Consider the following 253,431-nt stretch of genomic DNA (forward strand, 5'->3'; position numbering starts at 1 on the left):
TATCTTTGGGGGTCTGACCACACTGCCTGTCTCCTGCTCACCAGATCTTGGACTTTCTCCCTATACTGGCCTCCTGTGTGGGAACAGCGTGTCTCAATGCCCTCTATGAGATCCTACTTCTTCAAGGGGCTTCAAAGCTGGATCCCATCTCCACTCTGTCCCGTTTCTCCCATAGCTGGTGGGGCTGCAGCAGCCTGTGTTGATGCCACCTGGTGGACACAGGGCACCACAGCAGGTGTGCAGCCAATACAAATATAATGCAAGTCAGGTATGTAAGTTTTAAATCTTCTAATAGCCATATTGACAAAAAGGTGAAAATAATTTCAACAGCATGTTTTATTTAACCCAGTGTATCCAAAACATTATCATGTCAACGTGTAATCAACAACAAAAATAATGAGTTTTTCCATTCTTTTTTTCATGCTCTTGTTTTTGAAATCTGGTGTGTATTTCACACTTACATCACCTCTCAAGCCACACCAGCCACATTTCAAGGGCTCAGTAGCCACAAGTGGCGAGTAGCTACAGTATTGGACAGCACAATCCTAGAGGAAGACTGAGGGGCAGAGAGAGGAGAAATTGAGTGGGAGGGGCTCTGCCATGGGATGGAGCCTGGGAGAGGGGACTAAAGGAGGGGTTGGCCTGCTCATGAGGGTGGGGCCTGGCTTTCCAGACCAGGCCTTTGTCTGGCCACAATACCAGGTTCTGTGCTTGGGAAGGGTGAGGACAGGGGGCAGGGAGGTGCACTCAGAGACCAAGTTAGAGCCCCATCCCTGATGCTGACCTTGGGGAGCCACAGCCCTTGGTGAAGCTCCTTGTACTGATCTGTAAGACGACACCCTGCTGAGGGTTGTGTGTGCTGGGGCAAATGAAACCCGCTACCTGGGCCCTTCATAGCTCATGCTGGTGAGAGTTAGCCACTGTGATTGCTGTCTTTTCCGCTTATCTTATCTTGTTTTCCCAGAATCCTCCGCATTCAAACAGCGCCTCACACACAGCAAGTGCCAAGTAAATATTTGTGGAATGAATGAAAAGTGGAGCCCTGGGACAGAGGGCCCCAGGCCCCCAGACGCACCGTCAACCGGACCATCTGGGTCTCATTTTCTGAGCCCTGTCTGCCTGCTGGGCACTATGCCAACCACTCATGAGTTATCTTTGAATCTTCACTCAGCCCTAAGAGGCAGGTACCATAATCATCCCAATTTTACCACAAAGAAATTGAGGTTCAGAGCAGTGGCCACTTGCCTAAGGTCACAGAGCCCATAAAGACATGGTTATTAGTCCATTGATCTCTGCCCCACAGGGATCCAGGTGCCCATGTCTCTGACCTCTGACCCACTAAAACCCAGTCACCCAATCTTCAGGCCTCTGACCCATCAGAACCCAAGTGCCCAGTGCCCTGACCTGTGACTCATGGAGACCTAGGTACACAGCACCCTGACCTCTGACCTCTAGGACCCAGAGCCTCAAACCCTGGCCATGAGCCTGAATAATCCGAGATGTCTGACTCATTCTGGATGATAGGTTTCTATATTTTCTCAGACCAAGGTGGTGGCAGAGTTGAGGGACCAGGGACTCAGGGTGTCTGGCATGAAGGGCCGGCAGAGGCCCCCCTGTCCCAAACACACAACCTGTGCTGAGGCAGATGGGTCATCTCTCAGACTCTCTGACCCTGCTCCCATGGGTCATTGGAAGACACTTTCCATTAATATGTCCACATATGTGCACACATGAAATGGGCCTTCCCATGCCTCCCACACATGCAGTCAAGCTGCCTCAAACCACACAAACCCGCTCCTTGTCTGTGTCTCCATACTGCAGTCCCCAGGCCCAAGCCCCTTCCCAACACAGCCCTCTCCAGCAGTCTCTACCACCTGTCTCTTGCCTCCTGAGCCTCTTTCCGACCAGCTCTCCTCCCCTCCCCAGAGCCATGCCCCAGTCCAGTCTCAGCCCAGCCCAGCTGAGTCTCTCCACAGAAAAACACTTGATTTTTTGAGATATAATTCACACAACAGAAAATTCATCCTTTTAAAGTGCACAACTCAGTGGTTTATAGCATATTCACATTGTATAACCATCACCACTATCTAGTTCTAGAATATTTTTGTCACCTCAGTAAAACCTCATATCCATTAAGCAATCATTCTCCATTCACTCCTCCACCTAACTCCGGGAATCTATTAATCCAGTTTTCCTATGGATTTGCTTCTTCTGGACATCTCAAATAAATAAAATCATACAATATGTGGCCTTTTGTGTGTGATTCTTTCATTTAGCATCAAGGTTCATCCATAATGGAGCATGGATCAGTACTTCATTCCTTTTTATGGATGAATAATAATCCACTGTCTGGATACATGACATATTGTTTATCCATTCCCCAGTAGTGGACATTTGAGTTCTTTCCATTTTTTGGTGTTCATGCATAATGCTACTATGAACATTTGTGTATGAGCCTTTGTGTGGGCATGTGTTTTCCATTCTCTTGGGTAGACAGTTAGGAGTGGAATTGCTTGGTTATATGGTAACTCTATGTATAACTGTTGGACAAACTACCAGGCTGTTTTCCACAGCAGCTGCACCATTCTACATTGCCAACAGCAACACAACAGAGTTCCAGTTTCTCCACATTTTCACCAACACTTGCCATTTTCCTTTTTTTTTTTTGGTGAGGAGATCAGCCCTGTGCTAACATCTGCCAATCTTCCTCTTTTTTTGCTGAGGAAGCCCAGCCCTGGGCTAACATCCGTGCCCATCTTCCTCCACTTTATATGGTACACCGCCACAGCATGGCCTGCCAAGAAGTGCGTCGGTGAGCGCCCAGGATCCGAACCAGCGGACTCCGGGTCGCCGCAGCGGAGCGCGAGCACTTAACCGCTTGCGCCACCAGGCTGGCCCCATTTTCCTTTTTTTGGATTATAGTGGTCCTATTAATTGTGAGATGCTATCTCATTATGGTTTTAATTCGCATTTCCCTAATGATTAATGGTGTTGAGCCTCTTTTCCTTTGCTTTTTAGCCACTTGTGTATCTTCTTGTAGACATTGCTATTTTAATCCTTTCACCATTTTTTAATTAGACTATTTGTCTCTCTAGGGCTGGATTATAAGAGTTCTTTATATATTCTGGACACTAGACCCTTATTGGATGTATTTTTGCGATTTTTTTTCCCATTCTATGGGTTATGTTTTTACTCTTGATAGTACACTTTGATGCACAAAGTGCTAAATTGTGATGAATTCTAATTTATCCATTTTTTTTCCTTGGTTGTTTCTACAAAACCACCACTTTAGACCCCTCTATCCACACTCCACACAGCAGCCAGAGGGAACTTTCTAAACTTAACTAATGTCCCCTCCTGCTCAAAACAGTGCCATATGTATAACTTAAGACAGTGCTTCTCCAATCAAATATGCAGAGGAAGCACCTGAGAATCTGATTAAATTCAAATTCTGATTCGGTAAGTCTGGGATGGGACCTGGGAATCAGCATGCCCACCAAGCTTCCAGGTGATGCTGTGACAATCTGTGTTTTCTGAAAATGACCACAGCAATTTTTCCTGTCCCACATACTTCCAGAACCTTGCACTCCCCCACAAAGAAATGGAGCCCATTTCCCCTTCCCTTGAACTTGGGCAGGACTTTGTGATTGCCTTAACAAGTGGAATATGGGCGAGTGATCACATGGCTAATGAGGCCTGGTCCTACAAGGTGATAAGGCTGCTGCCTGGCTCTCTCTGTGCGACACTTGCCTTTGAAGCTTACCCACCACGCTGTGTGAAAGCCCAATCCAGCCACGTGGAAAGACAACACAAAGAGGAACAGAGGCCCCCAGCCAGCAGCCAGTGTCAACTGCCACACAGGTGAGTGAATGTGCCTTCAGATGATTCTAGCTGAAGCTCAGTAACTCATCCTGGAGCAGAGATGAGCTATCCCTGCTGCTGCAGAATTGTGAGAAAAATAAATGTTGCCATTTTGTCAAAAGAACTGAGTTTGGGGTTGTCTGTCATGCAGCAGTGGACAGCCGTAGCAACGCTGACACTGCTGGTCCATGGACCACACTTTGAGTAGCCGAGGGTTGGGTCACCAGATCACTTGCATGTGCTGTTGTCTGCTTGTTACACTCTTCCCATTCTTCCTTTTCTTGGCTCATTTTTACTTCTTCCTTCAGTTCTCCTCTAGGAACACTTTCCTGATGTTTCAGGCTGGGCCTGTTGCCTCATCTGAGTCCCTTCAGTCAATTGCGCTCCCTCATCTCAGCCATGACCCCACTGCCTGGCAACCCCATCCTGGCCCTGGTCATCATGGCTGTTCCCATGTGGTGAGGGGTTTCTCCCCCTCTGCTGGCCTGAGAGTTCCAGGAGGGCAGGGCTGATCCTGACTTGGGCATTGCTGGACATTGCTTGCTCAATGTGCTGCTGAGGACGGTACCAGTGGGGCTGGCCACATCCACCCTAACTCCCTGAGTGTCTCCCATAGATGTCTCCTCTGTGTCCCAGGCCATGGCTGAAAGCAACTCCCACCCAGACATCAGGGGCCACCCCCCCATGCTGTCCTTGAATAGTGAGCATTCCCTCCCACAGCACCCCCTCCAAGTCTCCTCTCAGTGCCTCTCTCACAGGAGTGAATCAGACCTTGTGGCCATGGACCCTCACTTCTTCAGCCCTCATGACTCCCACAGCCTGGATGTAGCTGCCCCCAGCCTCCTTCTAGAGTGCAAAGTGAGGTAGAGGAAGCTCTGACCATTTGCACACTCTTGGGGTGTCTTTCACCTTCCCTGGGTGCTGGGGTTGGACTTCCAACATCCTCTCCTGACTCCCAAAGCAGAGGCCTCAGCAGCTGCAGACCTGGATAGGGTTGGCAAAGAAGGACCAGTTTGGGGATGGAGCCTGAACCCCTAAGCCCCCTTACACACACCTCCAGACTTGGGAGACTCCACTGGACAGAAAGCAGCAGGCTACTTTTGCAGCTGTTGTTGTTTTTGTGTGTGGGGAAGCTTAGCCGTGAGCTGACATCAGTTGCTAATCCTCCTCTTTTTGCTGAGGAAGATTGGCCCTGGGCTCACATCTGTGCCCATCTTCCTCTACTTTACATGGGACTCCGGCACAGCCTGGCTTAATAACTGGTACGTAGGTCCACGCCTGGGATCGGAAACTGCGAACCCCGGGCTGCCAAAGCAGAGCACGCGAACTCAACCACTATGCCACCGGGCCAGCCCTAGCAGGCTGTTTTTAAGGAGGAAGTCCCCACAGACAGGGATTCAGCACCTCTTCTGCCAACATCTCACTTCTCTGGAAACATCCTTATTCCCAACTAGACAGTGCTTCAATGAAGCACTGCAAATATGACAGAGTGTGTTTGCCCTCACTGGGAGCAATGGGTTAATGAATGTCCAAGTGTCTCCCCTGAAGAGTTGTCTCTCCTCAGCCTGGACCCTCCATCTGCTGACTCGGGCATCTTTTCTACAAACGTGGACCTGGGCAATAGTCCCATGTGCAGCCCTGCTTCTCCTCTGCAGCCATGCGCAGTGCCAGCCTGTCTCCTGCAGGGGGAGCTCTGACACATTTGCATCACATCCGGGAACATCCATGAACCCTCACTGCTCATCTGCTCACACCCACATGCCATTTTCAATCGTCTGAAAAGGTGCTGTGCGATAGAAATACAGTGGGAGCTACATGTGTAAATTTCTACCAGGCATATTTTAAAATGTAAAAATAAACAGATGAATAAGCACAGGAAAAAACACTCAACATTACTAATCCTTAGGAAAACACAAATCAAAACCATAGTGAGATACCACCTCGTGCTCATTAGGATAAAAAAAAAAAAAAAAAAATTGTTGGCAAAGATGTGGAGAAATTGGAACACTTGTGCATTGCTGGGGGGATATAAAATGGTACAGCCCCTGTGGAAAGCAGCATGGTGGTTCCTCAAAAAATTGAACAAAGAATTACCATACAACCTGGCAATCCCACATCTGGATATATACCCAAATGAACTGAAGGCTGGAACTTGAACAGATGTTTGTACACCCTAGTTCATAGCAATGATATTTACAGTAGTGCAAAGGTGGAAACCCAAGTGCCCATTGACAGATAAATGCATAAACAAACTGTGGTGTGTACATACAATGGGATGTTATTCAGCCTCAAAAAGGAATGAAATTCTCACACATGCTGCAACATGATGAACCTTGAAGATATTATGCTAAGTGCAATAAGCCAGACTCAAAAAGACAAATGCTGTACGGTCCCACTCATAGGAGAGTCCCAGAGTATCAGATTCATAGAGACACAAAGTGGAATGGTGGTTGCTGGGTGCTGGAGGAAGGGGACTGGGGAGTTGTTGTTTCACGGGGACAGTTTCAGTTTGGCAAGATGACAAGAGTTCTGGAGATGGATGGAGGACATGGTTGCACAACAATGTGTATGTGTTTAACACTACTGAACTGTACACTTAAAGATGCTAAAAATGACAAATTTTATGTTATATATATTTTACCACAATAAAAAAAATTAAAAGAAACAGGTGAAATCAGTTTTAGTCATATTTTTATTTATCCCAATATACTCGAAATACTATCATTTCAATATGTAATTAATTTTTAACATTATTGAAATGTTATATTCTTTTTATCATACTAAGCCTTTGAAATTTGGCATATGTGTCACACTTACAGAGCACCTCAATAAGGGCTAGCCACATTTCAGGGGCTCGATAGCCATCTGCCCGCATCTCCATCATATGCGCAAAGACCCACATCTCCTCTGCAACCCACCTGCGGCTCCTCTGCAAATATCCCTAGAGTTTCTCTGCCAACTTCCCACATCACCTGCAAACACACCCACAGCCCACAGGCCACCCCTCAATTTCATCTCAGACATCTTCAGGGAAAGCACTTGCTCAAGGAACAGGAGTTGACTCCAAATCACCATTTACACTTGATTTGACCTGAAAATCGCCCCCTCTTCCTTGCATAAACTTGCATCTCATTCCTGTGTCAGTCCGAAGCACACTGGCAGGGCCTCAGATGGTCATCTCAAAGTCAGGGAGGCGGTGAGACTGGGTGGGGCAGGAGACCACCAGGTGTCCTTCCTCCTGCTTCCCCTCGGGCTCTTCATCCTCCTCCTCCTCCTTGATGCTCTCCTCCTCCTCCTCCTCTTCCAGGAAGGTGACCAGTTCCTCCCGCAGCACCCTCATCTCCAGCCCTAGGCTGCACAGCTGGCCCAGCAGCTGGACATCCACTCGGCGGAGGTTCCCCTGCCAGTGGGAAGGGCAAGTCATGGGCATCCCACCACAGAGGGAAAGGGGTTAGGCTGCCCCCTTTCCCTTCCAGAACTTGGGTGGGAGCAGGTCCCGGCTCAAGTCCTGACAAAGATTCTTTGCTTGACCAAACATTAGTCAGGCTCCTGAACCTTCTCCTAGGCCCATCTGCACACCTCCTTGCCAAATCCACTTTTAGCAAGAATCCTCTATCCTCCCCATCTGATCACCCCCCATATCTGATCAGGTTCCTCACCCTCCATCATCCACGGTCTGATCACCTGGCCTACCTCCACCAAGAATCCTGTTAGGTCATTTTACCAGAATTCCCCGTAATCCTGATGTGTCCTCTTAGTCATTTTCCATCCACTGACCCCACCCTGCTCCTTGGCTATAAATCCCCACTTGCCCAAGCTGTATTCAGAGCTGAGCCCATTCTCTCTCCTCTACCCCAAAATCTCATCACTGTGATCCCTACAGCTAAGGCCTTACCATCTTTAAAGGTGTCATAAATATTTTTTCTTTAACAATCCAGGCCCACAGCACCTGGACAGGGTCCCCACTGTGTCCCTTGACCCTAACTGCCATCCTGCTTCTCCCAGTGTCTCTTGATCTCTGCCTCTGTCTCTGTTTGTCTCTGCATTTCATTGTCCCTCACTGTCTCTACCTCTCTCTCTGTGTCTCTGAGTCTTAGTCTCTTCATCTCTCTTATGTCTCCCTCTCTTGTTATCTATCTGTCTCTCTGTCTCACCTGTCTGTCTCTGTCTCTCTGTCTCTGTTTCTCTGCCCCTGCCTTTGTCTCCATCTCTCTCTGTCTCTCAGATTTAATCTGAATCTCTCTGTGTCTGCTGCTGCTCTCAATCTCTGCTTTCCATCTCTTTCTGGGTCTGTCTCTGTCCCTCTCTACTCCTGCCTCCCACTCTTTGGGTCTTTCTGTGTCGCTGCCTGTCTCCATCTCTTTCTCGCTATCTGTCTCTGCCCCTATTTCTCCCTTCCTGTCTCTCAATGTTGGTCTTCAATGTCTGGCCCCTTCTATTTCCATTCATTCCCATTCATTCATCCATTCTCTCTCTCTCCCCACCCCTCATCTCTTTCCCCTCCAAACCTCTCACTCACCAGCTCCTCCCAGATCCACAGCAGACTCTCCCTGGCACCTTTGGTGTCTACCGCTGGGGACATGAGGGTCTGCCCAGCCCTCCCCACTGGGGGGATGCCCCTCAGGGCCTGGGGAGGTGGGCCCAGTCCCGGGGGCACCAGTCCAGCCTGCCAGAGCTGCCTCCACAGCTCCATATCTCTGAGCAGTGGCAGCCAGGAGCAGGAAGTAGCAAGGTCCAGAGTGACCCAGTCCCCTGGGGAGCTGGGGGTTGGGGGGAGGAAAGGGTAGGGCAGGAGGGAGGCTGGGATGGCATATCCCAAAGTCCATTCTGCAGTGAGAATCAGCAGCCTCATGTGTTTCTCTTTTCCTGTTGAAGTCCAACCTCAACTCTGCTCACAAGGGTCCGACCACAGCCCAGCTGGTGGAGGTCAAATTCCACCCGTCCCCGCCTCTTCTCAGGCCTGACCCCTCCTGGGTGCTGATGTCTGTGGATGCCTGGTCTCATCTCAGTCTGCCCTGTCCTCGGTCCCTCCCACTGCTCTTCCTCAGCCTCCTCTGCTGCCTTCTTGTCCATTTGGCCTCTAGTTTACCCACAGCTTGGTCCTTGCCTGTCTTCTCCTCTTGGGCCATCCCAGGGCCCCCCAGCCAGTGTGCCTGAGGAACCAAGGGTGGCTTCCACAGAGATGATCCCTCAGCTGGGATGCCTCAGTCTCTAGGCTGCTGACCTACCGGGGAACAGCCAATTCTGCTGACCACAGACTTGTCCACAGATATTGTCACTATCAGCGTGGGCCCTGCCATGGAAAAGGCTGGAACACACTGCGGGCTTCACTCTGCTAGAATCAGTCTTTCAGGCTCAGGGTGTTCAAATTCCATCTATGTGGCAATGGCTCCCAAGTCTCTGACTCCAGTCCTGACCTCACTCCTGAGCTCCAGATCCTACTCTGCATCTCCACGTGGATATGTCAGGCATCTCAAGGTGAATATACTTAAGACAGAAATCTCAGTTGGGACCTGCACCACTGTATTAGTTTCCTGTTGCTGCTGTAACAAATTATCACAAACTTAGTGGCTTAAAACAACACAAAGTTATTATCTTACAGTTCTAAAGGTCACAAGTCTAAAGTGGGCCCACAGGGCTGGGTTCCTTCTAGAGGCTCTAGGGGAGAACCCATCTCCTAGCCTTTCCCAGCTTCTAGAAGCCACCTGTATTCCTGGGTTCATAGCCCCTTCCTTGCATCACTCTAACCTCTTGCACCTCTCATCACGTCTCCTACCGACTGACCCTCCTGCCTCCATCTGATAGGACCCTTGTGATTGCATTGGGCCCATCCCAATTATCCAGGAGAATCTCCCCATCACAAGATTCCTCACTTAATCACATCTTCCTTTTACCATATAAAGTAACATATTCACAGGGATCAGGACGTGGATATTCTGGGAGGGGCTACTATTCAGCCTACCACACCAGCCCTTCCAAACCTGCTACATTCCCAGTTTCCCCAGCTCCATAACTGGCATCACTATCCTTGTTCGTTTCTCAAGCTATTGGCTCAATCTTCAAAATAGACTCATAATCTGAGCACTTCTCACCATTTCCATTGCCCCATCCCTGCTCGTGTCCCCATTCATCTCTTGCCTGGACTATTTCAGTAGCCTTTTTGCTACTCCCAGCTTCCTCCCTTGCCTTCCAAGCTCTGTTCTCCACCTGACAGAGATGATCTTCAGAAAATGTAAATCAGATCATGAAACGCCCCTGCGAATGCAACAAAGCACAGTCAGCTTCCTGCCCACCTCTCTGACCCAGTCTCCTCCCTCTCTCCTCAAGCTGGTTCCCACCTCTGGGCCTTTGCACTGGCTATTACATCTGCCTGGGACACTTTTCCTCCAGATCTTTGAATGACTGTTTCCTTCCTAGCTTCACCTTCACTTAAATGTCACCTGTTCTGAGAGCCTTTGCTGATGGCCCTACCCCCCAGTCACTCCCTATTATATTGCCTCTTTTTATTTGCCTCTTAATGAATACTATTTGAAATTATCTTGCTTATTCATTTGTTTCTTATCCATCCTCTCCCTGCCTGGAATGTTCACTCCCTGAGAGAGGGACTTGGTCTGTCCTATTCACCATAGTAACCTCAGCACCCAGAGCAGTTCCTGCCACGTGGTAGGAGCTCAATAAATACTTGTGGAATGAATGAATGAATAATTATATCCTCAAGGCTTCACACTGAATCTTCACGCTGAGATCTAGCCTTGAACTCCAAACTGAAACCACGAACACATCACAATACTAATCTTGAGATCTCATCCCCCGTCTCCTACCCTGAAATCTAACCTCACCACCCCCTTGACCTTTCCCTTCCCTGACCCTGGCTTAAAGAAAGACGCGGTCAGTTTCTCACTCTCCTTCCGTGTTTTAAGGAGCTAGCCAGTGAGAGCTGAAGGAACAGGGAAGCTCAGGGGCCCTGTGAGCACAGTCGGAGGGAAAGAAGGTCCTGTAACAGGAAGTATAGCCCACCCTCTCCTAGGGAAAGGCTACAGAGTCCCATCTTAAGGCTCATGGAGAGGGCGCTCCCAGCAATCCCTAAACCCAAGAAGAGTAAAAAGTGCGTGCGCCTTTAAGAGGAGGGTTGGAAAACAGAGGGGGCGTGGACATAAAAGAAGCCTCAGCCTGGGCCAGGTGGGTGTAATAAGACCGGCCCCTTCCGGTTACGTAAGCCTAGCAAGATGGCGGCGCCCAGGGCGGTAGGTGACCGGAGCTCCTGGACTCCCAAAATTGAAGTCCGCTCTGCTGCCTCTGCCTCCAGGGCCTCTGTCGGCGCCCAGGGATCAGGAAGCGAGAGGGAGCAGGAGGCCTCTCCCGCTGGGCCTCGCGCTGGGACGTAGACGTGTGGCCCTTGGGGGCCGGGAAGCAGCCGTGGCGGTGGCAGAGAAGCTTTAGAGAGGCGGGGACTTGGAAGGGAACAACCAATGGGGAAGCAGGGAGTGCGTTCGGAAGGTGACGCATCAGCCAATCGGCGCGAGGGATCCTACTGCGGGCGCAGGGAGTCATGGGCGGGCGAGAGTGGGTCCTTCCTATCAGGCAAGAGGGTTTAGAGCGGATTGGCGGAGAAAGTGTGCTTTGAGGTCCAAGAGTAGGAGACCAAAGGATACAGGTGAGGGAAACTCATAGGAGAGTTAGGAATTTTGATGGAAAACCAAAGGGATAATGGGGGGGTTGGGGGGACAGGAACCAAGAGGTGAATTGGCGAGTTCCAAGGGAAGGACCTGGGGGAAGTTAAGGGGAGCATTCGCGATATTCGTGGAGAGAATTCGGGAAGAATTAGGTAAAATCAAGAAATGGATTTAGGGAAAATTAAAGTAAGAAGCGGGGAGCTAGAGGAATTTTGAGGGAAAATAAGGATTTGGGCAAAATTATTCGGAGAATTTGGTTAAAGCCAAAAGAGAAATTTGGGCAGGCTAAGAGAAGACTTTGGAGGGGAAATTGGAGGAGGAGTTTGGGGGCTTTAAGAGGTTAGTTAAGGGTGGTTTGGAGAGAAATTAAGGTTATATTTTGGGAAAAGAAACGGGTTATTCAGGCAGACTCCAGGGAGAATTGGATAAAATCAGGGGAATAATTTGTAGGAAATTAAGAGGTCAAATAATAGAGGTTTTGAGAGAGAAAAATAAGGGTTGGGGGAGAATTTGAGAAAACCAAGAATGTTTGGCCAAATCAAAGAGAGAATTTAGGGTTCATTAAGGGGGAGAACTTGGGTAAACATGGGGAAATTTGGGGATCCCAAAGGCAGCATCTGGAAGTTCTGAAAGGAGAATTTAGTGAGCTGGGAAGCATTGGGGTAGTGGGGGATTCGTGGAGCAAGATCGGGAGGATCTGGGTCTGTCTCTCACAGGAGGCTCCAGGCTCAGCCCCTCATCTCCTCTCCTCCTCCCCAGTTCCTGCACCTGGCGTCCTCAATATGGAAATGGGGTCCCAGGGACATCCGTGGCCTGAGCAGGACAGTGGCCCCAGAGGGCAGTTGGAGGAAGGGGAGGGCGCTGCTCCAGTTCCTGGCTGACCACTTCTATGATGTCAAGGCTCTGAGGGAGTATCTGTTCCGAAAGCAGGTGTTGAAGGTGCACCAGAAAAATCGGTGAGAACTCCTGACGTGCAGGATTCTGCCACTCAGGCCGCACTAGGCAGAACCCAGATTCTGCCCTTGCCACTCCCAGGCAGCCCTGTGGTTTCCAGTACCAGCCTTGCCGGCTTGCATCTTCATCTCCAGCCCACACCCTTCCCAAGGACTGCAGCTCACACAGGCAACCTGCTGCCCACCATCTCCTCTTGGAGGTCTAGACTGGCACCTCAAAAACTCTGCTCACCCCCAAGCGTTCCCCATCCCAGTAAACAGCACCACTGCCCACCCTGTCGTTCAGGCCAAATTCTAAAGAGTCATCCCTAATTCCTCTCTTTGCTTCTCTGCCCTCCACATCCAGTCCATTACCAAAATAGACAACATTACCATTTTGCTTAAAACCCCACATTGGTTTCCAATTGCAACTAGAATAGAAGCCAAACTCTAAGGCCTAAAAACCTAGTCCCTCCTGAGCTTCGGGACCCCTGCCAGGGACTCCCCTCACCCCCGCCAACATGGCATCCTTATTGCTCCTTGTTCCATCATCCTCATCTGAGCCTCTGAGCCTTTGCACTAGCTGCTCCCTTGGCCTGGCAGGCTTTGCCCTTCTGCATTCCTTCTCACCACTCGGATCTCTGCTCAAGGGTCACTTCCTCCAAGAAGCATTTCTTAACCCCCAAACTAAATTAGCCTCCTCCATCCCCACCCCTGACCCGAACCACTCCTGATCAGTCCCTGTGTTTTATTTTCATCGTGGAATTGATACTGTCTGCAATTGGCTTTTACTCCCTGGTTTATTTTCTGTGTCCTCTGTAAAATAGCTTCACGAGGGCAGGGACGGTTGTCTGTCTTTGTCACCACTCTCCCGGTGCCCAGCACTTAATAGGCACTCAGTAAATATTTGCAGCCTGACTCTGTCTGTCTGTCGCCCCTGTCTGTCAGCCAGTCCTGGTGCTGTGGACTCTGACCCTCTCAGCACCAGGGCATAGTGATGGGTGCAGTGCTCCCCAGGCCTTACCCTCGGCTCCTGTTCTCTCGGCAGATCCTTCACCCACATCAAGGAGCAATACGGCCCGTACATCGCAGGTGCCTATTTCGTCCTGAAGCAGGGAGGCGCAGTCAAGTACGACAGCAAAGGTGTCAGAGGGGGCCTGGGGGAGGCACTAGAGTATCTCTCTAAGCCCTGGGCTCTGCAGTCAGACAGGCTTCCCTGTGAGTCCCCTGCTCTTTGCCCCCTGCTGGCTGTGTGACATGGGTCTTGTTCCTGAGCTTCAGTCTTGTCATCTGTAAAAAGGGATGGTAGTTGTATCTAACCTACAGGGTTTGCTGTAAAGTCTCAGAGACATTTGCAAACTAAACACTTGGAACACGGCCTGGCATAGCATGTGTGCTCAATAAATGTGAGTGTTTCTCTTCTTTCCTCCTTTCTCCTTCTTCCCTTTGGGGTGTTTTCCTGTTTATTTTTCTTCTTTTTTTGAAAAATACAATTCATGTAGATTTCATCTACTCCTCATCTTGCTTCTGATTAAAATTTTCACTGGGTTTGAGCACTTCCTCCAGCACCTTCCTTAGAAATGGTAGACTTGTCTGAAAATGTCTCAGCTTTTGCCCATCTGTGAGGATTCTTGTATTATAGCTCTTTTCTCTTATGTTTTTTTTTTTTTTAAAGATTTTATTTATTTTATTTTTTCCCCCCAAAGCCCCAGTAGATAGCTGTATGTCATAGCTGCACATCCTTCTAGTTGCTGTATGTGGGACTCGGCCTCAGGATGGACGGAGAAGTGGTGCCTCGATGCGCACCCGGGATCCGAACCCGGGCCACCAGCATCGCAGCGCGCACACTTAACCACCAAGCCACAGGGCCGGCCCCGTTCTCTTATGTTATCAGTAATCTTTCTGGCCTTCAGCTTCCAGGTCTGTAAAACTGACCAAACATTCCATCTTGGATGGGATGTCAGGGGTTCCCATGAGACCAGACATGTAAAGCCCTGAGTACAGGGCCTGATGTGTAGTAAGTGCATCAGATGCAGTACAATCATCTTATTGTACGGGGCCAGGGAGCATTCTCGAGAGCCTGGAGGCCTGGGGAGGGGTGGGATACCCTGCTGACACTCCGTCTCCCCTTCCAGGTTTCAGGGCCAGGAGTGGATGCAGTCAAATGGGCGTGGCCGCTTCTCTCTTGACTTCTTCAAGTTCCAGGCAGTGCCTGTAGAGGCTGTCGATGCCAGTGGCTGTGCCATCAACTACCAAGGCCTGGACAACCTCTGTGAGTGGGGTGGGGCGGCATGGAGATGGGCTAGGCTCTGCGTTTTCCCTTTTGTGGTGGGCTCCAGAAGGGCCCTCGGTGCCATCCGCCCTCTCCCCCTACAGTGGCCCTGAAGGAACTCCAGTCCCTGTCTCTGCAGCGCTGTCCCCACGTGGATGACTGGTGTCTCAGCCGCCTCCACCAGCTGGCTGGCTCACTGCAGGAGCTCTCACTGGCCGGTTGCCCTCAAGTCTCTGAGCGGGGCCTCGCCTGCCTCCACCACCTCCAGTGAGACCTCAGCACAGGCTGGGCCCCAAGCCGGGGGCGGGGGCACTGCTGGGTGGTTCCCTGTATCCCCTGCCTCCATGACAGACCTCGAGTGTAGGTCCTAGGTCAGCACGGATGAGCAGTCGCAGGGAATCTCTGGGAGAGTGGAAGGACTCCTAGTTTTTCTTCCTTTTTGTTTTAATGAAAACTCCATGATATTTACACTGCTGCAGAACAGTAGGAGCCAGAGGTGTCTGTTTGTAACTGACACAGTGGATTTCATGTACTTGGACAGTTGAAGATTTATTTTAGGAAGCTAGGGGTTGAAGTGGGGACTGGTGCACCCCCTCCTCACACTCACACACAGATGCCATCCTCACGCGGGCCTCCCCTCTTCTTGCCTCCTCTCAGGAAGCTCCGCAGGCTGGACATCTCAGACCTCCCTGCCGTGTCCAACCCGGGCCTCACTCGGATCTTAGTGGAGGAGATGCTGCCCAACTGCGAGGTTCTGGGGGCTGACTGGGCCCAGGGCCTGAAACTGGGGCCCGAGGAGCAATCTTAGGACTCAGCCAGCCCCATCCCTGCCCCCCTCCATCAAGCTGGATCTCAGCTGGCCTCTGCCAGTGTCTGACAGTTCTCCATACTTCTGGCTTTCAACTGGGTTCACTCCACGTGGGGGTCGGGGTGGGATGAGGGGTGTGGCACTGGCAGGTCAGGGGGAAGGAGAGCATGAGGTTGGGGGCCCCACCTCGGGGGCTCTGGCTAGCTGTGCCCTGGGTGGAAGGTCACCGCTCCTGTCACCCTGTCAGGCAGCCCTTCCTACACTCTCCTCTCCTTCCCACTTCCAGTCACCTCCTCCTCTCGCCTCTTCAGGCCTAGGGAGGTCAGGGCTTGGCTGTAAGTAGCCCGGGGAGCTGCACTCGCTCTGGTGGTTTCCCCACGCCTTGCCCGCTGCTATGTCCAGAAACTCTTCTTTTGACTTTTGTCAACAGACTCCTCTCAAATTATCCTCATTTGAGTGTGCAGCTGTTTCCTCCTGGGACCCTGACTGATACGGGGGTGCTCCTGGCATTTTACAGTACGGTTCTTCCCTGTGTGGGTCGACTCAGCTCCCGTGGGGTGCAGCATCCTGGCCCACACTCACTCAATGCCGGTAGCACCCCAAGTCCCGTGGTGTTCCCACTTATCGATTTATGGACTCTATCAGCTCCAAATTCAACTTTCTTGTTTGCTCTGTGAAAACTGACCTGGGCCTTGGAAATATTTTTGCTTCGCTAACTGGCATGAGAAGGTTGTCAGTAGAGGGCGCTCGAGAGACAGTACAGGAGGAAAGGCTTTTGCTTCCTGGTTCTGATTAGGCGCGCTCGCTCAGGCTCCTGCAGTGTCTGTGTGGCTTCCCCAGCACCTGGCTCCTGAAGTGCCAGGTGGTCAGCAGCTTCCCCTGGCACTGCCCCCCAGGCAGTTTCATGGAGGAGTGCCTCCAGTGAGGTACCTCCCTGTGAATGACTCCACCACACCCCAGAAGGTGGATTTCCAGTAAATTCCAAGGCACCTTACCAGTGAATCCCTTGTTATTTCAGTTTGCTGTTAAAGTTAATAATTCTTCATATTAAACTTTCCCTGCTCAAATTACTGTGTGCTCAAATTACTGTGTGCTTTACCTCTCCTGATTGGATCCAGACTGACACAGCATTGGCATCTGGAGTGTTCCAGGAGAGACTCACAAAGGTGGGATTTGGGGCTTGGTTTGGTCCTGCCTTTGGCTTGAGCACAGTGCTGAGCTCCTTGGTGATGGGAAGGGATATCAGAAACCCAGGGCATGCAGTGGCATCACAATCAAGCTATCACCTGGGATCATCTGGTTGGACCCAGAGGAAACACATCTCAAACTCCCAAGTCACTGTGAGCCTCCCTTACCTATGTCTGAGGAGACCACCAGCCTTCCTGTGCTTGAAAACCCTGTGATGGCCTCACCTGAGGCAGATGCCTTGCAAGGGGGTGTCTGTTCTTCTTGAGACTCATCACAGGCACCCCCTGCTGTCACTAGACCCATAAATACCTCGGGTCAAATTTCAGCATGCTCCAGGGAACAGGTACTCACCAGCACCCAGGAGGGAACAGCTTAAACCCTGAAAGAATTGCAAGGCTTGCAATATGTATGGCAGAGACCTGGGGACCCCATGCAGGAGTGGGTTCTGAGGGTCTTAGACCAATGAGGGCAGATAGAACACTGGATGGGGCCAAGTTCACTGGTACGCGGGCACTTACTAGAGGCTCTGGCTATAATGAGTTAGCCAGTGGAGCAGGGGTGGTTCTGACTGCTTTTCTGGTTGGCTGACTGGAACTTGAACTCAACAGTGGCCTAGGGTTATCGAGGCGAAAAGCCAGAACCCTGGTGCAAACTGGAGAGGGGGATCCAAAGGCTTAGGGAGGCAGGAATGTTGGGTTGGGCTGATCATGTTCCACCCGCACATCCACCTCCACCTCTGTTCCACAAGAAGGCACCTCTTGAATCTTTCTAGATATTCACCTTTCCCTGTTCCAATTGCTGTGTGGTTTCTCTCTCCTGATTGGCCCCAGAACAATGCACATAGCAACCAAAACTGTACCCTCTGGGAATTCCAACCTCCCCCAGGAGGGGCAGTGTCATCGCTGGTCAAGAACCTCTGCACCCCTAGAGAAGTGAGATGAGCCAGGACAGCTCAGGGGGCCTTGACGCCCTCTCCCAGCCCCAGGGGGAATGGGGAAGGGCGGGGGGTGGGGGGGGAGGATGGAAACCCCTCCAGGGGTACTCAGGCGCCTGCCCCCAGCCCCTCTAGCTTTTATTCCATTGGCATGCACCACTTCCTCTGAACTCTTCCTCCAGCTGCTCCCATGGGCTCCATTATTCAAACTTGGGGAGGGGGCGGGGCGGAATCAGCACCAGACAGATCATCAGCTGCTGCTGACAGACTGGGTTCCTGAGATGATCCGGACAGTCCCTCCCCACCCCGGGGGGGATGAAGGGGTCAGCCCAGGCTCAGTGGGGGACTCTTAGTCCCACCTCAGGTTCCAGAAGGTCTAGGATGAGGAGGCCCCACCTGCCCGCCTCCCCAGACAGCTGATGCAGCCCCAACAGCAGAGGCCTCAGGAGGGCAGGGGTGTAAACACAGGCAAACACCTCCTCTTCCCAGGGGGCCGGATGTGAGTGTTCCCGGAGTCACTGAGAAGCTGTGGGCGGGGCCAGGGCCCCAGGGCTCGGCTGGCCTGGGCTGGAGTAGGGAACCGGGTGGGGATGGATTCCCGTCCTGCAAGGCAGGCAGCCCATGCAAAGGGGATGGAAGAGATGCAGGGGTCAGTCCAGCTCCGAGAGCTCCCGGGGCCAGGACCCTGTCACCCTCTGTTGCCCTCTGGCTTGGCTCCCCCTCCACCTACCCCTTCCTCATCCATCTCATCCTCTCCCACTCCTTCCTGGCTCCCTTCCCTGCCTCTCCGAGGGTGGCTCTCTGTTCGCAGACTCCCTCCTCTCTGCCCCAACCCTCCACCTGCCTCTCCAGATCTCTCTTCCTCTCTACCCTCCCTCCCCCATGGGGGCTTCCCGGCCACCCCCGATCTCTTGCTCACTGTCTCCACTCCCCTCCTCCTCTTCTGTCTCCACCTTCCCTGTCCTCGCCATCTCTCTCCCTGCAGCTCTCTCCTCTTTGCCCCCCTGAGTCTCCATCTCCTATCTCTCCTCTCTCTTCTCCCTGCCTGCCCCTAAGGTCTCCCTGGCTGTCCCTCCTTCTCTACAATGTCTGTCTCTGTTTGTTTCTCCTCCTCCTCCTCCTCATCAGCCTCCTTCCCCACCCCCACCCTGACTCTGGGCAGCCACAACACTCTCCCCCGCCATATCTGGCAGGACTGACCCATTCCCTCTCAGCACTTTCACCACCACCTCCTCCCGCGGCCAGGCGCCAGCCCCTCGCCTCCAGGCTTTGCCACTTTAGGACTCTGCCTGTCCCTGGGCCATTCTGACACCACCCAGCCCACTGGGCCCTCAGCCTCACCCTCCCTCAGACTTTCTCTCAGGCCCCTGGTTCTCCCTCCTGGAGCCTCTCTGGGTCCCCCGTCTGTCTCTGCAGCCACCCCTGCATTTTTCCCACTGTCTCACCAGAAAACCAGCCATAACATGCCAAAGCCCCAGCTCTCAGATTTGCCTCTTCCCCTCCTCCTCCCTCCCCTCCTCCCTCAGCCCCGCCCAAGCCCCTCCCGGCCCCTGGGGCCCTCCCAGCCTCCTGCTCCCCTCCCCTCCCCGCCCCTCTGGACTGGCTGGGCTGGGCTGAAGAACAACGACTTCACCACCGCGCGGACTAGGGCAGAAGGGCGGGAGCCGAGGGAGGGCTGGACCAGAAGCCCTGGGGTGCCAGAGCTGGCGGGAGCCGGACCCAGAGGTAAAGAGGAGGGAGCAGATCCCTGGTTCCCCGGTCCCTGGGGTGGGGACTGTGGGGGCAAGGGAGGCTGGGTTTCTACGGAGGTGAAAGGAGCTGACCCCAGTGATCCTGACTCCTGGTGAGGGGGATGAACTGGGGAGTGGAGGGGATTGGAATGGCAGAGTCCCTGGTGCCTGGGGTGGGGTGGGAAATAGGTAGACCTCCAGGGTTTCTAGGAAGGTGGAAGGAGTGGGGCTGAGAGTGGAAAGAGCAGGGTGTTGGAATGGGGTTGGAGCAAGGATTCCTAGGTCTAGGAACAGGGAAGAGTTGGGTCCTCGGCTGAGGGGTGGTTTAGGGTCTGGGAGTGAGAGAAGCCATTACAGGCGTTGGCGGGGACTGTGGGGGCCCTCCCCACACCCCAAAGGCCTCTGTGGCTCCTTTGCAGCTTCTGTAGCCACCCGTCCCTGGGCCAGGTCATGCGCTGCCCCAAATGCCTTCTCTGCCTGTCAGCGCTGCTCACGCTTTTGGGCCTCAAAGTGTACATCGAGTGGACTGCCGAGTCTCGGCTTAGCAAGGCCTACCCAGGACCCCGGGGCACCCCGCCAGGCCCCACTCCATCCAGCCCTGAGCCCACCCTGCCGGCTAACCTCTCAGCCCGTCTGGGTCAGACTGGCCCACTGCCCTCGGCTTACTGGAACATGCAACAGTGGCGGCTGGGGGCCCTGCCCAGTGGGGACAGTGCTGAGGCGGGGGACTGCCGGGCTTGGGGGGCTGCTGCTGCTGCCGAGATCCCCGACTTCGCCTCCTACCCTGAGGACCTCCGCCGCTTCCTGCTGTCAGCAGCCTGCCGAAGCTTCCCACGGTGGCTCCCTGAAGGTGGCAGTGGCCAAGTGGCCAGCTGCACAGATATGGATGTTCCGTACCTGCTGTTGGCTGTCAAGTCGGAACCAGGGCGTTTTGCAGAACGGCAGGCTGTGAGGGAGACATGGGGTGGTCCGGCTCCCGGTATCCGGCTGCTTTTCCTGCTGGGGTCCCCAGCAGGTGACAGGGGGCCTGACCTAGGCTCCTTGGTGGCCTGGGAGAGCCACCGCTACAGTGACCTGCTGCTCTGGGACTTCCTTGATGTCCCCTTCAACCAGACGCTCAAGGACCTGCTACTGCTGGCCTGGCTGGACCGCCACTGCCCCGGCGTGAGCTTTGTCCTACAAGCTCAGGATGACGCCTTCGTGCACACCCCTGCCCTGCTGGACCACCTGCGGGCCCTGCCACCCAGCTGGGCCCGAGGCCTCTACCTGGGTGAGGTCTTCACCCAGGCCAAGCCCCTCCGGAAGCCTGGAGGACCCTTCTACGTGCCCGGGTCCTTCTTTGAAGGTGGCTACCCGGCCTATGCAAGTGGCGGTGGCTATGTCATCGCTGGGCGCCTGGCACCCTGGCTGCTGCAGGCAGCAGCCCGTGTGGCCCCCTTCCCCTTCGACGACGTCTACACCGGCCTGTGCTTCCGTGCCCTGGGCCTGGTGCCCAGGGCTCACAAAGGCTTCCTCACAGCCTGGCCAGCAGACCGTACCGCTGACCCCTGTGCTCTCCGAGACCTGCTGCTGGTGCGGCCCCTTGGCCCCCAGGACAGCATCCAGCTCTGGAAACAGCTGTGGGACCCTCAACTCCAATGCTGAGCCCTCTGGCCTGGGCCCTGGGTGGGGCCTCTGTGCCTGCCCCTTGCTCAGCCTCTCCTTCTAGGCTTTGGTGTGAGGAAGGAGATCCTAGAATTGCACAGCCTGAGTCCCTCCTGGGCCCCCCCAGGCCAGGGGACTGGGCAGCAAGAAGAGGCAGACTATTTTTGTCTTACTTTTTGTTTTTGAAAAATATGCACTGCCTGCTCTGAGGCCTAGAGTTGTTTTTGCACCTGAGGGGCCCCAGAGAAGTTTAGAGAGCAGAATTCAGCCACACCCTGAGCTTCACACTCAACACCCTCCCCACCCTGACTGGGCAGGGCCAGCTCCAATGGCCTACTGGTCACCTTGCTGGACACCAGGCTTGCCCCGTGCTATGGGAGAGCAGGAGACCATCTGTGGAGGATCCCCCACATCCTATCTTCTGAGGCTGACTCTCCAGCTTGCGCAAGTTTCTGGGGGAAGCAGATATTTCAACGGCTTTGGCCGCATTTATCTAAAGTGCAGAAGCAGGGAGTGGTCCCAAACCAGTCGTTCTGGACTCTCTTCTCACGTCCAAAACTCCAGGAAACAGAAACCGGAGGTGGCACAGAGCCAAATGCAGAGACACAGTTTATTCACTAGCTGCTGACCGCCTCTCACTCTGAGAAAGTTCCACAGGCTGACCTGCCACACCCAGCCCCAGCCCAGAGGGGCTTCCAGTCCTGGAGGCGCCCTCGCCCAGCTCCGGGGGAGAAGGCACTGTAACAACAGGTGAAGAGGGGGCTGACAGAGCCCCCTCCCCAATGTAACAGCCTGGAGGAGCAGGGCCGGTGAGGGGAGCCACCCCCTGTTACCGTCTTGGGCACTGCCCTGGCCCCTGAGTATTTTGGAGGGAGCTGGCTGGGGAACGGGGGGAGCATCATGCAGCTCCCTCCACCCCTCAGCGTGGGGCTGCCTCTCAGCGTAGTTGAGGTGGGTGGGGGTGGGTGAGCAGGCCTCACTTCTCGAAGTGGTCCAGAGGGTAGTGCTCGCCGTAGGTCTGGAGGTGACGGGCCAGAGACTCCTGCTGCTTGCGCAGCTGGGCGGGCATCTCCTGATACACGTCTGAGAAGAGCAGGCTGGGGTTGGGCTTCAGCTTCCTCTCGGCCTGCTCAAAGGCCTCCATCACCTGGGGGAGACGGGACGGTGAGCAGGCAGTCGGCCTCCCACCCAGGGCCCCGCTTCCTACCTGTGGGGCCTCAGCAAGGGGTTAACCCCCAAGCCTTTGTTCCCATCTGGACAGTGGGGATGATCATCATAACAGTGGTGAAACTAACACCCCACGTCAGCATCCCCCAAACCCCAGCCTCTCCATCCTTAGCAGGACCAGGCACTGTACTAAGTGTATGGAATCATTTCAGCTTCTCAGCAGCCCTAAGCAGCAGGCAGCTTAGACATGAGGAAACCGTGGGCCGGCCCCATGGCTTAGTGGTTAAGTGCGCGTGCTCCGCTGCTGGCAGCCTGGGTTCGGATCCTGGGTGCACACCGACGCGCCACTTCTCCGGCCAGGCTGAGGCCGCATCCCACATACAGCAACTAGAGAGATGTGCAGCTATGACATACAACTATCTACTGGGGCTTTGGGGTAAAAAATAAATAAATAAATAAAATTAAGAAATGAGGAAACCGAGGCACAGAGAAGGGACGTGCCCACAATGATGTTGTTAGGGGCCGCAGCATCTTCCTGACGCCAGGGTCTGCCCTTGCCACTGGGCTGCACTGCCTCTGGCTATGATGACAGGGCTGAGGAGGGAAGCACACTGACTCTTACACTGCACGCGGATTAAGTCACCTAATCCTCAAACAACCTTCTGGAACGGGTACCCCAGTATCCCTCTTCAGAGATGAGGGAGCAGAGGGCAGACATGGTGCCAAGGCCACAGAGCTAGGACATGGCAGAGGGGCATGTGCCCAGGCACCCTGGCCGCTTAGAGACATCATTGGGGTTATCTTCGAGTCTCCCAGTTCAGTGTCCCCCAAACCTCAGCCTCTCCATCCTTCTGGGGTTCTCCACGATGCCCCACCCCAGAACATGCCCTCTGGGGCATCGGTTTCTCAGAGGGAGGCCCTCACCTTCTTGCGGGACTGCTTCCTCCAGGCCTTCTCCTGCTCATCGTCCCACCAGCCACAGCTCTGCAGGTAGTGCCTCAGCCGGGAGATGGGGTGGTCCTGCTTGTCCCAGTAACTGACCTCATCCACCGAGCGGTATGCGGAGCTATCATCACTGGTGCTGTGGTGCCCAATCCTGTCGAGGGGGAGGGGCCCAGGGTCAGCTTGGGGTCCCTGGGGTAGGGGTCAGGAGGGAGGAGGGTAGACGAGGGAGAAGGGATAGAAATGGAATAAAGGCAAGGAAGGGGATACAACATGGGGCCATGGGGTCATGCTTTGGGGACACTGACCAGTGTGGGGGAGATGCTCAAGATGGTGGCTGTCAAGGCTGGGGGAGACAGAGAGAGGGAGGCAGGCACCTGTAGGTCATGGCCTCGATGAGGAAGGGCTGGTTCTCTGCCACGGCGCGCCGCCGGGCCTCCTTGGTGGCATTGTATACAGCAAACACATCATTGCCGTCCACGCGGATTGACATGATGCCGTACCCAGGGCCTCGAGCCGCTGTGGGGACAGAGAGAAGGCAGGTCAGACCCCAGGGCTCAGATGAGGGTGATGAGCAGGGGGTGGGGAGAGAGGGAAGGGAGGACAGGAGAGCAAATGGCAGCGCTCAGTTCACTGTCTCTGTGACCTACCTTGCGCCAGACGCCACGGGGTGGCGGGGGTGGGGGGGGCAGGGGAGGGACACGAAGCAGGCAGGGCCCATACCGATGCCATCCCCGCGGTACTGCTCGGAGGTGGGCGTGGAGATGGCATAGCCATTGTTCCGGCAGAAGAAGATGATGGGGCACTCAAGGGTGGCGGCGAAGTTGAAACCGGCGTGGGCGTCCCCCTCGCTGGCCGCCCCCTCCCCGAAATAACAGATGACAACCCTGTTGGCGTTGGCCCGCTTGGCCGCGTAGGCTGCCCCCACCGCTGCAGGGAGAGAGAGGGCAGTGAGCAGGAGCAGAGACACATACACACTGACCTCACACATTCACCCTACATACACACCCCTCACACTCACACATGCACCTCACACACTCACACACCTCATACACTCACCCACATGCCAACCCACGGCTCTGGGGCTCAGGCTGCCTGCTGCCGGGCTCTGACCTCCTGACTATCCCTGCAGAACCTGTGCCCCCCAGTCTTCTCCCTTCAGCTGATGGCAGCTCTGTCCTCCCAACTGCTCAGGCCAAAATCTTCGGCATCATCTCTGACTCCTAACTTTCTGTCATTCCCCACACCTACTCCACCTTCAAAACAGAGCCAGAACCTGATCCCTCCTCACCTCACCCCGGTCATGCATTGGCACCTCTTGCCCCAGTTCCTGAGCAGCCTCCTCACTGGCTCTTGCTCTCCCACCCCAATCCGGCAGCCAGAGGCCTCTTAAAATGTGAGTCAGGCCAAGTCATTCCACAGCGATGACTCCCCTCCCCCGCTCCCATTCCACTCTGGGTAAAAGTCAAAGTGCCTCCAGACCTGCACCCCTCCCCCACCTCTGACTTCTCTCCTCCACCACCCACCTCCACACCCGCCCCATGCGCTCCTCCCTGCACCTCAAACACATCAAACAGGCACCTGCCTCAAGATGGCTGCATGGCTCCTTCACCTGGTCTGTACTACAATGTCACCCACCTTCCCCCTCAACACACTACTCCCTCGCAGCTTTATTTTTCCCTGTGGGATTTATCACCCCTGACATACTCTATGTTACTCCTCCATCTTGCTTATTGTCTGTCTCCCCCACCACAATGTGAGCCCCAGGAGAGCTGAGGGTTTTGTCTGTCTCTTGGTTCATCGTGCCTAGAATGGCACCCAGCACACAGCATGGACTCTGGACATCTGCTGAATGAGTGATTTAATGGTCACCCAAATGGAAGGTTTAGAGCCAGGGCCCCACCTTGTAGAAATCCTACCTACCTTCAGCAAAAATGGCACCTCCTCCCAGAAAGCTGTTCTCCCACCTCAGAGGCATGAACGCTCCTTGTTCCCAAACGAACACTATGAGCAAACGTGCATGGGGCCTTACATCGTGCCAGGCGCTCTGACCACCAACTCATGTCTTGGCTGCCCGGGAGCAGAGGGTGCCGGAGCCCACACTGACCTCAACCAACTGCAGGCGGCAGAGGGCAGGGAGGGATGGCCGGCTCCAGGGTCTCCGTGCTGTGTGGGCACAGGCCTGGCCCCTGGTGGGTCTGCTTTCCAAGCAGTCACCTCTATTTGAAACCACACCGACTGCTCTAAGCATTGTGGGCTTCCCGAGTAAGCTTCAGGGGACTTGGACTCCAAGGACCAAGGCAGAGCAGGGTCAGGGTCCAGAACCTGGACTCTGTAGCCACACGGCCCACGACTGAAGTCCCTGCTCTTTTCACTACCTGCCGGGTGACCCTTAGCAAGGAACCTGGCATACACTCAGTCACATGCAGCTGGCTGTGTCTGCGCGTGGACAAATGGGGTGGCGCAAGTATGGGAAATCAAGAGTGTGGTCATGCCGGCTCAGGCCTGCCGAACAGGTGAGGACACCACCACAGCCCTCCTCTGAAGGGTCCCAGACAAGAGGTGTCTTGAAAGTCTGGAGCCCGGACCAGCACTCTGACCGGGTCACCAGCCAGGAAGCCTCGAGAAGGGATGGAGAAGGATTGGGGCCTGCACAGGGGTACTTCGTTGGTCTGTGTGAACCAGGCCCAGGGCATGCATCCTCACCCTGAGGGATCTGCGTGGCCAGTGGAGAGGAGATGGTGACAAAGTGGCGCTCCTTGCAGCCATAGTGGACGGGCATCTGGCGCCCCTTGCCCAGGTCGCTTACATTGCCATAGCACTGGGCCATGAACAGTTCCAGGGGGTAGTCCCGATACATCAGCACACCTGGGTGGGGAGGAGGAAGCAGTTAGCCTGGTGGGAGGTGCAGGGGGGCAGACCAACCCTGAGGGAGTCTCGGGGTAAGACCTTTCTTGCCTGGGGCCTCCGTTTCCCTATCTGTACAGTAAGGGAGCTGGACCAGAGCAGGGGAGGCAAATTCGGATGCTTACGGGAACAGACAGGTGCAAGAACCAGGTGGGTAGACCAGAAAGCACAGGCCTGTCTCAACAGGGAGGACAGTGTTCAGACCAACTGACTGCTGCCCAGGGAGGCCAGATGGTCCAGTTTTTCAAAAAAAAAAAAAAAAAAAAAAAGGCAGAAATCTAGCTTGCTTTTTTTTTTTAAATGATTTTAAGTGTTTCAACTAATTCAATTACTTAAAAAAATCACCATATGAACCAAATAAAAGTACAAGCCACTAGCTTACAACTTCCAGACTACAGAGGAAACATTCAAATCTGTTATGACAGTAAAACCCTTTCTTCACACAAAACCCCTGGTGGATGCCCACCTCACCATCAAAGGGAACCCCAAGACTGAACCTCTCTGACCGGGCTTCCACCTGGCTCTGACAGGTAACTGTGACGTAAATCTCACATGGCCGATGGGTTCCCTGAGGCAGCACAATCTGGTGGGACCTTGGGCAGGGACCTCAGCTCTGCTGTGAGGGGAAATGAGACAGAGCCTCCACCGCTTCCAGCATTGAGAACAGCATCTTGGTGTTCAAGAGATGTGGGAGTGCTAGCTATTGTTCTGAGTACCCTCATTCTCCCCATGCCACAGGTGGGAGACTGAGAGTCAGCGAGTCAGGGCGAGGGTGTGGGGTCTGACTCACGTCCTTACTCTGCACAAGCACCCTCTGCAGCTGCCCAGATGCAGGGCCTTCTGCTGACTCTCAGTGCAGGAGGGCTCACCCCTATGGAGGCGGCCAGCCAGGGCCCAAACACCCCTGTGTGGAGAGCCCGGCTGCCACCCAGGATTCCGAAGACCCTCACTCAGCCCTGCTTGGAGCCCTCACCGGAGAGACTCTTTCAGCAGAAACAGGTGGGACGTGCTCAGCAAACCTGGCAGGTGCCTGGCCTGCAGCCCAGTATCTGGGGAAATCTCATATTCCTTGCTAATGATGCTGAACCACAGACATCACAGGGCATCTGTGCTCCTACAGCATGTAGGGGGTGGGGGGTTCTTTTTTTTTTTTTTTTTGTGAGGAAGATCAGCCCTGAGCTAACATCCATGCTAATCCTCCTCTTTTTGCTGAGGAAGACCAGCTCTGAGCTAACATCTATTGCCAATCCTCCTCCTTTTTTTCCCCAAAGCCCCAGTAGATAGTTGCATGTCATAGTTGCACATCCTTCTAGTTGCTGTATCTGGGATGCCGCCACAGCATGACCAGAGAAGCGGTGCGTCGGTGCACGCCCGGGATCCAAAGCCAGGCTGCCAGTAGCGGAGTGCACGCACTTAACCGCTAAGCCACCGGGCCGGCCTGGGGTGAGGGTTCTGGGGCAGCTGAGTGGGGAGTAGATAGTCGGAGAGTAGACTGGAATGCGATGCTGGTCCAGAGAGGGATCTGGACAGCCAGCCTGGCCAGGCCCTGCCTCCCTGCAGAAGAGCTGTCCCAGGACGAGAGGCCCCAATCACAGCATGGCCTCGACTGAGTGCTTACCCCGCGCTGAAGTCTTTGTATCAGCCGCGCCATGAAGCCCCTCACCAACCATCTTGGGAGGTTCTCCATCTCCCATTATAGATGAGAAAACTGAGGCAAGGAGCACTTAGACAACTTGCCCACGATCAGGCAGCACCTAAGACGAAGGGTCAAGATTTGCCTCCCTGGCACCCCCACAGGGTGGCTCCTTTGCAGGGCCCCCATACCAACATTCACTCTGGAACCCCCCACTCACAGCTCCCCAGGCTAACTCCTTCACCCCCAGTCACTCCTTAATGCTCATCGATTCTCTTTATTCCTAGTCTTTGATCCTTCCTTCTTCACTCATTCAGCTTCCTGGCTGGGACCTGCCAGGCCCTCCATCTGCTTCTGCTCCCCAAGGGACATGGTGGCTGGAAAGAGGCCAGGAGAGCCCCATACTGTGTGGACAGGGGCCCGCAGCACACGCCACTCACAGCTAGGCTGACCTCACTGCCGGCTCCCAGCGGCCCCACCATGCAAGGGCTGCACTAGCGTCAGAATCTCTGTTGTGGAGATGAAAAACCTGAGGCTCAGAGGAGGAAAGCAACTTGCCCAAATCTGACAACTGGTATCCAGCAGAGCATGGAAGAGTTAGGAGCACAGGCTCTTAACCACGACACCAGCAAGCCTCCTGAGAGGGGAAGCCCACCCCCTCCAAACTCCTGTCCCTGGCTTGGCTCTTTCTTGCTCGCAAAGTTCTTCCTACAGCTCCTTAGACCTCCCTGGCAGCATGCTGCTCCTGGAAGAGCACACAGGGTCACTGACGTGGACCTCGCCATCACACCAGGAGGGACTGGGCCTGACCTGCCTCGACGGGGACCACACACCCAGGTCTCTGGCATCTGCTCCTCAGGGCCAGGCCATGGGCAGACGTACCTGCCTCCCGGTACTGGCCAAACACCAGGTCCGTGTTGTCCAGGGCTGCTGCGCTCCCCACATGTGTGCCCTCCTCGCCGTAGTTGGTCATGTAGAAGGAGATCCGGCCCTGGGGGTGGAGGGGGGCCCAGAGGCCTGGGCTCAGTTATGCTGGGCAATGACAGAGAAGCATCCAAATCCCAACCAACCTCTGATGACTCAGTTAATCAACAGATACTTCCTGAAGGCTGGCTCTGGGCCAGGCCACACTGGGGCTCCTGCTTCACGGAAGAACTGCCAGACTGGCTAGAGCCAGAGTGTCAGGGCTGTGTGATGGGAGCTGTGAAGAGGCACCTGCCCCACCATGTAGGGGCATCGGCAAGAAATGCCTAAGCTGAGCAAAGGCGGCGGTGGTGGCAGTTTCCAGGAGAAAGAACAATAAAGGCCACGAGGTAGAAGGGCTGGGACATGAAGTGGGAGGGCTGGGGAAAGATAAGGTGGGAGACAGAGGCAGTGCTCAGGTAATGCAGGGGGTTATACACCTGGACTTCACCCTGAGAATGGTGGCAACCTGCAGCCGGTTCTCCTCAGGGGAGCGATGTTTTAGAAATGTCTCTCGGGCTGCCATGTGGGAACTGGATGGAGGAGACAGGAGTAAGTACAGCAAGCCAGGTGAGGGGGGCAGTGGCCTGGCTTGGTAGTGGCGGGAGGCAGGGAGAGGAGCGGATGAGTAAGAGTCTTAAGAAGCAGAGACAGTAATGTCAGGGAGTGGCAGAGACTGCTAGCTGACTACACGAGTGCCCAGGCCAATTCCTTCTCCTGAGCCCCCCAACCCCAGAGCCTGAGGAGCTAAACATTAGGTTCCCAGCCCCCCTTACAGCCAGAGGTGGCCACGGGACACAGTTCTAGCCAGAGACTTGAGTGGAAATCTGCTTTTGCTTTCTCAATAAAACAGACCACTGCAGCTGGTGCCAGCCCTTGCTCCTGCCTCGCACATAGCCGTGAAGCCTGGACTGTGGCAGCCATCTTGTGAACATGAGGCAACAGGCATAGGATGAAAGCCAACTTGCCCATGACAGTGAAGCAGAAAGACAGGGAGTCTGGGTCCTTGATGGTGCTGCTGAGCAGCAGAACGGATTTCTAACTAAATACCTAGGGACACAGTAAATGAGAGGAACAAAGTGATAGCGAGAGGGAGGGGGGAGGCAAGGATGAGATGCAAGTCTCCAGTTTGGGCAAATGGGTGGATGGTAGCACCCTTCATTGAGAAATGGCCTAAGGGAGGAAGAGGAGCAGGTCTGGGAGGAAGATGCGGAGATCAAGTTTGGACAGGCTGAATTTGGTGTGGGACATGTAGGGCTATAAGCCAAGTAGATCTGGGGCTCAGAGATGAAGTCTAGCTGAAGATCTGGGGAGCCCCTGGCACAGAAATAGAAAGAGCTCCCCAGGACTGTGTGTGAAATGAAACAGAGCCCAGACTGGCACCCACGGCACGCCCTCTGCCCAGCCCTCATGCACTCTGCAGGCCTGGCTTTCTGTCACGGTTGGGGAAGCAGATGAATAATGCTTTCTTCTAAGTGGGGAGCCAATTAAAAGTTAATTGACCTCCCATAGCCAAGCAACTGGGCGGATGCTGGGTGCTGAGGGCCTGGCAGGGCTGTAAGGTTGGTGTGGGGAGGAGCCTGAGAGGGGCTCACTGAGGAAACAGCACCTGGACTGGTGGCAGAGGTCACTGGTTGCCTACTCAGTATCCTCTCCCCCTTCCTCTTTGCTCATTCCACCACAGGCAGCAAGTGCCCAGCCTAAAAGACTACATTTCTCAGTCTCCCTTACAGCTAGGAGTAACCAATGAAATGTGAGATGTTATTGGGTGGAACTGACTACCTAGAAGGTTCTATGAAGGTGGGTGTGGGGAAATAGCTGGGACGTGTCACATCTGAAATCTTCCACTTTCCTTCTCCTTCCTGCCTGGAATGAGACGTGATGGAGGGTGCTCCAGAAGCCATTTGGTTCATTAGGGGCTCTCAAGGCTAGAAGCCAGTGCTGGGTTTCCAATGACATCATGGTGCTACCATACCAGCCCAAGACCACCCGTTTCCAGATTTCTTTTATGCAAGAGAAAAAATATTAATCTGTTTAAGTTACTGCTTTTATTTTTGTTGGGATTTGTGGGGGTTATTGAGGGCTTCCTCTGCATCAGCCAATGGGCCAGGGACTTTCCATGCTGGGTCTCACAGAATTCTCCCCCAACCCTATAGCGTGGGTTCTCTTATTATCCCCATTTTTTTAAATACACTGAGGAAACTGAGACCAAGACAATAAAAATCGCCTGCCCAAGGTCACAGTCATGATTAGACCCATATCCATCAGATTCCAAGGCCCCTGTTTGTACAGCCAACGCAGGGGCAGGAAGAAGCCCAAGCACGTGTAAGACAGGGTGGGAAAGGCCTGGCCTGGTGGTGAGGCCGTGGAGAGGGAAGTGGATTGCCGAGGCCATGGTGGAACGGAAGACGGGGTGGTCGTGAAGGGCCGGACTTGATCCTGAGGACAGTGGGAGCCAAGGGAAGTCTCTGGGCAGCGTGGAGACACTACCCTAACTTGGAGAGCCCAGACGGAGTGTTCCTATGAGCTGCCTGCCTGAATCTGCTCAGCACTGTCCTCTAGGCCAGGGGGCCTCACGCTTTAGTCCACTCGGGTCCTCACAGGATCATCTGGGGGCTTGATACAAATGCAGATTCCCAAGCCCACCCGCCTCCTGAGCCAGCAGGTGTGGTGGACATCTGAGGGCCTGCCTGCCCTGACACTCTTCCCCCTTTCCTAACAGGAACTCCGTGCCCCTGCTCTCAGTCTACATGGCCTGGGGCACAGAGGCCTCTATTCCCTTGGTTCCTGGGGATGGGCACATGGCCCGGGCCTGGCCAGTCACAGGGGCTGGTTCAGGTGGGGTCTGGGACCAAAGCCCGGCCAAAGAGCATCAGCCCTGGGCCTTTTGCTGGAACATTAGGGACCAGACATTCTCTTCCCACCACTAAGTAGAAAGGCTAATAATTGTGAGGCTGGTAGGGTCATGATAAATAAGAGCTAGTATTCATTGTGTGCTGACTAAAAACCAGTTTCACTGTTCCTAAGGCCATTACATGCGCCATCAGCAATTCTACAGCAACCCCACGAAGTAGGTACAGACGAGAAAGTGGAAGCAGAGAGGTTAAGCAGCTTTCTCAGGGCTGCAGAGCCAGAAACAGGCAGAGTAAGGACTTTAATCATAGTCTTGCTCCAGAGCCTGTGCCCTGAGCCCTTTCTCTGCCACGTCTCCAGGAGCCTAGAGCTTCTCAAGACCACCGCAGCTTGAGAATGAAGGAAGCCAAAGCAAACGAGAGGAGAAAAGACACTCAGAGAAGAGAAACAGGTCTGATGACATCTTTTGAGCCTCCTGAATCCAGCTTTGCCTGAAACAGGGCCCTCGGAACGTGCCGTTATTTGAGTCAATAAATTCCCTCTGTTGACACTGCTCTGACTGGGTCTCTGTCTGCTGATGCTAACGCTGCTGAGGGTCACAGCGCATTTGACATGGGCACTCTGGGAAGCCCCGAGGGTCACCCTGTTTCCCAAGAGGAAGGGCCATCAGGTCTTTCCCGGCCTGCCCTCTCCCAGCACAGCTAATCCCCCAGCCCGGCGCACAGTAGGTGTTTTAGTGATCTGGTCCATCCTTCTGCCCGTGAGAGGACCCCTTCCACACTCTTCCTCCGGAGTTCCAAGAACTCTAAGTACCCCAAGACAAAGGATCTCCACTCTACTCTCTCCTCCTTGGGAGCTGTGTTCTGGCCCAAACGCAAGCAAGGGGACCTCAGGTAATTCCAAGCCCCTCCCCAGGCCGGTCCCCACGCACCTGCCGCTGGGACTCGTAGAGGATGCGGTCCATGGTGTTAAGCAGCGTCATGCTCTTGTAGAACTTGAGTACCTTCTCCTGGGGCAGCTGCAGATGGAGGCACAGAGAGACATGGGGCAGGTGGGACCAGAGAGGAGATGGGCAAGGGGCCTGAGCATGGGAAGCAGTGGGGCGGGGGGGCCTCTCACGTGGGGGTCCTCGCTGGGGTTGATGATCTGGCCCTGCCGGTCCATGACGCGGTAGATGGGGATCCCAGAGATGACATTAGGCTGGATGAACTCTAGCTTATCTATAAACTCCGCCGAGGCCCCTGGGAACTGGGGCTTGTCATCCAGGGACGAGAAGTGCTGCTGCTGCTGCTGCTGTCTCTCAGGTTGCTGGCGAGAGAGGGCAGGAGAGGGGGGACACATGCATTATGAGCAGCAGAGGTTCCAATGGCTCAACCCCACGGCAGCAGGCAGTATGGCCTGGTGGTTAAGCCTCCACAGCCCTGGTGGACTCTGGGCCCTGATACAGAGGGTCTGAATCCCAGCTCCCCCACTTTCTCGTTGTGTGACCTTGGGCAAGTTACTAGAACTTCTTTGTGTCCCAGGTCCTCATCTGTAAAACTGGGACAAAAATAACAGTATCTGTCCCACAGAGTTGTCATAAAGATTAAATGACTCAGTAAAGTGGCAGGCAGCTCAAGAACTGGTAGCTGTTTTTATCAAATGCTCCAACTCTTCACCCTGGCATTCAGGGCCTCCCCAGTCTGGCCACAGACACCCCTTCTCTCAATCTCCTACTGGTACCACAGGCACATACACAGTGTCCTTGAGTCAGCCAGATGGGCTCTTTACTGACCCCATACCCATCAGGAAGGCCACCCAGAATAGAGATTAAGTCGTGAGCTCTTAAGTGTCAGTCCGCCTGGGGCCAGCCTGGTGGTGCAGCGGTTAAGTTCACGTGCTCTGCTTTGGAGGCCCGGGGTTCGCAGGTTCAGATCCCGGCGCGGACCAACGCACACTTATCAAGTTATGCTGTGGCGCCGTCCCATGTAAAGTACAGAAAGATGGGCACAGATGTTAGCCCAATCTTCCTCAGCAATAAAGAGGCGGATTGGCAACAGATGTCAGCTCAGGCTAATCCTCCTCAAAAAAAAAAGTCAGTCTGCCTGGGTTCAAATCCCTTGCTGAGCAACCACAGGAAAGTGATTCCCCTCTTCAAGTCTCTCCTTTCTCATCTGTAGAATGGAGAACACCTCATGGAAGTGTTGCGAGGCTTAAACGAGACCTTGTGTATAAAATGGTTAGCAGAGTTCTTGTTAAGTCGTACAGTAAATGCTCATTATCATTTCTCCCACCATGTCCCTGCTCTCACCTCTTTACTACAATGCCTCTTCCCCCATCACCTGGCAAACTGCTCCACACGCTTCGATGCCCTCTCCACTGCCGTCCTAACTCCCTCCACCAGCCCAGACTGACTCACTCAACAAACATTTGAGCACCTGCTTCATTCCAAGCCCTGTGCTGCGTTCTGCGGGACCCAAGAGATGCAGCAGGGAAGACAAATGCTGAATAGGTACCAACGAGGGTGACCCATATTCTCCTAGGAGAAGCCAGGGAAGAGTAGAAAGAGGGTCAGGCTTCTCTGAGGAAGTCATGTGACAGCTGAGGCCTGAAGGATGTCTAGGAGTCAGGGAAAGAGCATTCGAGGCCAGGGAACAGAACACGCAAAAGGCACAAAGTGAGGAATGGCGTGTCCCCCGTGGAACCTGGGAGTTCCGAGTGGCTGGAGCAGTCCTGTGGGGAGCTCACATCCCTCGGATCAGAGGAGGCTTGGCTGGCAAAGCCCGGGAGAAGCCTACGTGCTCAACGGATGTGAACCGATTTGCTTTCTTAGCCCTTGAGCTAGCCTTGGACTGGTCTCAGGATTGCAACAGTGCCCCTTGCTTCAGCGCTTGCCGGGTGCCAGGCTGAGCTCGGCATGCACAGTTGCACTGAGTGCTCAGAGCACGTCTGTGAGGCAGGCATTCTTTACTACTGCCTTTGAGCAGATAACGAAACTGAGGTTCAGGGAGGTACAGTAACCTGCACCAGGCTACAAAGCTAAAAATAAACAACTAATTAAGTCAGGACTGGGCTTCAAACCTGGGCAGGGCTGACACCCAGACCCCAAACTCACAATCCTAACCCCAACTGCCACTGCTGGTCCGGTTTCCACACATCTACATCTTGACTTCCCACCGTTGCCAGTTGGCTCTGAGCTCAGTAATCGTGGCTTCACTTCCCATAGGAGCTAAAGAAGAATGACTGAGGTTTGCCATGAGCTGGGTCTCACGTGTGTGTGCTCAAGTGTGTTCCCCTCCCTCCCACCTTTCATTGCAGTGAAGTAGCCGTCCAAGGTTCCAGCGGGGGAGCGGGAACATGGATGCATTCATGTGCATTTGTGGTTGTGAAGAAATAAAGGAAATTACAGCCCCAACAGCAGGGCAGGCCCAGGCCTGACACCATCACAAGCAGATTCCCCTCCGCCTGCGAGGGAAGCAGTCAAACTCGCAGACCAGGCTTCTCCCTGTGGTGTGCTCACATGGCCGGACCTTTCCATCCACGGGGAGGATCCGTTTGTCCCTGTCTGTCTCTCACACACCTCACAAGCTCCAGGAAGACAGAGATCACGCCCAGGTCACTTTACAGAGCGGGCACTCAGCAGGCCATTACTGAACGAACAGATGAATGAGCGGTTAAGTTCAAGGCTTTGGAGTCCCACTGACCTGGGTTCCAATTTTTTATCTCACTGCATGGCCCTCTGCAAAACACTTTGCCTCTCTGAATGTCCTCATCTGCAAAAAGGCTGCAGAGGGCTGTGGCGAAAAGTTCCTAAGAAAAGGCACACACAGAGTTCAGCATAGACATGGGACATATTATATGCCCAAAAACTGGTAGAAGGGGAAAAAACAAAATCAAGGAAGGTTTGAAAACGGGAATAAGAAAAATGCCTGGCACCTCAGGAGGAAGAGGGGAAAAGAGGATTGGGGAGAAGGACTGAATGCCCCTCACACTGGATTGTGATTCCAGACTGTGGCCCCAGCAGACACTCTAGAGGGAGACTGAGGCCCAGAGGAGACGCAGGCAGAACAGGACGAGGGCTGTGGTCTGGGAAGGGGCTCTAGGAGGGTAGGTCAGGGGATGACATGGGTCAGGACAGGGTCACAGGGCTCAGAACCAACCAGGGTGTCAGGGCAGGACTCTGCCTGTGGAGGCTGCAGAGTTACCGTCAGGGTACCTTGGCACACCCCACATACAAGTTGGGCCTTGGCTGTACACCTTCTTTCCTGGGCCTGTAGAGATGCCGGTGGTACCCAGCCCAGGATTACCGTGCTGATTCAAGGAGCTAGGGCCCTGAGGAAATGCCCCATTAAGGCAGTGGGTGGTAAAAGGCCTGCAGAGAAAGGATGTGACTCCACCCATCTCTTCTTGTTTTTGGTGGGAGGGTGAGTTTGTCCCACTGGCCAGCGACTTACAATGGCAGAAGCTGTGCAGATTTACACAAAGCATGAAGCCACATCCTCTCCCACTACGCAGGAAACAGGCCTGCTCTGGGTGGTCTGGTAGGCCCAGCAGGTAGTAGTGTGGTCCCTGGTGGAGCCACTCCCCCGGGCGCCAAGGTTAAGGGCAAGGACTCCGAGCAGACCGCACCTCCTGGCTGTGTAACTAAAGCAGCCTGAGCCTCAGTTTCCTTGTGTGTAAACTGAGGGTGATGGGAGTACTTATCTCACTAGGGGTCACGAGGATTATGAGTCGATGTGTATAGAGTGCTCAGCCCAGTGCCTGGCACATAAATGCTTGATGAATATAAGTAGCTAACAAGTGTATTTGACAATTATTGTTGTCAAATAGGTAGATAGTGAATATTTGCTCCAAATCAGGCCCTGAACTGAGGGCTGGAGACGACAGGGAGGGACGGATGACAAACACTGAACACACAAGTTACAATTAAGAGAGGCGATCTCAGAGGAAGCAGGATAGTTCAGTAGTTAACCACAGGGCAGGGTAGGATGAAGGACTCTAGTGCTAAACTGCCTATGTTTGAATCCCGGCTCTGTCCCTTTGCAGTTATGTCACCTTGGGCAGGAGACAGTCTCCCTGAACTTGCATCCCCTGGTGGAAAAAATCAGAATTTCTACTTCACAGGCTTTTGGTGAGGCGGGTATAAAGCGCCTGCAGCAGCTCTAGGAGGAACCTTTCACTAGCCAGCATCAGGCGGAGGATGAGGAGAAGCTTCTCAGAGACGGCGGAGTTAAGGCAAGGCCCCACTTGCTTCTAGGGATGATTGCTGAGAAACCCACTCAGGACTCCTTAACAATCGAGTTTTCTTCCTCCTCTTCTCCCTGAGCACTAAAACATCTGCTAGCAACTAGACGGGGGAGGGAGGCAGAAATCAGGCAAATGCCTCCAGGGCATCAGGGTGTTCAGCAAAGGGCATGGGGAAAAGAGGGGCAAGCAGGCAGGGACGCAGTAAGGCAGCCCATCCTTCCTCCCAACCCAGCTTGCCCCAACAACCCAATCTGTCCCACTACAGGACAGCCTTCTCACCTTCCCCCAAGACACTATCTCTTGGCTTCACTTTGACTGGCTAACAATGCACCATCCAATATGGCAGCCACAAGCCACCTGCTATTTAAATTTAAACTCACTAAAATTAAATGAAACAAAAACTTCAGTTCCTCAGTGGCACTAGCCACATTTCGAGTGCTCAGTAGCTACCGTACTGGACCATCATTGCAAAAAGTCCTATTGGACAGCCCTGGCCTAAAATCTTCTTTGATCAAATGCTACTACATCTTTCCTCCACTCAAAAAAAAGTATGCCTCTTTTTTAATCTTAGAAAGAATAAGTGGGAGAAAGAAAAGTGGAGAAGAAAAAGCAGGGACTTTAATAAATTAAAAATATATAGGTGGCCTAGTGCTTAAGTTCAGCATGCTCCCCTTCGGCAGCCTAGATTCGGTTCCTGGTCGTGAACCTACACCATTCTGTTAGCAGCCATGCTGGGCTGGCGGCCCACATACTAAAAAGTAGAAGAAGATTGGCATGGATGTTGGCTCAGGGTGCATCTTCATCAGCAAAGAAATATATATATAAGCAAAAAGTAAGGACTCTGAAACACCTCCTCCTCTCCCCCACCTTCACCCCAAAAAAAAGAAGGAGGGAGGCAAGAAGGAAGAGCAGCAGGGAGACCAGCCTGAAAGGAAGCAGATTTAATCAGCTATAAATGACCTTTCCATACTCCTGCCCCAGTCCGGTCCCGCCCCACTGACCCAGCCAATGGGCTCCTGGGACCGACATCAGCTGTGGAGAATCTGACTGCTCCAAAAAAAAGGGACAGAGAACAACCAAAAGGCAGGAGAATGCTCCACCCCCATCCTGCCCCAGCAACCTGCTGCAAGTTAACACCGGCACTAGATCCTCCCACATATTACTCCTGGCCCATCCTCTTCACCTTCCTGCCCTGTCTCTCTCCCTACCTAGGGCTTCTTCCCACAGACTCCATCTTCCCTTCCTTATAAACTGGGGATCAGAGTGTCAGACCCAACCCCACAAGATCTTGACATATTTCCCTCCAGGGCCCTCACCAATCCAGGCCCTCCCAAAGTCACCTCCTTTCTTCACATCTTCAAGGTCGGTTTCTGTCCCTTCCCTCCATCCTCACTTTCAACAGCGGTCAACATTCCTATATCCTTTATCATATATCAGATCCAGTTCTTAGCACTTTATTTAATTTTCACAACAACCCTATGAGGTGGCCACTGTTACCATTTTACAGAGAGAGAAAATTAGGTGCAAAAAGCAGTCCCTTGCCCAAGGCTACACAGCTGGAAAGTGGCCCATTACATATATGAACCCACATGGTCTAGCTTCACAACCCACCTTTTGAACCACTTCTCTCTTACCTGTAAAATTTTAGTTCATAGCTCTCCTGCAGCAGCCTCTCTCCCTCTAAATAAGAGCTTCCAACTAGATTTCTGCTAGGGGAGCTTGCCGATAGCAGCATCAACCTAAAGGGAGTCTCACCCTTTTGACAAGAAACGAGGCATTTTTCAAGTGTTGCTAAGAAATGCGGGCAAAGTCTGGACCTCTCTCCTTTCAGTAATTCAACAAATATTTACTGATCTTCTCTTCTGTAGAGTGACCAAAACAGACAAGACCCCTGTCCTGGCATTTATCAGAGAACACAGGATCAAATGACTTTTTTTACGCAATTCATTTTAAAATCAGAATTGTAGCCAAGGAGCAAAGAAATACAGGGCACTATAAAAGCCCGTGACGGGGGACCTGGTCTCTCTTTTCTCCTCTTTGAAGAGGGGATTTTTACCGAGAAGAAAGTCTCCCCTTTCACTCTCCAACCCCTGCGCGGAAAAGTCTCGTCTTCCTCCCAAGTCCCTCCAAGCGGCCTCCCCGGGGGTTGGGGGGCAACCAAGGAGTAAGTCCCCTTCCTCTCTCCAAGTTGTCTCCCTCCCTCAGGGCCCACAAAGGAGCTGCCTGCTTTTTCTCTCCTGAGGAAGTGGAAGTTCTCTTCCTGAGTGTCCTCTCCGAGTGGTTCTCCCAGCCCTTGTCCCTTCTGTGACAGCCCTGCCTTCCCTCCCTGCAGGGACCCCATACTCTCAAGATAGCGTTGGAATCCATATTCCCCCTTGTGGAAAACTCCCCAGTGCCCCAGGTACTCACAGATCTAGCCAGCCCCCGAACCCCAGTCCGCCGCAGGAGCAAGAGGCCAGCCTGACCCAAGCCTCGACTTGGCCCCCACACACTCGCCGCGGCAGCCGCCACCGCCATCTTGGCTAACAACCCTCGGTGACCCGCCCCTCTCCTCGGAGAGACCGGGGGCTGCCCCTTCATAAATCTGACTCAAACGCCAGTACCAGCCTGCCAGCACACCACCTACTACCAGTCCTGCGGTCGCTAGGACACATAGATGGATGGATAAACAATTTGGCTTCCCAAAATCTACTCTGATCGCCTCATTGTAGCTGTTTCCGTAACAGGCAAACAGGCAAAGAAGAGGACAACCTCACCAGAGCCTCAGGGCTTTAGGGCCCGGGGGCCTCGGGTAGGACGAGCCCATGCCAAGGCCCGCCCCCTCCTCTCTACTGTCCAATGGTTTTCCAGAAGTTGAGAGGTGGGTGGGCGGGGTCAGGTTGTTAGTAAACGCGGAGCCACGTGCGGGCGCCAAAGTTCGGGCTCCTGGATCGGCGCGTGCGCACTGAATACGCAGCCAGTACGCAAGCGCGAGCTTTTGGACGGAAGCGACAGTCCTGGCTGCACGTGGGATCCGGGGCGATGCAGACTGACGCCAAGATCCGCAAGGAGTCCGGAACAGAATCCGATCCTCGAGGCCCCGGCTGCAGCCTCCGGCACTTTGCCTGCGAACAGAACCTGCTGTCCCGGCCGGATGGCTCTGCCTCTTTCCTGCAAGGTAAGAACTTAACCCAGTAAATACTGCCCGGGCCGTGTTCCCTCAAGTCATAATTGTTTGGGGGCGCGGCTGTAGTGTACCGTGCAAAGGAGTGCCCTCCTCCTCCTATACTAGCTGGTGAATGTCCCTCCTGGACTGGCACAGAACTTCATGCCTGGGTGGATACTACCAGGTACGCCAGGGTACATATATCTCTTCCGACTAGAAGAAAGAAGATATTTCCATCCCGGTAAATAACTTTTCAGAATGAGAGAGGGGCAGACCTTTCCATAAGAATGAATACTTTAGAATAGGGAAAATTTCACCGGAGTAAATATCCCCTTTGACTAGATTCCTTCGTCTCCCACACGCACACCCTGAGTCCACACATCCCAGGCTGAGGCAAACCTGTCCAGTTGCATAAATACCCCGTAGACTGACCAGTCACCACTACCGGCTTAATTACTTCCCAGACCGTGGCAGATCTTTTACCCCAGTAAATACTTTTCAGATTGAGGGTAATGTCCCCACCCCACCAATTGGGTAAATATCCCTTTGACTAGGATACACATCTCTCCATGTGAGTAAATATCGCTAGATTGGGGCAGGTCTTACTTATTGAGTAAATATCCCCTTCTTGTAGCTAAATACCCCTCAAACTAGACTCCACTCCCAGACTGAGATAAATATTCCCCTGGAGATAAGCCTAAGGATCACCCCCATGGATGCTTCAGTCCCCTCACTAGGGCATTACCTTCTACCCAGTACAAAGCTCGTCTCATTCATTTCTTCACTGAACATGTACGTATTTGTGCTAAGTACTGTTCTAGGCAGGGAGAATACATGATAAAAAAATTTTTTTTAATCCCTGACCTAATGGAGTTTACATTGTAGTCAAGAAGACAGACAATAACTAAGTAAAATGCCATGGGGAAAAATTAGGAGGGAAGGGGAATAGAGTGTGCCAGAGACGGCTGCAATCTTACACAGGATGGTCAGGAGAGGCCGCAATGAGACGGTAATATTTGAATAAAGACCTAAAGGTAACAGAGCAAACCCTGAAGATTTCAGGAGGGAAAGCACACCAAAGCATGGGGAACAGCAAGGGCAAAGCCCCTGAGGCAAGAACTTGCCTGGTATGTTTGAGGAAGTCAGGAGACCACCGTGGCTAGAGCAGTGGGAGAAGGTTTTGGAGACAGGTAAGGAGGCTTGTACATCACAGAAGGCCTAGTGAATGCCATGGGAGCCATGTGACATGGTCTGAGTATATTTTAACAGAATCTCTCTGGCTGCGGTGTTGACTGTAGATGGTATGGAGGAAAGGGGGAGATGATGGTGGCTCAGACCGGAGTGGAAGCACTGGACGTGGTAAGATTCTGGGGTTATTTTGAAGGTAAAACCAACAAAATTTGCAGGTGGTTTGGTTTGGGGGTATGAGAAGAAAGGGATAACGCTAAGGTTTTTCCTCAGATCAGCTGTGCCGGGGGAAGGTGAGTTCAGTTTGGAACATGAAGTTTGCAGTGCCTAGTAGATATCACAGTGGCAATGCGGACTGGGCAGTCGGACATACAAGTCTGGAATTCGGAAGAAAGACCCAATCTGGACATGTAATTCGGAATCCTCTGGCTTTAGATAGTATTTCAGGCTATTGACTGGATGAAATCACCAAGAAAATGAGTGTAGATAGAAAAGAGAAGACGTTGCAGGACTAAACCCAGGGTCTTCTAACATGTGAGGAGCTAGCAAGGTAGGAGGAAAACCGAGAGAGGGTGGTAACGTGGGGCCCAGAGAATGTGTTTGAGATGTAAGGGCCGACCAACTGCATCGTCAGTCCTACTGAGAGGTTGCATCACGTGAGGATGGAATAGACCCATGGGTTGACAATTTGGAGGTCACTGGTGACGCCATCAAGAGCTGCGCCAGTGGAGTGGTGGGGTCGAAGAAAGGAAGAAGAGAGCCAGTGGAGACAGCTCTTCCAGAGCTTTGCTGTAAGATGATCATATAGGTGGGGCAGGAGTTGAAGATGGATGTGGGTCCAGAGAGGAGAGAATTGCTCAAGAACGTGAGAGGGGAGGGTGGTCCTATGCTCAGGTGGACCACAGACAGCTCCTCTGGAGTAACAGGAATGAAGCCCACAGCAGGATCTAGTTCTGCTTGGGTAATTTCCCCCTTTAGGGCAGATTCTCCAGGAGCCATGAGAATTCCTCAATTGTGTGGCAGCTCCTCCTTCCAAGCCCCAGGAAAAACAGCTCCGACCCAGGCCCTCCCCCAGGCTTAGCTCTCTTGCTAAATTCAGATGCCTGGAGTTTCTTAGAACTTAAGAAATAAGGAGAAAGGTAGCCCCTTGCATGTTGTAAAACCGCAAAGCCCCAGGACCCTGGGGCAAGAGGAGTCCTTGCAGATCCTCAAGAGTATGTCCCTTGTGTGCTTCTGGCCTCAGGACCTCTGGTGAGCTTGTTAAAAATGCAGCACCCCAGAACCCACCCCACGCCTACCAAGGCTCACTCTCCACATTTTTCACTGCTTGGTGATTCTGATTGCAGGCCAGTGTTCTGAAGCTGTGCTAGAGCTGCAGAGTGTAGGCCCAGCTGCAGATTAGGATGACCTCTGACGCTCCCAGTGCCTGAGCCCCACCCCTGAGCAAGTGAATTCGGATCTCTCACGGAGGGGCCTAGGCATCGGCATCTTTTCAGGCTTCGCAGTGATTCCAGTGTGCAGCCAGGGTTGAGAACCACTGTGTTAGTGGGTTGCAACCAGCATTCTTTTTATCTGGAATAGAGTAGAAAATATCAGAGTATAGCAAAGCAGTGATGATAAGAGCTGTTTTGTGAGCGCTCTGTTCCATTTACACACACACGGATTTGCGTGAGTTTTGGGACTTGCTGTAAAATGTATTTCTTACTGGGAGTTATTGTGGTCTAGTGGTTAAAATTCAGCACTCTCACCGCTGTGGCCCGGGGTTTATGTCCTAGTCAGGGAACCACGCCACCCGTCTGTCTGGCGCTTGTCATCCTGTGGCAGTTGTGTGTTGCTGTGATGCTGAAAGCTATGCCACTGGGATTTCAAATACCAGCAGAGTCACCCATGGTGGGCAGGTTTCAGAAGAGCTTCCAGACTAGACAGACTAGGAAGAAGGATCTGGCCACCCACATCCGAAAAAACTGGCCATGAAAACCCTATGAATAGCAGCAGAGCATTGTCTGATACAGTGCCAGAAGGCGAGAGGATGGCTCAAAAAGACAGAGAAGGTCCACTCTGCCGTCCACAGGGTCACTAGGAGTCGGAATTGACTTGATGGTACTAACAGTAACAAATTGGGAGTTATAGTCAGAAAAGTTTGGAAGCCGCTGCTGTAATCAGTCTCTTCATTTTGCAAATGGTAGAGAAGTGAGCAAAATCAGCTGAGGTTACAGAGCCAGTAGGAGGCAGACAGGACCAGAAGCGAGGCCTTTATTTCCCGGGTCTTACCTTCTTTGCCCCCGTTCATTCCCACTCTGGGGAAATAAGCAGGAGTCAGGACCCACCCCCAGATATTTGTCCCTTTTTCAGGTGTCCTGATTGCTGCAGAGTTGGAGACAAGAGCCTGAAGGAAGAGAGCTGGGTTGAGAGAAGCTTTGGAAGGAAAAGTTAAGACCAGTGCAGTAAGAGGGAGGAAGGTTAGCTCTCAGGAAGAACTTCCCATAAAGTTAATAATATCAGCTAAAGTCTGTTGTGCACTCAGCATGTACCAGGCAGTGTCATAAGTGTTTACATGGATGATCTCATTTAATCCTCACAACACTGAAGGAGGTACTGTTGTTATGCCCACTTTACAGATGAGGAAGCAGGGGCAGACAAGTGAAGCGAGTACTCAAAGAATCACTGCCAACAAATAGTGGGCTGGAGTGGGGGTGACGTGGGGAACCCCAGCCATCCAGCTCAGTGCCCACACTGTTAAGTACCACGCATTGGGCCCCAGAGGCAGGGAAGATGTGGGTGAGGCCTCCCATGCTGTCTCCCCAGGGGATACCTCCGTCCTGGCAGGCGTGTACGGGCCGGCCGAGGTGAAGGTCAGCAAAGAGATCTTCAACAAGGCCACGCTAGAAGTGATCCTGAGGCCAAAGATCGGGCTGCCTGGTAATTGGGCCCAGCTGGGATGGGAGTAGGCAGCAGCACGGGGCATGGAAACTCTCGGGTTTTCCTCCCCCAGGAGGCTCCCTCATTGGGTGATGCAGGTGGGAGGGGTGGGGTGGGTGGCAGTCAGGCCCTGTCTCCTTCCCACTGGGGATCTGTCATCCATGCAGGGTCCTGCACCAACCCGGGCTGAGACTGCAGGCTCTTTCCAGAGGGCTTGGGTGGGGCCTATAAAGGAAGGTGAGCCAGATGGAAGAGAAGAGCCTGACAACCCCACCCCACCCCTGATTTCCCTAGGCGTAGCAGAGAAGAGCCGGGAGCGGCTGATCAGGAACACATGTGAAGCGGTGGTGCTGGGGGCACTGCACCCCCGCACCTCCATCACTGTGGTGCTGCAGATCATCAGCGATGCTGGCTCTGTATCCTTTCCCCTGGGCCACCGCCTCCAGGAAGTCCTCCAGCATCTCCCTGATTGCCTCCCTTGCCGATGGCTCTCTGCCAGCCAGAAGACCTCCAAACACTTGACAGGCACCAACTTGTTGAAAAAGAATAGCAAACACAGCTTGAGTGCTTACTATGTGCCAGGCACTGTTTTGAGTGCCTTACACATATTAACTCACATATCTAGTAATTGGCAGAGCCAGGACTTGCGCCTAAGCCATCTGGTTCCTGAGCCCAAGGTCCTTGGCAGGTGGGTGTACTTATGTTCCCATGTTTCAGGTGAGGAAACTGATACCTGGAGAAGGAAAGTCGCTTGCCCAAGGTCACACAGCTGGAAAGCAGGGAGGCAAGACTCACACCTATGCCTGTCTGACTCCAAAGCCTGTGCCATTGACCTCTCCTCTGACCCTGAGCTTGGATTCGAGGGTCAACACTGGGGGAGCCCTGAGCAGGCAGAGTGGTTGGGTCTGCAGTAGGACCCTGAAAGATCCCTATGGTTTGGGCGAGAGAGGTTGAGGCTGAGGACCAGAAATGGGCATTTCTAGAAGGCCGTGCTGGCACATGGCCCTGCATTGAGCAGGCATTTCACAGACAGGAAGGAAAGAAGGGCTGTTATGACCCCATTTCACAGAGGGGGAAACTGAAGCTCAGAGGGGAAGTAATGGAGGGTCAGTGGCAGAGGGGGGACTGCCCGATTCTAAAGCTGGCCTGTATCCACTGTGCTAGCCCTGGGGAAGAAACACTTGAGGGCCTGCTGTCTGACTCCAGGCTCGCCTTCCACCATGCCACAGCCACGCCTCTCCACTGGACTGAGGGCAGTGGTAATGACTCCCCTCTGTCACCCCACCCATCTGTCACCTGGTATCAGCTGCCTGTTAGATTCCCCAGCTCCAGGCCTGGCTCTGCCACTCCCTCCCCATGTGATCTTGGAAGGTTTCTCCCCTCTCTGGCCCTCAGTTTCCCTGAAGGTGCTTGGCAGATGCCAAGTACATATCTGTTGAATATCATTATGATCCCTGGTTGAGGCTCAGAGAGAGGAAGTCACTTGCTTAAGGTCACACAGCTGAGAGATGGCAGAGTCAGCTCTGGAACCCAGGGTGACTTGATCCCTGAACCACTTAGAACCACTCTGCCATACTGCCTTCCTGGACCAGTTAGTGAAGTCCACCTCAAGCACTGTTAGGGTGAACGGAGGCGAGGATACATTCTGCCGGCCAGCCCTACGGTGGAAACTTCTTAACCACTCCCCGCGGCACTCAGCTCCTGGCTTGTTGCCTGAACGCCGCCTGCATGGCATTGGTGGACGCAGGTGTGCCCATGCGGGCCCTCTTCTGTGGGGTCACCTGTGCCCTGTACTCTGATGGGACCCTCGTGCTGGACCCCACGGCCAAGCAGGAAAAGGTAGGTATGAAGCCCAGGGTGGCGAGGGCCGTGGGCAGACGCACCTGCTTCTCCACAACATTCGGCCCCTACCACCTCAGTCCCAGCTGGCAAGCTCTGCTCTGTTCATCGGGGCAAGTGCTAGAAACCCAGCTCAAACCCGCTTAAGCAAGAAGGGAATTTACTGACATTCAGGATCAAACTCAGAAAGAACGGAGGTCTGGCTAGAGCCAGGGCCTCACATGCCAACCGAGTGTTTTCTGCTTCATTTCTCAGTCCCTGATCTTTTCTGCACATCAGCTCCATCCCCCCTGGCCAGTGTCTCTCCTGAGGTTGCGACTGGCCCCTTAAGCTCCCTGCTTCCCTCTTAAGAGGCTCAAAAGCAGAGGAGGAGAGAAGAGAGCTTTCCTCATCAGCTCAAGTTCACAGTGTCCTAGGGCTCTGGTTATTCTGAGTTATTCACCCAGGGCTATAATGATCATGTCCAGTCAGGAAAGCAGAAACCACTTGGGGGATTTCAGACAGGGAATTTGATGCAGGGAACTGGTTACAACAGTGTTGGAAGAGCTGAAGGAGCAAAATGAAAGAGGCGAGGACACCCAGAGATGAGAGCCTCTCCCAGCCCTGGGCGAAGCCTGTGAGCCAGCCCCAGCTCTGTGCTGTTGAGGCTCTGTCACAGTTCTGGATGCACAAAAGAAGTCCTGGCTTTGCCCTGACTGTTGGAGTGAGGAGCAGGGTGCTGTTCTCCCTCTCCTTCCAGTCTCCCACCAGATTACTGCTAGAATCTAACTGGCAAGGGACTCTGGGAAATAGCTTGCCAGCTGCCAGCCCCCTCAGTACAGAGTGTGGAAGGGGCCAGGAGGCTGAGGGGCGCCACGTAAATGACGCACTGTGGCTATCCCTATGGGGCAGGAGTGCTGTGCTCGGAAGCCCCTGTCAGAACCGTGTGGTTGGAATCAGGTGTGGGGAGCAATTCCACAAAAGGCAAGGCCGAGAGTGTTCCCGGGGAAGCAGGGAAGAGGTGGAATGCAGACAAAACAACAGCTACACTTGATGCCCCAGTGCCTGGCTGTGGGAAGGGCGAGGCCCGGGTCCCCCACCTTCTTCCCCTCGTCTCTAGGAGGCCCAGGCAGTCCTGACCTTTGCACTCGAGAGCGTGGAACGGAAGCTACTCATGTCCACCACCAAGGGGCTCTACTCAGATGCTGAGGTACCAGTGTGTGGAGGGGGGTGAACGCCAGATCCTTCCCTCCCATCTGACATGAGGTCTTGTCCTAAACCTGCCCCCTACTGTGAGAGGTTTAAGCAGAGCCCCTTGCATCCTTTCTGTAAACAGGAGTTTTTGAACTTTGTAGCCACAGAAACTTTTGTGGGAATTTGAAAGGGAAGCCCAATTATGAGATAGGAAAAGAGAGGAGAAGCTCAGGTTGAAATCAGGAGGTGGGGGCATCTGAAGTCCCCCCCCGCCCCCCCAGCTTCCAGCTCAGAGTGGTACACACCCAGAATTCCAAGTCTCTGAAGAACAGTTTGGAAACAGTTGAGCCAAATGGTCTCCAAGAGCATTGCCAACCGGACCTCCTGTGAATCTAGGAATACGTGGCAGTAACGATTTAGGGTCTCACATTCCATGGCTTTTAAGATTATTTGGAGTCACAGGGCCTGTGGCTTTAAAGCTCCAGATCTCTCCAATTCTGGAGCTCTCCGAGGTTGAGGTCTCTTCTGGGTGTCAGGATGCCAGATCCCATTGGTGTGAGGACCTGGAGCTGCTCTGACCCTCGAAGCCCTCACCTCTTTTTTTCTCCCCTTTCCCTCTAAGAAAGCTCATGAAGTGGGAAAGAAGGAAATGTACTTGGCATAATCCCCTTACCACCTGCCTCACCTTGGGGGGAGGGGCTCCAGGTGAAGGGGGAGGTGGTAGGTGTGGGGCTCTGGGAATCAGGTGGGGGCGGGCGGAAGCTCTTGGGCCGGCCTGGCCCTGTGTGTGGGTGCACGGATGGTCCCCCAGCACTGACCAGTCTCTCCCCCTCCCAGCTCCAGCAGTGCCTGGCTGCAGCCCAGGCCGCCTCACAGCACGTCTTCTGCTTCTACCGGGAATCGCTACAGAGGCGGTACTCCAAGAGCTGAGGCGAGCTGGGGCAGGGCGCCCCTCCCGCGGCCTCCACCCACTACCTCCAGTGCAAAATAAACCAGTGGCCCAGCCTCTGTCCTTGTGTGCCCGGTGAGCTTGTGGTCCTGCCAAGAGAGCGTGGCTACAGCCCCTCGGTCTGGGGTCACAGACCCCATCCCTATCCACCCCTGGGAAAACACTCCTAGCACTGCACATTTATTGAATGAATTCATTCAGTCTAACAAATACCTGTTGAGCACCCACTGTGTGCAGGCCCTGCTAGGTGCTGAGGACTGAGCAGTGAACAAGACCTAGGTCCCGGGTTCGAGGAGCAGTGGGGTGATGGACAAATAAATTGGTGTTTGTCAGGTAGTGGTGAATGCTATGAAAAAACAAAAAGCGGGGAAGAGGGGTTTGGGTGAGTTCGTTTGGGCAGGGTGAATTTAATACATCAGTCAGGGACGCCTTCACAGAGAGTGGATGTCTGAGGGAAGCCCGGGAGGAGGCCAAAGAGCCAGCTCATCCGTGTGTGAGCGACAGGCCTCAGGCAGAGCCCTGCGGAGGGTCAAGGACCAGCAAGGCAGCCAGTGTGGCTGGAGCGGAGCAAGTAAGGGCAGGAGAGGGAGGAGATGGGTCAAGGGAGGGAATGGGCCTCGGAAAGGAGTCTGGCTCTGAGCGCTGCTGTTACCCGCCCAACAACCCTGGGAGGCAGGGCTGTTAGAGTTCCCTTTTTAGATGAGGAATCAAGCCCAGAAGCCGGTTGGCTGCCAGAGGTCACCAGCTAGTCAGGAGGTCACCAGCTAGTCAGCAATGGAGCATGGGTCCCACCCAGAGCCCGGTCCCAGAGCCCTGACTGTTCAGACAAACCCAGGGAGACACCAGCACACTGGACTACAATGCCCATCTCTAAACAGAGGTGGTTGAGGCCCACTGGTTCTCAGGGGTGGTGGCACCCCCTAAGGGGCATACGGAAATATGGGGGACATTTTTAGTTGCCATTTGCTTGCAGGCGCCCCCTCCTATTTAGCGTCCAGGAGCCAAGAACAGGCGAGCATCCTGCAAGGAATAACTCCCACAGCTGGGCCACATGGCCGCCGGATCCTGTCTGCCACTGCCGTCTGGGGGTTTATGATGAAAATGGCGCATCTGGCGGGCCCTACACATACTCAGGCAGTTCTCACAATTGCCCCAGTAACCGAGAAGGAAACACATAAGTATCTTGAGCTTGAAATTTTGCTCCATGAGATGCTCAGGGGAATGCTAGATGGGGAATAGTGTTTTCTTCTAGCAAGATCCACTGGCATGGCATTAAAGGGAGAGAGAAAACTAAACCACCTCTCACTCCATTACTTGGTAGTATTGGGGTCCCAGTTAGTGAGCACTTACTGTGTGCCTCTGCTAAGGGCTCATGGCAGAGTCAGTTTTGCCTGCTGGGTGCCAGCACTTTGATGTCACTTTAGGGCTCCATCCGTCTCCCCATCTCAGGCCAGTGGATGGGGCTGCCTCCCACCCGAGGCGGGCCAATGAGGGGGCGCCTGGGGAAGAGGACCTCTGGGGTCCCTGAGCTGCCGGGCCATTTGTCTCCTCCAGAAGGGGGAGCCGGCATGGAATGAAGCCAGCAGAGGAGAGGAGGGCCAAGAGATGGAGAGGCCAGACCATTTCATTTGAGCCCCTGAATCCAGTTTTACCTCAGCTTTCTTCCCTGTTACATAAGGCAGTTCGAGTTGAGTTTCTGTCTCTTGCTGCCCAAAGAGCTCAGGGAGACTGTTGTTCACATGTATGACCCATTTGGTCCTTGCCACAGCTCCGGGGTGTGGGGAAAATTAATCCCATTTTGCAGATGAGGAAAAGTGAGGCTCAAAAAGGAGTCACTTGGGCCAAGGTTAACAGCTCATATGTGGAGTAAAGACTTGGAACCGGCTCTCTCTAATTCACTACTGAGCACCCCCGTTGTGAAGAGAACATCTAATTTGGAAACCCTCCCCCCTCGGATTCCCCCGTCTCCGGCTCTGAGGTGTCCAGGAACACCCTGGGGACAGCCTGTCACCCTGGCCAGTCCGTTCCTGGTCTCAGGCGCTCCCAGCCCTTTCCACCTTCCCACACACACACAGACAGACACAGGTTTGGCTGCAAGAGTGTCTGGCGTTTAATCTCACGTTGCGGCGGCCAGGAAGGCGAGGGGGTGGTCCAGCTCACTCCCGATTCCGGATGCCGCCGCCGCCGCCTCATCCCCCCGGATTCTCCACTCTGACCGCGGGCGCGCTGGGCTGCCGGCCTCTGGGTTCACAGTGGGGGCCGCGGGGCCCACTAGGGCGGGTCTCGGGAGGCGAGGTAGGCGGCCAGGGTCACCAGGGCGGCCGCGTAAGTGCACACGCCCAGCCCCACAGCCAGGACCCCCAGCAGGAAGGCGCGGCGGGAGGCGGCCCCTGCCCCCTGGACGTCCCCCTCGGCCCAAGCCTTGTTGGTCTGTGGAGGCGTTGGGCAGCGGTGACTCAGGCATCCCCTCACCCCACCCTGCTTCCCGCAGCCCTAGTCCCTCCCCCACCCGACACACCCCTGTATTTATTCATATATTACAAAAAAAACTAGGGAGTACCACTGTGGGTCACGCACAGCTGGGCACTGGGGGTACGAGTGACTAATAAAAATATACTATTACTAGATGCCACTGTTCCAACTCATTTTATCCTCACAATGACCCTGAGGTAGGAACTATTCCCTTTTCACGGATGAGGCAAATGAGGCGCAGGGAAGTTCAGTGGCTTGCCCAAAATCTTAAGAGTGTGACAGACCTAGGATCTGACTTCAGGTTCTTCACCACCACTCCACTCCCCTCCTCATTTTACCCCCGAATGTCTCTGTGCGAATCCTTCGCTCCATCTCTATTCCCCCCCACCCCCCGGCAGAGCTCCTCTGTTTTGTTTTCTTTTGAATGCATTTTTCTCTTTTATATCCAGTCCCCTCCCAATCCCACACACAGACTGACCTTCTGGGCTAGGCAGAAGGCGGCAATGCCCACGGGCCAGAAGCAGCACAGCATGGAGAAGACGGCCAAGCCGAGGTGGTCGTGGGGTAGGAGCGGCGAGAGAAGGCTGCCCCCATCCCAGTCTGAGTCACTGTCACTGGATGACACATCCTATGGGCAAGAGAGGGCCTGGTGGGCATCTCCACCCATCTTCCCTGCCTCACTGCTCTGCTCCCCATAGCCCCCAAAGACCAATACCAGGGCCTCCCCAGAAACACCAAGACAGAAAAACGTCCAGAGGATAGGCTCTTAACTGTTCTACATCTGGATCCCCATGAGGGGAAGCTGTGAGCCCTGTCTCCAGAGAAAAGCCCCACCCACACCCAAAGTTTTGAGTTCATTTTCAAGGAGTTCACCAGTCCAATCATGGATACTGCAATTGCTTATAATCTCTGAGTTGAAAACCCCTGAAGCAGAGACAGCCACCATCGGGGACAGGAACCTGCAAAAAGATGGAGATTAGGGGAGGCAGCTCTGGTGGCCTAAATGTCTAGGACAAACCCGTCTGCTGAAACCTATAAATTCTAGATAAAAAATACATATTTTAAAATCTTGCATCAGGGGCCGGCTCCGTGGCTTAGCGGTTAAGTGTGCGCGCTCTGATGCTGGCGGCCCGGGTTCAGATCCCGGGCACGCCCCAAGGCACCACTTCTCCGTCCAACGCGAGGCCGAGTCCCACGTACAGCAACTAGAAGGATGTGAACCTATGACATACAACTATCTACTGGGGCTTTGGGGGAAAAAAATGAATAAATAAAATCTTTAAAATCTTGCATCAAATAGCTCACAAGATTTTAAGGAGTTACTATAAGGCCAAAAATTAAGTGAAAAATCAAGGTTAACTTAACAAAGAGGTCGAGGCCGGCCCCATGGCGTAGCAGTTAAGTGCCCGCGCTCCGCTGCTGGCGGCCCCGGGTTCGGATCCCGGGCACCACCGATGCACCGCTTGTCAGGCCATGCTGTGGCAGCGTCCCATATAAAGTAGAGGAAGATGGGCACAAATGTTAGCCCAGGGCCCATCTTCCTCAGCAAAAAGAGGAGGATTGGCATGGATGTTAGCTCAGAGCTGATCTTCCTCACAAAAAAAAAAAAATTTAACAAAGAGGTCAAACGAACAGCGAAGGTCCCTTTCACCCTGCAGGCATTTGCCAATCCCAGAAAAATTAACCTTTCATTCAAACCTCGAACTAGATTAAAAATGATCTCTAACTGGGAGTACCCCCAGGCAGCTGACAGAAGCAAACCAAATCCACTCTGGAGGAAAGTACCTTCATTCTAGGCCTCAAAACAATTTTTCCTAAGAATAATTTTTTAAATATGATGACCAGAATGCAGTCAAAGATAATCAAGCACACAAGGAACGGTGAATGAGAACTAGCAGAACCAATAAGGCCCTCGATGTCTTCAAATAATGGAATTATCAGACACATACAGTGTCAAGGTGATGCTTACTGCCACAATGTGGCAGAATGTGTTTCCAAAAATGGCCACAACCACCTCTCCCATCCTGCATGCTTTTCTTAGATTGTGACTGATACTGTTCCCATCAACGGGTGAGGTCTCTGTCCTCTTTCCTTGAGTCTAAGGAGGCTGTGACTCACGCGTAATTGATAGAATGTGATGGAAATAATGCCACAGGGCTTCCGAGCCAAAGTCAGAAAAGGGGGCAGTTTCTGCTTTGCTGAAACACAGGTGCTGGAGGCTGGAGGCACGTAAGCAGTGTGACGGCCGTGAAGCCGCCATGCTGTGAGGAAGCCCAAACCAGCGACATAGGGAGACCCACATAGAGACCCTCAGACTACATGAAGAGAGAGATACCCAGCCAGCCCCCAACTGCTTCAGCCCGTGACGGTTCCAGCTCTAGCCACCGGCTGACTGCAACCTCATGAAAGACCCTGAGGCAGAACCACCAACGGAGTCCTTCCCAAATTCCCGACCCATAGAAACCATGAGCCATCATAATGATTGTTGTTGTTTTAAGCTACTAAATTTTGTGGTGATTTCTTTTTTGTGTGTGTGAGGAAGACCGGCCCTGAGCTAACATCCATGCCAATCCTCCTCTTTTTGCTGAGGAAGACTGGCCCTGGGCTAACATCCATGCCCACTTTATGTGGGACACCGCCACAGCATGGCCTGACAAGCAGCGTGTCGGTGTGCGCCTGGGATCCGAACCGGCGAACCCCGGGCCACCGTAGCAGAGCGTGCACTTAACCGCTTGCACCACCGGGCCAGCCCCATGTGGTGATTTCTTATACAGCAATAGCAACCTGAAAACCATGTTTAAGAAATAAAAGACTGGGGCTGGCCGGTGGCACAAGTGGTTAAGTGCATGCGCTCTGCTTCATTGGCCAATCTTCCTCAGCAAAAAGAGGAGGATTGGCAACAGATGTTAGCTAATCTTCCTCACAAAACAAAACAAAACAAAAAAAGAAATAAAAGACAAATTTGACAATGTGTACAAGGAATGAGAAATTATAAAAAGTGACCTTAAGGAGGCAGGCCAGTGGTGTAGTGGTTAAGTTCAGTTCGGTTGCCAGGCACAGACCTACACCACTCAGTGGCAGCCATGTTGTGGCGGCAACCCACATACAAAATAGAGGAAAGATTGGTACAGATGTTAGCTCATAGCCAATCTTTCTCAAGCAAAAAGAGGAAGATTGGTAACAGATGTTAGCTCAGGGCCAATCTTCCTCACCAAAAAAAAAAAAAAAAGTGACATTAATTTGAAAAAAGACACCAGGGCCAACAGATGCCAGAGATGTGTCCGCTCTGGAGACAGAGGGACACATGGAGAGCCAGGGAGTCAGAAATCAGAGGGAAGATGGAGAGCCAAAGGCAAAAGGACAAAGATGAGAGACACATCTGGAGAGAAAAAGGTAAAGAAACCAGGGGAGATGTAGCACAGGAAAAACCATAACCTGAAAAAGTGAGACTCCAGGCCGAAGGCAGATACCCCAGCCAGGTTGCCAGATGTTGACCACAGCTGGGTTGGCCTCTAGCCCCCTCCCCCTGCTCCCACAAAGGCCTACCTCAAGGTCGGGGGGCCCTGGCTCCCCCAGGCTGGCGCTCACAGAGGGAAGAGGTGGTAGGCACTGCCAACCCCTCAGCGACTCCGCAAAGGCTGTCTCTCGAAAGGGAGGCCCCAGCTCAGGCTCCCCAGTTTTCTGGACAGCCGGCTCGCAGCCCACGCCCGCCAGCAGAGGCCGTTGGAGCTCTCGGAGACTGGGGCTCTCCATGGCTGGGGAGAGGCTCTTCTGGGAGGGGTGTCCTGGGGGTAGGGGAAAGAAAAAGACAAGTTGTAAAAGTCTCCCCTTGCTCCTTCCCCTGACTCCTGACTCTGGAGAGACTCCAGGCAGAGACTAGTTAGTTCAACAACCCTCAGACCCATTTACAGATAGTAAAACTGAGGCCCAGAGCATAAAAGAGGCTGGGCCAAGTTGGGAAGAGAACTCAGGGGTCTGCACATTCAATTCTGGGCATCTCTCTCCTCAAGTTAAACCACTTACCTGTTGCACACTTATTCCAAATCCTGCCTTACACACTTACTTGCCCCATGAACTTAACACACCCATCCTGGGTTCACATACCCATCCCTCTCACCTACACCCATCCCCAATGACACTTTGCACTTCACTCTAGTCCACACACCCCCTGTTGCCACGGAAGCCTGCACACTCTGAATACCCAAGTCCCCTGCCACACCCACCCATTCAGGCAAGCCTAACCCCCACCACCGCCCACTCATCTCCCAAGGGACTCCCGGCATACTTGCCCCAGACAACATCAGCTTCCAGAAAACACCGCTCCGGAGCCCCCAACCTTCTTACACACTCATCCCAAGTGACTCCTTGCAGGCTCCTAATCCCCCCAGCATCAGATGCCCCCATATGCATAGGCTTCCCACACATGCAGCCCGGACACTCTCCCTTGTTCCCATCACATCCCTTGCACACTTGCCCCAAACACCCGATCCACGCACCCTTCCCCTATTCCACCCACACCCATGACCCCACACTACTCCCTGCGCACCCACCCGCTCCCCAGACACCTCCTGTTTTACCAGAATCCACCTTTACACACCTCCCCCATAACATCCCCAACCCACCACACACTTGTGCACACTGAACCACAAAGAATATTCTCCTCACCCCACCATCCCCCCGGGGGGCGCCCAAGCCTCTCGCCTTGACTCCAAACCTGGCTTGAGCCGATTTCCTCGCTAACGGTTTGCCTCCCCATCCCCAACGCCAGGACCCGCGGGAGGGGCTGTGCCCCCCACCTCCGCCTCTCACTCACCGCCCACGGCCAAATGCTGGGACCTCCTGGGCCTCCTGCACCGACGCCCGCCCCGACCCCGCCGCCCGGGGATGGGGAAGTCAGTGCGCCCCGCGACCGGTTCTGCTCCCCTCTCTGCGCCCCGGGCCCGCAGCGCGCGGGGGTGGGGATGGGGGCGGGGCGCGGGCTCCCCGGCTCCTCCTTCGCGGTGGTCGGGGAAGGGGCCTTGAAGGCCGACGTCAGCGCCCGGGCCGACCCCTGCCTCCCCGGGTGCGCGGGAGCAAGCGGGAGTCTCCGAGGACGGCAGGCTCTGAGCCCCCCCCGAGGCCAGGCCCGAGCGCAGCGGGGCGGAGGAGGGGGCGCCCCCGATCCTCCAGGACCTTCCTGGCTTGGCCCCGCCTCCACCCCCACTCTCCCTCCCCTCCCCAATAATAATAACAGCAGCAATGACGGCTAACTATGTGTACTGTTGTTAGTGCTTCCATACACACGTAGGCATTTATTCTTCAGAACGACCTCGGAGGCACCATCATGTATTGCCCTGTTGTGCACGGGAGGATACAGGCGCGGAGAGGTGAGGGCCTGGCCTGAGAGCACGCTGCCAGTTGCCTGAGTGCAGACTATCTCCGCCCCTGCGTTAGATGCTTCACGCTCATCATCGTGTTGATTCCTCTCAGGAGCTCTCTTTCTGTCCCTATTTTGCAGATAAAGAAACTGAGGTTCAGACATATGCTCACTTGGCTAAGGTAACAACTGGAACCAGGCCCGGCAGATTGAAACCCAGGGCTGTATTCCTTGCAGGCCTAAGAGGCAGAAATTGGGGTGGGGGCTTCCAGGGAGAGGAGGCAGAGGTGGGAGTGATAACGCTGGTTATCAGGTGGTACAGGTGGTGGTTATGAGTCAGTGTTTGGACCCACACAGACCTGAGTTCCTTTCCAGGCTCTTCAAGGCACTTGCTGTGTGACTTCTGCATAATGGCGTCACCTCTCTGAACCCCAATGTCTTCATCAGTAAAACGGGGTAAATTCTCCCTGCCTCTTAGATGTGATAACATACATAAAGCACTTAGATTGGTGTGATAACAAATGTCTGCCATTTACCCAAAGCCTGGCAAAGTAGGCGCTCTGAACGTGGTTGATGATGTTTGTGAATATGATTATTATATCCATCTCCTTCAGTCTGACTGGGGGACTCTCTTCGCCCTGCAGGCCTCCACCTCCTTCAGGGAGCCCACCCAGCTTGCACTGGCTTCCCTTTCCCAGAAACCCTCTGTCTCAGCAGTCCCAGTCAGCCAAACGGAGGATTCCCCTGCCGACGTGGGGCCAGGCAGAGTTCCCTCGCTCCAGGGCTCCAGGGCTCCGTGCCAGAAGACCAGACGCTGGAGCTGGCACGGGCCCCGTTCCCGGGGAGAGCAGATGGCGTCTGCAAGTGCACTTGGCTCAGCCAGAGTTTCTGGCAGACAACAGAGGCGGGGAGACCCAGGGGAGGGTAGATGAGAGGGAAAGGGAGCAGGGTTGTTTTATCCGGGAGAGAGAACCTGTTACTCTCTATCTCCTTAACCTTGGCTTATCACTATGAAACATGATATATTTCTGTTTGTAGTTGGAGTGTCAGCTCCAGGAGGGCTGGGATTTGACGTCTTTTGTTCACTGCTGTGTCACAGAGCCTAGAACAGTGCCTGGCATAAAGTGGGCCTTTATTACATATTTGTGGGGTGAGGGCATGAATTCCCACCAGCCTCAGTTTTTCACCAAATCTCTGAGCTCTATGGGTCTCTTCGCCCTCTAGGCCACCTAAAGATTCCTTCACTTCCAGTTAGATCTCTCTGGCCACCATCAGCCTTGTACAGTGTCCCCAACCCCACCCGTTTCAGGGGGTCACAAGAGGCCCGGGACTCTTAACGTTTGTGATGGTCCTGGGATATTAAACACGAGGTTCCAGCTGGGATCATCAACGAAGCTTAAGCCATTGAGAGAAAGTCTGACTAGAAACAGGATATTTATTTAGTCTCAAAGTATCTTCCCACAGATGACTTATTTATTACAAAAGAAAACAAATAGTCTTACTGGAGAATACCAGCAGCCACCACCTTAGCCAAGTGACAGAAGTTAACGTCACCAGTATTGGGGCACATCGACATCACGTGCCTCCAGATGTGCACCAAGAAGGACACACATCATTTCTGTAGTTTTCCTGCCAAAAAAGCATCATCTGAATCTAATCATGAGAAAACGTGAGACAAAGCCAAATTAAGGGACACTCTATAAAGGAGCAGGCCTGTACTCTTCAAAATGTCAGTGTCATGAAAACCAAAATAATAACAAGAAAATTAAAAACCTGGCAGGTCTGTTCTAGATTAAAGGTGACTAGGGGATGGCCCGGTGGCATAGTGGTTAAGTTTGCGTGCTCTGCTTCTGTGGCCGGGGTTCACGGGTTCCGATCCTTGGCACAGACCTACACACCGCTTATCAAACCGTGCTGTGGCGGCGTCCCATATACAAAGTAGAGGAAGATTGGGACAGATGTTAGCTCAGGAACAATCTTTCTCAAGCAAAAAGAGGAAGATTGGCAACAAGTGTTAGCTCACGGCCAATCTTCCTCACCCAAAAAAATCAATAAAAAATTAAAAAATAGATTAAAGGTGACTAAAGAAACATGACAATTGGGGCCGGCCTGGTGGTGTAGAGGTTAGGTTCGCACGCTCCGCTTCAGCAGCCCAGGGTTCACAGGTTCAGATCCCGGGCGCGACCTACACACTGCTCATCAAGCCATGCTGTGGTGGCATCCCATATACAAAATAGAGGAAGATTGGCACAGATGTCAGCTCAGGGACAATCTTCCTCAAGCACAAAGAGGAAGATTGGTTGGGCCGGCCCCGTGGCTTAGAGGTTAAGTACGTGCGCTCCGGTGCTGGCGGCCCGGGTTCGGATCCCGGGCGCACACCCACGCACTGCTTCTCCAGCCATGCTGAGGCCGTGTCCCACATACAGCAACTAGAAGGATGTGCAGCTATGACATACAACTATCTACTGGGCTTTGGGGGAAAAAATAAATAAATAAAATTATAAAAAAAAAAAAAAAACAAAGAGGAAGATTGGCAACACATGTCAAGCAAAAAGAGGAAGATTGGCAACAGATGTTAGCTCAGGGTGACTCTTCCTCACCAAAAAAAAAAAAAAAGTTCAGTTAGTGATTACCCTTGGGGGCATCCTGGAGGAGGCATGAAGGGCATCCTGGGGGGCTGGTCATGTTTTCTTGAAGTGAATTCTGGTTACTAGGTGTGTTGAGTTTATGAAATTGAATCCAGCTGTTCATTTATGATTTGTGCACTTTTCTGTACATATATTATACTTCAAATGGTTATTTTTGAAAAAGAGTGAGTTAGAGCTTTACATACTGACACGGTCTATAAATTTCCAAGACGTATCGCTGAGTGAAAAAAGCAAGATGTAAAACAATACATACAGTCACTATGGAAAACAGTATGGCAGTTCCTCAAAAAATTAAAAATAGAATTGCCACGTGATCTAGCAATTCCACTTCTGGGTATATACCCCAAAGAACTGAAAGCAGGGTCTTCAAGAGATATATGTACACCCACGTTCATAGCAGCATTATTCACAACAGCCAAAAGGTGGAAGCAACCCAAGTGTCCATCAACAGGTGAATGGATTAAAAAAACAGGGTGTATATATACATTGGAATATTATTCAGCTTTACAAAGCAAGGGAATTCTGACATGTGGTACAATATGGATGATCCTTGAGGACATTATGCTCAATGAAATAAGCCAGTCATAAAAGGACAAATATTGAATGATTCTACTTATATGAGTTACCTAGAGTAGTCAAATTCATAGAGACAGAAAGTAGAAGGGTGGTTACCAGGGACAGAAGGGAGGGGGGAATGGGGAGTTTTTGTTTAATGGTTACAGAGTTTCAGTTTTGCAAGATGAAAAGAGTTCTAGAGATTGGTTGCACAATTACGCGAATGTACTTAATGCCACTGAGCTGTACAATTAAAAATGGCTAAGATGGTAAATTTTATGTGTATTTTACCACATTTTTTTCTTTTTGGTGAGGGAGATTGGCCATGAGCTAACATCTGTGCTCATCTTCCTCTATTTTGTACATGGGACGGCGCCACAGCATGGCTTGATATGCAGTGCCTAGGTCCACACTGGGGATCTGAACCTGCGAACCCTGGGCTGCTGAAGCAGAGTGCATGAACTTAACCACTGTGCCACTGGGCCAGCTCCAACCACATTTTTTAAAAATTTAAAAATAAAAAGTAAATAAATAAGTATTCAGTGTGATTCTTGTAAAAAAAAGAATATGTGGGGGCTGGCCTGCTGGCATAGTGGTTAAGTTCATGCACTCTGCTCTGGTGGCCCGGGGTTCAGGGGTTCACATCCTGGGTGTGGATCTACACACTGCTCATCAAGCCATGTACAAAGTAGAGGAAGACTGGCACAGATGTTAGCTCAGGGACAATCTTCCTCACCAAAAATAATAATAATAATAATATGTAAAATATGCCATTTCACTAATAATAACAACAGTAAAAGCCATCAATAATAGCAAATATTTATGGTGCTTCCTATGTGCCAGGCACTGTCCTAAATTCATTACATACTCGTATTAGCTATCTTTTGCTGCGTAACAAATTATCCCCCAAAACTTAGTGGCTTAAAACAACAAACGTATATCATCTGACATGGTTTCTGTCAGTCAGGAATCTGGCAACAGCTTAGCTGGGTGGTTCTGGCTCCGGACATCTCACGAAGTTACAGTCAGCATGTTGGCCATAGCTATATACAGTCATCTGAAGACTTGACTGGGGTTAGAAGATCTGCTTCCAAGATAGGTCACTCACATGGTGCTGGTTGCTGGCAGGAGGCCTCAGTTCTTCCCCATTTGGGTCTCTCAAGTGGCTGCTTCACCGCCTTTGATACCGTCTCAACACAAGATTGACATAAGGGAAGCCACATTGTAGAAAAGAAACCATATTGTAATTCTCAATGACCTCTGACTCACTGACCCAGCTGGATATGCACCCTTCAGGCGATGTACATGCTCTGTAGATTTTATGGCCCCTGCTTGTGTATGTACCTGTCAGCTGTGATAAGTAACGTGATGACCCCCTGGGCAGAGAGTCTATGCTGATAGCCATCATCAATGACAATGGAAAGATCTGGTGTGGCAACTCCCAGTCTAACACCAGAGGGCTAACATTCCTAACCCCCTCCTGCATAACCCACTGGCCTACAGAACTGCCTCAAGATGCTGTGCTCCCCTTAAGATGGTTCTTTAGGACGCTAGTCCCCCATCTTCCAATTTGCTAGCTTATTGCTTAATAAATGCCCTTTCTCTGCCACCATCTTGCCTCTTGACGATTGGCTTTTGTCTTGTGGCAAGCAGATCATGCCCTTTGCGCAGTAACATCATCACAACATGGTGGTGGACCTCCCTCAGTGATGTGATCCAAGAAAAAGAGGAAGGAGGAAGCCTCAATGCCTTTTGTGGCCCAGTCTCAGAAGTTACCCAGCAGGGCCAGCGCTGTGGCGTAGCGGTTAAGTGTGCACACTCTGCTGCTGGTGGCCCAGGTTCAGATCCCGGATGCGCACCCATGTACCACTTGTCAGGCCATGCTGTGGCAGCATCCCATATAAAGTGGAGGAAGATGGGCACGGATGTTAGCTCACGGCCAGTCTTCCTCAGCCAAAAAAAAAAAAAAAACAAGAGGAGGATTGGCATGGATGTTAGCTCACGGCTGATCTTGTTCACAAAAAACAAAAAAAGGCACCCAGCAACACTTTTGTCACACTCTATTTGTTACAAGCAAGTTACTAAGTGCAGCCCATACTGGATGGGAGAGGAATTAGTCTCCACCTATTGAAAGAAGGGGTGTCAAAGAAGCTGTGGACATTATTTCAAAACAGCTTCATCCATTAGCTCATCAAATCCTGACAACAGTCCAACAAGGTGGGTCCTATCATTCAACCTCACATTACAGATGAGGAAACTGAGGCACAAAGAGGCTAAAGGTCACATAGAAGGGGCAGAGCCGAGACTTAAATCCAGGCAATTGACTTGGGAACCATTTTCTTTTTTTTGTGTGTGAGGAAGATTGGCCCTGAGCTAACATCCATGCCAATCCTCCTCCTTTTGCTGAGGAAGACTGGCCCTGGGCTAACATCTGTGACAATCTTCCTCCACTTTATGTGGGATGCCGCCACAGCGTGGCCTGACAAGCGGTGCCTCAGTGCCAGGATCCCAACCCCAGGCCGCTGCAGGGGAGTGCGTGCACTTAACCGCTACGCCACAGGGCCAGCCCCTGGGAACCTTTTTCTTAATCACTAATATCACCCAGTGGGGAAGAAACCAATTGAAGAAAAAATATTTAAGAAGGAGCATTGACAGGCCTTGATGACTTGTCGCATGTGGGAAGTGATGGAGTCTAGGAGGACACCCAGGCACAACTTCCATATTCCTTTGACACTGGGAGACGTGTATCCAAGAGAGGCAGGATAGCAGAAAGGTTGAGAACACAAGGTTTAAAGCAAGGTTTAAAGAGTCAGACAGAACTGTGATCGATTTGGCTAAGACAAAAGATTTTGCCCCAATTTCTTCATCTTAAATAAAGCCAATAATGTTACCTACCCTGCAAGGATTAAAGGAGACCATGCATGCAAAACGATCAGTTTACAGGGGCTGGCGCAGAGAAAGCACTCAATAAATGGTAGCTTTCAAATATATCTATTAGTGAAATATTATCCTATTAAATTATTTATATAAATATTATACTATTGAAATGTTGCCCCCTCCCTATAACTTTGAGCTGGTGACTCGAACTTTTGTGGTCCCGTTTTGCTAAAAAGTAGGAGAAAAAGTTCCCTTTGGACTCCTGGTCTGGGCTGGAGGAGTAACTAAGGTTCAACTGCACTTAGGGGGCGGGAAAGGCCCTGCTCAGGAAATCAGAACGTATCAGGGCCGCTGACAGTCTCCTTGCGCCCATTACATGGATGAGATAATGGAGACACAAAGGCGTGCAAGGCCACAAGATAAGACACTGGCAGAGTCTAGTCTTCAAGAACCAGATTTTCTGCAGAAAAAGGGGCCGCAGTTCCTCATTTCTCATACCCCTGCCCCCACACCCGCCTCCTTGCTCAGAGCCAGCAGTAACTGAACTGGGCAGTATTTCTGAGAAGGAAGTTGGATTTATCAGTCCTTGAGGAGCCTGGGGGAACTCTAAAAAAGGAAGGAAACCCCCCTGCCCAACTTCTCGAGTCTCTCTGAAAGAGGAAGGATCTTTTTTCCAGTTATGAGGCAGGGGGATGCACACAATGACCTGAGAAAGAGTCCCTCTTATTCCTGGCTCAAGTCTCTGACTTGTGGTCCGGTTGGGAGAGAGTTTAGGGGAGCATAGGGCATCGACGTCTTCGCTTATTTTGTAAAGAGGGTTACTGGAAGAAACAGTTGGCCCTCAAACTTCCTCAGCCACACTCAAGATGGCAGCTGCCCGGCCACGCCCCAAAAGGCGGAACCGTGGGTCGTGGCTGGAGAGACACTTTTCCCAAAATGGAGACAGCGGGGGAGAGAAAACGTCCATCATAGCTTAGCCCCACCCTCGAAGACGGCTAGGGCCAATTAGCGACGCGCAGGGCGGGTGCAAGGCCAGGGGAAGAGGCTGCTGTTGCCCCAGCAACAAGCAGGGAGCCCGGAGGCGGGCGCGGCTCGGAGGGATCTCACTGCTTCAGATCTCTCACTGCCGGGAAAGTCCTGGGAGAGGGGCGAACCAGGCCTGGGACTTCAGCGCCGGCGGAGAGAGGGACAGGTCAGGCCCATGAACTCCAAGCCCCACTGCCGCTTTCGCCCCTCCTAACCGTTAAGTGCTCTGAGGTAGGAATAACGCATGCGCGGGCTTAGAGGCGGGGCTAAGGCGGCCAGGCACTTAAAACGCGTGCGCCTCATGGAGCTTGGGCGATCTGACGCGAGGGGGCGGGGCTTCTGTGCTTGTGGGCGGAGCCATAGGCCCCTGGGGCGGGGCTTTCCGTCGTAATGAGCAAGAGGAAAAGGTTATTTTAAGGCAGGCAAAGTCAGACGCCACCTTCTCAGCCCAGCTCCTCATATTTATCCGGGGCTCTCCTAGCGAGGCAGTTAGGATCATGGTTAAGACTGCTGCCTCAGTGGTTTGACGAAACTAGCTTGGAATCCTAGTACAGCCCCTTCCTCCGTGGGGCTCAGTTTTCCCATCTGTCAGGTGGACATAATAATACCCGTATCTCAGAGGGCTGTGATTATATCTTTCCCCTCTCAGGGCCATGGCTGAGGTGCACGTGATCGGGCAGATCTTGGGTGCCACAGGTTTCTCGGAAAGTAGCCTCTTCTGCAAGTGGGGCGTCCACACAGGTATTCCGGGCCTGGTTCATTTCCCCACCAAGAGCCCCCTAGCCTAGATGCTCCACCCTCCTTCCTTGACGCCCTGACCATTCCCTGCTCTGCATCTTCCATTGGCTCTCAGGACTCCTAGCCTGACCACACTGTCCACGTGATTCTCAGGCTCCCTTCTTATTCCTTCCTATCCCATCTCTGGGGGCTCTGACTCCCACTCTCTGAACACACAGCCCCTAAAGATGGGGACTACAGGCTAGACCCCCCCACACACACTTCCAATCCTCAAAACAGTAGACAGCCCTAACCCCACTGTTGGGACTTTGCTCCCTGTCTTAGGGGTGCCTTGGGTCCCTCTGCCATCTTAATTCTTTGCTTAACAGCCTCTACTTTATTGAGTTCTTACTGTAAAATGGAAGTTTTCATCCCAGATTTACACAGGAGAGGCCACCCTCCTGTATTCATAATTCTCTGTGGGAATGTAGGAACCCCATTCTGGCTGTCATACAAGTCCATCCACACAGCCCCTGGAGGGACCTCAGAGGCTCCAATTTTCATGCCTCCCCATCAAAGGCAGTATAGCATGGTGGTGCAGCATAATGGTTAGGGCCATAGGCTGCCAGATCTGGGCTCAAATACGAACCTATTCATTGGGGGACTTTGGACTTGACTGCCCTGAGCCTTCCCTTCCTTGTCTGATAATGAAGCTAACAGCAGCTAAGAGGCAGCAGAGTGTTGAGGTTAAGAGCACAGACTGCCTGGGTTCAAAACCAGCTGTGGCTTATTAATTATGTGACCTTGGGCATTGTCTTTGCCTCAATTTCCCTGTCTGTACTATAGGAATAATCACAATACTTACCTCATGGGGTTGTTGTGAGGACTAAGTGGACATCACCAGCATTTAGAAGAGGGCCTGGCTTAGTAAGTGCTCAGTGAGTGTCTGGCTCCTGTAACAATTGGGTGGGACTTATTTTTAAAGCCCAGGTATGCTGCTTGGCACAGGAACATGCCCGTGCTACGAGTGTGGCTATTGCCATTATCATGTCTTCAGGCCCCGGGTCCTTGGTGATTTCACTGGTGGGTAGGGTGCTGGTTGAGATTGCCTGGGAATTTGGGGTCCTCCAGCTGAGCCCAGTCAGACTTGGGTTCCAGTCCAGCTGTCCCGTCTTGGAGCCCCCGTTTCCTCTTCTGTAAAGTGGGAACGTTTGTCCTTCATAGGGATGTTGGGAAGTCTTGCATGTGAAGAACTAGACTCAGGGCCTGGCACTTTCCTTGCATGGCCCAGAAGGGAGCAGTAACTAACGTGATTTTTATTATTTCAGGGGGCTCTTGCGAGGTAGTTAATCTAGCAGAGAGCTCAGGGGCAGTCGGATAAAGGGATTGAACTCTGCAGTCAGACAGAGCTCAGTTTGAATCCAGCTCCACTGTGGGACCTAGGTGTGTGGTCCTGCTGTATCCCCAACGTGGAGAACAGTGCTTGGCACACAGTAGGTGTTCAATGAATGTTCATGGAATGAATGGCCAAGTGACTTTCCTTCTTAGAGTCGGTTTCTTTACCTGTAAAATGAGGATTGGATTAGCACCTGCCTCCTAGGATCACTTATTTGTCCAACAAACATTTGTTGAGCACCTTCTGTATACCAAGATCTGGGTTGGAGGTCCAGGGGATCCTAGCAGTGTACAAGATCCCTGCTCTCCTGGGGCTCACAGTAGGGGAGACAGAAAATAAATCAGCAGATAAAGAAACGGGCACAGTGATGACAGATCGTGGTAAGCACTAGGAAGAAATGGGAAGAGATGATGTGATGGAGACTAGTTTGGGGAAAGGGGGGTGAGGGAGAACCCCTCTGCGAAAGCAGCACTTGAGCTGGTTCCTGAAGGATGAAAAAAAAAGCCAGGCATGGGGACATCCAGGAGCAGAGCTTTCTTGGCAGAGGGAACAGCCAGTGCAAAGGCCCGAGGACAGGAACAAAAATAGGACCAGTGAGGCCCAAGGGTGGCGAGGGCTGGGGAGAGTGATGGGAGCTGAGTTGAGGAAGGGGGCACAGGCCAGGCTACACAGGCCTTGTGGGCTGTGGAGGAGAGTGGGTAAACTGGGGGCCAGGGTGGGGATTAAGAGTCCCAGAGGGCAGATTAAATGAATTCATTCCTAAAGCGCTTAGCACAGCGTCTGGCATTGAGTAAGCACCCAGCGCATTTTTGCTATTATTATCAGCCTCAGTGGGATCGCTGTTATCATGCACCTTTCTCCATGTGCCTGGGGAGAGCACCCTTAGCCCTGTCTTAGTCCTTGCACCATGTGGGGTGAGAACAGTAATAAGATGATATCCAACACTTATCTAGCACTTACCATGCCCCAGGACTGTGCTAAGGGCTTAGCGTGTATCAGCTCATGTAATCTTCTCACAAAACTTTGAGAAATGCGTTATTGTTAGACCCACTTTACAGATAGGGGGACTGAGGCAAAGGTGACTTGCCCAAGGTTGCACAGGCAGGAAGAAGTAGTGCCAGGATTTAAACCCAGACATTTGGCTCCAGAGTCCATGCTTTGTAAGCCCTGCCCCCTAATGTCAGGGAGAAATGGGGTCCTACAGCCACAGTCACATCCCCTTCCTGGTGGCTGTCACCCACCCCTCCTTGCCCCAGTGATGTCCTGGCTCTCACTGCAGGGGCGGCATGGAAGCTCCTGTCTGGCGTGCGGGAGGGCCAAACACAGGTGGACACCCCCCAAGTAGGGGACATGGCCTACTGGTCCCACCCCATCGACCTGCACTTCGCCACCAAAGGCCTCCAAGGTGGGTCCCCGGCCTGGGCCCCGGGCCAGGCTGAGGGGAGGGGGTAGCAGCCCCCACCGCTCCTGGGACTGGGAGCTCCAAGTCCTCTGCCTGCTCCCCAGGCCCTTTGGGTCCCTTTTCCAGCCAGGCCTGGCCCTGGAGAGGCTGAGGGGAGGCCTCCCCAGGCTGGCTCTAGAGTGCATGGGACCAGGGCAGAGGCCAGGGGTGGTGGGGGAGAGGGGAGCGTGGGGACCAGGGGGAGAGGGAGGTGACTTTGAAAGAGACAAATGAAGAGAGTCTTCAATCAGGAGGAAGCTGGGAGGGGCTTATGAGAGGGGGAGAGGCAGGGCTGGTAGCAGTTGGCAGGAAGGGCTCCTCAGCTGCTCAGAGGGGAAATGAGCATGCAGGCGGAGGATGGGTATCAGAAAACCTTTTCTGGTGGAAAATTTGGGTCATTAGAGAGGAGTGCATTCCAGGAAATAGCCTAGGTAAATATGCCATATATTTCAACAATATAAATAATATTTACTGAGTGCCTGCAGGAGGACTGCAGAGGGTGAGGTGGCAGGGGACAGAGGACAGGCCACGCAGGGCCTTGAATGCCAGGCCGCAGAGCTGAGGCCATCTCCTGAAGGCACTAGAGAGCCAGAGCAGGCGACTGACAAGTCAGATTTCGCTTTTAAAAGATCCTTCTGGCTGCCTTGTGAGTTTTGAGGTGAGGTAGGCAACAGTCCTTTCAGCTCTTAGGGACCCCAAGTCGCCCAGTATGGGCATCATCCTTGCCTCTCCTTTTCTCAACCCCCCATTCTGTCCATCAGGAGATCCCGTTGGCTCTACCTTTGAAATGCCAAACATCCCACCACTTCTCCCCTCTCCCTCCCACCCTCACCTTTTTCTACCCTCATGTCTCACCTGGGCTATTACAGTAGGCTCTTCAGTGATTTTTCCACCCCACCCTCCAGAGTCTGTCCCCCGGTGAACACCTAAGTCAGGTCACATTCCTCCTCTGCTCAGGGCCCTCCGGGTACCCCGTCTCACTCAGGGTAAAAGCCAGAGGCTTACCAGGAATCACAAGGCCCTGCGTGATCTGGCTCTGTCACCTCCTCCCCCTGCTCCCCTCTCAGTGGGCTCCAGCACCCTGGCCCCATCAGGCAGCTGCCTCCTCAAGGCTTTTGCCCTGGCTGTTCCCTCTGCTGGGAGCGCACTCCCCTACATGTCTACATGGCCCGCTCCCTTCTCTCCTTTAAGCATTTGCTCAAATGTCACCTTCTCCATGAACCTTTTCTTGATCACCTTCTTTCTAAAACTGCATCCCCACCATCCCGCCCCCCCGGCTTTATTTTTCTCCAGAGCTGTTATCACCACCTGACATACCCTATAATTTGCTTCTTTACTACGTTTGTTATCTAGGATGTCAGCTACACAAGGGCAGGAATTTTTGTCTGCTCTGCTCACTGCTGTGTCCCTCAGCTTCTAGAAGAGGGCCCAGCACAGGGGGGTTCAGAAAGGGGGGTGAATGGGGCCGGATCTCCAAGGGTTTTGCCTACCAGGCTGAGGAGCTGAACTGTATTCTAAGGACACTGGGAAACCTGTGGAAGGGGGAGAAAAGTGGAAGATGGATTGGAGGGGGAAGAAAGAGGGTCTTGAGCCCAGAGACAGGGACAGGGTGTGGCCATGGGGAGCAAAGGAAGGAGGTGTCCAGGACAAGGCCCAAGGTGCTCACCTGGGGACTGGGCTGCCCTGAGATGGGCACATGGACGAGGAGGCCACAAAGAAGGAAGTCAGCAGAGGCCTGATCCAAAGGGTCTTGAATGTTGAGGTTGGACTTTATACTGAAGGCACCGGGGAGCCATGAAAGAGTTTTGAGCAGGGGAGGAACATGGATTCAGAAAGATCCCTTTGGCTGGGAGTCCAGAGAGGAGGCTGAGGCAGAAACCCAGGGGGGAAGGACTGGGCCTGGGGTCTCCAGGAACAGGAGGCTGGGCTTTACCCATCCCTCCTTTCCTCTCTCCCTCCTGTCCTGCAGGCTGGCCCCGGCTCCATCTCCAGGTGTGGTCCCAGGACAGCTTCGGCCGCTGCCAGCTTGCGGGCTACGGCTTTTGCCACGTGCCCAGCAGTCCAGGCACCCACCAGCTGGACTGCCCCACGTGGCGGCCCCTGGGCAGCTGGCGGGAGCAGCTGGCACGGGCCTTCGTGGGTGGCGGGCCTCAGCTGCTGCATGGGGATGCAATCTACAGTGGGGCGGACCGCTATCGCCTGCACACAGCCGCCGGTGGCACCGTGCACCTTGAGCTGGGCCTACTGCTGCGCCACTTCGACCGCTATGGCGTTGAATGTTGAGGGACCCTGCCTCCGACGGCCAACCCCCATCCACACCCCTGGACCCAGTGAGGGGCAGGATGGTACAGTGGTCAGAAGTGTGGGCTCTGGAGACTGTCACACCTGACCCCAGCCAAGGCATGGCGCAGCTTCTGTCCTGGCTACCACCTCAGCCCAGTGGCTGCCCTCTCAGGTCCAGTTTCCCCATCTGTAAAACCGGGGCAGTAAGCACGTGGGGTCACAGGGGGAGGGGTGAGAAGGGGCTGCTTGGCACATGGAAGTGCTCAATAAAGGAGAGCAGTTCCCACCAGTGTGGGTGCCTTCCTGACCTCCTTCATCTGTCGGATGTCCTGTGCCCCATCCTCCCCGACACCTGCCATCCTCAGGCCCCCACCTTCTGACAGACCCGCTACCGCCATCCTCTGCCTCAACCTCTGACTCCTCCCCACTCTGGGTTACCCTCTTATGACTGCCTCTCCTTGGGGGTCCCCCTCCTCTGTCCCCCTCTCCCCAGTGGGTCCCCATCTTCTGGCTGACCCTGTCCCCTCTGCCTCAGCCTCCCACTCTCTCTGCCCGGGGTCCCCCTTCTCTGATCCCCTGTACGCTGTGTCCCCATCCTCTGATTAAGGCCAGGTCTTCATTTTCTCGCTGACCCGCACAGTCCTCAAAGCTACACGCATCCCGGTCGTTGGGAGCGCTTTGATAGCGCTCGGCCGCCAGGAGGCAGCACCCTGTTTGTGGGGCGGAGCCGGGGTGCCCGCCCCCTCCCCCCAGGGCTTAAGGGACCCCCCTCGGAGCCCGCCCACGCGAGATGAGGACGGTGGCCCGGCCCCCCCATACCCTCCCCCTGGGGGCCGCCCCCGCCCCGCGCGCTTCCTGGGTGGGGCCGGGGCGGCTTCAAAACCCCCCGCCGCCCCAGCCGGTCCCCGCCGCCGCCGCCGCCGCCCTTCGCGCCCCGGTCGTCCCACCGTCTCCGCCCGCCGCGGCTCAGCCAGACAGCGAGGCCCCCGGCCGGGGCCAGGGGGGACGCCCCCTCCGGGGCACCCCCCGGCTCGGAGCGGCCCACGGGGCCGGCCTCGGCCCGGAGCGGAGGAAGGAGCCGCCGAGGAGCAGCCCGAGGCCCCAGAGTCTGAGACCAGCCGCCGCCGCCCCCGCCGCCGCCGCCGCCACTGCGGGGAGGAGGGGGAGGAGGAGCGGGAGGAGGGACGAGCTGGTTGGGAGAAGACGAAAAAAAGTTTTGAGACTTTTCCGCTGCCGCTGGGAGCTGGAGGCGCGGGGACCGCTTGGCGCGGCGCTGCCCTGCGAGGAGGCAGGACTTGGGGACCCCAGACCGCCCCCCCACCGCCTCGGACTCTTGCTCCCTCTCTGCCCCCTACACGGCGTCCTCCAGGCGCCCTCATTCCGGACCAGCCCTCAGGAGCCGCAAACCCGACTCCCAAGAAGACCTGACCCAGACCTCGGGCGCACCCCCCTACACGCCCTCTCCCCAGCCTCTCTCCTGAGCCCCTGCGCGCCCAAGGACCCTTCTCCGGGATCCGGGAGACGGGATCTCGCTCAGATCTGCCACAGCTCCCCTATTCAGGACCACCCACCTCTGGTACCAGATCTCGCCCATCTGGGTTTCTTCGGTGGGATACCGAGAAACCACCCATCAGAGCCTCCCCTCCACCGCCGCTCCGTTCTCCCTGCGGGCCTCAACTTTTCCCCCCAGACCCTCCTACCTTTCCTCGGGAGCCCCCCCAGCCCCTGTAGGGGTGGGGCCTCCCTCTTCCCACCCCAGCCCGGCTCGCGCTCTCGGCAGTGCCGGGGGGCGCCGCCTCCCCCATGCCGCCCTCCGGGCTGCGGCTGCTGCCGCTGCTGCTGCCGCTGCTGTGGCTACTAGTGCTGACGCCTGGCCGGCCAGCCGCCGGACTGTCCACCTGCAAGACCATCGACATGGAGCTGGTGAAGCGGAAGCGCATCGAGGCAATCCGCGGCCAGATCCTGTCCAAGCTTCGGCTCGCCACCCCCCCGAGCCAGGGGGAGGTTCCGCCCGGCCCGCTGCCCGAGGCCGTGCTGGCCCTTTACAACAGTACCCGCGACCGGGTGGCCGGGGAGAGCGCCGAGACGGAGCCCGAGCCCGAGGCGGACTACTACGCCAAGGAGGTCACCCGCGTGCTAATGGTGGAAACAAGCAAGGGTGAGCTCAGAGGGGCAGGGGACCCTGGAGGGGAGCCCCCAGGGGGCGCCGGAGTGCGGGGGTCATGGGGAGGAAAATACTGGCGGAGAAAACTGGCTGGAGGAAGAGGACCCCCGGGGGCGCCAGGAACGTGGGAGGGAGATCCCAAACAGGATAGGGCTGAGCTCCTTACCCCCCCAGGTATCTGGTCTTGAAGAAGAGGAGATAGTGAGCCAAGTGGACCGCTTCTAGAGGGCGACAGGAACATGCGGGATCGTGGGGGAAGTCCCCTAGAGAGAGAGAAGCAATTGGGGGGAGGAATAGAAAAAGACTTCTCCCTCCAGGGTGCACTAGAATGCGGGGGTCGTGGGGTGGGGGGCTGCAGAGTGGGAGCCCTGTTTGGGAGACGGGAAGATCCCAGCATTTGGGAAAGGAGAGGCAGTGCGGAAAGCTGACCCAGAGCTCAGGGGTCGTGAGGCGGGGAGGTTCAAGAAGGACAGAAAAGCTAGGTGAAGCGAATCCCGGAGGTGTCGGGAAAGCGGAGAGTGGACCCGCTTGTGGAGGGCGCAAGGAGCACGCGGGATTGGGGGAGGGCCCAGAGAGAGAGAGACGGTGAGGGGGGTGTAAATTCGGGGAAGAAAGGGACGCGAGGTCGTAGGGAGGGGAAAGCTAGTGGGAGAGAAGCGGAGACCCCGGGGGGTGCCGGGGATGCGCGGGGAGGTGCCCTGAGTATTTCGCATGGGGACGTGAGAGGAAGCCCAGCAGAGGAAGCGAGCCCCCGGGGAACCTAGAATACTGGGTCGTGGGAAGGGGTTTACAGAGAGGGGAGACAAGCGTGGGAAAGGTGGACCCGGGAGGGGGGCGGAGGAGAGAGAGACGGTGCCATGCTGGGAGCAGCGAGCCCCCCCTATGCCGCCGTATGGAAAGGAGTGAGCTCAGTGAGGAGTCGAGCCGTAGGGGGAGAAGTGGGTGGGTACGACTCTACAAGATCGGGGTGAGGAAACTGAGCTGGTAGGGGTGAAGAAGCCCCACGTGGGTGCCACGCGCGGGGGGAGGAGCCTGCGCTTCCGGAAGGAGGGAGGAGGACCCCGCAGAGCCAAAGGCTGAGAACCTGGACCCCAAACTCCTAGTTCCTCTCTGGGAGGCTGGGGAAACCCCAGCGTCCGGCCACCTCGCCCTCCCTCCCTCCCTTTCCTTCCCGTGCCCCGGGGGGGCGGGGATCGCGCGCGGAGCCTGGGGCGAGACGAGGCAGGTCGGGTCCCCGCCTTCGCGGCGGCGGCGCCTCCCGCCCTCTGCACCCCGGCTCGGGGCGGAGCTACCGCTGGGCCCGCCCTTTCAGCGCCCTAGCGGGGACCCAGGCGTCCCGGTGGGCGGGAGGTTGGGGGGCGGTCCCCCTGCTTTCATTTTCTCTCTTGGGCGGTGGACTTGTGGGTCCCTGACCCATTCGTGCGCTTAGTTTGCGGCTCCAGCCAAATGACGCTGCTCCCCACACACATCTCGGTCTCACCTTTTTTTCCGTCGTCGCTTCACCTTCGTTGTAGGGATTTCTCTAACACTCATAGTCCCTTCGATCGCCTTCTGTCCTCCCGGACTGTCTCCATCTCGCCCGCAAACCCTGTGTCTCTCTTCCCGTGTGTGTCTGTCTCTCATCTCTTTGCATCCCCATTACTCTGTCTGTCCCTGTATGGGTCTCCCAGTCTGTGTCTCTCCATCTCTTCCCTCTCTCTCTCTCTTTTTTCTCCTCCATACCCAATTCCTCTCCTCTCCCTGTCTCTGTGGTCTCTCCATCTCTCCCTCTGACCATTTCTGCCCCTCCTTTCTCTTTTCCTGCCTATCTGTCTCCCCGGCTGGGCTCTATCCTTCCTTTGGGGGTTGCTGAGTAACCCCTGGGCCAAGATAGGGCTTATTTGTGAGGGGTGGGGGCTGGCCTGGCTAGAGTGGGGAGGAGGAGCAGAATGGGGCCCACAGAAGGGGTTTCCTCCATTCTTTCTCATCAGATCCTGTCTCCACCATTTCGGCACCCCCACTGCTGAGGCCTAAAGCAGGTGACCCAGTTCATCCAGGAGTTCATGACCAACCCCGAACTTTTCCTAGGCTAGAACACACTCTTCCTAATTTTCTCCCCCCCAGAAGCCATTGCTACCTAGAATGAACTTTGCTTTCTAACCAGCTAATGGAGGAAGCAATTAATAATAATAATAAAATAATAGCAATAATAACATCACATTAGCAAGGAGGCAGCATAGTCCAGGGGTTAAGAGCACAGTCTCTGGACAGACTGCCTGAGTTTGAATCCCCATTCTGCAGCTTCTTAGCCATGTGGCCTTGGGGCAAATGACTTAATCTCTTTGTGCCTCAGTTTCCCATCTATAAAATGCATATAATAATAGTGTCTTCCTCCCGGGGTTGTTATGAGGTTTAAATGTCTTAACCCTTGTAAAGGGCTTTGAATAGTGCCTGGCATGTAGTAAACGCTGTTTAACACACACATTAGAGTGAGCGCTGTACGCGGACTCTGTGCTACACGCTTTTATCTGCCCCAGCTCACTTATTTCACACTATAATCCTGCATTCGGTCCTTGTTTCATAGGTGAGAATCTGGCACAGAGAGAGGAATTCATTGGCCCAAAGTTACAACACAGCGCTTCGGTTAGGAGAGCCTGGGTTGGAAGGCGGGGAACTTGATGTCAAGTTGCTGTTTCCCAAAGAGTAGCAGGAAACCGAGGCTCCGAGAGGGAATGTGACTTGCCCAAGGTCACAGAGCTGGCAGGCAGCAGAGGCAGGGTCTGATCCAAATGCCCTTGATGCCTACGCTGCGTTATAACTTGCATTTGAGGCTGTAAGCACTGGGGAGGCCTGAGCAAGCAGAGCAGCCCCCTGGGTGCCAGCTTTGTACTGAGTGGGCACTTTACAGATGATGGGAGAGAAGAGTGGGTAGGACCCCATTTTACAGAGGAGGAAACAAACCTGGAGAGAGGAAGCCACTTACCCAAGATCACACAGCTAAAAAGCATCAGGGTTGCACTCCCATCCAGGGCTGTCAGCCCTGGGGTCCACGCTCATAGACCAGGGGTGCACCAGCTCCCACACTCCTGCCAAACCCCTGATATCCCCCCTCTCCGCTTCTTCTACCTAGATATCTATAAGACTGTCAAGCAGAGTCCACACAGCATATATATGTTCTTCAACACATCGGAGCTCCGGGAGGCAGTGCCCGATCCCGTGCTGCTCTCCCGGGCAGAGCTGCGTCTGATGAGGCTCAAGTTAAAAGTGGAGCACCATGTGGAGCTGTACCAGGTGGGGCGCGCGCCACACAGGTGGGCCGGGCTGGGGCCAGGTGGGGCGGCTGAAAGGCTGGTGGCTGCAGGGTCCACACAGACGACCTGAAGGATGGAGGAGCACAGACCATAGAGTCATAGGGCTCTTGGGAACTTGCAGACTCCTTGCACCCTAGAATGTTAACCACTTAGAAGGCTGGAATCTTAGGAGATGGACTCTAAGAACGCAGGACTCTTGAAAGCTGGAATCTCTGGAACCATGTTGGAGACTCTCGAACCGCCCTGTCCAGTACGGTAGCCACTAGCCACGTATGGCCATTTAAGTTGATTAGAATTAAAGAAAAAATTCAATTCCTCAGTCTCACTGGTCATATTTCAAGAGGCCTGTAGTCACATGTGGTTAGCGGCTGATACTTTGGATGCCGCAGGTAAAGAACATTTCCACCATCACAGAAAGTTCTCTTGGGTAGCTCTGTTCTAGAAGATTTAGAGTTCCCAGGAAGACTGGAGCCTCTGGAAGGGCTGGAGTCTCTACAAGGTTATGGGACCTAGAATCCGTGTTATATGGGACATTAGATTCACTGGTAGGGGTTAGACCTTACAACGAGGGAACTGTGTCTGATGCTAACTTCTTGGAGTCTAGAGAATTCGGCTTTCTGCTGCCAGCCCCTGGAGTGTCCTGTCTACCCCAGGGGATCGTTCCACATGGCTGTCAGGCATCTGCAGCATCTAGGATTGTGGCGTGTCAGCCTCCTGGCTTTGTAGGACATTCGTCTCCTAGAACTTCTCGGGCTCATTGAATGTGTGATTCTTGGGGCACCACTGAGCCCTGGAGTTATGAAATGACTTCTAACATGAACCCTTAGAAAGTTATAGACTCTTAGAATTTGGGCTGTCAAGTTTGTGAAACTGTATGCTCAGGGAACCCCAGGATGTCTGCAGAATCAGCATCGTGGGCTGTCCAAGCTGAAAGGGACCTGGCACTTCACCAGTGAGGAAACTGAGGCCTAGAGAGGGAAAAGAAGTGTCCACGGCCCACAGGGGGCCAGGGGCAGAGGCTGGGCTGCCCAGGTGCCTTGACTCCCAGCCTGGGGCTCTCTCTCCTTCTCTCCTCTGAGGGCCGCTGTGGGAGCAGATGCTTTGGTGGGGACCCCATAGTGTGGATGTCTGGGAGGGGACTGTGAGGGACTGTCTGGAGGCCTGTTTTGGGGAGCAGATGAAGTATGGGGTGCACAGCGTATGCGGGGGGTGTGGCATCATCTACCCGCTGTCTCTCTCCCCCACGTCGTCATCCCCCAGAAATACAGCAATAATTCCTGGCGCTACCTCAGTAACCGGCTGCTGACCCCCAGTGACTCGCCGGAGTGGCTGTCCTTTGATGTTACTGGAGTCGTGCGGCAGTGGCTGAGCCAGGGAGGTGAGGACTGGTTGTTTGCCCCGCCCCTATTTTGTAATGGGGTTGACCCCATTGTTCTTCCCGGGCTCACCCTGCCTAGCACCCCCACCCCGTGTTGGCGCCAAAGAGCCCAGACCTGGCCCTTCTCCCAGACACTCTAACCTGAGTGATTGATGGTTGATCCATTTCCTGAGCACCTGCCCCGTGCTGGGTGATGCTGGGGACACAGCAGGGACCAAAACAACCCCATCCTTGCCGTCATGGAGCTCATGGCCCATTGCTGGGGTGGGAGAAGGTGGGGGTAGTGGGGAGACCTGAAAACCAGGTAGTAATAACCCAGAGTGGGCAAGGCTGGAATGGGGAGCCCAGAGGAAGTGCCTGACCCAGCTTGGGGTCAGGGAGGGCTTCCTGGAGGAGGGGACATTGGAGCTGGTGTCTGAGAGATGAGCAGAACCAGCCCCCAGGAAAGGAGGAACAAGAGTTCGAGGCAGAGGGACAGGCTGTGCAAAGGCCCAGAGTCCAGGGAGAGCCTGACACATCTGACGTGTCTGGAAGAGGACTGTGTCTCTCCCAACTGAGTCCGTAGCTCCCACATCCCCTTCCTAATCTCTCTCTCATTCATTCCTTCACTCAAAAAATGCCAGTAGGTCTGTGCTGGCTCTGTACTGGGTGTTGTGGGGTCACATGGTACCCAAGACGACTTCTGGCCCTCATGGGGCCCACAGTCACTCCTAGACACCTAGGAAGTCTTGCCAAGACCTTTAGCAGGCAGTGATGACTGGAATGATCAGGGCCAGGGTGGGGGAGGCCGTAAATGCCGTGAGACCCCAGAGCAGACACCCAAACCCATCCGGGGGGGTCTGGGAGGGCTTCCTGGGTGAGGGAGATCGTGCTGAGACTCATGGGAAAGTGGTGGTTTGGCCAGATGAAAAGGTGAGGGTTAGGGAGCGGGTGGGCAGTGAGAGGAGTGTCCTGGGCTGCAGGACAAAGGCCTGTCTTGGTCATTGCTGAGTCCAGAGCACCCAGCACAGGGTTCAGCACCTAGTGGGAGCCTAGAAAACCTCATTCTCTCGTTCACTGAGGAAACCTTCCTCCCACACCTGCCTTGGGGCAGGAGCCCCGGCATGTGCATCCCAGCCCTGCCTTTTCCCACTTGGGGTAAGTCGCCGCCTCTCTGTGGGCCTTGGCTTCCTCGTCTGTACAATAGGGAGCTTTGGTGAGGGTTAAAGGAGATGATGCATACAGGGTGTTTAGCACAGGACCTGGGGCCCCCTGCACACTCAGTAGATGTTTGTTTTTATGACTGAGGGCCAGGCCCAGCGGGGAACAAGAAAACAGGGATCCCTCCCCCATGCATCCTGCTTTCCACTGAGAACAATGCAAGAAATAAATAGCCAAACACAATGTCAGAGAGGATAAGTGCTGTGGAGAAAATAAAGTGATGTCACAGTGGAGGAGGAGCCTGTGTCTTGGAGGGCCTCTCGTAGGAGGTGACATTTGAACTGAGACCTGAAGGAGGCAAAAAGGGCCCACAAGACAAAGAATTGGAGCAAGTGGGGCAGGGAGCACAGGTAGAGGAAGGAGCAGGCAGGAGCCGCCCGGGTTTGCTCCTTCCTTACTCCTCCCCCAGGGGCTGGGTGAGCAGCACCTTCACACTGGCTTCCCTCTCCCCACTCCCACAGAGGTAATGCAGGGCTTTCGCCTCAGTGCCCACTGCTCCTGTGACAGCAAAGATAACAAACTTCAAGTGGACATCAACGGTGAGCCCCCCTCCCTGGCCTGGCCCCATGCCCAATGAGTGTGTGTGTGTGGTGCACATGTGTGTGTCTTCCTCCCCCTGCCCATCCACCCAGTCATCCATCTGAGAGTGTGTGTGTCTGTCTCCCCCTGGCCCCCTCTGACTCCCATATCAAAGCAGGGTTCAGTTCTAGCCGCCGAGGTGACCTGGCCACCATTCATGGCATGAACCGGCCCTTCCTGCTCCTCATGGCCACCCCGCTGGAGAGGGCCCAGCACCTGCACAGCTCCCGGCACCGCCGAGCTCTGGACACCAACTACTGTTTCAGGTGAACCTTGCAGCCTTCCACTGAGGCCTTCCAGGCTGGAGGCCCGATTGCCGTCTGCTGACCAGGTGCCAGGGGCTGGGCACCCGGCTGGTGCTAGGCTGGGGCTGGCATCTCTTTCAGCCTAGGGAGCTCAGGGGATGAGGTCCGAGTCCTAGAATGCTGGGACATGTGAACTGGGAGTCCTAGAATGTTGAGATCAGGTTGCTTTCTTGCTGATGTGTTGGAATCAGAGACCGTTAGAATGTTGAACACTGAGAATGTGTGGATTCAATGTTGGAAGGTCGCCGTGTTAGATTCCTATATTGTTGGCAGGTTGGGCTTCTAGAATGTTGAGACTGTAGGATGCTAGAATTCAGTGTTAATTATTGAAATCTAAGAATGTTAACTCCAGGAATGTTGGGATCCTAGAATTTGGAAATTCAGAATTGGAAGATTGCCCCTGTTGGATTTCTATACCATTGACAGTTTGGAGTCTCCAGTGTTGGCAGATTGGAGTCCTTGAATCTTGGGCTCAGAGTGGTGGGATCCTGTGTTAAAATATTAGCATCCACAAACGTTGGAGTTGGAGAAAGCCAGAATATTGGTATGCCTAGAAATGTTAGGACTCAGTATTGGAATGTTAGAATCTTGGAAAGCTGAGATCTTAGAAAGTGGCAGCTTGGACCTCTTGAGTGATGGGCTCAGAACTGTGGAATGCAGTTTTGAAATCCTAGAATTCAAGAATGCCAAGATCCTCAAGAGTTAGAATGTGGGAATCCTAGAAAGTTGGAAATGCTGTTGGAGTGTTTAAATCTTGAAATGCTGGAGTACTGCAATCTAAGAAAGTTGAAAAGTTGGACTCCTAGAAGGTTGAAATTCAGAGTTAGAATGTTGGGAATTTAGAATGATAATCTGACCTTGTCCCTCCTCTGCTTAATGTTTTGATGGTGCCTCTGGGCTTTGTTACATGCTGTTCCCCTGCTGGAAAATCAGCTCTGCTCCCGGGGTCCTTCACCACCAGATCCTACCCTCAACCCCGCAACCCTATGAATGAATGAATGGATTGAGGTCTTGGGTACCAACAGCTAATAACATCACAAAGAGAGGCAGCCAGCCTTGTGAGCTCCGTAGGGAGGAACACAATGTCACCTACGAAGTCTTGCCAAAAAATCGAACCCAAAGCCGATCAAAACAACTACCAATGTTTCAGAAATATGGGGACAGGGGAACACGTTAACACCACAGACATGCAGTCCACAACAGCCAGATCGTAGGAAACCTGACCCAGTTTCTTGCACAAATACAATGCAGAGGGGGGAACAGACGGAGAGATGGTTCTGCCGATCTTAAAAAGCATCTTAAGAGATACAGCAACCAATTGCAATGTGGAGACCTTATTTGGACCTTTGTTTATGCAGACTATTATATATTTATATATTTTTTTGTGTGAGGAAGATCAGCCCTGAGCTAACATCCATGCCAATCCTCCTCTTTTTGCTGAGGAAGGCTGGGCCTGAGCTAACATCCGTGCCCATCTTCCTCCACTTTATGTGGGACGCCACCACAGCATGGCCTGACAAGTGGTGCATCAGTGTGCGCCCAGGATCCGGACCCGGGCCGCCAGCCCTGGAGCGCGTGCACTTAACCGCTACGCCACAGGGCCGGCCCCTATGCAGACTGTTATTAAAAAAAAGATGTTTATGGGGCCAGCCCGGTGGCACAGTGGTTAAGTGCGTGCGCTCCGCTGCGGCGGCCTGGGGTTTGCAGGTTCGGATCCCGGGCGCGCACTGACACACAGCTTGCTAAGCCATGCTGTGGCGGCGTCTCATATAAAGTAGAGGAGGATGGGCACGGATGTTAGCCCAGGGCCAGTCTTCCTCAAGAAAAAAGGACAGGATTGGCATCAGATGTTAGCTCAGGGCTAGTCCTCCTCACACACACAAAAAAAATAATAAGATGTTTATGAGACTGTTGGGAAAATGTGAATTCTGACTAGATATGTGATGATATCAAAGAATTATTGTTAATTTTTCTTATATGGTGTTGTGGTTATGTTTTAAAATAGTCCTGATTTTCTTGGGGATGCATATTGAAATACATATGGATGAAATGACACCATGGATGGCATGTGTTTCAGAATCATTCAGTGGGGGTGAGGAAGTGGACAGGGGCAGAGATACAATGAAATTGGCCATGACTTGACCATTGTTGAAGCTGCTGATGGAGACATGAGGGTTCAGTGTAATATTCTCTGCTTTTGTATAAGTTTGAGGCTTTCCCTAATAAAAAGTTGTTCTTAGCTCAAACACCATCTCCACTGGGAAGGCTCCCTGACCCATCCCCCAACATCCAAGGTGGAGGTGAGGCCCCTCAGCCTGCCCTGGGGCCCCGAGTGGGTTTCTGTTACTCAGCAGGCCCTGTTGGGTCCTGACAGACGGGACGGCAGAGGAATCTGCAGGAGCTTTGCAAGGGCCTGGGCTGTGGGTATCCCAGGGCCCAGATGTGTACTGAACAAGTGGGTTGGAGAGTGCCTCAGGGTCACCTGGAGGTCCCCCACTGCCACCCCCAGTTTCTCATTCAGTGGGTCTGGGGTGAGGCCCAAGAATTGGCATTTCCCACAAGTTCCCAGGCGATGCTGCTTCTGCTCCAGGGACCTTGCACGGAGAACGGCTGAGTTGGATGATAGAATCACAGACTATTCAAATCTTAGGACCTCAGAAGCCCAGCCAGAGTTGGACCAGAAATGAAAGATTATTCTGGACAGTGGTGCTTCCCCTTTTGTAAGACCAGGACCCTCTTGAAATTCAGGAACCTTTTTCCCCACTGGTTTCCTGGGCTCAGGACCCTCCCTGAGCCCAAACATGGACTTCCCGATGCCTCCTTGGCCCAATTTGATCCAATGACCCCTGCATCTTTGCACAGATGGGGAAACTGAGGCCCAACGAGATTGGAGAGGGACCAGGCTGAGCTCCCAGGGATCTCAGGACTCTGTGGCTCTTGGAGAGGCCTTGCCTTGCCCTGAGAGATCCTGTGTCATCGCCTCTTCCCCTCTGCTTGAGCTGACCTGGTGGCACTGGGCAGCTGAGGCTACAGGCTCTGGGGTGGCACAGAGTTCGCTGTGAACCTGGCCCGAACTCCACCACTTACGTGCTACATATGAGCAGGCAACGTCTCCCTTTCTCTGAGGCTCATTTCTTCATCCCTCAAATGGGAATAATAATAAGGCCTGCCTCGCAGGGTTTTGAAATTAATTAATTCTCTATTGATTCCTTTTTGATTAGGTAAATACAGGCACATGGACCAAACCTAGAAGGATTGTCAGAGACCCCCCCCCCCAGCTCTGACCTGCGGCCCCTCTCTGAAGAGGCAGCCACTGTTATTATATTTGTGTCTCTTTCCAGAGACAGTCTCTGTATGAAACACTTACACATATCCATAGATTTTTTATTTTGTCTAAATGGTTGTCTTTTTTCTTTTTGAAGGGAGAGGGTGCTGCATTTTCTTTATTTTAAGGAAATTTTTTTCCTGATTCTAAAGTAACATGTACTCACTCTTGAGAATTTGGAAAATACAGAAAGCTGTCACCCATCTGTGTCACACTACGACACAGAAAAAGTCACTGTCAACAATTTAATATATTTTCTTCTAGTCCTTTTATGCAAAACAAAATTTGGATCATACTGCACCTGTAGCTTTGCATCGTGTTTCCTGCACATGTTATGAACATGGAATATAAAGCATTCTCCGCTGCCCGTGAGTCAAGCTTTTTAGCCAAGCTCCTTGCCCATCTCAGCCATGGCCCCAGGGCTGAGAGTTCCTTCCACACCAGCAGAAGGCTCAGGAGGACTGGCTTTTGCATCCGAGCATGGGATGGAGATCAAGAGTCCAGAAAAGTAGAGCCTTATACACCACTATTCTCCAACATGCTTTTTAAAAACCTAACATATTGATCCATTAATTCATACAGCCAGTATTTGCTGAGCGCCTCCTGTGTGCCAGGTACTGTTGTAGGCACTGGGGATACATTAAGGGACAAAACAGACAAAAGTGCCGTCCTCAGAGGAACACAGATAATGAACAGATAAACCCATCTCTAATAAAGAGCAGGTAGCAATAAGTTCTAAGAAGGAAAATAAATCAGAGGAAAGGGAAAGGAAGAAATAGATATTAGGGACTGTTTATTTTTCCTATTCTGATTAAAATTTTTTTTTATTATGGAAAATTTCAAAAGTATACATAAGCAACCAAGATAGTATAATGAACTCCCGTAAACTCTCAGGCAGCTCCAACAGGTATTAAGATTTGCACCACTTCGGATACAGACATTTTCCCATTTTCTTGCGTAACTGAAATGCTGTGATTACACTGAATGGAATTAACAATGATTTGGATTTGGATTTTGGATAGGATGGTCTAGGAAAGACTCTGAGGAGATGACATTCATTTGTGTAACTGGTATTTATTGAGCACCTACTGCATGCCAGGCAGTGTTCTAGGAGTTAAGGCTCCCCGAGAGGACATTTGAGCACACATTTAAATGAAGTGAAGAACGGGCCAGAGTGGATATCTGTGGGAATAGCAGGCCAGGCAGCGGGAACAGCAAGTGCAAAGGCCCTGGGATAGGACTGTGTTTGAGGACCAGCGAGGATGCTAGTGGGGCTGGAGGAGAGTGACAGTGGAGAGGGAGTTGACATCAGCCAGATTCAGGAGCGCCTTGCAGTTCCTGGTGAGGACTTGGGCTTTTGCCCTGAGTGAGATGGAGCCATGTTCCGAGCAGAGGAGCCACATGACACTCTGTAGCATGGGCCCCAGAAGGCAGGGATTCCTGTCTGTTTTGCGTGTACTGAGTCCCCAGTAGATCCCGGCCCAGCATGCAGCAGTTCCATAAACACGTTGCACACCCGCGGAGCTGCACTGTCTTTACGTTCCAGTGTGTGGCTGTGCTGTGATTTACTTAGCTGTCCCCTGTGGATGGTCATTTGGCTTCTTACAGGCTTGTTTTCCACATCGCACGAGATAATGTTTATTATGACGCCCTGAGCGCAGTGCTTGGCTAGAGGAAGTGCTTTATCAGTTAGTCATTATCATTACTATTACTGTTATTGCTGTTATTATCACAGGGGTGCTGGGGGCAACCAGGGTGAAACACCCCCCCACCGGCCCCAGGAGGAGGGGCATGGGGCAGCCCCTCCACCCTCCTGACCGGGTTCCCGTCTCCGCCTGCAGCTCCACGGAGAAGAACTGCTGCGTGCGGCAGCTCTACATCGACTTCCGCAAGGATCTGGGCTGGAAGTGGATCCACGAGCCCAAGGGCTACCACGCCAACTTCTGCCTGGGGCCCTGCCCCTACATTTGGAGCCTGGACACGCAGTACAGCAAGGTGCGTCCGCTCCTGGGCTGGGGGTAGGGGCCGCGGGGAGCAGGGACCGAGGGAGGGAAGGAAGAGGTCAAGTCAGAGATGAACTGGCGAGCTGGGGAGAAAGAGAGAGACAGGGTGCTTGGAGGCAGTTGGTAAAGACATGGGAGAGAAGCTAGAGACAGGGTCTGAGTGGTTAGAGACACGACGCAGAGGGAGGCAGAGATATGGGGAGACCCACGGAGACGAGTGACTTAGCGGGGCAGAGTCGGGGAAATGGAAGGAGGAGAAACGGAGAGACAGAGAAAAAGGCAGAAGGATGCAGACATAGAGAGTTAGGAAGATGGAAGGAGAGAGAAAGACTGAGGTGCAAGCCAAGAGTGGAAAACGGGCAGAGGCAGAGATGGAGAGAAAAACCGACCGAGATAAGACGGGGAGACGGGGAGAGGTTGGCGGGGTGGGGGCGCCCTCTCCGCGCCCCCGACCCTGACGCGCCCGCCCGCCCGCAGGTCTTGGCCCTGTACAACCAGCACAACCCGGGCGCGTCGGCGGCGCCGTGCTGCGTGCCGCAGGTGCTGGAGCCGCTGCCCATCGTGTACTACGTGGGCCGCAAGGCCAAGGTGGAGCAGCTGTCCAACATGATCGTGCGCTCCTGCAAGTGCAGCTGAGGACCCGCCCCCGCCCGGCAGGCCCCGCCCCCGGCAGGCCCGGCCCCGCCCCCGCCCGCCTCGCCCGGGCTGTATTTAAGGACACCGCGCCCCAAGCCCACTGGGGGGGCCATTAAAGGTGGAGAGAGGACGGGGTCTCCGTGTCGTTGGGCGCCTGACGTTCCCGGCCTCCGCTCCATCTGCCGCCTCCTGTCTCTCGCGTTCATCTGCCCCTCCTCACACGAACACTCCCCTTCCAAGTACTCCTGGGGAACCCTGGTTAGGTTTATTGATTGAGCGCCTTGGGCCCCGTTCTAAGCGCCTTATGTTCATTAACTCATTTAATCACCGTAACAAAGCTCTGAGATACAGGGACTCTGATAATACCCACTTTAAAGGTGAGGAAACGGAAGCCCCGAAAGGTTAAGGGAATAGATTCTGCCCACCGGGAATCTACTTTCTGGGGAGGAGACAGACATGGAAGGGGCACCAAACAGGCAAGCAGAATGGAGAGAGAGATGGCTGTGGAGAGGAGGGAGGGCTTCTCGGAGGAGGTGGCATTTGGGACTTGAAGGAAGCCAAGAAGGTAGCCTGGGGGAGGATCACGGGAGAGTGTCCTTGCTAGGAGGACAAAAGCAAAGGCCTGGAGGTGAGGGTGAACTTGGGGTGAGCTCCACAGGGAAGGAACAGGCCAGTGTGGTTGGAAGGGAGGGGCAGGAGGAAGGGTGTTGGGAGCTGAGTCAGATGGCAACACTCACAGGCCAGAAGTAATAACAATTCCCCACGCCAGGTATGAATCTACTAGCTTGCTGCATTCTGCCCACAGCCTGGCGGAGCAGGGGCTGGCAAACTACTGCCTGCAGGCTAATTCTGACCCGCTCCCTGTTTCTGTAGAGTTTTATTGGAGCACAGTCATGCTCATTCGTTTAGGTATTGTCTATTGCTGTTTGTGCTACAAGGGCAGGCTTGAGTAGAAACTGTATGCAAAGTCAAAAACTATTTACTTCCTGGCCCTTTATAGAAAAAGTTTGCTGACGCCTGCTGTAGAGACTGTTTGCTCCCCACTACACAGATGGGAATACTGAGGCACAGGGAGGTTAAGTTACTTGTTAAGGCCACAGAGCTAGCAAGTGGCAGAGGTGGGATTTGAACCTAGGCGAGTGGAGGGTCTATGCAGGTAACCTCTGCCCTGGTATGGCTTTCCACATCAGGCCTGTGGGCACCTGTGAGAACTTGTACTCTGGGGCAGACAGGAGCCCTGACAGGGTTCTGAACAGGAGAGGTGTGATCTGACATCGGTGCTCAGACCGTCCCTCTGGCTGACGGTTGAGAGTAGCCTGAACGGGGGAGAGGGTGACTGCAGGGAGACCGGTTGTCTAGGCGAGAAATGACAGTGCCCTGACATAGGGTAGGTTTCCCTCTGCTGTCTCATGTCTTCCCATCTGCTGTGGTCTTGCTTGTGAACTCTCTCCTGCTTCCTCTTTCTCTGGCCTCTCAGTTTCCCCTCTTCCTCCCAGCTTTCAGTTCCTCCGGCTCTCTCCCGTGCCCTTCCCAGGTCCGGGCCGACCTGCTCTTCTGCCCAGTGACTGTCCTGGGGGAGGACAGTGTTTGTTGATGGGTGGCATTAGGTCGGGGTAAGTGGGCACCAGGGCCCGCCCAGCCCAGCCCAGAGGTAGAAATGTGTTTATTCCTCCTGTCCCAGGTGTGGGAGCTGCAGAGGGCCAAGGGTGAGGTGGGGGTGGGAGGAGTTCACTATGCAAGGAAACGCTGCCGTTGTCACCAGTCTGGTGTGTGGAGACACCTGCAAGAACACAGTGACACGGACTGTTGTCACTGCTGCTCCGTGAGGATGCAGCACATGTACACACACATTCACACTCACACAGAGGTTCAAATGTCAACGGTGTCCCACAGCCACGAAAACACATTCACCTCTCAGAGCCACGACGGACATGCAAAAACTCCTACAGGACCCATGATACGTGGACTGTGACACCTGGCGGACACACATGCCGCCCCATTGCATACACAGTCCAGCCCTGGAGCTTCACTGGGACAGAACACAAGCAAGGACTTCAGTAGGGACATGGCAAAACACAGTCACACAAATACATTCTGTAGGGTCACAGTCACAACCACCACACACTAGACACAGATTCAGAGACGGTGCCACGCACAGACACACACCTCACAGCATCAGAGCCCCATCAGGAAATGAAACAGAGACTCCAGCCAGGACCCACCAACAGTTATACAAACATTCTCCGTGGGGTCACAGTCACAGACAGGCACAGTGCGCAGGCACACGACCTGATGCGTCACAGTCCCACCCGGACACGCACCACACACGGAGATCTGACATGTCACAATCACAGCCTGCCCGTCGGTTGTGCCCACTCAGTCTGACATCTCACAGCCCCACACGCTTGGGCCTGGGGAGTCCCACATGGCCCGTCATACCCAGACACACTGTCACACCCCAGGTCCCAGACGAGCAGTCCCACACACCCAGACACACCCCCAGGGTCGTGGCCCTCACACGCCCAGCGCGTGCCCCGGCCCAAGGACAAGTCCTGGCTGCGCACCGGGGCTGCACACTCCCGCGGTCGCCCAAGCCCTCGCCACGCCCTTGTGACACACCCCGCCCACCTGCCCGGGGCTGCCTGGTGAGCTGGCGCTGCGGCCAGGAAGGGAAACTTGCGGGCTCAGCACCTTCCCCGGGCCGCGTGGGTCCAGCCACCAGGCACCCCTGGCCCCTTGGGGTGGCCAGGCCTGGTTGGGAGAAGGCAGCTCCAGCCCCCAGCCAAGCACAGGGGTGAGATCAGGGGTTCGGGGTGCCCCACTCCCCTCCCCCGCCTCCGCGGGGCAGGGAGGGAAGTCATGGGGAGGGAGCCTGGGTTCCGGCTGGAGCCCCGGCTTCCCGTCCGGCCCCCACGGGGCAGGAAGCAGGGCCAGGGGAGGCCAGCTCAGGTCTTCCTGCCCCCTCCTCCAGATAGGCCTGTGACCGGGGTCAGCGCAGAACGGTGGGCGGGGGAGAGACACGGAGAGAGAGAAAGGGGGGAGACAGAGAAAGCCCCTTTCCCTTTAAATCTCGGGACATCCGAGTGTTGGTGTCTTGTGTGTTTCTCATGTGAATTTGAGTTCAGACTCCTTTGTGTGTGTGTGAGTCTGCAAGCTTTATGGTTGTGAGTTTTGTGTGTCTAGCATGGGGGTCTCTCACACACCAGCTGGGTGCCTGTGGCCTGTGCTGGGGATGGATGGGTATTTTCAACATGTGTGTCCCCGGCACATGTTTGACTCTACGTGTTTGTGGCCAGGCTGTTTCTGCTGCACGAGCTCGTGTGCTCTCTGGGTGCTGGATCCTGACACTGTGACTCGGTCTGTCTGTGTGTATGAGTGGGCCAAATCCCTGGGGCAAGTTGTGGGTTTGAATTTTTCCTCGACACCTAGGCTGTTCTCTGGGTGTAAACTTGTGCATTCTTAGTGAGTCTCACTTGAAACATGGATGTTCTCTCTGTGTTTATGGGTCTGTGAGAAAAGTGCCTTTCCAGGAGGTGTTGTTTTGTGTTTCTTACACGAGCTGTGTTTTCAGTGCGTGTGTGAGACAGTGCCCAGTGTTTGTGTATCAGTGGGGAAGGTGTCTCTGGGCTCTGTTTTCTGATCAATGTGTGTCGCTGGCATTCTGAGCATGTTTGTCTGGTGTGTCTTCAACATGCTTGCTGTCACTCTTGGCGTGTGTGTGCGTGTCTGTGTCCATCTTGGGGACTGGTGTTCGCAGCCTCTGTGGGTGTCTTTGAGCAGGTGCTATCTGCATTTTGTGTGCCCACATGTGGGCTGGTGACTTCAGTGTGTGGGTTTTCATTTTGCATCACTTTCGAGGGAGTTTCAGGTTCTCAGCGGGGTGGGTGTGTGTTCATGTTCGCATTCATGAGCAGCTGTGGTGCGGGTCTGCATTTCGTGCTGGTGTTTCCAGGGGAGGGGGCACCGTGTGTCCCCAGTGAAGTCACTGGCATCCCGAGCAATGCGCCTTGTGGCTTCCGTGCTGAGTGGAGGCTGCGTCTGCGGTGCATCTCCTTGCTGGCTGGTGCCACGCTGGCTCGGGGCTGGCTGTGGCAGGCAGGGCAGGGCAGGGGCTGTGGTGGGCACTGGACCCACGCCCGGCCCTCGGTATAAATATCCCGGGCTGTCGGCCGCTGTGTTTACTCGGCCCCAGCCCGGGGGCGGCAGCAGCCCGGCAGGTCCTGGGGGCGGGGGTGACCAGGCCACAGCACAGACACTTCCTTCTGGCCAGACAGGCCGCAGCCTCGCTGCCCCTTCCCGCCCCCTTTTGGGTGGGGGCGAGGCGGCGACCCTTTCTGGGTTCCCAGGGGCCACCAATGAACCTCTGACCTGGACGTCCCCGCTGGGCTTCCCATGGTCTGGGAGACAGAAAGGAGGGGACAGAGACTGAGATGGGGTGATGGGTGCAGGCCAAGAAAGACAGCAGGGAGAGGGAGAGGAAAAATGAGGATGAGGACAGAGTAGGAGGGGAGACTCCGACAGAGAAAGGCCCGGGGAACAGGGTTACAGAGAAGTGCTAGAAGCTCGGACCGACATGAAGGGGGTGAGAGGAGGCAGAGGCCCAGGACAAAAGAGGGAGGGGGAGGAGGGAAGGTCTGAGAGAGGGAGATGAACTGGGATGGAGAGACACTGACAGCCAGAGAGGCGCAGACAGAATGAAAGAATGAGAGAGGAGGGAGAGGCGGAGGAGGGAGGAGGAAAGGGAGAAAGGACAGTGTGGGGCAGGCAGCTGGAGGAGGGAGAGGAGAGGGGCAGGGCGTCAGTCTGTCAGCTTTGGCAGGACGCACAGAGGTGTCAGACATAGGGGGTGGGGGTGGCGGCCAGCAGAGCCTGGCCAGGGCCAGGATGGACAGGAGACACGGGGTGGGGGCCGGATGCCCACGGAGGGGCTCTCCCGCCCTGACTCAGCCTCTCCGCCCACCCCAAGCCCAGAACTGGGGGCGGAGGCACAGGCGCCTCCCAGGCACCTCCAGGTCTCAGCTGCTCCTGCTGGGGGTGTGTCTCTCGCCACCCCTCCTGATGGGCCCCACCTCTGTCTCTCAGCTACAGACGCTCCCGTCTCCCAGATCTGACTAACCCTAATTCTGAGTCAATTGCTGTGTCTCTCATCACTTTTTTTTTATTATATAACAAACTTCTGTATGGCAAAGTATATCACAAACAAATTTAATGATCAAATGATAGACTGGTGGAAAATGTGCACCTCACTAAGGGCTGATCCCCGTGTTATGAAAGAGATCTCACAACCTGAAGGCATGAGCACAAGAAGTACCTGAAAAGGACCTCTCTCCTGAGAGAGAAACCTCGCTTGTTTCTCTAGTTCTTCACGTGAGCCTGGCTGGATTATTTTGGGCCTCCTCCAGGAGACAGAATGTCAATACTGAGAGTGCGTCCGCACAGGACCACCAGGAGGGTTCAGGGATGCAGTACTGATCATGTGTCAAGATGCTTCAGTCCCATCTGTGTAGGGCCGTGCCTAGCGCACAGGAAGGACCCCCAAGGTGTCAGCTGCTATCATCCTCAACAGCTAACTCTTCAGTCTTTCCATCTGAGAAGTCTGTCTGTGCGTCTGTCTGCTCTGAGTGGCCCTGATGTCGGACAGGGAGGCTATTCGAGTCTCCAGGACTCATGCGGTTCTAGACCTGGGTTTTCATCTCTGATGGCCGCATGGCCTGGAGTAAGTGACATCTTTCTGGGCTTCCCTTGACTCATCTATGAAGTGGAGCTGAGTGCCTAGTTCATGGGGCTGTTTGGAGGATCTGACGTGGCGCTGGGCACCTTGCTCAGGCCTGGCACAGATAGAACTGCTCAGTAACCAGAAGTTTCCTTATTTAATAGTCTCTCCATCTGAACATCCCTCAGCTTCCATCCAGCTTTCACTTTCTGTGTCTGGCTCTAATTCTGGTTGACCCAGAGGGCAGGGGTCAGGCCCTGGGGTCAAGAGCTGTGGCCCCAGGAGGCCTCGGGATCTCCCCTCACTCTGGGCCACATGCCCAAGGAGGTGGCTTTGAGGGTCCTTCAGGCTTGGCCATGGCAGAATGCCACCATTCCAGCTCACAGGAGTGAGAGGTCCCCAGGCCCCATCTCTCTGACCCTTGGCCTATGCCCTCCCCCTCTGCAGCTGGCCCCTTCTTGTGTGTGTCTACCGGGGGAGTATGAGCTGGGTGTGGGGGCATGGGAAGGCGGGACGCCTGGGTTCCCACAGGCCGGTGGCTGAGTCACTAGGCGGCCATCTGGCTCCCATTAGCCTGGGGCGGCAGGGGGCTCTGTGGGGCGGGCCCTGTGGCCAGCTGGGGGCAGGGATGCTGGGGCAGGCTGTGTGTGTGGGATGACTCAGGACCCATGATAACAGCCTGTGCATATTTGGGGAGTGTAAACAGGAGAGGCAGAGGGAGGAAGTGAAGGAAGGGAAAATTGTGGCTGGGCAGAGGGGGGTTGGTGGGGGTGGAAAGGAGAATCCCCCCTCCCCACCCAAGCTGGCAGGCCCATGATCCCCAGTGCTGCCCCTACCCACCCCTCCCTTGCCTGGGTCCCCAGGGGGAGGTGAGAGCTAGTTGCCACCCCTGGGGTCTCCTGCCTGCCCACAGTGAGGCCACATTACTCAGCAGTCAGGGTTCTGCTGCCCACAATAGTCAGGCTAGGGGGACAGTGAAACCCAGAGAGATAAAGGCTGAGAGAAAGATAGAGAGGAACAGAGACAGCACAGAGACCAAGAGATGGAAATGCAGGGCAGGAAGAACCACAGGCCCAGAAAGTGAGGCTGAAGGAGAGATGGGAATGTAACAGAGACAAGGAGGAGTGACAGGAGAGTCAACAGAGAGGTGGAGGAAGACGGGGCAGAGACCAGGAAGGGAGGCAGGGAGCCACTCTGGGGCCCAGGGGTCAGCCCCACCCTGAGTGGGGCACTGGGGTCACCTGGCCGGCTCCAGCTACGAGGCCCCACTGGCCCCACGTCAAGGGGTGGACATTCATCCTGGGCCCTGTGGTGGGGACAGAGGAGGAGAGAGAGAGAGGGAGAGAGACACAGAGAGCAGGAGACAGAAAGGCGGGCGGGGCGCCAGGAGAGGGAAAGAGAGAAACAGAGGTAGGGTTTAGGGAGGGGAAGGAAAAGGAGAGCGAGGAGGGAGGTAGGGAACTGACATAGAGGGGAGGGGCTGTCTGAGATGGGAGCAGACCCAGAGAGGTCTGGTGGTGAGGCTGGTGGTGTGGGGCCACTGCCCTGGTCCCCCTGGAGAAGTCACTGAGCTGGCCTGTCATCAAGCTGTCTTGTTGGGGTGGGGCGAGGCAGGTGGCCATCAGTCCCCGTCCAGCTCAGGGCTGGGCGCGTCCTCGGGCTCCTCTTCGTCGAAGTACCTCTCCTCCTCATCCCGAGCCACAATGTCCAGGTTGTCAAAGTCGGGGTTGTCATCCACGGTGCTGCAGGGGGAGGGGCTGTCAGAGGCTGGCTCTGCCCAGGGCCCCAGCCCCCCCCACCTGCTTCTCACCCTTGGGAGGAGCTGGGGCCTAGGGCCCCCTGAGGTCAAAGGCCCTAGCTGGCAGCAGTAAGTCAGAGCTAACCCCTGGGGGGGATGTTGGCTCTCTCAGGGCTTCAGACAAAAGGCAACAATTTCCAAATCAGAGATTTTACATAAAGACTTCTGGTTTTTCTTGAAAAGCTGGAAGATGTAGTGACACACGCGCCCACATGCCCCTGAAGCAGTGGTTCTCAACGGGGAAGATTTTGCCCCCCAGGGGACACCTGGTGATAACTGGAGACATTCTGAGTGTCACAAGTGGCACTGAGTGGGCTGAGGCCAGGGATGCTGCAGATGGTGGTCCTAAACTGTGAGGAGGATCCCTGGCTCTGCTCCAAACCCTCTCGCGGCTCCCATCACTCCAGTGTAGGCAGCCCTGCCCCATCGGCCCCACCACCTCTCAGGACACCTCCTATCCCTCACCCCTCACTCCAGCCACCTTGCTGTTCCTCCATGCCACCTCAGGGCTCTTGCACCTGCTGTTCCCCCTGCCAGGAACGCTCTTCCCCTAGAGATTTATGTCCCTTACCCCTCACTTCCCACAGGTCTGTGCTCAAATGTCACCTGTCAGAGAGCTTCCCTGGTCACCTCACTCTCCTCCCCAGACTCTGCTCTGTTTTTCCTCATGGCCCATCACCACTAGATTTAGATGCTTCTTCACCTTCCTCACTAGAATGGGACCCTCTCAGGGCAGGGAACCCTCTCTGTTCGTTTTGTTCCCCGCTTTGTCTCCAGAGTCTGGACACAGTGGGCACTCAGCACGTGGTGGCTGAACACAGATGAGGGACCCGTCGGCCCTGCTGCCCAGCAGTTGCCCCCCAGAGAGGGGACAGGCTTCGGTCCCCATCACTCCCATTCCTCACGCCAGGTCTGATTTCCTTGTGGGCACCTGGCTTTTGGACGGCAGTGGTGCCCATACTGAGGGCTCCCCACGGCCCAGGCACTCGGCTCACAGCTCTATGTGGGAACTCAGGCTGAGAGGCTCCACCCCAACTGGAAGTGATCAGCTCGAGTCGCCTCCAGAGCCGGTGGGGATCCCAGATCAAGCCAGCGATGCTCACGTCCCAGGTGCTGCCCGTGGCAGAGGCAATCATGATCCCCCTTCTACTGATGAGCCCCCGAGGGTCTGCTTGTTCTTAGGTCCTTGGGCTATGTTTAAAACCAGGGCCCTCGGCTGCCACACCTGGTGTTCAGGACCACAGGGCAAGACTGCCTCACTTGACAAAACCATTTATCTTTGACTCTGATACCTCACTGTCCTTTTCAAAACAGGTGGCCCTGGGGTCATAGTGGAGAAATTAACAACCAGTACTGCAGGGACGCCATCACAGGCCCCTCCATGCTAGGCATTCACCCTGCCAGGGCTTACCTCTTGTGGCAGAAGGTCTGGGGTGCTGGGGAAGAAGCTGGGGTGCTTGGGGGACACTTGAGGTGTTAGGTGATAGGTGGCATCCTATCAGGTCACCACCACTTACCAGATGGAAATGCTTCAATATCTTATCAATACTGAGCTGAATGTCAGCCCTGCTCCTTCCCCTCCTCCCAGATGAGGGGACTGAGGCATTGAGATGGACAAAGCTAGTCCAGGGTCACCCACTGATCTTTGGTTGTCTGACCCCAGGACCCATGACCGGGGATTGTTCTGGGGCCTTCTAGCACCACCAAGGGAGGCCCTCCATGGAGGTGCGTCGGATCTGGCATGTGGCCAAAGGCTGTGGGGTGCCAGGTTGGGGGATGGGGAAGTGGGGACACAGGAGTACCTGTAGTCAAAGTCCCCGTCCTTCCCATCCAGGAAGCGCTGGTGCATCCGGCTGGTGAACTCTTCCCGCAGGATCAGCCTCTCTTCCGAGTCGGGGACCCAGGCCTCTGAGTCTTTGCCAGGCCTCTGATCTGTAGGGGAGACACCCACAGTGGGTGGGGGTGTGGCGGGGCTCTCAGACAGGCGCTGAACACGTGTCCACAGAGAGCTGCTTCCTTTGTGCTGGATGGAACACAACAGTGACCAAGACACCCCGGTCCCTGCTCTCCTGAGGCACACGTCAAACACGTGACGGTAGAAGTGGGCTGTAGACTAGGGTCAGGACCTAACTGAAGGGCGGTGAAGGGAGGGCATTCCTGGCAGACGGAATGGCATGAACAAAGACCTGGAGGTGAGCGATCGCTTGGTGCCTTTGAGGAGTGGGGAAAGAGATGCTGGAGAGGTGGGGAAGAGCCAGGGCACACAGGGCGGAGGGTCAGACCAGGCACGGGAGGGATGTGATGTCTGCTCTTGCGGGTGGGGGCCAAACCTGGTGCCCTGGGATGGACAAACACATGGGCCCCAGGCTGGGGTGTCCGGACACTGGGGCCTCCCTGCTGCTGCCCCTCACCTTCCTCGTCACTGTCCTCCTCCTCTTCCTCCTCCTCCAAGCAGGCCTCCTCCTCCTCCTGCTGCTGGAGCAGCCGCTGCTGCAGCTCCCGCTCCTGGTAGGACTGGAGCAGCAGGTCGGAGAGCGGGCAGGCGGGTGTGCCGGGGGAGCCCGGCTTGGGCGGCTGGTGGGTCGGGGCGCGGGCGCTGAGCTCCTCCTGTGTTAGGTACTGCCCGATATACTGCTCGTATAGCAGCGGGGCCCGGAACCGCATCTGCTCGTCGCTGAAGTACTCGCCCCCTGCACAGCGGGGGACAGGGTGGGCGCAGGGTCAGGGGCCTGCGGGTGTGGCGGGGGGCTGGCTGTTGAGTGAGTGTGGCTGAGCAGACCTGTGTCCATGCATGTGTGTGAACATGTGTGTATACAAGTGCAAGTGTGTGCACACTCAGGTATGTAGGAAAATATGCACAGACGCCTGAGATCCCGTGGCCACGAGGACTCATGCGTGCATCTGAGCATGTGTGCATGACCAGGCCTGTCTCTGCACATGCAGTCAAGTATCCAAGCACGTGTGTGCACAGTCAGGCCCATGTACATCCTGGCCCCTGTGGCACTGGAGGTCTGAAGCAACTGTGCCCGGGCAGGATTCACAAGCTCCTGCCCATCAGTCTGTGTGCACAATCACACACATACACACGTCCTCCCGTGTGGTCAGCACACTGCCCACAGGGACCTGTGTGTCTCAGAGCCAGTGTGTAGACGTTGCAGGCAGGTGCATCGCACATGGGAGCCAGCACGTCAGTTGTGTGTGCCTGTTTGTCGAGCCCCAGTCTGGCTGGTGGTGTGCACACCTGGACACCCCTGCACTGCTGGGCACGTAATGTACATCCATGTGGAGCTGGATCGTGTGTGCACAGGATCAGCCAGGGCAGCGCGTCTGTCCAGCTGTGGGTGTCCCTGGTGGTGTTCCAGCCCCCAGTTCTCACCTCTCCCAGATGCTCCTCTGCAGCCACCTCTCAGGGGGCCCTGGCTTTCCCACCTCCCCAAACCTCGGTCCTTTGCATCTCCCCTAGCTGCCTGATCCTGCAGGCGTGGCTCTGTCCCTCAGATAACAGTCAAACCTGCCCTGGTCCCTCCCACCCACTGGTCCTAGCCCTGCCTTCAGAGCCCAGGGTGAGAATCTGCCTGGAATCCTGGCCTCTGCAGCACCTGGGCCTGTGACCATCCCTCTCCTGCCCTCTCTCTTACCCCCATCTCTGTTTCTGGAGTTTCCCACCAGATTCTGTTTCTCTCTCCTTCTCCCCGGCTCTGACTGTCACTCCCTCTCTCTGGGTCTCAGTGTCTCCCTTTCCTCCTCTGCCCCTCTGTCTCCACCCATCTGTCTCTCCTGCTTTCTCAGTTTCTGCCACCCAACCCCACCTCATTGATTGATTCATCCTCCCTCCTGTCTTCATCTTTGCTCCCCGTCTGTCACTGTGTCCCACTCTTCCTGTATCCCTCTCTCTACAGCCCATGCCTTCTCCCTAACTAGAATCTTAACTCACTCTGCTTCACTTGCTCTCATCTTTTAACTTTAATTCTGGTGTCTTTGGTGACAAAGACACTTGTAAATATGTCATGGTAAAAAAGGTGTCAATGTTTCCCTTCATGGTTTTCACGTGTGAGCCTTGTTTAAGGGTCATAAACATGCCCCCCCTAGGTTTCCGTCAAGGCCTTGTGTACAGTGTGAGGTGGGGATCTAGTTTTCCTGGGGATAACCAGTTATCACTGTGCTGGGTACTGAGTCCTTGGCCCACTCATCTGAAATGGCACTTCTGTCATCTACTAAATTCTGACCCTTCTCACTGCCTGTCCCATTCTCTACCGCTGGGTCCCTGTTTGTCTCTACCTATCCTGCCCCATCAGTTCACGTTTCTGTGTCAGTCTCTCTGTGTGTCCCTGTCTCAAAACTTCTCTCCCAGGATCTCTGTCTGTGTTTCTGCTCTTGCATCCTTGTTTCTTACTTCCTCTGCCTTGGTCTCCCTCCCACCCAGCCCATCGCCCCCACACCTTGGATGAGCTCACGCAGGGCAGCATAGCGCCGGTTACGCAGGCGGGTGCGTAGAGTGCGGGGTCGGGCAGTGCCCTGCCGGGCCACCTCAGCACAGTAGAAGTCTGCTCGGTGGTCACCACGCAAGTGGCCAAAGCAGGCCAGGTGCTCCTCACGGAGGCCTGTGCGGAAACGCTCCAGGAACACCAGCGGCTTCTCGTGGTACAGCTGGCTCAGGATGGCTACCTTCTCCCGCTCGGTCAGGTCAGGCTCGCCCTGCTGCTGGCTGCACACGGGCAGGCGGCTAGCAGCCACGGCGCGCAGCATGGCATTCACCGCTGGGTTCTCGGCCCCAGGGGGGTCATCGTCCAGGGCCCTGGGCACTCCCTCTGCTGCTTCCACCTTGTCCTGGGGTTTGGATGGGACTGGCGTCCAGCTCAGCTCCCCCCAGTGCCCAGGACTGGGCTCTGTGCAGCCTGTGGGGAGAGGGGGAGATCTGTTAGTCCAGGGGTGGGAGTGGAGGGAGGGAGAGAGGGTGGAAGGGACTGGGTGCTCACTCACTCACTCGTTTCACATTTACTGAGCACCCACTATATTCTGGGCACTGTTCTAGGCCCTAGAGATACCACAGTAAGCAGGAAGTTGACATTTTAGTGGGGGACACAGATAATTAAAAACATAATCACTGAAAATATATAGTGTGTTAGGAGGTTCTAAGAGCCTTGTCGAAAAATAAAGAGGTAAGAAGGAGGGAATGGGGCGGGGGGGGGGGGGCACTGCAATTTTAAATGGACTGTTAGAAAAGACCTTGCCAAAAAAGGGACATTTTAGTAAGACTGGAAGTGGTGAGGGGCTGAGCCACGAGATTTCTGGGAGAAGACAGTTCCAGGCAGAGAGAAGAGCCAGTGCAAAGGCCCTGGGGCAGGACGGTGCTTGGTGTGTTTCTTTGGTCCCTTACCACCTCCTTCATTGACTCACTCAATACTTTGCCTTTTCACTTGTTCACAAAATCATTAGTACATTCACTAACTTGTCACTCACTCATTCACTCATTCTCTCCTATTCATTTACACATCCATCCAGCCACTCTTCAGCACCTCTAAATTTACACAAGGCCCTGAGCTGGGCAACGCTGAGGATCCACAGGAGGGATCCAATCCAGCTCTTGCCCTCAGGGAGCACCCAGTCTGATGGGAGAGACAGGCCAGGCCAAAGACACTGGCCAGGCACTGGTAACTGGAAAGCTGAGCACCAGGCAAACCCTGTGAGAGCTGTCTCTCAAAAGTGGTGAGGACAGGAGCACGGCTGCAGCGAGCAGGGAGTAAGCAAAGGCAGAAGGTACAGACACGCCTTTAGGTAGCCTGACTGGGATGGAGAAGAGAACGGGTTGATGGTTACAGGTGCAGTGGGTTTCTGGGAGGGTTTTAATCACTGAGGCAAGAGAAGACTGAGCTGGACTGGTACAGGAGCTGTGGAGGAGGCCAGAGGAGGGGGTGGTGGTTAGGAAGACGCACAGGAGGCCGAGTAGACAAGCCATGGGGCTGAAGGCCTGGGAAGTGAGGGGGGCATCCAGATAAGGTCAAACTGTCCCTGAGACAGAGACATGGATGAGGAACAGGTTTAGGGGAAGATGCTGAGGCCAGTTTGGGACATGGAAGGTATGATGGGCCCAGGAGACGTCCGATGGGAGGCATCTAAGAGACTACTGGTACATGGGACTAGAAACTTCTCAGGAGGGAAGTGCTGGGCTAGGAAAAGAGTTGTGGGAGTCGTCTAAGCCAAGACAAGAACTAAAGCCAAGGGGGCCGGCCTGGTGGTGCAGTGGTTAAGTGCACGCGCTCCGCTTCGGTGGCCCGGGGTTCGCAGGTTTGGATCCCGGGCGCTCACTGACGCACCACTTGTCGGGCCATGCTGTGGTGGCGTCCCATATAAAATGGAGGAAGATGGGCACAGATGTTAGCCCAGGGTCAATCTTCCTCAGCAAAAAGAGGAGGATTGGCGACAGATGTTAGCTCAAGGCTGATCTTCCTCCCCCCAAAAAAAACAAAGAACTAAAGCCGAAGGAAATGAAAGGTTGTGGGGAGGGCAGGGTGGGAGCATGTGAGGGACATACAGAGAAGAGGGGCTGGAAAGAGCCCTGACTGGATGGGGAGAAGACATGCCTGTGAGGGAGGTTATGAGACACTAAAAAATGGGCCCCCCAAAGACAGCCATATCTTCATTCCTGGAACCTGTGAACGTTACCTTATATGCCTAAAAAAAAAAAAGGAGTCTTTGCAGATATGATTTAGTTAAGGATTGAGATGAGGAGATTATCCTGGATTATCCCAGTGGGCCCTAAATGCCATCCCAAGTGTCCTATGAGAGAGCCTGAGGGAGACCTGACACACACAGAGGAGAAGGCAACATGAAGATGGATGGAGGCAGAGGTTGGAGTGACGTGGCCAGAAGCTGAGGAATGCCAGAAGCCACCAGAAGCTGGAAGAAGCAAGGAACAGGTTCTCCACTAGCGCCTCTGAGGGAGCCCTCTACGGTCCCCTGATACCTTGATTTCAGCCTAGAGACACTGATTTCAGACTTCCGGCCTCCAGAACTGGGAGAGAATAAAATTCTGTTGTTTTAAGCCACCCAGTTTGTGGTCATTTGCTACAGCAGCCATAGGAAACTAACACAGGCTGAGCAGGAGAAGCCCGAGAGACAGGAAGGAAGCTGGAAAGAGCGGTGTCTCAGAGACCCCAGGAAAACTTTCAAGAAGGATGGAGGGGTCAACAGCATTGAATTTTCCACGTAGTCTAGTGAGAAAAAAACAGAATGGGATAACTGAGTTGAACTATAAAAGGAGATCATTGGGACTCTAATCAGACCAGTTTCGGAAGGTAAAGGTCAGACTGCAGCAGGCGGCAGGTGAGGAGATGGAGACCAGTGTGGGGACTCTTGGGAGAAGACAGTATCTTGTAGGCAGCATGGGATCAAGGGATAGATTTTTCTAGGTTAAAACATCTTTTTTTATTGCGGAAAATTTCAAACATGCACCAAAGTAGGGAGTATGATGACCCCCCTCCCCCCCATATACCCATCATCCAGCTTTATCCAGCTTCAACAATGACCCGTTCTGGGCCAGTGATGTCTCAGCCGGCCGCCCCACCACACCTCAGCCCACATGGGATTACTCTGAAGCGGCGGCACGGAATGTTAAGATGAGCAAAACAAAAGCATTTCAGATACTGATGGGAAGGCATCAGAAGAAATAGGGAGATTGAGTTTGGAAAGGAGAGATGGGGGAGCGCAGAAACGGATCAAGGACCGTGAGGAGGCAGAGGGGAAGGGGACTTAGAAGGAACGGGGGAGCCGTTAACCGGGGATAAGGCGAGCGTGGGGGCCAGGAGGAGGTCAGCCCGGGGCAGGGAAGGTCGGTGCGACAGCGGGAAGGGGGGAAGTGGAGAAGCAAAACCAGCTGGGACAGGGGCGAGGCTCCTGTTGACCTAGGTTAGCCTGGTGAGGAACTCGGTTAGCATGGGCCATGGACGGGGCGGGCCTGGGACCCGGAAGGGGTTAATTTCGGGGGAGGGGATGGGGTAAAGGGGGTCAGGCCGCAACACGAGAGGGTTTAATCTGGACAAAGTGGAGAAGGGGACAGGTAAGGCTGAGGGCAGGTGTCCCCCAATAAGGAGTCCTCCTTCGCGCTGACGGGGAACCATTTCCCAGTGACACCGCAGCCGCACCCTCCCGCCGCCCCCGCGTGGCCAAGACCTCACCTTCCTCGGGTTCCCTCGCCGCCGCCGCCGTGGCCACCGCCTCCATCCTGATTCTCTAGGACTTGTTAACCGACGGACGGTCTCCGCGCGCCTATCTTAGCCCCCTGTCCTCAGCAGTCACTTCCGACTGAGCACACTCCTGAGGCCGGGTGCTCCGCCGCGCTCGGAACCAAAGTTCCGGGCCAAAGGAGGACCTCCCTTTGCGCACGCGTGCCTCCCTCGGGTCCCGCCCTTCGCAGCCAGGAAGGAAAAGGGCGCCAGGGTCAGAGAACCTCACTGCCTCCCCATCTTAACTGCTAGGAAATTGGGGTATCTGGAATGACCTGAACCATTGTTCAACCTGCTCACTGCTGTGACTCCAGAGCCCGGCATGCTTAATTTTTGGATGGATAGTTGAATGACCACCATTCAGGGCCTTTGAGGGTTTGTGCTCTGGGTTAGAATCCAATCTCCCTATTTCCTCATCATCTTTTTTTTTCCCCCCTTTTTCTCTCCAAAGCCCCAGTAGATAGTTGTATGTCATAGTTGCACATCCTCCTAGTTGCTGTATGTGGGACGCTGAGGCCGGACAAGCGATGTGTCCCTGTGCACCCAGGATCCAAACCGGGCCACTAGTAGCGGGACGCGCGCACTTAACCACTAAGCCACGGAGCCGGCCCCTTCCTCATCATCTCAGAGAATATTTATTAAGCCTTTTCTCCTGCTTCTGTTATCACACCCTGTCCCTGGCTAGCATGAGGTGGGTGGTGAGATCAGACACAGAACTTCCCACTTTGTGTTCCCAGGATCTGGAGAATCTGCACACGTGGAGGGTGACAAGCTCCCTATTTGCCCTAGGTGACGGGTAGGGACTCACCTTCAGGTGTCTGTTACCGACAGAGTAAACAAACGTCACCAGTGACCACTCTGAGTGGCCAGGGCTCTGATGGACCCAGGGGACTAAGGGGGCTGCCTGCCCCAGCCTGGGTAAGGGAAGGCTTCTTTCTGGGAGGGGATGCCCAAGCTGAGACCTGAACGATGAGCAGGAATTAGGATAAGAGGAAGGGGGGTAGGGAAGGGTCTCAGACTGGAGGATGGATGAGGCAAAGACCCATAGAGGAGGGCAGGCATGGATAGTTCTGGTTGCTGCAAGGACTTCAGTAAGGTCAGAGAATTGGAAAGAAGTTGTAACTTGAAGGCCATGATTGCTGCAGAGGATTTGAGAAACTCACAAATATGCAAAATTCCACATACATGTGCATTTTCCAAGGCATTTATAGACCCTAAAAGGAATCTGTGACTCCCGCAGAATGAACCACTGATCTGAAGTTCAAAGGGGGAGCGGCAAAAGATGAAGCCAGTGAGGTGACAGGGGCCAGGCATGAGGGGCCTCATAAGCCATACTAAGTAGCTTGAGGCGCTTTATCCCCAGGGAACTGGCAAGAGGGTGTCAGGGTAAGGGACTGGAGCTAAGGGAGATGTGTGAGGAGGCTGGTGCAGTAATCCAGACACTGTGGCCTGGAGCAGAGGAATAATTTCCCGTTTGAGTTCCCAGGATAAGGGATCTGGAAGAAAGTGCCCATTGTCCCACTGGATAGGTGGGGACTACACTTGGACATATTACCAGGAGAGGCCAGCAGAGGGCGCTGTTGCCCAACACATGGACCTGCAGGGAAAGGGACTTCCCAGCCAAGAGGACCAGAGGCCCTCCCCACCTGCTCTGGCTGAGCAGGGAGAGGGAGGCACTCCCGGGTGCCTGTTAGCCCAACCAGCCAACAACCCTGGCTCCATCTCACATTCAGATGCCCCACCCTTAACCTCAAAACTAGTTGGTCTTCCTCCCTTTTTTTGTAGCCTGTGTCCCCTTCACAAGGCTCTGAGATACTTCCTGTGACGGAAGGGATGGCACCAAACTGGCCACGCCTGTGCCCAGCATTGTCCCTCACAAGGGGCCAGGAACACAGCATGTTGGGAGGGGATGAAAAAATGACTCAAGTTGCTGGGGAAGGAGGATGCAATCAGAAAGTCTTTTACTCTGGCTGACTTCTATTTTTAAAAATTTCCCCTTCTCCAGGAAGCTCTCACCTCACCACACTGCCACCCCAGGCTCTCACAGCTGACCACTTGATGCTTGCACTGTTTGACAACAGGTCTGTTACCTCTGGACGGGGAGCCCCAGGAGGGCAGGTCCAGTATTGCCTTGGCCATGCTGTCACCAGCACCGTCCAGAATGGGTGAGGAACTGAGCAAGTACCTAACACCTATTGGCTGGATAAAGAAGCTTCTGGAATCCCCACTATCCTGGACCCACGACTGCAGGCAGGAACCGTCCTAAGTCCAGCACATAGGCCAGGCCTGAGGTGGATGGGCAGTCACACCCAGTGATGACCCCCAACAATCCAGCCTTGGTCTCCACTCCATCGGCCCTGCCTCACCCTCCACTTAGGGACCTGTTCCATGCCTTCTATTACAAATTCCTGGAGGGATCTGGAACTGAGTGGACTGAAAAGAGCAGGGACCAGAGAACCACTTTAAAAACAAACTTTGTTGTTAGTGCAGTTGTGTCAATTCTGACTCCTAGTGACCCTGTGGAGAGCAGAGTGGAACCCGGCCTGGTCTTTCTGTGCCTTCCTCTCACCTTCCGGCGCTCTATCAGATAAGGCTCTGCTGCTATTCATAAGGTTTTCATGGCCAATGTTTCCGGAAGTAGGTGGCCAAGTGCTTCTTCCTCGTCTGTAGCTCCACTGAAACCTGCCCACATGGGTGACCCTGCTGCTCTCTGAAACACCAGTGGCACAGCTTTCAGCATCATGGCAACACACAGACACCAGAGTATGACAAGGACAGATGGGCGGTGTGGTTTCCTGAATGGGAAATGAACCTAGGCCACGGTGGAGAGAGCACCAAATCTTAACCTCTAGACCACCAAAAGATGAACTAGTGGGTTTTAAACCGAGGGCCCCAAATTTAAGGGGGGCATCCCCAGCACCAAAAATGGGGCCAGGCATACGAAGCCCTCAATAAGTGTTTCATGAACGAGTGATGTCCCCTTGAGAAGGCCCGCACCCCAATTAAAGGCCAATTGCAGTAACACTTCAGGGTTTCAACCCTGCGTCCTTCCTGCTAGGAGGTGCCATGTCATTTATTGAAAGAAAACAAAACAAAACAGGGTAAACACATTTCTTAATAAGTGCAGTTTGTTAAAATCCTGTTAAAACATATGGGTCAAGGGGAAGTAAAAATAATCAGAGGATCACTTAGGAAAAACCCTTAGGTCTGGCACCTGGGAGACCTCTGGAGAGCAGGCAGTGGGAGAAATTTCATGTTCTGAAGGGAAGGAGCCCCTTCCACCTCCCCTTCTTCCCTCTCACCCGCTTAATCCCACCAGAAACTACCAAGACGCCCGGAATAAAAGGTTTCAAGTTCAATAATCACACTCTCTCCAAATACAAAAAGCAGTTACAATTCAACTCAACACAGAAGCTTGTGTGCAAAGTTACGGGAAACTGAGACATCGTATAAAAAGTTAGGTTAAAGATGATTCTGTGGTTTTGTTTTGTGTTTTGTTTTGAGGGTGTGGCTCTTCCTCGGTCACCTGAACTCAGCAAAGAAATGGTCATCCTGATGAAATACCAACAGCCAACCCACAGTAAAAATGGACAAATTCTAAAAATTAAAAAAAAAAGCATAATTACCAAAAAAATATTTGTCACTGCTTCCTCCCTCTGCATTTTGCTTTTTAAACTTGTGTGTTTTTTTTTTTTTTTGAAGTTTTTGATTTTTTTTTAATCCTGAAAAGTAGACAGTAAAACAGCTCCTGGAAGAATTTACAACCAACTGCATGAGGGTCTGGGAAGCTGAGGGGCTGGAGCAGGGCTGGGACGAGTGGACAGGATGGGGTCCTCCCCTTAGTCACTGTAGCCTGACTGTATGACTGAGGGAGAGGAGGGGTCTTTAGTCAAAAAGGAGGAAGAGGAGGAGGAGGAGGGTGATGGGGGGACAAACAGAAAATAAAAAGGTCATTGTTGCCTGTTTGAATCCAGAGAAAAATGCCTGGCCCTGTGTGGGGGGAGAAGCCCCTCAGAGGGGAGGCAGTGGGCTGGAGGGAGGCAGCCCTGGGGTGACTCGTCCCCCAGCACCACGGGACCCGGTGGGGGCAGACAAGGGGGCCGAGGTGGGCGCTGGTGGAGGAAGCCGGTAGGGGCCTCCGGGGCACACTGGCTACTGCGTGCTTGTGCCCCCCTGTGTGTTCCCGGAGTAGCTCCCATAGTCGTAGTTCCCGTAGTACGGCGGCCACTGGCCCTGGTTCTGATAGTACTGGTTCCACTGCTGGGCATACTGGGGAGAGAGAAACCAAGAGCTCCAGGTTGTCTTTCATCCAAACCCACATTCAGCTCCTCCCGACCCCACTCTTGCCCAGGGTAGAGATGGGTGTAGTGACAACAGCTGACACAGTGGTCCCCTGACAGAGAAATCAAGGTACCTTGGGAGGACAAGTGACTGACCTGATGCTACATGGGAGGGCAGTTACAGACTGAAGCCCAGGTCTCCTGGCTTGCCAACGTAACGCCCTTTCAGGTTCAGCTAGATACCGTATTCAAAATACTCAATAATAGGTCTGGCGGCCTAACACCAATCAATCAGAATGGACACTGGCCATGGTGCTGAAGCAGGATTTGGAGGCCCCTGCTAGGCCCTTTGCTTGCTGCACTGGAGAGAGGGGCTAGGACACCAGTTACTTGGCAGCCAGTACAGAAGTGTTCACCAAATGGAATGGCTATACCAGAGGAACACCAGCCTGAGGCCAGCAGGCGTTTTTTTTTAGGGATAAGCAGAAGCTCGAGTCTGGGAATACATATCCATGCGGGAATCCTGGAAGTCTCTCCATTCCATTGCCCACCCCACCGTTGGACACCTACCTGCTGATACTGGTTATAGCTGGGCTGCGGATAGGTCTGTGGAGTAGGGGGCGGTGGTGGGGTGTAGGGGGCCGGGTTGTAGCCGCCGTAGCTCCCATAGTTGTAGGCAGGTGGTGGTGGAGGTGGAGGTGGAGGGGCTGTGTAGCCCTGGCCATAACCTCCCTGGTTGTAGGGTGGCTGGCTGTAACTTGGCTGGAAAGGGGGAAAAACCAGGGTTCTGTGAAATAGCCAGCTCAGCTGGGAGGGAGGAAGGGACTTAGAGAGCAGTGGGCCCACAAAAGAACCTCCCTGGTGGAGGGTGTGTGAGGGCTGAGAAGGAGGTGGGTCAGCTCTGTGACACGGAGGACAGGGTAGGATGTAGGGCTATGCTCTGGACTCTAACCCCAGCTCTGAGACCCTGGAGGAGCAAGGCGCACAGCACCTCTTGAAACACCAGTTGTTGTTTTCTGTAAAAGGAGAATGACAACAGAACTACCCCTTTGGATTGCCTTGCTGATTCATTAAGCTATGCACAAACCTCTGGGCACTCGATAAGCGGTGGCAGTTGTTAGGGGAAGATCTGCTGAGAAAACAGTAGTGGCAATTTCCTAAGCACTTCCCTTGTCCAGCCTGCATCATTATCTCATCTACCCCCCAACAACTCTGTGAGGTAGGTCCCCTGAGCCTCATTTTACAGAGAAGGAAGCTGAGGCTCAGGGAGGTGACATCACTGGGCCCAAGTCACATAGCTAAGAAGTGGCAGAGCTGGGACTTGACCCCAGGTCCACCTAGTTCCAGAGCCTTGCCCACAAAGCTATAAGGCCACCATCCCTCACAACAAACATCAGAAGTGAGTTCTACCAACAACTCGAGTCCTTTATGAGGAAAGTGAGGTCCAGAGAGGTGAAGCTGTTTGCCCAAGGTCACAAAACCAGAATGTTGTGGGACTGGGGTTTGAATTTGTACCTGCCCAACTCCTGTTTAGGAAATATTCTGGTTAGACCAGGACTGGGAACCATTCACCTCTGTCTCCTAGCAGCTGTTCCCAGACCCGGCACGTGGAAGGTGCTCAGGAAACGGCTGTGCAATAAACAGAGCCTGCTCTGGTCAACAGGGGCCTGTGCACACCAGAGCCTGAGCACTGGCTTCTGAGATTCTGAGAACTGGAACTGAGGCTAGAGTCACTCCGGAGTGAAGCACTTAGGGCAGAGGGCAAGTCCTCACCAACCTTAGGGCCTGTCTCCATATCCTGAAGACAAGGGGGCCCACCCCTTCCAGCCTGGGCAAAACATAACTCCAATCGACTGCTTTTCTTGGTGATTCAGTGAGGCCAGCGACACAGCCAGGAGAAATGTACTTGCTGAGGGGACCAATGCTTACAGTCCACCCCCTCTGAGGAGGGTGGGAGAACAGGTAGGCTCCCGAATTTACTCTGGGTCTGGAAGGGATCTAGGAACGTCTAGAGTCTGGCCCAATCAAAAACACTGCCAGGGAGAAAGAAGGGCAGGGCTGGAGGTAAGAGTGGAGACCTGTGGCTAGAGCCCGTGCTGGCGATTTCTCCCGCCCCACCTGCGTGGGCACACACACGTGCGTGCTCAGTCTCACCTGTGGAGGGCTGTAGCTGCTGACGGGGGGGGTGCTGGTATTGGCGCTCGAGCCGGGGATGTTGCTGTTCTTGTTGTAGCTGCTGGCCCCCGGGGGGTTCCGAGCAGGGCTGTAGCTGGGTGGTGGCGGTGGCTGCTGTGGTGGTGGCTGTGGTGGCGGTGGCTGCTGTGGTGGTGGCTGTTGCTGGGGAGCCCGGTTGTAGCTGCCTCGGTTGTTGGAGTTGTTGTTATCCCGGCTGTTATTACCCCAGCGGTTCTGGTTGTAGCCACCACCTCCACTACGGTTGAAACCTGTGTTGGAGAAAGCAGAAGAGAGGCCTCGTCCTCCTCAACCTGGGCTGTTTTGGTGACTGCTGCAGCCCCAGCACGGCCAGGCACAGAGCAGCAGCTCAATTCAAGCAAATAAATACAGCACCCCCTCTAGGCTTCCCCAGACCCCTGGGCACTCCACATGCAGCCCTGATAACACTCAGTCATCACTCTCTGTGACAGGTTTGTCCTGCTCACTGGACTGAGAGCCCAGGATCAGGGCTGTCTTGGTTTCTACTGTGTCCCCAGCATCTCGACAGCTGTGGAACAAACTGGAAGAGATGTTCAGGAAGAGGAATGCTAAGCCCTGGGGCAGTCCTCTTCAGGCTTGGCCAAGTGGGCCAGCCTCTCCTGAGCTCTTGTGGAGCTGTTTCTCGGGCTTGGAACCATTCCCTCTTCTCCCAGCCAACTCCTACTGGCCTCTGGACCTTAGCTGAGACATCAGTGCCTCAGGAGGCCTTTCCTGAGCCCTGCTCCCCGCAGGCTGGATCAGGTATCACCCGAGCTCACACTACCCTTGGGCTTTCCCATTAAGCCCAGAATCCTTCTGGACTGTCACTAGAGGGTGATGTGTTTGTCTGGGTCATGGCTGTGTCCCCAGAACCGTCTAGCACAAGACTGAAACAGTGTAGGGCATGCTTGTTAAATCATAATCATACACTGTACCTCAGAGACAGCAAAACTTAGAGACTAAGAATTTGGGCTTTGGATTACTTGATCTCTGCTCTGGATTTAACTGGGCGAATCTTGGGCAAATAAACCTCCCTAAACCTGTTTCTCCATTTGTTTTAAAACCAAAAATAGTCCTAACATTTGTCTTACATCAGGTCCTGAGCTGGAACCCAGGACTGGCAGTTAAGCTTGGTCTGGCCCCTCTTCTCAAGGAGCTCAAGGTCAGATGCAGGGGAAGATTCACAAAAATGACAGCAACGTGACACACAAATGGGCAAGGGCTTCAGGAGCAATGCCCAGGGGGAGCAGGACAGTGGGAGAGCTTCCCTGAGGTCCCAGAATCTGACTCATCTCGGTTATCTATCAGAGTTCAGCTCACAGCTGGTGCCAGGGAAACTTGATCTGCTGACTGAATAAGCAATCACAAAGCATAACCCTGACCCGGGAACCAAAAGTAGGGAGAGCTCTGTGTGAGCGATCTTACCTCCTCGGTAGTTGCCTCCTCCACCGCTGCCTCCTCCTCGGTTCTGGAAGCCTCCTCGGTTGCCCCCGGGGGGGCCCCGGTTGTCATAGCGCTGAAAACCGCCTCCACCCCCACGGCCCCGGAAGCCACCACCGCCTCGGTTGTCAAAGCGCTTTTCAGGAGGTGGCCCAGCCTTGCGGCCTTCCTCGTTGTATTGCCTCACCAGCTTGTCTGCTTCCTCCCGCTGCAGCTCAATGAACAGCACCTCGTCCAGGAAGTCCCCAACATCTGGCAATGTGAAGTTGGCTAGGAGGAAGGGAGGGCCCCAGAGGGAACAAGGAGAGAGGGTCAGTACCTTCCAAGGTCTGGTCCCTTCCACCCCCAGGACACTGGCCTGCCAGAAGGGAGAGGCGAAAGGGACTGGAGTAGTGAGTGACAGAGGTGAGACAGGGGACCGACCTGGCTTCTCTGACAGAGAGCCTCTCCTCCCTTTTTTGAAGAGATGGCTAAGCCCTACCAAACCAGTGTTTATACACAGTCCCTCCAGCCTCACCTAGGGAACACCCCCAGGCAAGTGGAATCACCATCTCTATTTTTACAGAGGGGCAACTGAGGCTTGCTCAGTCAGCCCACCCAGCGGGTGTCAGAAGCAGGTGACTGTGCAGGTCTCTCAGCATTTGCTCCCACACATCCTCTCCCTCATCCTGCCCCAGCCCCATCTATTCTGAAAACCCTGCCACAGAGACATATGGACAGCTTCCCCATTCACAGTTGCACTAGACAGAAGCAAAGAACAAGATCAAAGAAAGAATAATCAAGGAGTTGGGGAAGGAAAAATCATGTAAGGAGCTTTTTCTCTGAAGGCCCCTGTGGTGATGTCCCTCTGGGAACCGCTCATCTCCTACCTTTCATTTCTAAGACCGCGTGATCTGGGACATCCTTCCCTTCCTCGTCTGTGCGCTTTATTGTTCGGTCTTTTAGGTCCTCGTCAGTAGGACAAATTACAATAGCTTTGCGCTGGAAGCCTTCAAATGGTCTCATTTTTCGTCTCTGGGCTGACCCATAAACATTTGTCTAGGGGTAGGTAACAGAAGAGGCAAGAGACGGTACATTACGAGTTGGTTTTTTCCTCTGTGGGGTATTATGTAGGTCAGGGACTAAGAAAAAGATACTAGTTCTCCTAAGCAGAGAAACTCAGGAAACCGCTCTTCTTCACTTTTAAGATTCTTGAGTCCATCCTCAGAAAATGAACTGACTTGGCAAAGTGGCTGCTGACAGTCACAGGACGAGAGATTCCTGATAGTGGGCTTTGCTTTTCGATCCTATTTGTTCTTGGTATTGTACTTTACAATCCGCCCCATTCTAAAAGTAATATATGCTCACGGTAAAAAATTCAGAGTACAAGGTAGGAAGTTGAGGGTAAGATTCCCTTCATCCGCCTACTGCCAGTCCTACTTCCCAGAGATGACCTGTATTGAATTTCTTATCTATTTCTAGAAATATCTGTGTGAATTTTAACATGAATGGAATCATACTATATACACTCTTTTGAAGTGTTTTTTCACTTAATGTTTCTCTAACATTTTTCTGTGCCAGTGTTCTCTTTTAATGGCTGCATAACATTTATAGAATGTATGCCATAATTAACCAGCCCCCTCTGACAGTTGTCTAAGATTGTTTTCATCAACACTGGGATTCTCTCATTCCCTCAGTCCTCTGAAACATCAGCCTCACCCACAAGCTTCTAACCCAGGAGCCTGACAAGGCAATAGCCTGGCTGTTCCCACGTGCAGCTCTGCTACCAATGTTCCTTTCCCTTCCTCTAGGTGATGGGCAAGTGTGTCCTGGGCTGCTGCTGGCACAGAACAGTGCTCTAGGACTCATCTGATCGAGAGCAGTACTAACAACAGCTTCCATTTATATACCTCCTACAGGCGAGGCCCTTTGGAACTGGGGTCCAGATCTGTCAGACCCCAGGGGTCCATGGACTCAGCCTGTGCACCCGCATCATCTGGACACTACTGAAAAAAAGAGAAATCCAAAGCCCACTTGAGACTTCCTGAACCCCAATCTATGGAGGTAGAACCCAGGCACCTATATGGGCACCCACCCTATCCAAACTCACACTCAACAGAACTGGAGTGATGAAGAATACCTGCATTTAAACACTTTTAGTGGCTTTGACAGTGACTCAGGGGAGAAGCCGCAGAGAGGAGCAACAATCTGTAAAGGTGTATGTACAAATGGACAAAAAAGTGTATTTTGAAGACACAGCCTGGCAGCGTGGAAAAAGTCCAGGATCAAGTCCTGGTGTGGCCACTAATTCACTCTGGCCAATCTCTATAGTTGCTTCATCTGTAAAACGGGGATGAAAAGCCTCCCTCCTGGGGCTGGTGACGACTGAGTGGGAAAAGGACCACAAAGCAACTGACCAAGCGTGAGAAACTCCTTGAGTGGAGGCTATGTGGCAGCTTCCAGAGGGGGAGATGCCCTGACCGAGGCAGGCAGTGTAAAGGGGGATGGCTTGGCAAACCTCAGCTCTAACCTGACTTGGCCACGTGACACCTGTGTGGCCCTGGGTGAGCGACTTCCACTCAGAGCCTCAGCCTGCTTGTCTGTAAAGTCAACTTACTGCATATTTACTGAGTCTCAAGCCTTGAAACGGGAAAACAGTAGGAACGTCATATGGTCGCTATTAAGACTGAAGGAATTCATGTGAGTAAAAGCCCTTGGTTAGCTCAGGGCCAGGCTCACAGCCAACACTCAACAAATGGGAGCCACTGTTGATACTGTCATCACTAGGTGGGGTGCCATGGATATTCTTACTGTAATGTTGACTTGAAGCAACCCAGACCAAGGGAAGGTCAAGCTATAGTGACTACCCATCAGACAGGCAGAGACAGTGAGATGGAGTGAAAAGAACACAGGCTTTGGGGAAGAAGCTTGGGGTTGAAATCCCAGCTGTGCCCTCTACTATTTGTGAGACTGTAAACAAGTCACTTAAGTAGCCTGAGTCTCAAATTTCTTCATCTGAAAGACAAGGATCGTATCGCCCTTCTCCTGGCTCTGGTGAGGATTTGCAGATGTGAAAATGTCTGGCATGTGGCAGGGAAATAAGTCAACACACACAGGGTGGATCTGAAAATGTGGCCAACAGGACTGACACTGTCCTAGGAGAGCCTTCCCAATGGAAAGGACTAAGGAAAGTTAAGTTTTAGGAAAAGATGAGGCATAAGAGATCCTCTTCCAAGACACAAAGAACAGGAAGCTGCGTTGTGGGTGCAGCTGTTCTCTAAACCAACCAGACCCCCGGACACAGGCCCTTACACACATACCAGGCTAAGATGTTTGTCCCTGTTCCCCAAGGAAAATGTCCCAACTTTCATGAAGGAGGAGGAAGAGGGTGTCTATGGTAGGCATATACATGCTGTGATCTGGGCTTTGAACGCTGGTCCAAGGAGAGGCCTTGGACCACAAATGGGTAAAAAGCACATCAGGTTATAGAAGAAAAGTCAAGTCCCTCTCCCCACTGCTCTTTCTGGACTCCATTCCTAAAAGCAAAGCAGAAGGTGGCATCTGGTCACAGGAAGATAGAATTTGGCTTCCTCCAGTTAAATAATGAGGTTTTCTCCCGGCACAAAAGCCAGAGTGGGTGTGTGCCAGGAGGAATGTGGCCCTAGACCATTCTGTGGACAACCCATCCCACTGCTGCTTGCCCATAAGACGTGATCCTATTTTGACTCCTTTGAACCCTGAGGACATGGAGGACATGGATAAACACCTCCTGAAGGTTTTCCATGGGGCAAACCTGCCCTGTAAATGTCTGATGAGGGGACAGAAACGGGAAGCAACATTGCCAAGAGGGCTGATCCCTGTAGCTTCATGGGATGGGACGACTGGGGGTGGAGCAGACTGGACTCATAAATAGCAGGCCTCTGTCCTGGGAAGTGGCTAGACTCTGAGGGATGGCCCCTCAGGCACTTTGGAACTGAGTGCTGAGAACTCTCTTGGCCATGGTTTTCAAGACTGCACCTCCCTCTCCTTACTCCTTGGCTTGGGGAAGGGAAGAAGAGCGTCTAAACCATGCCAGCAGAAATGCAAATACTTGGCTTTCCTGGAGGGAAGGGAGTTAGCTGCCAGTGGCTGTTGCCACAGCAAACACAGTGAGGTCAGAGCCCGTGCGCCGGCCCAGCACTGCTGTGGTCACTGGGGGCTGCTTGCAGCTGTTGCTAGGAGACCAGCACAACAGCTAGGTCAGCTTTTCCAGCTGTGTGGGCTCCCTCTGCCTAGCTCCTGCTTCTCCCAGTCCCACCCTGCCTGAAGATGCTGACTCTATGAAGGTCTGGAGCTGTCTGTGTTTCCCTGACCCTGGCTATCCCCAATCCCCAACGATGTGGGCCAAAGGACAGGAGTTGCATTTCTCAGAGAAGCTGTGTGAGTAGTTTTGGTGTATGACAGTCTGAGGGAGTGAGGGAGGAACACAGCAGGCTGTTCACAGCCCAAGTTCTGTAAGAGTCCCACTGTCCCCTGTCCACTCTCACTTGCCCCCATCCACAGCTCAACAGGGTCAGGCTGGCATCGGGAGAAACACGGCTGGATCCCAGAGGAGCAAACTTAAAGCTGGTGATGAAAGAGTTCACTCGGGGCCCAGAGTGAAGTAAAGCCAGTGGAAGGAAGCACACGTGTAGGGAGAGAACTGGCCAGAGTGTCAACAATGGATGGGAAGAGGCGATGGGGAAGGTGGAGGAAACAAACATCCCCTTCTCCAACGCCTGCTAACAAGAGGCCGTTTACTCTGGGCCTCTGCTCTAGCCCTGGGTTTCTGTTTCAGGCAAAGGCGTGGCACCTGTCAATAGGGATGTAAAGCAGGACAAGAATCGCCATTCTGAGAGCTGAGGCGAGGCTGGCCATGTCATCACATCCAGCCCTGCCTCTGATCACTGCCTGGCCAGGCTCTGGGCTGCTGGAGCCCTAAGGGAACTCCTAGTCTGCAGTCAACTCTAGGGGTAGTTTGGGGCCCTCACACACGGCCCTGCAGAGGTCTTCTCAGAGGACTCCAGGAGGGCAACTTTGCCAGCTCCTGCTCTGCACCCAGTCCCAAAGCTCCTTGATAGGCGAGGGACAGGCCAGGCAGCATCTTATCTGGAGGCTTTCCACCAGCAAGAGGACCCCAAAGAGCCACTTGCAGCACTCCTACTTCCCTTTTCTCCTCTCTCGTCAATGTTTTACTAGCCAGGCAAATTTAGCCATATCCCTCTCTGATGAAAACAGGAGCATGGCTCCCCACTGCCCCCAGGACAAAGCCTCAATTCTTTTTATCATCTTCATGTCCTGGCCCAGGCATCTCACCTCCAGAAAGTTTTCCCAGTTTCCCATAACAGTCCCAACCATTACGGGCTGTGGCCATCTGGGAAGTCAACAGACGTGTTCTACCAGTAAATCAAATGCATAACTTCAGACAGGTTCCTTTCCTCTGTGTGGCCTCAGTTTACTCTCTGGTCCATCTCCTTTTTTTTTCTCCTCAGATGTTCCACAGCTGTTAACACCCACATGATCTGAAGAGGATACTCAGGTCATCATGGAACGTAGGTCAAAGCCCCAACACACCTGAGACCTTGTGCCCAATAAGACACATGCTGGGGTAGGAGCTGGGGTTCTGGCCAGACAAACGCAGAATCTTGGCTCATGTGGCCTCGCCTGGCTTCTGCAGGCATATTCTCTTTCCCTCTCAAGGATGGACATTGCTGAGACCAACCTACCTAACAGCAGACCCAGAAGAGCCAAATGCAGGGAGGTCTGACCATTTGGGAAAAACCAGAGAAGGGGAAAGCCAGCCCTGGGCTGAGATCCAGGGATTGCAGAGACATTGCCTGTGGTACTGGTCTCCGCTCTGAAGTTCCATCTAGCTCAGGAGAGAGCTATGCATCACCGTATCCCTCACTGCCAAAGCTGTTGGGGTGGGAAGTGCCAGAATCTGGCCAGGGGCCTGCTCTGAATCTTCTACACACACACACACACACACACACACAGACACACACACACTCTCTCTCTCTCTGACCCAGAGTTTTCTGGAAGCCACTTCTGGGGTTTAAGCCAAATGCTGGCCTTAGACCTATTCCCAGGCCTGAGTAACCTATAGCTTCAGGCCCTATGTCAATCCTCCAATCTGTGGCTAACCAGAGAACCCTCCTCTCCCACCTTCAGAGTTTAGGTTCTTTCACCTCACTGTTGGCCTCGATGACTTGGCCCGATCTGCATGTCCCTCTACCAGGAGGTCAGCAGCTCTGAAGACCATAAGTGCACCTAGTACAGCCCTGGACCCTGTCCCTGAGTAAGCCAGCACAAGCTGAGAAGGCCAACAGCAAGTCTTTACAGTACTCAGCTGTTCTGTGCCTGGCTGAGGTGTCGGGGCCTGACCTCCAGAGAAAGCCCACTTCCAAATGCTGGACAGAGACGTTAAGATGATCTACCCCTAATCTTAATAATCCTTCTCCACTCAGCCACATATTTGAAATGGTTTTCACAGCTGATTTAACCAGCAAACTGAGAAAAAGACAGGCAGAGAATACTTGGTGGGGTATCCAAAAAAAGGAATCCTCAGAGTGTTACAACATCACCACTGCTCTACCTTTCAGGACACTGAGTCCCAGTGGGGCCAAGGTGGACTACAATTCCAAAATGCCCTGACAAGAAGACCGGGGCAAAGTGAGGCCGGGGTTAAAAAACAAAGTCTTCAAAGGAGAAGAAGGCTGGCTGTACACATTATTGATAGTCCAGTAACCCTGGCTGGCTCTTGGACTATCCTGTGCTCAAATGCTTGTTTTTTTTCCCAGAAATAAATTTATTGTAAACATTAGCCCAATTAATTGTTTTTATCAAAATTTAGTATTATGGGATCATGTCCTGTCTTCTTCACAAATGTGTGTCATCAGGGCTCAATCTCATGGTTGCAGCATTGGTCACTGGATTAAAGTACACCTTTTCACGTCCACTTTCCAGAAAAGCAGAACCCAGAGCAAATCTCACATCTCCACCATGACATAAGAGTGCCAAGGTGTAGCACAGCCTTGGCCAACTTTTAGTTTTTCTAGCATGGCTGTTTCATCAGCAAACCACAGGCTTCCACTCCCAACACCTAACTGCTTGGCAGGATCATTTAAATTAATTGGTCTATCATGAAGAACTATCACCAATCAATAGCCTTTTTTCTTTTTGTCTTTAACAACTAAGTGCTTTCTATGTGTTCCTTTCAAATGTTGAATATGAGGCATCATTTTGTCAACTGTAAACACTAGATTACTAGTTTATTATAAAAGGATATAACTTAGGAACAGCCAGATCGAAGAAATGCATTGGGCAGGTATGTAGGAAGGGGAGCGGAGCTTCCATGCTCTCTGAGCACACCACTCTCCCAACATCTCCACATGTTCACCAACCCCAGAAGCTCCTGCTCAACTGTTTTGCATAAGATGCTCACTCTATGCAAAAGCAACTTGGTCCCCTGGAGTTTCCAACCACCTTTCTGATGAGCCAACCACCATCACCAGCTCCACCCTCATCAGGAGCCCTTTGAACTCATGGTAACTAAGTACCCAGGGCTATACTTATGGAAGGCACTCCAGTAAGGCTGCGGGGAGTGGAGGGGTGCTACTTAGTTTACATATTTGCACACTCAGGTTTTTAAGAAAGCACAAACACAAGGCTAAGGGGAACAGAGGCTTGTTCACAGATCCCCAAATATAGGATCCGCTACTTGAGAAAGCTTTCAGGACAAATGTCAAGAGTGACGCATCACAGGCGGTAGACATGAGGAACTCATTACTCTGAGACAGGGATCCTTAACCACGTTTGGATCACTCATACTTTTGAGAATGCTGAAAGCCATAGACGACCTTCCTATCCTAACTCAAAATTGCCATTTTTTACAAAAGGACACATCTGCACCAGCACACAAAATTCTGTGTTTAATTTCCAAGGTTCCCAGATCACCAGAACCCTACTCTTAATTGAAATGCAGTTAGAAAACATGTGACTTAGAGATGTACCTGACTGTGATAAAAACATGCTAAAAGGGGCCAGCCCCGTGGCTTAGTGGTTAAGTGCGTGCACTCCACTACTAACGGCCTGGGTTTGGATCCTGGGCGCACACCGACACACCACTTGTCGGGCCATGCTGAGGCCGGGTCCCACATACAGCAACTAGAAGGATGTGCAACTATGACATACAACTATCTACTGGTGCTTTGGGGAGAAAAAGGGAAAAAAAGGAGGATTGGCAATAGATGTTAGCTCAGGGCCAGTCTTCCTCAGCAAAAAGAGGAGGATTGGCATGGATGTTAGCTCAGGGCTGATCTTCCTCAAAAAAAAAAAAAAAAAAAAACGTTAAGAGAAGCTGGGTCATACCTATTCTGTAAAGTAATTAACAACAACCTCCAGCTACTTTGTGCCAGGCCCTGTGTAAAGTATGTGGACCCCATTACAATCTCCATTTTAGACACCAGGAGACTGAGATTCAGAGGATGAGGTCAGCTGCCCAGGCACACAGCTAGGAAGTGGCAGAGCTGAAATTCAAGCCCAGGTCTGGGGCTCAGAAATCCAGGCCCTTTCCATTTCACTAAATAGCTCTCACCTGATGATGTTCTTCTGGGCTGCTAAGAGCCTGAGCTAGGCCTGAATCATGGCCACAGACCTCACCCACAGACTGGGCTCAGAGAACTGTGCTAAGAGTCTGGGACTTCACCATCATGTATGGCCAACCCCCTGACCGTCACTGTAGTCCAAGAGCATTATGCGGAAGAAATAAAAGGACTGGAGAATTTCCAGGCACCCAACAGGCCCCTTCCCTCTCCTGGGGCATGATGGTCAGCAGCAAATACCTGATCTAGGATGTAGTTGCGTTTCTTGCGGGCGGCGATCTGGATGAGACGGTTGAGGCACTGGGTGGCCTGCTGGATCAGGACGTCCCAGCGGCCAGCATAGTTTCGCTGCCGGCGTAGGCCCATCACCTGTGGGCAGGGGGTGGTGAAGGGTGGGTGGTCCTGGTTGCAGGGCAGCCCTCAGTGGGGTGGGAGGTGGATAAGGAGAGACTAGGGGCTGTCTTTACCCGCATCTTATCCATGATGGCATTGGTACCCAAGATGTTGTACTTCTTGGAGGGGTTGGAGGCTGCATGTTTGATGGCCCACGTGGTCTTACCAGCAGCGGGCAGGCCCACCATCATCAGAATCTGCAAAAACAAGACGGAGAGGAACACTGTGAAGCAGCAGCAGTGTGTGGTATGGCAGCCTGGCACCACCCTGAGTCGCTGGTAACCACAAGGGTGACTCTAAACCTCGTGGCCACCACTGGGAAATGCGAGCAACAGTAGCGTCTACCTCACAGCATTGCTATTAGGATTCAAAGAAATGAGTCTTGTCAGACTTTCAGCAGAGGGTCTGGCACAGTGTGAGGACAAAATCAAGCACTGTTATCATGAGTATTTACATTTTTGTTCAGGTAGGATTAAGTGGCCTCTGACAGGAAAAGGCCCACGATGGCCGTGCACTAAGGCTGGCCCACAAAGTGGGCACGAGATGTGTCACGACCTTCTTGGAGCCTGAAATGGGGACAGACTGTATGCACAAAGACGAGCATTGTATCTAATCAGTACATTTAGAATTTGGGCAACACTAGATGCAACCTAAATGCCCAACAAGAGGGAAATGGTTAGCTTGTGAAGCCATTAAAAGTGAGTTTAAAAAGAGGTGTTCACGTGGTGAGATAAAGCTAATAAAATAATGGTAAGTGAAAAGGGCAGGATGTCAAAATGCTTATACCATAAGATCTCAATTATAAATGTGTGTGTGTATAAAACATGCACCTAGCATAGCAAAAAGAATAGAATAAACTTCAAACCTTAAAAGTAAACTTATTTGCAGATGGCTGAATTATGGGAAACTAATTTTATTTTACTTCCTAATTTTCTAGAATAAACACAAAATCACTTATATATCAGAAAAAACATTATTTTGAGTACAAAGATCACCAGCGTAGCTTCTGCAGCGAAATCACCCCCAAGGCCAGCTGTCATTCTTGTTCTCAGTCTTGGGTGGGACTGTGGAATTGTACAACCTCCTTCAAGAATGCACTCACCAGGAAGTACCTTCACATCCTTTCTGCTGGGAGGAAAGTCTCCTTTTCCAAGATTCTGACCTCACCAAAGGAGTAGCGTCGCAATTTCCTTTTGGAACTTTTCCAAGATTTAGGTCTCTTACCTTATCCCCTCCCTCTCCGGCCTAAGCCACCCACAACCCTTGCCTCACTCTCACAGCAGCTTTCAACTCTGAGTCCAGCCCTGAGGAGCCAAGGGAAGAGGCCCCTTGCCCCCAGGTTACACAGCGCGGTTGTATTGCTTTCACCATATCCAGCTGCCAAGTGCCTCCCCTCTGCCTTGGCAGCAATGTGGCTCTGGAGAGGCAGCCACCAATTCAGTCTTCCAGGCCCACTCACCTCACACTCCGCCTTGCTCTTTGGTCCGACGGTGCCCCGGATCCGCTCACTCAGGGGAAGGTGCTGGATGAAGGTGAAGCCCGGGAGGACAGAACAGTAGGGCTCCGCCCTCTGCCCGAAGTTAAACTCCACTGCACAATTCTTCACCAGGACATGAGGGTAGAGGGCCTGACCCCCTAAGGCTTCCTTCTGGATTCGGAAGGCAATGCCCATCCACTTTCCGTTCTTGGTGAAGGAAAGTTCCACATCGTTTCCACATTCAAAGTCCTAGGAGAAAAAGGCAAAGGAAGATAATTGCCAACACTCAGCTTAAGGCACTGGGAGCCACAAGTCAGAGAGAGCAGATGCAGGGAGTGGAAATACAGCCAGCTTCCCAGACTGAAATGCATTCTTCCCTAACACACAGGTATGACAGGCAGCACCTGGGAACAGCTAAGAGAATGTGCAGCCCAAAGCTCTCCTTGCCCAAGACCCAAAAGCTGGTGGGCGTAAAGCACATAATTTTAGGAAGCTCCAAAGTATCTGAGTCTTGTGCCTAGCCTGAGATGAAAATAAAGGAAAAGGCGATCTTGTCTGTCCTCAACCCCAGCAAGGGCAGTCTGTGAAGATAACAGAGGGAAAGAAAGCCAGGGCAGGGCCTTTTAAGTCAAGCCCAGCTCTACAAAGGCATTCACTTGTTTGTCCCATACTTGTTCCCCAAGTTCCCGCTCTTCCTCGTGCACATCTACAGTGATCTGGGCCCAACAGAAGTCAGGGCCTAGTGGGGAATTAGACAAGGACACGATCCTAATGCAGTAAGAGCACCTACACAGGAGCAAGACTCTGAGGAGGGGATCTGTAAGCCAAGTCCTGAACAATAAACAGAAATGAGCCAACTTTGGGGTAGGAGGAGAGAGTCCTAAAGAGAAGTGTTATCTGTGTACAAACCTGGCAGTGAGAAAACACAGGGTCAGAGTGGCTGAAGCAAAAAGGATGAGGGGAAGTCATTTCAGGTACAGCTGGAGAGCCAGGCAGGGACCATACTCACTCATTCAACTATTTACTGAGTTTCTACTGAACAGCTCAAGTTTGTGGTTAAGATGCTATTTTGGAAGGTGGACTGCTTCAGCTCTACCATTTACTAACTGTGTGGCCCAGTTATTTCATCTTCAATTTCCTTATCAAAAAAGGGGGGCCATGATAAGAATCTATACTGCATAAGGTCGTTCTGAGGATTAAGTGGGTTAGTGAGTTTACTACACAGTGAGCATACGATGAATGGGAGCTACTGCCCCAAGATGCCAGCCACTGTGCTGGGCTGAAGGGGTGGGGAGGAGATATGGTCCCTGCCCTCAGTGTGTGAGAGGCTCTCTCTCACCTCCAGAGTTTGGACTTCGTGCTGATGGCAGATCAGAGCCCCTGACTTGTTTCGAACAGGAGTGGCCTGGTCAAAACTGTTTTTCAGAAAGATCACTTTAGCTGCAGGGTAAAGGTTTATAACTAAACGGGAGACTCGAAACTTAGGATCAGATCGAAGACTGAAGCTCAGTACAAGTCAAGTTCCTGATAAAAGAGTACAAGACGTGGTAGTCTTTCCCTCTTGAATGGGGAGACCACCTTGGGACTTGCCCTTTAAGAAGCAGTGAAAGCCCCTCCCTGCAAGGAGCTTCCTCACCACCCATGTCAGTGCTCACTGGGTGCAGCTCTATACAGTCCTTTTTATCTATTCACTTCTAAGAGCCCACACAGGTCCAGCCCACTCAGAGCAGACACATGAACATTTCCCAGACTGAATCCTGCCCCAATGTCCCTGCCACGTCTTCTCACCTGAGCAAGAGTGGCCCAGGTCACCTGTATTCTAACATGGAAATGAACATTGTGGGGGTTAACCGTCCTTATGGTCACCAGCTTCACTAAGGAACTTACCATACTGTACATAAACCAGCACCGTCAACTGATAAATCCACCACCAAAAGGCTAATGTAGTCGTGTCACTCCCGCGGCCAGTCTGGGGTCTAAAGACCCAAAGTCCTTAAGCCTGGCGTTATTCAGAGTGGGCCATTTTCGTAGCCTCATCTCTCACATCTCCCTGTGTCATTTCTGAGGTCCAAGCATTACACTCCCTACGGTTTGCTGACATGGGTTATGCGCACTATTCTCTCTACCTGCAAGGACCCTTTGTCCTTTTTGTTTTGTGAATGTTGAGAACTCAAGATCTGACACAAACGTTCTCCCTCAGGTCACTGATTTTCATACCTCTTCCAATCCCTCACTTGAGCCTTTTAAAAAGTTATGGCATCCTTTGAACAAAGGAAATTGCAGATGGAATCTTAAAAACAGAAATAGAGATGATCTGGTTGAAGCACGAGTCAAGACCTAGAGTTCCAAACTGCAACACACTCACAGAACCTGACGTTCAGATGGGACAGAGTTTGGGGAACACTGTCACACACGGATGCCATGTTAAACTGCTGCAATCTCTCTGGAGTGCAGTCTTGGTGGCAGCTATCAAAATTTAAAAATACATTTTTGACCCAGAAGTTATGCTTTCTGGAATAAACACTACAACTATATTCCCACAAGAATGCAAAAATATATGTATAATTGCTCACCCCAGCACTGCTAACTGTGCTCCAACGGGAAAGTGGCAGACACTAAATCACAGAGGGGATCCATGTGTGGAGACACAAAAAGATCGCCAAGATGTTCTGGTAAGTGGGAAACAGATGAGCTGTCACTGCAGCATTGACCATTCCAGCAAATAACTTTCGGGTCCACCAACAGAAGACTGGCTAAATTAAACCAGGGTAAATTGATGCCTGCATCAGACTACTAGGCAGTCACTAAGTAAAAAGGTAAGAAACTAAGCCAAGGTCCACTAACAGAGGACTTATTATGGAAGTATGGTAGATCCACATAATGACTACAGACTACATCAAACAAAGAAGTCCTCTAGGTAGTGACATAAAAATATCTCTCTATAATTAAGCAAAAAAAGATGCAGAATAACACGTATAATATGCTAGCTTTTGTGTAAAAGAAGAATAGTAACATTCATCCTTCTTGCATTTGGATAAAGAAATCCTGAGTACCAGTGGGTTCACGTGTCAGGAGGGTGTGTGTGAACAATGCATGGACAGGGAAGAAGTTGAAGAAGACTTTACACTACATACCTTTTTATATTTCTTGATATTTCTGGAAACCTGTGAATTTATTAACTATTCAAAAATGTTTTTAATTGAGCTAGATCTATGTTATGTGCAGACAAGTAAAGACAGCCAACATTTACTGTTAAATGGAAAAAATGCAAGGTTTAGAACAATTTGTAGAGTATAAACATGGTTAATTTTTATATGAGAGAATATGTTTTTTATTAAAAGGATAATGAGGTCAAGAAAGACAAAAGAAGACTGAGAAACTATTTCAGACTAAAAAGACATGACAAGAGAATGCAATACATGAGCCTGGACTGGATCCTGAACCAGTAACAAAATCCCTCTAGGGGATATTGTTGAGACAACTGACAAAATTTGAATGTGGACTGTGGAGTAGATAACAGCATTACATCAATGTTAAATTTGATAACTGTACTGTGGTTAAGATAATAGCTTTATCCTTAAGAAATGCATGCTGAAGTATTACGGAATAAAGACATAAGGTAGGCAACCTACTCTCAAATAGGCCAGATGAAAACCATACATATATTTGAGAAAATGGTAAAGCAAACGTGGCAAATGTTAGAATCTGGGCAAGACTCTTCGAGAATTATTACAGTTTTTCTTTAAGTTAAAAAAAAAGGGGGGGGGGGAGAGTACATGTGTGCAAATATGAAGGAGGGAGAGAGAATAAGATGAAGCATCCACCTGGGTAGCAACTCCTTCCTGGGGCCTCATGGCCCATTTAAAAAACATCCATAACTCCTCATGATAATAATAACAGTATTAAGTAGTATTTACTGAGCACTTACTGTGTGCCAAGCACTGCCGTTAAGCGCTTCTAAAGGATGAACTTAATGAGCCCACACAGAATTCTGAGGGAGGTGCAAAGATTCTCATTTAGAGGAGACTGAAATGCAGGGCAGGTAAGGTGCCCACAGCTCTGAGTGGCAGAGCAGGGACTGGGTGTGCAGAGTCTGGCCCCAGAGTGGACAGCCACATTCCATAGCACTGTGAGTGTCGGTCACTGCTCTCGGGGACTGAAGCTTGCAGCAATTTAGGCACCCTATCTTGTGTTTTGCATCCACCCCGGCCCTCCTAGAAGGCAGTGCACTGGAGGATGCCTGGCTCAACCAACATGATGTGAAAGAAGGAAGAAGTTTTGGGATGAGATGATGCCAAAGTGGGGCAAGAGCCACCACCAATGCCTTCGAGAGCAGATAAGCTATTCCATAGCAAAGAAAGATAAGAAATTCCTGGGTTTAGAAAATGTCACTCTGGTATCTAGGAATGGAGGGAAGGCTGTGCACACCTGACGTCCTCAAACCTCTTCAGAATACCATCTGACAGCTTTGTACAAAAGACCAGAGGGAGTAGAATGGCAGAATTTTGCACAAAATGACAGCAAACATTTCAGTCTGCCAAAGAGAGACAAAGAGCTATGGCGAGAGTGGCTGGACGGGGCAGACAATGGACAGAGTTATTATGAAAAAGAAGTGTCTGCAGGTCCATCTGATAGGACCAACATTTGGCTCTGCCAATTCCCACAGGCTGCCAGCACTCACCGCAAAGCAGCCAATCACATCATTCTCTGCAAACTTGTCTCCGTAGTTTTCAAACCGGCTATTGGTGGACTTCTTCCCAGTGCCTCCATAGCCATAGGAGAAAGGCTCTTCGCCTGAAGGAAGAAATAGGCAAAGGCAGGTTAAACCTGCCATGGTCACAACAGCCTTTATGGTAGTCACATACTTTTAAAGAAGAAAATCATTTTCTTTACTAGTTTTATTAAACAGATACTTTTTGGGGAGAAAGATAAGGAAGGTTCTGTTAAAAGAAGCCCTTTGTTATGCAGAACTCCTGAGGGCTTGATGGGCTTAGGTGTTAAGTCTGGGAGTAGGAGGTGAACTGAACTGCTCTGCACAGAAAGGGAGAACTTAGAAAGAAAGGGAGGAGGGGAAGAGAGAAGCCGGGATGGAGGAATGCACTCTGCTGAGATGTAACCCTTCCCTGTGACAACATGCAGTCAAGTCTACTAATGGCATCAATTTTTGGTGCCAGTAGGTTTTGGCAGAAATCAGTAAAGGGGCTGGGTTTTGCTTCTATGAGGTCTAACCCCTAGGAAAGGTAAAGGATTTCCTTAAGCTATAGTACTAGGGACTGAAGCGACCTGACTGAGATTCCAAGAGCCCTGGCTGACATCTGGGTTATATAGAGATCCTGGGCCAAGAACCCAAGGAGCATCCTGCCAGAAAAGCAGGAGCCAACAAGCATGAATTCCAGGCCCAATTCTTATACAAACCAGCTGTGTGACCCTGGACATCTGATTGACCTTTCTGGGCTTTCTATCTTCATCTGTATTAACTACCGACCCCTTACAACTCAAAATTGAGACAAAGATAAAATGAGACATGAGTCTTAAATAAAAAGTGCTAATACGTATCAAAATGAAAACTATATAAGCCTTTTGACCTAGCATTTCTACTTTTATGGACCAGTCTTAAGCAAACAGTCAGACCAATTACACACAAGGACAGCTAAGTGTTCAGCAGCAAAAATTTGCAATCAATTTAAGTGATCTACAAAACATTTATAAATAAGTGATACAACTATAAAATCAAAAACTATGCAGTGGTCAAAAAGCTATACTTATTTACAAAAATATGCCTACCATATATTAAGCAGGAAAAAGAAATCAGGTTACAAAATAGTACCCATGGTGTGACCCAGTTGTGGACAATCGTCCACAAGACTGTAGATGAAAATGTTGATGCTGGTTGTTATCTCGCAGGTTTAGGATGATTTTCATTTTTCCCCTCTCTGTATGGCCTGAATTTTTACAAGGAGCAAAGATTATTTTCATAATCAGAATATTTATATGACCAAGGCAGAAAGTCTCAGCAGTGGTCATTGAAATCAGTCACTTGGTTCTGACCCCACTCAGGCATGGGGTCCTGCGAAAATTCAGAATCTCTCAATAGGCAGCCCCTGCCTCTCTCTGCCAACCAGCCCTGGACCCACTGGTTTCTGCTTCCCCTCTTACTCCAGGTTAGGCCTGGACAGAAAATCCCAGACAGAACTTAACGGGGCTTGAGGAACTTATTTTCAGCATGGTTTGAGAACAGGAGACAACTGATATATTTTTTTTAAGACAGGGAATAGTTTTCCAAAGAGAACTTTGGAGCCTCTCCTAAAAGAAGAAGGATAAATTTTTCGTAGAAAGGTTGTTATATGACTGTGGTCCTTCTGGCTGAATCGTGTATGTCTGAAAACAGGCAGCGGCATATATCTAATCCTTGTGTCTGTTCCACCTCAGGCTAGCTCCGATTTGAGTCTAATGCTAGGAAGAGAAGCTTAGGGAGCTTGAGAATCCAGGGATAGAGGTAATCACTCTACTCTCTAGACCGCTTGGCTGACCTCCCCTTACCTAGCTGGGTGCTGCAGGAGTCCAGGGACCAGCCGATACGGACGACGTGAGGGTCAGGCTCCGTAGACGGAAGGTGCTTCACAGAAATTTCCTCATTGATCTGGGGACAGAGAACTCAGAAGAGGGCTCAGAATTGATTTTCTGGAGGCTGGTGGGTTACGAGGCAATAGAGGAGGGAAGCACACAGGCAATAAAAAGCAGCAATAGCTTTTGATGCTGGGGAAAAGACATTTAAGCAGCTCTGAAGGGCCTGTTGCACTGAAACGAGAGCTTCTGAAGGGCTCAGGAGAGTGCAGGGCCACAGAGACATGTATCTCAAAATACAGTTATTTTTCAGTTTTAAAACTTGCTGCAGGGGAAACAGGGACTCTCGTAATATTTGGTGTAGAAGGATAAACTGGTGCAATGTTCTTGGAGGGCAATGTAACTCTGTGAAAACTGCAAATGCACAGGCTCTACAACCCAGCAATTCAAATTCCAGTTTACCCAACAGATACACTCGTGTGTGTGTGTAAACACACACATACATACACACACACAAGAACATCCAGTGTGGCACTGTTTATATTAAAACAAAAAAACCAGGGACCAGCCCAGTGTTCATGGGTTTGGATCCCAGGCGCGGATCTACACACCACTCGTCAAGCCATGCTGTGGCAGCGTCCCACATATAAAAAATTGAGGAAGACTGGTACAGAGGCTAGCTCAGGGACAATCTTCCTCTCCAAAAAAACAAACAAAAAAACCCTAAAAACCCATCAATAAGGCACTTGTCACATTATGGCACATTCACGCCACAAAATATGATGCAGCAGTTAAAAAGAATGAGAGAGGGCTAATGTACTGGTATGGAAAAATGTCCAAGATACAGTATTAAGTAAAAGAAGTAGAAAAAATAAAAAGTGACTTCTGACTTAACCTTTAATTGAATCAGAGCTTAGACTGCCTAATAACCATAACCACCTGTATTATATTAGTTTATGGTTTTTGGAAAGTTACCCTATTTCACCGATTTTTGGATGCACATTTTTCACATTTTAACATCTCCAAAGTCAAGATATATCTTACAATTAATGTAATAAGAAAGCACTCGTCATTTTAATTGGCAGTGTTTCTCTATGAGTAGCACACAAAACAACGTGCAACTGACAATCAACATCTCAGTCAATCAAATATGATAACCCTCAGTCTCAGCTTCCACCACCAAAAAAGGAGAATAACTACCTATTTTCATGATGGTACTGTGAGGATTAATGGAGATACCTGTGTAAAGAGCTTGGCACCATATCTAGTGCATGCAAAGTGTTCCATAAATATTAGCGATCATAAATAAGTTTGGAGATACAATGGATACACAAGAAATTAACATATAAGTTGTCTTTGGAGGGTAGGATGGGGACTGGGAGGACATGAATATGACTTTTGCTTTTCTACCCTATAATCTTGTGTGGCATCTGAACTTTTGTTAAACACGAGCATGTATTATTTTCATCAACATAACCTGACGTGGAACTGTGGAGAGATGATGGTAGAGGATGGCCTGACGGCAGAACCTTTCTTTGCCCTCCTCTCCCTCTGGCCTCCTTTTAATTGGGGATGCCTGAGTCCATTCTTTCTAGCTCACTTCTCTTCCAAACAACTCCTTTTCCCACTTCTACAAACATGTCACCCTTGGAATGGTTGGCTGTTTAATACCTGGACACATCCCACCAAGGAAAAAACTGCTTCATGAAGTATGGATGGTTGGCTTGCTCTTCCAATAGAGCATTTAGCAATAGTGTAGTTCTCTCAAGTTCATTATACTTTTTTTGCTTGGAATATAAAGTCTGCTCGGTGAAATCTCTTTTGCAATCATGGCTCTGACCAAGGTGGATGGTAACAGGCTCTTCCAAAGGACAGACTTGTTTTCTGTCTCTGTCCCCTCTGTTGCTCCCACTCACCTTCATCTCAAAGCACACACGGCCCCTTCTGACCCCATAGCTGGCACGGGCTCCTGACCACAGGTATGCAAAGCCCTCGATTGTGAGCGGGTAGCCACTACTCCGGTCTCGGGCCACCTTGAAGTGGAGGTCGCAGTTATCTATGGAGGAAAAAGCCTGAGTTGGTTGATGTTTTAAAGGTCCCAAGAGAGGGACAGGCACCAGCAAAGGTAAGTTCCCCAAGACTATTAACCAGGAGTACATAAGCCAAGACATTGTGGGGGTAGGTTCATGAGAAACCAGCTGCATTGCCTAACCATTCTCCCTTCCAGTAGAAAGGCTTTGGACTACTGCAAACTAGCCTGCAGAGGATCAAAGCACATAGGAACAAGGGTTCTTCACCTGGCTGGGGTCCAAGGATGGCTGTCAGGGGGACCCCTGGAAATTGTAAACAAATGCCTTTTATGAGGATATACACTTGCTGGAGACAGTGTCCATACCCTCACCAGTTTCAAGGGATTTTAGAATTCAAAAAAAGGCTAATCCCCACAGCTGTACACTTCAACCATCTCCTCCTACTAACTATACCATTTTGGAAGCCAGACTCTTGCTGCCAACAGCCGCACAAATATTTGACCCTGATCCATCCCTGCCACCCAGGCATCACTGTCTGGGTGTGCCAAAGGCTCCCACCTCCTCCTGTGGGCCCAGAACTTTCCTGCTGTGGCTCTGAATCTCCCCACTCTTCAAGGAGCCAGTCAGGCCTCCAAGAAAGTCTTTCGTGACCAACCCATCCGGTAGGCTCTCTCCTTTCTCTAAAGGTTGAGCACCACAGTCTGTACATTTGGCATCTGATCAGATGCTGCTTCACGGACCACTGCCACCCAATACTTTAAAAAATATTTAGCTTTACTCTGGGTATATTGTCTTTGAGATCTTGTGATAGAAGGGACTATGTATGAGATATCTTTCCCACTTCCAAAGCATGTAGCCACTGCTCTATAAATGAGCTATGTAAAGAAATATACAACTGAACTGCTGTTTGTTAACTTTCTGCTCTGTTGAAAAGTGCAGTGTTCTCAGACCTGACTGGGCTTCTGGGTGCATTCTAAAATTCAGATTCATAGGCACTGACACTTAAGTCTTAGGAGCTCTGAGGAAGGATACGAGCTCTATAATCATTTCCCCAAGGGTTTAGATGTGCAGTCAAGGGGAAAGCCACTTATCTAGTGGAAAGAAAACTGAACTGGAAGACAGAGCAGGGCAGGCCAGGTTAATGCCTTAGAGGACAAAGTGGCATTGGTTTCACCAGGAAAGTGAGCAGCTGATGGAAACTGGGGAACTGGTCGTCAAAGAGTAAGTTTCCCCAGCAGCACTCAGGTTCCCTTCCTGATTAGATGACAACCCCCTGTGTGTGCAGGGTGTTCAGGGTTTTCCAAATTGCTCTTGTATCCATCCTCTGATGAGTATCACTTCAAGTCCTCAGAGGTATTAGCACAGGATTACTCTTCCTTGAAGAAAAGCTAAGACAAGTAGAATGACTTGCTCAGGATCCCACAGCTAGAGCTGGGAGCAGATCTTCTGTCTCCAAACCAGCACCCTTGTTCCAGAGCTCTGCTGTTTCTCACATCTGGATTAACACTGGCTCTGGATGGTGCCAGGCAGGCATTCTTGTGAAGGTCAAGGCATAGTTTCCCAATACTGACTGGAAGGCAGAATCAGATAGGGACTCCAAGGACTCACATGTGTCAATGGCAACCAGGGTGTCATCAAAGTCATCTTCATCCTCTTCAGCAGGAGGCTGAGGAGAGCGGCCCCTGTGTCAGAAAGAGGGGTTAAGTCACATCAGAAGGGTTGGACAAGCACAGAGGAAGGGAAATGAAGGTTCTGCTGGAATTTACAAGTGGTTTCCAGTCTGCTTCTTGGATTTCAATTTCTTCCCACAGAGGTTAGCAAAAGAACCCTGCAACCCTACATCCTTGCAATGACTGTTAACTCCTAGGGTGGGGACAGGGACTAGAAAGGGCATGCTCTGCTAAAGAGGGCCATCAGAATCATTTAGAAAGCTTTTTCAAAGACGACTCCTCTCACACCCCATGATTCTGATCCATGCCCTCTGCATGTTGAGAACTGCCTCCAAACTGACTGTTAGCGACAAGAGGCTGTGGTAGACCAAAGGGCACTGGGCTGGGAAGGGGAAAGTGCAAGAGCTTAGATAAACCCCAGTAATTACAATCTGTCTATATACCAGGCTTCCTAAAACTCTGAAAGGATTTGAAATGACCCATTTTTTCAGTCTCTATTTCTCTTTCAAAAGTGTCCTAAATTATGAACGAGATTCATCTTCCTACCAAAACACTAACAAGGGACTATGTTAAAATACTGCTGGTTTCAAATATATACGAATAAGGGAGAGGGATAGAGGGGTGGGGTCTAATGCCCAGGGTCTTACCTCAGACAGCCTGGATGACCCTAGTCCACCATGTGCCCAGGTCAGTTACCCCATGCCCATGTGGCTGCTGGCACTCCCCCAGCAGCAGGCTTTCCTCAGGTGGAACACCTTTCCAGACCTGCCAGTCCATGGCTAGCACAGAGCTCATCACACGGTTAAGTCCATCCTAGGAAGCTTTCTCTGCCAGCCCCAGATAAGAGCAAGTGTTCCTCCTCTGCTCTCTATGAGCAAGTAGCTCTAAGGACTCTGCTATATGAGAGGCAGTGGGAGAAACTCATAAGAGGTGGGTTCCATGTCCTAACTTTAGTCATAGGCCCTATCTTAAAGAGTCACAAGTTAGTTAGAGGATGGATTCCCCTAGGCAGGAAATAAACGCGTCAGATGATCAGTCCAGATAAGTAGAGAATGAGTGGTCATTCCTAGTTTCTGTGATTGAGAAAGTCTCCACAGGGGAGCTGAAGGAGGGAAGGTGGGAGGGGTAGGACTGGGCTGGAACGAAGGGGATGGGACGGGCGGGGGGGGGGGGGGGGGGCTTGCAGGAAAGGGAAAAAGGAAATAACCAGGGCAGAGAGGCCACTCCCTCCCGTGAGCTCCTGACACTCACACACACCCTGACTACTCACCCCACTAGGTTGTGGCTTATTTGTGTATGTGTCTGTCTCAGTCCCTATATTGTGAACAACAGAAGGCAAAACTCACTGTCCAAATCATGTGTCCCCAGCGTGCAGCCCAAGGGTGGGCACCTTGTGAAAGCACTGAGCACTGACAACAAATGAATGAGTAGAAGGATGGAGGGGGGATGTTTGGGAGAAGGGTCAGGAAATAGATCTTTCTTTCAATGGAGGGATATAGAGCAGCTGTTAAGAAAAGGACACTGCAGGACTGCAGGGCAGTGGGGCAAAGGACAGAAGAGGCAGGATGGCATCTCACACATGAAAGGCAAGGTGCTGGACTTTACCCTGCAGGTAATAGGAAGGTAGGAACCGAGGGAAAGACCCAAAGTTTAGCAAAGTTGAATCTGGTAGTGAGTGTAGGAATGACACAGGGAGAGTGTGAGGGCAAGGAGAACTCTGCTCTGCCCCTCTTGGTTAGTGCAAAGGTCCCAGTGGCACCAGGCTACGGACATAGAGACCTCCTGGAAAAAAGGGTGACTTATCGCCTCACACACCCACCTCCTATCCTCTCGGTGTTCAAAGTAACCCCGTCCCCGGTTTTCTTCATAAGGCCTCTTGCGACTCTGGAATTGCTGTCTGTCTGGCTTGAGCTGAGATGCTTCAGGTGGGAGGAAGCTGGTGGGTGCTTCCTGCTTCATCTCTGTCTTCACTTCTATTGGGACAAATCCAGATGGTCAAGACACTTGGAAACTCCTCAGCTATCACCTTTCTGGTCTCCTTTACCTCAGGAGATGTTGGCAGAATCCTGACTATAGTGATGAAGGGCTGGGCACAGGCAGCTGCTGGGTTTAACAGAAGCCTGCTGAGGGAACCAAGAAGACTGTACCGGAGAACAGGCCTAGGATAAAGGGAGGCTGGGGATGGCCAACCAGGCACATCAGAACTGGCAGTCGATGGGGTGACAGATGTCAGTCAGATAACTCTCAGGCTTCATGGGGAGAAAGAGGGGATTTCAGCACTAAATAAGGACCTACAAGCTCTCTCAAGGCCCACTCAAAGGTAGAACGGCTGCCTTTGGCTACTTGGCAAAGGCGCCATGAAAGTTGGCAGATACCCTGGCCTGCACAGAGTAGGAGGGAGCCCTAGACAACTTCTAAGACCCCTTTAAACTCTGAGATTCCATGATCCTACATTCTCTAATTTCTCCTCCTAAAGAATCTCTCCACTTTAGTTCTTACAAAGCTTCTTCAGCCTGGCAAGGGAGTGGAGAAGGTCAATTCAACAGAGCACTGTGGTCCTGCAGCTAACTCCACTGGCTTTAATCACTCTACCACAAAGCCCAGAATCACTCCAGGAGGGAGGGTCTGCACTTAAGCCAGCACATAGGTGTGATGGCCTCAGTAAGTCATAACACACAGCAGTCAGGATGGGACAATGTGCTGTGTGGGCCACAGAAAAGTTCTGGTCTCAGGCAGACTCTAAGAATCAACACCTAACTGAGAGAAAACTGTGGATTCAGTCCAGCCTCATTCCTCCCACAGCATCTATGCCTGGTGCTGTGGATCACTCACATCCACTCGTTTGAGCACTCAACCCAAGACCACCCTGGATCACGCCCTAGTTTTGGCATGCAGAACACATGTCTCAGAGAGAGCTCCTGGTTCTCCAAGGCACGGATGGTGCTCACCCATCTGAAGAGAGCCTCCACGGTTCCCAGCACGGTGCTGAGCTCACAGGAGGCCCTGATAAATGTCTGCTGATAAGGGCACAAAAAATACTCCCCTTGGGCCAAAGGATCCCACAAGTCACAGAGCCTGACACGAATCTGTGGTTTAACCTACATTCATTAAAATCCTGAGCCACCCACAAGAAATGTCTGGGGATTTCACTTTGTGGATGAACCAGAATGGAATTAGATAGAATCAAAGAGATTCGCTAAGGAAAGGCATCAGGGCCACAACACGGTGAAAGAAGCATAAGACTAGGAGTCAGTCTTGGCTCTGTCATTACTCAACAGCGGGACTCAGCTTTTTAAACAGTAGGACACAAATGGTGAGGAACGCTGCTTATTAACCAAGAACAGTGGCCCAGGAGCCAGTTTCCTGAGTTCCAACCCCAGCTCTGCCGTCAGGCAAGCCACCTCCCAATCCGTAAAACGGGGAGGGAAGAGCTGGACTACATCTGTGTTTCCCAAACCGGCATTATGGGGAACTTTGTTCTGCAAAGACATATTTACACGTCTGGGAAATCTTGGGTTTAAACAATGCAACGCAGAGCTTTCCTCAATCCAGGACTCTTCAGAGCCTTTAATGATCTAATGAGCACAGTGACTCTCCCAGAGGTGGTACAGCAAATGCTGCATTTTCCAGATGCGTTTGGCCAAGGAACCCTTTTCTGAGAAGTCCCTAATAATGTCTCCTGAAACAATATTCTTTCAAACATGGGAAATACCAGATTAGATTTACAAGATCATTTCTGGCCTCCATATTCTAAGACTCTAAATAAGACTCAAGTATTGGCCTCAGATCTAAACTCTCTAGAGTGTTGATACTAACATCTGAAAACAGATACCATGAAAACTCCCAATTCCCAACACCTGGAAGCAGGACTAAGTTCTTTCCTTCAGAAAAACCTCGCCACAGTGACAAACCCAAATCGATTGACCAAGAGGAAGATGCAACGTCTCTCTAGGAAGACAGGCTCTACACAGAAGGTAACAGCCATGTATTGATTCTATTTCCCTCAAAAGAGATGCACCACGTGCGCCTTCCTACCTGAGCGATAGGCCTGCTGCTGCTGCTCCACTTCCAGCGGTCTCCTCTCGTAGCCTGACTCGTTCTCTTGCTTGATGACCTGGGTCTCATAGAATTGGTTCTGCCTGGTAATATTGTCCATGACATCTTAAAACAAAAAATGGCCAGTCAGAAGTGTGCTTCTTGGGATTAGAGGTGGCTTTTTTATGCTACATGACATCATCTCCACCTGGGACAATCAGTCTGCCAGAGGCTAAAAGGTGTGACAACACCTTGAGATAGAAACCTATCTGGGCAGTCAGCAGCCCCAACTGCCTGAGGACATGCCGTCTTGCCCCTTAAAAGGTTGGAGATCTTGGGGCCGGCCCGGTGGCGCAAGCGGTTAAGTGCGCACGCTCCGCTGCGGCGGCCCGGGGTTCGCTGGTTCGGATCCCGGGCGCGCACCGACGCACTGCTTGGCAAGCCATGCTGTGGCGGCGTCCCATATAAAGTGGAGGAAGATGGGCACAGATGTTAGCCCAGGGCCGTCTTCCTCAGCAAAAAAAGAGGAGGATTGGCGGATGTTAGCACAGGGCTGATCTCCTCACAAAAAAAAAAAAAAGATAAAAAAAAAAAGGTTGGAGATCTATTTATGACTAGGTTCTAGAGAATCCCAATATACAAAACCAACTGAAGCAGAATTGCACTGGTTGAAGCAAGGAGATGGGAGGGTCAGAGAAGGGGTCCAGCTTGACCTTGCCCTCTAAGTTCCCACTCCAGGGCAGCAGGCAATTCTACAGACACCTGGAACTCCTTGTAGCACAGTTAAAAACCCACCAGCCTAGCTGTTCTCTGATATGGTATAATGCTTAGGGAGTTGCCTTCAGGGCACAATCTTAAAATTGTTCAGAGCACAAACCAGTCCTCTGCCCAGCCCAATTCACTATTCCTATCTGCACAGCCAACCCTCTTTAAGAATCTCTTCCACCCTGCAATAGCTGCAAAGATAAAGGGTAACCATCTCAGTTGAAGGGGAAGGAAAGGAATTGTTAAGAAAACAGAAATCATGATAAGAGTGGACTTCGGACTCATTAGGCATAAGTCCTGAAATACCTGGAGTTAGGTGGGAAGGGTTTTGGGAAGGTGTCTTGTGGATCGAGGAGGAGCTCAGCTGAAGGATGGTAAGAATAACAAAATTGCATACTACACATCAGACCCTGGGATACAGCTAAGAATAAGCTTGCCCTACTAAAGCCTTCAGTTTAGTTAGATAGACACACATTAAACAAATACTTAAACACAAAAAGCTAATTATGACTGTGTTAAGGGCTACAAAGAGGTACCAGGAGCTAAGAAAGGAACCCAGAAAGTAACAGATAAACCTCGACTCAAAGGATACATAGGCAATAACTCGGTGATGAGAATGGAGAAAACATTCCTGGGGTTGAGATAACAGTTGTGAAAGCTCAGAGGTGGGACTAACTCCAAAGTACCAAACCTGAAACTCCCTCAAGGAGAACCAACTCCAAAGTACCAAACCTGAAACTCCCTCAAGGAGAACCTTGCAGCCAAACCCAGAGAGAAGTATGGAAACCTAGGATGAGCAGGAAGCAGGCTCTCCACCCCAGGGGCAAGCTCTGCTAGGTGCCTCTAGGGCCCTACTAGTGGCTGTGCCAGGACCAGTGAGGGAGAACCACAGGGAAGGAGAGACTATTCTGCCACTTGCTAACTGACTGGATCCTTTCTCAGAGGACAAATACATCTGGGCACAAACCAGGTGCAGCCCAAAGGGAGGAAAGTAACAGATCACGTGGTTTGCTACAGGTCTGTTTACCAGAGCTGAAAGAAGGGTTGGAGGGGGGCATGAAACGGGGCTCAAAGGACTTTGCTGTAGAGGGTAGGAGAGAGAGGAAGAAATAGAATATCTCCTTAATTGGAACACGGGGGGCCCTTTCAAACCATTCTGTTTCCTCCAGGCTCCAAGCATAGTGCTCTTCTTCCCATAGAGCCTCATATCTCTCTTCTTGAGAATCTCTCCTGTGCCTACTGAGGCAGCTTCGTCCAGAGAAGCTATGATTCTGGGGTCCTTCTCCACTCTCTAAAACATCCATCTCCTAATAACAGGCAGGCCCAGTGCTAAGCCCCTTACACATGCGATCTCATTCACAACAATCCTGGGGGCATTAGTCTCCGTATTTTACACACAAGGAAACCAGGGGCTCACCGAGTTCTGAAGTGACTTGTCCAAGTCGTGGAGTCATATTTGAAACAAAAGTTTGTCTGAGTCTAGAGCCTGTGCTCTGGAGCACCTAACTCGCCTTCCTAGACACCTCCAGCCATTGGCCCTTTTCCCTAGGCATTCTTGCCGGGGTGTCTCCTGCCTTAGACATGCACGCTGGGCCACTCCTCTTTCCTTCACAGGTCTCTGCATAGGAAGTACTCTTTCCAGCACCTGGGTCCTGGACAAGCCCTAGGCTGCTCTCCACCCTAAATCTACACTCAGGTTGCTCCCCTCCCGGAGATCTCATCTCTCTCGAACAAGTAAGTACTCAACGCCCACTCCAAATCGTGTCTCTTCCCTGACCCCCTTGTTCTCATTCCCTTAGCCCCATGGCCCAGGGTGCCCTCTTTTCAGAGAAATGCCAGAAATCCTGGACGCCAGAATCCTTTCTACTTACTCCTTACTCTCCCCAGTCCCCATTCCCTAGTCCTGCTAGGAAGCCACCCTTTTCTAACTCCAGATTTACTCCCACCCATACCACGGTCTCCTCTCTTCAGACTATCACAGATCTATCCTACTCCCTCTCATTTCAAGTCCTACCTTCTGGCTGATGCAGAGACTCCCTGCTACCCCCTGAGGTCCCCCCATCCCTGGGCACACAAATAACTGCCTCTGGGGACCAAGGAGCCCTCTCATGGAGACACCCAGCCCCAGAAACACTCCCCGGACTCCACCCAGAGGCCCCCAGACAAATCAACAAGTTCTTTCTCCTTACACATTCTATATTCTCCCCTCCCCTATATTTGCTAGACCAGCTACACACTCCTGTGCTAGACACAAGGATCCTCCGTCCCCCAGATACTCCATCGACTTCAAACTCCACCAACCATCTGTCCCGCTCCACTCCTAGCTACCTCTGTTCTCCAAACAACCTGTACTGTTAATCCAAGATCATTCAGCAGTAGCCCCTGAGTTATCTGTCCTGAGAGCCTTCCCAGCTGTAGTCGTCTAGGTCCCTTGTCCAGTGAAGCATCCTTCCCTCCCCTGCCAGCCTCCGGACACCAAGATTCCCTACGCTTCCTCTGGAAGTCAACCAGAAGGTCCCCAGATTTCCCAGCACCAAATGCCCAAGCTGCCCCTGCCTCAAGGTTGGCCTGCCAGCCCTGGATCTCACACTCCTCCAGACCATCCTCAGACAGATGTGGGTCTCCCATAGTCCAGTCATACGGTGGTCTCCCACATCCCCTACACACTTATCAGCCAAACAACAGAGCACCCAGTCCATCAGACCCTCCCCGGCCAGACACTAGCACCCCCATTTCATCAACCCATTCCAGTACCAAATTTGAGAATTCCCAGTACCTCATCCAGCAGCAAACTCCAGGATCCTCCATCCTCAAAACTCTCCTAGTTCTGGACACCTGGTCATTCCTTCCCGAGCACTAAAACGCGGCTCCTAACGCCCAACCCACTCGCCAGGCTAGCACAGCCCCCAAACCCCTAGGATCCCCATTTCCAAGATCCTTCTCAGCCCCTGAATAGAAAATTTCTCGTTCTTCCGACTCTCTCTGGCCCCAGAAACGACGGCTTCCGGTCCCCGAGCCCCAGGCTCTACACCCCCCAGACCGTCCTCCTCTCCGAAACCAGGAGCCCCCATTCCACTATCTCCTTTGCACCAAATGCCAGGATCCACCCTCCGGTCGTCCCGAGGCCCTGGTCCCCAGATCCTTTTCAGCGGCGGGTGACGGGATCCCCCAATCCTCAGACCGTCTCCCCGACCTCGGGCGCCGGACTCCCGCGTCCCACAGCCCTTTCTCGGCCCGGACTCTGGGCTCCCCGGCCCCCGCCCCGCGCACTCTCACAATGTCCGTCCGGCCCCGAGTAGCCGCCAGGCTCCGGGTGCGGCTGCAGCCCGGGCGGCGGTGGCTGCGCGGTCCCCTCCAGCTCGGAGCCCCCCTCGGTCTCGACCTCCTCGTTGTTGTGCCCGGGTCGCCCCGGTTCGTCGTCGGCCTCGAGCTCCCGCTCGTCGTCGGGCTCCTCGGCCTCCAGCGCCGCCTGCAGCCGCTCAGCAAGCTCGGCCTTGAGGCCGCGAGTGTCCAGGCCGCGGCGCTGCAGCTCCTCGCGAAGTTCGTTCACCTTCAGACGGCGCACATCCATGGCCCGGGCCCCCGGGGCGGCCCCCGAGCCCGGCCCGGCCTTCCAGGGCTCTGTCCCCCTTAAACCTTTCCTGTCAGTAGGCGAAGGGGGAAGGGGGGGGCCCCCCACTCCAATGGCGGGGGCGGCTCAAAATGGCCGCCGCCGCCGCCTCCCCCTCCTCTGTTGCCCCGTGCGATGCAACACGGGTGCCAATTGGTCACCTCGTGAGGGCAGCGGGCGCGGGCCTGGAGATTCAGCCAATTAGAGCGCGGCTTTCAAAAGAACGGCAAAGAAAGGGCTCAAGAGCTGCCGGGGAGGAAGCGTTGGCCTACGTTGATGCCGCGGCCGGAGCGGAGGGCGGGAAAAGGAGGGAGGCGGAGCGCGCGGTGATTGGGTAGCGCCGGCGCGCTCGCTCTCGTAGGGTCAAATGAGGGAAAGGGAGTAAAGACTTGGGCCAATCAGCGACGAGATCTCAGAATGAGCGCCCTCACGGCCTTTCCTGCGCGGTCCTTTCATCAAACTAGTGTCTCTGTAACACATATCCTGATTGGTCTAGATCTCCCGCCCCTAGAGGCGTCCAAGCGGGTAAAACCACTAGAACCAATCAAATGGAGGGTCGGCAGACCCCCCCCCCCCCCCCCCCGCTTCACTATTGCCTTTAAAAACCGGAAAGAGATGAATTCACGAAGGACCTACCCTTTGCCGTTAGGGCGGTTTCAAAACAATCTGCCCACCAATCGCAGTTGTTGTTTTATCTCACTAAAGCTAGTACGGTTGGATCGCTTTAGGAAAAGCTAACCAGATTGGCCATTTTTCAGCGGACGGCCTCACAAATCTCGCTGTAGAAGGAGGTATACGAAATAGAGATTAAGTGGATTAATTATTCTTAGCCTGGAAAAAACTCAGTTGTCTTAATGAAAAGCAACCCTTTGACTTCAGAGAGTCCTGCAGGTTTGAAAATAGAGGCTAGTCTAACAACGGGAGAAAAGTTGTAAAGGAAATGGCACCCTCTCCCCTTTGATAGTACATCTCACAGGGCGCCTCTTTCCCCGATCTGAGCTTCGCTGCCCTCTCTCTCTATGGTTGGGATCTTACGTGGAATGGGCGCTCTGCACGCGACCATAGAGCCGTCCCCCCCGGAAAGACCTCCAGAGGTTCGCGGGTCTCTACCCCAAATCCTCTAGACGCCTGTTCAGTGGACGTGGCTGTTTGGCGTCTCTACTGACAAGCTCAAACACACAGGTCCGTAGTTACGCCTCACGCTGCTAAATACAAACGCCACACAGCGTTTCACCATGTCTAACGCTGCACCACCTGTCGCCTCTAACTGAAAAGACTCAAAACTTCTGTAAGATGCACAATCGAGACACACAATGCAAACGCCCGCTGCGCATTGAGCCATACCTTCAGCCCACAAAAGCCACACACGACCTCTATTTAGACAAAGGCACACACAACACAGATAAACAAATGGCCGTGAGTCAGATCAGATGCATCAATTCAAGGGGTAATACACCAAACTGCAGTGTAGATGTGCCCACTAAGGTCCGCACACGCAGGCGGCATCTAAAGATAAAGACACACAGGACACTTACACAAGCTTACACTACGGCAACCTATACACCCAGCACCCACTCAGAAGCGGGACAGACACTCACGTGGGCCCGGAGGTTTCAGTCCAGACACCCCGCCCCACGCCCACGTCCGACTTCCTCTCTACCCCCAGCTTCCCAGAATGATTTGTTCTAAAAAAGTTTGTGGCCCGGATTGAACTGTTCTCGGTTCTCAGGAGCCGCCACCGGGGGGCGTCCGGGCGCTGCCAAGGGTTCCTCCATCTGCTCTGGACACACCCAGGAACGTGTGCCCGCGATGCGTGCAAAACACAGGGGACTTGTCTTGGCAGGAGTCCCTTTATGGGCTGGTGATTATCGGAGGTGTTCTGTGCCTGTGTTTCTATGTGAATCTGAACGTTTGGGTCTGTGAGTACCCGTTGTACTTTATATGTCTCTGAGTATTTGTGTCACTTTACTCTTTGTGTGTCTGTATCTGTGTTACTCTAGTTTCTCCCTATTCCTGGGGAGTATCTGCCTGTGCATATGTTTGTAAATATGTTTGTATCTGTGTAATTTTGTGTGTCTCTGTTACTCATGTGTCTGAATTTCAGTGTCTCTGTATTTGTGACCAGGTGTGCCTGAGTATGTCCACTAATTCATGTATCTGTTACTTTGCGGGGAGGAGTGTCTCTGTGTGACCTCGTGAGTATCTCTGTGCCTATTCCTTGCCAGGGGTTTCAGAGAGTCTGCATTTCTTTGCTTGCGTGTCTTTTTGTCTATGTGTATGTTCATCTCTACCCTCTTTAGTGAGGGGAGAACTCCTAGACCCCACCAAACCCTTCTTTTTACTGAAGGGGAAACTGAGTTGCCAGGGAGGGAGGCCACATGACAGCTGAGTGGAGACGAGAGGAGATGGAAGTGTGGTTACAAAGTTTTATGTGATCTGGGCCCCTCTGGAGGCGCCAGCGTCCACACTCAGTACAGGGGCATGAGAGACTGGCTCAGGGGGGCGGCATGGCCCAAGAGGAGGAAGATTGTCCCCTGGGGAAAGGAGACATTCCTAATGCATTGCACAGGCTTGAGGGGGCACACCCCCACATGAAGGGAGGAGGAAGCAGAGGTGGCTAAGAAGGGGAAGGTCACACAGAAGAATATAAGGCTAGAACCTTGGAATCGTACCTTGGAATTCTATGCCTGTAGACCTGTAGAATCTTACAACATTTGAATCTTAGAACTACGGTGTCTAGAATCTTAAGATTTAGAACTGTGGATCTTAGACCCATAACTAAAATCCTAGAAAGGCAGAATGCAGCATAGAACCTAAAGGTGTCCAGCATTAGAAATGATAAGAGGGCTGGCCCCGTGGCTTAGCGGTTAAGTGCGCGCGCTCCGCTACTGGCGGCCCGGGTTTGGATTCCGGGCATGCACAGACGCACTGCTTCTCCGGCCATGCTGAGGCCACGTCCCACACACAGCAACTAGAAGGATGTGCAACTATGATATACAACTACCTACTGGGGCTTTGGGGAGAAAAAAGGAGGAGGATTGGCAATAGATGTTAGCTCAGAGCTGGTCTTCCTCAGCAAAAAGGAGGATTAGCATGGATGTTAGCTCAGGGCTGATCTTCCTCAAAAAAAGAAAGAAAGAAAGAAAGAAATGGTAAGAACTTTGGTATCTAGTTAGTCACAATTAACTGTAGAGACTTATACCTCAGATGCTGAAGATCCAGAATCTTGGACCAATAGAGTCTAGAGTGTCTTGGAACATAGAACAGACCAACATCAGAATCTTAGAGTTTAATAATCTAGAATCTTGAAGCATATGATCTAGAATCTCAGACACAGAGAATCTAGGTTCTTAGGCTAAGTCTTAGAACATCACATCTTAGAACATGAGACCTTAGAAACTCCATCTTTAGACTCTTAGAACTTTTGAATTGCAGATTCTAGAATCTTAGACCTTTAGGATCCAGAATCTCCTAACAAGAGTTTCAAGAATCATAATGCCTTAGACCTATAGTTGGCCATCATTAGAATCTTAGAACTTGAGAAGATAAAATCTTGAAGGCTTATGATCTAGTCTTACAGCCAGAAGATTTACACTCTAAGAGGCTTAGAACATCAAATTTTAGAACATTAGGCCTTAGAACCTCCATGTCTAGAATTGTAGAATTTTTAGAATTGTAGAATCTAGAATCTTACACCCTAAGGATTCAGAACCCTAGAAAAATAAAATCTAGAATCATAGAGTCTTAGATCCTAGAATTAGAATCTTAGAGCTTTAGAACCTAAAATCTTGTGGGCTTTATCAAGAATCTTTGAACCAGAAAAATCTAGAGCCATAGAGTCTCAGAGCCTTAGAATATAGGCCTTAGGACTTCTATGTCTAGAACCTTAGCACTTTAGAATTAGAGACTTTGGAATTTCAGGTCCTTAGAACCAAAGACTTATAGCATCTTTGAAACCTAGAACCTTTGAGTCTAGACTCTTTAAACCTTAGAATCTAGAATCTTGGAATGTTAGACCTAGGAGGACCCTTAGGGATTGCAGTCCAACCCCTTCCTTTTACACATGGGGACACAAAGGCATGGAAAAGGGAGAGGATCTGTCTGGGATGGAAGTGGAATAGGAAGGAAGAGAGAGCTGCAGTTGAGGGTAAGGCCTGGAGCGGGAAAGTGGAGGGGGGTCCCCCAGTGGCAGTGCCTAGCTTGGGTCCTGAGAGGGAGTCCCAGGTAGAGGGTTGTCTCAGGCTCCATCCTCCTGCCCCGGGGATGCTGGGGAGCCCCTATCAGTAGGCAGGGTGGGGCCAGAGGCTGTAGAAGGGCAGAGGACATAGCGTCCAGCAGGATGGACCTCAGCTGCAGTGAGGCAGCTGCAGGAATCCTTAGGGTCAGGCTGGGTTGGGGGGTCAGCTCCTCCAGCTGCTCCAAGTGGTTCAGGATGACCCACACCCTCATCCATGTTGACATAGAGGATTTCTTCCGGCTCCTGGGCAGGGGGCAGGGCCTTCAGCGTGTTCTCCAGCTCTTCCCGCAGCTCTGCAAAACTCGGCCGGTCCCGGGGGTTTAGCTCCCAGCACCGGGACATCAGGACATACCTAGGGCAGCAAAGTCAGGGGTGGGAGACTGAGCAGGGGCTCAGAAGGGGAACATTCTGAGAGTCTGGGGGCATTTCATGGGACTGGAGGGAACCATAGCAGTTTGGGGGCATCTATGGGGATTTGGGAATTCTCAAGAGTTTCTGAGGGGGGATCCTGGGAGACTCAGGAGCTGGAAAGAGTCTTGGGAAACCTCTCTGGGTATGGGGTGGTGTTCTAGTGAGGGTTTGCTAGAGCAGAGCTTCCCAATGTGTCTCTGGCATCAAAGGCTTGCAAGCTGTGCAATTTAAAATATGTGCTTGGGGCCAGCCCCATGGCAGAGTGGTTGAGTTTGCACACTCCGCTCTGGCAGCCCAGGGTTTGTGGGCTTGGATCCCGGGCGTGGACCTACACCACCCCTCAAGCCATGCTGTGGCGGCATCCCACATACAAAATAGAGGAAGATGGGCACAGATGTTAGCTCAGGGACAATCTTCCTCACACAAAAAAAATTAAAATAAAATACAAAATAAAATAATAAAATAAAATAAAATAGTGCTCAAATTCTTTGACATCCCTCTCTTGAAAAGATGGAGCCTAATTTCCCTCCCCGTGAGTGTGAGCTGCACTTAGTGACTCAATTCTGACTCGGCAGCAGTGACGGTGTGTGTGACTTCTGAGACTAGGTTGTAAAAGGCATTATGGCTTCCTCCTTGCTCTTTCTCTTGCAATGCTCATCTGGGGGAGGCCAGCCGCCACGTCCTGAGGCAGCTCAAGCAGCACTATGGAGGGGTCTGCATGGTGAAGAACTGAGGAGTGAGCCACCACGAAAGCAACCTTCCACTCTCAACCTGACATCTTGACTGTAACCTCATTAGAAATCCTGATCCAGAATCACTTTGCTAAGCTGTTCCCAGACTCCTGAACTTCAGAAACTACGTGAGGTAATAAATGCTTGTTTTCTTTTTTTGCTACTGGATTTTGGGGTATAGATAACTAATACATCAGCTGTGCAGCCTTTGCCAAGTGATTCCCCCTTTCTGTGGGCCTCAGTTTCCTCATCTCCAAATGGGAATAGTAATGGTACCTATCTACCTTACATGGCTGTGTAAGGACCAAATGGATTAATTCATGCAAAACACCAAAAACAGTGCCTTCTAGTAAGTTCTGTAGAAATGTTAGCTATTATTCTCACTTCCCTAAGCTCATGGAGCACCCAAGGAGGATCTGGGGAGTCTGAAGCCTCAGGCTGTCCCCTCCTGATCTAAGCAACATCTTCTCTTTACCCCCAAAGTGCTGGATAAATATTCTGCTCTTCTCTGTGTGCCGTGAGAAGGCAAAGTTTGACAAGTACTGTTCTAGAGGATCCTGAGAACATCTCAGAGGAGACCTGAGAGTTTGGAGAAGCTCAATATAACAAACTGGAGGGTTTTGCAGAGGGTCTTGGGCGTTGAAGACCATCTAGGGGAAGCATGGGTGCTCAGGAGACTGGAATGAATTAGAATTTTGGGGGAGGGGGGCCTCAGAGGAAGGTCCCCCAGGTAAGGTTGTGCAGGTTATTCATTGCCCATGGACACCTGCCGAGGGGGCTGATCCAGTCTGCATTCCATGCACAAGGCAAAGGAGGAAAGGGCACCTTTTGCTAATTTGCACCCTGTTGGCTAGCAGTGGTCCTGCAGAGCACTGGTGAGGGGTGGGTGGATTCCTCCTGCCCCCTAAGGGATTCTGTGGGATCTGAGGGATTCTGTGCAGGTTTTAGGAGGTCCTGGATATGTCGGGGCCACGTGGGGTGCTCAGGGTTTTGGAATGAAATCTGGGATTGGGTGTGGGGGGGGGTCCTAATGGTCCTCACAGTCCATCCAGACAGTCCACAGGCTGCTTCAGGCGGTTTCCCTGGCGCAGGTAGTCATAAATCTCGCTGTTCTCCACTCCTGGATATGGGGTTTGTCCCCGTGTGGCAATCTCCCACATTGTCACCCCAAAGGACCACTGTGGGGGGGAAGGGAGAGGGAGTTAGAGGGTCTCTCCTGTACAAAGACAACCCCCAAAACACAGGTTCATGGGTACACCCACACTTATATGCACATGTGTGCAGAGCTATCTTTGTGGGTGCATCACAGTTATTCACAGAAACCCTCTAGCACAGGTATACATTCATAGAGTTAACTTTCGTGCATGCATAGACATGCTCACCCATGCACACATTTACACACATCAGGGACACATGATCTCATGTTTCATCCTCCACGCCCTGGCTATACACATGTATACATATTTACCACTGCCTCTCCTAACCCAAACTGTCCACAGGTCCCATGTATGAACCTGCCACCATGCACACATGGGCCTGTGCATATCCCCAGCATGTCCACACCACTGTTCACAGATGCCCACCACACCCCCAGACATGCCTAGCCCACGTGGACAGGCCGCTGTGCGGGGAAGCCCCTCCATCCCTGTGAGCCCAGTGCCGTGTGAGATGAACAGGCCACACCCACCCCCTGTTCCCCACTCCAGTAGGGGGCGCACATACCACATCACTCTTGCTGGTGTAGACGCGGTCAGCCAAACTCTCAATGGCGATCCACTTGACTGGCATCTTGGCAATGCGTCCCTGGCGGTAGTAGTCCCCGTTGTAAATCTTCTTGGAGAGCCCAAAGTCCGCCACACAAACGGACATGTTCTCGTTCAGCCTACCCAGATTGGGGAGAGGGACAGGGTCACGGCATCGGCCCCCTCCACCAGGAAGCCTGCCCTCGCTGTCAGACACTTCTCCATCTCCTACCCTGGCAGTCCTGCTTGGGGGTGGGGCTCTATCTCCCCAGCTCGCCCCAGACCAGGAGGGAACTGCGTTACTTCTTGTTCCCTCTGTAAAATGAGGGCGGGACAAAGGGCTGCTGAGGGCCTTCCCAGCTCTGGCTTTTTGCCAGACTCTAAAGGCCTTTCTAGGTTCTTTGGGTTTGATTCTCTGATTTAAAAAAACGAAACTGTTTTCTTGAAGTATACTATATATATAGAAACACGCACAAATCTTAAGTGAACAGCTCTCATGGAATTTTCACAGACACACCCATGTAACCAGCACCCAGATTAAGAAACAGAACGTCATGGGACATCTGTACAACGGAATCCCACACAGCAAAGAAAAAGAACTACTGATACGCACAACCACATGGATTGATCTCAAAAACAGCATGCTGAGTGAAAGAAGCAGGACACAAAGGAGTAAAATTGCATGATTCCATTTATATGATGTTTAAGAACAGGTGACAGAAGTTGATGGTGACAGACGTCCATCCAGAACAGTGATTAACCCTTGGGGGCAGTGACTGGGAAGGGCACGAGGGAGCCTGCCGGGGCCTAAAAGTGTTCTTTATCTGTTGTTTATCTTTGTTATCTTTATCTGGTTGTTTATGTGGGTCTATAGACAAAGTAAACATCCATCGAGCTGCACATATAAGATGTGCATATTTTAGTGTACATAAAATACACACGGATTTTTTTTTAATGTGAAAAAGAAAGAAACACATTGCCAAACCTCTCTTCCTGTAATTACCCCTCCAAGGGTAACCACAATCTTCACTTCTACCAGCATGAATTACTTTTGCTTGTTTTTGTGCTTTACATAAATAGAAGATTCTCGGATTCTTGCATCTGAGTTTCTGGGATTCTATTTTTTTAAGAATTGATCATTTCTAGCCAGGGGGTTGGGCTTGAGCAATGACCAATCAAAACAGACCCTGGAGGCCCCTGATATGCCAGGAGTTAACCTTTAACTGCTGGGTCCAGGGGAGGTCCAGAGGATCACGGTGGGGGACAGAGATGGGTAATGCTCAGGCATCTAAGCTGGTGGCTTTGGAGCACGTGAGGCTTGGAGCTGTGGCCAGTTGCCAACTGGTGAGAAAGTATTTCAGTATTTTAACAACTTAAAAGAAAGCATGATAGGTGTGTAACAGTTGATAGTCCACTCTTATTCTCAGTGTCATTATTACACTGGGGGCTTGACTAGGATCAGCCCAAGTTACAGAAATAAAGGAATTCCATTTTGACTGAGTCTATTCAAGCCTTTAGATCTACTTTCCAATTAACCAGAAATACAGGGAACAGAGGAACAAGGCGAATGCCACCACAAAGAAACAGACACATCTTTTTATTTTCTTTTTTTTTTTTTTTTGGTGAGGAAGATTGGCCCTGAGCTAACATCTGTTGCCAATCTTCCTCTTTTTGCTGAGGACGATTGGCCCTGTGCTAACATCCGTGCCCATCTTCCTCTATTTTGTATGTGGGACACCACCACAGCACGGCTTGATGAGTGGTATGAAGGTCCGCACCGGGATCCGAACCTGCGAACCCCGGGCCGCTGAAGTGGAGCATGCGAACTTAACCACTATGCCAGCAGTCCGGCCCCTAGACACATCTTATATATGGGACATTCTACAAGACAGCTGGCCTGATCTTTTCCAAAAGAATATGCCATAAAAATATACAAAGATGGAGTGGGGGAGGCTATTCTAGATTAAAAGAGAGCAAAGGGGCCTAACAACCAAATGTAATGCGGGAACCTTGCATAGATCCTGGTTCGGGGAAAAAAACAGCCCTAATGTACATTTCATAGGACAACTGGAAAGATTTGAATATGGATTGGGTATTAGGTAATGTAATGGAATTATTGTTTATCTAATTAGGTGTGATAACAGAATTGTGATTGTTTAGGACTAAGTCCTTATTTTAGGAGATACCTACTGCAGATTTAGGGGTAAAGTGTCACCATCTCAGCAACTTACTTTCAAATAGTTGAGAAGAGAGAGAGAAAGAGAAGAGAGGAGAAATGTGACAAAACCCCAACAAGGAGGCTATACGGATGTTCACTGTATAATTCTTTCAACTTTTCTGTAGGATTGGGTTTTTCAAAATAAAAGTTGAGGGGAATAAAGAAATTTCCATATTCCCGAGAGTTGTGAACATTTACATGTTTTAGAGAAGATTCTCTGATTCTCCAGCTCCAATTTCTATGAGCCCAACATTGTAACGAGGCTGATATTCTAAGCCTGTGTTTACACACACACACACACACACACACACACACACACACACACACACACCACCCTCACCTTAGCCCTAGTTCTGGCCCATTTTTCTGCTTTTCCATTGCATTGGCAGGGGGTGTGGTCTCCTTATCCAATGTGGCCCCTTCCCAAGGGCAGCCCTAGGCAAGACACTCAGCGTAGAGGTGGACAGAGATGAGGCTTAAATGTTACCACTCGCATCAGTCATCTCCATCCCTTTGCTCACCTCACGCTGCCCACTGAGCCTACCCTCTTGCCTCCTCTCTCTCCACATCCAAATACTCTAGGATCTCAGCTCAGCGCCCACGTCCTCCAGGAAGCCTTCCCCAACCCCGTTGCTGACTTCTCTATCCCTGTCCTGAGTTCTGACCTGCCCCCTCTTGCATCTTGGGAAGGAGGGAAGGAACTCTCTGAAGGAGGCAGGGAGGGTCCATGGAATGCCTGATACTCACATGCAGTTCCTGGCAGCCAGGTCCCGATGTATGAATCTCTTGGTACTCAGATACTCCATGCCACTGGCAATGTCTGCCATGAACTTCACCAGCATCTGAGTGGGCAGGAACTAGGGTGCCAGGGCAGGAGGGAAGAGAAGTCAGCACAGTCCCCGAGATCCATCCCTCCTCCCTTCCTCTGTGTGCCTGGCTCTGCTCTGCAATGGTTTCCCAAGGCTCCAAGAATTAAATCCAACCCCTTTCCAACAAGGCCCTGTATAACCCCCTATATAACCCCCTCCTGCGTTCCTCTCCAACTTGATGTCCTACTGTTCTTGGCCTTGACATAGGCTCCAGCCAGGGGCCTCCTTGCTGCTCTTCAGACAAGCCATGCTTGTTCCCACCTCTGAGCCTTTGCCAACGCTGTGCCCTCTGCTGGGACTGCTTCCTCCCAGATCTCCTCATCTCCTGCCAGCTGGCTCCTCCTTCAAGGTCACCTCCTCAGTGAGACCTTTCCTGTCCACCCAAACAAACTGCCTAGCCTCCCTATCATTCGTCCTACTCTATTTCCTTCCTAGCACTTAAATTATCTTGCTTATTTATTTGTTAACTTGTTTATTGCCTGGTCCCCCCAGTGGCAGACAGTTCGATGAGAGCAAGCTCTTGGTCACCATGGTCCTCCCAGTGTCTGAGCAGCACTGGGTCCCTTGTAGGCGTTCAATGAATACTTGTGGACCAGAAGATTAAATGCCCCTCACCACTGGCTGGTCCCCGAGCCGGGAATAGAGAAGGAAACTGTGTAGGTCTCCATGTTTCATGAAGGGTAAGATGACCACAGGTGCCGGGAAGCCCTCTCGTTCGGAACCCTGGAAACAGACGCCTGAGCCCGGCCAGGCAGCCCTGTCACTCCAGTTGGGCAGAAGGGGAAGCCATCCCCTCTTCCAGCTCTGTGTCTCCCCCTCAAATCTGGCCTCCACATTGTTGCCAGGGTGGGGTGGGGTGGGGTGGGGTGGGGGGGTGGCAGGGACCAAGCTTCAGAGGAGCCGTTTCCAGCACAGTTCCCAGGGATGTTTCCCCAAGCCCTCCTGGGGACCTCAGCTATTTCTGGGAAAGGTCAGAGGTCACATTCCAAGCTGAGAAAGAGTAGAAGGAGGGGGGGGCTTGCTGACTCTGAGGGAGGGGGGAGCAGGGAGCCTGGAAGTTTAGTTTTCCCAGTGCCTGAGGGAGGGGTCATCCCTCTGGTGTGGCTTCCATGGGACCTGGACCTTCTAAAGGCGCCTCCCTCACCGATGAGCCTCATGACGTTGGGGTGGTCGAATTCCTTCATGCAGACGGCTTCACTCAGGAAATCCTCCAACTCCGACCTCGTGCAGATGGCAACTTGAGAGAGAGAAGAAGGTGAATTGGGGGGCAGGGGAGAGGACTCTTTCCCTCCTCCTCCTCCTCCTCTCCTTCATCATCATCATCATCATCTTCATCAAACATGATTAGTAATTCCCAGGTGCTATACTCAGCACTTTACATATATTAACTCATTTAATCCCCTGAGGTGCTACTATTATTATCCCTATTTAAAGAAGGGAAGGCCAAGACATAGAATGGTTAAGGAACCTACATAGGCACACACAGCTTGCAAGTGGAATACACAGAATTCAAACCCAAGCAGAATGGCTCTGGGGTCCATGTGCTCACACCATGCTAGGCTGCTCCCAGCACATTTCCCACAGCCCTGGGGATCCATATGAGCCCTGGATTGTCCCTGTTTTACACAGGACACTGGCTCATAGAGGCAAAGTGGCTTGCCCAAGGTCACACAGCTGGGATTCAAACCCAGGTCGAGAACACAACCTGGTACATAGGAGGTGCTCCATAATGAATGAATGAGTGAGAGAGCGATGACTCCATAGCCCACGCTTTTAGCCCCCGTGATTCAGAACGGATCAATCCTCCCTCACTTCCACCCCCAGCCTGACCCTCTATACTTCCCTGTGTGGAAAGGACTTGGCCCTGGACTTCCAGTGCTATGTGACCCTGGACTGGCTCCTGCCGTCTCTGATGATGTAAGTAATATAGTTGCAGTCCACGTTTATTACACATACTGTTGCCACCCCCAGCATTAAGTGCTTTGCCTGACAACACCCTAGAAAGTAGGGACATTATGATCCTATTTTCCAGATGAGGAAAGGGAGGCTCAGAGAGGGAAAGTCACTTGCATGTGATCACACAGCTGATAAATGATGAAGCCAGGTGTGCCTCATTCTGGAGTTTCCCCTGCCCTGCTATGTATCACAGGGGGCTGGCCCCTGAAAACTACATTTCCCAGGCTCCCTTTCCTGATGATTTCCTGTCGGAGTTTGCCAATAGGAAGAACCGATGGGAGATTGGCAGGTGCATGGGAGGCGGGGAAAAGCCAGGGTATTCCACTCTCTCTCTTTCCAGTATTGCCTTGGTGGTGGCTGTGTCTCCTTTGTGTTTCAAGCTTTCACAACGTAGCTCTTAACTCTGTGATTCCCCAATCCCACCAGGTATCCCTGGCCATGGGCTCTGGTAACACCACTTCCTCCCTCTGCCCTTCAGGCCCAGGGGTGGAAGTGATAGTACTGCTGCTGCTAATGTCTAGGTTGCCTCACTGCCCCCCATTGTTCCTTCAGTGCTTCCTACACGTTTGCAGTAGTCTCCTTATATTAAATTTCTTCTATTGAAGTACCTGGCAAGGACAATATTTCCTGTCTGGAAACACTGAGGTTCTATGCTAGGGCTAATTTGCTATTAACTTTTCTGCTTTTCTCCCTCCTTAGAGGCATAGGGAAGGCGTCTGAGGTTAGGGGATGGGGGTCCCACATGTGTGCACACGCATGCACAGACTCACTCTTCATTGTCTTCACAGCCACCTTGAGGACGGAGTCGTCTTGGTTGAGCTGGCCCTCCATCACAGCTCCAAACTCTCCTGTAGGGGACCAAAGGGAGACACTGACCTCGGGTGGGCCTGTGGGGACTGCATTTCCTGTGGTTGGGTGGGGGTGAGGAAGTGAAGGACTTCAGGGCTCATGTGTGTGTGTGTGTGTGCTGGGGGGACTCACCTTCTCCCAGGGTCTTCCCCAGGGCCACCTTATGCCGGTCCACCATCACATCCCTCAGCTTCTCTTTCAGCTCTTCGCTGATGCCCAGGCTGTTCACTGCATTGAGGGAGGTGGGGTGGACAGAGACATGGAGCAGGGCTGACATTCAGGTGACACTCACCGATAGGAATATACTTGTTAAAATACCAAAATACTTCTGCATTCGTTCAAAAATAGCTACTGCCCTAAGCACCCCACCACCCCCACCCTAGCTCCTCTTCTAGACCCCCTGAATCTTCCCCAGAGTAGCAACTAAGAGGTTAAAGCTTGCCACATAATCTTGCTCCAGTAGGCACCCTGATTGGTCAGCATCCTGCCTTACCAGTTGTTAAAAATATTTCTTAACTTCTTATTAAAGTATAACCTGCACAAGTCATAGTGAGCAGCTCAGTGGATTTTCACAAACCAAACACAACTGTATAACCAGCACCCAGGTCAAGAACAGACCATGGCCTGCCCTCTCAGGGTAGCCACTTTGCTGACTTCTCTGACCACAGACGAGTCCTCTCTATTTTGGGATGTCATAAACGTGGAATCACTTACTGTGTTCTCTTTTGTGTCTGGCTTCTTTCACTCAATATGATGTCTATGAGATAGTTGTAATGTAGTTGTTGTGTGTAGCTGTAATTTATTCATTTTCATTGCTGTATAGCAGCAGTTCTCAAGCTTATTGGCCTCAGGATCTCTTTACATTCTTGAAATTATTGAGGACTGCTGAGAGCCTTTGTTTATGTACAATATTTATTGTATTCAGAATTAAAATGGATAGATTTTTAAAACACAAGAATACACGAGCACACGTTCCATCAACCGTCAGAGTGATGACATCATCACACATTACGAAGCCTCTGGAAAACTCCATTGAACACTCGTGAGAGAAGGAGAGTGCAAAAGGGCAAATAATGTCTTGGTGTTATTATGAAAATAGTTTGACCTCATGGACCCCCTGCAAAGGTCTCGGGGACCCCCGGGGACTCGAATCACACTTTGAGAACTGCTGCGGCATATTATCCCATTAGATCACTGTGACCCCCTTGCTTCCTCTTCCTTCTCCTCTTAAATAAATGTCTTTCCCAGACCCTTGGACATCTCCCTGGGGCCCTGGCAGCCTTCTCAGTGTGTTCTAGGAAGAGACCTAAATTTGCCCCTTTTCTTTCTGGATTTAAGTTTCCCCAGTTGGAAAGATGGGACCCTCGATAACTCCACAGTCCTCTAACAGAAAGTCGATAGTTTTAAGATTCTATGATTTTCAAGATTCTAAGGGTCTATACTACTGAGCCTATAATTTTTCAAGCCGAGATCGATTCTACCTCTCCAACATTCTATAATTACAAGAGGCAGTTAAGAGGATGGGCTTCAGAGTGAAACTGCTGGTGTTCGAATCCCAGCTCTCCAACTTACAAGCTGTGTGGCCTTGAGGAAGTTATTGAACCACTTTATGCCACAGCTTCCTCATCTGTGAAGTGGGGGGGATAATGTACCTACCTCACTGGGTTGTTGTGAGGATTAGATTAAGTGATAGGTATAGAGTGCTTAGACCTGGGCCTGTCACATAGGAAGTGCTAGGGTTGGCTGTTATCATCATCGCCATCATCACTTCTCAACATTATTTCATCAGCAGCATCTTCTTCTTCATCATCATCTTTATCATAATCATCATCATGATTACATTGTTTTAAGATCCTATGACTCTGAGGTTTGGTGTTTCTAAGATATATTTTGTCTAAGATTTTATTATTCTAAGGTTCTGTGTGGTTCCACAATTCCGTTGTTCTTAGAGTCTGTGGTTCTCACATCCTATTATTCCAGGGCCTTCGAAAATTTTGACTCATGCATCTACAGAAGCCCAGCAGGCCTAAATCTCTACACTCATTACCCCAAACCAGGGCAGGGAGGCATGGGGTTCACTTACAGGTGGCTTCAGTGGTCCGGCGACTGTAGGACTTGCGAACGCGGTACCTGACCACCAGCTCACCCCTCTCTACTGTTGGTTCAAACACCTCTCTGGGGGGAACGAGGAGGAGGTGAGGACAGAGCAGAACTATGTGGAACCCCCACCTTCCACCAGCAGTGAGAGCAAGAACCATCCCAACCCCAGGCCCTGCCTGCCCTCTCCTCCAGCATTTGCTGAGCACGCCTTGAACTGCTACCTTCTGCTTTCCATTCATTCTCCAGACCCTTGACCATTCCAATTCCTGGTAATCTCTCCTCCTGCACCAGCCTCCTCATGGTTCCCCCGCCTCCAACCTCTTCATCCCAGTCCACCTTAGCCTCCCTACCCACGTAGTTACAACTCACCCATAGCGGGTCTCCTTCTTCCGCCGGTGGACGAGGAACAGGGCCAAGATGAGGACACAGGCAGCGGCCACAACTGCTCCCAGCAGCACATACCACCAGGGCCACGAGAAGGCAGGGGCTGGGGGTTCACTCACTGTCAGGGGGGTATGGGGGACAAGTCATGGCTGAGGCCCTGGATCCAGCCCCCTGGGACCCAAGGGAGTGATGCTGGAGGGAGGCAGACATGGACATATTGGATGAGCATGTGATAGATGCATTCACATAACCAAGGAGACTGGGCTGGGCAAGGCATGCAATGGATATGATATAAGTGTGCATTAAAGTAGGAGCATGAAACTCGTGGGAGGGGTGAAGTGAGTTAAGAGTGGGATGGATGGGTGAGGTGAGTCAAGAGTGGGATGGATGGGTGAGGTGAGTTAAGAGTGGGATCGACACTTGAGGAGTGTACAATGAGTGTGGAAGGAGTGTGGGATGGGAGTGAGAGACTTGTGTGGAATGATTTATGAGTATGCAAGGAGGGCTGGATGAGCATGGGATGGGTGTGAGGAAATCTCAAGCGGTATAGGTGTGTGTGATATGTATGAGGATTGTGCAAGGAGGGCAGACTTGGGTGTGGAAAAACAGGTGAGTAGGGGAGAGAGTGCATGCAGTGTAGGACAAGTGTTTGAGGCGTGTGCAATGAATATGCAAGGAGAGTGAGGCTTGTGGGACAAATGGCCACGGAATATTTTTGAGGAGTGTGTGATGACTAGAAAGGAGTTTTCATAAAGCAAGGAATGAGATGAAATAAATGTGCAAAGGGGCTTGGTGTGCAGAGGAGTGTGTACAGAGTGTTGGATGGGTGTTGGAGGAGTTTGGGGTATGTGAGTGAGGAGTATTCAAGGACTTTTAGATACAAGGAGGGAGCAGTGATTTGTAAGGATGTAACTTCAGTGTGAGAGGAGTGTGCAGTGAGCATGTAAAAGATGTGGGAAGGGCAGATGAGGAGCATGGGATGAATGGAAAGGGTGTGCAAAAAGGGTGGGAATGAATTAGAAAAAAGAAGGATTATAATGGGATGAACGTGAAAGGAGGGTGGGATTAGTGTGGAAAGGGTATGCAAAGAAATGTAGGAAGGCATGTGAGGAATATTTAAGGATAATGGGTTGAGTTACAAGAGGTGGGCTGTAATAGTGCTAGGAGGATACAATGTGTGTTGGAGAAATATTGAAGAGGGATGGATGTGAGGCAGATAACTCATCTGTACGTCCGTCCATCCGTCCATCCATCCATCCATCCTTCCATCCATCCATCCATCCATCCATCTACCCACCCAGTCATTCATTCATCCACCCATCTACCCATCCATCCATCCATCCGTCCATCTATCCATCCATCCAATCATCCATCCATCCGTCCATCCGTCCATCTATCCATCCATCTACCATTCACTGAGTACCTACAATGCCATTCCAGACACCTCCATCAAGGACCACACAATCCCAAGAAGTAGAGGATTAGAGTGATGACTTTGAGAAACACAAAAGGGATGTACAAAGAGTATGTGTGTGGTGATGGGGTCTCCACTGGGCACTGAGGAAAGGGAGGGAGTGGAGGGGGTGTGAAAGCCCTTACCCAGCTGGTGGATTGGCTGTCCTTGCCCTGTGAGGAGAAAGGACAGAGGGAGGACACGCTCAGAGAGGACAAGACTGGTGTGACACGGGGGAGGGAGTGAGGCTCTCCGTAAGGTTCCGGGTAGAAACAGAGCCTAAATTGGGGTAACACTGAAAGGTACACGGAGCAAGTCAGGGCATCTGGACAGACAAGGTCCTTGTGGATAGGCTGAAGGGGGCTGAGCACGGCTTTGGAGTTACCTGGGCGCCAGGGCTCCAGGAGCACAGGGAGGCTCCAGGGTCCATCCCCAGCGGCGGTGTAGGCTGCCACACACACCGTCAGGTTGGGCACAGTCCCATCCCCCCGCAGCTCCAGGGTCACCTCTCGCTTTAGCCCTACGTCCATTAGCACCTAGGATGTCCAGACGTGAGATGAGGGTAGAGCCCCAGTCCCCTAACTCTTAAGCTTTCAGTCTCGGCCTCAACTCCCCATCTTTCTCAGAGCCCTCTCCTCACCTCCAGCCCCTCATCCTCTACCTCCTCCTACCCTTCATCTCCGATCCCCCAGCCTTCCCTCTCCATTCTCCATTCCCGTGCCCACTGAAGTGTCAGCTCCAGCAGGACTGGGACTTTGTCTCACTCACTGCCGTGTCCTCAAGTCCCAGCACAGCGCATGGCACATGGTACTTTTGCTGAAGAGCTGAATTCTCATCTTTTCACCCTCATCTCTCCATCCCCTTAGAACTCCCCATCCTCTCTCCCTCCGCATCTCTCCACCACAGGGGTGCTGCTTGCTCAGAGAGTACCATTGTGCAGATTAGGAAAAGGCACCCCTTCCTCGAGATGCTGTACAACTATCTGCTGTAAAACCGTCATAGTCAATATGTAAGTCTACTGAAACGCCTTTTACAATGATTCATAAATAGCCTCCCCTGGACCTCTTTAACCTCCCCAGAATGTGCTCTCCTAGGCATAGTATGATTGCATACTACCCAACCTGCACAACTGTCCACATCTGCCCTGTCATCTCCTCCTCCCCATCTCCCTCCTCCCCAGCCACTCCATCCCAACCTGGCCAGCAGCACCCACCTCGGGGGTGTCCTGGCCTCGGTAGGCCAGCCGGTACCCTAACAAGGTGCCCTGCAGGGGCGCCCTCGGCTCCTGCCAACGCACGAGGGCTTGGCTCCCATTCCGCATGGCGCTAACGTTCTCGGGGGGGCCCAGGGGCACTGGAGGACAGGGAAGAGGAGGAGCTGGCACCCCCACCACTTCCTGACCCCCTCCCCTGTTCCCAGGAAGTGGCGGCAGGGTGCAAATGGCATGCGCGTGGGCAACTCGTGCAGGCCTCCCGTGAGCGGAAGCACAGGGAGAGATGCCAGTGGGCTGTGTTGAGGAGTTGGGGACTGGACGGGAAGGAGATTGAGGCCACAAGGGTAAATGGGTGAGAGGAGATCCTGGGGGTGGTACTGATGTGAGCAAGGTCCAGTGGGGCAGCACGTGACATCTCCCCTCAAACCCCGCCACCAGCCCCTTCTTACCTCCCTCTGACGTCTCCACGGGAAGCCAGTGGGTCCAAGGTGAGGGGCCCTGGCTACTGGCACACGCCACCCGGATGTGATAAGGGGTGTGAGGATGGAGGCTGCCCAGCCGAAGTCGGTGAGGGGGAACAGATGCTTGCAAGGTGAGGGGCTCCTCTGGGGGGTCTGGCTGTCCCAGCCAGATGCTCACCCCATCGTCTGACAGCACAGCCTGAGAAGAGGGAAGGAGGCGTCAGGACAGGATGGCCACATAATCACACACGGTCACACAACTCTCGATGGCGGTGATCCTAGTGTGACTACGCAATTTTGCAAGGAGGGGTCTGTGTATGTATGTATGTCGCAGCTCCATGCCAGTACAACATAGGCACCTGCATTTGCAAAACGAGGAGACCACCCAGCTGCACGATGTGGCTCTGTCGTCACTGGCAAAAACCACCTCTTGCAAGACTTTCCCTCCCTGAGCCTCAGTTTCCTCATCTGGAAAATGGGGCGGCTGCACAGTGCATGGCAGGTAGTCAGCATCAACAACAATGATAACAATGCTGTTCAACCACAGACAAAAACAATGTCCTACAGGAGAAGTCAGAAGAGTGGGCATCTCTGGGGGCTGGGAAGGGTCTGCATCTTGATTTGGAGAGTGGTTACATGGATGAATCCGCATGTTAAACAATCCAGGTGTACACCAAAGATGATGCACATTATGTATATCTTTTTTTTTTTTTTTTTTGGTGAGGAGGATTCACCCTGAGCTAACATCCATTGCCAATCTTCCTCTTTTTGCTTGAGGAAGATGCGCCCTGAGCTAACATCTGTGCCAGTCTTCCTCTACTTTGTATGTGGGTCGCTGCCACAGCATGGCTGATGAGTGGTGTAGGTCCGTGCCCAGGATCCAAACCCGTGAACCTGGGCCGCTGAAGCAGAGCGCACCAAACTTAACCACTATGCCACGGGGCTGGCCCCCCACATTATGTATATCTTAATAAAAAGAGAAAAACCCTTTGCAAATCTGAACTCATCTGACCCTCACCTCAGCCCTGCATTGTGGGTACTGTGTTTATCCCTATTATCCAGATGAAGACACCGAGGCTCTGAGAGATGGAATCTCTCGCCCAAGGTCACCAGCTTGTCACTCAACCTGAACCCCATCCTGTCTTCAAACCTTTAACCTACTTACAGCAAGAATATCCATTTAAGAGCATCAGTAATAGTAACAATACTTCTCTTCCGTCCAGAGAGGCAGTGCAGCTTAGTGCTGAAGAGCATGGATGCTGGATCTGGGGTTCAAATCCAGCCTCTACCATTCCCTAGCTCTGTGCCTCAGTTTCCTCCTCTGTAAAATGGGATATCAACAATGGCTCCTACTTCACAGGGTTGACTGAATTGATGCCTGTAAGTGTTCAGAAGAATGCCAGTGCATATTGAGTGTCTGTCATTATTATTTTGTGTGTGTCTGAGGTTGCCTGGCCACAAGTGCCAAACTCTGTACACCCTGCACTGTGGCACAGACTGGCACACCCACCTGATCCCTGGGAAAGGCATGATCACGATGGCAAGGCCACAGCTGGGAAATACATCTGTACAGTCATGCCGTCCAGAACCACAAACCCACCACAGCCACACAGCTCACAGCCATACACTCAGGAGTCCTGCCTTCACCCTAGGGAGCAACCAGGAGACCCAACCACACTGCCACACAACGTGTTGGGAAGTTTATTGCTTAAATGTGTGGGCTCTGAAGCCAGATTTCTTGGGTCCAAGTCCTGGCTTGGATATTATTTGCTGTGTGACCTAGAGTGAGTGTCTTAACTTCTCTGCGTCTCAGTTGCTGTCTCTGGAAAATGGGCATGCAAGAGGCCCTACTTGGCAGGGTGCGAGGTTTAATGACACAGTGCATTTAAACTGGTTTGCACATCATATCAACAGCTAACATTTCTTGAGTGCCAACTATGTACCAAGCTTGCCCAAAGTCACACAGGCCCCATGAGGGGAGATGCTACACCACGAGGCCTGGGGAGCAGGTTGGCAGATGGTAGGTAGCACGATGGGGGGAGGCTATCCCCATGCCTGCTCTCTGACCCACAGTGACAGACGGGAAGGGGAACCTCTGTTGGGACAAAGGGGACGTGGGTGCAGACAGTCAGCCTCCTTGTGCCCACTCCCACTTCTCTTTTTCCTAGGATGGCTGTGACCTTCCGGTTAGAACCCTTCAGTCCCAACTCACACAGAGCAGGAAGCGAGACCCGGAGGGGAAGAGGACACACTTCTGCTTTCCTGCGGACACTGGACGGACATGGGTTAGGGGTACAGCTGATGCCTGACCTGGCATTTGAGGTCTCCCAAATCGGCCCAGCCTCTGGGATTAAATCAGTTTTATCCTTTTTAGCTGGGAGGGAGGGCAGGTCACTTCCCCCCTCTGGGCCTCAGTTCCTTACCTTGAAAACAGGAAGATTAACAGCGGCTACCTTCTCGAGTTAAAATGACAAGTGAATGAGGTTGTGTCTAGCACATGTAATCATAAGAAAGACGACTCCTGTTTAATCAAGCGTTGGCTCTAAGGAGGTAAGGAGTACCGTTTGGGTTTAGTGAGACAAGGGTTCGAATCCCACCTCTGCCACTCCCTGGCTGGACCTTGGGCAAGTTGCTTAACTACTCTGAGCCTTGGTTTCTTCATCTGGGAAACGGGTGGACCCATTACTTCACAAACACACAAGGGAGTGACAAGCCATAACACAAGGCCCAACACATAGTTGACACTCAATAAAAGTTGGTCATTATTAGCTATTGTCCTCTCCAATCACAGGTGCTGTGCCGCCCTCGCCCCAACTTCCAAATCTCAGAACTTCAGGCCAGAATTGGACCTCGTTTTCAGAGATCCGTGTTGGTTTGTTTGTTTTTCTTATTCTGGAGCAGGAGCAACTTGGGTGCAGAAGGCTGGGTCTAGCTCATCGCAGTTGTCAGGGATTGTTCCAGCAAACATTCCCTAGTCCATCTGGCCCTGCACTGGGCAATCATGGGGACCCAGGGTGACTGGGACAGCCTGGCCCGCCCTCCCAGAGCTCACAATCCAGTGGGAGACAGACTCACCCCCAGACAGTGACAACCCAGAGTGCTCAGGGCTGGGAGGACAGAAGCACAGGGCCATGGGTACCCAGTGGTGACAGAGGTGGCTCTGGGCCCTGCTGTCTCAGGGTTCCCATTCTGGCCAGTGTCAATATTACTAACACTAAACAAAATCAAAACAGCTGGTCCAGTCATGCGTCGCTTAATGATGGGGATACATTCTGAGAAATGCATTGTTAGGCGACTTCATTGTTTTGTGAACATCACAGAGTGTGCTTACACAAACCTAGATGGTATAGCCCACTACACACTAGGCTCTATGGTACTAATCTCATGGGACCACTGTCATATATGCAACCCATTGTTGACTGAAACATCGTTAGGCGGCACGTGACTGTAGTTTATTAAGCGTTATCTACGTTCCAGATAGTATTTTAAGTTTGTTTCTTGTATTCCCTCATTGAATTTTCACAACAAGCCTATCAGGTAGGTACTACTATTATGTCCATTTTATAGATGAGAGAACTGAGCCCCAGAGAGGTTAAGTCACCTGCCCAAGCTCATGAAGCGAGCAGCTGGGGGAGCCAGGATCTGAACCCAGGACATCTGGCTTAACCTGAGGCTCTACTGCCTCTCAACACACGAGTGGCTGAGAAGGGCTGATTTCCCAGGGAGAGGATGGGGGCTTGTGGATATGGGTGGAAGGAGGGCTGAGACTGAGGTGAGAAAAATCTGAGGTCTCACCTGCACGGTGCAGTGGGTGAGGGGGTAGATGCCACTCAGGCCTGGCGTCCAAGCCACCTCCAGCTCTGTGGGCTGGCTGGAAACCAGGTGGAGGTCGCGGGGGCGCTGGGGGAGCACTGTGGACAGATGAGGGGAGGGATTGACCCTGGGCGGCCTTTGCCCAAAGCTCCCCACCTTGCCCTCTACCCCAGCTCTGACCTTTGACCCAAGCCCCACACCCGCTGACACCCAGCTCCCTTTCCTGTCACCTTTGATGGTGGCCGTGCGGGATGTGGTGACCCCCTTGGCATTATGGGCTTCACAGGAGAAGGAAGACGTCTTGTTCAGGCCTGAGGAGTCATATGAAGAAGGGGCCCAGTGTCAGAGAGGGGAGAGGTTCCCGGGCCATGCCAGGCCGCTCCCTACCATGTCCCATCTGACAGGGTCCTTCCAGCTCACATGGGCACCTGCTTGAAGGGAGGGCTGAGGAAGGGGAAGCAATGCATTGGGGACACAGACCTCCATCCCCATACACAAGGACAGGCTGTGGCTCAGCCCTAACGCCCCACCACATAGACACACATACATGCAGACACACACACACGCACAGATATAGACACATACACATAGACGCACACTCACACATACACACACAGGCACACACACCCTCACACACACTTATGCACAGATAGAGGCACACATACATATTCACACACACATACATAGACACACACAGTTACATATCCACATAGAAACACATATACATAGACACACTAGACACATACACAACACACATAATTATGCACATAGACACACAAACACACACACATACAGAAACACACTCATACCTAGACACACAAGACACATACACAGACATGCACACTCACACAAAGACACACACACACTCACATACATGCACACAGTCACGCTGAGCCACACAGACACACGTAGAGGCGTATACACCTAACAGACACACCTGGTGTGTGTAACAGGCCCCCCGGGTGTGTGTCAATGTAGAGGTGTTTGTTCATTCATGAGCTCAGCTCCTACGAACCCCTCTCCCCCTCACTCACTCGCTCGCTCCCTGACTGCTCACTCTGTTCTAGCCGCACTGGCCTCCCGGTGTTTCTGGAACGCAGGCTCAAGCACGTTTCCCCCTCAGAACTTTGCACATCTGTCCCCTCTGCTTGGAACAGCCTTCCCACAGATGTCCACAGGGCTCCCTCCCACCCTGCTTCACATTTGTTACTCAGATCCACCTTCCCAGTCACTCTTTCCCTGACCTCCCTCCAGATCTGGCCGCTTCCTGCTCTTCTTTTTCTCTTTGGCTCTTCTCATCACAAAATACTCCACATATAACCTACGTATCTTGTTCCCTGTACGTCAACTCCACTAGCACGTCAGCTCCAGGAGGGCAGGAGTTTCTGTCTGTTTCATCCCCTGCTGTAGCCCCCCGGCCTAAGATGGCCTGGCACAGAGCAGGTGCTCCATAAATGTTTGTTGAATCAGTGAGTGAATTTATGTGCATACATTTGTGTACTTATGAGAGTTTCTGAGTGTAGCTGGAGCAACACGAGCATGTGTAATTCTGTGCGTGAGTGAGTTAACGTACATGTCTTGAATACTGTATTTGAGTGTCTGGGGGTGGGTTGCCTCCCCTCCCCAGTGTGGTTGTGGTGGGAACACAGGCAGACACACACACACACGCACACAAAGTCACATACAAGTACAGAGGCAAACACACTGACACACAGAGAGATACACAACCACACAACTAAACATCCACAGATTCACACACAGAGGAACATAGACACACGCGCACATACACAACATCTGAGTGACAGGATGTGAGAAGGACCAAGTCTTAAGTCTACATGCGTGACTGTAGTTCTGTCTGTCTGTCTGTGTTTCTGCGCGGTGTTTGTGGCTTGGTGCGTGTCTGAGGATGTTGTACGCCTGTGTGTTTGTCCTGCCGTGTGTGCCTGTGTTCCCACCATCTCCCCGCAGACACAAAGTTTCCTTTTCTCAGTCGGCAGAGGGAGTGGAATGAAGGAAAGGCGGCCGAGGCCGGAAGGGGGTGGGCAGGGAAGCTCCACCGCTCGCTGCCCAGGCGGCAGTTCCCAGCCAAGGTCAGGTGCCCGGCCCGCAGCCCCCGCGGCCGGCCCGGGGGAGGGACGGGACAGCCCCGGGCGGGCTGCCGGAGGGGCGGGGAGCCCGGGTCCCCTCCTGCCACCTGGCACGTGGGGGCCCGCCAGGGTCACCGCGCGGGAGCTGCCGCTGCCCGCCGCCGGAGGAGCCCTGGGGCGGGAGGGGGCTCTGGAGCCGGGTCCTGTTCCGACCGCAGCATTCCTGCCCCCGCATGAGTCACCGGGGCGCCCCCTCCCCCTCCCGCACTTCCGGCTGGCCCCGGGGGCGCGGCCCAGCATCCCCCTTCCCAGACCCCCGCGCCCGCACCTTGAGGGAGGGGAGAGCAGGGACCAAGGGGCCTGGGACCCCCTCCCCTCCAGGGGGCTCTCCCTCCGAGGCCCACTCCAGATGTGCTTTCCAGATGTACTTGTCCCCCTCCCTGCGCTCCCTACCCTCCCCCCTTGCGCTTTTTCCGAGGGAAGAAGAGGGCTGGAAGGAGAGAGGGGCACGGCCCTGAGTCAGATCAAGGGACAGACACACAAACGGACAAAATTCCTTGACACAGCAGCCCCCCCCAACACACACAATGAATCACACTCAACACACAGGGGCCATTATGGCACAAAAACAGACAACGTAGCACTGGCTAAGCTAAGCTACACACAGGGCCCATGCTGTTGCAAATATGCAGTGACACAAATACACACTCTGTGACTTACATGTATACACACAGGGGCTGATGGCGCACATACACAGAAACACACACACAAGCACACAATCAAACGTGCACACATTGACTACAAACAGCCAGCAACACAGTTGACACCTAGGCTGAAGCTGATGGACACACAAATTGCCCTGCCTGTTGAGATACACTCACCAAGTGACAGACATACACTGAGGTTGAAGCAGACAACAATACACACCGGGACATGAATAAGGTTTATGTTGACTTGCTCACATAGAAACACAGCCGAGCCTCCAAAACGTAGCTGGACACACTCAGGTTCCTTCAGACACATTCACTGAAATTCAGACTGATAAAAAAAACACACACTTATGTAAACATGCAGGACTGCTACAGACACACAAGTGTGGAGATGCTGCTGCGTGCACATAGGTGGCACAGACACACATATACACAGTGGCTGGTAAGCATCCCAGGTTCATTCACAAGAGGCAATTGGGGCAGGGCTGATATATCAGGAGACCAGACAGAAGCAGAAGGGTGTTGTTACTGCCTGCTGTGAATCACACACACACACACATGGATACAGGGTTCCATGTGACAGAGTCATATACCAAGACGCTCACCATGTGACATACACACAGACACCACAGAGATATCCGTGGACACAGATATATATACACACAGACAGCCAAAGTCAGTAGAAACACACCAAGTTTTCCACTGACACATCGGGACTCCGAAGGAAACAGAAGCTCACACCAAGACACACTCATACCTGTAGGTGCACACCTGTGAGCTGACATTGTCACTTCTATACAGGGAGGTATGTATAGTAGCCACAGAACACACTGTCGTCCTTCACTCTGCCGTCGCTCCCCACACACATACACACTCCACCCTTACACAGTGAGTCACAGCTGCGAACACACAAACACAAAGAAGGACAGACACCAGGCTGACGCTGGTATACTTAGTGACACACACACACACACGAACACTGACAGCCCCTGAGAAACTTTGAGAGACATACTGTAAAGACCCAAACACACAATGGGACAGACACACCAATTCACACACACACACACACACACACACATACACACATGCTGAGACATCCACAGAAGCTGGCCCTTGCTAAGGCACACCCTCATACAAAGAGGTTGATGCTGACTGATGCACTGAGACACAGGTCCAGAGGGACGTGAATACATACCCAGATCACACACACACATACACACTGAGATACACACACAGACCCCTCTCTGACAGCTCCGTTACACACTGGTACACATGCAGACCCTCTCACACCTGTGCCCCCCCACCATTTCTCTTTCTTCCTCGGATGGGGTGAGGGAACCAGCCCCTTCTCCCTCTCCCTCTCCAGGGTCCTGCCAGGCTGACTCAGGCTCCAGAGCCACCGGCCTGAGTCACCCCTCTGGGGGCTGGCATGATCACCACCGCTTCCTCGAACACTCAGGGCCCCCGGAATGCTGGGAATGTGAGCACCTCCCTCCACACTGGGAGACCCCCATCAGGAGTCCTCTCCCCACTCTAGCAGAGGGAGGCAACAGGTTGGGGGTGCCGGAAGCCAATGCCCTCCAGGTCTGGCAGCCTCCCTCTGACTGAGCCTCCCCCGTCTGTGTTCCTGTCTCTCCTTCCTCAGTGAGGGGAACCCCCTGTGCCCAGGGTCCCCCAGCTCTGCCTCTGACTGCTGTGTGACTCCAAGCCAAGTCCTGCCCCATCTGTGTGGTGTGGAAGGGGATGGTCACCCCGAGGTCCTGTCACTCAGACATCCCTGTCCTGTCTCTCCATCTTGGGTTACCTCTGTGGTCTGTCCCTTCCTGTGACTTTTGTTCTCTCTCTCTGTAACTGTCTTTCTCTGTTTCCCACTTTTTCCCCCTCTCTCTGTTTTCAGCTCTGTCCCTCCCGTGGGGCTCTTCAGGTCTAGAGGTGGGCAGGTTGGGGGTAGGTGGGGGAGAGGAGGGCACAGTTGATTCCGGTGCCCTGCTTGGGGTCAAGGGCTGACAAAGGGGCAGCAGGCCCACACACACTTGGGCCATGGAACAGCTCAGAGAAAACCCAGGACAAAGAATTCTATTCAGAGAGTCTGGCGTGAATGGAGGGAGAAAGAGCAGAAAGACAGACACACACACAGAGAAACAGAGAGAGATGGAGAACAGAGAGACAGAGAGAAAAGAGGAAATAGAGACAAAGATGCAGAGACAGAGAGACTCAGAGACAAAGAGAAAACAGAGAGGGAGACACAGGGACAGAGAGAGACAGACAGAGAGGAACAGGCAGACACTCACACAGAGGCATGAGCGCTCCCTTGCTCCCCACTTCCATCCTGCCTGGCCCTCTGCACTGAGCCTGCCACTTGCCCGGACTCACCTGGAATACGCAGCATGTACTGGGGGGCCTGGCCTGTGGCTGGAGCCAGGGAGACAGCATCCTGGAGCCAGAGGAGGTCCACGGGTTCTGGGGGTCCCTGGGCCCGGCAGCTCAGGTTGAAAGGGGTGTTGGCAGTCACGGTCCTGTCCTCAGGCTCCTCCAGGAAGTAAGGCAGGCCTGGGGGTGTTGGTGGTAGAGGCTGGGGTCCCTCTGAGCCCCTAGTGGGTCTGACTCACCACTAGGATGTTGCAGGTTGCAGGGTCTTGGACTCCTATGTCTGATCTCTCAGGACACCTGAACTTCCTTTAGATGTCTGACCCCTCAGGCCTCTACCCCCAGGGCACCTTATCCTAATATCTGATTCTCACCACCAATGTCTGATCCCCAGGTCATCTGAGCCCCTCATATCTCTTTTCCAGAATGTCTGACTCCTCATCCCATTTTACCAATGAGGAGAGTGAGGCCCCTGGGATGGGGGAGAGGGTTAAGGCGTGCCTCTGATGCCTTATCTGACCCCAGAATGTCCTACCCTACCATGTCTGACCCCAGGATATCTGACAACCCCCAAGATGTCTTCTCCCCCAGGACATACAATCCTGCACAGGCCTGTCCTCAATAATTTATGGACTCCCCAGCTTCCTGACCCCCCAAGATCTCTGATATTCGTAGGCTATATGTCCTCAGGGGACACCCTGAATCCTCTAGCACCCTCTGACCCTCAGGATTCCTGCCCTCCGAGGACCTCTGAGCCCAGGGCTCACCCTCCAGCCCAACATAACCAGGCTGGGACATGAAGGTCTTTCCTCGCAGGACCACCGCACACTGGTACCATCCTGCATCCGAGAGCTGCAGGGATGAGAGTCTGACAGGGCAAGAGGAGGGATAGAGAGGTTCGGGTCAGAGCTGGACACTGGGAGGGGGTCATCAGAGCTGAGAGAGGGGGGTCTGGACTGGAAACTCCTAAGAGCTAAGAAGTGGGTACTATTATTAACTCCTTTTACAGAAGAGGAAAGTGAAACCCAGGGTTACGTCACATGCGCAAAGCCACACAGCTGCAGAGTGACCATGCTGGGGTTCCAACCCAGGTGGGGTTCCTGCCCATGACTCTTCACCCACCATGTGACGGAGGTGGGGGGACAGGGATCGGGTTGTGGCTGGTCAGGGGAAGCTGGGCACCTGAGTTGGCTGACCACTTTCCAGTCGTCCTGCCCGTCTTCGCCCAGGGGCACCTGGGTCTGAGTGCTGTCCGCCAGCTCTAGGACCTGTCCATCCCGAAGCCAGGTCACCTCAGGGGGCTCCCCCTGAACCTGGAGCTCACACCGAAGGGCCCCCATAAGTCCCCGGGCACCGGTGATGTTTCCCGGGCTCCCCACAAAGGGGTCCGCCTCCGCCTGTGTGCCTACGGGGAGATGGGGAAGAGTCAGCTTAGGAAACCCCACTTCCCTCCGACTCCTCAGTTCCATCCCTCCCAGCCTGCCTACCGGCTGCCAGGACCCCGCCAGGCCCTCAGGCCCACATAGTTGTAGAGTGACCTCAGTGGAGGGTGGCGGGCGGAGGCTTTGATGGGAGGCTGGGAGCCTTCCCAGGGGACTGGGGTCCGGCCTCCGCCTTCATCCTTCGTCCGTTGGGAAGTAGGCCCAGGTCCTGGCAGCCTCCCACGCCCTGGACTGCCCAGCGGGCCAGCCCTTGCCCCTGCTGCCCTCCCTTAGGGTCTCTAGAGACTTGACAGATCAGGCTGGTGGATGGTGGGGAAAAACAGGGGCTGGGGAGGGAGAGGAGAGAGAAAAAAAAAGAAGAGAGACAGGGAGAGAAGCCAGAGAAAGTTGGGCATGGGGAGTCAGAGACAGAGGAACAGAGACCTGGAGAGAGACAGAGGATGAGAGATAAAGAGAGAGACACCCCCGAGAGGTAAAAAAGTGTGGGGAGAGACACACAGAGGGAAACAGACAGAGACAGAGAGAGAGACATCGACAGAGACACCTAGAGAATGGGGAGAGATGAAGACAGAGACAGAGAGAGACAAATGGAGACCCACAGAGATGGTAGAGCTGGTGCGAGAGACGCCCTCCCCTGAGACAGAGCAGACAGACAGTTGTGGGGCAGGGACAAGCGGGGGACGACAGTGACGAGGGTTTTCCCCTAGGGCTCCAGAGCTCTCTTCATCCCGCTGCGTGATTTAGTGTTCCTTTCTGGAAGATTCCTTCTGGGGGAAGCCCCCAGCTCAGCCCCTCTCCCCAAGGCCCTCAGCTTCTCCTGTCTGTCTGTCTCTCTCTGTGTCCATCTCCTTCCATCTCTGACCCTTCCAGTTTCTGTTTCTTGTCCTTGTGTTCCTCTCTCAGAGTCCCTTTCTCTCCCTTGGCCTCTTGGGTTTGTCTCGGTGTCTCCCTGTCTCCCTCTCTGTTGTCTCAAGGAAACTCCATGAGCAGCCTGGGGCTCACCCCCCAGCACCTGCCATCCATCCCCCCTCCTCTCCCTCCGGCCCCAGCCCCTCCATGGGCCGTCCTGCCCCACAAGCCCCCCATCACTCACCCTCGGGGGTCACGCACCCCCAGCAACACAGCACCAAGCACCAGGCCAGCGGAACCCTGCCCATCCTCGGGGCACCGCGCAATCGATGCCAAACTTTCCTCAGAAGTTTCTGAGCACCCCGAGGGGGTGGGGGCAGGGCCGGGCTGTCCCCGGCCCTCCCCCCAGCTCCGGGCTCCCCGGATTTGGCACTGCCCGCCTGGCACGGCGGGGGCCCCTCGCCAGCTCTGCTCAGCGGCTGCCTTCCCTGCTCCCTTGCCTCCTTCTCTCCCTCCCAGACTTCGGGCAACCCTTTCTCCGCCCCTGGCTCCCCCGCTGCCTCCGCCCACCGGCCGGAGGGAGCCTAGGGGGCCACCTGGACTGCGAGGGGTTAACTCAGAGAGGAGAGGACCAGCCCTGTCTTAAAGGGGCCCTGGAGGGAGGCTGAGGAGGGGGAAGGGGCCCCTGGTGGCTGCGCCCCTAATCCTGGGCCAGCGATGGGGGGAGCTGTGCGTCTCGCTAACTCGGCTCTGGGCGCTGTCCCTCTGGGCTCTCTCGTGTCTGGTAAACATTCCTCCAGAACTCCACTCCCCTCTCAGCCTGTGTGACACCCCCCTCCCCTGCCTCCACCCCCAGCCCAGCCCCAGCCAGGCACTCCCCCTCACGCTCACAGCTCCTTGGACAAGGACACACACACACACACACACACACACACTCAGATGTCATCAACACACAGAGGCTGGGACAGGAGGAGACACGCAGAGGCACGCTGCCAGCCCACGGACACACTCAGACAAGCCGGGTCAGAAACTCCATTCCCGGAGAAACCTCAGAAACCAGAAAGAGAGGACGTGGCCAGGTGGGCATCCCCAGGGTACGCTTGGGGAGACACAGATCCTCATACGAAAAAGACCCACATGGACACAGGAACAAGGTACCAGTGTACAGGCACCCACAGAGGTGGAATCCTAGCTCTACCACTAACTGTGTGACCTTGCAAGTGACTGGCCTCCCTGAGCCTTGGTTTGTCCATCTGTAAGATGGGAATAAGAATAGAACCCACTTGGCAGCCTAGAGGGAGGATATCCCAGGGCAGTGCATGTGCAGTTCTCCGCACGTGGTGACGACAGCTGACAAGGTGTCCTTGGTTTTTTGCATCTTGTTTGTCTCTGTGCACTTGTATTGCTGTCTCCCTCTGGCGGGATTGTGTGTCCTGGTCCTTGCAGATCTGGTGCCTGCACGGTTGTTCTGCTGCTTGTCCATTTCTGTGCCCCTGTGTTTTGCACACGGGGGTCTCTGCATGCCTGGGTGTCTGTGCAGGGGGGGGTGGGCATCCACTCTTCTCCTCTTGGCCATTCTGTTTGTCTAGTGGTATTCCTAGGGCTCCTCACAAAGTCCTATCCATTCAGTCTCCTGATGTCTCTCCCTCCTGCTCCTTCTCCCCACCCACCCCGTATGGTTCAGCCTTATCCTTTCCCACCGCCCCCTGCCCTGGCCTCCTCCCTGGCCTCCTTCCCTCCACTCTTGCTCCCGCCAACCCATCTCCCATTCAGCAACCAGAGGGATGTTTCTGAAACTCAAATCTGACCCTGTCCCTCCCCTGCTTAACTTTGGCTCCCTGCTGCCTTTGGAGTGAGCTCCCAGCTCCTCAGCCTGGCACTCAGGGCTCTTCACCATCAGCCTTTCTGAGCTGTCTCATATGTGTCCCATTTCAGTGACAGCCCCAGCATCCATCCTGCCACCCAAGCCTGACCCTCAGGGTCCTCCTGGATACCCCCCACCCTGCAGTAAGTTACCACGGCCCCTAGAGGATTCAGCTTCACAAACCTCTCTCCCACCTGGCCCTGCTCCCCTCCCCATGACCTCACCCTGGTCCAGCCCCATCCTCTCCCTCCTGGACCCCTGCTCTGGCCTCCTCCTTGGGCCCTCCCTCTCAACTCTCCCTGCCTCTAACCTGTCAACAACCAGAGGGGAATGTTTCTCAATCCCAAGTCAAACTCTTTTCCTTCTCTTCTCCAAACCTCCCAAGATAAAACCCCAGACTGCTTACTGAGCCCTCCAAGGATCCCCTCATGTCTCTTCACCCTCCCCTCCCCACCCCCAGGCTTCTTTCCCTTGCTCACAGGCCTCAGGGCAACTCCTGCAGCCCCTTGTTCTCAACTCCTACACACCCCTCACCCCCATCTCAATATTCCCTCTCCATTGTGTCACTGCCTGGCCCTGCCCAGTCTAATCTAGGTCCCCATGTCATTCACTCCTAACATTTTGTGCTTTTCTTTGGCAACACTCTGCGTGGGTTGTCATGATATATTCATCGGCATGTCTGTGTGTCTCATGTTGTCTCCTCCACTGCTCTGTGGGCTCTGGGAGGGCAGGGACCGGGTATATCCCAACTACCCTGTAAAAGCCCTGCCACAAGGGGTACAATGAATAACTGTGATATTTTTGGGTGGTGTGAATATGTGCAAAAGTCTGCCCACTCGTTTTTTTTTTTTTTTTTTTTCTTGTGAGGAAGATCATCCTTGAGCTAACATCTGCCAATCCTCCTCTTTTTGCTGAGGGAGACTGGCCCTGGGCTAACATCCATGCCCATCTTCCTCCACTTTATATGGGACACTGCCACAGCATGGCTTGACAAACTGTGCATCGGTGCGCACCCGGGATCCGAACCAGTGAACCCCGGGCCGCCACAGCGGAGCCCGCGCACTTAACTGCTTGCGCCACCTGGCCGGCCCCACTGCCCACTTGTTTGAACACGTTGGGGGCCCTACACACCCAGGGCTCAGTGGACCCGGCTGTGTGCACGGCCAACTTGAATCTGTGTTCATTCACTCAAGAACTATTCATTGAGCACCTAATGTGTACATGCGGTTTACTTTCAAATGCATTTAAAAAATGAGATGGGCAGGTGGGTAGAAACGTTCCCTGTGGGGCCGGCCCGGTGGCATAGCGGTTAAGTTCATGCATTCTGCTTCGGCAGTCTGGGGTTCGCCAGTTCAGATCCTGGGCAAGGACCTACTCACTGCTCTTCAAGCCATGCTGAGGCAGCATCCCATATAGAAGAGCTATAACTCTACAACTATGATGCACAGCTATGAACTGGGGCTTTGGGGAGAACAAAAAGAAAAAAGGGGAAGATTGGCAACAGATGTTAGCGCAAGGCCAATCTTCCTCCAAAAAGAAAAATAAATAAATAAACAAAAGAAACATTCCCTGTGCCAGGGCCTGGGGATCCCACAGTGAGGAGGATGAATCTCTGCCCTCATGGAACTCAAATTGCAAGAGGAAGAAAGACAACAGTGAGATAAATATTTATCGGGGTGCAGGATGGGCAGTGAAGAAAAATAAAGCAGAGAAGGGGATCGCAAGGGATGGGAGTGCTATTTTAGAGAGAGTGGTCAGGGAGGGCCTCTCTGAGGTTATGATCAAGATCTGAAGTAAATTAGTAAGTAAGTCACGTAAGGAAGGGCATTCCAGGCAGAGGAAGCAGCCAGTGCAAAGGCCTGGAGGCAGGCATGTGAAGAACTTCAAGGAGGAGACAGTGGGGCTGGAATGGATGGGGTGGGGAAGGAGATGAGGTCAGAGAGGGCCTTGGCCTGGTGAGGAGGACTTTGGTTTTTATTCTAACTATGACAGAACCCCCTGGGGGACTATTCCCCCCCCCAGGTTTATTGAGATTGGTGTACAATATGATGATTCAATTAATACACGTACATATTGTAAAATGATTACCACAATAAAGTTAGTTAACACATCCATCATCTCATTATAGTTACCATTTTTGCATGTGTGTGTGGTGAGAACATTTAAGATCTACTCTCTGTAAATTTCAAGTATACAATACAGTATTATTAACTATAGGCATGATGCTGTACATTAGATCCCCAGGACTTATTCATCTTATAATTGAAAGCTTGTACCCTTTGACCAACATCTCCCCACTTCCCCTACCCCCCAGCCCCTGGCAACCACCATTCTGCTCTGTTTCTTTTTCATTAAATTAATTAATTTTTAGTGAGATATAATTAACATATAACATTATGTCAGTTTCAGGTGTACAACGTAACGATTCAATATTTGTATATACTGTGAAATGATCACCACAATAAGTCTAATTAACACCCGTCACTACAGTTACAAAAAATGTTTTTCTTGTGATGAGAACTTTTAGGCTCCACTGTCTTAGCAACTTTCAAATATGCAATACAGTAGTAACTATAGTCACCATGCTAGATCCCTGTTTCTGTGAGTTTGGCTTTTTTAGATTCCATATATAAGTGAGATCATACAGTATTTGTCTTTTTCTGTCTGACTTATTTCACTTAGCATAATGCCCTCAAGGTCCGTCCATGTTGTCACAAATGGCAGGATTTCCTTCTTTTTTATGGCTGAATAATATTCCATTATATATATCTTACATTTTCTTTATCCATTTATCTGCTGGCAGATACTTAGCTTGTTTCTAGGTGTTAGCTATTGCGAATAATGCTGCCATGAACGTGGGGGTGCAGATATTTCTTCGAGATCCTGATTTCATTTCCTTTGAATATATACCCATAGTGGGATTGTTGGGCCACATGGTAATTCTATATTTAATTTTTTGAAGAACCTCCATTCTGTTTTCCATAATGGCTGTACCAGTTTACATTCCCACCAACAGTGCATGAGGCTTCCTCACTGGGTAGCTTTGAGCAAGGGAGAGACCTGATTTGGTTTTAAAGATTTTATTTATTTATTTTTTTCCCCCCAAAGCCCCAGTAGATAGTTGTATGTTATAGCTGCACATCCTTCTAGTTGCTGTATGTGGGACGCGGCCTCAGCATGGCTGGAGAAGGGGTGCGTCGGTGTGCACCCGGGATCCGAACCCGGGCTGCCAGCAGCGGAGCGCGAGCACTTAACCGCTAAGCCACGGGGCCGGCCCTGATTTGGTTTTAAATGGTCCCTCTGCTAAGGCCAGTAAGTGAAAGGTTGATGGGAAACTTTCTACTGGAGGGATCAGGACCTGGACACACTACTTGGGACCATTGATTATTGTGATGTGATGCTCCGGGAAGGAGCCCAGCACCTCCAGTGAGAGGCTCTTGCCACAATGAGCCCGAAACTGATCTAATTTCCAGTTTACTGGGAATTCCTGGGGATGAAAGACATCTTGAGTGGTGCCATAAAGATGCCGTCAGCCAACTCTGGGTATGAAAAATTGTACAGGGCAAATGCCCAGTGTCTTCAAGCAATCATCTTCAAGTAAAAAGAGGAAGATTGGCAACGATGTTAGCTCAGGGCAAATCATCCTTAGCAAAAAAAAAAAAAATTTGGGGAATGATTGCAGTTTTTTTTTTTGGCTGATGAAGATTTGCCCTGAGCTAACATCTGTGCCAACCTTCCTCTATTTTGTATGTGGGTCACCCCCATAGCATGGCTGACAAGTAATGTAGGTCTGTGCCCAGGATCCGAACCCGCGAACATGGGCGGCTGAAGCAGAGCATGCAGAACTTTAACCACTAGGCCACAGGGCCAGCCCCTGGTTGCAGATTTAAAAGACCTAAGACGGTTCAAATGAAGGTAGTGTGTGGTGAGCCTTTGGATCTGGATTTGAACAAATCCAACTATAAAATATTTATGTGACTGTCAGGGACATGTGAACACTGATACTGCAGAATTGCTAATAGTGATAGGTGTGAAAATGGGTATTGTGGTTGTGACTTTTAAAAAGCAAATTTTAAAGGGGGGAGTTATTGTTTAATAAGTCTTTGTTGGGGATATGAAGTTTTGGGTATAGACAGTGGTGATGGTTAGCCAGCCCTGGTGGTCTAGTGGTTAAGATGCAGCACTCTCACGGCTGTGCCAAGGGTTCATTTCCTGGTCAGGGAACCACACCACTGGTCTGTTGGTTGTCATACTGTGGCGGCTGTGTGTGGCTGTGATGCTGAAAGCTATGCCACCGGTGTTTCAAATACCAGGAGGGTCACCCATGTGGACAGGTTTCAGTGGAGCTTCTAGACTAGACTAGAAAGAAGGACCTGGCCACTCACTTCCAAAAAAATTGGCCATGAAAACCCTGTGAATAGCAGCAGAGCATTGTCTGATATAGCGCCAGAAGGTGAGAGGATGGTGCAAAAAGACCGGGCAGGGTTCCACTCTGCTGTCCACAGGGGCGCTAGGAGTCGATGGCACTAAAACAAGAAGTGGTGATGGTTACACAACATTGTGAATGTATTTAATGCCAGTGAATTGTACACTTACTGATGGTTAAAATGATAAATATTATGTATATTTTACCACTCACACAAAAAACTGAAGACCATAATAGTTCTAAATACTTTTATTTTGGAGTCCAATAATCCTTTAAGCCATTTTGAGTTTATATTTTCTTTAACTTGCTACTGAAATCATCAAAACTCATATCAACTTTCATATCGATGCAGTGCAAGGTCCATTTCTTTTTAAATAAATGAGTTTGCTGGTATTTCTGATTCCAAATTTCCCTGAACGTGAATTTTGAGTGCACAGGAAAGCAAGTCATTGCCTTAATTTAAAAGAAGAAAACCTTAAGCCTCATTCATTCCACATCAAACTGACATATAAAAAATAGTAATAACAGTAAATCCAAGAGCTTAGCCTGTATTTCATTCCCATTAGGTTGCAGAATTTTTCACATTTCTTCTTTTAAATTTAGTAACCCTTTTATAATTTTATTTATTTATTTTCTCCCCCCAAAGCCCCAGTAGATAGTTGTATGTCATACCTGCACATCCTTCTAGTTGCTGCATGTGGGACGCAGCCTCAGCATGGCCGGAGAAGCGGTGCGTCGGTGCGCGCCCGGGATCCGAACCCGGGCCGCCAGCAGCGGAGTGCGTGCACTTAACCGCTAAGCCACGGGGCCAGCCCTAGTAACCCTTTTAGATGCTAAATCCTCAGTCAAGGTGTGATCAGCTAGAAAGTTAGGACCTGATCCCAATCTCATCTTCCAATTCTCTATTATATCACTGTTTTGTGCCACCTTTATGGAACTTAAGCCAAAAAATAAAATAACAACATCATGGAAAATTAAAAAAAAAAAAGAAAAAAGGAAACTTTAGCTAGTGAGATATGCGTTACTGAAGCATTCAGGAGATGAACTGATTTCTTCAATTTTCTCTGAAATGCCAAAAAAACGAGCTGGATGGGGAAATGTGCTAAAGCAGCGTGGCCAACAGCGCCCTGTACTGTTCCCTCAACTTTGCTGCATGTCTGAAAACTGTCATTATTAAAATGTTGGGGGGAAATGTCCTTTACTGCTAGAAATGCACATTCCATTATTTTCTGGGATTTGCTTTAAAATAATCATGAGAGTGACAGATGAAATAATAATAGCAGAAAGTTGATGGTTATATGACGCAAGTGATGCGCCAGGAGTTCATCGCACTATTCTCTCTACTTTTGTGTTGGAAAACCTCCTTACTAGATAATTAACAAATAAAAAGACAACTCTGGTTTCCTAGAGGCTGGAGCGGGGCTAGGGTCTGTTTCAGCATCTGCTTTCAGACTGGGAGAGTTCCCAGGGTGTGGATTGCTACTTTTGGGCTTTCTCTATCTGGGGCGCCCCCAGGCTGGCAGTTCTGCCCGGTACCTTCTCCCTGCCCGGCCCCCACACAGCGGCCTTGCCGGAAGTGAGGCCCAGGACAGGGCTCCCCTCCCCCACCTCCACATCTGGCACTGATGTCAACAGCCAGGGTGGGCGGGGGCCATGTTTTTTAGCTCCCACCCAGCCTCGAGGGAGGGGTGGACCCCCCAACTCCACCCCTTACTCACAATGATGGACATGTCACACACAGGCTAGGCCCTGCCACGGACAGACCAGGGGCCAGAAACGAACTTTTATTGCAAAACGGGGACCTTCAAGTCACAAGGACGTCCGACCTGGCCTCTTCCCTGACACAGGAAGTTGGAATCTGGCCCCTACCTTGGTCGTCTAGTCCCGTCTACTGGGTCTAATGGGGACTCTGACGCAGAGTAGGGGTGCTGGGTCAGCGTGTGTGTGTTGGGGGGGTGGGACGCAGGGGAGGCTTTCAACTTGGTTACATAAGCACAAGTGGGAAGGTGCTTGCTGGTCTGAGGGTCCTCCTGCGTCTAAGTTTACTTGGTTCCCAGGCCTGTGCGCACAACTGCACACTGGGGGTATGTTCATATTTGGGAGAATTTGCAGATCAGGGTGCTTGGAAACGGGTGTCCTTGAGAGCTGAAGGTGCAGAGGAGGCCGTGGCTGTGCCTCCTTGGGAGTAGTGTGTCTCAGTGGGAAGATATTCGGGACCCAGGGTGGTGTCATGTGTGGGCTGGCTATGTGGTTCAGTGGTTGGGGGCATGTGGATGGTGACGGTCATATGCCTGGATAGTGGCGTGGTCACACGACAGAGGGCATGTTGGGGCTGAGGACAGGGATGGTCTGTGTGGTGACATGACCCAGGAGGGGACATGTTCTTCTTTGCACCAGGCTCCCAGAGATAGTGGCACTGGTAAGCTTGATGAGTGAAGAGGGCATGTGGGTCATGAACATGGTGGCTGTTTTGGTGGCCTGTGAAGGTGGCAGCCAAACTCCACGTGTGGGTTGTGAGTCCAGGGGCGCTGTGTTGTGTATGAGTTGGTGGGTTATCTGGTCATGTGGTCATGATTCCAGATGGACCAAATTTACGTCTGTAAAAAGCTTGTGTGGCCGAGTTGCCTCGTGGCCCTCGTGGTTGTGTATGGGTGTGTGGTTGTGTCTCAACAGCTGTGTGGGCGGACGACTGTGGCCCTGTGGATGTGTAGGCTGAGTATCTGTGTGACCAACTCTAGGAAACAGCTATGTGCGCATGAATTTGGCTGCCTGCGGTGTACACTTGCGGCTCTGTAGACACAGCCATGTCCATGCCACTGTCGAGGCCACCAGCCCTCAAGTCTCCCTCCTTCAACTGGTCCACATGGTGGAGTTGGGTGGAGGTCAGTGGGGCCGGACTTGCAGCTGGAAGGCTGGGGGGATGTTGAAAAGGCCACTGACAGCTGGCTGGAGGCTCAGGGCACTCGGTGGGCATGGGCTCTCCAGGGAGAAGGCCTGCAGGATGGCGGTGACTAGGAGGAAGATCTCTGCTCGTGCCAGGCCCTCCCCGAGGCAGACGCGCTTACCTGGAGGGAAGAGGCAGATGGAGCTGGGCCAGCCCTTCACACCCAGGCCCGGGAGGACTCGTGGGTGGGCAGGGACAGGCCCAGCAGATACCTAAGGAGTAGGGCAGGAATGCCTCTTGCTTCTTGACCCTTCCGTCCGCACCCAGGAACCGGCCTGGATTGAACTCCTCCGGCTGCTCAAAGACCTCAGGATCATGGAGGACAGAGCCGAGGAGGGGGAAGACCTCAGTGCCCTGCAGAGAAATCATAATAAAACTACAAATATCCCCACCACCCAGGCCTTCGGTTCCCAAGGGCAGAGCACAAGAGTCTACGGTGTTGGGGACACCAGTTCACAAAACATAAAGGCATCAACATGGATCAAGCATTTTATATATATTATCTCATATGTTATAGGTACACGTATTATAACACACACACACACACTCATCAAATCTTTTTAACAAGCCTAGGAAGCAGTTACTAATATGATCCCCATTTTAAAGATGAGAAAAATGAGACTCAGAACTTAAGCAACTTGCCTGAGGTAACATTTGGACACAGCAGAGCTTATTATTTTTATATCTTGCTTTTAAACTTTGGGAGTATTCAGCTGTGGCTGCTCTAAGCCCCTGGCTCAGAGTCCAGCTTTTTGCCGCTTTGGTCTTCGGGATGTGAAGGCAAGGGTGGGCAGGAGAGGTCTGTCCATGGAGGCTCCCCCTGCCCAGGACCGGGGGGAGTGGTAGCCCCTTCAGCCAAGATCAGAATTACCATGTTCCTAGGACTGTGGTGGAGGGAGAAGGATGGTGGGAGTGTGAGAAGAGGGAGAGGGACCTCCTTTGTTAGGGACTCTGGCTAACGGGAGTCTGGGCTGGGAAGGTGAGGGGGCTACAGGAAAAGACAGGGTCATGTTATTGCTGTCAGAATAAGAGAAAGGCAGGCAGTAGTGGTTAAAGCACAGGCTCTGGGTGCAAATCCCGCCTCTACCACTTGTAGGCTGGGTGACCTTGGCAAGTCTTCTAATCTTTCCAGGCCTCAGTTTCCTCATCTGTAAAATGGGCATGATTATGGTGTAGGGTTGCTCTGAAGATTAAATAGGGTAATACTCACGCGAAGCATTTAGACTACGACCTCAATCGTTGATGCCTGTTATTCTTGTTGTCATTATCCATAGTTGTTGGAGTTGCAGTAGTCATGACATTAGCAATAGTTGCTGCTGCTGCATTCACAGGACCCCCCCACCCCTGAATGGAGCCGAGCTGGTGTGTTAGAAGCATTAGCTCGTAGATTCCTTACAATCCCAAGTCGATACTATACTTCCCAGTTTAGAAGAGGGGTGGATTGATGTTCAGAGGGTGAAGTGATTTGCCCAAAGTCCCAGCTAGAAAACAGCATGGCTGGATTCTAACTGCCATGAGGTTTGATTCTACAATGAAGTTGGAGGAGGGAGCAGCTTGCGGTCTGGTGCCTTGGGTTTCCCAGGAGACATCGCCCCCTGGTGGTGCTGGCCTTGAGTTGCTCTTGAATGAAGGTGCAGGAACTGAGAGAGAGACAGAGACAGAGATAGAGAGACAGAGAGAGAGAGAGAGAGTGCAGGGAGGGAGAGGGAGAGACTGATTGCGTGTGTTTGCAGCAGGGGCTGAGGGGGAGGGCCCAGCCCTCAGTTTTCAAATTGCTTCCCTGCCTGTCACCTCATCTGACTGTCCCAACCACCTTGGAAGGAGGTAGAATTAGGATATCCACTGGACAGACGGGGAAATTGAGGCCCAGAGAGAGAAAACCAGAGGGCAAGAGAACTGCATACAGAAAGAAACCAGAGAGAGAGGGACAGAGAGAAAGAGAGGGAGATGTCAGCAAGAGAGGAGAGAGGAAGAGAGAGACCAAGATCCGGGGAAAGGCAGAGGGACACACAGATGGCACCAGACTCAGGCCTGAGGCAGAGACAACTGCGGGGCTGTGGCTGACCCGCACACTCACCTGGGGCAGGGTGTACCCTCGGAAGCAGGTGGTCCTCGTGAGGGCCCGGGGCATTCCCATGGGCACCAGTGCCAGCAGCCGCTGCGCCTCGTGCAGAACTGCATCCGTGTACGGGAGGTGGGCTCGGTCCCCCAGGCCTGGCGCCCGGCCCGGCCCCAGCTCCCGCATCAGCTCCTCCCGCACGAGCTCTGCACCCAAGAAGAGGGGGGCTGAAGGTCAGAGCTGGGGTGGGGCCCTGTGCTCCTCCCTTTGGAAGCCCCATCTTCTTGAGCAGCTGTGGTTAGCAGTGAGGCTGGCGGGTGGGGAGGGAGTCCCCCAGCCCTCGCTGGGCCCAGGTCCCACACATCCTGTGTGCTGAGCATCACGTCTCTCTTAATTCCGACAGCAATCCTGTGAGGTGGGGACCATTACCTATCCCCATTACCCAGATGAGGAAACTGAGGCCCCGAGAGCTGAAGTCACAGCTGACTCCATTCCATCAAGGCCACCAGACCTTAAGTCCCACCTTCCAGGTCAGCCCACACCATTGGCCCACAGCGTTTAGCGCCACTGCCTGACCCTGAAATACCGGACTTCCTCGGGGCTCACTCCCAGCCCTGCCTCTCACCCACGCCCTCCCTCACCATCGCAGCCTGTACCTGCCTGTGATCTCATGACCCCAGTTCATTTTCCGTCTCCAGTTCTGAGCCCCGTGTCTTGTGGCCTCCTGGATGCCTCCCCACAGGTGGCCCCAGACCCCTCACACTCAAATTGTCCCAAATCGGCCTCAGCGTCTCCTTTGAAACAGCTCCTCATCCCTTCTGTCCCTATCTCAGGGTGGCCCCCAGTCCCCTGGCCTCTCCCTGGGTGCCTCCCTCCTCCATCATTCTCCACCACTTGTCTACTTGGCCCCCTCTTCCCTCCCCACAGCCCAGCTCAGCCCTATCTTCTTCTGCCCAGGTCCCTTCCCTGTCCCCCCTCCCTGGGCTCCTGGCATCCTCTCTCACACCTTACAATCTACCTCTTCATGGTGACCCACAGGACTTTTCTAAAATGCTCATTTGACTCTGCTCTCCCCTGCTCAGCATCCTTCCATGGCTCCCCATTACTCAGGATTAGGCAGACAATGGACCACTAAGGCGACAAGGCCCTAAGACATCTCCTGCCTCATTTCTCACTATGCCTCACGCTGCAACCAGCAGCCCCCCAATTTCTTCTCACTCTTCAGACCCCCCAAATGCCAGGCTCATTCTTGCCTCCAGGCTCTGGCTCAGGCTCTCCACTCTCCTGAACATTCTTCCCTCTCGAGCCCTCGTTTCTGTTCCCAGAGCCTGGCTGGTGGAAAAGGCTCCTACCTTGGACCCGAGGGTATTTGAGCAGGAGCAGGAGGGTGTAGCGGACTGTGGTGCTGACTGTCATTGTCCCGGCGAACAGCAGATAAGTGACTGTCATCAGCAAGTTCTTGTCAGTGAATTCCGTGTTTGGGTCTTGTTCCTCCTGAGAGAAACCAGGCGGAGGGGCTCAGAGAACACAGGCTGCGGGGAGTAGAGGCCCAGCACAGCCAGGCTTGGGGTGCAGCTCAGCTTGTCAGGGAGTTTAAATAAATGTTTGGGAAGGTCGGGAAGTGGGCTCTTGATACTAATTCTTTCTGGCTGACATGTTTTTAAAAATGAAACAGAATGGTCACTATTAAAAAAACCCACAAAATAACAAGTGGTGAGGATGTGGAGAAATTGGAAGCCCTGTCACCCTTGGTGGGAATGTAAAATGGCGCAGCTGCTATGGAAAATGGTATGGTGGTTCCTCAAAAAATTAAAATAGAATTACCACACAATCCAGCAATTCCACTTCTGGGCATGTACCCAAAAGAATTCAATGTGTCTCAAAGAGATATCTGTATACCCATGTTCATAGCAGCATTATTCACAATAGCCAAAAGGTGGAAGCAAGTGTCCACTGATGGGTAAATGGCTAAGCAAAATGTGGTACATACATACAACGGAATGTTATTCAGCCTTAAAAAGGAAGGAAATTCCGTCGCATGCTACAACATGAATGAACCTTGAGATGGATGGGGAGTTGTTTACTGGGTACAGAATTTCAGCTTTGCAAGTTCAAAAGGGTTCTGGAGGTTGGTTGCACAACAATGTGAATATAATTAACACTCCTGAACTGTACACTTAAGAATGGTTAAGATGGTAAATTGTATGTTATGTGTATTTTACTACAATTAAAATTTTTCTTTTAATTTAAAAAATGAAAAAGAAATGGAGCCACAAGGTTAAGAAAAAATTTCTCTCTCTCCAAGAACAGGGTGACTGCATTTATTCAAAGAATGTGGCCCTGAATTTCTCTCGTAATTCCAAAGTTTGTACAATTCAGAACCAGTTATTTCCTGGGGCCAGCCCGGTGGCGTAGTGGTTACGTTCGCATGCTCCACTTCGGCGGCCCTGGGTTTGTGGGTTCGGATCCCGGGTGCAGACCTACACAGCGCTTATCAAGCCGTGCTGAGGCAGGCATCCCATGTGTGAAACAGAAGGAGATGGGCACAGCTGTTAGCTCAGGGCTAATCTTCCTCACCAAAAAAAACCTAGTTATTTCCACAGGAGTCACCTTAATTCTAATTTTCTCACATAATAATAAATTGTTTTTGGGGCCGGCCCCGTGGCTTAGCGGTTAAGTGCGCGCGCTCCGCTACCGGAGGCCCGGGTTCGGATTCCGGGCGCGCACCGACGCACCACTTCTCCAGCCATGCTGAGGCCACGTCCCACATACAGCAACTAGAAGGACGTGCAACTATGACATACAACTATCTACTGGGGCTTTGGGGAAAAAAAGGAGGAGGACTGGCAATAGATGTTAGCTCAGAGTCGGTCTTCCTCAGCAAAAAGAGGAGGATTAGCATGGATGTTAGCTCAGGGCTGATCTTCCTCACACACACACACAAAAATTGTTTTCACATTAATTAAATTAATTAAAATTGATCGCATTAATATAAATTAAGTAGACTTTATTAGTATAATTTGATATTGCAAGATTTCGTAAGTAAATGATTGTAATTCACAGGAAATGTCCTGTGTGGGTGAGGGGAGCAGGGGGTGGGGTGAAGTGATGGTGGGGATGGTTGGTGGCAGGTCACTGAGCATGGAGCCTGAACAGGGGGCCAAGGTTGGAGGGAGGAGAAAGAAGAGAGATGCAAGAGACTCAAACACAGGCGAGGAGGTGGGTGGGGAGAGGCAGAGAGAACAATGTGCCAGAAAGAAAAGATATGCACACACATGCAGAGACACATATCCACAGAGAGACATGCAGAGAGAGAGAGAGAGAGAGAGAGAGAGAGAAAGAGAGAGACATGCACAGAGAGACAGAGAGGGAGGTCTGACAGAGACGCCCAGCCACACCCCGGTGGGGGCTGGCCAGGCCATCTGCCCCTTTCAGGACCCCCCCCCCCACCACCATACCCTTGCCCCACCTGCGCCATCTTCAGCAGGAAGGTGTCCACGACGTCGAGTGCAGGGCCTGAGGTGTCCAGGTTCCCCCGGTGCCGCTGCACCTGCTGGACGGCGAAGGCAGCCAGGGTGCTCAGGTGGCCCAGGAGCTTCGTGTGGGGGCCGGGCAGGGGCTGCAGGAGCCGGGAGAACATCTCGTAGGTCTGTGGGGAGAAGGGCAGCTGTTCTCATGGGGGCCCGGCAGGAGGTGGGCAGGAGCCTGGGGAAGGTGGCCAGAGAGGGAGCCCACTCACTCACCTGGCCCCACGGGGAGCTGATTCCCAGCAGGGTGCCGCCAGCCGCCCTGACCAAGGCCTGGAACTCCTTATCCTCGTAGGGGAAACGGAGGCCGAAGGTGAGGGAGCAGACCATGTTGGAGGTGGCCTGGGCCAGCAGCAGGGAGGGGTCAAATGCCCGTCCTAGGGGGGCAGGGGGCAGAGGGGAGCTGACTTGGAGGTGGAGCGGACCGACGGAGATGGAGTGGGAGCCAGACACAACCAGAAAGAGACAGGCAGAGAGAGAGACAGACAAACAGGGAGAGACAGAGCAAGACAGACAGATAAGGAAAGAGAGATAGACAGGGAGAGAGAGAGAGACAGATTGGGAAGGAGAGAGAGAGAGACAGGGAGACAGACATACAGACAAGGAGAGAGACAGACTTACAGGAGAGAAAAACAAGTGGAGAGAGAAAGAAGACAGAAAGAGCGATGTGACACAGGGATAAAGAGACCCTCAGGGAGACAGTAAGACAGAGAGAGGGTGGAGAAGGAGCTGGAGGTGGAGGTGAACAGAGCCCCCAGCCCAGCCCCAGAGTCCAAGACATCCCCTCCCACTCATTCCTGGGGCCGGGTTGGGGGACTCCCAGGCACAGTGGGAAGGTCCTCCCCACACTCAGGCAGGACCCTGGGGGCCCTGGGCTGACCCGCCCTGCTGACCTTCTGTCCCCTGGAACGCTTCCACCAGACACCGGATCTCTGCCTGGATCAGCTCCTCGCCTTCCCGCTTCCCCATGCCCAGGTCCCGTAGTGTGAGCATGGTGAATCTCCTCAGCTGCCTCCACCGCTCCCCATTGGAGAAGAAAACCCCTGTGCAGAAGGTAGACTCAAGGAGGGACCGGACCCTTTCCCCATTCCCTAGGACCACCCCCTTCCTCCCAGTGAGGTGCCCCAAGGGGAACTCTTCAGGCCCTGTCCTGAGTCTATACCAGCCTAGCCCAGGGATGAGGACTCAGTAGGTGCTCAATAAATGCCTAACCTTGGGTCAGAGGGTGACATTCTCCTGAGAAATTGGGAACAAGGTTATCCAGGCTCCTGCTGTTCTGTGATTAACCAGGGTGAGTGAAGCTTTCTTCCTTCTTTCTACCTGTCCACCTTTTTATTCCTCTTTTCACCCACACATCTTTTTATCTTTCTTTCTTCTTGCTTTTTCTCCCTCCCTTCCATCCATTCCTCCATCCTAACATTTATGGAAGACTATAGGGTACCATCCATCCATCCATCCATCCATTCATCCATCCTAACATTTATGGAGGACTATTGGGTCCCATGCATCCATCCATCCATCCATCCCAACACTTATGGAGGACTATTGGGTCCCATCCATCCATCCATCCCAACACTTATGGAGTACTATTGGGTCCCACGCCTCACGTCGTTTGGAGGCTGAACAGGGAGGGAGGAGGATAGAACTGCACTGTCTCCCTCCCTTATCCAAGAGATCTGCTCTGGACAGACCATTCCCTGCTCTGAGCTCAGTGTTTCACCTGCAGAATGCAGGCCCAAAGTGGCCTCCTGGACACCTCGTCCTGAGTGTCCCCTGCCCACCCACCCCTCCACTGTGTTCCAACCTGGTCTAGGCATCTCTCCTTCTTCCTGTCTCAGTCCGTCATCCCCTGTCCCCTGGCCAGAGTCCTGGATTCCTCTCCTGACCACCCTACGGCCGCAGCCCTGGTCCAGCCCAGTCCCCTTCCTGGGCTACCACACAGCAACCCGAGGACTCTTCTAACTCTGACTATATCCTTTCCCTGATTCAAATCTACTGCTCTCAGGAAAACCCAAAGCCCAACACTGGCGTGACTCAGGCCCTGCATGACCAGGCTCCGCCAACTTCTCCAGCTTTATTACTCAACCCACTACCATCGCACTGGCCTTCTCTCACTTCCTCAAAGGTGTCAGGAACCCCCCTCTAGGCCTTTGCCCCTGCGATTGCTCTCCTTTCCATCCTCGATGAACTAACTCCACTCATCCTTCAGGTCTCAGCTCAAATGTCACCTCCTCTAAGAAGCCTTCTGATTCCTCCCATTGTCTCCCCACCTGCCCCACCCCCAGGCCCCAGGTCCCCTATGTCCTGCTCTCAAGGCTGTAGCTCTCATTTTAGAATGCCATTCTCTCCCTCTATTGTCTTATTGCAAGTCCACCTCTCCCACAGCAAGACAGGACACCACATCAGTCTTGGTCACCTCTGTGTCCCCTGTGCTGGGTACAGCACGGGGCCAGGCATAATGAAAATCTGTCATTTGCATGAATGAATGCTTCTGCTCTTCCTCCATGCTTTTGTATGTGCTGGTCTCTGCCTGGAACTCCCTTCCCACTCATCTTATGAGTCTCAGCTCAGACATCCCGTCTTGCAGGAAGTTTTCCTGGACACCCCCCACCAATCAGGCTTGATCAGGTGCCTCCTCCTATTCCCGCAGCCCTGGGTCTTCCCCAGTCCTAGCCCTGACCTCTCTGGACTGTCACTTCTGGTGACAGGTCTGTTACCCACTACCCTATGTGCTCTGGGGAGCAGGACTGAGGCTGTTTAGTCACTGCTGTGGTCCCGGCAGCGCCCAGCACCGGCCTCCAGCTTTCAGTCTCAGCGTAGAGAACAGTTTCTAGATTTTGTGTCTGTCCATCAATTCCCAGGGACTTGAAAGCTCTCTCCTTTCCTCCCAGCCCTCAGGGCTTTGCCTGGAGCAGTGATAACACTACTATAACCTGGTAACTAATGAGTACTTAATTAGTGCAATGCCCATCCCTCGTTCAAGCCTCAGTATAACCCTATGTAATAGGCGCGATTGTCCTCCCATTTTATACACAAAGAAACAGAGGTCCAGAGACACTAAGCCATGCATGAAGGTCACACAGCAGTAAGCAGTGGCAGGCTCTGAGCGAAGGAGCGACCTGCCTCCAGATCTGCTCACGACTCACCATGGCCGTCAAAGGTCCCGTCCAGCGTCGCCAACGTGCCCCGCCCGCTGAACTCCTCGGCCTGATCTCCTAGGGCCTCCCGCACAGCCTTGTGCCCAACCAGGACCACCACGCGCCGCCAGGGTCCCAGGTACACAGTGAACACTGGTCCGTACTTCTTACTCAGCTGGGGGCAGGGAGGGAGAAGGGGGCAGGTGCTGTGGGGGGCAGGCAGCTGGTCTTCCAGTCGAAGTGTCTCCATCACGGTCCCTGTCACTGAATGAGCCATCTGCTCCCTCTACGAAGAATCCCCTCCTTACCCCAAACAGAAACAGCCCCTTGGGAGGCTCAGTTCTCTTTCTGCACCAGGATCCCAGGCTCCTTCCCCATGGAGCCCCCTCCCCTAACACACTCTCTAGTCCCCACCCCCTTACCTCCTGCAAAGCCCTAACTTCTGACTCTGGGACAACCCAGAATCCACCCCACTCCCCCAGCTCAGACATATGGCAGCAAAAATGGGCAGCTGCAGCTTTGGTCTCTCCTAATTCCTCAGTATCCAGCCCCCCCCGCCCCCACCCCCAAACTAGCCACCCTTTTCAAGCACTGCTAAACTCTCCAATTCTGGAGCAGATACTGCTGAGCACCTGTCCCATCTCTCCCCAAGACCCCCACCCCCCTTGCCACGTTCTGGAAGTCCCCCAGACTCCTTCTGAATGGCGACCCTCTGGCCTCTGCCCACTGCCCCCACCCCCCAAAGGCTGACAAAGCCTCAGACTTCTTTCCTGCTCTCCTTCCCTTCTCTGAACTTCCAGCTCTCTCCTGGCTGAGCTCCAACTGCCTGATTCTCTGCAGACAGATTCCTGGAACCCTCCAGCCTCTGTTTCCACTTCCCCCCCAGGGCTCCTCCCCCCTTTCTTGTCTGCCCCCTCCTTGGGATAGCTCACCTGAACCTCCCAGCTACCTCTCCCCCTGGGACAAGCCAGCCACCATCACACCATCAGCTTCTCTTCTGCTTGGGGACTCTGGTCTTATTTAGCTTTGGTCCCCTGCTCCCACCACCTTCCCAGGATTCTGTGGGCCCCTCTGCCCGGACTCGTGCCACCTGATCCCGCTAGGAGGTCTCTGCCCCTCCTAGCCCTGCCCGCTCCAGCCTTTCTCCCCAGGCACCCCTCTCCTTCTCAGCCCTGGTTCGCTGCTCCCGCCTCCTCTAGGATACCCGAAAGCCTCTCTGCCCTGGCACTCCGGCTTCTCTCCCTGGGGACCCCTCCCTCTCTAGGCCCTGGACCCCCGCCCGCGGCGAGGGCGTCCTGGTGGCCCCTCACCCGCAAGAGCCCCCAGTACAGCGCCCCGGGCCGGAGCTGCAGGAGGTTCCCCAGCAGTGGCAGCGGCGCGGGCCCGGGGGGCAGGTGGCCTCGGGTCCGGGTCCGGGACAGCGCCAGCGTCAGCAGCAGCAGCAGCACCAGCAGCAGCGCCCAGGTGCCGGCCGCCTCCATCTCGCCAGGTTGGCTGCTTCTCGCTCCCAGACGCTGCACGCGGCGGGGCCGGTTGGGGGCGGGAGCCCGCGGCTCCCTGCCCAAGGATATCTGGCGGAGGGGGCGGGGCAGCTAGCCCCTCCCCCTGCCTTTAGGCAGCATGCTCTCCCCGCCGCCGGATTTCTTTCTCCCAGACCGCCGCCGCCACCTGGTGTCGGGGCCACACTCGCGAACGGATGTCTCAGGTCACCCAGGCTCAGGGTGCGGAGATAGAGCCTTGGGATCCAGGTAGGGCGTGGGCAAACAGGAGCAACCTGGAAGCCAGAGACTTTGGCTGCCTCGGGAGGCCACACCCTGTGCCTGGCGGTGACTTTCACCCCGCCCCCCGCCTCCCGGCTCCCCCCGCAGCTCCTATCTCCCTCCTGCCTGTAATCGTGGTGTGCGTTCACGTGTGCTTTCGCGTGTGCGTACGTGTGTGTTGTCTTTGAGCCGATTTCCTCCAGCATCTCACATCTTCACCGCACCCTAGGAGGAAGGACTTGACCTTTAACAACAAAGAATCTGAGGTTCAGAGGGGTTAATGGGTTGGCCCTAGGCCACATGGCTAACAAGTAGCAGAGCTGGGATTTGAACTCAAGCCAATCTGAATGACTGATTGAATCATTCATTCACTTATCAGTGTAGTATAGTGGTTAGGAACATGTCTGAAGCCAGACTCCTTGAGTTCACAGCTTAGCTTCTCTGTGCCTTTGTTAACTTGTTTGTAAAATAGGGATAGTTTTCAGGGTTCATTAGGTCTGTATGTGTACACAATTTAAAACAGGGCCAGATGCATATATAACAAGTGTTAAATAAATGTTAGCTAATATTCTTTCACTAGTAATTGTTATTGAGGTCTAACTATAAACTAGACTTTGTCCTGGACCTGGAGGTGCAGCTATGAATAACAGAGAAGGGTGCTGCCCTCCTTGAGCTCATATCCACGCTCAAACGAAGTCGTAAATTAAGATAATTTCAGGTAGTGCAAAGGCCTGCCAGGGAAATGGGCTTGTTGAGAAAGAAGGTTGCAAAGTCAGGTCTGTGCTGTTTGGTTCAAAGCTGTATCCCCAGTGTCTAGGGCAGTACCTGGCACACAGGAAGTGCTCAATAAGTATTTGTTGCATCAGAGATTGAGTGTAGGAGATGAGGTCGGCAGGGACCAGTCTCGCAGGCCCCTGGAAAAGACTTTGCATTTCATTCTAGCACGAAGGCAGCAGTTGAAGGGTTTCCAGTTCCTTGGTTTGCTTTGCTGTTTCATTTAACATTTTCTTATGAAAACTTTCAAACCTACAGTAGACACCTGTATATTCACCACCTAGATTCCACCAGTAACATTTTACTATCCTTGCTTTGTTTACATATGTATTCATCCTGTCCCATCAGTCCATCTAATTGTTTTGGATGTGTTTCAGAGACAGTTGCAGACACCAGTACATTTCACTCCTAACTGTCTCAGCATGCATTGCATTTGGAAGAGTTCAATATTTGTTTACAGGTAATTCTCCCACCTCCCTGGGTAAATTGACATACAATGCAATGCACAAATCATAAGTGTATTTTAGATGAATTTTGACAAATGCATACATCTGTGTGACCCAAACTCCTGTCAGGACAGAGAGTTACCGTCATCCCAGGAACCTCCCTCAAGCCCCTTCCCAGTCAATGCCCTCCCCACCCCCCACTGTGTTGATCACCTCCCTCATGGAGATTAGTTTTCTCTTTGCATTTAAAGACCTTTCTGGCTGCCCTCCGGTGAAGGAATTGTGGGGACAGGGAGCAGAGGAAGAAAAAGCAGGGAATTTAGTGGAAGGTCCAGGCATTGACGACAGTGGCTTGGAACTGGGCCGGCGGCGGTGGGGAGAGAAAGAAATGGATACATTTGGGATGTATTTGGAGATAGAGCCGGAGGATTTGCTGACAAGTTGTGTTTGAAGGCAAAGGAAGGAATACAAGTTAATTCTGTCAAATAAAAGCAAATCCTGTCTTAGCTAAGGAGAGATTTCATTCCAAAAGACTATTGCAAAGACAGCGAACAACACCAGAATCTGATAATCCAGAAGGACGGAACTTTTTCCCTACTGCTAGATTTTTTTGTCCTGGGCAGGTGGAAAGATGGCAGCACCTTTTACAGAGGTGAGGAAGGAGATAAGGGAAGGTATGGGAACCAATTGGGGTTGGGAAGCTGGTGGAGCAGGTTTTGCAAGAGGGAGGGGCATCAGGAATTCTCTTTTGTCCCCATGAAGTTTGAGATGCCTGTTAGCTGTCCCAGGAGAGGAGCTGAGTGGGCAGAAAGGTAAGAGATTGGATTTGGGAGCTCCTGGAACCCTCCAGAACTAAGAACTAGCACCTACATCATGGCAACAAAGTGTATCCCAGCCTCCCTGCCTCTCCTTCCCCTGTTGCAGGGCACACCCCTTGGATGTCAGAGGCTGGAATCAAGACCAAAGGAGACTGCAAGGAGCATTCTGGCCATGTTTTGAGGGAAGGGGTTCTCGCCTAGAACAGAAGTTAGAAGATTGCAGGGGCTGGTCGGGTGGCGTAGTAGTTAAGTTTGCACTACGCTTCAGATCCCAGGCGTGGACCTGCACACTGCTTATCAAGCCATGCTATGGCAGGCGACCCACATATAAAGTGGAGGAAGATGGGCATGGATGTTAGCGCAGGACTAATCTTCCTCAGCAAAGAGGAGGATTGGCAACAGATGTTAGCTCGGGGCTAATCTTCCTCACAAAATAAAAAAAAAAAAGATTGCAAAGGTTCTAAGAGTCTAATGTTTTAAGATGACTTTGTTTGCAAGATCCTATAGATAAGGAAACTTAAAACTTCCCAAGATTTTAAAGATTCCAAGGCAAGACTTCCCACTACCCTGGTAATAAAATTCGAGCCCCTCATGCTGGCCTACAAGGTCCTTTGGGGTTGTTACTGCACCAGGTCCGTTTTTGCCCACCACCCAGACAGCCAATCACCCAGATCACAAGATTGCAGCAGAGAGAGGGTTTAATCAGAAGGCAGCCAGGTGAGGAAAATGGGAGAACAAGTCTCAAATCTGCTTCCCCGAAAATAGGGACTCAGGGATATTTATGAAGTTCAGGGCAAGGTGGTCTGAAATGTGGAGATAGATGATTGGAGGTGAGGAGAGGTGAGGTAATTGATGATCTGCGCAAGCGTAGTCAGACTTCATGCCTCTTCATAGGCCACATGTTCACAAAATGGCGGCATTGGCATGACCTGAGGGTGGAGTTTTAGCCTTTTGACATCAAAAGGTCACTTATTGGACATCTGCGTGGGCCTAGTTGATGGGTTGGTGGTCCCACCCAGCCTGAAGTGGACAAGGGGCTCTAATTCCTGAAAAACAGCTCCAACTTCCATTACAATGGTGACTCAGGCTTCAAGGAGATGTTATCTATAGGAACCTAGTGGGAGTCATATAGCACATTGCCTAAACAGCACAGTTAACAATGGGCAGGGGATCAACTAAAAGCTACAATCAGTAATTGCAAAAAGGAAAAAAACTTTAGTTCCTAGCTACTTAATCATCAATGGCTAGCTCTTTGCTGGTTTCAGGATCTGTCCACTGGCTGCTGTGTTTGACATCATCTTGGCCCACTCTGTTCTCTGCTCATGATACTCCACTCATGCTGGCCTTCTTTTAGGTTCTTGAATGCCAAGCCAGCCTCAGGGCCTTTGCACTAGCTCTCTGCCTGAAATGCTTGGTCTGGAGATTGAGGTTGGCTCATTCTCCCGTTCCCAGCTCAAAGGCCAGTCCCCTCCAGAAGAGACTTTGCCAGACCACACAAGCTGAATTAGCTCCCTCCCCCATTTCAGACCCCCTTATTAATTTATTAAATAAGATATTTAATAAATATTCAATGAGGGGGCCAGCCTGGTGGCGTAGCGGTTAAGTGCATGTGCTCGGCTTCGGCGCCCCGGGGTTCACAGGTTTGGATCCCAGGTGCGCACTGATGCACCGCTTGTCAAGCCACGCTGTGGTGGCGTCCCATATAAAGTAGAGGAAGATGGGCATGGATGTTAGCCCAGGGCCAATCTTCCTCAGAAAAAAGAGGAGGATTGGCATCGGATGATGGCCAGGGCTGATCTTCTCCACACACACTGTACACACAAAAAAATTCAATGAGAATATTTTTGAAGCACTTACAGTAGTGCCTGGCATATCATAAACTTTGAACATGTTTGTTGAATACATAAAAATTTTTCTTCATAGCCTCTTGTCACCACCTGAAAGCATCTTATATATTGATTTATATTTTTAGTCTGCCTTCCCCACCAGAATGTTCTCTCCATGAGGGCAGGGATTTCGTCTGTTTGGTTCACTGCTGTATCCCCAGTGGCTGGCACACAGTGGGTGCTCAATAAATACTTTGTTGAATGAATGATTTGAATACAATTTGCTAGTCCCTCAAATTCATCTAAAGAGAAATCAAGGTTTCAGAATTCTCAAGTCGAAAGAGCAAAGACGCAGAGGTTCCCAACATAGATTTCACAGTAACTGAGTCATCTCTGGTGGATCTTGGCCTCTTCTCACCCTGGGTCAGGAGATGCCCATATATCTTGTTTAGCAGCTGACAGCTGACCCCCTCCACCCCGCACCAGCTACTTCCCATCAGATACCCTCTGATGTGGGCTGGGTGGGCCAGAGTGACCCTCTTTAAATTTAGCCTTCTACCATGGATTTTCTCAGACCACTCTGGAGGCTGCCAACCCCAGGGTTCCAGCAGGCGGAGTGGTGGATGGGTTCTAGAAATTGCTGGGGGGTTGATTTTGCTTGGGATGCCCAAGCCTTATGTTTCTAGAGCTTGACTTGCTGTCTAGGGATGAGCCATGGCTTGTCTGCTCTCTGGTCCCCGCCTTCCCCCCCACCCCCGGCCCCCCCACCCCCGCCCCAGCTTTCTCCTCCCAACCTTGCTTATCTTAGTCTCTATCCCTTCCCTCCTTCAAAGCTGCCCCACCCAGCACCCCAGAACTGGGCAAAGGGGAAGTTTAGGATGAGTCTTGTTTCCTTCCTGCTACCCCAGGCCTGCGGCTTCCCTGCATTCTAAGAGCATCCCTGGCTGTGAGTGACTTCAGGGAGTTGACTATGTCACAGACCACAAAGCAGCAATGTGCTTGGGTCTTCTACTGCTGTCCCCTTGTCCCATCCCCACATCCCATCTCTCATCCACTCTTTCCCTCCTCCTCTCACCCACAGCTTTATCCCATGCCTCATCCTATCCTCTCTTTTCCTGAGACCTTCTATGTACTACACCCTATAGGGGGGGTGGGTGGTAAAAAAAATAAGCCACTGCTCCCACAAATTTACATCAAGAGGGCAGCCAATGGCTGAGAAAGATGAAATTGCAGGTCTTCTCTGTGATGGCTCATGCTCCCTCCTCTCCATCTTTGTCTGTATCCGATTATCATCTGGTTCCACCCCCCTCTTTCTTCTGTTTTAAAAATAATTAATTATTTCAAATACAGAGATGGGACAGGTTTAGAGGAATTGTCATGATTAGTTGTGTATCCACACCTGTCTTTATTATATATTAACACTTTTTTTGTGTGTGTGAGGGAGATTCGCCATGAGCTAACATCCGTTGCCAATCTTCCTCTTTCTTTGCTGAGGAAGATTGGTTCTGAGCTAACATTTGTGCCCATCTTCCTCTATTTTGTATCTGGGATGCCACCACAGCATGGCTTGATGAGCCAAACCCACGAACCCCGGGCCGCCGAAGCAGAGCACGCCAGCTTAACCACTATGCCACCGGGCCGGCTGCAATCTTAACACTTTTACCATTTATTTGTTTAGAGAAATAAAATATTCCTGACTGAATTAGGGTCCCTTCCCAGATGTCATGTTCCTGCCTCCCTCCCCCAGGGAACTACTCTCGTACAGTTAATACTCCGAGATACATTTTTATTCTTTTGTTGCATATTGTGCATCTGCACACTTATTTGGGAAAATTTCTTTTGCAGGTTTAAAAACTTTATACACAGGGTAGCACATGGCATCCACGTATCTTTCTGCCACTGGCCTTTTTTCTTTAGTTTTTGAGATTTGTTCATGTCCATACATGTGGCTCTGGTTCATTTGTTTTAGTAGTTCATGGAATGGTTTTGACATAATGCCTCCATCCATTTCCCCTATGGACCCATCTCTAGGTTGTTTTGTTTTTTCCTCTTACAGACAGCACTGCATCTTTCTCTGGGTTGAGAATTTCCTCATTTCAATTGCCTGAGTCATGAGGGTCTGGTTCCTTCTGCTTGCAGCATGTGGCTTCACTGTGCCCCCTCCTGGCCTCCCTTCTGGTCCAGCCCAGTCCCCTTCCACCTGGGCTCTGCCTAGTCTCCTACCAGAGCTCCTGGCCTCCAGGCCTCCAGGCTCACCTCTCCCGTCAACCTTCCACTCACAGCCAGGGGGTTTGTAAACTGCACATCTGTGATCATTTGTCTGATGCTGGTTGCCCCTCCAAGCCCAGAGCTGGGGGATCACGGGGACAGGGACCATCTTCCTCACCCCTGGGTGTCTGTGCCCCACACAGCACCTGGCGGGGGAGACACAGACCATCCCATTAAGTGGGATGGAAATGTACCAGTTCCAGCAGCTGGCTTCAGAATTCTCAGAGGGCGAGAACTGTCTTGGTTGATGAAAATATGTGGCTCAGCCGGTTGGTGGAGGCGGGGGAGGTGGAAGGACGGTAGAGGGCAGCCTCTTAGGAAATGACTGGGGGGACCCAAGGCAGCAAAGGAGTGAGCTTAACGGTTCTGCATTCAAAAGGAAGAGGAAATTTAGGGAGATGGGAGGCATAGGAGGTGGAAGCCCCAGTTTGAGCTTTGAAGGGCTGGAGCCTCCGTTTTGGAAACTTTTGGGAACAGGAGTTACCTGAATTCAGTTGCGACTGCCACTGCCACGTCTTTTTGTGTGACTTTGGCCAAGTTATTCAACCTCTCAGTTTTCCCCATCTGTAAATGGGGCTCATGACTGTACATCCCTCCCAGAGATGCAGTAACCATCAAATGCAATAACTCTGCTATCTACGTGGTGGCCTGCCCATAATAACCTTGTGGGGAGCCCCTGAGAGCAGGGCTGGGTTTTTTTCTGTCTCTGAATCCCCAGCTTTAGAGGCTCAGTAAATAGTGAGCCCCCGCCCTCGGCCCCCAGCCCAGGCTGAGTTAAGGAATCTCCCTTGTGTTCCTCCTACAAAAGGCATGAATCCTACGAGCCCCCATTAATACTTTGAGGGAGGTACTAATATATCATCCGTGTCTTCGTCTTGCGATGAGGAATTTGGGGCAGAAGAAAGTTAAGTTACTTGCTCAAGGTCACCCAGCTCCTAAGTGTCTGTGGTTCTGGATTGTTCTTCACTCTCCCATCCCTCTCTCCCTCCCCCTCTCCCCTCAGTTTAGGGGTACTGTTTTGCTCCTTCCCTACTCCCCAACAGGGTGGTTGCTGTGGGCTGTGATAAAAAAATGAGAGAGTGATTCCTACTCTGACGCCCCCCCTTCCCTATCTTGGTAGGACCCCCGCACGACTGCATCCATCCTGCAAACCCCCAGCTCCCTCTGCTGCTCACACACGGACTCCACCAGGGGGCGCCCTCCACCCCACAGGTCACTGGGCTTTAGCGTTGGGAGGGGGCGGGGAGCCGAGTGGGAGAAGAGGAGGAGGATTCCGAAAGGGGGAGAAAACCATAGACCCCAGGGGTCCAGGAGAACTTGAGAGGGATAGAAATAACGCGCCCCCTCCCCTCCTCCTCCTCCTCTTCCGCCTGTCCTGTGTGGCCAGGAGCTAACCCCCCTCTATTCCGGTCTCTCCTCAGTAAGATAAGGGTGATATATTAGTACCTCCCTGGGAGGATTAAAGGGCATGGCGTGATTAATGGCAAATCAAGGCAAACAGTCATTATGCGCTGGCTGCCCGTTCCCTGCCCTCTTGTTCTAGGTGCGTGTTCTGTGCCAGGCGTGGCGCCCACATCTCGCAACAGCCCGAAACCAATGTCATTATTATCTCCATGATTACTTTTCATAGAAATTCAGTTACACAAGCAGTAGGTGATCATGGGCTCATTAAAACTTTGAAAGACTGCAGATAAAGAATTCCCTTTCTCCCATTAATCCCTCACTCCCTGGTCCTGCCCATTTCAGCCCCCACCCAGGTGTCAATTCCGAGGAACTCCTAAGGTCACGAGTGTTCTCAGTTCAGCTGCTGGAACCAGCCTGGACTGGCTCTGTCATTTTCTATCTTTCTACAGAGTGAGACCCACCCTTAGATAGCTGACAAAAGGCCCCACCCAGGGTCAGGGGGTCACTGGCTTCTGGTGTTACTTTGGGAAAGTCACGTCCCTCTTTATGCTCCCATGTCTCCAAATCTAAAGTAAAGTCCATCTGCATTTAATTCCCAGGTTATATTTCAACATGCCAGTATAAGGAGTGGCTGGAGGGGATCCAGAGGGCAAAGATGCAGAAGGGCCCTCTGCATGTGCTGAGTGCTGGAGGCCCCAGGGAGCCCGGCTCAGCTCCTTCCATCCAGAGCTGATGCCAGGTGGCTCTGTGCCCAGGCCTGGCTGGGCGATGCTGGAGTCACAGTGGAGACAGAGACAGCCATGCCCACGTGGGGCTCACAGTCCAGTGGGGTAGACAGATCAGTCACCATCGACTGCCCGGCTTGGTCTGGCCTGGGATGGAGGAGGCACAGGGGATTGTGGGAAATGGGAATGGTAGGTGTCAGGGAGGAGGGCATATGTGAGTCTGTAGAATGAGTAGAGGAAGATCTTGGGGAAGAGTGTTCCTTGCAGAGGGTAGCATGGATATTGGAGGAACTCAGTTGTTGATAATTCCAGTACGGAGTGCTGGGGGGGGGCAGGTGGGGGAGTTGGTTTCTCACCTCAAGGAGGGGCAGGACTTGGGAGGGAAGAGGGGAGCAAACATTACAGGTGTGGCCTGAGACCTGGGAGGTAGCGTGGAGACCCAGCAAGGCCCTTGTGGCTGGAGTGGGAAGGGGGCAGGCAGGGGCCAGGTGATGCTAGATCTGGGCAGCAGGCATAGGTTTGGGGGTCCTTAGCAGACAGTCAGTGGCATTTGAAGCCCTCTGAATGGCTGGACTCACTCTGGAGAGACAGCGAGGAGAAGACTTGGGTCCTAGCCCCCAGGAATCCCAGTATTTGAGGCGGGTAGAGGAGGAGGAATCAGGGAGACTGTGGGTGAGAGGCCTGGGAGAGAGGGGGACAGCCACCACCAGGCAGGTGGAGTAGAGGTTCTTAGCCAACTCCCCGCCAGAATTTGTATTTTCTAATACTTTTCAAAAATTGTGTGGCTAATATTTATTTTGCATTAAAATTTATCTTTGTAGAATTTTGTGCTGGTCTTGGAGATCACTGGAGATGCTTCTATCTTGTTTTTTTTTGTGAGGAAGATCAGCCCTGAGCTAACATCTATTGCCAATCCTCCTCCTTGTTTGTTTTCCCCAAGGCTACAGTAGATAGTTGTGTGTCATAGTTGCACATCCTTCTAGTTGCTGTATGTGGGATGCCACCTCAGCGTGGCCGGAGAAGTGGTGCATCGGTGTGCGCCCGGGATCTGAACCCGGGCCACCAGCAGCGGAACGCGTGCACTTAACCGCTAAGCCACAGGGCCGACCCCAGAGATGCTTCTGTCTTTACCTACTATTTTCTAGGAAGTTTTTAAATCAATATTGTAAATGTTATAACCAGAGTTGAGTATTTTTAAAAATCATAGCTTTGGGGATCCAGCTCTGTGAACCCCTGAATTTGGTGCTACAGTTTTGACTGAGTTCCTTTTCAGTTATCTTGAGAGCAGTCTTCTCACTATTTTGTCTTTGTAGTACATAAAATTTTTTTGGAAAAATTTTGTATCTTTACACATTTTAAGTTGATGGCAAACTTTTTTTCATAAGTTTAAATTGTTGCCATTTCTGGTGTATTGTAAATATTGACAGTTAAAAACAAAAGTATGCCACTCTTTTAAATATATCCAGTGGAATCTTCAAGACTTGAGATCTACTATTAACCATTTACAAAAAGACATAAGCACCTCTTTCTTTAATTTTATAGTTTCTTTTTTCTCTTTGAACTTGTATTTCATTCCACTTCTGCCACAGAATTTTATCCTAATGTATTTTTATGCTTGAGTAGCATTTAGTGATCATCCTATCATATTTCTGCCCTCCCAAAATGTAAATAAATAGAAATTAAGCAAAATTTATTTCTTGTGACCATTAGACTCTGAGAAATTAACATTTTTCCTCCTGAATCGGGTTTTTATTACAACTATTACTTGTACACAAGTGATCAAAACATAAATCATTACATAATTTGATATGCAATTATTAAACATAAAAAGCAAAATTATATTTGACATTTCTTTCTTTTTTTTTTTTTGGTGAGGAAGATTGGCCCTGAGCTAACATCTGTTGCCAATCTTTTTTTTTTTTTTTTTTTTTGTGAGGAGATCAGCCCTGTGCTAACATCCGCCAATCCTCCTCTTTTTTTTGCTGAGGAAGACGGCCCTGGGCTAATATCCGTGCCCATCCTCCTCCACTTTATATGGGACGCCACCACAGCATGGCTTGCCAAAGCAGTGCGTCGGTGCGCACCCGGGATCCGAACCAGCGAACCCCGGGCCGCCGCAGCGGAGCGCGCGCACCCAACCGCTTGCGCCACTGGGCCGGCCCCGCCAATCTTTCTCTTTTTGCTTGAGGGAGATTGTCCCTGAGCTAAGATCTGTGCCAATCTTCCTCTTTTTTGTATGTGGGATGCTGCCACAGTATGGCTTGATGAGTGGTGTGTAGGTCTGCACCCAGGATCTGACCCCATGAACCCCGGCCTGCGGAAGTGGAGCGTGTGAACTTAACCATCATGCCACTGGGCTGGCCCTGACATTTATTTCTTAAGGAAATGAATGGACTTCTTTCCCACTTAGTTCTTGTATCTGTGAATTAATATTACTCGTTTTACCAATAGAATTCTTCTCAGTATGAATGATGCTTCCATGAGCATTTTAAATGCACATCTCTTGGTATATGTTTATACATTTTTGCTGAGTATATACCCAGGAGAAAAATGGATGGGTCATTGGATGTGCATTTCTTTCACCTTAGTGGTTCCTACCAAATTTTGCAAGTGACCATACTAATTCACATCTGGACAGCAGTGTATGAAATTTTCTGTTCCACATCTTTGCCAAAATTTGCTCCAGATCTTTTAATTTTAGAAAATCTGTGAGTGTGTATTTATGTTGTGTTATGGTTTTAATTTGCCTTCCCTGATGGCTAATGAGGTTGAGCATCTTTTGATTTGTTTATTGGCCATTTAAACTTTCTCTTTTGTAAATGTCTGTTGTCAATTGTGTCCATTTTTCATTTGGGTTGTTTGTCTTTTTATGATTGATTTCTAGGAATTCTTTCTCTATTCTGGATGTGACCTCTTTGCTGGTCGTTTATGGCAAATATCTTCTTTGGCCTGTGGCTTGCCTTTTCCTTCTTTGCCTGGAGTCTTCTAATGAATTCTCTTTGAGTGTGGTCCTATTTGTCAACCTTTTCCTTGATTGTTAGTGCTTTTTTGTGTCCTATTTAGGAATGCTTTCCTTTCCTTGATATGCTCCTAGGTTATCTTCTAAAATCTTTATTGCTTTGCCTTTCACATTTAGATCTACAATCTACCTGGAATTGATATTTGGTGTCATGTCAGGTAGGTGTTAAATATTTTTTTCTCCATATACTCAATTGTCTCAATCCCATTATTGAAAAAACCGTCCTTTCCCCACTGCTATGTAATGTCATCTCTGGCATCAACCAAATGTGAGTCCCTGTTTTGGGCTGTCTCATGTCTTCCATTCGTCCCTGTTCATGCTTATGGTAATTCTACACCATCCTAATTACTATGGCTTCATAATGAATTTTTTTTCCTGCTGAGGAAGATTGCCCCTAAGCTAACATCTGTTGCCAATCTTCCTCCTTTTTTTTTGTGAGGAAGGTCAACCCTGAGCTAATATCTGTGCCATTCCTCCTCTTTTTTGCTGAGGAAGACTGGTCCTGGGCTAACATCTATGCCTATCTTCCTCCATGTTATATGGGACGCCGCCACAGCATGGCCTGACAAGCAGTGCATTGTGTGCACCCGGGATCCAAACCCGGGCCGCCAGCAGCAGAGCACGCGCACTTAACCGCTATGCCATGGGGCTGGCACCCCTCTTTTTTTTTCCCGCTTGAGGAAGATTTGCCCTGAGCTAACATCTGTACCAGTCTTCCTCTATTTTGTATGTGGGATGCTGCCACAGCGTGGCCGATGAGTGGTGTAGATCTACGCCCGGGATCTGAACCTCTGAACCTGGGCTGCTGCAGCAGAGCATGCCAAACTTTAACTACTATACCACGGGGCTGGCCCCCTCATAATAAATTTTGATATTGAGTAGAGTAAATCCTTCCACCTTGTTCCTATTTAGGAGCGTCTTGGCTTTTCTTGATGCTTTGCATTTCCATATACGTTTTTATTTTTATTTTCCAGCTTTATTGAGATAGTTGACATATAATATTGTGTAACTTTAAGGGGTTACTATCCATATGCGTTTTAGAATGAGTGTATCAAATTCCACAAAATAACCTTTTGCAATTTTGATTTGATTTAAAGTGACTCTGTAGGTCCATTTGAGGAGAACTGACATATTTAAAATATTGTCTGCCAATTCAGGAATATGGTTTCTCTCTCCATTTATTTATCTTTTAAAATTTATCTCAATATTATTTCATTGATTTTCTCTGTAGTGTTCTTGCATATCTTTTGTTAGACTTATTCCTAGGTATTTGATATTTTTACATGCTATTTTAAAATGCCATCTGGTAATTGTGGTTTTCATCTAGAAACACAAATATATTGATTTGGTATCCGGCAATCTTTCTATGCTCACTTATAAAGTGTTGGATTTATACCTACAAATTATATCATCTGCAAGTAATGGCAGATTTGTTGTTTTCTTGACAACTCTTATGCCATTTATTTGTTTATTTTTTCATTTATTTACTTATTTGCCTTAGTGCACAGGCTAAGTCTTCCAGTACAATGTTGAAGAAAAGTGGTGAGAGTAGGCATCCTTGTCTTGTTGCCAACCTCATAGGGAAAACTTTCGATGTTTCACTATTAGGTAAGAACTTCGCTGCAGGAAACTTTATCAGTTGAAGGCATTTTATTCTTAGTTTGCTAGGAGTTTTTTTTTAAACCTTGAATAAGTGTTGAATTTTGTCAAGTAGTTTTTCAGGTCCATTGAGACCATCCTATAATTTTTCTCCTTTAATCTGTTAATTAAATTGAATAATTTTCTCAAGTTAAGCCATTCTTTCTGGGTTAAAGACAAATGAATTATAGTATATGAACCTTTTTATATTTCGCAAGATTCTGTTTGCTAAGATTTGATTTATGATTTTTATATCTAAGTTCATTAACAAGATTGGCCTGTAATTTTACTTTCTTGCATTGTCTCAGGCAGGTTTTGGTATCAAGTTTCTGCCGGCTTCACAAAAGCTACTCTTTTCCTGTTCCCTGAAAGAGTTTGTATAAGGTTGGCATAATTTCTTCCTTAACTGTTTAGTAAAATTCACTAGTGAAACTCTCAGAAACATTAGAGGGAAAGGTGTTTAAATATAGATTCAATTTCCTTAATCATCGTAGGGCTATTCATGTTTATTCTTTCTTCTTGTGTCCATTTGGCAAGTTGGATTATTATTGTTATTTTATTGAGAATTCGTCCACTTGATTTATTTTTCAAACATTTTTGGCATAAAATTGTTCTGGTAGTCTCTTTCTCATGTTTATTTTTATTTAAAAAAATTAATTCTTTTCTCCCTCTCTCTTTTTAAACAAGAGAAAAACAAACGGAAGTTTATTAACATATATATCTCACGTATACATGGGAGATACCCAGGGAAAAATGAGCAAGTCCCCTTTCTCTCTCCTTTCATGCAAGCATGGAGAAAACGTGTTCACACAATTTAAAATATGAGAATCAAAAAAACCCAAGCAAACCTAGTATAGCGATGTCCTTTAATTCTTTGAACTCCTTCTAAGCTATGTTCCAAAAATCAGTTGTGGTCTATCTCCAAAAAATAGTTTGGTGATTTCTCAGCTGATGATCTTTCTAGGTCTTCTCCCAATTTTGTTGAATGCAAAGTATTGGAAGCAGAAACTTGAAAAGCAAAGACTTGCAAAAGGATTTGTAAGCCAGTCATTAGAGTATCTCCCTTTCTCAAGCACAATATTAATATTCTAGATGTCTCTTTGGCCAACTGGATAATTTTCTGCCTTGGGAGCAAGAATTGAGAATGAGGGGAGGTAGGGTTTTTCACTTTTTAAAAAAGTGGGTGAAGGGTGGAGACAGGAAGTGGGTAAGTCATTCCTACAGGGACCTTCTCAGGCAGATTTATTCAGGGAATTGTCCATTGGGAAGATGAGGATCTGGGCATTAATTTCTTTTAATTAATCCCTATATTTGCCCATCCAGTGGAAAATCCTCATGGACCCTTCCCCATGTGGGTATCCCAGACTAAGGACCAGTCCCCACCTTGAAGAGCAGTGTTGTTTTCTGTCTGACACTCTCTGATTGATTGTGTCCTGTGTTAATAAAGGAGTTGGCCATAGTTCCTATATCACAACCCAGCATGTCCAGAACTGTGTCCTGATGCTTGGCCCTAAGTTGCTGGGCATCACCACCACAGACCTAATTATAAATAACCGTTATAAACTGAACAGCAATAATATATAGAGTGTGTGTGGCACCAGGCTCTGTGCTGTACACTTAAGAGGCATTGCCTTATTTTATTTTATTTTTTTATTGATGTTTTAATGGTTTCTAACATTGTGCAATTTTGTTTGTCCATCACCATATATATGACTCCCTTCACCCCTTGTGCCCACCCCCCACCCCCCACCCCCACTGGCCCTGGTAACCACAGTCCAGTTTTCTCTGTCCATGTGTTGGTTTATATTCCACATATGAGTGAGATCATACAGTGTTTGTCTTTCTCTTTCTGGCTTATTTCACTTAACATAATACGCTCCAGGCCCATCCATGTTGTTGCAAATGGGACGATTTTGTCTTTTTTTTAATGGCTGAGTAGTATTCCATTGTATATATATACCACATTTTCTTAATCCAATCGTCAGTCGAGGGACACTTAGGTTGCTTCCACTTCTTGGCTATGGTGAATAATGCTGCAAGGAACATAGGGGTGCATAAGCCTCTTTGGATTGTTGATTTCAGGTGCGTTGGATAGATTCCCAGTAGTGGGATGGCTGGATCATAGGGCATCTCTATTTTTAATTCTTTGAGGAATCTCCATACCGTTTTCCATAGAGGCTGCACCAATTTGCATTCCCACCAGCTGTGTATGAGGGTTCCTGTTTCTCCACATCCTCTCCAACATTTGTTGTTTTTTGTCTTGGTGATTATAGCCATTCTAAAGGGCGTGAGGTGGTATCTTAGTGTTGTTTTGATTTGCATTTCCCTGATGATTAGTGGTGTTGAGCATCTTTTCATGTGCCTATTGGCCATCTGTATATCTTCCTTGGAGAAGTGTCTGTTCATTTCCTCTGAGGCATTGCCTTATTTAATCTCCATTTTACAGATAAGGAAACTGAGGCCCAGGAGTGTTCAGTCATTTTCCCAAGACCACCCAACCAATCTGTGGCAGGCCTGGGGCTCAAACCCAGGTATGTCTGAATCCAAAGCTTGTGCCCTGCTGCCTGGGAACTCTAGGCTCTCAGAACTGTGGAATTTTGGGGCTGGCCCCGTGGCTTAGTGGTTAAGAGTGCGTGCTCTGCTACTGGTGGCCCGGGTTCGGATCCCAGGCGTGCACCGACGCAATACTTCTCCGGGCATGCTGAGGCGGTGTCCCACATACAGCAACTAGAAGGATGTGCAACTATGACATACAACAATCTACTGGGGCTTTGGGGAGAAAAAGGAAAAAAAAAAAGGAGTAGATTGGCAATAGATGTTAGCTCAGGGCCAGTCTTCCTCAGCAAAAAAAGGAGGATTGACATGGATGTTAGCTCAGGGCTGATCTTCCTCACAAAAAAAAAAAAAAAAGGAACTGTGGAATTTTAACCTTGGAACCCTGTTAGAGTCTTCTCATTCATCACCTTTGGTTTGCAAAGGAGGGCCTGGGGCCAGAGTCAGGACGTCACTTGTGCAAAGTCATCCACCCAGGCGTAGCAGGTGCAAGGTATGAGGGGGAAGCCAGAGGCATGGGTGGGAACCTCTCCCTGTTGATATTCTGATACCAAGAACTTTGGCACAGTTTCTTTTGAAGATAAACACCTATGGCAACAGCTGAATGAGTTCCTTAATCTTTTGAGACATTTCTCCAGGAGGCAGGCGCGTGGCTGAGGTGACGTCAGGGCCCAAACCAGATGCTACAACAGCTTGGATTCTCTTCCAGGGCTGAATGAGCAGGGGCTGGATGATCTCACGGTCAGTAGACATTCCAGGAGAGTACAAAACAGCAGTCTGAGCCCCGACCACTGGTCCAAACAGACTGCTGATCCACGTCCTGGAATGAATCTTAACCCTGGATCTACACTGAACCCTAAATCCAGCCACAGAGGGAAATCCAGGGAGGGGGGACAACCTGGGCAAAGACCAGGAGGTGAGACATATGTGGTCTGATTGGGGGGACTGGGCTGTTTAGGACAGAGGGACTCCCCAACTCTTTGTTGCCGCAAAAGCCAATGCAGAGGTTTGGAAGGGAAGAGGCAGAGGCCAGGGATCAGTCAGGGACAGGGCCTCCCTTTTGTCCCATTTCAGAACAACCTCATACTTGGGTGGCTGAGTTTCCTATTGCTGCAAATTACCACCAGTTTAGAGGCTTGAAACAACACTAGTTTATTCTTTCATAGTTCTGGAAGTCATGTCTGAAATGAGTTTCCAGGGGCAAAAATCAAGGTCTCAGCAGGGCTGGTTCCTTCTGGAGGCCCCAGGGGAGAGTCTGTTCCCTGCCTCTTCCAGTATCTAGAGGCTGCCCATGTTCCTCAGCTCATGGCTGCGTCATGCAACCTCTGCTTCCACTGTCACATCTCCTCTGACTCTGAGCCTTCTGCCTCCCTCTTATAAGGACACTTATGATGACAATGGGCCACCAGGATAATCCAGAATCATCTCCCCATCTCAAGGTCTTTAATTTAATCACACCTGCAAAGTCTCTTTTACCATGGGCATCTTTAGGGGAAAGGGGCATTATTCAGCCTCCCACACCAGACAAAGTAGATCCAAGGACCTCGGTCTCCTGCGGAATTCCTTCAGGAACCAAATCCTGGCATGCCTTCCGGGAGAGATCCCCTCAGCACTCACTCTCTTCTCTGCCCCACAGTTCCTCAGTGGAGTTGATCCCCATTTCTAGTTAAATCAATATTGAGTGCTTACATTATTACGACTATGTAATCGAGTTCACAGCTGGGCCATGTAGCGACCTACAGCTACTTTTCTTTCTCCTACAGGCTTGTTTTTCCTAAAGCTAATAACTGCTTTGTCTTTCATTTTCTTACTTTTCTAAGCACTTGTCAGTATTTCATCCCTAGATTCTGACATGACCATGAAACTCTCACCATGATCAGGCACCTCAGAGAATCATCCTCATGACACTCAAAAGAACCTCACGGGTCACCTTGGAAGGATGCTGAGAAACCAACTCATTTTTTTGAAAACTGATAAATAAAGGAAAGAATCAAGCATTTCTGTTGCGTTTTCTATCAAACTGTACTTCAAGACCTTCTGTCTCTTTTTTTGAATAATTTTATTTATTTATTTATTTTTCCCCCAAAGCCCCACTAGATAGTTGTATGTCATAGTTGCACATCCTTCTAGTTGCTGTATGTGGGACGTGGCCTCAGCATGGCCGGAGAAGCGGTGCGTCCATGCACGCCCGGGAGCCAGCAGCGGAGCACGCGCACTTAACCGCTAAGCCATGGGGCAGGCCCGAAGATCTTGGTTCTTAATGATATTAATGTAATATCATTATGTTAACATAATAATTATTATCATTATCATTAACATAAATTATTGTTTATCTGCTTTATCCTCTCTAATCATCTACATCTTTTTATGCATCAATATCATATGTCTATACCATACTTATATCACATATATTGAAATCATCTACCTATATGTCATCTACATCTATACTATATATATATATCTTTATAGTATAGATATCTATGTCTATACCATCTTTCTATATCAGTATCATTTATGTATATAAGCTAATATTGTATATCCATATCTGTAATCTATATTTATATCTAATAGTTTTCAGAATGACATCAATATTATTACTATATAATTAATGAAGACCATTTAAGATGTTTTTCTGGTTCTTTTCATTTTTAGGGAGGTACAGTCAAGCTATTGGGTCCGGATAGTACACACATTCACCGATTCACACTTGTACACTGCATCCCAAGAACACAGGTACTCAGTTGGGGCCCAGACCTGCCCTTGATGCACCTGCTTGGAGAGACTTGCGTACACCCAGTCTTTCATACTCGGAAGCCTCCAGGTTACTCAGATTCCAGCTGTCTCAGACTTTCAACTGCCTTTCACCTAGAACCTTACACAGACCCATCCAAGCATTCACGGACCCCAGACTCACTGAGACCCAGACACGACATGCACAGGGGCACGCTCTCTCCCACACGCAGACCAAAGTCCTTTCCAGCCATAACAGGTATCGTGCCAGGGCTCTATAACTCTCTCCAGCCTAGCACCCTCCCTTTTTTTTTTTAATTGATGTTTTAATGGTTTCTAACATTGTGAAATTTTGGGTTGTACATTTTTGTTTGTCCATCACCATATATATGACTCCCTTCACCCCTTGTGCCCACCCCCCACCCCTACTGGCCCTGGTAACCACAGTCCAGTTTTCTCTGTCCATGTGTTGGTTTATATTCCACATATGAGTGAGATCATACAGTGTTTGTCTTTCTCTTTCTGGCTTATTTCACTTAACATAATACGCTCCAGGCCCATCCATGTTGTTGCAAATGGGACGATTTTGTCTTTTTTTTTTATGGCTGAGTAGTATTCCATTGTATATATATACCACATTTTCTTAATCCAATCGTCAGTCGAGGGACACTTAGGTTGCTTCCACTTCTTGGCTATGGTGAATAATGCTGCAAGGAACATAGGGGTGCATAAGCCTCTTTGGATTGTTGATTTCAGGTGCGTTGGATAGATTCCCAGTAGTGGGATGGCTGGATCATAGGGCATCTCTATTTTTAATTCTTTGAGGAATCTCCATACCGTTTTCCATAGAGGCTGCACCAATTTGCATTCCCACCAGCTGTGTATGAGGGTTCCTGTTTCTCCACATCCTCTCCAACATTTGTTGTTTTTTGTCTTGGTGATTATAGCCATTCTAAAGGGCGTGAGGTGGTATCTTAGTGTTGTTTTGATTTGCATTTCCCTGATGATTAGTGATGTTGAGCATCTTTTCATGTGCCTATTGGCCATCTGTATATCTTCCTTGGAGAAGTGTCTGTTCATTTCCTCTGCCCATTTTTTGATCGGGTTGTTTGTTTTTTTGTTGTTCAGTTGTGTGAGTTCTTTATATATTATGGAGATCAACCCCTTGTCAGATGTATGTTTTGCAAATATTCTCTCCCAGCTGGTTGGTTGTCTGTTCATCTTGATTCTGGTTTCATTTGTCTTATAAAAGCTCTTTAATCTGATAAAGTCCCACTTGTTTATTTTTTCTTCAGTTTCCCTAGTCTGGGTAGGCATGTCATCCGAAAAGATTCCTTTAAAACCAATGTCAAATAGTGTGTTGCCTATATTTTCTTCTATGAGTTTTATAGTTTCAGGTCTCACCTTCAGGTCTTTGATCCATTTTGAGTTAATTTTTGTGAATGGCGATAGCACATGGTCCACTTTCATTCTTTTGCATGTGGCTGTCCAGTTTTCCCAACACCATTTATTGAAGAGACTTTCCTTTCTCCATTGCATGTTCTTAGCACCTTTGTCGAAAATTAGCTGTCCGTATATGTGTGGTTTTATTTCTGGGCTTTCAATTCTGTTCCATTGATCTGTGTGTCTGTTTTTGTACCAGTACCATGCTGTTTTGATTACTATTGTTTTGTAGTATGTTTTCTTTTTTTCTTTTTTTTTTTTTGTGAGGAAGATCAGCCCTGAGCTAACATCCATGCTAATCCTCCTCTTTTTGCTGAGGAAGACCGGCTCTGAGCTAACATCTATTGCCAATCCTCCTCCTTTTTTTCCCCAAAGCCCCAGCAGATAGTTGTATGTCATAGTTGCACATCCTTCTAGTTGCTGTATGTGGGATGCGGCCTCAGCGTGGCCGGAGAAGCGGTGGGTCAGTGCACACCCGGGATCCAAACCCGGGCCGCCAGTAGCGGAGTGTGCGCACTTAACCGCTAAGCCACGGGGCCGGCCCTGTAGTATGTTTTGAAGTCGGGGATTGTGATGCCTCCTGCTTTGTTCTTTTCTCTTAGGATTTCTTTAGCTATTCGGGGTCTTTTGTTGCCCCATATAAATTTTAGTATTCTTTTTTCTATTTCTGTGAAGAATGTCATTGGGATTCTGATTGGGATTGCATTGAATCTGTAGATTGCTTTAGGTAATATAGACATTTTAACTATGTTTATTCTTCCAATCCACGTGCATGGGATATCTTTCCATTTCTTTATGTCATCATGGATTTCTTTCAATAATGTCTTGTAGTTCTCATTGTATAGGTCCTTCACCTCCTTGGTAAGATTTATTCCTAGGTATTTTATTCTTTTTGATGCAATTGTAAATGGTATTATCTTTTTGAGCTCTCTTTCTGTTAGTTCATTATTAGCATATAGAAATGCAACTGATTTTTGTAGATTGATTTTGTACCCTGCAACTTTGCTGTAGTTGTTGATTGTTTCTAATAGTTTTCCAACAGATTCTTTAGGGTTTTCTATATATACAATCATGTCATCTGCAAATAGTGAGAGTTTCACTTCTTCGTTACCTATTTGGATTCCTTTTATTCCTTTTTCTTGCCTAATTGCTCTGGCCAAAACCTCCAGTACTATGTTGAACAGGAGTGGTGAGAGTGGGCAGCCCTGCCTCGTTCCTGTTCTCAGAGGAATGGCTTTCAGTCTTTCCCCGTTGAGTATGATGTTGGCTGTGGGTTTGTCATATATGGCCTTTATTATGTTGAGGTACTTTCCTTCTATTCTCATTTTATTGAGAGTTTTTATCATAAATGGATGTTGTATCTTGTCAAATGCCTTTTCTGTGTCTATTGAGATGATCATGTGGTTTTTATTCTTTGTTTTGTTGATGTGATGTATCACATTGATTGATTTGCGGATGTTGAACCATCCCTGCGTCCCTGGTATAAATCCCACCTGATCATGGTGTATGATCTTTTTAATGTATTGTTGTATTCGGTTTGCCAATATTTTGTTGAGGATTTTTGCATCAATGTTCATCAGCGATATTGGCCTGTAATTTTCTTTCTTTGTGTTGTCTTTGTCTGGTTTTGGTATCAGGGTGATTTTGGCCTTGTAGAATGATTTAGGAAGTGTTCCATCTTCCTCTATTTTTTGGAATAGTTTGAGGAGGATGGGTATTAAATCTTCTTTGAATGTTTGGTAAAATTCACTGGAGAAGCCATCTGGTCCTGGACTTTTATTTTTTGGGAGGTTTTTGATTACTATTTCAATCTCTTTACTTGTTATTGGTCTATTCAGATTCTCCATTTCTTCTTGGTTCAATTTTGGGAGGTTGTATAAATCTAAGAATTTATCTATTTCTTCTAGATTGTCCAATTTGTTGGCATATAATTTCTCATAGTATTCTCTTATAATCCTCTGTATTTCCATGGTATCCATTGTAATTTCTCCTCTTTCATTTCTAATTTTATTTACTTGAGCCTTTTCTCTTTTTTTCTTAGTAAGCCTGGCTAAGGGCTTGTCGATTTTGTTTATCTTGTCGAAGAACCAACTCTTTGTTTCATTAATCCTTTCTACTGTTTTTTTGGTTTCAATTTCATTTATTTCTGCTCTGATTTTTATTATTTCTCTCCTTCTGCTGGCTTTGGGCTTTGTTTGTTCTTCTTTTTCTAGTTCTGTTAGGTGTAATTTAAGGTTGCCTATTAGGGCTTTTTCTTGTTTGTTAAGGTGGGCTTGTATTGCTATGAGTTTCCCTCTCAGGACCGCTTTTGTTGCATCCCATATGGTTTGATATGGCATATTATCATTTTCGTTTGTTTCCAGATAGTTTTTGATTTCTCCTTTAATTTCATCAATGATCCATTGGTTGTTCAGTAGCATGTTGTTTAATCTCCACATTTTTGTCACTTTCCCAGTTTTTTTTCATGGTTCATTTCCAGTTTCATAGCCTTATGGTCTGAAAAGATGCTTGTTATGATTTCAATCTTCTTAAATTTATTGAGGCTTGCTTTGTTTCCCAACATATGGTCTATCCTAGAGAATGTTCCATGCGCGCTTGAGAAGAATGTGTAGTCAGCTGTTTTTGGATGGAGTGCTCTGTATATGTCTACTAGGTCCATCTCGTCCAGTTTTTCATTTAAGTCTACTATTTCTTTATTGACTTTTTGTCTGGATGATCTATCCATTGCTGTAAGTGGGGTGTTAAGATCCCCTACTATTATTGTGTTGTTGTTGATTTCTCCTTTTAGGTTTGTTAATAGTTGCTTTATGTACATTGGTGCTCCTATGTTGGGTGCATATATATTTATAAGTGATATGTCTTCTTGATGGAGTGTCCCTTTTATCATTATATATTTCCCTTCTTTGTCTTTCTTAACCTGTTTTATCTTGAAGTCTACTTTGTCTGATATGAGTATGGCTTTCTTTTGTTTGCCATTAGCTTGGAGTATTGTCTTCCATCCTTTCACTCTGAGCCTGTGCTTGTCTTTAGTGCTAAGATGTGTTTCCTGAAGGCAGCATATTGTTGGGTCTTGCTTTTTAATCCATCCTGCCACTCTGTATCTTTTGATTGGAGAGTTCAATCCATTTACATTTAGGGTAATTATTGATATATGAGGGCTTAATGTTGCTGTTTTGTCACTTATTTTCTGGTTCTTTTGCATTTCCTTTGTTTCTTGTCCCATTTGTTTTGGACTGCCAATTCAGTTTGGTTGTTCTGTCTTATGACTCTTCTAGTTTTCTCTTTGTTTATCATATGTGGTTTTGTTTTGATTATTTGTTTAGTGGTTACCTTGAGGTTTGGGCAAAAAATATTGTGTATGAGATAGTCCATTATCTGATGGCCTCCTATTTCCTTATACTAAGTCAATTCAGTCACTTTCCTCTTCCCCTTCTAAGTTGTTCTTGTTATACCTTATTCTATCTTGTGTTGTGGCTGTGTGTTTACAGTGATGAGGTTAAATTTATTTTTGGTGAATTTCTTCCTTTGATCTTTGAATTTAGTATTTAAGTGGTTGCTAACCTATTCCGGTAAAGAACTACTATTTTTCTGAGTTTGTCTACCTACTTTTCTCCTTGCTCCAAGCTTTGTGTTCCCTTACTCTTCCTTTATTCAGGCCTGAGTGCCTTCTTGAGTGTTTCTTGTAGTGGAGGTCTCGCGGCCATGAACTCCCTTAGCTTTTGTTTATCTGGGAGAGTTACTATTTCTCCATCATATTTGAAGGATATTTTTGCTGGATAGAGTATTCTTGGCTGAAAGTTTTTGTCTTTCAGTATTTTGAATATATCATTCCAGTCTCTTCTAGCCTGTAAAGTTTCTGTTGAGAAATCCGCTGAGAGCCTGATGGGAGTTCCTTTGTACGTTATTTTTTGTTTTTGTCTAGCTGCCCTTAATATTGTTTCTTTGTCGTTGACCCTGGCTAGCCTTACCACTAGGTGTCATGGTGAAGGCCTTTGTCTGTTAATATATATAGGTGTCCTGTTGGCTTCGCTTACTGTTATTTCCTGCTCTTTCCCCAGATTTGGGAAATTCTCAGCTATTATTTCCTTGAATAGGCTCTCTGTTCCTCTTTCCCTCTCCTCTCCCTCAGGAATACCTATAATTCTTATGTTACATTTTCTAATAGAGTCAGATATTTCTCAGAGTCTTTCTTCATTTCTTTTTAGTCTTAGTTCTCTCTCCTCTTCCATCTGGAGTATATCTGTATTCCTATCCTTTAAAGTACTAATTCTTTCCTCCATATTGTCAGCTCTGTTCTTTAAAGATTCCAGATTCTCCTTTATCTCCTCCATTGTGTTCTTCATCTCCATCAGCACTGATTGGTTTTTCTTTATGATTTCAATCTCTTTTGTGAAGAAACTCCTAATCTCATTGAATTGTTTGTCTGTGTTGTCTTGTATTTTGTTGAGTGTTTTTATGATAGCTATTTTGAAATCTCTGTCATTTAGTTTATGGATTTCTGTGTCTTCGGGGTTGATTTCTGGGTGCTTGTCATTTTGTTTCTGGTCTGGTGATTTCATATATTTTTGCATTGTGGTTCCTGTGTTGGTTTTGTTTTTCCTCATCCTGGAAATCTCTGGTTGCAATTTCCACCTGCCGCCACTGTCTGGTGGTAAAGGGCTGTGTAGTCTAAGCCCCCTGCGCTCTGCCCGGTTTTTCTGCTACGATCCGCAGTTTTGTTTTTTTTTTCCCGCTGCGATCCACGGGTCCAGTCGTTTGATCAGGTCTGCCGCGGATCGCTTGGTCTGGTCTGTCGCGGATCACTTGGTCTGGTCTGCCGTGGATCGCTAGGTCTGGTCTGGTCAGTTGAGCTGCAGAGTCTGGTTTGCGGGGAGAGGGGAGCTCTCTCTTTTGCTCTCTGGGTCCCTGACGTGGGAGGCTTCTCGTTTGCCCCTCTTTATCCGCTCTCTGGGGTGCTCAGATGTTGATGGTAGCCCTGTGGCTCCTCTGAGTCCTCTGTGCTGGAGTTTCCCACTGGTTGAGAGAGTCCGAAGAGCCACGGTTTCCCCGCCGAGGCCTGCCCCTCCCCCCTCTCTGGGAGCCGCGCGGACCGGGATCGCTGATCTGATGGGGAGGGAGAGGAGTTCTCCTTACCTCTCCCCACTTCCTCCGGGGGCCCAGCACGTTCCGCTCTCAGATGTGCGGCAGTGTGGATCCCTCCGCTCTAGGTTTTCACTGTCTGGGATTCCGTTGTTGGTCTGTGACTGTTCCTTTTGTTGTGTCTTGTCGGGGGAAGAGTTCACAGGAAAGCTCACTCCACCATGATGCTGACGTCTCTCTCCCTTTTTTTAAATTTAAATTTTATTTTTTAGTTATTTTATTGAGGTCATATTGGCTTATAACACTGTGTAAATTTCAGGTGTACATTATTATGTATTTGTTTCTGTATAGACTACGTTGTGTTTGCCACCAATAGTCTAGTTTTTATCCATCACCATACGTATATACCCCTTTATCCCTTTCACTCTCCCCCTACCCCTTCCCCTCAGGTGACCACTAATCCACTCTCCCTATCCATGTGTTTGGATATGAGTGAAATCATATGATATTTGTTTCTCTCTGTCTTTATTTTGCTTAGCATAATACTCTCCAGGTCTATCCATGTTCTTGCAAATGGCACAATTTGGTCTTTTTTTCTGGCTGAGTAGTATTCCATTGTATGTATGTATGTATGTATGTATGTGTGTGTATATATATATATATACCACATCTTTAGCCATTCATCCATTGATGGGCATTTGGGTTGCTTCCACATCTTGGCTATTGTGAAGAATGCTGTGATGAACATAGGGGTGCATAAATCTCTTTGAATTGTTGATTTCAAGTTCTTTGGATAAATACCCAGTAGTGGGATAGCTGGATCATGTGGTATTTCTATGTTTAACTTTTTGAGAAATCTCATACTGTTTTCCATAGAGGCTGCACCCGTTTGCATTCCCACCAGCAGTGTATGAGGGCTCCCTTTACTCCACATCCTCTCCAACTTTTGTTATTTCTTGTCTTGTTAATTATAGCCGTTCTGACGAGCACCCTCCCTTTTATCCTCACCTCCAGTCTTGTGCTCCCTTCCAAGGATCAGAGCCTCTGGACCACCAGGCGGCGCTGTGAGCCCACAAATGCCTGCTCTAGCTGAAGCGCTGAGTGGGAGGGTGGAGGGATAGAGGAGGAGAACAGGACAGAGATGGCTAGAGTGGGAGCAGGCAAGACATGGACGGAGAGATAATAATAAAAAGATCTTATTTAATTCTCGCAAATCCTGAGGGAACTACGCTTATGATCCCCACTTTACAGATAAGGAAACTGAGGCTCAGAGAGGTGACATAACTGCTGAAGGTCACACAGCTCAGAAGCAAAAGAGCCAGGTTTGAACCTAGATGATCTGGGAACAAAGCCTTTTCTCTTAAGCACTGTGTGTGACAATATGTGACTATGGGTTAGCATGCATGCAGGTGGGTGGGGCTTTCAGCTGATCAAAATGGTCTGTGTGAAAATAGTGATAATAATACTGATGATAGCAACAACATCAGTAGCTAATATTTGTGGACAGCTTCTTACATGCCGGGACTTGTGATCAGCCCTTCACTTACGTGTCTTGCTAAATCTTCACAATATCACTGCAAAGTAGGTAGCATTTTATTTCCATTTTAAATGGAGAAAGTGAAAATTCGCTCATAATGAGAAAGTAAAAATGTGCCCTGCTATTCATCAGGTTGGAATAACAGAGGGATAAAGCCAGGTGCAACGTTAAGAGGAAATGGTCACCCTGTAACTGTAAAGTATCATAATGACTCACTGCTTGGAGTGACTAGTGCCTTCTTCCTGAGAAAACCTTGTTTTCTGAAATCATAGGCGATCAGAAATTTTGCTGTTTGAAATTATAACAGTCAGAATGAAACATCCCACCCCTTCCTGGTGGATCTAAGGCTCTTGGACACAGAGAAGCAGCCTCCTTTTCCAACCCAAGTGCAGGACTTCAGATAAAGGATTTCTGAGTACACAATTCTACACTTAACTTTGAGAGTTCCACGTTAACAAAACCCTTGACTTCACGTCCACTTCTCAGTCCAGACCTGATGTTGATCCTTCTACACACAGCCCTGCTTTGAGCCTATGAAAACACTGCTTCATTTAAATTGCACCTAAATGCCACTCTCCCCCAAATCCTATGATCCCTGCATCTTTTCCTTTGTTTGATGAGATGCTCCATGGTCCCTGTAGGGTGCGCCCTCTCTCCCTCATTGCAATGGGTCAATAAGCCTCACATAGGCTAGGACAAAATGTAAGTCTGTGTGTGTGTGTGCGCGCACGTGTGTGCGCACGTACTTCTGAGTGTGAAATACATGAGCAATTACTGCATTGTCATCATGGAGAACTGACTGGGTGTTGTATGTTTCTGAGTGTGTCTGTGTGTGTGTATTGCTCTGACTAAATTTCTGTACAAAGTACAGTAGAAATGACTCTGCTGTGTATTTTCACCTCCCTCTTCATTTTTGTGGGCACAGCACTTTACCCTTTACCTCTGTTATTAGCACGAAATCAGACAAGCCTCTGTTGTATTTATCTCTAGATCAACTCATCTAAAAACCTAGTTAGACAAAACTGATTTGTCCAAAATGTTTATTTATCAAATTTGCTTTATTTCAGAAGTACCGAATATCGTTGCCAGCATCATCGTCACAAACAACAACAGCCCCATTTATTGTTCACAATAACGATAATAATGCTACCACCCATAATAGCTCCCATTTGCTGGGGCTCCGTCTGGAGGGATGGTTAGGAGGGTCCAGCTCCAGGTTTGATGTTTAACTCCCTGTGTGACCTTGGATAAGTCACTCAACTTCTCAATGCCTCGGTTTCCTCATCTGCAAAGTAGAAAGATAATAGTTGCTATGTCATAGGGTTGAGGTGAGAATGAAATGAGGGAATAAGATCCATGCCTGGCACATTGCAGTGCTGTATATGTGTTAATGATATTATTATTGGGACTTCTGGCATGCCAGGCACTGTGTCAGCCACTGGTGAGCTGCCATCTTATTTTATCTCTATTTTATGGACGAGAAGATGGAGGCTTAGAGAGTGTAAATTCTTTCGTGAGGGACATCCAAGGACTTGAGTGGCAGAGGTAGGGCCATGTGCAGCAAATAATTAATTCGACAGGTTTAGGGTGCTCAAATCCTGCACATTCCAAAGAAAGGACTGGTCTTTGACTAGCATTTTGAACTAGATAGCAGACATCAGGACATTTCACCCCCAAACACTAAGCATCAATATCATTACCTAAAACTGAATATTTGTATATGTTTTTAAGGTAAAATGGACATAGAATAAAATGCATGATATAGAACACCGTCATCACTTTAAAAAGTTGTCTCATGTCCCTTCCCAGCCAGTGTCCCAGAAACAACCACTGTTGTGTTTTTCTCCCCACATAAATTAGTTTTATGTGTTCTAGAACTTCAAAGAAATGGAATTATACCCCATGTGTTCTTCTTCTTTTTTTTTTTGGTGAGGAAGATTAGCTCTGAGCTAACATATGTTGCCGATCCTCCTGTTTTTGCTGAGGAAGATTGGCCCTGGGCTAACATCCATGCCCATCTTCCTCTACTTTATATGTGGGACGCCTGCCGCAGCATGGCTTGATGATGAGCGGTGTGTAGGTCCTTGCCCGGGATCCAAACCAGTGAACCCCAGGCTGCTGAAGTGGAACGTGCAAACTTAACCACTACGCCACTGGGCTGGCCCCATGTGTTCTTTTTAAGACTTGTTTTACTCAGCATGATTTTGAAATTCATCTGCTGTTGTTGCATGTTGTCCAACTTTTTTTTTTTTTTTTTGCAAGGAAAGATTTGCCCTGAGCTAACATCTGTTGCCAATTTTCCTCTTTTTTTTCCCCTCCCCAAAGCCCCAGTGCATGGTTGTATATCCTAGTTGTAAGTCGTTCTCATTCTCCTATGTGAGCCGCCATCACAGCATGGCAACTGACAGATTGGGTGGTGTGTTTCCACGACCAGGAAGCGAACCCCGGGCCGCTGAAACAGTGAGCACCGAACTTAAACCACTAGACCATCAGGGCTGGCTCTTGTCTAACTTTTAAGAAACTTCCAAAAAGTTTTTCTAAGCAATTGTACCATTTTATGCATCCATGAGTAGTGCATGAGAATTCTGGTGATCCTTGCCAACATTTGGTGTTGTCTGCATCTTTCAGTTTCATCATTCTAGTGCGTGTGTAGTGGTAGCTGCTTGGTTTTAATTTGTATTTTCTTGATGACTAATGATATTAAACAGTTTTTCATATGCCTATTGGCCATTTTTTGTTGGATCTTTTTTCTTATTGAGTTGTAGTTCTTTATATAGTCAAGACATAAGTCTTTTGTGAGATATATGTATTCTGTTTCTCTGCATCTGTGGCTTGTCTATTTATTTTCTTAATGGTGCTTTTTGATGAGCAGAAGTATTATTTTGGACTCAGTCCAGTTTATCAATTTTTTTTAATGGTTGTGATTTTTGTGTCCTGCAGAAAAAAATTTGTCTACCCCAAGGTTATGAAGATTTTTATATATCTTTTATATAAAAGTTTTATAGTTTTAGCTTGTACTTTCAAGTCTTTGATCCATTTCAAGTTAATTTTTGTATGTAATGTGAAGTAAAAGGTAGGGTTTCTTTTGTTTCCATGGACATTCAGTTGTTTTACCACCATTTGTTGAAAATATTATTGTTTCTGCATGGAGTTATCTTGACCCCTATGTCAAAAATCAATTAATCACATATTTATGGACTTCCTATTCTGTTCCATTTATCTATATTTCTATCCGTATGCCAATACACCTTGTCTTGTTCCCTTTTTTTTTTTCGCTTCAGGAAGATTGTCCCTGAGCTAACATCTGTGCCAATCTTCCTCTATTTTGTATGTGGGATGCTGCCACAGCGTGGCTTGATGAGTGGTGTGTAGGTCTGCACCTGGGATCTGAAGCTGCAAACCCCTGGCCGCTGAAGCAGAGCACGTGAACTTAACAACTGTGACACTGGGGCAGCCCCCACCTTGTCTTTGTTACTGTAGTTTTATAGTCAATCATGACATCAGGTGGTGTAAATCCTCCAACTTTGTTCTTTTTCAAGATGGTTTGGCTATTGTTGATTCTTTACATTTGCCTATAAATTTTAGTCTCAGCTTGACAAAATCTATTAAATATTCTACAAAAAATAAAGCCTGCTGGGATTTTGATTTTGTTTGGGATTCACTTGTTCTGCGAATCAATGGAGCATTGATATCTTAACAATATTGAGTCATCTGATTCTTTTTTTTAAATTCATTCATTAATTAATTTAGTGTGTGTGTGTGAGGAAGATCAGCCCTGAGCTAACATCCATGCCAATCCTCCTCTTTTTTTTTTTTTAAATTTTATTTATTTATTTTTCCCCCCAAAGCCCCAGTAGATAGTTGTATGTCATAGCTGCACATCCTTTTAGTTGCTGTATGTGGGACGCCGTCTCAGCATGGCAGGAGAAGTGGTGCGTCGGTGAGCGCCTGGGATCCGAACCCTGGCCGCCAGCAGCAGAGCGCGTGCACTTAACCGCTAAGCCACGGGGCCGGCCCCAGTCCTCCTCTTTTTGCTGAAGAAGACTGACCCTGACCCTACGCCATGGGGCCGGCCCCCAAGTCATCTGATTCTTGAACACCGTATATCTCTCCATTTATTCAGTCTTATTCAATTTCCCTCAATAATGTTTTGTGGTTTTCAGTGTACAGGTTTTACACATATTCTATTAAATTTATCCCTTAGTATCGCATGATTTAGATGTGATGGAAAATTATGTGTATTTTATTTCAATACATATGAAAAGTACCCACAGCAAGTGAGTATTGCTCAATGAGTTGTGACAAAGCAAAACCAGCTTAAGGGGCAAAATGTTGCTTCCTCCTGAAGCCCCTCTACTGACTCTCCCCACGACCACTACCTCTCTCCTCCCAAAGCAAAGCATTTTCCTGACTTTCACAGCATTTTAGTGTTTGATAAGTGTGTTCAGCATGTTACCTCCTAAGCATGCATCCTTAAATGCCTGTTTTTGTGAACTTTGCGTAAACGGAACATGTAATAGATATTGTTTTGCGTCTGGCTCCTTTGCTCAAAATTATGTTTCTGAGACTCATCCTTTTTATTGTATAAAACTATAGTTCATTCATTTTCCTTGCTTTATAATAAGCCATTTTATGAATGTATGACAATCTGTTCTGTTCCTTTGCCTTCATTTTTATATAGGTATAATCTATGTACAGCAAAGTGGGAAGCTTTTAAGCATACTGCCTAATGAGACATGTTCATAATAGACATAGAATTTTTTTGTGCCCTGGATGGCTCTGTCCTGTCCCTTCTCCTGCTGATACCCACCAAACGGAACCGCTGTCCTGACCTCTGTCATCTAGAGTTCTGTTGCCTGTTTAAAAACATCACATAAATGGAATCCTATACTATTTATAGTATGCATTCTTTTCTAAATTTTAAAACTTTTTGGGGGAAGTAATGTCATACAGAAAAGTTTCAAGAATAAATATAGTACCAATAACATCAATTATACTCTTTACCCAGATTCACCTTGGGTTAACATTTTAACCCATTTCCAATATCATTTGTTCTCTCTGTCATCTATGTATCTAATAATTTTTCTGAATCATTTAGGGTAAATTACACACAACACGGCCCTTTACCCCTAAATACTTCAGTGCGCATTTCCTAAGAACAGAGATGTTCTCTGAGACAGCTGCAGTACAGTTGTCAACTGCAGTAAAGTTAACACTGATAGAATCCTTTCTTTTTTTTTTTTATAATTTTATTTATTTATTTATTCCCCCCCCCAAAGCCCCAGTAGTTAGTTGTATGTCATAGCTACACATCCTTATAGTTGCTGTATGTGGGACGCGGCCTCAGCATGGCCGGAGAAGCGGTGCATCAGTGCGCGCCCAGGATCCGAACCCCAGCCGCCAGCAGTGGAGCGTGAGCACTTAACCGCTAAGCCACGGGGCCGGCCCTAGAATCCTTTCATCTCTAATTTTTCTATTCCAAGTTTGTCAACTTGAGAAGCAATTTGACAACTTTGCAAAGAAATGTCCGAATTTCTTTGCCGTCTGAGTGATGTCACACTCAAGGGGCATCACAAGGTTAAAGGTAAACACCTGGAACCAGACCATCCGGGTTTGATCCACCCTCTGCACCCCATCAGCAAAAAGGCCTTGATCATGTTATGTGACCTCTTCATGCCTCAGTTTCCCCAACAGTAAAATGGGGATACTTTTAGGGATGCATAACTGAAAATAGTTAGAGATGAATTGATATGCTGGCTGGGTTTTACTTCAAAATAATCCTGATTTCCTTAGAGTGTGAGGGGAAGGGATTGTTGAGAGAATAGTTGAAACCAGATTGGCCGTGAGTTGATATTGTTGAAACTGTATGATGGATATATGGTTATATCTATATTTGTGTGTGCTGGAAATCTTCCACAATAAAAATATTTTCTTCAAAGAAAGAAAAGTAAAATAAAAATGGGGAGAGGTGGAGACTATTAATTATTAGTTACCTGCCTATAGGCTTATTAGGATGAGGGATTAAACAAGTTAATTTGAATTAAATCTAAGTAACGCGTTTAGAACAGTGCCTGGCACATGGCAAACGCTATGTATTCGCTGTCACTTTTCATCAGGTTCCTTCCAGTTGGGAAGCAGCTCAGACCAGTTACCACCAGGTGGCGCTGTCTCCCAGTCCATAGAGAGCCAGGCGCAGGAGAGGCTGATTAGTCCTGAGTTTGAATCCCGCGCTGCTGCTTCCTAGCTGAGTCCTTGGACATTTACTACCTCTGAACCTCGTTTTACTCATTTCTAAAATGGGCACAATAATAGTATCAACTTTTGAGTTGTTAGGATGATTCAGAGACAATAATGTAAAGTGCCTGATGCCGTATCTGGTGCATACCTCTCCGGACACCTGGCTCTGGGGCTGGATTTGCCTCTGGGCCCATTGTTCCTCGTCTTTCCTATGGGGATTCTCCTGCCTGCCCAAGTGATCGTGAAAATCTGGAGAGGCTACAAACAGGCTGAGAGAGCTTTCTCGCCTAGCCCTGCCGCATCCATTCCTATCAGAGATCAGCCCTTCAGCCATTAGATGGCGCAGTCTTCTTAGAAGACAGAGGAATCAGTGTTCTTGAGAAGTGGTTAAGATTTGAAGCTATGTGAATCAGACCCGAGTTAGAATTCCCATTCCATCACCTATAACCTACATGACTTACCAGTCTTCACCTTAGTTTCCTCCTTTATAAAATTAATATCTTTATATAAAACACACCTATCATGATAGCATCATGAGAATTCAATGTGATATTGTAGGGAAAGCATTTAATACAAGGCTTGGAACAAATAGCAGCTCCTATCAATATTTAAATATTAAAATGATTAAGTTAATATTTTGAGGGCTCATTATGTGTAGGACACATAAAAACATCATGAATTCTCATAGTAACACCATGGGATATAGTAATGATCCCCAAATTATAGGAGAGGGAACTGAGGCTCAGAGAGAGGAAATTGCTTGTTGAAAGTCACACAGCTGGTACGTGGCAACTTTGGGAATTAAACCCAGGCAGCCTGTTTTCAAAATCTGCGCTGCTAACTATTATGCTAGACCAGACTCCCTCACCCTCCTAAACCATGTTGCATGCCCGGAATTCAAGTGTCTTCTGGGCTTAAAGTCTTTGAACAGCCACAGGACTTCCATCCTGACCATTTCCTGGACAGAAAGGGATGATTCAAGAAGTACAAAGCCCTTCCACCATGAAGATCAGGACACCATCGAGCAGTAGTCCTCCATCTTGAGTGTCCATTAGAATCACCTGGAAGACTTGTGGAAACACAGATTGCTGGACCCACCCCAGAGTTTCTGATTCAGTAGGTCTGGGTGGGGGTTCAAGAATTTGCATTTTAAACAAGTTCCAGGTGGTGCTGAAGCTGCTGATCTGGGGGCTGCACTTTGAAAACCACTGGACTGTGGCAGAGCAACCAGGTTGAAGGAACCTGGTCCCTGATTGGCCACATGGAGGGGAGCCACCTGCCATTTTGGACAAGTTGCCTACTCCAAGAGGACCACAAAAGAGAGAAAGAACCTTCTATTTTATTTAAGCCACTGTATTTTGGGATCTATTTGTTATAGCAACTTGACTTTTACATTAATTAATATAGACATTCTCCAGGCCTCCTTCTTGGAGATGCCCTGATACATACCCTTGGTCCCACCATCCTTCAGTCACTTGGCCAACATCTGTCAGCGGGTCCAGCTCTCTTGACTCCCCTCAGGGGTCCAAGAGCTCTGACGGCTGTTGCTGAGAGGCAGACTTTTGAGGGTGGGGTCCAAACAGTGAATGCTTGTGCAGTTGTGTAGGCTGTTTACTGCACAAGGAATAAACAGTGACTGCAATCCTGCTCACATTTCACCTGGCAAGTCATGCACCTTGGTGCAGAGCTGTATCCAACTACAGGAAGACACTTTTTTTTTTTCCACAGAAAGTAATGCTCATCGAACTTTGCACACTGAGGAATGGATCTGCCCAGATGAGATCCTTTTTCTAATTTATCCATCTAGAGGGAGTGCCTTTTGCTAACTCACACAAAGTGCATTTGGCCTATTGGCCCTGAGTTCACATTCAAGAACTATGAGTTGTCAGAATTTCTGGTCTTATAGACAACCTCCATGGAATTCCCAACAGTTGAAGTATCTCCCTAATACAGGTTCAAGAAATTATCTGAATAGGCCCCAATTCTGGCAGATAGGGGCCTGTGGTTGATCAAGGCAGTTCTCAGACCACAGGAACAAAAAGAAGTAAAGCAGTACAACCCTAGATGAGAAATCTTCCCCTAAACTCCCCTGGTTGGACAAGGACGACAAGATGGGGAATTAACTTTTAGAGAAGAGGATTAGAGGCAGCATGGTTGGTTATGTCAACTTAGAAAGCAAACTTACTGGTTTTTTACCCTCAAAATGAGTTTATTCAGGAATACACAAAAGAATTGCACTTCAGGATGTGCATGCTATGACGAACCATAGGCAAATCTGGACAGCAAAGGAAGGGACCTGCTTTTATAGAGAAAAAGGGGGAGTAGGGAGGGGCTATTTTAAAGGAAAATCTGTTGGAGGAAAGTAACAGTTCAGGGCGGCAACAGCTTCTCATTGGCTGAGCTGCAGCATTTCCCATTGGCTGGACTGCTGCCAGGTGGGGAGAGAAATCTTCCTGCAGAAGTAAAGTAGTTGGACTTTCTGTTGGAGATGCAAGTATAAGTCTTTTCCTCTGTGGTGTAATTGAAGATGTATGATAAGGTGTGAGTGCTCCGCCTACAGGCCTTCTGGACTCCAACTTAGTTCAAGTTTCTCTTATTCGTTCCATAGTTGTCGAAGGGAGTCACTCCACTACCGTGCTGTTGATGGTTAGAATGCTTACAGCTACAAGTAGCAGAATTGTTGGGAAAGGCAGTCTCATGTTTTGACCCCTCCTCAGCCACATAAAAATGGTTCTTGGGACTGGAACACTTCCTTACCAAGAGATAAAGAACCCTTATAGCCTGTGCTGGGCTTATCGCCTTGTGAGCCAATATCTTTCCTTGTTCCAGACTCAATGAGTACTCCTCTGTTTGCCTAAGTGCATGTGTCAGTGGCCCTCAGGCACGCCTCCAGCTTTCTGAATTTCAGATCCCAGAGGGAAGGGGGTCCAAGTGCTTTCACTACAGCATGAAGTGGGGTATGTGCAGTTACTTCACTGGCGTTGGCTGTGGCATGGATCCACTGATCATGGGAGACTGACACATTCCAAGGGGCTGGATCTTGTGCACTCTATCTGCTGTCTTACTATAAGTAAAGGCTGTACCATATGAGCCTGGTGTGCACGTTGTCTCTTCTCAGCCACCTCAAATAATGCACTGGTCTCTTCCCTGGGTGGCACTTAATTGCCTTTTAACCTTGGCTGTACAGCCTGGTTACCCAGTGAACGGTGAAACAAGAATCTTGGGTCAACAGTGAACTGAGTAATAAGGATATTTAATTATCTTACAAAGCAAGAAGTCTGGAGGTAAGCAATGCCAGAGCTCACTCAGTAACTCAACAAGGTAATAAAAAAACCAGTTTACTCCATTCTTTTTCTCTATTCCCTATTTGTTGACTTTTAGGTCTCAGGCTCGTTGTCTTATGATCATAGGCAGCTGCCATAGCTCCAGGCATCATGCCCTCCCAAGAACGTCTTCAAAGAAAGAAAGCAGAAAGCAGCCTGCACTTTAAGAGGACTTTCCTCATGTTCTACTGTCTTTTTATTGAGGGGGAATAACCTTTTTTTAGAAGGTTATTCTTTTAGAAGGTTATGCCTTCTTTAACCATAGCAGGAATCCCCCTTATGGCTTATTGACCAAAACTTTGACACATGCGTACTCCTAGCCACAAAGAATGTTGGGAAAATGAGTATTTCCAAACTCTTATGGGACACAGGCCCAAAAGAAAGAGAACGGGAATGGTAGTGGTGTAGGCAATCGACAAACTCCACCACAGGTGATTAAAGAGTGGTTTAAATGATCACTCGGGTGTAGAGATTGGATATTTGACTGACACCTCACTGTATCATACAGCTCACACCTCTCTCGGAGTTCCTTGATTAGACATTGGCACAGGAATTAGACTTTATTTTGGGGAGGAGGGTAAACGAAATTTTGGTCATGTGTGGGACAGTTGCTTTTGCATTGAGTGGGGGCATTTTTGAGCTATGTGTAGGAGCAAGTGGTTATGTCTCGATTCTGGTCTTCTAAAATGTGGACTGTAGTGGACTAAGACGGAGGGATCCACTGTGTATTGTCCGAGCACACGTTCACATCCTCCTTTACCTGGTAACCACCTGATTTGGGGAACTTCCTCAACAACAAATGGTCCTCACTGGGCTGTCAATCACATTGACATCCCCAAGGCTGAGCAAATGGCTCTGGCTGCTACCATCATAAACTCATGATGATTGGACCAAGGACAGGCATGTGACTCAGGCAGAGCCAATCAGAGTCTCTCTGGAGTTGATGTGAAACTGGGTCTGTCAATTACCATCTTTCCTACCAAAAGATGTGAGAGTGACAGCAGAAGGAAGCCATAACACAACGTGTGTGTGTGTGTGTGTGTGTGTGTGTCTGTGTGTATGTGTGGTAGGGAGGGGCATAGGCAAAAGAGGGAGGGAGACAGAGAGTTACTGATGACAGATGTATTCATGGAATGTCCATTTTTGGGAGCTAATAAATACTGCCCCTTTGTTTTCTTTTTGCTTTCTTAACCGGTCTGAAGTGGGTTTCTGCTATTTGCAACTAAAGAGAAATAGTATTTATGCGTTTATTATTAGTCTCTTTCACAAATATCCAAGGCCCATGAGGGTGAGAACTTTGCCTCCTGGGTGAATTCCAAGTACTTAGAACAGAACCTGGCATGTATTAGGAGCTCAGTAAATATTTGTTCAGTTAATAAACAAACCCTGACTATCGAATCTCCATGACCAGAACCCTGGTGTGGCAGCCATAGGGAGCTGACCACCAAGAATGTGTGTTCTGCCTTCCCGAGTTACTGCTTCTAGAGTTGTGTCTGGGAAGTGACTGTCCAGTTAGTATTACATGGATGAGACCTTATGACCAGTTCTCACCAAAAAATGAGAGCAGAAGTGATATGTGTCATTTCTGGATCAAGGTGATTATGCATGTGGGGTGAAATCCTCCTCGCTTTTTTGCTCCATCAGCAAGATGGAAGAATTACAACATGGAGAAAACACAAAAAACAAAAAACCCCCAAAACCTGTGTCTTTAAGTCACCACTAGAGGGAGACCCACCAAACCCTCATCCCAATGACATGTGAATGAGATGAACTTTTGTTGCTTTAAGCCACTAAGATTTTGGGGTCTTTGTTACAACAGCTAACCCATGCTGACTATTACACCTAAGAGCCATCCTAGCCTCCCGCCTCTCCCACAGCCCCACATCCAGTCTCACCCTCTCTAAGCCAGTCTCCAAACCGGAGTGAATTTTCTAAGGTACAAATTCGATTGTGACCTTCTCTGCTTAAAATCCTCCATGGCTCCCCAAGGCCTTAAGAAAAAGTCAGAACTCCTTAGTGGGACATTCAGAGATTTTGCTAACAGCCCAAGGGACCTCTCGGCGTCCATTTTCCAAAATTTCCCCTGATGGGTCCTCTGGCCTAAGCACTTTTTCTTCTCGCTAAGCAAACAGAACACAGTGTCATGCCCCGTGGTCTTTGCTCTTGCCAGCCCTTCTGCCTGAGATGCTTCTCCTGGGCCAGGCTGTGTTCAGGATCAGTGTGGGGTCAGCAGCTCTGATGGGTCCTCACGTGTGACCAGGGTCACCATTTACTGAGTGACCAGGATCCAGCTCAGGGCTCAGGCTGAAGCAGGGCTTGGGCTTCAGATTGTCAGTTGTTCATTTTCTCAGAATACTTGCTGACCTGTTGTCAGCTGATATTTTGAGATATCTCGAGCCCTGGCCCATTCGGGTACCAGACAGTGTCCAAGACGTGGGGTCATGGGACTCTGTATCAGACCCGAGCACCTCAGTCCGCTGCCCATCCCTGGAGCCCCAGGACCCCCTCCTTACCAGCTATCCTGGTGTCTCAGACCACCCATGAATGCATTTAGTTGATTAGAATGGGATTAGGGAGAGGTAAACTTTTTTGAGAAACTCTTATCTGCCATGCCTAGTACATCCACCTCCTCACTGAGTCTTCAAAACAACCCTGTGAGGTGAGTACTCTTATCACCCCATTTTATAGGTAAGGAAACTGAGGCACAGAGAGGTCAAGATATTTGTCCAAGTTCACACAGCTAGTAAGTGACTGGTCCAGATTTTGAATTTAGCCTAGTTACTTCAAATCTACTCCTCTCTGCCTGACCCCCTTACTCTCTCATTTTCAGCTAGGGAACCTGAGGCACAGTGAGGGGAAGGGGCTTGATCAGGACCATACAGGCAGGGCTAGGATTCCTCTTTAGAAGCACAGAGAATTACCTGGGATATCCGGGCTGACCAGGTGGAGGCACCTGTGTCTTGGCAGGAAGAGTACATGCAGTGGGAGAGAACACCGTTCCAGAAAATTTCCTCAGGAGGTTAAGGGCCCTTGCTTGCTTTGTCCTCAGTGTTTATTTCCTTCTCAAGAGGGCATGGGAGAAGTGTGCACAGGAATGTCTACAAACACAGGGCTCTGATCCAAGACTTCCACCTCCTCTTCATTGCCATGGCCTTTCCTTGTGCCACAGCTGCCTTCTCTGACCCTCAGTGTCTTCATTTTCAAGTGTCAGGGTCGGGGAGAGGTCCCTTCCACTGTTCTGGGATGGGTTTTGGGGAAAGACAACAGCTTGGATTCGAGACACACTTCTGCCACCTACTTGCTGGTGACCTAGGATGAGTGGCTTAGCATCTTTTTTTTTTTTTTTTTTAAATTTTTTTTAATTTTTTGAGCCTCGGTTTTTTCCTCCGTGAAGTGGGGGTTGAGTGATACAAGGCCTGTCAAACATCCCGGCAGTGCTGACTCAGCAGGCTCTGCAATGAGAGCATTCTTGTCTTTATCATGACTGTTGTTAAAAGTGTGAATGCTGGCATCAGTGTGAGGAAAGTTTAAGGGTTTTGGAGTGGGGCAGATCTGGGGTCAAATACATCTCTGCCGCATTCTAACCCTACAGAGGCCACCCCCCTCTGAGCTTGTTTCCTCATCTAGAGAATGGAATAGCTGACTCAGAAAATGACAAGAGGGTTCAATAAGGTCACAAATGTAAATTGCTCAGTGCAAATGCTCAGTCTAAGACGGGCTCTGTCCATGTTGACTATTATTATTCTGTGATTCTAACATCCTGTGGTTCTAAGAGTCTCTAATTTTAAGATTAAAAAAATTCATTGTGAGGGCTGGCCCAATGGCACAGTGGTTAAGATTGGGTGCTCCACTTTGGCGGCCTGGGTTCGTGGGTTCGGATCCCCGCACGGACCTACGCACTGCTCATTAAGCCATGTTGTGGTGGCGTCCCATATACAAAATAGAGGAAGATTGGCACAGATGTTAGCTCAGCAACAATCTTTCTCAAGCAAAAAGAGGAAGATTGGCAACAGATGTCAGCTCAGAGCCAATTGTCCTCACCAAAAGAGAAAAAAAATTTCATTGTGAAGTTCCAAGATTCAGTCTGTCATGGGGGCATCTCCTGCAGCTCCCACCTTATCCCTATTTACTGGTCCCACCTGAATGATTTCTATCCCACTAGAAATTGTGGGCTAGATTTTGGAAACTCAAAATCAAAGAAATAATAATAATCCTCTTTTCTCTGTTTTCTACTTTGTCCTTTCCACGAAGCAGTAATTGAAAAATATCCTTATTGGCCAAATAGTCAAAGGGCCAAAGACACAGGAAGAAATAGAATGGAAACAAAATCTTGGTTTCAATTTGTCTCAGTCAGGGTTCTGGTGGGAAACAAGCAGCACCCTCTGGCTAGGTAGCTGAGAAGAGTTAAATAAATGGACAGTTACAGAGGTGAGAATCGGATTGAGAAGACGCAACAAGAGTTGTGCAGTACTGCAGGGCTGGTAGCAGCAGGGAGCTGTCAATATGCCTACCCCTGAAGGCACAAGGGTTGGGAGTGGAAGAGTGAAGGTCATCTGGCAGGCATTGTGGCCTTCACTGAAGGATGAAGCCAGCCCTTGACAACCCATCAGGGAGAGAACTAGGGAAGTAACGAGTCAGTTATATTAGTCACCTTAGGCTACCACAACAAAATACCACAGACTGGGTGGCTTGAACCACAGAAATTTATTTTCTCACACTTCTGAAGGCTGGAAGTCCAAGATCAACGTGTGGGCAGGGTTGGTTTCTCCTGAGGCCTCTCTCCTTGGCTTGCAGACGGCCACCTTCTTGCTGTGTCCTCAGACAGTCTTCCCTCTGTGGGCAAATGTCCCTGGTGTCTCTCTATGTGTCCAAACATCCTCATCTTATAAGGACTCCAGTTATACTGGATTAGGGCCCACTGTAACGGCCTCGTTTTAGTTTAATTATGTCTTTAAAGGCCCCATCTCCAAATATGGTCACATTATGAGGTGCTAGAGTTAGGGTTTCCACATATAAATCCAGCCCAGAGCACTCATCCTCCCTATCCTCTCTCCTTTCCTCTCATTTTCTGCTGTGGTTCCTCATTAGCCAAACCCAACTGGAATCCAGTGGTCTAGGAGCTGAGACCCTCCTCACAGGCCAGCATCCAGGGCCCAGAGCAGATGGAGAAGGGTAGAGAGTGGATCTGGAAGGCAAATACAAGACTCCTCACATGGTGTTCTCCATCCACATTTCTCACCCCATAAACCTTTGCCTACTTACAAAGAAAAGTCACTTCTCCTCAGATACCCTCTCCCACCAGCACCACCATCCCTGTGCTTCAAGAAGGTGAGAATCAGGGCTCTGGCCCCAAATGGTTTCTTTAAAAAAGTGATTCTCACATGCAAAACAGCAGGCAACTATGCAGGAACTCCTTCCCTTCTCTCAACCCCCTGGTTCTCCAGGTTAGATGGGCAAAGCCAGGAAACCAACTACTACTCAGTCACCCAAAGGAATTCCTCCTTCCCAACATGGCATGCATCCATATTTTATCTTCTTCCCTGAATTTTGGGGTCCCAGGCAGCTCCCCCTGAGCTACAATAGGACACTGATGGAGTGGCAATCACTTTTGGGGGATGGTGAGTATTGAGGGAGATCAAAATTGGCCACCTCAAAATATGTCTCTTTACCTTGATTATTTTCTCTGAAGGACATTTGACCTTCCCCCAAACTATCTAAAAGCGATAGAGTGGGAGAGTCCTTGCTAAGATCAAACATTTATATTTACAAGGGAAATCTCCATTTGTAAATGTATCTCCCTCTCTGTACCAGGAAGAAGGGGGGATGACATTATCTTTAGAAACTCTTATCAGTGCAGAAGGCGAGGACTTAAATCTGCATACTCTTGTGCTTTCTGGTTATCTCCCATAGCTAACTCCCCCACTCCCAACATCCTCCTTTGTCTACCTGAATATGCTATTTAAGGTGAAAACCTCCACCATTTATCGAGAAACTCCATTTCCCTTGTCTCTCCCATGTGTACATGTTATAAATCTGTTTGATTTTCTCCTGCTATTCAGTCTCATGCCAATTTAATCTGTAACCCAGCCAGAAAGGACCCAGAGTGGGTAGAGGATAGTCTGCCTCCCCTTCAGTGGCTAACTGTTTTTGTTCAGATGATGACAATGGACTGCCCAACTCGTGTCCCTATCTACACCCTCTTCCTTCTGCTCAGTGTATCTTCTTTCCCCTGGCAGTCAAACATCTGGTGTGAAATGGGAGATGGGTGTTTACCGAGCTCACACTCCTCTACTGGTCCCCTTCTCTCTTCCGACATTCCCAGTTGGCAATGTAAGCATCTGCTTCCTGGTGGAGTCAAGTATTTATCATCCAATGATCCCATCCACAGCAAATTTTTGAAAGCATAGTTAGATCTTGTCTCTCCCTGCTTAAAACTCTCTGTGGCTCCCCATCATCCTTAGGAAAACATACACTTTTCAGCCTGACACTGAAGACTTTAATCCTCAGACCCCCACCCCTTCTCCCCTATCTTCTCCACAGAATGTCTCTTTTCTAGGTAATGCATGTTCCTCACTAGATCCCCTAAAGCCACCCATTTTCATGCCTACTGGTTTTTTATCCTGCTGTTTCTTCTGGAACATAGCAACTCATTCTGGAGCCAGGGTAAGAACTCAGGCTGCTAATCTTCCAGTCTCTTGGAAGATCTACTGTTGGGGAGTCATCTGCCATTTTGAGATTGTCCAGGATCTACTCATTTAGGCCCAGAGGAGATACTCCAATTTCTGGGCATCAGATATAGAGTTCCCCAGAGGTCACTTCAGCCATGCTTCTGCCTCCACAGTCTCCTGCCCATCCATGGAGCAATACATCTCCAGACTCCTCTGAGACCTCGCCTTATGGTATAAGTAGCCTCTCTTGTGAGCATATTAGGAGAGGAAGGAAGGGGAAGGGATGGAGACACAGTGAGCATATATTGAACTAAATGTTTATGTCCCAGAAATGTTACATACATCGTCTCATTTAGTCTTCTCAACAACCCATGGGTGTCATTATTCTCATTTCATAGACAAGGAAACAGACTCTGAGAGGCGAGGTGATTTTCCCAAGTTCCTGACAATACTGAGTTAATTAGGGTGAATAACACTAGTTGCTGTAACAAACAGACTCTAAAAGCCCATTGACTTAACTCAATAAGTTCATTTTTCACTTATGTAGAGTCTATTTAGGTGTATCTAGATGGTGGGTGGACTTTCACATGATCATTCAGAGACCCAGGCTCCTGTCTTGTGGATCCGTCCTCCTCTAGGTTCAGAGTCCTTGCCATTCAGCCAGCAACTGGAGGTCGGGGAGAGAATGAGAACTGCATGTGGGAGGTTTTGGGGGGCCAGGCTTGGAACCAGCAGAGAATACTACCTCTGCTCACATTCCATTGGCCAAAACTCAGTCACATGACCACACCTCACTGCAAGGGAGGCTGGGAAATGTTGTCTAGCTGTGTGCCTGGGAAGAGGAGAGAAGCTGGGTGTTGGTGTTTATGAACAGCCTCCACCTTAGCCACACAGAAGGCGAAACTCAGAGGTGAGTGTGTTGACCAGGGTCAGCCAGACTAAGCAGCTCGGGAGCCCAGGTCCTTCCCTTCCTTAGAAGAAATGGACCAATAGCTGAAGTATTTTGGTGGACAACACAGTGGAGACCAGTAGGCCTCAGGTAATGCTGAAAAGGGTGGAGCACACAATCTGACCTCAGGCCTAGTTCCAGAAGGAATTCCTCTGGAGATTAAGGGCTTGTTGCCCAGGGTGTGTATTTGTCCTTAAAGGTGGGTTCAAATGAGGCCTGCACCCAGGAATACCAACCCAGAAGAAGCCTCTGACTTTGGCCCCTTTCTCTATACCTTTGCTGGGTGAACTTGGTGCTAATTCTCTGAGCTGAGCTCCTGCTCTCTTCCAGAAATGTCATGTTATAGTTGCAAGTAGGGGTGACATTACAGGCGTCTAACACTTGTACGATAAGAATAGATACCTGATCTGTGGCAGAAGCGGGGTGAGGAGGCCCCTTGCTGAGCCCAGCATTAACCCTCTAGGTGCTGGATTCTGGGGAGGTCTGGGGGGGGGTGCTGGGGTGGGCCAGAGTCACATGGGAGCAGTATGAGGAGATCCTCAGGGTAGTGGCTATTTACCAACCAGCCTGGGAAGTACTTAGATATTTAACCAGTATTATAGTCATGTCAGCCTTGGCCCCAAGATCCTCAAGTGCTGAAGTTCCATAATTTAAGGACTCCATAGCTCTGTGTGTCAATAGCAAGAAAGAGCGCGGACTTGTACTTCAGACAGACTCGCCTTCTATTCTGCCCCCACCGATTGCTTCACCTCTTGGAGTCTCTGTTTTGCCACATGTAAAATGAGATAATGCTGTAATGCAGGAGCACAGGATTAGCGCAAAGTAAACGATTAATACATGGGAATTGTTGCTAGGTTATTTGTGAAGCAAAATGATGCTGTGGTTAGGAACGTGAGCTCTGAGGTCAGGCAGAACCTGTTCAAGTCCCAGGTCTGCCATCTACAAGCCACGTGACCTTGAGAAGGGCCTTTTGCATCTCTGAGTCTCACTTCTCTCACCTACCTCTCCCCGTCTTGCTCACTCAACTCCAGCCCCACCTGCTCCCTCACTGTTCCTGAACACACCAGGCCCACCCACCTCAGGGCCTTTGCACAGCCTGGCTCTCCTGCTTGGAATGCTCTTCCTCAGTATATCCAAATGACTCCCATCCTAGTCTCCTCTAGGTCTTTGCTCAAATACACCCCTTCTCAGGGAGACCTCACCTCTCCCCCAGCGTTTCCTTTGCCCCCTCCCTACTTTGTTTTTGACCACAGCACTTATCACCATCTGATATGTCATATATTTTGCTTGTTTATTTATTATCTGTTTCCAAACACACCAGAATATAAACATTTTGAGGACAGGGAATTTTGTCAGTTTTATTCACACCTATCATCCAGGTACATAGTAGGCACCAAGTAAAACTTCTTGAATGGGTGAGTGAATGAATGAATGAATAAAACTAACAAGGGGGATGAATGGATAAACAAAATGTCCTACATTACCCCCATACAATGGAATATTACGGAGCTTTAAAAAGGAAGGAAATTCTGACACATGCCACACCATGGGTGAAACTTGAGGACATTATGCTAGATGAAATAAGCCAGTCACAAAAGGATAAATGCTGTCTGAGTCCTCTTGTATGAGGCTCCTAGAGTAGTCAGGTTCATAGAGCTGTAAAGTAGAGTGGTGATTGCCAGGGGCTTGGGGGAGAGGAGAATGAAGAGTTAGTGTTTAACGGGTACAGAGTTTCAGTTTTGCAGGATGAAAAAGGTTTTAGAGATGGATGCTGGTGACGGTTGCACAACAATGTGAATGGACTTAATGTCACTGAACTTTACTCTTAAAAATGGTTAAAGTGGCAACTTTTATGTTATGTATATTTTACCACAATTAAAAATAAGTAAACCAATAATTTAAAAAACCTGACATGGCTTTTTCAATAATTTCAAAACCTGAAATAATACCTACTCCACAAGCTTAAAAAGACGGTTCACGTGAGCATTCCATAAATACATGTGATTCTCATTAATGTAGAATTCTAAATTGGCACAACCCCATGACTAGAGAGACAGCATAGCATTGTGATGCAAGGCATTGCAAGTCCTGGCTTCCCCACTCACCAGCTGGTAACCTCAACTGTAAAACTGAGACAATAGAACCTACCTCTTAACGTTGGGGAAGGATTAAATGAGTTAATAACCATAAAATATTTACAACATTGGCTGGCATAGAGGAAGCAGTTAATAAAGGCCAGCTATTTTGGTTGTTTGACAGGTCTGCAATTCTAAAATTCAACCTATTTATGTTGTTAACTGTTTACTCTTTAAAGCTCCTAAATCCACTTTTTTTTTTTTTAAGATAACTGGGCTGTAAAATCAAAGTGCATTTAAACTAGACGGCATAGAATTTATTGTCCACACCGAGATTGTTTTGAGAGTGAAAGTGGCGCTGTTAATAATTAAGCCGGGACAAGGATGTCAACCCGACTGTCCCTGGCGGATCCCAGCTAAGGACCATCCTTGCTTTAGCTCACCCCTCCACAGGGGGCAGCAGAGAGGCAGCCTTTTGGTGCATGTTACATAGCAGGCTTTGCTGGTTCACCCACTGCGCACGCTCTCTTTGCATAACCGGCTTTACTTAAGGACTCAGTTACCAAAAGACAGGTGAAGGCACGTGAGCCCTTTCCCGGTACACGTCCGCGGCTCAGAGGCAGGAGCGTGGGTGGGAACCCAGCCCAGGTGCCTGGCTTCTGCTGGGGCTGGGTGCCAAAAGGGAGTTGGAGGAAATGATCTCTGGGGCTTCCCTTGTGCTCGCGCTTGCTCTGGAGGAGACCGGCCGCCTGAGGACACACAGGTGTGCAGGTAGAGGGATGCTTTAAAAACATAAATCAGATCACATCGTTCCTCTGCTCAGAATCCTCCCATGGGTTCCATCTCTCTCAGGGTTAAAGCCACAGTCCTCCGTAATCTGTCCCACCACCTCTCTGCCCTCACCTCCCCTAACTCCCTGGCTCACATCCTGTGCTAGCCACACTGGCATCCTGGCTGCTTCTCCAAACTCCAGGCACATTCCTGCGTCAGGGCCTTTGCACTGGCTGTTCCCTCTGCCTGGAACTCTCTCCATTTAGAGTCAGCACCAGTGCTCTCTCATCTCCTTCAAGTTTCAAATGTTCGAATGTCCCCTTCTTGGTGGGGTCTTCCCAATCACCCTATTGAAAACTGCAAACAGCCCTATCCCACACTCTTCTCCCTCTCATTTTATTTTCCCACAGCTTTTATCACCTTCTAACATCTAATACAATTTAGTGATTTCTTATATCTCTTGATTATTATCTCTTGATTATTATTATTATTTCTCCCTTTTCCTTGACACACATGTGAGTGTCAATGCCGCAAGGGTAAGTTTTTCCTGTTGTTTTCTGAGCACCTAGAACAGCTTCAGGAACATAGTAGGTGCTTGATAAATAATTTGTTGAATGAAGACTAATATTGGCTGTGAGGCAGGTATTTTTATATTACCTCTATATTACCTGGGGGATCAGAATTGGCCATGCCAAAATGTGTCTCTTTGGCTTGATTATTTTTAGGAACAAAAGACTCTGAAAGAAACTTTGACTTTCCCCCTAACTGCCTAAAATAACTTAAAATAGACGGGCCTGTTCCAGGAAGGAGCTAATACCATGAGATAACTGTAATGTAGTGTAAAATGTGTCTCTCAGGTCACATTGTCTACAGTTGGCCCTTTGCATTTCCATCTCCATGTAAATTGCCTTCGTCCCCCTTGAAGTCCCAAACCACTACCCCCAACATCCTCCTTTGTCTTTATCTGCAAATGGTATTTAAGGTGGCAACTTCGGCCATTCTGGTGAGTTACTCAGTTTTCCTGGGTTTCTCCCATGTATCCATGTTATAAAGCTTTGTGTGATTTTTCTCCTGTTATTCTGTCTCATGTCAATTTAATTCTCAGACAAGCCAAAAAAGGACCTAGAGGGTAGAGGAATTGTCTTCCTGCCCACTTTGGAGACTTGGACAGGATAAAACTTAGCAGGCTGGATCCTGCTCACTCTTGGACTGCTGCAGCCAAGAGATCCTGGACCCCTGACAAGAGCCGGCAGGAGGTAGGAGTTCTTACCACATCAGTCTCCCAGATCTCTGCCTGCAGAGTCCCTTGGAAGCGAGATTGGTGAGTTTTTTTTTCCTTTTCTAAATTTAGATTAGCAGGAGAAAATATTGGTGAAGCTAGCTTCTTGGACTCAGCAACTCTAGGAAATTTGGTTTGAATACTCATTGGTTAAAATCCTTCTCCCAGTTCAGAGATGGGCTCTGAACTGTTTTGCCTGTTTCTGTCTTTTGCGTTGTTTTTCATAAAAGGGAAAAGCCATAAGGGAAGACACAGGCATCTCTATAAGCCTGTTGTCTGGGAATATGCACATGAAGTGAAAGCTGTTGCTAAGGGCATCTTGGAAACCAAAAGGGCCACAAATTCAGCAGTTAGGAGCTGCTCTCGCCACCTCAAGTGGACCCCCATTATAGGATAAGTTGGTCATGGAACAGGGTAGATGACACAGGTCCCCTGCCAACTTCAAGAAAATGTCCATGCAATGACGAGGTACTCTGTAAAGCACACACGATCCCCAACCCCACAGCACCTCCCTCCTAGGTATTATTCTGGCTCCAAGAGACCCAAGGCTTAGCTAAAGCGGTTAATGTGCATATAAGATGAGGTTTTTTTCTTTTGTCTTTTTCTGTCTTGAAGGCTTGGCTTTGTAATCTTTCTGGTCTCTGCCATCTGGAGGATGCACATACCAGCACGCATCTTGGTGGCCAGTCAAATAGACTGGGGTTCTGAGACGCACTCTATTTGTCTGGCTGTGTCAGCTCTCAGGGGAGTTTGTCATAAGGGGTCCCAGCTGATTTCATAAGAGGCCTTTGTTGTTTCAGCCTTCATTGCTTGTTCACTCTGCCTGTGCAATGAAGGCCTTTGCTCTTGTAGACTATTTTTGGGAGTGAATTTTCTGGATCTTATGAGGGCTGCTTCTTTTGCACTCTCTTTTGGGGACACCTCTTGTGTCCATGGGTAAGCCATAAAGGCTTATTGGTTTGAGTGGCTATTAAGGTCCTTCTCATCAATGTGGCCAGACGATGGATCGTTTAAATTGGAAAAACTTCTAAATTGAAAAAAAGAAAGTTTTTTTGAGAGCTTTCATCATAATTGTTTTATTGGTACCTATGAAAAGACCAAATTAAAAAGTAATTAAAAAAATAACTATTAACCTTAAGACCCTGACTCGGACTACAATTAAACTGAGAAAATGTAAAAGTATAAATGTTCATAAGATTATAAAGGTCAGAATGTTTGAGCCATATTTATGTAAGGAGGTTATATCAACTTTGCCTGAGTATGTTTGAAAAATGTCTGACTGGGAATGCTTCCCCTGTCCAAAATTATAAGACCAGGACCTATTGATAAAGTCCTAATGAAAGCTATGGTTAGAGGTATAAGAGTTGGTGGAATTCAGATGAAATTCTGTAGGGAAACTGATATATTTATAGGCTTTTATGTGAAGTGATTGTATCTCTTTTTGCCTGATTGTATTATAGATTGTATTGTGGGGATAGACATTGTGTCTCACTGGGGAACATTTCCCCTGCCTGATTGTAAGACAGCATATAAATCTGCACTTCAGACAATGGTAATTAAACATATTAAAGGGAAGTCCATAAGTTGCCTGAGCCCACACAGTATGAGATAAAAACCAGAGGCTAATATTGGGTGCTAATAAAAAAAGGTAATCAAAGCTTCCCCTCCCCCAAGATAGATTGGTCTAGGGTTAAATTGTACACTTAGAAAGAGGGCCTTTGTTAAATGCTTTATGTAGACTTTTAAAGGTGTGGTACATTGTCCTAAAGTTTTAAAATGGTAGCTGTGGAGTCTTTGAATATGTGTGTCTATATGTATGTTATATATGTGTGATATTTTACCTCCAGATGGTATGGCCAAAATTAAGAGCTCTGTTTAATTGGCTTAAAGTAAGAGATTACATAAATTATTTCTAAATGTAATAGAAACTAACCCAAATATCTTTCAAGTTAACATGATATAAAATAATCTTTGGTGAATGAAAGCTTATTTAAGTTTCTTGGTTTGATTAAAACAGGCATGTCCTCAGAGTTGTCAGCCTTGGATACGATGCCGACATGCAGCCTGGATTTACTAGTCAAATAAGCTTGTGTTATCCCTGTTACAAATTTGTGAGCCTAATAATTTAAAATGGTAGCTAATTTTGTCTAATGTCTCATGAAGTTTTCATGGGTATTCTAAACATAGTTGTTGGGAACAAATAATTTAGATGTAAGTGAGATAAGAGTTTATAGATAAACTTTTAGCAATAATTGTAGCTTATGGCATATATATTTAAAATAAATTCCAATATCTCTTTGGTAACTGAAACTTTGAAGTTTTGCTAGGTTAATTTAAATGATAAAAACTCATTGAGTGTCTAGATCATTTCCAAATAAGATAAAATACTAAAACATTAATTACTAAACATGTCTAAGTTTACGTACTTTTGTCTTATTACAGAGAAACTGAAAAGTGTTTGGGTCTATTAGAAAACATGTCTTGTGTCTTATTAAAAGATTGTGCTATAAAGTAGCATGTTTCTAGAAATTATAAAAAGTATTTATAAATCTGCCAAGCCAGAGAATGCTAATGTAAAAGACAGTTCATAATTGCTTGCTTACTTAGTTTTCACTAAAAATTAAGGTTTCCAGGAGTTTAAAATTCTAATGTGATTAAAGCTGCTAAAAATTAATAAGGAAAACATCTTTGTATTCAAGGAAAGTAAGATGTATGTTTTCAGTAAAGAAGGTATAAATAATGGAAATATTTTTGTTCTGTTAAGAAAGATAAATTTGTCCTAAAGTATTAGAAGGGAAGAAAGAAGGCATGGGACATATTCTGAATGTAAAAAGAAAGTTATAGAAGGTTTGTGAAAGAGGAGTTCTGACAAAAAAGAGTTTTGTATGTGGTTAAGTTGGCTAAGATTGAAATGAATTTAATTAAGTAAATAAGTTTTAATATAAAAAGTAAGCTGGTAGAAAAATTAGAATTTGGTTTTCTCTGTCTTAAAAGGATAATCAAAACTTTTATTCTGCTTATTTATTTACTTATTTATTTATTTATTTATTTAGTGAGGAAGATCATCCCTGAGCTAACATCCGTGCTAATCCTCCTCTTTTTTGCTGAGGAAGACCAGCTCTGAGCTAACATCTATTGCCAATCCTCCTCCTTTTTTTTCCCCCCAAAGCCCCAGTAGATAGTTTTATGTCATAGCTGCACATCCTTCTAGTTACTGTATGTAGGACACGGCCTCAGCATGGCCGGAGAAGCGGTGCGTCAGTGCGCGCCCGGGATCCGAACCCAGGCCACCAGTAGCGGAGTATGCGCACTTAACCGCTAAGCCACGGGGCCGGCCCCAATTTTTTTTTTGTGTGTGTGAGGAAGATTGGCCCTGAGCTAACATCCGTGCCCATCTTCCTCTACTTTTATATGGGACGCTGCCACAGCATGGCTTGACAAGCAGTGCATCGGTGCGTGCCCGGGATCCGAACCCACGAACCCTGGGCCGCCACAGCGGAGTGCACGCACTTAACTGCTTGCGCCACCGGGCCGGCCCCTATTCTGCTCTTAAAGAGATTGTAGAAGGTTTTACTTAGAGCAGTCTACCAGAAGGGCAGGGATTTTATGTTTTCCCAAATTAAATTTCCTGTGTTGTTTTTATCAGGTCTTTAATCACAGGTGCTAAGGTTTTCCTTACAGCTATTTAATTCTCTACATTCACTTGAAAATCTTATTGTCACCATGGCTAAATGGATAACTAAGCACTGTTTCATAGTGACCTATGATATTGTGTGGGTAAATGAATTGATATAAGTGTTTTAAAAATTATATAACATTCCTAAAATTCTGATCTGTCCTGGTTATGTCATAATTTTAGTTATTATCTTAAAGTGTTGTATGTCACAGAAATAACCAAATTTCTTTGTCAACTGCCATTTTAAGTCTTTTGTCATTTACACAGTTATTATTTTACTCTGATGCTTTTGCAAATGTTTCATCTTCAGAGAGATTCATGGAAACTATTCTGACACTTACTCTAGGATATAGGTTTCTGATAAACTTTCAGTTCATAAAACTAAACCAGGTAAGAAATTACAAAACTCCAATGGAAAAACTGACTTCATGAAACTGCTAACAGAATGTTAAGATCAAACCAATGTTACTGCAATAAACAAAAAATTAAAAAAAAATAAATAAATAAAAAAAGAAATAGAAAACTAAAAAAAAAAACCACAATAAAAAAAAAAAAAGAGTTGATTACATGGGACTGAATGAACTGATGAGGATGATTTTAATTTTTGTGACTTTTCATTTGAAATATTGCTGATTTTTTAAATGTTTTGTTTTTCCAGGTTTAAAAAAACCTTTTTTTTTTCTCTTAAGCTAACTATGACTTATAACAATTGGGTAAATTATACCTTTGTAAGCAGAATTGAAACATTTATCTTTTTCTCCCCACCTGATCCCTCCAGAATTTGGAAACTCTTAGAGAGTGAATATTCTTATTTTCAAGGCAATATAGTTATTTGCATAAGTTCAATAAGAATCTTTTCTCCTTATAACAGGACACAGTTGGAAACATTGGTTATCATACTGGCTCAACACAAGGTTGACATAAGGGAAGCCATATTGTAGACAAAACCATATTGTAACTTTGAATGACCTCTGATTAACTAACCTAGCTGGATATGCACCCTTCAGGAGAAATAAATACATGCTCTGGTGATTTTATGGCCCCTCCCAGCTGCAATAAGTCGATAACTTTGTTCTCCCTGTTTTTTTTTCTGCTGAGGAAGATTCACCCTGAGCTAACATCTGTTGTCAATCTTCCTCTTTTTTTCCTTGATGAAGGTTAGCCCTGAGCTAACATCTGTGCCAGTCTTCCTCTATTTTGTATGTGGGTTGCTGCCACAGCATGGCTGATGAGTGGTGTAGGTCTGTTCCCAGGATCTGAACACGTGAACCTGGGCCACTGAAGCAGAGCACATGGAAGTTTAACCACTTGGCCATGGGGCCAGCCCCAATAACTTTGTTCCTTTGAGTTCCTTAGGAATGTGATAACCCCTGGGCAGAGAGTCTATGCTGATAGCCATCATTAATGACAACTGAAAGATCTGGGTATAGGGTATTGCTCTGGTCTCTGATGCATCTCCAGTAAAACAAAAGATTATCAGGAACTAAGACCAGATGTCTGCTCCCACCTGGAAATCAGATGGATGCCACTACTCTGAGACCAGCTGCCTCCCCCACCCAGAGACCAGCCCCCTGTACAACTGGCCTGTAGTCTTTGTTCTGTAATATGGCTCTTTTGGACATTAGTTGGCCATCTACCCCTTGCTAGCAAGCTGTAATAAAATCCTTTCTCTCCTTCCACTTTGCCTCTTGACTATTGGCATGTCTTGCAGTGGGCAGACAACCCACCTCGGGCGGTAACAGTTATATTACCCAAACTTTGACTAGAATGTCATATTTGAGAGAAGTGTACATACACTCAGATATGACCAGACAGCCTTTGAGGAACAAAGATTGGACTTTATGGAATAAAGCCACTTGGAAATATTGGCCTAGTATCTTGTTTACAGGGTTCCTAGCAACCTTACCAGGTAAGTAAAGAAGATCACTTCTCTGACAGGTGCCTGGAGCCTCAAAATATTTGGGGGACCTTGATAAGAGAGGAATTCACCCAAATCTAGAGGTATTGCAGGCAGAGTCAAGTCCTTGGCTTTGGTTTCCTGGCCTTGAGAAGCCTTTAAAGTTCAATCTGAGATTCCTTATAAAAAGTTCCAGCAAAGCAAATTTAAATTAGCCTATATGATCAATTGCTATTCTTACTGTACTTATGTAAATAATTGGGCCAAATTTATTGGAACTAGACTTATTTTGCAAACCAGTTAGTCTTAATTTGGCTCTCTTTGGTAAAAATGAGGGTGATTTTAGACAGAAAAATTATGTCTCAGTAAAAAATATGTTATACACGATTGTGGATATTGGAGTCTAGTTCTCTTAATTGTCTTTGAGGTTTTTGTTTTCTACCTGTAAACTGGGCTGGATCCTGAATTCTTATAGTCTCCTGAAATATCTGGCTACAAATCTCCAAGCTAACATCTTCAATTTTTTTCATCATTTTCATTTGGAATCATTGAGAACTGAAACCACCCTTTTTCCTGGAGCCCTGCAAACTAAAGCTGGATAACTTGATATAAACTTGAGAGGTCACCACAATAGCATGCCTGTTGCTATGCAAGCCACTCAAAAGGATAGCTGAACAACAGATGACATCATCAGAGACATTTCAAGCTGCAAAAGATGTTTTGACCCTGACATGTAGACATCTTTTTGACTGACTGTCCCTTGGGCTCAAAAACTGGTTTATAATTTGCTCCAACTGTTAACCTTGTTTTTCTTTTTGTTTCCATAGAAATGCTTCTTATTAAATTAAATACTTGATTGCTTGCTTACACAATATAGACCTAGCTTTGGAGCCCACCTGCATCACCACCTTCTGAAATAAATTTAAGTGGACTGATCTATTACCAGGACTAAGAAATGTGTTCAGTGAGATGAAACAATCTACCAACTCAGCTTCTGGACTATGAAACTTCTTCAAGCTTCAAAGGACTTATGAAACTTCTTCAAGTTTCAAAGGCAGGACTGTGGGGGATTGGAATTGGCCACCCCAAAATGTATCTCTTTGGCTTGATTAGTTTTAAGAACAAAAGACTCCATAACTGCCTAAAAGAATTTAAAATAGAAGGGCCTGTTCTAGGAAAGAGCTAATATCATAAAATAACTGTAATGTAGTGTAAAATGTGTCTTTCAAGTCACATTGTCTATAGTTGGCCCATTTGCATTTCCATCTCCATGTAAATTGCCTTCCTCCCCCTTGAAATCTCAAACCACTACCTCCAACATCCTCCTATGTCTTTAGCTGAAAATGGTATTTAAGGTGGTGACCTTGGCCATTCTGGTGAGTTACTCAGTTTTCCCGTGTTTCTCCCATGCATACATGTTATAAAGCTTTGTTTGATTTTCTCCTGTCATTCTGTCTCATGTCAATTTAATTCTTAGACCACCCAAGAGGACCTAGAAGGTAGAGGAATTGTCTTCCTCCCCTACATTTCATTGTACAGATGAGGAAACTGAGGCCATAGAGGGGACATCACTTGGCCAAGGTCACACAGGAGAGTACGTGTCAGAGCAGGGATTTATTAAAGAAACTCATTTGAGCCCAGCCCTGTGGCTGAGTGGTTAAAGTTCTGTGTGCTCTGCTTCAGTGGCCTGGGTTCGCGGATTCGGATCCTGGGCACAGTCCCACTCCACTCACCAGCCATGCTGTGGTGGGCCCCACATATAAAGTAGGGGAAGATTGGCACAGATGTTAGCTCAGAGCTAATCTTCCTCAAGCAAAAAAAGAAGAAGATTGGCAAGGGATGTTAGCTCATGGTGAATCTTCCTCAGCCAAAGAAAAAAAAAAAAAAAAGAAACTCATTCATTCAGCAAATGTTTATGGAGCATCTACTGTGTGCCAGATGCTGTTCTGGGAGCTGGGGATGCAACAATGAAAGAGACAAGTCCCAAATCAAGGTGTCAGACTGCAGAGCCTATTGTGGACCCTGGAAAGCCTCCATGTTGTGCATGTAGGGAAACAGAGGCCAGACAATGGAAGGAAGGCACCAGGTCATGGATGGGGGATGGGCGGTCAGGGTGGGAGGAGGGCTTAGCTCTGTAGGAGCTGTCGCGGTTGCAGGATGAGCTGGAAAGGTGGCAGCTGCTTCCCGAGGCCACCATCCTGGGGCTGCAGGTGCAGGGCTGAGGGAGGCAGTGGGAAGGTGGGAGATAGGGAGCAGACATGAGGAGGGGGGAGCAGAGAAAAGGGGTGGGAGGGACAGATCAGAGATGAGAGGAGACCTAGAGCGAGACAGGGAGGTGGAAGACCTCTGAGCTACTGTCTGAGCCACCGAGGATTTAAGAGTGTATGATTTCAGCTAAATCTTTTCTGATTTCCTTCTTGAACATATACCTGCATTCTCCCATAAGCCAAGAAGCCCTGTGCTCTTGTTCACCTGTGTGGGCAGGTATATCCCAGATGGTCATCTTAGAAAGTGGGGGCAGCGCCATCTGAGAAATGAAGCTGCCCCTTGGTCTGAGGAGGAGAAAGACTGTGGCACTTCCAGTATCTTCCCAGGGTGACCATATTTGAAGTGCCCTGGCTTTAAAAGACCGTGCAATCAGCCATGTTTCCAATATCCTGCAAAGTCAGACGGGATACCATGGATTAGCCCTGCTTTAGATCATCATAGGGTCTGCGTCCTTCTGTCCTTCAGTCTTAGCCCATAAAATCAGGCAGGAGCTTCTTAAATGAATGTATGTGACCCAGGAGTTTGCTCCTTCAGCAGTACTCTCAGATGGGGCCCAAGACCCATGCAGAATAATGTACATTGGAGCAAAGTGAAAAACTGGAAATAATCCACATGCCTGTCAGTATGGGAATGAGTGAAAAAATTATGGTCCATCAACCCTGGAATGTCACACAGCCATTAAGAAGAGTCAGAACTCTACATGCCACAATGGAGCAACGTCCAAGAGAGATGGTTAAATGAAAAAAATAAAAGTCCACAATGGGACTCTAAGATTATTTTTGTAAAAACGTATGTGTATATTCATATTTGTACTTGCATTTACTTAGACAAACTCTAGAAGGATACTCAAGAAACCATTAACCATATTTATCTCTAGGTTGTAGGACATACAATCTAGGGAATAGAATCGAGGAGGAATAGGATCACTTTATACTCTTTTTCTGCTTGATTTATTTTTTACCAGGTGTTTGCATTATATATACGTAATTAAAAACTAGTTTAAATAAAACTATTAGCCAGTGTTTGCTTAGCTAATTTTTAGAAAACTATAACAAAAATGATCATTTAAAAGGTATTTATTATTTTGGACTAAATGTGCTATTTATTTTCTCTAGAAATTAGAGGATTATACTTATTTTTAATTATTTTTAGGAAGTGGAAATTTTTTAAAGACTTTTTTTGGTGTTTTTCACAAGACTGGCACAATCTACAGTTCCTGAGTGAGGATTAATCTCTGGATTAACTGTAGTGGGGGTGTATCTGCGTTCCCTACCACCCACCTTATCTGAGCCTGGCCTGTAGCATCTGTCTTCCAAACCAGCAATCAGAAAACCACTTGCTTATGCTAAAGGAGGAGGTGCAGAGAGAGAAAGCATCCTCCCTGGAGCCACACAGCAGCCCCTCGCCTGGACAAGAGCATGGATATTGACCTGCAGAGAAGGGCAGAAAGGCAGGGCACTTCCGAAAAGCTCTGTTGGCCTCCAGGAACCTCTTGGGCTGGAAGGAGGCGGGGTCTTGGAACTGGTCAGAGTTGTGGAGGACAGAGTGGAACAGTGGGAACACCGTGGTGCCCTGTGGAAGGAGTCAGTCCAGATGTTCATGGCTGACCACCCAGGAGAGCACCCAGATGGGTGTTTCTGGCACATTGGCCCAAACCTCCCTGGACTAGCCAGCCCTGGGGAACAGCAGGGTGGGGAGACTGTGGTCTCTAGGGTCAGCAGACCTGGGCTCACTAGCTGTCACTTCCCAGCTGAGTGACTGGCCAAGTGACTTCTCTCTGAACCTCAATATTTCCATCTGCAAAATGGGCATAATAATAATAATATCTATTCAGAGGAGTCAATGAAATAGTGAAAATCACTTGGTACATAATAAGCCTTTGATAAATGGTTATTATTATTACTCAGGGCTACCACACAAGGTCACAAAGGTTGTGCCTTGCACAGCGGGACTGAAATCTGAGAAGAGCCCTTTCTCTTCATACCACGCATTCAACAGGCCACTTGTCCAGAGAAAGTGCCTTTTTTATTCTCACAAAGGTGCATGATAAGGGCTAGTGGCTGTCCTGGTTTTATTTATATCACTTCTGACGACAAAAGCAGATTTCAGCCCCTTGTGAAGACGTTCACCTATTTTAGATCATCTCTAGCTGTTTCGACGGCTTTTGAGCATGTCATAGACATCTTAGCTTCTCTGCCTAAGGGTGCTTTTGCTGTCAATTCAAGCAAATAAGCAAATATCCAGCCAACACTAAGGGCATTTGGGAACTTTCAGGCTGCTGAGGACCAAGGCACTCCCTTGGCAAGACTCTCTCCTTCCTGGTACCACTCACCTTTGATATTGGAGGAGGAGGAAAAATCCCCAACTCTGCATCACAGAAGGCCCGTGTATGCAGGCACACTCACCCTCAGATTCAGGGCAAAACGGTAGTCATTGGAGCCTGATATTTCTGCTGCAATTCAGGCCTGGAGAGGGTGTCTGAGTGAACTTCTCAGAAATAGATCCCCCCTGGGTATATACTCAAAAGAAGTGAAAGCAGGGACTTGAAGAGGTAGTTGCACACCTATGTTCGTAGCAGCATTATTCACAATGGGCAAAAGATAGAAGCAACCCAATTGTCCACCAACAGATGAATGGATACGCAAAATAGGTAGATCCATACAATGGAATATTATTCAACCTTAAAAAGGAAGGAAATTCTGACACATGTTACAACATGGACGAACCTTGAGGACATTTTGCTAAATGAAATAAGCCAGTCATAACAGGACAAATACTGTATGATTCCTCTTATATGAGGTTCCTAGAGTAATCAGATTCATAGAGACAGAAAGCAGAATGGTGGTTGCCAGGGGCCGGGGGAGGGGGAATGGGGAGTTGTTGTTTACTGGGGACAGAGTTTCAGTTGTGAAAAATGAAAAGACTTCTGGAGACTGGTTGCACAACAATGTGGATCTTCTTAGCACTTCTGAACTGCACACTTAAAAATAGCTAAAATGGCAAATTTTGTGTTGTGTGTATTTTAGCACAATTTTAAAAAAAGAAGAAAAAAGGAAGAAAAAGAAGAAACAGATCCAGGCCCTCTGACCCTCCTCCCACTATGTCCATGAAATGAGGGGAGGAACCTGTGGGTTGAGGGTTCCTGCTTTCCTGGAGCCCATGATCCTGCTCTGGGCTTCCCGTTGCACACCTGGGACTCCAGATTCTCTCTCCAATGGCCTCAAGTCCATGTCCAAAGCCTGAGGGGCCTCTCCTCTAGGTCCACCCTCCAAGGGCAGCCCGTGCCCCTGGTGTGTGCACACCTAGGTCTGAGGGATGGTCAGTGGATATGGGTGTGGATGGAGCTTTGCACATGTGGGCTGGGTGTCTGCACACATGTGGGAGACCCCTCAAGGTACAGGATAGAGCTGGAAGCGGTAAGGAAAGGGAGGTGGGCCAGGGGCCTGGGGCCCGGGCAAGCTCTCCCTGAGCTGTTACATTCCTTTGAGGAGTTCTGAGAATATTCAGGTCAAATCTTGCTTTCCAGGCCGTTGGGAAGGTCTCTTTGCCTGGGAAGGAGGGCAAGGCATGCTTGATTTGGCAGTTGTTTGCTTGATCTAACACTGCTGAATACTTAGAGATGGCTGGACACCCACTGGTGTCCTGCCACGTGTTCTGGACACTCTGGTGGCTGCAGAGACCTCCTTCATGACTGACACTCACTCCCAGATCCTGGGATTTTCTGCTGCTAACGGCTCAGAACTGCTCCCTTTCTAAGAATTGCCTTTGGCCAAAGGGAGCTACCTCCCTCAACTGGGGGCTTCTCCTCAAGGAAAGCCACATCCAACCACTGGTTGATGCAGGAGTATAAAGCCAGCCCCTCACTTCAATTGGCACAGTTCTGTGGGGCACCGTAGCCCCAGAGCTCCCTGTGGGACTGACTGGGTCATCTGTGCAGCTGTGTCACAATCCACTGCCACCCGCTGCCCCATCCTACTGCCCCAGCTCCCCACAGGTGTTGCTCCCTAGAGGCCTCCCCAGGGAACCTCCTGCAAGCAACATCTCCATCTCAGAGTCTGTTTCTAGGCACCCAACCCAAGACACTCTGTGCTCATGGATGGTAAGGGTAGAGAAAGAGGTGGACTTCTCTCTCTAGGCAATTCGAGGGCCAAGCTCTCTCCTTCTCAGGATCCCCTCTCTCCTTCATGGTGACATCTCCAGCACACCTTCCCCTGACAGACACAAATTTCCACTCAGACCAAACCAAACAGACACTTTCCTATAAACTGTGCAACCAGTTGTTCATTTGGGGGCCAAGGAAGGCCTCCTTGAGAAGGTGACTTCTGAGCAAGTTCTGAAGGATAGGAGGGAGGGAGTCATGAGGATCTCTGAGGGAAGGGCATTCCAGGCAGAAGGTACAGCCAGTGCAAAGGCCCTGAGGTGAGAGAGGCCCTGGAATATGCAGGGATAATGAGGAGGCCAAGTGTGCTTGAGTGAGCTGGCAAGAGAGTGTGGGAGATGAGCTCAGAGAGGGGGGGCTGGGGGCCAGATCATGCGGGGTCTCGTGGGTCATTTGGTTTTTACTCAGAGTGAGATGCGAGCCATGGGAGAGTTTTAAGCAAAGGAGGGATGTGACCTAACAGGTTTTATAAGGCCATTCTGGTTTTGGTGTTGACAATAGACATCTGGTTGCAATAATAATCAAAATAGTTAAAACTTTTGAGCATTTACTATGTACCAACAACCCACTGGATCCTCACAACCACATAGTGTAGATAGTATTATTATGTCCATAGTAGAGAAGAAGAGACTGAGGCTCAGAAAGGTTGTCACTTGCCCAGAGTTGCACAACTGTGAAGTGGAGGTGGAGGAATTCTAGACTTCAGAGCCCTGATTCTCAACTGTTGCACTTTGGTGCTCCATCGGGGAGCTGGCAATCCCAGCCCTGCTTGGGTTGAGGGAGGTGGGGTGGGGATCAGGCTAAGGAAGGACCCGGAAACCCAATCCTGAGAGGTCCAGTCTTGCAGCTCTATCTAGGACACCTGAAACACCAGCTGACCCCAGAGGACCCATACTCAGCCTGTACCTTGGGGATGTGGTGTCCCCAGAACTGGGTGTCCTGGGTGACAGCATGGGGCACGGCCAGAGGTACGATGGCTGCAAACCTCAGGATCTCATGGAGGATGGCATCTGTGTACAGCATCCGGGCCCTGTCCCCCAGGCAGGGCCCTCTCTTTGGCCCCACCAGTTGGTCAATCTCCTGCTGTATAAGTTCTGCTCCATTCAGAAAAGGGTGGGAAAAAGAAAGTTCTGACATGGGAAGGCTCGTCTCCCTGGGCACCTACCCCCACCCTCAACTTCCCAGACTTCAAGCCCAGGATCGCATTAACGGCAGTCACCTTTCACCCTCCATAATGGGTCCTCTCCCCTCAGCAATGTGTTATGAGTCCTTGGTCCTTGTACCCAGCTTGAAGACATCAGGCTGAGAATAGAAGAGGCTGGTCCTAACCTGTGTCCTGTGGGACTTCAGGAGGATCAGGAGCCCATATCTGAGGGTGGTGCTAGTTGTCTCCATCCTGGCAAAAAAGGTGTCTAGAATAGAATTGAGCAAATTCTCTTGGTTGAATTCTGTGTGGGGGTCCCCTTGCTCCTGCATACAAAGACACAGAATGTCAGAATTAGAGAGGAGCCAACAGAGACCATCTAACCAGACCAGGGATGGCAAATACTCCTTATTATACTTCCACTTCCTTACTCTTTGTCCACAGCAGGCAACACCAATCAATCCCAGCATTCTTTGGCACTAAACCTCGAAATCCTTCTCAGACCCCCATTATCAAATGAATAAAGTTGACACACGAGGTGAAGCCTACTTATAGTTCCAGATCTAGACCAAAGGCTCCCCTATCAGTACATTGATTTTACTGATAGAAAACCTGAGACCAGAGATGCGGAGAAAATTGTACCTGGTCACACAGTAAACCAAAAGGCAGAGTGGGGGATTTGGAACTCAGATCTCTTGAGTCCATCCAAGGATGCTCCAAGACCCTCAGCCCCCACAGATCCCAGAATGGAATGGCTCTTGCTCCAAGTCTCACCTGCTGCATGCCAATGAGGAAGGCATTGATGAAGTCCCGGGGCTGAGCCGTGTCCAGAGAGATCTCATGCTCCCTCACCACTGGGGCCACAAACGCCTTCCGCTTCTTGAAGACCTCAAAGAGCTGGTTGTGTGTACCAGGAGGGTGCCTCAGCAGAGCAGGGAAAAGGCATAGCTCTCTGGTGAGAAACAGGCCCTGGAGAGAAAGTGTCTTGGCACCTGCTGTTCCTCTGCCTTAAATACTATTCCCCGTCCTTCCTCTCAGTTTTGCTGGTTTGCTCCTGTTCATCACTTAGGTCTCTAGTTGGATGTAATCTCCTCCAGAAAGCCTTCCCTGACCTCCAGACTGTGACAGGCACTGCCTCTGTGCTGCCACAGCAGGCTTAGCTTCAGCTCTGACCCTTCTGCCTATGCCCCCCACCCCCCAATTTTGGTGCTGACCCCTCTGCCTGTGCTTCTCACCCTGGCCCTGACCCCTGTGCCTACGTCCCCTCATTTTGTCCTTGACCCCTCTGCCTGTGCCTCCTGACCCGGCCCTGACCCCTCTGCCTGTGCCTTCTCATCCCAGCACTGTTCATTCTGAGCTGTCACTGTCTTGTAACTAGTCCATCTCTCCCTCTGGATTGAGAGCTCTGTGAGGACAGGTCCCAGGGCTGTCCTGGTCACTCTTGTGTCCTCAGCATCACACAGCACAGGCTGGAATGGAGTAGTGGGTTCAGTGAACATTGATTGAATGACTGTTAAATTTGTCATGGCCCTGACCACGCTGGGTCATCAGTGTCTGGAGACGGGTCTGTCTACCCTACTGGACTGTGAACTCCATGAGGACAAGGCTGGGGCTGTCTTGTCCCCTGCGGTGTCTCCAGTACCCAGCAAAGAGCTGGACACAACATAATGGTTCATGGGGGACATTTGAATCACATGATGGGACCTTGGAGTCTTGGGCTTGGGACTTGGTGGGGCAGGTGGTCTTCAGGTACCTGCACCCAAAATGTGTCCACTCTCTTCAGGTTTTCAGCCAGCAATCCTAGAAAAGTCTTGAAGTCCTCATCCTGGCAGTGAAAACGATGGCCAAAGACCACAGAGCAGATGATATTGGAGATGGAACAGTGAATCAGGAAGGTGGGGTCAAAGGGTGTGCCTGTGCCAAGGCCAGGAGGGGTCAACTGTTCTCCCAGCCACCAGGATGGGCCCCAGCCCACCCTTTACATGGCAGCCAGAGCAATCTCTTCCAAGAACCCATCTGATCATGTTACTGCCCTAATCAAAATCATTCCATGGCTCCCCAGTGCCCTCAAGACAGAGTTCAAATTCTTAATGTGAACAAAAGGACCTCACATGGTCTGGCCCCTCCTGGTCATTCCAGCCTTGCTTCTTACCACTTCCTCCCACTCTATAGGCTCCAGAAAAATGGAACTTTTTCGGGTTTCTCCAGGGCACCTAACTCTCATCTCTGGATCTTTGCCCATGCGCTTTCTCCTGCTCTTCTTTTGTCTCCCTAAACTGACTAACTGCTACTCATCAAGTGTCAGCTCAGACATCTCCAGAAAGCCTTCTCTAAACCTTCCTTTTTGTCTTGGTCAAGAGCATCCTCTGGGCTTTTCTGAGGACCAGAGGAGTCAGTGCTGCGATGGGAGAAGCACAGGGCCCTTGGGAACCCAGAGGAGGTTCTTGATCCTGTCTTGAGAGGGGTGGAGGAGTAGTGGTCAGTGCAGGCTTCCTGGAGGAGTGGTTGTCTGGGCTGAGACCTGAGTAGTAGCAGGAGTAGTAGTTAGCTAAGCTGAGAAAGGGGAAAGCACATTCCAGGCCAAGAGTTTGGCCCGGGTGAAGGCCCTGAGGAATTACATCAGGAAGTTTGTACAGGTTGTGCACTGCACAAAGGTGCAGCATCTAAGGGGCATCAAGTCCATTGTAGACACCTGGATTTTATATCTATTATGACAACTCTCTGGCAGATGGTAGTCAGGTGTCTTGAGAGAGGGGTACTTTTTCTAATTCACAGAGGGCACCATATAGGGTAGCAGAAGCTCTGCCCTCAGAGGCTCTCAAGGGCCTTACATTTAATATGTGTAATTTGTTAGTGTATTGGTTGATTAAGGAAAAGGAATGGTGCAAATGCTAGTACTGTCTTTAAGGACAGGAGCACCCAGGACACTTTCCGGAGGTCCTGGAGGGTTGGTACCACCAGCTGAACAATGCTGATTGACTCCAACTGGCCTTGATAGTGATGAGGAACTGAATGCTCAGAGAGGGGAAGGGGCTTGTCCAAGGTCATGGGGTGAGAGGAGCCGGGCTTGGACTAGTCTGGGCTTGATCCATGCATGTGTGCACACACACTTGTGCTCACACACACACACACACACACGCACACACAAACCTCTGACCCACCACTGACCCCTGGCTCTCACCACGTGACTTCTCCAGCTCCTCCTCCAGGCAGCCCACCTCCTCCTGGATCCGATCTTCCAGGTTCCGCCTGCCCAGGCCCAGGTCCCGGAGAGCGGTCAAGGTAAACCTCCTCAGAGTTCCCCAGGGTTCATCACGGCTGAAGGCAATGCCTGCAGGGAAAGGCCTGGGGTCAGAGAGCAGGTAGAATGTTCTGTCTGGGCTGACCACTGACTAGGAACTACAGTAGGGAGAGGAGTGAGGTGGGAAGGGGGCGAGAAAAGGTTGTGTATGGGCCCTGAGGCAGGAGGGGCATGAGGCTTGTTGGGCCTGGAACCCCCAGCGTGGGCGGGATGGGAAGAGGGCCTGTCAGTCAGCAGTCAGCAGGGGTCAGACCTTGAGAATCTGGCAAGCCAGGACAGTGTCCTGAGGACAACAGAAGGCCCTGGAGGGGATTTAGGAAAAGGAGATAGTTGTCGTTAGGCGGGTGGTCATCGCTGTCACTGCCCCCTCGGTGTCTCCATTGCTCCGTGTTTCTCTCTGTTTGAGGTCTCTCTGGGAATCTCTGTCTCTCTGTTTCTTAGTGTCTCTGGTTCCTAGTATCTCTGTATTTATTTCTTCATGTCCCTGAGTCTGTTCCTCCTTCCCTCTTGCTGCTTCTTCCAGGGCCCTCTCTGTGGGCCTCTGCCTTGTGGTCTCCCCACCTCTGTATTTCTGTCCCTTTGGGTCTCTTGGTCCCTGAGTGTGTGCCTCTCTCTCTGTGACCCCCTGTTCCTGTCGTGGTCTCTCTGCCTCACTCTCTTGCTTTCCTATTCTCTCCGTCACTGTGTCTCTTGACCTCTCCATTTCTCTCGTCATATTCTCTCTCTGCCTTGTCTCTGCATTTCTCTCTGTCTCTGTCTTTCTCTGGGTCTCTTTCCCTCTCCTTTTCTCCCTTTCCTACTCTCTTGGTCTGTCTCTGTTTTTTGCTGTCACCCTGTCTCCGGTTTTCTCCATGTTTCTGCCTCTGGGTATTTCTGATGAGAAAATCCCTCCGTCCCCTCACCTCTCTCTGACCCATCCTGCCCCTGCCCCATCCCAATCACTGTCTGAATCCAGGGAGAGGGCAGAGGCTGCAGAGTGAGGCTGGGCTCCCACATACCTGAGCCCTGCCCCGCATGCTCACCCTGAGCAGGGCCTTGAGGAAGGGCGCTCCCCAAGATACAGGAGGTTGCCCAGCCCTGGGAGGGACCAGGGACCATGGGCCTGGGGGCAGGCTAGCGTGGGTGGCCGGAACCTGGCTCCAGAGGGTGAGGCCCACAAGGAGGATATGGAGCGGGACATACAGAAGAGCCACCGGTAGGGCCATGGAGTCTGGGTGCTGAGACCCCAGAAAAGCAGGAAGTGGAAGTAATCCATGCAGACTCCAGTGAGTCTGAGGAGGAGGCAAGGAGGGCCCTGTCGAGGTATGCCTTTGATCCCTCAAGCTGCCTTTCTCTCACCTTCTCAGTTTGGCTCAAGCAGCTCTGACTCTCCCTTTAGCCCATCTCCAGGTCCCTCAGCCCCTCACTAGCTCCCTCAGCCCCTCACTAGATTACTCAGTCCCTCATTAACTCCTTCAGCCCATCTCCAGGTCCCTCAGTCCCTCACTAGATCTCTCAGCCCCTCACTAGATTACTCAGTCCCTCATTAACTCCTTCAGCCCATCTCCAGGTCCCTCAGTCCCTCACTAGCTCCCTCAGCCCCTCAGTAGTTCCCTCAGTCCCTCACTAGTTCCCTCAGCCCCTCACTAGTTCCCTCAGTCCCTCATTAGCTTCCTCAGTCCCTTTCTAGGTCCCTCAGCCCATAGCTAGCTCCCTCAGCCCCTCTCTACCACCCTGAGTCCCTCACTAGCTCCCTCAGCCCCCAGCCAGCTCTCTCAGTCCCTCTCTTACTCCCTCAGTCCCTCACTAGCCCCCTCAGCCCCTCACTAGCTCCGTCAGTCCCTCTCTTACTCCCTCAGTCCCCAACTAGCTCCCTCAGCCCCTCACTAAGTCCCTCAGCCCCTGAGTAACTCTCTCAGCCCTGCACTAACTCTCTCAGTTCCTCTCTAGCTCCCTCACCTCCTAACTAGCTTCCTCAGCCCCTCCCTAGCTCCCCTAGCCCCTCACTGGCTGTCTCAGCCCCTCACTAGCTCTCTCAAGCACTCATTAGCTCCCCCAGTCCCTCACTGGCTCTCTCATCTCCTCACTAACTCTCTCAGCCCCTCATTAGCTCCCCTAGCCCCTCACTAGCTCCCTCAGCCCCTCACTAACTCCTTAGACTTTCACCAACTCCCTCAGCCCCTCACTAGCTCCCTTAGCATCCACTTCTGCTCTTTCTGTCTCTCAGCGTGTCTTCATTTCTCCCTGTGTCTATGCCCGTCTTTCTGCTCTTTAGTCTTTTCTCCGTGTTTCTCTCGTCATCTCTTATCATCTTTCTAACCTGTCTGTGCATGCCTTTACTCTCACAGCCTCAGGTCTCACAATCTCCATTTCTGTGCCTCCTACCCTGATAACAAAACTTGTCATGTTCCAGTGTGAGGATGAAACTACCTCATACTCAGTACACGTGGACACTGACCAATCAAACAGAAAAACAACCAGGAAGGCCAAACCAGGACATGAGGCCTAAATGTAACCTTGTCACTATGTGAATTACTGTGTTCATTTCTGTTTCATCATCATCTGTCCCTCCCACTAGAATCTTAACTCCATGAAAGCCAGGTTATTTACCTGCTTTGTTCACTCCTGTATCCTCAGTGCCTAGAATAGGGCCTAGCATACAGTAAGTGGTCAATAAATGCTTGTTGAATGGATGAATGTTTTGTTTGTCCCTTGCTGTCTCACCAACACCTTGTCCTGCGTTTCTCACTCTCTTGCTGGCTAGGTCATGTCACAAGTCTCTCTTTCTGGGTCTGTCTGCCCTCTACCCACCTCAGCCTCTGTCTCTGAGTCTCTGTGTCTCTCTGTGGTAGCTATGCATCACTGAGTGCTTACTATGTGCCAAGCCCTAACATATCAGGTCTCGTTTCTATCCTCACAATGACCCTGTGGGATAGCTACTCACATTTTCCAGATGAGGAAATCTGAGGCTCGAAGGTGAGCCAACCTTGCCCAAGGTCTTTATCATGACAAATAAATGATGAAGCTGAGGTTTGAAACTGAATCTATCTGACTTTAAAAACTAGTGCTTTATTCTGACATATGAGTCTTTCCCAGAACGTGGCCCTCAGAGCCCTAGACCTGGGAGGTGGCGATGGGTCCTCAGAAAGAAAAAAAGAAAGGCAATGATAAGTCAGATAGGCTGAGGAGCTGCTGCCAACTCCCCTCCCCTTATTTACAAGGCACATTAGCAAGCTAAAGGCTCTGAGAAGTCCTGCAGGAAAGGAACCAGTTTGCCTTTGTTTAACCCAGTCTCTCCCTGGCTTGTTTATCCACAGAACCCTTTTTCCAGGAACTTACTGTCCTCTGCCTCTCACCCCTCCTCTCTTTTACTCTCTGCCTCTCACTCTCCTCTATCTCTCTGTGTGTCTCTGAATCTCTCTCAGAAAGGCAGCATAGTGAAATGGTCA

General features: G+C 50.4%; 13 protein-coding genes and 2 long non-coding RNA genes across 29 annotated transcripts; 7 read left to right on the forward strand and 8 right to left on the reverse strand.

Moving 5' to 3' along the window:
• Positions 1-6,660: 6,660 nt before the first annotated feature.
• ERICH4 (glutamate rich 4) lies at positions 6,661-9,439 on the reverse strand. Its single transcript, XM_004441615.3, has 2 exons — positions 8,381-9,439; positions 6,661-7,261 (listed from the first exon to the last, which is right to left on the reverse strand). Exons 1-2 carry the CDS (start codon positions 8,711-8,713, stop codon positions 7,028-7,030), a joined length of 567 nt encoding a protein of 188 aa, XP_004441672.2. The 5' UTR covers positions 8,714-9,439; the 3' UTR covers positions 6,661-7,027.
• A 1,628-nt stretch (positions 9,440-11,067) lies between these two features.
• Positions 11,068-16,613, forward strand: DMAC2 (distal membrane arm assembly component 2). Of its 3 annotated transcripts, XM_004444131.3 has the most exons (6): positions 11,068-11,105; positions 12,294-12,490; positions 13,515-13,595; positions 14,602-14,738; positions 14,843-15,005; positions 15,396-16,613. In XM_004444131.3, the coding sequence occupies exons 1-6, from the start codon at positions 11,088-11,090 to the stop codon at positions 15,544-15,546; spliced, it is 747 nt and encodes a 248-aa protein (XP_004444188.2). In that variant the 5' UTR covers positions 11,068-11,087; the 3' UTR covers positions 15,547-16,613. The 3 variants fall into 3 exon arrangements, with proteins under 3 accessions (XP_004444188.2, XP_087277830.1, XP_087277829.1); XM_087421704.1 differs by lacking the exon at positions 14,843-15,005 and having other exon boundaries at positions 15,396-15,539; XM_087421703.1 differs by lacking the exons at positions 13,515-13,595; positions 15,396-16,613 and having other exon boundaries at positions 14,843-15,009.
• Positions 16,614-18,245: 1,632 nt separating this feature from the next.
• Positions 18,246-21,251, forward strand: B3GNT8 (UDP-GlcNAc:betaGal beta-1,3-N-acetylglucosaminyltransferase 8). Its single transcript, XM_004441579.3, has 2 exons — positions 18,246-19,393; positions 19,818-21,251. The coding sequence occupies exon 2, from the start codon at positions 19,849-19,851 to the stop codon at positions 21,040-21,042; it is 1,194 nt and encodes a 397-aa protein (XP_004441636.1). The 5' UTR covers positions 18,246-19,393; positions 19,818-19,848; the 3' UTR covers positions 21,043-21,251.
• A 382-nt stretch (positions 21,252-21,633) lies between these two features.
• On the reverse strand, positions 21,634-39,418 carry BCKDHA (branched chain keto acid dehydrogenase E1 subunit alpha). The gene is made up of 9 exons (XM_004441577.3): positions 39,143-39,418; positions 32,627-32,815; positions 32,439-32,525; positions 28,574-28,682; positions 25,858-26,019; positions 23,875-24,081; positions 23,529-23,670; positions 23,134-23,305; positions 21,634-22,189 (listed from the first exon to the last, which is right to left on the reverse strand). Exons 1-9 carry the CDS (start codon positions 39,311-39,313, stop codon positions 22,019-22,021), a joined length of 1,410 nt encoding a protein of 469 aa, XP_004441634.2. The 5' UTR covers positions 39,314-39,418; the 3' UTR covers positions 21,634-22,018.
• A 309-nt stretch (positions 39,419-39,727) lies between these two features.
• On the forward strand, positions 39,728-48,005 carry EXOSC5 (exosome component 5). Of its 3 annotated transcripts, none has more exons than XM_087421705.1 (7): positions 39,728-39,890; positions 41,177-41,237; positions 43,872-43,985; positions 44,280-44,401; positions 45,684-45,824; positions 46,924-47,013; positions 47,835-48,005. In XM_087421705.1, exons 1-7 carry the CDS (start codon positions 39,867-39,869, stop codon positions 47,925-47,927), a joined length of 645 nt encoding a protein of 214 aa, XP_087277831.1. In that variant the 5' UTR covers positions 39,728-39,866; the 3' UTR covers positions 47,928-48,005. The 3 variants fall into 3 exon arrangements, with proteins under 3 accessions (XP_087277831.1, XP_004441635.3, XP_087277833.1); XM_087421707.1 differs by having other exon boundaries at positions 39,791-39,890; positions 41,148-41,237; XM_004441578.3 differs by lacking the exon at positions 41,177-41,237 and having other exon boundaries at positions 39,739-39,890.
• A 2,034-nt stretch (positions 48,006-50,039) lies between these two features.
• TMEM91 (transmembrane protein 91) lies at positions 50,040-55,626 on the reverse strand. The gene is made up of 4 exons (XM_004441576.3): positions 55,232-55,626; positions 53,965-54,203; positions 50,897-51,046; positions 50,040-50,376 (listed from the first exon to the last, which is right to left on the reverse strand). The coding sequence occupies exons 2-4, from the start codon at positions 54,169-54,171 to the stop codon at positions 50,218-50,220; spliced, it is 516 nt and encodes a 171-aa protein (XP_004441633.1). The 5' UTR covers positions 54,172-54,203; positions 55,232-55,626; the 3' UTR covers positions 50,040-50,217.
• A 7,269-nt stretch (positions 55,627-62,895) lies between these two features.
• On the forward strand, positions 62,896-69,513 carry B9D2 (B9 domain containing 2). Of its 2 annotated transcripts, none has more exons than XM_014796124.2 (4): positions 62,896-63,111; positions 63,530-63,621; positions 66,273-66,398; positions 68,404-69,513. In XM_014796124.2, exons 2-4 carry the CDS (start codon positions 63,534-63,536, stop codon positions 68,715-68,717), a joined length of 528 nt encoding a protein of 175 aa, XP_014651610.1. In that variant the 5' UTR covers positions 62,896-63,111; positions 63,530-63,533; the 3' UTR covers positions 68,718-69,513. The 2 variants fall into 2 exon arrangements, with proteins under 2 accessions (XP_014651610.1, XP_014651611.1); XM_014796125.2 differs by having other exon boundaries at positions 62,896-63,046.
• A 117-nt stretch (positions 69,514-69,630) lies between these two features.
• On the forward strand, positions 69,631-83,732 carry TGFB1 (transforming growth factor beta 1). Of its 2 annotated transcripts, none has more exons than XM_087421713.1 (7): positions 69,631-70,875; positions 73,991-74,151; positions 75,432-75,549; positions 77,211-77,288; positions 77,444-77,594; positions 82,800-82,953; positions 83,439-83,732. In XM_087421713.1, the coding sequence occupies exons 1-7, from the start codon at positions 70,521-70,523 to the stop codon at positions 83,595-83,597; spliced, it is 1,176 nt and encodes a 391-aa protein (XP_087277839.1). In that variant the 5' UTR covers positions 69,631-70,520; the 3' UTR covers positions 83,598-83,732. The 2 variants fall into 2 exon arrangements, with proteins under 2 accessions (XP_087277839.1, XP_087277840.1); XM_087421714.1 differs by having other exon boundaries at positions 69,634-70,875; positions 77,447-77,594.
• A 6,957-nt stretch (positions 83,733-90,689) lies between these two features.
• CCDC97 (coiled-coil domain containing 97) lies at positions 90,690-101,023 on the reverse strand. Its single transcript, XM_087421715.1, has 5 exons — positions 99,283-101,023; positions 95,548-96,003; positions 93,520-93,798; positions 92,911-93,040; positions 90,690-91,052 (listed from the first exon to the last, which is right to left on the reverse strand). Exons 1-5 carry the CDS (start codon positions 99,326-99,328, stop codon positions 90,932-90,934), a joined length of 1,032 nt encoding a protein of 343 aa, XP_087277841.1. The 5' UTR covers positions 99,329-101,023; the 3' UTR covers positions 90,690-90,931.
• Positions 101,024-102,385: 1,362 nt separating this feature from the next.
• Positions 102,386-138,035, reverse strand: HNRNPUL1 (heterogeneous nuclear ribonucleoprotein U like 1). Of its 5 annotated transcripts, none has more exons than XM_004441572.3 (15): positions 137,986-138,035; positions 132,013-132,138; positions 129,797-129,950; positions 127,916-127,989; positions 126,194-126,333; positions 124,254-124,353; positions 122,395-122,507; positions 117,696-117,962; positions 116,311-116,433; positions 116,084-116,212; positions 108,113-108,281; positions 107,229-107,513; positions 105,765-106,054; positions 104,181-104,372; positions 102,386-103,599 (listed from the first exon to the last, which is right to left on the reverse strand). In XM_004441572.3, exons 2-15 carry the CDS (start codon positions 132,131-132,133, stop codon positions 103,483-103,485), a joined length of 2,274 nt encoding a protein of 757 aa, XP_004441629.1. In that variant the 5' UTR covers positions 132,134-132,138; positions 137,986-138,035; the 3' UTR covers positions 102,386-103,482. The 5 variants fall into 5 exon arrangements, with proteins under 5 accessions (XP_004441629.1, XP_004441626.1, XP_004441628.1 ...); XM_004441569.3 differs by lacking the exon at positions 137,986-138,035 and adding an exon at positions 136,054-136,624; XM_004441571.3 differs by lacking the exon at positions 137,986-138,035 and adding an exon at positions 136,160-136,282.
• Positions 134,431-145,900, forward strand: LOC147912880 (uncharacterized). 2 transcript variants are annotated; one of them, XR_015549509.1, is made up of 3 exons: positions 134,431-134,511; positions 141,546-141,899; positions 144,020-145,900. It is a non-coding gene; the product is annotated as an uncharacterized LOC147912880 (long non-coding RNA). The 2 variants fall into 2 exon arrangements; XR_015549508.1 differs by lacking the exon at positions 134,431-134,511 and having other exon boundaries at positions 140,970-141,899.
• On the reverse strand, positions 140,625-166,849 carry AXL (AXL receptor tyrosine kinase). Of its 3 annotated transcripts, XM_004441568.3 has the most exons (20): positions 166,524-166,849; positions 165,171-165,393; positions 164,756-164,856; positions 163,995-164,171; positions 159,055-159,135; positions 158,807-158,922; positions 155,000-155,210; positions 154,551-154,690; positions 153,723-153,873; positions 153,484-153,510; positions 151,870-152,002; positions 151,484-151,575; positions 149,533-149,628; positions 149,322-149,399; positions 147,740-147,832; positions 147,211-147,332; positions 146,474-146,583; positions 143,489-143,648; positions 142,808-142,944; positions 140,625-140,976 (listed from the first exon to the last, which is right to left on the reverse strand). In XM_004441568.3, the coding sequence occupies exons 1-20, from the start codon at positions 166,585-166,587 to the stop codon at positions 140,625-140,627; spliced, it is 2,664 nt and encodes an 887-aa protein (XP_004441625.1). In that variant the 5' UTR covers positions 166,588-166,849. The 3 variants fall into 3 exon arrangements, with proteins under 3 accessions (XP_004441625.1, XP_087277838.1, XP_087277837.1); XM_087421712.1 differs by lacking the exon at positions 153,484-153,510; XM_087421711.1 differs by lacking the exons at positions 153,723-153,873; positions 154,551-154,690 and having other exon boundaries at positions 166,524-166,671.
• Positions 166,850-174,312: 7,463 nt separating this feature from the next.
• CYP2S1 (cytochrome P450 family 2 subfamily S member 1) lies at positions 174,313-185,967 on the reverse strand. Its single transcript, XM_004441614.3, has 9 exons — positions 185,547-185,967; positions 184,246-184,411; positions 181,993-182,142; positions 181,316-181,476; positions 181,042-181,221; positions 178,925-179,066; positions 177,591-177,778; positions 175,726-175,867; positions 174,313-175,634 (listed from the first exon to the last, which is right to left on the reverse strand). Exons 1-9 carry the CDS (start codon positions 185,715-185,717, stop codon positions 175,453-175,455), a joined length of 1,482 nt encoding a protein of 493 aa, XP_004441671.1. The 5' UTR covers positions 185,718-185,967; the 3' UTR covers positions 174,313-175,452.
• LOC147912881 (uncharacterized) lies at positions 185,806-235,881 on the forward strand. Of its 2 annotated transcripts, none has more exons than XR_015549511.1 (5): positions 185,806-185,984; positions 197,394-197,434; positions 199,223-199,298; positions 233,385-233,600; positions 235,576-235,881. It is a non-coding gene; the product is annotated as an uncharacterized LOC147912881 (long non-coding RNA). The 2 variants fall into 2 exon arrangements; XR_015549510.1 differs by lacking the exons at positions 233,385-233,600; positions 235,576-235,881 and adding exons at positions 201,361-201,445; positions 204,120-204,696.
• Positions 235,882-241,257: 5,376 nt separating this feature from the next.
• LOC147912882 (cytochrome P450 2B1-like) lies at positions 241,258-250,936 on the reverse strand. The gene is made up of 8 exons (XM_087421936.1): positions 250,906-250,936; positions 249,884-250,033; positions 248,456-248,616; positions 247,477-247,599; positions 246,842-247,028; positions 246,465-246,652; positions 242,830-242,971; positions 241,258-241,349 (listed from the first exon to the last, which is right to left on the reverse strand). Exons 1-8 carry the CDS (start codon positions 250,934-250,936, stop codon positions 241,258-241,260), a joined length of 1,074 nt encoding a protein of 357 aa, XP_087278062.1.
• Positions 250,937-253,431: the final 2,495 nt, after the last annotated feature.

This window comes from Ceratotherium simum, chromosome 33, assembly GCF_057802395.1.
Source record: "Ceratotherium simum simum isolate JZ-2026a chromosome 33, ASM5780239v1, whole genome shotgun sequence".
In the NCBI taxonomy this organism is placed as follows: domain Eukaryota; kingdom Metazoa; phylum Chordata; class Mammalia; order Perissodactyla; family Rhinocerotidae; genus Ceratotherium; species Ceratotherium simum.

Bases quoted from the DNA above. Each gene is read 5' to 3' on its own strand.
- HNRNPUL1 (XM_004441569.3), bottom strand. From the start codon at position 136,348: ATGGATGTGCGCCGTCTGAAGGTGAACGAACTTCGCGAGGAGCTGCAG. The intron at 116,434-117,695 runs GTGAGTGGGCCT...TTGTTTTTGCAG, and splicing joins AGAGCAAGGCGGAGTGTGAG to ATTCTGATGATGGTGGGCCT. The intron at 106,055-107,228 runs GTAAGATCGCTC...TCTCCAACACAG, and splicing joins AGGAGGCAACTACCGAGGAG to GTTTCAACCGTAGTGGAGGT.
- CYP2S1 (XM_004441614.3), bottom strand. From the start codon at position 185,717: ATGGAGGCGGCCGGCACCTGGGCGCTGCTGCTGGTGCTGCTGCTGCTG. The intron at 184,412-185,546 runs GTGAGGGGCCAC...CCCTGCCCCCAG, and splicing joins TGTACTGGGGGCTCTTGCGG to CTGAGTAAGAAGTACGGACC. The intron at 181,222-181,315 runs GTGAGTGAGTGG...TTCTCCCCACAG, and splicing joins TCAGCTCCCCGTGGGGCCAG to ACCTACGAGATGTTCTCCCG.
- AXL (XM_004441568.3), bottom strand. From the start codon at position 166,587: ATGGGCAGGGTTCCGCTGGCCTGGTGCTTGGTGCTGTGTTGCTGGGGG. The intron at 149,629-151,483 runs GTAAGTGAACCC...CCCTCAATGCAG, and splicing joins CCGGACCACTGAAGCCACCT to TGAACAGCCTGGGCATCAGC. The intron at 140,977-142,807 runs GTGAGGACCATT...TTGCTGCCCTAG, and splicing joins GTGGACTGTCTGGATGGACT to GTATGTCCTGATGTCCCGGT.
- TGFB1 (XM_087421713.1), top strand. From the start codon at position 70,521: ATGCCGCCCTCCGGGCTGCGGCTGCTGCCGCTGCTGCTGCCGCTGCTG. The intron at 77,289-77,443 runs GTGAGCCCCCCT...CCCATATCAAAG, and splicing joins ACTTCAAGTGGACATCAACG to CAGGGTTCAGTTCTAGCCGC. The intron at 77,595-82,799 runs GTGAACCTTGCA...CTCCGCCTGCAG, and splicing joins GACACCAACTACTGTTTCAG to CTCCACGGAGAAGAACTGCT.
- TMEM91 (XM_004441576.3), bottom strand. From the start codon at position 54,171: ATGGAGAGCCCCAGTCTCCGAGAGCTCCAACGGCCTCTGCTGGCGGGC. The intron at 51,047-53,964 runs GTAGGCCTTTGT...TCTTGCCCATAG, and splicing joins CAGGGCCCCCCGACCTTGAG to GATGTGTCATCCAGTGACAG. The intron at 50,377-50,896 runs GTCAGTCTGTGT...ACGCCTCCACAG, and splicing joins CCTTCTGCCTAGCCCAGAAG to ACCAACAAGGCTTGGGCCGA.
- ERICH4 (XM_004441615.3), bottom strand. From the start codon at position 8,713: ATGAGGCTGCTGATTCTCACTGCAGAATGGACTTTGGGATATGCCATC. The intron at 7,262-8,380 runs GTGAGTGAGAGG...TCCCACTGGCAG, and splicing joins TGTGGATCTGGGAGGAGCTG to GGGAACCTCCGCCGAGTGGA.
- CCDC97 (XM_087421715.1), bottom strand. From the start codon at position 99,328: ATGGAGGCGGTGGCCACGGCGGCGGCGGCGAGGGAACCCGAGGAAG. The intron at 96,004-99,282 runs GTGAGGTCTTGG...CTCTCCCCACAG, and splicing joins GGCGAGGGAACCCGAGGAAG to GCTGCACAGAGCCCAGTCCT. The intron at 93,041-93,519 runs GTGAGGGGCAGC...TCTCCCCTACAG, and splicing joins GGAGGACAGTGACGAGGAAG to ATCAGAGGCCTGGCAAAGAC.
- B3GNT8 (XM_004441579.3), top strand. From the start codon at position 19,849: ATGCGCTGCCCCAAATGCCTTCTCTGCCTGTCAGCGCTGCTCACGCTT.
- DMAC2 (XM_004444131.3), top strand. The intron at 12,491-13,514 runs GTGAGAACTCCT...TTCTCTCGGCAG, and splicing joins AAGGTGCACCAGAAAAATCG to ATCCTTCACCCACATCAAGG. The intron at 13,596-14,601 runs GTACGACAGCAA...CTCCCCTTCCAG, and splicing joins AAGCAGGGAGGCGCAGTCAA to GTTTCAGGGCCAGGAGTGGA.
- EXOSC5 (XM_004441578.3), top strand. From the start codon at position 39,755: ATGCAGACTGACGCCAAGATCCGCAAGGAGTCCGGAACAGAATCCGAT. The intron at 39,891-43,871 runs GTAAGAACTTAA...CTGTCTCCCCAG, and splicing joins CTCTGCCTCTTTCCTGCAAG to GGGATACCTCCGTCCTGGCA. The intron at 43,986-44,279 runs GTAATTGGGCCC...TGATTTCCCTAG, and splicing joins GCCAAAGATCGGGCTGCCTG to GCGTAGCAGAGAAGAGCCGG.
- B9D2 (XM_014796124.2), top strand. From the start codon at position 63,534: ATGGCTGAGGTGCACGTGATCGGGCAGATCTTGGGTGCCACAGGTTTC. The intron at 63,622-66,272 runs GTATTCCGGGCC...CTCTCACTGCAG, and splicing joins CAAGTGGGGCGTCCACACAG to GGGCGGCATGGAAGCTCCTG. The intron at 66,399-68,403 runs GTGGGTCCCCGG...CCTGTCCTGCAG, and splicing joins CGCCACCAAAGGCCTCCAAG to GCTGGCCCCGGCTCCATCTC.
- BCKDHA (XM_004441577.3), bottom strand. From the start codon at position 39,313: ATGAAGGGGCAGCCCCCGGTCTCTCCGAGGAGAGGGGCGGGTCACCGA. The intron at 26,020-28,573 runs GTACGTCTGCCC...CTCCCCACCCAG, and splicing joins TGGCCAGTACCGGGAGGCAG to GTGTGCTGATGTATCGGGAC. The intron at 24,082-25,857 runs GTGAGGATGCAT...CTCTCCCTGCAG, and splicing joins GGCCACGCAGATCCCTCAGG to CGGTGGGGGCAGCCTACGCG.
- LOC147912882 (XM_087421936.1), bottom strand. From the start codon at position 250,936: ATGGGGCAGGGGCAGGATGGGTCAGAGAGAG. The intron at 248,617-249,883 runs GTGAGAGCCAGG...GCCTTGGCACAG, and splicing joins GGAGCTGGAGAAGTCACGTG to GCACACCCTTTGACCCCACC. The intron at 247,600-248,455 runs GTACCTGAAGAC...ACACACAACCAG, and splicing joins TGGACACATTTTGGGTGCAG to CTCTTTGAGGTCTTCAAGAA.